This window comes from Salvelinus namaycush, chromosome 16, assembly GCF_016432855.1.
Source record: "Salvelinus namaycush isolate Seneca chromosome 16, SaNama_1.0, whole genome shotgun sequence".
NCBI lineage: Eukaryota > Metazoa > Chordata > Actinopteri > Salmoniformes > Salmonidae > Salvelinus > Salvelinus namaycush.
The window spans coordinates 11,878,858-12,099,443 of NC_052322.1; the positions used below are offsets into that span (position 1 = coordinate 11,878,858).

Here is a 220,586-nt window from a genome sequence, read left to right on the forward strand (position 1 = left end):
CAGTTAGTATTCAGACCCCTTGACTTTTCCCACATTTTGTTACGTTACAGCCTTATTCTAAAATTGATCAAATAATATTTTTTTTCATCAATCTACACACAATACCCCATAATGACAAAGCAAAAACATTTTTTTTGAAAATGTATTACAAATTTAAAAAACGATACCTTTTATTTACATAAGTATTCAGCCCCATTGCTATGAGACTTGAAATGGAGCTCAGGTGCATCCTGTTTCCATTGATCATCCGTGAGATGTTTCTACAACTTGATTAGAGTCCACTTGTGGTAAATTCAATTGATTGGACATGATTTGGAAAGGCACACACCTGTTTATATAAAGTCCCACAGTTGACAGTGCATGTCAGAGCAAAAACCAAATCATGAGGTCGAAGGAATTGTCCGTAGAGCTCTGAGACAGCATTGTGTCGAGGCAGAGTTCTGAGAAAGGGTACTAAAAAAGTTACGCAGCATTGAAGGTCCCCAAGAACACAGCAGCCTCCATCATTCTTAAATGGAAGAAGTTTGGAACCACCAAGATTCTTCCTAGAGCTTTCCTAGAGCTAGAAATTGAGCATTCAGGGAGGTGACCAAGAACCTGGTGGTTACTCTGACAGTTCATCTGTGGAGATGGGAGAACCTTCCAGAAGGACAACCATCTCTGCAGCACTCCACCAGTCAGGCTTTTATGGTACAGTGGCAAGATGGATGCCACTCCTCAGTAAAAGGCTCTGACCATGAGAAACAAAATTCTCTGGTCTGATGAAACCAAGATTGAGCTCTTTGGCCTGAATGCCAAGTGTCACGTCTGGAGGAAACATGGCACCATCCCTACAGTGAAGCATGGTGGTGGCAGCATCATGCTGTGGGGATGTTTTTCAGCGGCAGGACCTGGGAGACTAGTCAGGATCGAGGGAAAGATGAACGGAGCAAAGTAGAGAGAGGTCCTTGATGATAACCTGCTCCACAGTGCTCAGGGCCTCCAAACTGGGGCAGAGGTTCACCTTCCAACAGGAATACGACCCTAAGCACACAGCCCAGACAACACAGGAGTGACTTCGGGCCAAGTCTCTGAATGTCCTTGAATGGCCCAGACAGAGCCCAGACTTGAACTCGATCTAACATTTCTGGAGAGACCTGAAAATAGCTGTGCAGCAATGCTCCCCATCCAGATAAGAATGGTAGAAACTCCCCAAATACAGCTGTGCCAAGCTTGTAGCATTAAACCCAAGAAGACTCAAGGCTGTAATTGCTGCCAAAGTTAAATAAATCATTTTATTTTTGCCAGTATTTACTGTATCCAAGAATGTGACATTAAAAGTGTTTCATTCGAATCAAACAAAGAAAATGAATTGTCAAATCAATGTTGATATTTTCTAGACTACTGATCCCATTTGGACACTGTTGGGAATCTGTGGCTTGATCAATGTTACAAATATTTAAATTAAATGATCTTCCGGAATTGATAAGGGGAATATGTAGATTTTATTCGATTTTTGATTTTGTAATTTTTCATGAAACTGAGTCAATATCGATGTCAGCATTGTTTCACTAAAATGAGGCCAAAATCAGATTGTGTAGATTTCAGGACGTGTAAAACTGTCGTATGATGCATGTTTTGTGAGTTTTATTATGACATGGTCGTGAAGCCCGTTGGAAACTATACTTACTGTAATAGAGCTTTTTAGGTTCTGATGGACAGTGTCAACTACAGCGATCTCGCAGAGCCAGACTGCTTTTTAGGTTCTGATGGACAGTGTCAACTACAGCGATCTCGCAGAGCCAGACTGCTTTTTAGGTTCTGATGCACAGTGTCAACTACAGCGATCTCACAGAGCCAGACTGCTTTTTAGGTTCTGATGCACAGTGTCAACTACAGCAATCTCGCAGAGCCAGACTAGTGTCTCTTCATTTTTATTTAACCAGTCTTATTTACAATGACGACCAAGAAGATCCGCGTTAAAATGTAAAGGTAATTTCAGATTGAGCCGACGCTGCGTTTACCGTGAATGCAGTCCACGAAGGCGAGATCATTGCCTTTACATTTCAGTCGAGCTATAACCTGAATTGAATCCAGCCCTCTGTGTCAACTGACTCTTTCTAGCGCTGTGTATGAAATGCCATCTGGAATCTGTAGCCTTTAGCGGGGGAGTATGTTGTTCCTCAAGACATTCCCTTTAACTGGGCTATACCGCATAACAGATGAATACACTGGCCTGTGCTACCACTTCTGAAGAAGAGCAAGACTGTAGTCGCGTTCCAGACATCACACACCAGACATCTGCAAAGTAGTCACGCTACACACATTTACCAATTATTTAATGGTACGTCATCTACGTTGCAGTCTACATTGCAGTCATGTCATATTGATTCAGTTAGTAACATGTAAAACACAACAAAAGTATTTGGGAGATTTAGTGTGCGACTGCAACGTAGAACGCGACCTGTAGCTCATACCATTGGCTTTGGCTACTGTACCGCTTGGCATGTTAAAAGATTTCGTGTGTCTTAATCTGAATTTTTCTGCCTCATAACAGATTAAAATGTATAATGTGTGTCTACAGGTGATTGACAAATAACTTTAACATTCCCTGAATTTCTACTGGGCCATACTAAAGTTAAAGTATCTGTCTGGTGAAAATCTCACTTAAAAGTGTATATTATGTTAACTCATACTCATAATGTTGTTGACTCGTCCTATACTTGTATTTGTGGCCAAAGCATAAATTGGAGAGAAAAAGGTAAAAACTTTTTTTTTTAAACTTGTATGTCAAACTGGGCCCGGTTTCCCAAAAGCATCTTTAAGGCTACGTTCATTGTTAAAGGTCTACTCACATTAATATTTTTAATGACTGGTATACCGCCCACACATTATGTCGTTGGGGTACGCCCACACCATTCCAGCACATAAAAGCTGCTTTTAAACATACTTAATTAAAACATTTTTGGAAGGAAAACAATTTCATGCATATTGTAATTAATTATAGGTCATATTTAACAGAAATCTGGAAACACTGGGCAGTTACTTTAAAGACAGTGTTTTCAGGAAGCAAGTCATCTCTTCCCACAGCCAATGTATCTCTGACACTGGGGGTGGTGGAGACCAGCAAGACTATAGTATATGTAACACATACTGATGAGGAACACATGATGATAACGTAAGCATTCCTCTGCTGCTGGTTATCTGAAATGTACCCTGTCTGTTGCTGAAACAGCAGGTTAATTAAAGGACACGTAGACAGGGGGTAGAGATGACCCAGCACACTATCTGTGGCCAGTGTCTTTTGATTGCCACATTCATGTAGGTGGGCTTGCCTAGCCTGGTCCCAGATCTGTTTGTGTGTCTTGCCAACTCCTAGGCTATGGCCATTGTTGTCACTTTGGGACCAGGCTTACGCATATCAATGTCAATTCTGACCTAATGGTGACTTACAGTTTCTATGTTATCATGGTTCTCTCATATCATCGGTGCTGGGTGTATCAAACATAAGACATGCAGTCTACTAGCAGTATCCTGATGTGGGTAGAGTCGCATTTGTTATTTCTTTGGGACACAGGGGCCCTTCAAGGTCTCTGGTCTCAGAGATAAATTATATGATTATAATGTATTATAATTTATTAAAGTTTTAAATGTTCATATTTTAATCCCTCAAGCATGTTTTAAATGTATCCTACATTCTATCATATGTTCTGTTACTGTGCCCTCTAGGAGGTGACAGTCACTGTGATGTATATTTAGTTCAGTCATGAGGTGTGTGTGTGTGGATGTGTTTAACTATACTTGTGGGGACCAGAATAGTAAACAAACAAAAATTGACCAATTGGAGACATTTTTAGTCCCCGCAAGGTCAAATGTTATTTCTAGAGGGTTGAAGTTAGAATTAGGGTTAGGAGCTAGAGTTAGGAATAGGTTAGGGGTGAGGGAAAATAGGATTTTGAATGCGACTGAATTGTGGGTCCCCACACGATCAGTAATACAAGACTGTGTGTGTGTGTGTGTGTGTGTGAGAGATTCGGGGGCAGGGCTATAGGGCAGTGTCCTTTATAAAGCCAGTGACCTTACCATTCTCTCTTGAGAAACAGGGTAGCAGCCAATCTATCCCTTTCCTTCCTTAGTGCCACCACCTAGTTGGTGTGGAGCCCTGTGGACACCATGTCACATACAAGCATGGATCCAACCAAGATGGGCATCGGCCGGTCTATAGCCGTGCTGACGTCTGGTGGTGATGCCCAAGGTAAGAAGTGTGTGTGACGTCAGAGAGACAGTGTGTGTGTGTGCCTGTAACTTTGTGTGCCTATAACTGTGTCTAGGTTTTTGTATGTGGTGTGTGTCAGTGTTAGTACTGCAATAGTCTGGGTTTGACTGTGAGGACCTCCAGCTCTGTAGGTGAAATCAAATCATCCCAGTTTATATTAACTCAACACCCCGAGTTGAATTATTGAGTTAGGGCTGGAGTTATCTCTGAAGAACATCCAAAGCAAGCTAAAAGCAGCCAAAGAAGGGTTGGGCGACTGAGCGATCAGTTATGCCAGTTAGATTCTGGAGTTATGTGTCTTCATGGTCACTTAGTCCCAGAGGCCAGGTGTCAGGAGTTGATGAATGTCTTTAGCTTTTAGGTTTGTGGTGCGTGATAGCTTTCCTGTACCCTTAGAGCCACGGGACTTTTTAGGCTGACACCCGATACAGATAACTTAACTACCCAACTTGACCAGGATCTCAAATTGGCAATATCTACACAAACATTGTTGTCCTGCATCTTTCCCTAGCAGGGTATACTTCTTATCTTGAAGTTGCATAACTTATGCTTCAAATTTGTGTACTACTCCATGATTGTTGAGAGACAAAAAAAGTAGAGTAAAATGAGACTGTAGTTTACTGGCAATGTCATATAAGTACATTTCAGTAGTGCTGACTGTGTTTATAGTTTAAATTCACAGAATACCTTAGCTGGCCCACCAGTAAATACCATTACATGATATTTATTTGGACAGATCTCTACTAAGTTGTTGCAAGATACATTGCCAGTGCGGCTAGGTATAGGGTATAGTGGCTATTAAACAATATATATTATGACTGATGTTTGTCTAGCTGTTGTATCATCATTGAAAATAAGAATTTGTTCTTTAACTGACTTGCCTAGTTAAATAAAGGTAAAAAAAAAAAAATACAATTAAAACCATTGCTAGATAGATGATTCCAAATGTGTCCCATAACCTTTTCTCTAAGCCACTGTTATCTCCCGCCTATTCCCCGTCCGTCTCCCCCTCTAATTTGGTGTTAATTTTAGACCCTCTGACCTTTTTTGTGGAACGTCATGGTATGGAGGCTATGGCCACGCTCTTCTCTCAGCTGCTCTACTGTAACAAGAGACGGTCCCGTACCATGCTTGTCTACCAACCAACCAATCACAACACGCACCCACACACCTTGGCCTTTAGTGTTCTGAACATGGAGAGAAGATAGAGTACAGTCTACAGATCTGTTTACAGACATGACACCTCTCTATTCCAATTCTGAAAATAAGTTTATGAGCCATTTTGGATGTGTCAGCCGGACGTTGTAGCCAAAATACTCTGAGCACAAAACACAAATGTCAAGGGACTTGATACCCATATGTCAATGGTTGATACACATAAAATATATGTGTATAAAGCATCGATATATGGGTATCAAGCCACTTAGGGGCTATAAAAGTCATATTAATGTGTTTGATGACAATGCTGAAATCCAAATGTAAACTTGATTTAGTCTTAATGTTAGTATTCGTTAAACGGGTTGTTTTACGCCATAACTACTGTACTGCCACTGTGAGATGTGGCCCTGTGTACGTCACAGTTTGGCTTTGACAAGCTGCTCGTTATTGTGCATTGCACTTTACTGAAAGCCTGCAGGTGTAAGACTTTAGAACTTGTTATAAGCATGTATAAGCCTTCAGTCAATCCTGTTTGTCTGTCTATCTGTGACTATCAGGTATGAACGCGGCCGTGAGGGCCACAGTCAGAGTTGGTATCTACACCGGAGCCAAGGTCTACTTTGTTCATGAGGTAAAGTCATACAGTAGTATCATAGAATCACAGTTCTGTTATCCAAGTTTATTCACTTGCTAATGTGTTGCCTATCATTGCTGATCACCCATAGAGTCCTCTACTATCCATTCTATCCTGATTACCATTGTGATTTATCTGACTGAAGTTTTAAGAAATTCCCCCCAAAATGGATTCTATCAGAACCCACATTGAGAGAGAAGTTGTGTGGCTGCAGTAGCATGGTGTTGTCTCCCATTTCAGAAGATAATGGAGTTTGTATTTGTGTTGATGATGTGTGCAGGGTTACCAGGGTCTGGTGGATGGAGGAGACAACATCAAACTGGCCACCTGGGAGAGTGTGTCCATGATGCTACAACTGGTGAGTCCTGTTATCACACACTCACAAGCACTGATGCCAATACAGTACACAACTGTCATAAGCTGTCATTGTCTAGAGAGGGTATTACAGTAAATTAATGACAAGAAACCAAGAGTACTGGTTTATTTTAATATTAGAGACGGATACAAACACACAACCAAAAGTGTTCATAGATGGATAGATGATGTCTACTGTAACTAAGGGAGAGCAGGGGTCGGCTCCAGTGATACAAGCTGACCTCCACGTACACAGGGTGTTTTAAGTTGAGTTTGGATGTGGCCAGACACCATGGAAAGATCCCAGCAGGGTGTGATTACGGAGCTGCCTCTCTTTAATGATAGCCTGACATATTCTCAGTGCTCAAACCGGCCTAGAGTTGAGCTGCAGACGAGATGCAAGATTCACACGCATCACTAAAGATCACGTTTCACGTTTAGAATAGTTAAAAACACTGTTGTTTCGGCCATCTGGGTCTTCAATGATTTTTAACAGCCTCCACCAAATTGCAGTCCACAACTTTGTCCATTATTTCTTCTAATTCTATGAGTCTCTCTCTACCAGGGTGGCACGGTCATCGGCAGTGCCCGCTGCATGGACTTCAGAGCCAGGGAGGGCCGCATGAAAGCTGCCCTGAACCTGGTCAAGCTGGGCATCACCAACCTGTGTGTGATTGGGGGTGACGGTAGCTTGACCGGAGCTAACCAGTTCAGGAAGGAGTGGGCCACTCTGCTGGTCGACCTGGTCAAAGCCGGTAAGACTGAGCCCCCGAACCCTGGGAACCATAGGAAAGCCCTAAGAACTTTGAGTGTATTGCAGACATGGGTTCAAATAGTATTTGTTTTCTTCCGAAATTCTTTGATCGTTTGATTGAGTCTACCTGGAGTGCCAGATTGGCAAGTTTGCACTTTTTAGGCTATTCCATTGGTTCCATGTTCCCAGGAAAATTCAGTCAAGCACAATAAATGTATTTGAAAGAAAACATACAGTTGAAGTCGGAAGTTTACATACACTTAGGTTGGAGTCATTAAAACTCGTTTTTCAACCACTCCACAAATTTCTTGTTAACAAACTATAGTTTTGGCAAGTCGGTTAGGACATCTACTTTGTGCATGACACAAGTAATTGTTTACAGACAGATTATTTCACTTATAATTCACTGTATCACAATTCTAGTGGGTCAGAAGTTTACATACGCTAAGTTGACTGTGCCTTTAAACAGCTTGGAAAATTCCAGAAAATGACATCATGGCTTTAGAAGCTTCTGATAGGCTAATTGACATAATTTGAGTCAATTGGAGGTGTACCTGTGGATGTATTTCAAGGCCTACCTTCAAACTCAGTGCCTCTTCGCTTGACATCATGGGAAAATCTAAAGAAATCAGCCAATAAATTGTAGACCTCCACAAGTCTGGTTCATCCTTGGGAGCAATTTCCAAACGCCTGAAGGTACCACGTTCATCTGTACAAACAATAGTACGCAAGTATAAACACCATGGGACCACGCAGCCGTCATACCGCTCAGGAAGGAGACGCGTTCTATCTCCTAGAGATGAACGTACTTTGGTGCGAAAAGTGCAAATCAATCCCAGAACATCAGCAAAGGACCTTGTGAAGATGCTGGAGGAAACAGGTACAAAATAATCTATATCCACAGTAAAAGAGTCCTGTATTGACATAACCTGAAAGGCCGCTCAGAAAGGAAGAAGCCACTGCTCTAAAACCGCCATTAAAAATCCAGACTACGGTTTGCAACTGCACATGGGGACAAAGATCGTACTTTTTGGAGAAATGTCCTCTGGTCTGATGAAACAAAAATAGAACCGTTTGGCCATAATGACCATCGTTATATTTGGAGAAAAAAGGGGGAGGCTTGCAAGCCAACGAACACCATCCCAACCATGAAGCACGGGGGTGGCAGCAGCATGTTGTGGGGGTGCTTTGCTGCAGGAGGGACTGGTGCACTTCACAAAATAGATGGCTTAATGAGGTAGGAAAATTATGTGGATATATTGAAGCAACATCTCAAGACATCAGTCAGGAAGTTAAAGCTTGGTCGCAAATGGGTCTTCCAAATGGATAATGACCCCAAGCATACTTCCAAAGTTGTGGCAAAATGGCTTAAGGACAACAAAGTCAAGGTATTGGAGTGGCCATCACAAAGCCCTGACCTCATCCGGTAGAAAATGTGTGGTCAGAACTGAAAAAGTGTGTGCGAGCAAGGAGGCCTGCAATCCTGCCTCAGTTACACCAGCTCTGTCAGGAGGAATGGGCCAAAATTCACCCAACTAATTGTGGGTAGCTTGTGGAAGGCTACCCAAAACGTTTGACCCAAGTTAAACAATTTAAAGGCAATGATACCAAATACTAATTGAGTGTATGTAAACTTCTGACCCACTGGGAATGTGATGAAAGAAATAAAAGCTGAAATAAATAATTATCTCTACTATTATTCTGACATTTTACATTCTTAAAATAAAGTGGTGATCCTAACTGACCTAAGACAGGGAATTTTTACTAGGATTAAATGTCAGGAATTGTGAAAAACTGAGTTTAAATGTATTTGGCTAAGGTGTATGTAAACTTCCGACTTCAACTGTATACTATTTAAGCCCAGGTCTGGTTACATTGGTGGAACGGCTGCTGAATATGACTGACAGTGTATGACTGACTACTTTGTTACCATGGTTGCTCTCCAGGTAAAATTACAGATGACGAGGCCCGGAAATCGTCCCACCTGAACATCGTAGGCATGGTGGGTTCTATCGACAATGACTTCTGTGGAACAGACATGACCATCGGGACTGACTCTGCTCTGCACCGCATCATAGAGGTGGTGGATGCCATCACCACTACCGCACAGAGGTGAGGAGAGGTCATCACTGTCACGAAAATTTGCAACTGTGCGTACACAACACAAGCAGACACACACACAGTTGATGGGCTTAATTACTGTCAGTAACAACTTGGACATAAACGGCAGCCTGACACACACGCATGCACAATCTAGTGCTGAGTGATTAGTGCTTTTTAAAGGTTGGTTCGGTTTCAGTTGGATTATTTAAAAAATAATCATGGTTTTTGATTTCTGTTTCAATCATTTTTCTAAACACTAAATGCATTATGATATAATGACATTAAAATGATTTTAGAGCTTTTTCAATTGCTAAAACATAGAAAATATCCCATTGTCTCTGTTAGGTCCATTGGGTATAAATCAATAGAAAAATAGGAAATTACTATGAAATATTTCAGTTGTGTATATTACTTAGTTTTTATTTGATGACTTAATTTTTTGTATTCCTTATAGTCATCATCTCATCTCTGCTAAGGCAGTAGCAGCCAGCCAGCCAGACATCCATCTAACGTTATCTCTGTACTGTTTTTAGTCATCTTATTTATGCTGCAGAGCTGTCTGACTAAATCATTTGACCTGTTATTCAAAGTAGATAAGCCAAGGCATACTTTCACGAACTGTCTCTATCCCTCTCATTGTTCTGTTGTGTACATTCCTCTCGCATGCGGTCTGTGTGTATCTAACCTAATTTAGCAGGCATATGAGTGTATCCATCTCTGTTCAAGCCGGGAACGGGGGCAATGAATTATGGTCATTGTAGTTAATTACCATGTTTCTGCACTGAACTAGGTTGAATATTTGCTTAATGAAAACTACAACTCCCTTCAGCCCAGCATCTCACATAGTTCTTGACTTGATTTCTTTCGTGAATGATTTGATTTCTCTCTAGATCAAACGACACGGTTGGACTCACAAAAAAAACTCAACTAAATGGAATTCAAGTACTTGAACCAACACTACAGGTCAAAAGTTTTAGAACAACTACTCACTCAAGGATTTTTCTTTATTTTCTAAATTGTAGAATAATAGTGAAGACATCAAAACTATGAAATAACATATGGACATATGGAATCATATAGTAACCAAAAAAGTGTTAAACAAAGCATATTTTATATTTGATGTTCTTCAAATAGCCACCCTTTGCCTTGATGACAGCTTTGCACACTCTTGGCATTCTATCAACCAGCTTCACCTGTCTTGAAGAAGTTCCCACATATGCTGAGCACTTGTTGGCTGCTTTTCCTTCACTCTGCAGTCCGACTCATCCCAAACCATCTCAATTTGGTTGAGGTCCGGTGATTGTAGAGACCAGGTCATCTGATGCAGCGCTCCATCACTCTCCTTCTTGGTAAAATAGCCATTACACAGCCTGTAGGTGTGTGTTGGGTCATTGTTGAAAAACAAATCATAGTCCCACTAAGCGCAAACCAGATGGGATGGCGTATTGCTGCAGAATGCAGTGGTAGCCATGCTGGTTAAGTGTGCCTTGAATTCGAAATACATTACAAATGTCCATTGGTCGTGTTTATTGGCCCAAGCAAGTCTCTTCTTATTATTGGTGTCCTTTAGTAGTGGTTTCTTTGCAGGAATTCGACCATGAAGGCCTGTTTCACACAGTCTCCTGTGAACATTTGATGTGGAGATGTGTCTGTTACTTGAACTCTGAGAAACATTTATTTGGGCTGCAATTTCTGAGGCTGGTAACTCTAATGACCTTTTCCTCTGCAGCAGAGGTAGCTCTGGGTCTTGAAATTCATGTGGCGGTCCTCTTGAGAGACAGTTTCATCATAGCGCTTGATGGTTTATGCGACTGCACTTGAAGAAACTTTCAAAGTTCTTGAAGTTTTCCGTATTGACTGACATTCATGTCTTAAAGTAATGATGGACTGTCGTTTCTCTTTGCTTATTTGAGCTGTTCCTGCCATAATATGGACTTGGTCTTTTACCAAATAGGGCTATCTTCTGTATACCACCCCTACCTTGTCACAACACAACTGATTGGCTCAAACGCTTTAATAAGGAAAGAAATTACACAAATTAACAAGGCACACCTGTTAATTGAAATGCATTCCATGTGACTACCTCATGAAGCTGGTCGAGAGAATGCCAAGAGTGTGCAAAGCTATCATCAAGGAAAAGGGTGGCTATTTGAATAATCTCAAATATAAAATATATTTTGATTTGTTTAACACTTTTTTTGATTACTACATGATTCAATATGTATTATTTCATAGTTTTGATGTCTTCACTATTATTCTCCAATGTAGAAAATAGTAAAAATAAAGAAAAACCTTTTGAATGAGTAGGTGTTCAAAAACTTTTATTTTTATGTCTGTCAGTTGTTTAATAACAAAAAATAAATAAATTTTGGTTAATCACTCAGCACTATGTCGCTCACACACCCTGTTTCAGTTTTTTTGAACCTGGTTTATAACAGTTTCCTCTGAACCTGGTTTATAACAAAGATGGTTATTATTTTGTTCTCCTCAGTCACCAGAGGACCTTCATCCTGGAGGTGATGGGTAGACACTGTGGCTACCTGGCCCTAGTGACTGCTCTAGCCTGCGGTGCTGACTGGGTGTTCATCCCAGAGATGCCCCCAGATGAGGGATGGCAGGGGCATCTGTGCAGAAGACTGGCTGATGTAGGTTTACATGCACAGACAGATTAACTTCTGACCTGAAAGATTCCTTTATCCATTTTGAATTACATTTTAAAAACACCACATTACAACATAATTTCTAATCCCACTCATCGGTTTCCATCGTTGGTACCTAATCATCAGCTGACATCTTGTGTCTTTGGTCTCTGACAGCAAAGAGCCAGAGGATCTCGTCTGAATGTGATTATTGTGGCTGAGGGAGCTATGGACCGAGATGGAAACCCCATTAGCTCTGAAGACATCAAGAAGGCAAGCTCTCCCTCATATTACTGTACCTCGCAGTTGAAATGAGTTTGTTTGCTTGTTATTTTAGGACCTCTTTTAGCGTTGCTTCATCCACCAACCGGCTCACTCTCTGGGGACGAGGTTATTTCAAATCAAAGTTAATCGGTCACGTACACAGATTTTCAGATGTTTTTAACAGCTGCAGCGAAATACGTATGTTACTAGCTCCAACAGTGCAGTAGAATGTCTTGCAAATACAATACAATTCCCACAAAAAAAAAAAAATCTAAACAAGAAATCAAGAAATAACATTCCACGGAGATATATTAGAGTCGGCATGTGTGAGAATCCAGAATATAAATACGTGATGTGTATAGACGGTATAAAATTTGGAAAAGGAAATGGTACGTACAGTAATAGTATTAGGATGAGAACAGTTGCTGCTGCTCCAGTTTCAACTGTTCTGCCTGCGGCTATGGAACCCTGACCTGTTCACCGGATGTGTTACCTGTCCCAGACCTGCTGTTTTCAACTCTCTAGAGACAGCAGGAGCGGTAGAGTTACTCTGAATGATCGGCTATGAAAAGCCAACTGACATTTACTCCTGGGGTGCTGACCTGTTGCACCCTCGACAACACCTGTGATTATTATTATTTGACCCTGCTGGTCATCTATGAACATTTGAACATCTTGGCCATGTTCTGTTATAATCTCCACCCGGCACAGCCAGAAGAGGACTGGCCACCCCTCATAGCTTGGTTCCTCTCTAGGTTTCTTCCTAGGTTCTGGCCTTTCTAGGGAGTTTTTCCTAACCACCGTGCTTCTACACCTGCATTGCTTGCTGTTTGGGGTTTTAGGCTGGGTTTCTGTACAGCACTTTGAGATATCAGTTGATGTAAGAAGGGCTTTATAAATACATTTGATAAATACATTTGATTTGATTTGCCTTCGGAAATTATTCAGACCTTTTCACTTTTCCCACATTTTGTTATGTTACAGCCTTATTCTAAAATTGATTAAATGTTTTTTCCCCCCTCAATCTACAATACCCCATAATGACAAAGCAAAAACTGTTTTTTAGAAATGTTTGCAAATGTATAAAAAAACAAAACAGGAAATATCATATTTACATAAGTATTTACCCTTTACTCAGTACTTTGTTGAAGCACCTTTGGCAGTGATTACAGCCTTGAGTCTTCTTGGGTATGACGCTACAAGCATGGGCACACCTGTATTTGGGGAGTTTCTCCCTTTCTTCTCTGCAGATCCTCTCAAGCTCTGTCAGCTTGGATGGGGAGCGTCGCTGCACAGCTATTTTCAAGTCTCTCCTGTCGTGACCTGACTTTAATTAACGTGATGACTGTTATTTATCGAATCAACTAACTACAATAGTCACCGATTTTAAATTAATCATGTAACAATTAACTCATTAGGAATTGGGGGCACCATGGAAGAAGTTGTTTAACGAGTTACCATCTCCCGAATTAAACTCTGAAGATATATAGATATATCTTACATCAATAACTTAATCATTACCTGATATCAGTCTCATTCTGAACGTCGCAGACCTCTTGAATCCGCAAGAACCCCAGCATTTTCTGATCATTCAATACTACATCAATTGATTTAATTATTTATTTACTAACTAACTAAATAATAACACAGAATACACATATACACTTACATGAGATAAAAGTCCCTAGTGGACTGACATGATATGATGCCTTGTTACACAATGGAAAGGGGGTGGGGAAAGATAGAGGAGGAGACAAAGAGAGACAACACTTACATTTGGAAACTATCTCACAGTAGTTAGAATAATTAGCACCCTAACCACCGCCCATTCGCATAAGAAATGCAATGTACATATTTACGCGTAGAGGTCTTTGTTTGTGCTTTCTCTGTTGAACCAATCAACCCTTCTATGGGGACAGGGTAGTTGTAGTTCACACTTCGGTGTAAGGCTTTGCTTGTCCACCAGAGGTCACAATGTCCTTAGTTGTAGAGCTTCTCTGGTAGTGGAGGGTTCAAATAGAGCAGACTGAGATGGGATTTGTTCCTTCCCACCTTGTGTCTTTAGTTAAAGTTCTAGGACCACTTTTACATGCACAGCTGCAGACTGTGAATGTTTCTGGTCTCGTAGCGGAGGTTATCTTCTCCCCTCGTGTTGGTTTTCAGAGTTTCCAACCATTTCGTAACATTCAGTTTACGCTGTCCGTCTGCTGGTCTGATATGCTAATTCTTAGTGAGTCCTTTTATTTAAGCACTCTGGTTGGAAAGGCGGTTCCATCACACTGATATGCTCTTCTGACCTCATTAGGTGGCTAAGTTAATGTGCAACGGACATGAAAAAACATTCTCATTAGAAAACGAAAGTCACATTCATATCTTAACAACAATAGTTCCATCATTCTTCATATTGTATTAACATCATATTGGATGGAAACTTGAAAGCTAGAATGTGTTTCCTTCCTAAGTTACAGAATTTTTGTTGTATAGTTTGGAAAGCAATATGACAGAATTATTCTTTGGTCCGTAGGGATCTAATCTTAACATTTGTATCTTATAATACAAATTTCACTCTTTGGGTGTTATAGTTTTGGCGGCAAAATCTTCTCTCTAACAAAGTCATTCCAATCTTGCTACTAGAGAGCCAGAAGGAGAGTTCTCTCTCACTTGATTTACGACAGGGTGTGAAAGTGTCATAAAACTGGCCAAGCCCCCCCCCCCCCCACCGGCTATCTGTCGGCCATTTGCCAAGCTGATCTGAGGCCTTGGATCCTCGACCAGGAGAGTCATGACACAACAGAGATGTTCGATCATGTTCAAGTCTGGGCTCTGGCTGGGCCACTCAATAACATTCAGAGACTTGTCCAGAAGCCACTCCTGTGTTGTCTTGACTGTGCTTAAGGTCGTTGTCCTGTTGAAAGATGAACCTTCGCCCCAGTCTGAGGTCCTGAGCACTCTGGAGCAGGTTTTTATCAGGGATCTCTCTGTACTTTTCTCCGTTCATCTTTCCCTCAGTCCTGACTTTCAATGCTGCAGAAATGTTTTGGTACCCTTCCCCAGATCTGTGCCTCGACGCAATCCTGTCTCGGAGCTCTACAGACAATTCCTTTGACCTCCTGGCTTGTTTTTTTTCTCTGACATGCACTGTCAACTGTGGGACCTTTTATAAACAGGTGTGTGCCTTTCCAAATCATGTCCAATCAACTGAATTTACCACACATGGACTCCAATCAAGTAGAAACATCTCACGGATGATCAATGGAAACTGGATGCACCTGAGCTCAATTTTGAGTCTCATAGCAAAGGGTCTGAATACTCATGTAAAAAAGGTATTTCTGTTTTTATTTTTAATAAATGTGCAAAAATGTCAAATCTGTTTTCACTTTATCTTTATGGGGTGTTGTGTGTAGATTGATTAGATTTTTTTTTTATTTCATCCATTTTAGAATAAGGCTGTAACGTAACAAAATGTGGAAAAAGTTAAGGGGTCTGAATACTTTCCGAATGCACTGTACATACACAGTGAGTAAACAACAGTATATAAACAGAATATGAGGTGACGAGCTCTATACATGAGGCATTAGTCTCACGGTGCAGGGCTGAGTGTCTGGCAGGTAGCCAGCTAGTGATGGCTGTACAACAGTCTGATGGCCTGGTATAGAAGCAGTTTCTCGGTCTCTCGTCCCGGCTCTGATGCACCTGGACCGTCTCTGTCTGCTAGGTGGTAGCAGAGTGAACATACCGTGGCTTGAGTGGCTGAGGTCCTTAATGATCTTCTTGGCCAGGCAGCGTGCCCCCGAGGATGTGTTTGGCTGACCGCACCACCCTCTAGAGAGCCATGCGGTTGAAGGTGGTGCAGTTGCCGTACCAGGCGGTGTTGCAGCCCGACAGAATGCTCTCAAAGGTGCATCTGTCAAAGTTTGTGAAGGGCTAGGTGTGTGACTGTTGAAACGTTTGAACGAAATTGGGATCCTTAACGTTAAGAAAAATTCCTAACTGTAAAACAATGTTTTTTATTAAAAATGTTACATAGATGCAGTAAATAAACAGCATATTGGGTCCATTTCTGCAACAACTAAGAATGTTCAGGTCCTCAGTGATGTGCACGCCAAGGAACTTGACGCTTTTGACCCTCTCCACTGCGGGCCCTGACGATGTGGATGGCTTTTCCTGGTACCACTCCGCTAGGGCTCTAACCCCCTCCCCTGTAGGCTGTCTCATTGTTGTTGGTAATCAGGCCTACCACTAATGTCGTCAGCAAATTTGATGATCAATTTGACAACTGGAAGACACACAAGATGCTAACCCACAACAACCCTCCAGATACCAAGGGGGGACAACAGCTACACAATTAACACATTAAATTACTTAAAAGACTATAAAACTGACAGAACAATGTGTCAGCATATCTTTGCCCACAATAGGGCCGATTTCTCAAATAATACCTCAGTGTTGAATACGGTTAAACTGCCGATTGCTAACAGCTCTTGGTGTGTGCTTCTTACATTTGTAGCTGGTGGAGAAGAATTTGGGCTTTGACACCCGCACCACTGTCCTGGGACACGTGCAGAGAGGCGGCACTCCCTCAGCCTTCGACAGAATCCTGGTAGGTCTCTCTGTCTCTGTCACTGTGCGTATGAGCATGTCTAAATGTGTGATGTGTTCTCCCTCCTCCCCATGGCAGCAGGATGGGTGTGGAGGTGGTCATGGCTCTGTTGGTGTGTCTTTGTGTGTATTTAGCTACGGTGTGTCGTGATTGTGTTTGACTGTGATGTGTGTGTCTAACCCTGGTGTGTGTTCTCCCCCAGGGCAGCAGGATGGGTGTGGAGGCTGTGATGGCCCTGTTAGAGGCCACTCCAGAGACCCCGGCCTGTGTGGTCAGTCTGTCCGGTAACCAGGCCGTCAGGCTGCCCCTCATGGAGTGTGTCCAAGTGGTCAGTATCAGTCACTAAGCCACATCAACTGTTGTATGTGTGCCATTCAAACGGGTTCATCATAGATCTGAGCACTTTTGCTGTCATTTCAACAAGAATTTAATTGACTACTAAAGGGTTTTGATTATTATATGGCAGAAAAAAACAATGACATGGAGTGAGATGGCAGATGATTCAACTTCTATGTAAATTTGCATTAATGATCGCTCGCCCCCCCCCCAGACTAAGGATGTGACTACTGCCATGGCTGAGAAGAGATGGGAGGATGCTATCAAGCTCAGAGGAAAGTAAGAACACTACCCTACTTTTACCACTCTTACAATGGCTTCACTATTATTGAAACTAATCAGTCGGATGCCACATATGAACTTTATCACAGTCTACTAACACATCACTGTTTTGTTGGCTGTGTCCAGGAGCTTTGAAAACAACTGGAACACATACAAGATGCTGGCCCACATCAACCCTCCAGATACCAAGGTGGGGAACAACAGCTTCACAATGAACACATGAGTTTTGTTAAATTAAGACTCTAGCACTGACAAAAATGTGTCACCATTTTCTTCGTGTCACCTCTCCTCTCCTCCTCTTCAGAGCAACATTAACGTGGCTATAGTAAACATTGGTGCTCCATGTGCTGGTATGAATGCTGCTGTGCGTTCTGCAGTGAGGATCGGCATCATTCAGGGACACAACATGTTGGCCGTTCATGACGGGTTCGAGGGTCTCGCTCAAGGAAAGGTATATACACCCTACGCACTACACATTGCGTACTAGGCAGAGCCCATTCCTCTCAGCCAAAACTCCTCTTTTTATCAGGGCCCATATTCATAAAGCATCTCAGAGTAGAAGTGCTGATCTAGGATCAGGTCCCTTTTGTCCATGCAACATCTAAAAGGCTCAACTGATCCTAGATCAACACTCTTGGATGCTTTGTGAGTACAGATCCAGGTCATCTCTAATCTAAATATAGAATAAGTGGCCTGGTACCAGAAGAGGCTGGTAGGAGGAGCTATAGGAGGACGGTATCAAACATATCCGTTCCATGTATTCCATTCTAGCCATTACAATGAGCCCGTCCTCCTATATCTCCTCCCAGCAGCCTCCTCTGCCTGGTACAGTAACTCTTGTCCAGTGAATCTGGAAACCTCAATCCCTTGACCCCTTGACTTTGTTGTCTTCCACAGATCGAGCCTATCACCTGGACTGGAGTGTCAGGCTGGACTGGAAAGGGGGGCTCTGAGTTGGGCACCAAGAGGTACTACTCAGAATGATTATTAGGATGCAGGATGAATACAGTGTAATAGATTGTGTTGTCAGCAGGAGTGGAACTGAGGGGCACACATGTAAAATAATTTTTGGGGCAGTGATGCGGTAAATCACTGATATTTCACACAACTAACTAAATCGTCCTTTATTTGAAGAGTCCTTCCTTCTGAGTACATTGAGGAAATCAGCTTGACTATCGCTAAGTTCAATATCCACTCTCTGGTGATTATTGGAGGGTTCGAGGTAAGATTATCTCATCACATGCATGTCTTCTTTAATGTGTGGTTGTCTTACAATCACAAGTAAATGTTCTAAAAGTAGGTAAGTCATCCTGGATAAGAGAATTTGATAAATGATTAAAATGTAAATGTAATGTCTATGTGGAATCTCACATGTAACTACAAAAGACACATAAGCCCGGTACCTCAGTAGTGTAACCCCTGCTGCTCTTCTCCCTCCTCTCGCCTCTCCTTCCCTCCCCTTTTTCCTCTCCTCTCCTCTCTCCTCCTGTCCCCTCTCCCAGGCGTATATGGGTGGTCTGGAGCTGGTGCAGGGCAGAGATAAGTATGAAGAGCTGTGCATTCCCATGGTGGTCATCCCCGCCACTGTCTCCAACAACGTCCCCGGCTCAGACTTCAGTATCGGAGCTGACACAGCCCTCAACACCATCACCTCGGTCAGTACTGTAATACATCAACACCATCACCTCAGTGAGCACCGCAGTGCTAGCTGTGCCACCAGATATTCTGGGTTCGTGCCCAGGCTCTGTCGCAGCCGGCCGCGACCGGGATGCCCATTGGGCGGCGCACAATTGGCCCAGCATCGTTAGGGAGGGTTTGTTCGGCAGGGATATCCTTGTTTCATAGCGCACTAGTGACTCCTGTGGCGGGCCGGGCGCAGTGCACGGTGTTTAGCGACACATTGGTGCGGCTAGGTTGGATGTGCATTGTTCAGTGCGGCTTGGTTGGGTTGTGTTTCGGAGGATGACAATGACACACTTAGTTATCTACCGGCCTCGTTCCTTTCTTTTAGCATGTGCGTGTAGTAAGTACACCATCATGTTTTCAGTATACATGTCTTTTCAGATTCCACAATGATTATTCAGTTGTGGACTCTACATCACCACACTCCCTCTCTTGCTCTTGGTCCTCATCTTTGTAAGTCACTTTGTGTATTTTATCCGTTTCTTTATGAAAATATTTTGCGAACTCCATGACAGTAGATAAAGCAAGAGGCTATAGCAGCACACAAGTAGACTACGAATTAATGCTGGCACGGGCATACCTTGAGCTCGTGAAGTGAGCGCTACTTGGAGTGAAATTGGAGCGGGTGAGAAGGCTCCAGTTACAAATTGGGCAAGCTCCACTCCTCGCTCCGCTCCAGCTCCGCTCAGCTCACATACTCTGATGCTGTAAAACTGTCAGTCTCCCCCTCTTACCCCGTCTCCTCTCCATTCCCTGTCCCCTCAGACCTGTGACAGGATCAAGCAGTCAGCAGCAGGCACCAAGCGTCGTGTGTTCATCGTTGAGACCGCAGGAGGGTACTGTGGTTACCTGGCTACCATGGCAGGTCTGGCTGCTGGGGCTGATGCTGCATACATCTATGAGGACAAATTTGGTATTAGGGACCTGGAGGTGAGCTGAAGCAGGATACACACTTTCTTGCAGCTTCTCTCTCTCTCTCTCTTAGTCATGGACACTATTCCTGGAGAGGCGCTGTCAGTGGAGAATCGTCATTGAACATGCTTTCTAGTCCAGGACTAGGCTTAAGTTTCTCCTTTATATAAAAGTATACATGGTACAAACTGGCCTCTATATAGTTTACATGGTACAAATGGGTGCTGACCGACTGGCTCTGGTTTACAGATGAATGTAGAACATCTCGTGCAGAAGATGAAGACAGACGTGAAGAGAGGTTTGATTCTCAGGTGGGGTTCATTCAAGCATTCATTCATTTCATTATCTACCATGCTTGTACCTTTTCCAAAACCCCAAACTGCCATGCCACTTCAACAGTGTATATACACATTACATTTATGTTTAGATCTCATCTGTACACCTTTTGATTATTCCTCTGTGTGTCAGGAATGAGAACTGCAATGCCAACTACACCACCGACTTTATCTTCGCCCTCTACTCTGAGGAGGGCAAGGGCATCTTTGACTGCCGCAAGAACGTTCTGGGACACATGCAACAGGTCTGTGAACAGTGACAAGGCTGCATCCCCAAATGGTACCCTATTAGAAGTAGTAGAAGAGTGTCCCTAATATTATAGCTTTACCAGAACATACAGCACGTCGACTTCAGATGCAGTAATAGAACCTTCCCTCTCCCCAGGGCGGCACCCCAACACCTTTCGACAGGAACTTTGGCACCAAGATGGGTTCCAAGGCTGTTTTGTGGATAACAGAGAAACTCAAGGAGGTCTATAGACACGGTAAGACAGACAGGCTGTGGGATGTCTCCAAATAGCCCATGTGTCTTAGTGGCAATTGTAATGTACACATACATAGAAGATAGGACGTAAAAAATAAATGTGTCCATTGATGGTACATTTTGTGTCCGTTGTATCCCTTGGTTTAATCTCGGAAACCCAGAACTAAAATCTTGCATAATTGCGTCAGATGCTTGATTAAGTTATGGGGGCAGACGTCTTAGAAAATATACTAGAATGAGGAGCTGAAGCAGGATGGTAGCTCCACCCCCCTCTCGCTGCATATTTCAGGCAAGTCTATGGGCCAAATGTCCCCTCTTCCGAAATTCGAAAGCCTGTGAAATCGTGATTTGTCCAAATGATCAGTGATGTATAAAATCTGCCAGACAGACGCTACGATACCATCCTCTGTTACACGCGTTTGTCCACCTGAGATTACCCCTGCTTTTACCTCACAAATTCATATACTTGGTTTTAAATCTCTGTCTCTGTGACAGTTAATCTTCTTCTTCTGTTCTCCAGGCCGTATCTTCGCTAACACCCCAGACTCTGCCTGTGTGCTGGGCATGAAGAAAAGAGCACTGACCTTCCAGCCTCTTGCTGAGCTGAAGGAACAGACAGACTTTGTGTAAGATCCTTTAAATCATATACATATTTTCAAAAATAAAATCTATGACGCTTAACTTGAAAGTGGCAGTTGCTGATTATTCTATAATAATATAATATTTGCCATTTAGCAGACACTTTTATCCTAAATGACTTAGTCATGTGTGCATCCATTTTACATATGGGTGGTCCTGGGAATTGAACCCATTACTGTGGCATTACAAGCGTCATGCCGTACCAACTGAGCTACAAAGGACCACTTTTTATATTGGCCTTTTCCAGAAATGAACCCTAGCACCTGTTATCACCATATTGCTATCCAATCCTCTCAGATATCCACAAGTGTCTAGGGGTAAGGGCAAGTGGTTGTTCCTGGACAGGGCCAAAATCTCCCATAACATTCCTATTAAGGCTTCTCTACCCCCCTCTGCTGTCCTGTCCAGGCACCGCATCCCCAAAACATCGTGGTGGCTGAAACTGAGGCCAATCATGAAGATCCTTGCTAAATACAACATCAGCCTGGACACATCTGAGCATGCCCACATGGAGCATGTTATCAATAAGAGGGTGTCGATGCACGCGCCACTGATGAAGAAGGCATCTCCTCCCACGAAACACGAGGAGGAAGAGTAATTGTACTAAGTTACATGTATGTCAGTGGAGGGCTGGTGGGAGGAGCTATAGGAGGATGGGCTCATTGTAATGACTGGAATGGAATTAATGGAACAGTATCAAACACAAATATATGGAAACCACATGTTTGACTCCATTCCCTTTTTTCTATTCCAGCCACTACAATGAGCAGTCCTCCTATAGCTCCTCCCACCAGCCGCCTCTGATGTATGTCTATATCAGGGTTCTCCAACAGGTCAATTGGAGCAGCCCACCAAATAGTAATGAAAAATACATGCACTTCCCAAATTGTTTAAAGTCAGTCTTGTGTGTTCATTTCATCACTGTTTTGATTGTGACTGCCCCATTGCGCTCTTTTTGCGAGAAGTGTGGAGGGACTCCTCTTGATGAATCAATGTCAGATGTTTGTTTTCACTGAATCTCAGTTTGGATATTTGGTAACAATTAGACTGGGAAAATGTTAGCTAAATTGAGGTGAGTGCTCGTGATAATCTTTATTCTAGTTTGCTCATATTCGCTGATTAGAACATTTTGCTAGTATGTTATGTAGCCTAACAAGTGTATTTTGCTCTTCACTCGGTAGTAGCCTGTCCTACACCCGACCTAATGCCTGTGATTTGACTGATAAATCAATATGGTTTTGTTTCACTGAATTTCTGTCTGTATATTGCTTAATTGATCTCTGGCTGGGCAAGTGGAGGTGGTGGTTCATTTATTTGTTAGCTCATCCATCACTGATCAGAAACATTTAGCAAGCAACAATATAGCCTAAATAATGTGTATTATTTTTGCTAGACCCACCTCGTAGTAGCCTTGTATAATCAATCCATCAAGCTGTGAGTGCGCGTTGTCTTAACTTAGCCTACTAATATATAATCAATTAATCATTCATGTCATTAGACAGCAAACGAGTCATTAATGCCTTTAAATACAATCAAGCATTTTATTATTATTATGTAGGACTAAAAGACTGGGCCGACCGCGGTTGGATTCGTGCTGAGAATGAGAACTCTGCAGACTGTCAAGTATCACACACCAAGCTCCCGGCTACTATCCAATCAAATCCACATTGACATTACCCCTAGTTAGTCACAACTGGCTTAAAACCCAAACGTAACAATATCTGTCAATACATTTCCAGCAATATTGCTCCTGTATGTCTGTGTGGTGTGCGCGTTTGCCTATCATTCACTTCGTATACCAGTTAGCGGAAATAACAATTGTCTTCTCCGTAGACAGAAAGACTTACCCCCAAACCTTCTCATTTTAATGTCAACTGCAAACCAGGCTTACCTGGCAGAATTATATCATGATTATTTGTCTTAATTGGGTTGGCTTTTGTTATGCAAACAGTTATGAGTTCCCAAACCACAAAAAATAAAACAGAGAAAACAGAACTCGGGAAAATACAAGGAGTGCATATTTCAAAGCTAGGAAAGCAATTATGAGTAGCTCATGTTTCATGATTTAACAGTAGCTCTCATGTTTCATGATTTAACAGTAGCTCTCATGCTAGAAAAGGTTGGAGACCCCTGGTCTATATGGAGGAGGAAGAGGTGCATGAAGGGGAAGAGTCATTTTTTTATGTTACATGTATGTCTGTTTTGCATGTATGTTTCTGGTTTAATGAATCATCTGACTCATAATCTAAACAAGAGCTACATTCTTTCTTACTGTTGTCTTCTTTTTGATTTTCTCAAACATTTTTTCTTGCACTTTTTCATTTCTCAATCAGTGTGTGCTGCCCTGATCTGGGAACCAGTTTTACTGCTTCAAGAATTAAACGCGTTACGATTTTGGCTCTTCTGATTTATTTTTGCATGATTTACAGCTCACTAATTGTTATGTATACAAATAAATGCATTGTCAAGACATAAGAATCATAACCTAATCTTTAAAAAAACTGGTTAAATGCTTAGTGCTTAAGTGAAGAACTGGTTTGCAGTCACCTCGCGAAAGTGATAACTCTTTCGGGCATTCGTAAGCTGAATATTGTGCAAAATGTGATGTCATGCATAGGAAAGACACCCAAAGTTGCTAATGTTCTCACTTCTCGCGCAAACTTGTCAAAGCTTGACCTCCCTCCAATACACAGACAAAACGTATGGACTGTTTCTTCATCACCCCTGACTACTGTCACATTGATATCTTCCATAGGGCCACATTCATAACCATCACCGTTCCTACGATGTTGACTCAATGCTCAAGACTACTAATACTGGGATCCCCAGGAGGAGACAAGGACAAAGAAGGTAATGTGTTTTGGTCACCTTGTACAGTAAATGTCAATAAGCAAACTACCGCCCGATAGCACTCAAATCTGTAGCCATAAAATGCTTTGTAAGGCTGGTCATGGCTCACATCAACACCGTCATCCTAGACACCGTGGACCCACTCCAATTCGCATAATGCCCCAACAGAACCACATATGTCGCAATCTCTATTGCACTCCACACTGCCCTTTCCCACTTGGACAAAAGGAACACATACGTGAGAATGTTCATTGACTTCAGCTCAGAATTCAACACCATAATGCCCTCAAAGCTCATCACGGAGCTAAGGTCCCTGGGACTGAACACCTTCTTCTGCAACTGCATCCTGGACTTCCTGTTGGGCCACCCCCAGGTGGTGAGGTTAGGCAACAACACATCCGCCACACTGACCCACAACACGGGGGCCCATCAGGGGTGCGTACTTAGTCCCCTCCTGTACTCCCTGTTCACCCACGACTGCATGGCCACGCACGACTCCAGCACCATCATTAAGTTTGTAGACGACACGGCGGTGGTGGGTCTGATCAAAGACGACGATCAGACAGCCTATCGGGAGGTCAGAGACCTGGCAGTGTGGTGACAGGACAACAACCTCTCGCTCAACGTCATTAAGACAAAGGAGCTGATTGTGGACTGCCCCCATTCACATTGATGGGGCTGTAGTGGAGCGGGTCGAGAGCTTCAAGTTCCTCAGTGTCCACATCACTAAGGATCTATCATGGTCCAAACACACCAACACAGTTGTGAAGAGGGCACGACAACATCTCTGCCCCCTCAAGAGGCTGAAAAGATTTGGCATGGGCCCTCAGATCCTCAAAAAGTTTGACAGTTGCACCATCAATAGCATCCTGACTGGCTGCATCACCGCTTTGTATCCGTCCGCAAGGCGCTACAGAGGGTAGTGTGTACGGCCCAGCACATCACTGGGGCTGAGCTTCCTGCCATCCAGGACCTCTATACCAGGCGGTGCCAGAGGAAGGCCCAAAAAATTGTTCTAGACTCCAGCCACAGACTGCTCTCTCTGCTATCGTACGGCAAGCGGTACCAATACACCAAGTCTGGAAACAACAGGACCCTGAACATCATCTACCCCCAAGTCATAAGATTTCTAAACAAGACTGCTAAACAGCTAATCAAATGGTTACCAGGACTACCTGCATTAACCATTTTTTATACGAACTCTCTTGCACTGACTCTGTACACACACACACTGGACTATAACCATACACTCATGCATACCTGCACTAACACCCCAGCACACACACACCCACATAACATGCACACACATGCATACTAATGTGACACACCACATACACTGCTATTAGTCGTTTTACCCCTACCTAAACTCAGCAAAAAAAGAAACGTCCTCTCACTGTCAACTACGTTTATTTTCAGAAAACTTAAAATGGCTAAATATTTGTATGAACATAACAAGATTCAACAACTGAGACATAAACTGAACAAGTTCCACAGACATGTGACTAACAGAAATGGAATAATGTGTCCCTGAACAAAGGGGGGGGTCAAAATTAACAGTCAGTATCTGGTGTGGCCACCAGCTGCATTAAGTACTGCAGTGCATCTCCTCCTCATGGACTGCACCAGATTTGCCAGTTCTTGCTGTGAGATGTTACAGTCCTCTTCCACCAAGGCACCTGCAAGTTCCCAGACATTTCTGGGGGGAATGGCCCTAGCCCTCACCCTCTGATCCAACAGGTCCCAGACGTGCTCAATGGGATTGAGATCCGGGCTCTTCGCTGGCCATGGCAGAACACTGACATTCCTGTCTTGCAGGAAATCATGCACAGAACGAGCAGTATGGCTGGTGGCATTGTCATGCTGGAGGGTCATGTCAGGATGAGCCTGCAGGAAGGGTGCCACATGAGGGAGGAGGATGTCTTCCCTGTAAAGCACAGCGTTGAGATTGCCTGCAATGACAACAAGCTCAGTCCAATGATGCTGTGACACACTGCCCCAGACCATGACGGACCTTCCACCTCCAAATCGATTCCGCTCTAGAGTACAGGCCTCGGTGTAAAGCTCATTCCTTCGACGATAAACGTGAATCTGACCATCACCCCTGGTGAGACAAAACCACGACTCATCAGTGAAGAGCACTTTTTGCCTGTACTGTTTGGTCCAGCAACAGTGGGTTTGTGCCAATAGGCGACGTTGTTGCCGGGGATGTCTGTTGAGGACCTGCCTTACAACAGGCCTACAAGCCCTCATTCCAGCCTCTCTCAGCCTATTGCGGACAGTCTGAGCACTGATGGAGGGATTGTGCTTTCCTGGTGTAACTCAGGCAGTTGTTGTTGCCATCCTGTACCTGTCCCGCAGGTGCGATGTTCGGATTTACCGATCCTGTGCAGGTGTTACACGTGGTCTGCCACTGTGAGGACGATCAGCTGTCCGTCCTGTCTCCCTGTAGCGCTGTCTTAGGCGTCTCACAGTACAGACATTACATTTTATTGCCCTGGCCACATCGGCAGTCCTCATGCCTCCTTGCAGCATGCCTAAGGCACGTTCACGCAGATGAGCAGGGACCCTGGGCATCTTTCTTTTAGTGTTTTTCAGAGTCAGTAGAAAGGCCTCTTTAGTGTCCTAAGTTTTCATAACTGTGACCTTAATTGCCTACCTTCTTTAAGCTGTTATTGTCTTAATGATATTTCCACATCGCTGCATGATTTACAATTGCCCCGTTGACGGGACACCTATCCCTAAGAAACAGTGTTTAAACCCTTTACAATGAATATCTGTGGAGTTACTTGGATTTTTACAAATTATCTTTTAGACAGGGTCCTGAAAAAGGGATGTTTCTTTTTTTGCTGAGTTTATATGTACAGCACATAGACTCGGCACCGGTACTACCTGTATATAGCCATGTTGTTTTCTACTCCCTATATATAGCCATAATATTTCTACTTGTTATTTTTATTCGTTATTCGCTGTTTCACTATTTCAATGTTTTATTTTATTTCTTAACTTATCCTTAACTATGCATTGTTGAAAATGGAACTGTAATTAACCATTTCACTGTTAATCTACACCTGTTGTCTACGAAGCATGTGACAAATAATATTTGAAATAGAGTGCCTCATCTGTTTCACCACGCTTGCCACCGGGTCTGCGTCTCACCAAACGGCAGGCGTCACAGACACCAGGAATTTTTCACTGCTCCATCTTCACCTCTACCTCTACCCCAGTAATCACTCCTTTCATTGGTGCCCTATTCTTGGGAGCAAAGCAAGTAACATCTCTTTTCCCCATTTGTGTGGTGCGGAGCGTCCGCCCCCTCGGAGGGGAAAAAACACAATCATCACAAGACCACCTCAGGTTACCTTCACCGATTCAACTGCACCCAACTCCTTTTCCCACCCACCATGAAATCACATATGGGTCTGACAACTTTTCCCAAAAATTTCACTCCCACTGGACCAAATGCATCTTTATCCATTGGAGCGAGGCTTAGGCTCCAATATCTTCACCACACCTGCCACCTCCAGTAATTCTCCCTCATTCTCTTCCATTTCACCTCCAGAACTCGGTCTGGAGTACAGCTCACTCTGTACTTAACACCAATCTTCCTCAACACACCATATCCCTTGTTATTGCTCGCTTCATCGGATTCAAACTCAACATCTGCTTTCTTTAAGCTCTTTATCTTCTTTTTCCACAGTACCTCCAAGTTCCCCGGCGGCACGACCCAGCCATAACCCAATATAAAGTACATTCTTCGGATCAGACTCACTCTCATCCGTCATCTTCGACCACATGCCGCTTGGCTCGACTAAAAGTTCTGTCCACTCGAGTGACTTCCTTTCACTCACACGAGTGAGTGAAGGCGATAATATATAAAGGCGATAATAAAGGCGATAATCATGATTCTAATGTTGATTATGGGTCCTCTCGAGGTCTCTTCATTGCCTTGCCATCCATGTAAACACCTGCTGACTTCTGTTAGTATGCATTGCGTGCATGTACGTCCATCTTGTGCTCGTGCCATTCGGTCATCAGCAAACATGTGTAGGCCAACACAATGCATGCATACTAACTGAAGTCAGAAGGTATTTACATGGTTTTGCACAAGTGCCAGGTGATAGAAATTTCAACTTCAGTACCAGCACCCTAAAAAGACAGGTAAACAATATTTTCCTGTGGATATTTGGTCTCAAATTTCACCCAACTGTAAGACCAACACACCAGACTACCGGGAGAGTAAATTCAAATGTAATTGTATTAAACATTTTGGCTTTAAAGAAAACTTTGACGATTTTGCAGTCATTAATTTCAGGCTGTGTATATAGCCTACCAGAATCAGCCTGTCTGATTCATCAGCCTACCAATAGAGTAAAGTATAAAGGTTGAGAACAGGCCTCTCCAACCATGTTCCTGGAGAGATTACCCTCCTGTAGGTTTTCAATTCAACCCCAGTTGTAACTAACCTGATTCAGCTAATCAACAAGCTAATTATTAGAATCAGATGCGCTAGATTACCGTTGGAGCGAAAACGTACAGGACGGTAAAACGTTAGCTCTCCATGGCCAAGGTTGGAGCCCTGGTTTAGAAACGCTATTATAAGCAAATAATTATCAAAAACTGCACCTCGGTTGCATTGGTAAGTATTGCCCTTCTTGGATCAAACGTACTAAAATATTGTACAATAAAGGGAAAGCTTTTTTTTTTTTTAAGACACCCCTGCCTGACCAAGCTGTTTGTTTTTAAGTTTGTCAACCGGAAACGGAAAGTACCACCAAAGTTCCAAAGGTCATTTCGAACTCGCAATGTGAGTTGGGACAGTGGCGGACTTCACTAATGTCTGCCTCTGCCTGCTCTTAGAAAGGTGCGTGCAGGGTGCGTGTCCCTAGTGTCCGCTTCGGTTTCCCGGGTAAGAATTCGCCTTTGACGCTTGTAAAAATGTGTGGGAAGAAACATTAGTGACAAAGGTGGTATAAGTAGGTTCATGATCTGGCATAGTTTTCGTCTGTAGTATATTGTCGTGCGAGTTTGGTTCTTACACGTTGATTCAACCCGGCTAACTAGCTAAGTAGGATAGCTTACTTGCTAACCCTGTCTAGTTAGTTAGCTTTAGGTGTTGGCTAAACAAGTCTAGCACGAGATAAGCAGACTGATTGTAGACAGTAAAACCAGTATTTTGAGAGACTAGGAGTGGCAAGCAGGCCGGGGGTTGGGAGGAAAACGACGGGGGAGTCGTGAGCCAGGAGCGGCCGATGAGTTCGGACCAGGGTGGAGAGCCGCGGCTGCTGCAGGAGGAGGGTGATCCGGGACCGAAGACCTGTGTGGAGGACGACACACCACTTGGGATCGGGGGAGGGTCAGGCGGCATGGTGAGTTGCGGCCTCTACTCTTACTAACTAGCTAAGCTAACGTCGCCTAGCCTACACACAACACACCATCCCCATCTCGTCCTAAGTCCCATTCCTACCACCATGATTTGTTTCCTGCCACTGCCTTTCCAAATAGGGTCATCATGCCTCAGTCATAGGCTCTTGAGGCCGATAATATTACCTACATTTGCAATAATTTCTGCTAACTACCAATCCGATTCATATCGAGAACTTGGTTGAGGTTATTTATAGTTCACGTTAGCTAGGTATGTTGCCATATGTTTGGCTGACTGATTTATTTGCTGTCGTTCATTACACCAAACAGTTGGTTTGCTAGGGTAAATCAACGTTGCAAACAATATTTTCCATGATCTTATTTTGCAAACAAAGTAATAATGAGTAACTTAGTTAGCCAGCTAACGTTGGCTAGCTAGCCAAACGTTATCTGAAGCTTAGTTCAGCCATCTACTTTGGCAGCCATTTAATTTGCTAACCTAGTTAGCAGTAGCAGCCTAGCTAGCTAATTTGGGAGTTTGCCTAGTAATCATTATGCAGTGACAACTGTAATGCTATTTAGTAGACTATGAATTGGAGACGGCGGGCAGGCGCACTAATGCTGTCAAACTATGCAGCCAAACCAGCAAGCAAATTCGCCGAATCAACGTTACCTAGCTAGCTAACATGCGTTGCAAATACCTGGCCTATGCAGCACAGTCGGTGTCAGATGACTATATAGAAACTGTGGCTACAGTAACGAGATACAACCAGGCAGCAGCAAGCTAGCACTGCAAGTATGTTGCTACAGATTAATTCGAGTTGCTTTGCCAGACAAAGGGACTGTCAGACGTATTGTGCACCGTGTAAGGTGTGCTCCTTAATATGTCAAATTATTTTAAAACCACAATGTATACTGAGATGTGACAGCTGCTCTTGCCAGGAGGAACAGTTAGACTAGTACGAGAAGGGTGGCTCATTTTGTAGCAGGTGGTGACTAGGTACGACCCCCCCAGTGGTAACGTTGTGGCAGATTTTACTATTATCTAAAGCTAGCTCTGTGGACTCAAAGGTGAAACAAGATGACGACCAATATCAAATGCTTCATATGTATGTTACAATGTTTAAGTACGTGGCTAGCATGGCCATTCATTAGCTAAGTATTTACTGATTTATGCTGTAGTTTGTCCAGCTATGGGCCGTAGTATATATCTGTTTTCACAGTATTGTTTTTATTTGTCATTGTTGCTTTAATGACACATGTAGCTGACATACTAATAAGTCTGACATATTTTGTCTGTCATATCCAGTCAACGTAACTGACAGCTCTGGGGCGGCATGTACCCTAGGCATGTACCCTAGCAGTTAAGAGCATTGGGCCAGTAACCGAGCCGATAAGGTGAAAAATAATTCGGTGTTCCTTTGAGCAAGGCACTTAACCATAATTGCTTCTGTTAGTCGCTCTGGATAAGAGCGTCTGCTGAATTACTAAAATGTAGCGCTAGCTACACCTTTTTGGATTAGTGCCACGCCTCAAAAGCCCATGCACACCCGTTTTTAAAATGGTGTCATGTAACTGGGGATTGGGGATCCTCCCTAGACCGGCCAAGATGCTCTTGTGAAGAATACTAATTTCCGAATTCCTGTATTATATTTTAGAACATGGGGGCGGGGGCGAGAGAACGTGGCACGTGCCTCAAGTATCATAAGGAATGGTTAAGGGCTCAGTAGCAGGGGTAGCAGCAGCAACAAAATATCATTATGTGTATCGCTTGTGTTTGAGATTGACAGTGCTGCCTGCCAACAGCGATTCTGGGTTTGGGTTGGCGGTAAAGCATACAGAAGAGAGCGCGAGGTCTGCGGATACATGTCATGTGGGTCCATCTGCTAAGGATGTAGGTGGAGTTCAATGAGAACCGCATGTTGTTTTTTAGAAAACAATCGACTTTACGGGTAGTCTTTTATATATATATATATATATATATATCTACTGTGAAGTATCTCAAGTTCTGCTTCTCACTCTTGTTCGCAATAGAAGATCCTTGGCGTTTTAAACGTTTATCCACAAAGTACAACAAAATTGTTATTCTCGAGGTAAGCAACTTTATTTGATACAATGTAGGCAACACAACACGCTCGCGAGTTGCAAATGACTAAGGTTAATAGTGGATGGGGACAGCGCGCCATGCTTGCTTTGGCATTCTTGATCTGGCATTCTTGATCATAGTAGTTTATCGATCAGTGGTGTACTGAAAATAAAATGTATAAAGCGACCACGAATTCAATTTGGTTCCCAATAGCTTAGTTACCTACTTGCTTATGAATCTTTCTGTTTTCGTTTTTATGTGGATGTTGTGCTCATGGAAACGAATGTAATACATCCTTGAGGCGTTTGATACATTTGTATCAAGATTGATGTTATATATTTTGTCAAATTTTTCTCCTGAATACGATTAACATTTCTATCAGATTTACATTAGGGGGTTATCCAATGTTACTACAGGGTAATTACAATTCATGTTCACATTACATGGTATTTACATGAACAATTAACTTCTGCATTGGACCTTTATCTCTATCAAATCATTTCTGTACCTTACTGTGAATATTTTTAATTAAAATGGTCAAATGGCTTCTTAGCAGAGTCATTTTTCTAGTGGTGGAAAAAGTACCCAATTGTCATACTTGAGTAACAGTAAAGATACCCTAATAGAAAATTACTCAAGTAAAAGTGAGTCACCCAGTAAAACAGTACTTGAGTAAAAGTCCAAATATATTTGTTTTTAAATGTACTTATTTTTCAAAATAAAATACAATTGCTAAAATATACTTAAGCATCAAACGGAAACGTATAAATCATTTCAAATTCCTTATATTAAGCAAACCAGACGGCACCATTTTCATGTTTTTTTATTTATTTACGTAGAACCAGCTCCAACACTCGGACATATTTAGTATTTGTGTTTAGTGAGTCGGCCAGATCAGAGGCAGTAGGGATGACCAGGGATGTCTTCTTGATAAGTGCGTGAATTTGACAATTTTCTTGTCCTGCTAGCTATTCAAAATTTAACGAGTACTTTTGGGTGTCATGGAAAATGTATGGTGTTAAAAGTATATTTTCTTTAGGAATGTATTGAAGTAAAAGTTGTCAATATAAGTAGTGAAGTATAGATATCCCCAAAAACGACTTAAGTACTTTACACCACTGAATTTTTCAAGCAATAATTTAGCTCGGACAGAGTGTGGAGCGGAAACTAAAAACAATATGTTATTGAGAGATGTTTGGGACTCTCTTATTGGTGTATTAACTAATTTACAGCAGGCCAAAATTCCTTCCCACCACAACAGGCTCACATTTCAAGTGGCCTTTTCAGTGTGGAGATAGATATATCCAGCTCTAAATCACAGGAAAAGTAAGTGTTTGACTGCACAGGGCAGTTTTAAAGATTCAAAAATAAACTGGAAGAAAAACGTGGAGCACTGCCCCCGGACTGAGTCTGGGAAACCCTTACCTAAAACAAGTCTACCTAGTGTGAGAAGCGCAGACAAGTATATTTTTTGTCTTTTGTGTGGTTGTGTGCACAATCAAAACGCAAATGTTATGCTGAGTGTAATTCCCTTGTTTTAGGATGGGCAAGAAAATTGCACTGTATTTGACATGGCAAGAAATAAAGACAGAGGTGGCCTGTATGATGGCACCAATTTTAGTGAACTATTTGCAAATAATTTACAGAGCAGATCAGCCTAGAGTGACAATACATCAGGACGCGTTACCACAACACATTTCGACTTGATGAGTGTTCCTCAGGCAGCATGAAAAAGGGAGACAATAGAAGTATGTCAAGATTGGGATTAATTCCATTTTGATTCAGTCTGTTTAGAAAGTAAACTGAAGTTGCATTAAAAAAATCCAAATGTTATTGTTTTTCAACCCTGAAGTGTATGATACTGTACATTTTCAAGTGCATTTCCTCTCCCCCTGTTCCAAGGTCACCTCCAAGGGCGCCGGTCTGAACCCCAATGCCAAGGTGTGGCAGGTGTCTGTGGCCCCCGCTGAGGTCCCTCCTGACGGAGCACAGTGGCCCCCGGCTGACGTCACTGAGGGTGAGAAACGACACTTAACAACATAATTAAGTATGCCGTTTAGCAGAATCTTTTAGCCAATGCACATTTACATTTTTACATTTAAGTCATTTAGCAGACGCTCTTATCCAGAGCGACTTACAAATTGGTGCATTCACCTTATGACATCCAGTGGAACAGCCACTTTACAATAGTGCATCTAAATCTTTTAAGGGGGGGGGTCAGAAGGATTGCTTCACCTTAGAGTGAAGTGAGTGCATACTTTTTTTGATTGCATACACACCTAGCACCATACCCAACACTGTACGGTTTACAACCGGGGGAGGACACAGACTCGGAATAACCTGGATGGGAGAGAGTGTACATCGGGTGTCATTTATAATCATTGATTGGCTATGCATAACACATTTCGGAACACATTTCCAGATGCTCAAAGCGCTTTTACATTCAGGAAAGCTCATCTTATCCACCACATCAATGAAATAACCCTTACTTGTCTCTGATGGGCTATTATGGCTGACAACAGAAGGAACATACCACAACCTATGCTGTACTATACATGACATCAATGCCACATATACTGAAATCTATAGGCCTATTGTTATTGAGAACTCTCTTTATAGAACTGTGGGGCCAAGAGGGTGCAGTGACACAGCAGCAACAGACATGGCCAGTCAAAATATCCACGTTAGCTTACAAAATCTATATGTTACAGTTTATCACAAAGTTATGAGTTTAACAATAAATGACGACCCCTGTTGCACTCTTTCTACCCAAGTGCAGACATTTCGGCAGTGGAATTTCGAATAGGCTACTAATAGGTTCTTACAATTATCACACATCCTATTAACTGAAGAATCTAACAATAAATGACACCCGTGGTGTACCCTCTCTCCCATCCAGGTTATTCCGAGTCTGTGTCCTCCCCCAGTTGTAAACCGTACAGTGTTGGTTTCACTATCCTGGAGGACAGCAGCTCCTCGGCAGCATCCGCAGCTGAGATCACTGTGAACGGCATGGATCCCCCAGACCTGGGCTTCACCCCCACTGAGACCACTACCGGCACATCAGGTATGTAGCACAATTAACTACACTACCCATAATTCACCATATACAATAAAAATGGTTAAGATCAGTCAATCATAGCCACAAGGCTGCATGTTTCTCACTGACAAATTATAACACTTTTACAGATGCATTATTGCGACAGACCTCTTCCGGATGTCTTTTCGGACTTACCTTAGTACATGCTAATGAAACACATGTTGGTTTGCAGGGGAGACCAAGCTGACAGAGGAAAGGCCCCTCTCATCAGAGAACCTGAGAGACTCCCTCAAGAAAGAACTGGAGTTCTGCTTCTCAAGGTGAGTACACATGTTCTAGGTTAAGTCTTCTACCTCTAGGTGAGTGTAATTGTTCCTATGTTTGTAACTGGGAGATAGTACCTGAACTTGTCCAATTAAAAGCACACATTAGTTTTGTAGTTGAAAACATTTTGCTACACTATCTCTTACTGAATGACCATAGTCTGATGGGGCTTTGGCTATGTGATTATATATTAAGTTAATTCCTTAGGATAAATGTGAATGTTTGATCGCCATGTATGTTTTATGATAATAACCTTTGACCCTCATTTCATGTCTAGGGAGAACCTGTCCAAGGACCTGTACCTGATGTCCCAGATGGACAGTGACCAGTTTGTCCCCATATGGACCATAGCCAGCATGGAGAGCATCAAGGCCCTCACTACTGACATGGAGCTCATCCTGGACATACTCCGGTGTAAGGAACTATACCGTTGTTTTATTTGTCATTTTTGCTACTTTTGTGGAACCATGTACCCTGGTCCCAAATCTGTTTGTGTTTTCTTGCCAACTCCTATGGTCAATGTGGGACGGCACAAACAGCTCTGTGACCAGTCTAGGAACAAGTGGACTTGTGATTGAATGGTATTGATACATTTCTTTTTTTGTTTTGTTACGCACCAATGGCAATACTTTTTGGACAATGGAGTGGTATAACCCATACAATTATAGTTACTGTATGTACAGTACCAGAAGTTTGGACACCAACTCATTCCGGGGTTTTTATTTATTTTTACTATTTTCTACATTGTAGAATAATAGTGAAGACATCAACTGTGAATTTGCACATATAGAATCATGTAGTAACCAAAAAAGTGTTAAACAAGTCAAAATATATTTTAGATTCCTCAAAGTAGCCACCCTTTGCCTTGATGACATCTTTGCACACTCTTGGCATTCTCTCAACCAGTTTCATGAGGAATGCTTTTCCAACACTCTTGAAGGAGTTCCCACATATATGCTGAGTACTTGTTCGGCTGGATTTCCGTCACTGCAGTCCAACTCATCCCAAACCATCTCAATTGGGTTGAGGTCGGGTGATTGTGGAGGCCAGGTCATCTGATGCAGCACTGCATCACTCTCCTTCTTGGTCAAATAGCCCTTACACAGCCTGGAGGTGTGTTTTGGGTCATTGTCCTGTTGAAAAACAAATGATAGTCCCACTTAGCGCAAACCAGATGGGATGGAGTATCACTGCAGAATGCTGTTGTAGTCATGCTGGTTAAGTGTGCCTTGAATTCTAAATAAATCACTGACAGTGTCACCAGCAAAGCACTCCCACACATCACACCTCCTCCATGGTTCACGGTGGGAACCACACATGCGGAGATCATCCATTCACCTACTCGGCGTCTCACAAAGACATGGCGGTTGGAACCAGAAATCTCAAATTTGGACTCATCAGACCAAAGGACAGCTTTCCACTGGTCTAATGTCCATTGCTCATGTTTCTTGGCCCAAGCAAGTCTCTTCTTATTGGTGTCCTTTAATAGTGGTTTCTTTGCAGCAATTTGACCATGAAGGCCTGATTCACGCAGTCGTCTCTGAACAGTTGATGTTGAGATGTGTCTGTTACTTGAACTCTGTGAAGCATTTATTTGGGCTGCAATTTTGAGGGTGGTGACTCTAATGAACTTATCCTCTGCAGCAGAGGTAACTCTGGGTCATCCTTTCCTTTGGTGGTCCTCATAAGGGCCAGTTAATTGAATTGAAATGCATTCCAGGTGACTAACTCATGAAGCTGGTTGAGAGAATGCCAAGAGTGTGCAAACTGTCATCAAGGCAAAGGGTGGCTACTTAGAAGAATCTCAAATATAAAATATATTTTAATTTAACACTTGTTTTGGTTACTACATGATTCCATGTGTGTTCATAGTGTTGCTGTCTTCTACAATGTAGAAAACAGTAAAAAAATAAAATAAAGTAAAATCCTGGAATGAGTAGGCGTCCAAACTTTTGACTGGTAATGTAGATGGATAGTGATGTAATTTGTGACCCTGATGTTTGTTCTTGTTCTCAGCCTCTCCAATGGTACAAGTGGATGAGAAAGGAGAGAAAGTGCGTCCTAATCACAAACGCTGCATCATCATCCTGAGGGAGGTTCCTGAGACAACACCCGTAGAGGTCAGACGACTGTTATAACCAATATATTACCATGTTACTGTTACAATAATACCACTGGCTACAAATATTGTTGTAAGTGACAAGGTGAATTGCTAGCAGTACTCCCAAGTAAAAATGCTGGCACATTTGCTATATTTGAGCAACAACTCACATACTCTTATCTTTTTTTTGTTCCCCTCAGGAAGTGGAGTCTCTCTTTAAAAATGACAACTGTCCAAAAGTGATTAGTGTGGAGTTTGCGCACAACAACAACTGGTACATCACATTCCAATCTGACACTGATGCTCAACAGGTAAGCTGGATCTGATTGGTGTATAAAGTAGTATTCAGGCTTCTAATTGGTGTAAGCAGTTATCAATCCCAATTTTGTTGAATACCTATGGAATTTCTGCCTGTCTTTCTCTCTGTTCAGGCACACAGATATCTAAGAGAAGAGGTGAAAACATTTCAGGGGAAACCTATCATGGTGAGTTACATAACACAATCAATCACTTGTAATTTAAGACTGTCACTTCCCTTTATTAATCTCTCTTCCCTTCGCAATCATATTGTGAAGCCAAAGACAAATTTCCACATTTAGTTTCTTTTCACAAGTTTTTTTTATTTTAATAGATTTTTTTTCCTAACTTCCAGGCGAGGATAAAAGCCATCAACACATTCTTTGCTAAGAATGGCTACCGTAGCATGGACAGCAGCATGTACGCTGCCCAGACCCAGTCCCAGTACAACCCTAACCTGTACATGCAGCACGTGTACAGCCCTCAGCAGCAGTACCCTCTCTACGGCATCGTACCACAGACCTGGACACCCTCTCCTACACCCTACTTCGAGACTCCTCTGGTGAACATCAACACTCAATATACTATCTTTATGGTGTTAACTGTGGTATAAATGTATAATATTCAAATTATTTGATAAGTTTCAGCACACTATAAACTTTATCCTAGTAAATTGTGTCAACTGTAATTTAATTCGGTTAGTCTTATTGAGAAAATCCTACAGAAGATATATCTTCCTATTAATGAAATGGAGAATTACAAAATATTATTGATATTTCTTGTTCAACAGTGACCTGTATAAATGTGATTTGTAAGGTGGAAACTTGTGTAATGACTAACTCTCCTGCACTACACTGCGACTGACCATGTGCTTCCAATCCCGCTGTTTCTCGGGTTTGGGCTGATCAGACAAAAAGGAAAAATTCAGTTTAAGAATATTGACAATGAAGTATTCTTCCTCCTTTTCCCACATCTCCAGGCACCATTTCCCAACAGTGGCTTTGTGAATGGATTCAGTTCTACTGGACACTACAAAACTGGCAACAACTCCCTTAATATGACTCGGCCCTATAACAGAAACCGGTACGTTGAAAGTTGATCTTGTATTCTCTCTGAAGTGCCGTGAGTGGTTTCAAGTTGTCTTTCTGTGGGTGAAAATGCTTTGAACCCGTACATGCCAGTTTGTGGATAAACCATAGTAAAATTGGTAAATACTTTGTGCCATTTTTTCCCTTCTTTGTAGAATAAGGCTACAGCCGCACAGAAATTGTGTGGAAATTATGGATTGATCCAGTGGTTTTTCAATTTGAGATTATCCGTTCAAAAACGCACAATAGTTTCTCCTGTTTACTTATGCAGCTTGTCGGGGAAATGGTTTACTTGGATTGAACTTTTGACTGACAAAAACAGGCAATTGATGAATGCAAATACGAAGTATTTCTTGTCCATGCGTCTCTGTGGCCGTAGCCTAATGGTATATATCCTTACATAAAATCACAGATTTTGCATTTCCATATTAATAGTGTATGAGTCTTATTGAATGAACCAGTCCACGGTAAGGTTTTGAATTCACCACCTGTTCTCTTACTGTCTGTCCCCGCAGTGTACCCCTCTATTCAAGAAAGAATGTAATAAATGCCTTCAGGTACAGCCATTATACTGTATATCAGCTTCATTGCTTCCCCATCTCTTGCAATACCACTGACAGCTTTGTCAGTTCGTAGCTGTTTATAACAGTTTAGGTACTACTACACTGTTGGAGCTAGGAACACAAGCATTTCGCTACACCCGCAATAACGTCTGCTAAATATGCTACATCAAATTTGATTTTGATTGAACAGTTGAGCATTATCCCATGTCTTACTATACTAGTCTACAGCCAAATGACTAAATCTATAACTGGTCTTAGCTCTGACAGCCAGCGCATAACAGTTCAGTTAATACTTTTAACATTGACATATAGGATTTGTTAAGTCATTTGACAGCTTCTGTTTGCAAGATGTTTAGAAGAGTTAATAATTGGTGGAGTAAAAGAAAAGCTGGCTTAATAGAAAATGACTCAAGTTAAAGTGAGACCCAGTAAAATAGTACTTGAGTAAAAGTCTAAAAGTATTTGGTTTTAAATATACTTGTGTCAAAAGTAAATGGCATTGCAAAAATGTACTTAAGGTATAAACCATTTCAAATTCCTTATATTAAGCAAACCAGATGGCAAAATGTATTGTTTATTGATGGATAGCCAGGGGCACACTCCAACACTCCAATACGCAGTAATGTCACTGTTGCTTTAAGAATGTATCAGGTACGTGAACGGAGGTGTGAGGATTGGATGAGTGAGTTAACAATTTGATCCGAAGTAAAGAAGTTCCGTTTAATTGCACCGCAAGCCTCTGCATTTGTAACATTTACAAATGAAGCGTTTGTTTAGTGAGTCCTCCAGATCAGAGGCAGCATGGATGTTCTCTTTATAAGTGTGTGAATTGGCCCATTTTTCCTGTCAAAATGTAATGATTACTTTTGGGTGTCAGGGAAAAAGTACATTTTCTTTAGGTATGTAGTGAAGTAGTTGGCAAAAATATAAATTAGTAAAGTACAGATCCCAATAAACTACCTAAGTAGTACTTTTAAATATTTTTACTGAAGTACTTTACACCACTGGTTAATAACAGTTTTATAGGCTATAGCTCAGATAACAGTTCTAACTATGACTTGGCTCCTATCCACAGTGATCTAGCTATCTCTCCATTTTGTCATTTAACCGTTTCTCTCATCCTGACTAACCATCCATTTTATTTCTTTTCATTTATCTCTTAGTTTCATTATAAATGTTTCCGTAGTACAGCTGTACTTTGGTAATGTAGTCATGCTACCAAATAAATGTTCTTTACTAAGAGGTGAGGGAAATTCCTGTGACCAAATCTGTTTCATATGATGACTGTATAAATAAGACGGCTAGCTACTGTAATGTGGAATGGAGATTTGGTCAGCCAAAAATGATTGACTGGTAACTTTTCCTTTGCAATCTGCCATGTCAACCTGAAAACCTTATTTTAGCTGGCAAATTGGTACGGATACCCATGTTAACTTTGCAGGGTGTTTTTTTTAAATTGAGAAATGCGTCCACCACTTAACAAATGCATGTATTTCTAAAGATCAGTAGTTGGCAGACATAATGATTGGCTGCTTCTTTTGTACTCTTGTGTCATGTATAACCCTGACACTGGTTGGACCTGATGACACATTGATGTGCATAGAGGGAATACAGTCTTTGGAGGGAATGGGTCTCTCTGTTTCTCCTCCTGTGCTCACCCCTAACCACTCCTCTCCCTCCAAAACCCTGAATCTCCACACCTGTCCCGACAAGTGCAAAGATTGATATCTGACATGGGCTTGAAAAAACAAATGCATGAATTGAAAGGGGGGTGCGGTGTTTGTAATATTCTTGCAAAGTTAATTTCAGCCGACATTTGTCTTTTAGTTTTCTTCGCACATCCGTTGCATGTTGGCGTATATATCATCAAATGTAGGCCTAGATGCTGCATGCTATTTGTATCCCCACCACGTCCCAGTTGTGCCAAGATTAGCCTCTGTAACCCTGGGTCGTATTTATTAGGGCACACGTGAAGCCCCAGGTGGGGAGACCAGGCGACGTGGCCCCTGTTCCCCTGGAGAGCTTGACTGGCCTGAGGAGTCCCCAGCCCCCCACCACTGGCCCTGGACCTCTGCAGACCCAGACACCTCCAGACCTGACCTCAGCCTTCCCCCACATCTCCACCTCCTCGGACCTCAACGATGACGGAAGCATGGCTGGACGCGGAAGGTGAGCCTGACACTTAAGAACTTTTTTGTTGTTGTATTCATAAAGGTCTCTCGGGGGGCCTCTCGATTGGCGCAGCAGTTTAAGGCACTGCATCGCAACACTTGAGGCATCACTACAGACGCAGGTTCGATCCCAGGCTGTGTCACACCCGGCCGTGACCGGAACACACATTTGGCCCAGCATCGTCTGGGTTAGGGGAGGGTCTGGCCAGCTGGGATTTCCTTGTTCCATCGCGATCTAGCAACTCCTTGTGGTGGGCCAGGCGCTTGCAAGCTGACTTCGGTTGCCAGCTGGACGGTGTTTCCTCTGACACATTGGTGCTTCTGGGTTAAGCAAGCAGTGTGTTCAGAAGCAGTGCGGCTTGGCAGGGTCGTGTTTCGGAGGACGCATGGCTCTCGACCTTCGCCTCTTCTGAGTCCATAGGGGAGCTGCAGCGACGGGACAGGACTGTAACTACCAATTTGGATATCACAAAAGGGGTAAAAGTAAAAAAAATATATATGTATATGTCATAATACCAGATCTATATAATATAGATCTGGTATTATGACAGAACACATTGAGGTCCTCAGGGATGGTATTATCCCCCTAATGGAACAATGATATTCTGTTTTTGAAGTGGTGAATTCTTCCGGGTCATCTCATCAGACCTAGTGATGACAACTTGATGCGCAGGAGGGGAAAGCAGGCTGTGGAGTGTGACTGGCTTTGGGTCTTTCCCCTTCTCTCCTCCTCGTCCTCTACCTACGCTCCCCCTCTCCCCTAAGCTATGATCCTCCACACCTGTCCCGATGAGCGCTAAGATTATGAGATCTGAAGGTCTGATATGGAGAATGTTAAGTCAGTTAACAGAACACTTGTGTACTAGTTTCTGAACCACTTCTAATAACCTCTTCTGTCCTCGATTACAGAAGGACTACATACAGAGGCACAAGGAGGAGGAGAGAGGATGAGCGGATTACGGTACCGTTGCAAGACGAATGATAGTTACTATGTGGACTTATTTTTCTTTTGCATAATAGATTTAATCAGGACCAAACCGGTTATCAACTCAACTGCCTTGTTTTCCTTGTTTGCATGTCTTTTTTGTTTGTTTGTTTTTTAAGCTTATTTTGTTATTATGTACATTTTGAGTTTGTATGGTGCAAAATGTAAATGTTATCTCTTTGTTTTCCCCTCCAGAGGCCCATACCCCTGGCTGAGGTAAAGGTGCCGGTCCCTAAGTTTGACCTGGCCGCTACTAACTTCCCCCCGCTGCCGGGCTGTGTGGCCAGTACACAGGGAGAGCCCCTACTGGAGAATAGGATGTCAGACGTGGTGCGAGGACTGAACAGAGACAAGGTTAAGACGGGAACCCTATGGTTAACGCCTTGCTACCACACTCCTATCACTTCATTTTGGACAGAATCCTAACTTGAGATGCATATGATCAAGTCAGACTTTTGCGTCAATCACAAACTGGAGTTTCACATGCAGATCTCAAGTTAGTTTGGGTGGTGTTTTTTTTGCTCATATGCTTTACTTACTCTCTACAGACGCCGGAACAAGCAAACAAGGAATCGAGCAAGGAAGTGGGTGCCGAACCAGTCCCAGCCCCGACCCCAGCCCCAGGACATGAGGAGGCAGTGTGTGTCTCTAATCTTGCTCAGCTTGCAGCCAAACCTGCTGCACTCCCCCACGGAACCCCCATCCATGCACCTGCCCCCAGGTATGGGAAAATAGGCTGAAGTCTGTACATTCTTTTTCAGAGTGTAATATTGTGTATAGAGACTTAACTTCTAGCGGATCAGTGGGACGCTAGCGCATTTCGACAACTTCCGGTGAAATTGCAGAGCGCCAAATTTAGATTTACTATAAATATTAAACTTTCATGAAATCACAAGTGCAATACATCAAAATAAAGCTTAACTTGTTGTTGATCCAGCTGCCGTGTCAATTTCAAAAAGGCTTTGCGGTGAAAGCAAACAATGCGATTATCTGAGGACAGCGCCCAGCACACACATGCATAACAAATCCTTTTCAACCAGGGAGTTGCGACACAAAAGTCAGAAATAGCGATATAATAAATGCCTTACCTTTGATCTTCTTCTGTTGGCACTCCAAAAGGTCCCAGATGCATCACAAATGGTCTTTTTGTTCGATAATGTCCTTTATATCCATAAACTCAGTTTAGCTGGCGCGCTTCAGTCAATAATCTACCGGGTTCCCTCCTTTAAAATGCATACAAAATGAATCCCAAACGTTACCAAGAAACTTATCCAAACAAGTCAATCAACGTTTATAATCAAACCTTAGGTACCCTAATACGCAAATAAACGATAAAATTTAAGACTGAGAATCGTTGTCTTTACCGGAGAAAAATACCAAAGAACCCGCTCTCATTAACGCGCTTGGAAACACTACAGCCAAAATGGGAGCCACCTAGAAAAACTACAATTTCTGGCGCATTTTTTCAAAAACCAGCATGAAACTCTAAAGACTGACATCTAGTGGAAGCCCTAGGAACTGCAATCGGGCACGATTTCGCCCTATTATAAAAGTGCCAGCCATTAAAATCAGTGGTAGGAAGATTTTTTTATAGATTTTTTTAGATTGTTTGTTCTCTGGTTTTCGCCTGCCATTTTAGTTCTGTTATACTCACAGACATTATTTTAACTGTTTTAGAAACTTTAGTGTTTTCTATCCAAATCTACCAATTATATGCATATCCTAGCTTCTGGGCCTGAGTAGCAGGCAGTTTACTTTGGGCATGCTTTTCATCCGGATGTCAAAATACCGCCCCCTATCCCAAAGAAGTTAAGTCTGTTTACATTTTATTTAGCAGACGCTCTTATCCAAAGCGATTTACACTAGTGAGTGCATACATTTTCGTATGTTAGCTGGTAATTCTTCAATCCTTTAAATGAAATTGCTAGATCACTGGCTAGTGATGGCTAGCTCATTTACAGTCAATGAGCTGTAAAGCTAATGTCACAGGTGAATTTTAGAGACTTGCCTTGTTAATTAGTGATCTGCCAATGAAGTTGTGCTGAATTGACTAGAATCATCAATAAATAGAGCTTAAAGAAGCATGCAAAGGTCTGCTTCATTCATAATGACATTAAAACTAACTTTGGGTCGAATGGGGCTTTCCTTCCTGCTTTTTGTTCTTCTGTAGTGTACCCCATCAGGAGAAGAAGTGGGAGAAGGTGGAGAGGGTAGCAGAGCCCCCAGCCCCCAAAGTGACCCCACCCACACCTGCTCCCTGTGCGGCCAACCCATCCGGACTCCCCTCCACACAGCCAGCTATGCCTGGCCCCAAGCCTCAACCCAGCACAGTGTCCTCCACTCCAGCTACACCCAGCACACCAGCCACCATCGCTACCCCTGCATCAGTGGTGAGGCACCAAAGATAATCCTGTACCTCTAATCTAGCCATTTAGAGATGATTGCTTTGTTTTACATTGGGATTGCTTCTTAATTTTATGAAACGTAATTGGTTTCCATTCTCTACCTGAACTCTTAGATCTACATCTGTTCCTTTGAACTCATTGTTCCTTTTTTATGGCTCTTGTTCAGGAGCCCCGTAAGCTTAGCTATGCCGAGGTGTGCCAGCGAGCCCCCCCTCCGGCCCCCCCAGCCTCAGCCTCCCCTTCCACGCCAGCCCAGCCTCTGCGTGAGCTGCGCGTCAATAAGGTAGAGGAGCCAGGCTCCAGCTCTACCACCAGCTCGGGCGACCGCCCCAGGGGAGACCGGCAGGACAAAGCCCAGGATAGGGACGGTGGCTGGGAGTGCAAGGAGACCCGTCCCCGTGATCGTGACCACCGTGACTCCCGGGATGGAGGCTACTACCGCAGCAACGGGCCCTCCAGACAGGGAGGCTACGGGGGCCTCAAGTTCCGTGAACAGAGACGGGGCCCCCAACCAGCCTGCCGCAGCTCCCCCCAAGGTGGCCCCCGACACACTGGCAAAGAGCAGAACATCCCCCCGGTATCGCCAAAGTAAAACTTCCGATATGAATAACGAAAACAAACAAAAGTATGAAATATATACATGGATATAAATATATAAAAAATGAAATGCATATATCTTGAATGAAAAGCAACAATCTTAACGGTAGCCGCCTCCTCCTGTCTGCCTCCTGGAGCATTGTCCCAAAGAAAGGAAAAAAAGCTTTGTGAAATGACAATGAAATGAAAATGGAAGCCTGGGGACATCCAGGAGAAAGTAGGGCAAAAAAAGAAACTGCTTAAGAAGTGTGAACTTTCACAGTGATTTTTAAAAAGGAAAAAGATCTCAATTAGGCCTCGTAAACAAATGTATTCACGGAATTTAAAATCAATGATTTTAAAATCAATGTGCTCTCTTTGGAGGCTGTTTCATTTTCTTCTCTAACTGAGGGGAGGTGGGACATTTGGGCCCTGTATTAAGGCCCTCTACCATTTTTGATTTTAAAGAATAGATGTTGGTCTGCAAGAAACATATGCACTAAAGAATAGAACATACATGCATACATGTCGTGTACACATACAAAGATATCACTAACAACACAGTGACGACGAGACATATTATTTTTTTCTTGTGAGCGTCGGTTTGGCACGGATAAATGGCTGTAGACAAGCTGGGTTGATTAATTAAGATGTCTGTTAATGCATTGACTGCTGCTAAGCAAACAGATTGGGACAGAGTGCTACAGTTCAGTTTGCTGTTGCACTGAATTTCATGAAACTAACAAGCGGCTCATTGTGATTCTAACATTCTAGAATCAGAATCGATGACCTGAAATTAGGCCGTTAGAGATGATCCTCTGTTTGTTCATTGAAAATAAAAAATATATAATTTGAGGCTTGGTAATTATTGTCTCAACTATGTTATCTGTAAGGTCAACAAAATGATCAGAAACAATCAAGCTACAGTTTTATGTCGGTGGTTTTTGCCCAGAGCTGGAAGGCTCTTGTTTGCAGAAGGAAGGGTGAATTATTATAATATTTTTTTAAAAGTTGAAATCAATTCTGGGTAGGAGCAGCGCAACGCGCGGTCCGACTCGCAGATCGCAGTCTCCTGGTCCAATGCTGTTTATTTGAAGTTGTTTCATCTATTTTTATCTTTATTTCCTGATTTGTCTGGATTTCCCGTCTTCTAACGGATTCAGATCATACATACTGATAATCAGTCAGGCTCTCTGTTTACAACTTACTATTCACAATGGGATTGTAGCTTAGTTAGGCTATTTTTATGGAAACCTAGGGAATAGATATGTTGATGTAGACTGGGTGCCAGTCTGTTTCGTCTCTTGCCCTAACTCCTTATGTAATTGTCATGTTTGGCTTAACAATGACAGCAATGGTGTTGGCAAGGGCACGAACAGATCTGAGACCAGGCTAAGGTCGATGCAGTCAAACCTGACTGTCTGTGCTTAGGTTGATGAGTTGACCGGAATGGTCTTGGCAAGATCTTGTTGGTTTCTCCACATCAATGCAGGATATTCAGGTTTAGCAACACATTCTGTGTATTGTAAATATAAATAAATGATGGTATAGCAATATCATTCAGAAGTAGGCTGAATGCTGTTAGCTGAGAGTGATTTAGCTAGCTTATATAATACATTTGGCAGCGAAGTAAAGGGGTTAAACGATATCAGACCATTTCTATGTGCTATGTGCCAGCTGCCTACGATCCTAGTTGACTTGGTAGGGTAAAAGCTTTGGTTGTGTCCCAAATGGCACCCTATTACCTATAAAGGGCACTACTTTTGACCAGGGCCCTGATCAAATGTAGTGCATTATATAGGGAACAAGGTGCCATTTGCGACGCACAAGAGTTGAATCGTTCGGCAAGGTTTGCTAGGTAATGTAGTCCTTTGGGGAAACTTTGTCCCAGTTAAACTGAACATTAGAACTGTAGAGGTGTAGTTGCCTATGCTATATCATATTATTAACCCTTCACTAGAGGTGTGTGTGGGAGAATGTATTTGTTCTAGTGCTGAACTTCCAGAGAAGGGGAGGCTGGCATTTATCCACCACTGCAGATTTTGTGCTTTTTAGGGTGAGTTTGCTGTTTTCAAATTTGATAAAAACGAAGACCGAAATTTGACTTGGGTATTTGCAGTTTGGACTTACTGGACAACGTTATTTGCTTTTTACATTTTATTTATTTTAATCCTACTGTGCAACGCTTTTCCCAATCTTGGTAGGCTGGTTTCCCCAAAGTTGTGTGTGAAATCGCATTGGCAAAGAATCACGCATTTGACATTGTTTGAGATTTCAACTGAGAGAAATACTTGATGCATTGACTTGGGGTTTAGTAATGTAGTTATAAATGATTTAAACAATCACCGAGGCTTTTTTTTTCTCCATTTCATGAGTTTTGAGCAGCTAGTGATCTAGTGTAATGAAATAAATCCACTTGTTTAAAAAAAAAAAAAAAAAAAGTCTTACTGTTTAAGTAATGTGAAATCATTTTAGAAGCATATGGTAATGACATTGAGGTAGACAGGCTTGTGAAAATCTACAGGAATTGCTTTTTTCTCATGCTTGGCATTTTTTTATTTTTGGTTTGGGGTGGCAACAAGGAAATATGGCAATGGATCAATTAAGTGTTTGAGACACTAAATTCTAAAACTGTATGAAATGTCACAAAAAATAAATTATTTTGATTTGGCTTTTGAGTTCTGACTTTTTTTTGTTTCATCAAAGCACACTGAACAAAAAATAAACGCAGAATGTAAAGTGTTGGTTTCATGAGCTGATAAATCCCAGAAATGTTCTATATGCACAAAAAGCGTGTTTCTCTCAAATTATGTGCACAGACTTATTTACATCCCTATCAGTGAGTTTCTCCTTTGCCAATATAATCCAGCCACCTGAGAGGTGTGGCATATCACAAAGCTGATTAAACAGCATGATCAGTATACAGGTGCACCTAGTGCAGTGGACAATAAGTCCACTTTAAAATGTGCAATTTTGCCACACAAAATGTCTTGTTGTCTCAGGTTTTGAGGGAGCATGCTGACTGCAGGAATGTCCACCAGAGCTGTTGCCAGATAATTTAATGTTTTTTTCTCTACCATTTGCTGCCTCAAATGTCATTTTAGAGAATTTGTCAGGAAGTCCAACCTGGCCTCGCAATTGCAGACCACGCCAGCCCAGGACCTCCACATCCGGCTTCTTCACCTGCGGGATTGTATGAGACCAGCCACCTGGACAGCTGATGAAACCGAGAAGAATTTCTGTCTAATGCCCTTTTGTGGTGAAAAATCAATTATAATTGGCTCCCCAGTGGGTAAGCCTATGCCCTTCCAGGACTACCGATGGCTGCACCCCTGCCCAGTTGTGTGAAATCCTGTAGATTAGGGCCTAATTTATTTCAATTGACTTTTTTGAATTGTAACTCAGTTAAAATTGTTGCATGTTGGGTTTATAGTTTTGTTCAGTAAAAGTTGTACCCCTTGCATTAATACTAAATCTTTGTGATACACTTAGTGACATCAAGATAATTTAGCCTTTTAGCATTGAAGCGAATGGTGGGGCAGGGAATACAACTTGGGTCACTGGCGTGAAAGACAAATACCCTACGCATCGTACCAATAGGGTTAACCCACTTGCTGGTAATTGTAACGGGGCTCATATAGCAAGGTTTGCTACACTGCACCCTCTGTACTTCAAGGCGCATCCCTGTGCTTCGACAACTCAGCCCCCTAGCACGTCCGAGCCGTGCTTTTCGATGGCCGCCATCCCACTTCTGAAACCAATGTAGCAAAAGGCAGGACAAGGAAGTGAAACCGGGTCCCTGGCGTGAAAGGCAAACACCCTATGCATCGTGCCAATAGGGTTAACCCACTTGGTAGGCATAGTATTATTACATTTAAGTATTTCGGCAGACACTCTTATCCAGAGCAATTTATAGCAGCAATCAGGGTTAAATGCCTTGCTCAAGGGAACATAGATTTTTCACATTGTCAGCTAGGAGATTCAAACCAGCAAACTTTTGGTTACTTGCCCAATGCTCTTAACATTAGCTACCTGCCACCCTAATCATGGCTCATATAGCAAGGATTGTGACAGTATAATGATTTTGGAATGACAGTCACAGGGACCAGGGTTTGAGTTCCAGTCAGAGTACCCCCTTAATCCACTATATTATTGTCAGATGTTGGAGAGCACCATTGAAAGCATGTCCCAGCCAAGTTTTAGTCACAGTATTTTTGTGTTAGGCTAGCGGTGTTTCTGTCAGGTTTCTGTACTGCACATGTGACAGCAGAGTATGCAAAACAAATGCAACCGATTGATACAAATCATCAAGATATCATTCTGCCAGGTAGGCCTACTTTCCAGTCAACGTTTAATTTGGTAGTTTTTTGGTGGAGACCGTTGAAAGTGACTTTTTCATCGCAGATTTTATAGAGCCGATAGGCTATACACCGTGTGCAAAGCATTAGGAACACCTGCTCTTTCCATGACATAGACTGACCAGGTGAACACTATGATCCCTTACTCATGTCCCCGGTAAATCCATCTCAGTGTCACGTCCTGACCATAGAGAGCATTTATTTTCTATGGTAGAGTAGGTCAGGGCGTGACTAGGGGTTGTTATAGTTTATATTTTTTATGTGGGGTTCTAGGTTTATTTTTCTATGTTGGTGATTTGTATGATCCCCAATTAGAGGCAGCTGGTTATCGTTGTCTCTAATTGGGGATCATACTTAAGAAGCATTTTTTCCACCTGTGGGTTATGGGATATTGTTTATGTTTAGTTGCCTGTTAGCACTGCATTATCGTCACGTTTCGTTTATTCTTTATTGTTTTGTTTTTTCTAAGTTTCACTTCAATAAATTATGTGGAACTCAACATACTTGATCTGTTTATGCAAACGATTGTGACACTCAGTCAGTGTAGATGAAGGGGAGACAGAACCTCTTAAAGTCTAAGCCAGGGGGGGTACTAAACTAGCATTTGGAATTGTTTTAAGATGGTCATACCATGGATCATTTAGCTATTTTTCGAAACGCTTTAGGCATAATTAAAAACATATATTTGATAAAATATTGAGGTTGGCCTTTACTACTATAGCACATAGAAACATATTGAATAACCCATTCATAAATGGCAAAAAGGACAGTCAAAAATAAATCATAAAAAATACGGTTTTGAAGCGTCTGTCTTAGAAATACTAAGAGATAGCAGACCTCTTTAACCCCTTATTTTTGTTGGCACACAACTTCCTCCATACTTCCGTTCGTTTGTATGGGTTACCTTCAGACGAGTCCCGTGACACTTGTGGGGGTCGTAGAGCAAAACGGAGAACACCATCGTGAGAGTCTCCCCTTTGCATATTAGTTTTGTAGGCCAAATCGTTCGGGCTCTACAGACGATTTCGTGAGAAGACCGATTTTCGAAATGTCTCATGGTCTGATGTAGTTTGGCCACCTTCCACCACAGGCCGATTTTAGCCCTATTTTAGCCCTATTCGGACTAGTATTACCAGAGAACTTTGATTATATAATTACTACCCCAGAATGCCCTTTATTCCAGAGGACGATTCGGACGGGATTAGTTTTTTTTACAAACTGCCCTCTGTAATTATACATTTTTGTTCAATAAATTGACAGTTATGAAGAAAGCCTGGAGTTTTTTTTATAGGCGTGAAAATATTTTAAAACGCATCTCAAGTGCAATGTTCAGCTCACATCTAAAGGCTGGGGGGCTGAAGGCTGATTCGCTAAAATATCCTAATGATTATGATCTCACTTCCTCAATTCAAATGTTATGGGGACATTATACCAAAGACGGTTTGGCAGTGGTGTCAAGTACTTGAGTAAAAATACCTTAAAGTAGTACTTAAGTCGTTATTTGGGGTGTCTGTATTTTACTTCACTATACACTACTGTTCAGAAGTTCGGGGTCACTTAGAAATGTCCTTGTTTTTGAAAGAAAAGCACCATTTTTTGTCCATTAAAATAACATCAAAGTGATTATAAACACAGTGTAGACATTGTTAATGTTGTAAATGACTATTGTAGCTGGAAACGGCAGATGTTTTTATGGAATATCTACATAGGTGTACAGAGGGTCATTATCAGCAACCATCACTCCTGTGCCCCAATGGCACGTTGTGTTAGCTTATCCAAGTTTATCATTTTAAAAGGCTAATTGATCATTAGAACACCATTTTATAATTATGTTAGCACAGCTGAAAACTGTCATACTGATTAAAGAAGCAATAAAACTGGCCTTCTTTAGACTAGTTAAGTATTTGGAGCATCAGCAATTGTTAGTTCGATTATAGGCTTGAAACCAGAAACAAAGAACTTTCTTTTGAAACTTGTCAGTCTATTCTTATTCTGAGAAATGAAGGCTATTCCATGCGAGAAATTGCTAAGAAACTGAAGATCTCGTACAGCGCTATGTACTACTCCCTTCACAGAACAGCGCAAACTGGCTCTAAGCAGAATAGAAAGAGAACTGGGAGGCCCCGGTGCACAACTGAGCAAGTGGACAAGTACATTAGAGTGTCTAGTTTGAGAAACAGATGCCTCACAAGTCCTCAACTGGCAGTTTCATTAAATAGTACCCGCAAAACACCCGTCTCAACGTCAACAGTGAAGAAGCGACTCCAGGATGCTGGCCTTCTGGGCAGAGTTGCAAAGAAAAAGCAATATCTCAGACTGGCCAATAAAAAGAAGAGATTAAGATGTGCAAAAGAACGTAGACACTGGACAGAGGAAGATTGTAAAAAGTGTTATGGACAGACAAATGTAAGTTTGAGGTGTTCGGATCACAAAGAAGAACATTTGTGAGACGCAGAAAAAATGAAAAGATGCTGGAGGAGTGCTTGACGCCATCTGTCAAGCATGGTGGAGGCAATGTGATGGTCTGAAATGCTTTGGTGGTGGTAAAGTGGGATATTTGTACAGGGTAAAATGGAACTTGAAGAAGGAAGGCTATCACTCCATTTTGCAAAGCCATGCCATACCCTGTGGACGGCGCTTAATTGGAGCCAATTTCCTCCTACAACAGGACCATGACCCAAAGCACAGCTCTAAACTATGCAATAACTATTTAGGGAAGAAGCAGTCAGCTGGTGTTCTGTCTATAATGGCGTGGCCAGCACAGTCACCAGATCTCAACCCTATTGAGCTGTTGTGGGAGTAGCTTGACCGTATGGTACGTAAGAAGTGCTCATCAAGCCAATTCAACTTGTGGGAGGTGCTTCAGGAAGCATGGGGAGAAATCTCTTCAGATTACCTCAACAAATTGACAACTATGGCAAAGGTCTGCAAGGCTGTAATTGCTGCAAATGGAGGATTCTTTGACGAATGCAAAGTTTGAAGGACACAATTATTACTTCAATTAAAAATCATTATTTACAACCTTGTCAACGTCTTGACTATATTTCCTATTCATTTTGCAACTCATTTCATGTATGTTTTCATGGAAAACAAGGACATTTCTTAGTGACCCCAGACCAAATTTTACTTTACTACATTTCTAACGATAATACTGTCCTTTTTACTCTATATTCTCCATGACACCCAAAAGTACTTGTTACATTTTGAATGCTTAGCAGGAAAGGGAAATGGTCCAATTCACACATTTGTCAAGAGAACATCCCTGATTATACCTAATGGCTCTGATCTGGCAGACCTTCAAAACACACCTGCTTCGTTCGTAAATTATGTCTGAGTGTTGGGGTGTACCCTTGGCTATCAGTAAATAAATAAAAAACAAGAAAATGGTGCCATCTGGTTTGCTTAATATAATGAATTTCAAATGATTCATACTTTTACTTTTGATACTGATGTATATTTTAGCAATTACATTTACTTTTGATACTTAAGTATATTTAAAAACAATACTTTTAGACTTTCACTTGACTCATTTTCTATTAAGGTATCTTTACTCGTGTATGACAATTGGGTACTTTTTCCACCACTGTGGTTTGGTATGGTTTAGAAACTTGGAAACCAAGCTTGATTTAGCAGTGTTGCCCTGTTATCGCCTGGACTTGTTAAAACCTGTTAAGGATCTGACCCTTCTTTTAAATTTTATTGATCAAGTCAAATGTATTTATAAAGCCCTTCTTACATCAGCTTATATCTCAAAGTGCTATACAGAAACCCAGCCTAAAACCCCAAACAGCAAGCAATGCAGGTGTAGAAGCACGGTGGCTAGGAAAAACTCCCTAGAAAGGCCAGGACCTAGGAAGAAACCTAGGTACTAAAACCTAGGTACTAAAATATAGTACTAAAACACTTGAGTGTCTCCCTTGATCCTAGGTCCTGGCAGAGTTGTGCAGACTCAGGACAACTGAGCTTTGGAGGAATACGCAGATTTAAAGAGGAGTCCGTAATTTGCTTTTTAATGATCATGATCTTTTCCTCAAAGAAGTTCATGAATGTATCACTGTTGAAGTGAAAGCCATCCTCTCTTGGGGAATGCTGCTTTATAGTTAGTTTTGCGACAGTATCAAAAATACATTTTGGATTGCTCTAATTTTCCTCAATTAAGTTGGAAAAATAGGATGATCGAGCAGCAGTGAGGGCTCTTCGATACTGCACGGTACTGTCTTTCCAAGCTAGTCGGCAGACTTCCAGTTTGGTGTGGCGCCATTTCCATTCCAATTTTCTGGAAGCTCGGGTATTTTCTGTATACCAGGGAGCAAATGTTTTTTGTTTTTAGGGGTGCGACTGCATCTAGGGTGTTGCACAAGGTTAAATTGAGTTCCTCAGTTAGGTGGTTAACTGATTTTTGTACTCTGGCGTCCTTGGGTAGTCGGAGGGAGTCTGGAAGGGCATCTAGGAATCTTTTGGTTGCACAACTTTTGATGATCCTTGGTTGGGGTCTGAGCAGATTATTTGTTGCGATTGCAAACAAAATAAAATGGTGGTCCGATAGTCCAGGATTATGAGGGAAAAAAACATTAAGATCCACAACATTTATTCCATGGGACAAAACTAGGTCCAGAGTATGACTGTGGCAGTGAGTAGGTCCGGAGACATGTTGGACAAAACCCACTGAGTCAATGATGGCTGCGAAAGCCTTTTGGAGTGGGTCTGTGGACTTTTCCATGTGAATATTAAAGTCACCAAAAATATGAATATTATCTGCCATGACTACAAGGTCCAATAGGAATTCAGGGAACTCAGTGAGGAACGCTGTATATGGCCCAGGAGGCCTGTAAACAGTAGCTATAAAAAGTGATTGAGTAGGCTGCATAGATTTCATGACTAGAAGCGTTTTTTTTGTTGGTAAATTGAAATTTGCTATCATAAATGTTAGCAACACCTCCGCCTTTGCGGGATGCGCGGGGGATATGGTCACTAGTGTATCCAGGAGGTGAGGCCTCCTTTACACAGTAAATTCATCAGGCTTAAGCCATGTTTCAGTCAGGCCAATCACATCAAGATTATGATCAGTGATTAGTTCATTGACTATAACTGCCTTGGAAGTGAGGGATCTAACATGAAGTAACAATCTCTTTCAATAATGGCAGAAATGGAGGTCTTTATTCCAGTGAGATTGCTAAGGCGAGGTCTCCCAGGTGGCGCAGAGGTCTAAGGCACTGCATCGCAGTGCTAGCTGTGCCACCAGAGATTCTGGGTTTGAGCGCAGGCTCTGTCGTAGCCGGCCGCGTCCGGGAGGTCCATGGGGGGACGCACAATTGGCCCAGCGTCGTCTGGGTTAGGGAGCGTTTGGCCGGCAGGGATATCCTTGTCTCATCGCGCACTAGCGACTCCTGTGGCAGGCCGGGCGCAGTGCATGCTGACCAGGTCGCCAGATGTACGGTGTTTCCTCTGACACATTGGTGCGGCTGGCTTCCAGGTTGGATGTGCGTTGTGTCAAGAAGCAGTGTTGCTAAGTTGGGTTGTGTTTCGGAGGACGCATGGCTCTCGACCTTCGCCTCTCCCGAGTTCGTTCGGGAGTTGCAGCGATGAGACAAGACTGTAACTACTACCAATTGGATACCATGAAATTGGGGAGAGAAAATGGGTAAAAAAAAATGTAAAAGAGATTGGCGAACACCGCCATGTTTAGTTTTGCCCAACCTAGGTCGAGGCACAGACACGGTCTCAATGGGGATAGCTGAGCTGACTACACTGACTGTGCTAGTGGCAGACTCCACTAAGCTGGCAGGCTGGCTAACAACCTGGCCTGCACCCTATTTCATTGTGGAGCTAGGGGAGTTAGAGCCCTGACTATGTTCGTAGATAAGATGAGAGCACCCCTCCAGCTAGGATGGAGTCCGTCAGTCCTCAACAGGCCAGGCTTGGTCCTGTTTGTGGGTGAGTCCCAGAAAGAGGGCCAATTATCTACAAATTCTATCTTTTGGAGGGGCAGAAAACAGTTTTCAACCAGCGATTGAGTTGTGAGACTCTGCTGTAGAGCTCATCACTCCCCCTAACTGGAAGGGGGCCGGAGACAATTACTCAATGCCGACACATCTTTCTAGCTGATTTACACGCTGAAGCTATGTTGCGCTTGGTGACCTCTGACTGTTTCATCCTAACATCATTGGTGCCGACGTGGATAACAATATCCCTATACTCTCTACACTCGCCAGTTTTAGCTTTAGCCAGCACCATCTTTAGATTAGCCTTAACGTCGGTAGCCCTGCCCCCTGGTAAAAAGTGTATGATCGCTGGATGATTCGTTTTAAGTCTAATACTGCGGGGTAATGGAGTCGGCAATGACTAGGGTTTTCAATTTGTTAGAGCTAATGGTGGGAGGCTTCGGCGTCTCAGGCCCCATAACGGGAGGAGTAGAGACCAGAGAAGGCTCGGCTTCTGACTCCGACTCGCTGCTTAATGGGGAGAACCGGTTGAAAGTTTCTGTCGGCTGAATGAGCAACACCGGTTGAGCATTCCTACAGCATTTCCCTCCAGAAGCCATGAGAAAGTTGTCCGGCTGCGGGGACTGTACGAGGGGATTTATACTACTATCTGTACTTACTGGTGGCGCAGACGCTGTTTCATCCTTTCCTACACTGAAATTACCCTTGCCTAACGATTGCGTCTGAAGCTGGGCTTGCAGCACAGCTATCCTCTCCGTAAGGCGATCGTTCTCCTGTATATTATGAGTACAGCGACTGCAATTAGAAGGCATCATGTTAATGTTACTACTTAGCTTCGGCTGGTGGAGGTCCTGACGAAACACGTCCAGATAAAGCGTCCGGAGTGAAAAAGTTGAATGAAAAAAAGTTGAGCGAGGGAAAAATAAAAAATATAAACGGTAATTAAAAAGTAAAAACTGTCAGGTAGCAAAGTAAGGTTAGCAACAAAACGCACAGCAGCACGTAAACACGTCTGCCTGATACCATTTGAAAGGAAACACTTTGAAGTTTAATGTAGGAGAATATAACACATTAGATCTGGTAAAATATAATACAAACCAAAAAACATGTGTTTTCCCCAAAAAATGAGTTTTTTTTCTTCATCATCTTTGAAATGCAAGAGAAAGGCCATAATGTAATATTGCAGTTTAGGCACAATTTAGATTTTGCAGTGTGTGTGCAAAGTTTCAGATTGATCCAGTATCAAGTCTGCCCAAATGTGCCGAATTGGTCAATTGATACATTTTCAAGTACATAACTATAGAAAACATACAAAAATGATATGGTAATACAAAATGTAAGTTTACACACTCCCAGGAATGTCATACATGATGGATCATTAGCTTATACACTAACTTTCACACATCTAGATGGCCGGGTTGCGTGGGTGTGGAGCCAGAGATGGCAGGGGTTCAAACTGTAGAACCCAGTTCCTACATTTGAATCTAAAAATTGATTTTATCAAACAAATCTATGCTACATTTTATCTCTGGGACCCTCAGGATGACAAATCAGAGCAAGATTACTGAATGTAAGTACATTATTTACCTTCAGAGGTGTATGTATCAAACCAGTTGCCGTGACACAATTTTTGTTGTTGCTGTGCACTCTCCTCAAACAATAGTATGGTATTTTTTCACTGTAATAGCTACTGTAAATTTGACCGTTCAGTTAGATTAACAAGAATTGAAGCTTTCTGCCCATATAAGATATGTCTATGCCCTGGGAAATATTCTTGTTACTTACAACGTCATGCTAATCACATTAGCGCATGTTAGCTCAACCATCCCGGTAGAGGGACACCGAACCCGCTATGGATGAGAAAGTGAACTTATAATTTCCAAACATTTAGGTCAGTTGTATGCTGCTTTGCAATCTATTAACAGCAAGGGTTACATTAAATAGGCGCAATATTTTTTACATACATGTTGCCTGGACTAATATGAATATATGAACCTGGTGAAATTCACAGTCTTTTAACAACTGTTACATGTGTACATTTCAATGTGTGATTGTGAGTGTGTTTGTGTATAAGTACACACATAGGTTTGCATGTGTGATTGCAATTGGTGGAGGGTGGTATGTGCATTAAAATGAGTGAAATAATAAACAAAAACATTGATTTTGGTATGTTATTATATGATTAGTTGCAGTAATTAGGTTATTAATAACAAATGTTGTTACTCACCTGATAACATAATAACGTTTTAAATTAAGTGGAAAAAGTTATTACATTATCCATTCAACATGTGTATTACGTTATCCGGCAAGTTATTACATTAACCGGTTTTATTACATAAACATTTTAAAAGTTATCACACTTAGAAAAGCTATTACATTAACCAGTGTTATTACATTGACTGTTGTTACAGGGCATTACAAGTGTTATCAGTTTTGTAGTAAGAGTTTTGAAATTACCACTTACATCTAAAAAAAATTGTCAAAATGTTTTACTAATTTTGTGATAAGCACCATATTAAGCAAGGTTATACAGTGAAGTGCCCCTGAGTTTATAGCTTCAACAGAAATGGAAACGAAAGAATAGAGAAGGTATGTAATGATTCAATCTGTCAGCAAATATTACGTTTGTGTCTAGATAGATAGATGTCATGGCTCACGCAATGTTAACATCTGACACATACACACACACATTGATGGGCATTGCCTGTGCTGCATTTCACTACAAGGTATTTAACATAGCACTGCCAAGCAGTCAACCTTTAAAGTGCTTCCCAGAGAGAGCAATGGAGCCATCTGATGCCCATTCTTGGAGAGGAAGCATAGCTACTATGTGATAAATGCCAGCACTACATGAAGTCTGTTACTATTAAAATAACACATGTAAGATGCTGAATAACATTACAAAAACACAAAATTCTAAGTCAGAGAAGATTCCTGTGTATATTTTGCAGTGGTGCAAAGTACTTCAAGTAAAAATACTTGAAAGAAAAGTACTACTTCAGTCAGCAGCATACCACCCTGCATACCACTGCTGGCTTGCTTCTGAAGCTAAGCAGGGTTGGTCCTGGTCAGTCCCTGGATGGGAGACCAGATGCTGCTGGAAGTGGTGTTGGAGGGCCAGTAGGAGGCACTCTTTCCTCTGGTCTAAACAAAGATCCCAATGCCCCAGGGCAGTGATTGGGGACACTGCTCTGTGTAGGGTGCTGTCTTTCGGATGGGACGTTAAATGGGTGTCCTGACTCTCTGAGGTCATTAAAGATCCCATGGCACTTATTGTAAGAGTAGGGGTGTTAACCCCGGTGTCCTGGCTAAATTCCCAATCTGGCCCTCAACCATCACGGTCACCTAATAATCCCCAGTTTACAATTGGCTCATTCATCCCCCTCCTCTCCCCTGTAACTATTCCCCAGGTTGTTGCTGCAAATGAGAACGTGTTCTCAGTCAACTTACCTGGTAAAATAACAGATAAATAAAATAAAAGTAGTTTTTGGGGGTATCTGTACTTTACTATTTATATTTTTGACAACTTTTACTTTTATTCACTACATTCCGAAATAAAATTATGTACTTTTTACTCCATACATTTTTCCTGAAACCCAAAAGTACTGGTTACATGTTGAATACTTAGCAGGACAGGAAAATGGTCCAATTCACACAGGTATCAAGAGAACATCCCTGTCCATCCCCTGCCTCTGATCTAGCGGACTCACTAAACACACATGCTTCGTTTGAAAATGATGTCTGAGTGTTGGAGTGTGCCCCTGGCTATCCATAAATACATAAAAAAAATATAAAAAAATGGCGCCGTCTGCTTTGCTTAATATAAGGATTTTAAAATGATTTATACTTTTACTTAAGTATATTTTAGCAATTACATTTACTTTCGATACTTAAATATATTTCAAACCAAATACTTTTAGACTTTTACTCAAGTAGTATTTTACTGGGTGACTTTCACTTTTGCTTGAGTTATTTTCTGTTAAACTATCTTTACATTTACTCAAGTATGACAATTGGGTACTTTTTCCACCGCTGATATTTTGTGGGCGTAGCCCAGTCGCATGTTTTCGCAGCAAATTAAATGACGTTGCCGTTTCCATGTTTTTGTCAAGCTTGGACAGCGCATTCCTTGAAACTGTGGACCATAAACGGTATGTAGGGCCCAAAATATCGACATACCAACGATGCAACTTGAATTTTAAATCAAACTATGGAAATATTTGATACATTCTTCACAATCAATAAAATGTATAATACTGGTCATCTTTGCTAGCGTGAACTGTCATTTGGAGTGGAAACAGCGAGCCGATTAGCACGCTAGCTAGCTAACGTTACTGCTGCTGAGGTCGCGACATTTAGTTAAGCTAAATTGTGTTTTGGTTAGCAACTGCAATTATGGTTAAGAATTTTGCTAGATAGCTTAGTTTGATTGTTTATATAATGGTAACTTAGCTAATGCAAGTAAGTTAGCTAACTAGTAGTTGGCCACTAAGTAGCCAGCATTAGCTGCTAGTTGACGTGTTGCAACAGCGGGTTAACAGGCTAGCTAGCTAACGTTACCATTTAACCTAACAAGCTAAATTGCAAAGTTTCTACTTTTTGCCAAATGATGCACAGGTCAAACTAAAAACACTTTTGCTAGGTTGGGAAATGATAGCTGTCGTGTACAGAGTAGTAGCCATTCAGTTTGTGTGGGCGGGTGTCAAAAGAGAGTTGTTATTATTTGATGCACACAATGTCAATGTCAGTCAACGTCACATTTACAAATTCACCAGAGGGGGATTGCCATACCCATGCACGTAATTGATCTCCTAGAATATATTGTAGACCTAGATAAAAACAAGCATGTCTCTCCAAAGTGAACACCTGTAATTCTTTACCATAATAATACCAACATTGTGTTTTCTTTCAGATCTTTAACTCCAACTTGGCCAGCCAGGTGTTGTAGACCGTGTGGTGTGGCGTCAGTGCACCCCAGCCTGGGTGCAATGTTCCTCAGCTCCACATGAGCTCTACTATGTGGTACATCATGCAATCTATTCAAAGTAAATATTCCCTGTCCGAGCGGCTCATCCGCACCATTGCTGCCATTCGCTCTTTCCCACACGACAATGTGGAGGATCTTATTCGAAGGGTAGGTTGGCTGGTTGGCTTATCTTTGAACTGTAGAGATGAAATGTTAACACAAACACCACTGTACTTATCTAATTTGTTGTGTCCCAGAGTTGACTTCTTTGTAGTAAAAGAACTCCCTCAACCTCACATTCTCTCTGCACGTTGTTAATTGTGTCGATGTTTTGTAGTTTCATTGCTATCTTTTAACTATGCCACAAATTTGAGATGTTATTCAGTTGAATATGACTTGTTGTGTATGGTATCGGTATCTATTCATATTTTGCATACTGTTGAAAATGACATAATTGCATGTCTACCTTCAGGGAGCTGACGTGAACCGTATGCACGGCACTCTGAAGCCCTTGCACTGTGCCTGTATGGTGGCGGATGCCGACTGTGTCGAGTTGTTGTTGGAGAAAGGAGCAGAGGTATGTATGGTGGCATGTTTTTAACTCTCACTCATCCAACTTGAACTTTGTTTGAAATGATTTAGCTACTTGCTTACCTAGTGGTGTTATGTTGTAATGTAAAAAAAATAAAATAAATTTAAACATCCTGAGGTAATATTTTTTTCTTCTTTTTATACTGTACATGCTGCAGGCATTGATACATCTAACCTGCTCTTGATTACTCCCACTTGAATCCCCTTCACCTGAATCTCAGAAAATAATAGTGAATCTCTTATCTGTGAACTTAGGTCTATAATAGCTGCTATTGGTTACTATGTAATGCCTCCAATTGTAAAATAAACCATGCTCTCTCTCCCTTTCTCAAATGGACTAACAAAGTTTTATTGTATTCTGTGAATCCCCTACCTGTCTTCTCAGGTGAATGCCCTGGACGGCTACAACCGCACAGCGCTGCACTACGCAGCAGAGAAGGACGAGGGCTGTGTGGAACTCCTCCTAGAGTACGGGGCCCAGCCCAATGCATTGGACGGCAACAAGGACACCCCGCTACACTGGGCGGCCTTCAAAGACAACCCGGAGTGCGTCAGGGCTCTGCTGGAGAGCAGTGCCTGCCCCAACGCACGGGACTACAACAATGACACTCCATTAAGCTGGGCCGCCATGAAAGGCAACCTAGAGAGTGTGAGGGTTCTGTTAGAATATGGAGGCCAGGTCCATGTTACTAACCTAAAAGGCCAGACACCCATCTCTCGCCTGGTGGCCCTACTTGCCAGGGGCCTGGGGGCAGAGCAGGAGGAGGAGTGTCTGGAGCTGCTGTATAAGGCAGCGGGGAGGTTTGAGATCCGCCGGGCAGATGGTACCTTACCCAGGGAGCTCAGTAAGGATCCCCAGCTCCTGGCCAAGCTGACCAGTATGGTGGCTGAAGCACCGACGCTACGCGCGCTGTCACGGTGTGCTGTCAGACAGAGCCTGGGGGTGAGATTCCTCCCCACTGCGGTCAAAGAGCTGCCTTTACCAGAGTCGGTCAAAGAGTACTTACTGCTGAGAGACTGAACTTACAAGGGGTGGGACTAGAGGTGACAGGATGTGTAATCACTATCAATCGTATTCAGACTGGAAATCTGTGCTTAGCTCAAATTAGCTCAGAGTTGCACGTACCTATCTCACCCATTTAATAGTTTATGATGCATATATTCTGACAAAATTTCTCCTTAATGAGGAATGATGTTGATTCTAGATAGTATGAGGTGTTGTAGGCAGTCCAAAAGGTCACACTGAGATGAGGAAGTACTTAGTTCTTATGTGGTTGTTGTGTGTGTAAAATTTGAGTGATTCGCTTTTTCTCAGTGCTTCCCTCTTCGTCAGTGGGTCTGCAGAATCAGCCTTGCAATCCCAAAAAACATAGTGTAAAATATGGAATTGCATTTCATTCAATGTTGCATTTCATGATAACTGAGTATAATCACTCTTCGTGTTACAAAATAATAAACAATTGTAGATGACATATTTAAAATCACTAATATATTATAGAGATCAGTGTGCCAGGTAATGTTGTTACATAATGTTGATTAACAGATATGTGACTGTTAAACAAAATCATCTGTATCATATAGCACTTCCTGGCAGGATTGGGGTCAATTCTGAATTAAGTTGCGAATTGGTGTTTAATTCCATTGTTGAATTTGAATTGGCCACAAAAGTATAATTTAATGAAATTAAATTAATTGAAATTCAAATGGATAATTTATTGCATAAGTCATCATGCACATGTTTATTTTGACATGTATGGTTACCAATACTATATTTAAAACTCATTATCCTTCAACGAGTTTATCATAATTATAGTGGTTTGGAATATTGTAAGATCATTGTGAAGGTTGTCTATAATAATTCAAATTCACTTACATGTTATTAGATAAAATAAACATGTTTTCCAGAATGCATTAGCTCAACCACTCAGAACATCTCATGACAAAAATACAAACATCTGTGAGTTATAATAAAGCAAATATTTGAAATGGTATCTGTGTTCTTCAGTAAGAGGTGGCAGATGCTTCTGGCAAACTATTTGTCAAAGGATTGAGACTTGATGTTTCATATCTAAGTTTGAATTGTTTTTTAATTAAATTCTACTTTAATTCAAATTCATTTCAAATTCTGCTTCCTGTCGAGTGTGGCGAATTCGATTTTCAATTCGTGGGATGAATTGAATTAAATTCAGAAATTCTGAATTGACCCCAACCCTGCTTCCTGGGCTAAATATGTGGAAATGCCAGCCTGTCAAATATATAAGTGTGAAAATGTGATTTGCTATTTGTGTTTTCTATACAAGTTTTTGAATGGAAAAGGTACAGTGTACGTTGGCTTATTTTAGTTGAAGTATGCTGATGTACAGCCAACTATTGAAGAATACATAGATATTTTGTTTTCTATAGAGACTAGGTCAACTTTTATTTTATAATTTTTACATCAGGATTTTCCATGGTGCTTTTTTTGGTCCAAAACTTTGTGCACCACAGATTTAAATGTGACCATAAACAATGTAACCAGCAAACCATATAAAGGTCTTTTTCAAAATTGTTTATTTTAGGCAAAAGCTTTCAGTAATAGTAGAAATTGTCATAGTGGCATGAATTTGGATGTTTTTTTTAATTGTATTTAAAATATATAAACTATAGAAGCTTTGACCAATGTACTTTAGTTTGTAGTGAAACTCAAGTGACACATTTTTGACAGTTGTTTAATGTGCTTGTTTCTGTTTGCTTGTTTGCCAGGTGTGTACATGCATAACATTGATAGTTAATTTGGTTCTCTTAGACACCAATGTAAACCTACAAAGTGCATTTTTCTGTTAAATAATGAAAAAAAAGTAAACGCCTTCCCTTATACTATGTACCGCATTTCTGTTGTTTTTATGTTATTTTAGTTTAGACACCAAAAACTCCAGTAGGGATATTGGCAACAACTTATCATGTACATGTAGTTTCATCACATGCAATATTGAAATTGTCCAGCAGGAGTCTAGTCTGCAACAGTGCCTTCAGAAAGTATTCATACCCTTTGACTTATTCCACATTTTGTTGTGTTATAGCCTGAAATCCAAATTTATTAAACGTTCAAAAAAAAAATATTCTCACCCATCTACACAATAACCCATAATGACAAAGTGAAAACATGTTTTTAGAAATGTTTGCTAATGTATTGATAATAAAAATACATGTCTCATATACATAAGTATTCACACCCCTGAGTCAATACATGTTTGAATCACATTTGGCAGTGAATACAGCTGTGAGTCTTTCTGGGTAATGCTCTAAGAGCTTTGCACACCTGGATTGTACAATATTTGCACATTATTCTTTTAATATATTTTTTTTAGCTAAACAACCATTTTCAAGTCTTCCCATAGATTTTCAAGACAATTTAAGTAAAAATGGTAACTAGGCCACTCAGGAACATTCAATGTCATCAACTCCAGTGTATATTTGGCCTTGTTTTAGGTTATTGTCATGCTGAAAGGTTAATTTGTCTCCCAGTGTCTGTTGGAAAGCAGAATGAACTAGGTTTTCCTCTAGGATTTTGCCTGTGCTTAACTCTATTTCGTTTATTTTTATGATAAAAAAACTTCCTAGTCCTTGCCAATGACAAGCACACACATAACATGATGCAGTCACCACTATGCTTGAGAATATAGAGAGTGGTACTCAGTGATGTGTTGTGTTGGATTTGCCCCAAACATAACGCTTTATATTCAGGACATAAAGTTAATATCTTTGCCAATTTTTTTGCAGTTTTACTTTAGTTCCTTATTGCATACAGGATACATGTGTTGAAGTATTTGGATTCTGTACAAGCTTCCTTTTCTCTCTGTCATTTATGTTAGTATTGTGGAGTAACTACAATGTTGTTGATCCATCCTCAGTTTTCTCTAATCCCGGCCATTAAACTCTGTAACTGTTTTAAAGTCACCATTGGCCACATGGTAAAATCCCTAAGCGGTTTCCTTCCTCTCCGGCAACTGAGTTAAGGACGCCTGTATATTTGTGACTGGGTGTATTGATACACCATCCAAAGTGTAATTAATTACTTCACTGTGCTCAATGTCAGCTTTTTTATTTTTTTTATTTTGTATCTTTCAACAGGTGCCCTTCTTTGCGAGGCATTGGAAAACCTCCCTGGTCTTTGTGATTGAATCTGTGTTTGAAATTCACTGCTCGACTGAGGGACCTTACAGATAATTGTATGTGTGGGGTACAGAGATGAGGTAGTCATTCTAAAATCATGTTGAACACTATTATTGCACACAGAATGAGTCTATGCAATTTTTACTCCTGAATTTATTTAGGCTTGTCATAACAAAGGGGTTGAATACTTATTGACTCAAGACATTTCAGCTTTATATTTTGTATTCATTTGTGAACATGTCTAAAAACAATTCAATTTTGACATTATGGGGTATTGTGTGTAGGCCAGTGACACAACATCTCAATTTAATCTATTTAAAATTCAGGCTGTAACACAACAGAATGTGGAAAATGTTAAGGGGTGTGAATACTTTCTAAAGGCATTGAATAAATCTGTATTTGCTTCAATAGCAGGAGATCTAAGTATAGCATTGAAAAACTTGTTAATAATCTTCAGTAATGTTGTGTTATTGGGAAAATATGACAAGAAAGAAAGATTGGTTTAACAACATCTTGAGAAGTGTATACTCTACTCAAAATGATTGTATACATCTGTCAAAATAACATCCTTTTTACAGGATAATACAGTAAACTCTTGTATGCCATTGTTGGTGTGGCACCACTGAAGACATGACAGTTGAATTGTTGTAAACAACATATATTTCACTGTTTATCTGTATTTACAGTGGCTGCCACTCTAATTTTTAACTTTATCGTCACTGTGTAAAAACACAAAGCTATTGGACACATTTCAAATCCCGCCTTTGTTTTAATTGGCTGCTTCCCCTTTGATGACATTTGAGCAGGTTCAAAAGTACCACTCAATAATAATCCTTTGTTGAGTTACTAAGGTATTGTCTCGAGATATTTCCAATGCTATATTTTGGCCCCATATCCCGACACAGACAGGACGTTCCTTTCCCAGCGAGAGAAAAAAGGTTTGTTCATAAACCCTGCCCATTTCTACAGTTGATCATCTTACGTTATTATTATTACTTTTACCTTAACCACACTGCTAACCTTATGCCTAACCATAAATTAAGACCCAAAAAATCATGTATCTTTCCAATTTTGGCTTTGTGGCTTTGGAATCTGACGTGGTGGCTATAGAAGCTAGTGGAAACCAGAAAAAAAGGGCGAGAATTTCTAGAAGGAAACTAAAGCAACACAGAGAGGAAGAAGGCCCCCTCTCAGCACTCTCTCACACTACCTTCCTTAAAAACTGTACAATACAGTAGTTATCATTCACTCACATCTGTTCAATGTCTGGATTTTCTTCACATTAGTGCTACTGTAAATTTTCAATACTACTGTACATTACTACAGTAACAGTCAAAAGTTTGGACACCTACTCATTTCAGGGTTTTTCTTATTTTTAAAACTATTTTCTACATTGTAGAATAATAGTGAAGACATCAGAACTATGAAATAACACATGGAATCATGTAGTAACTGAAAACGTGTTAAACAAATCAAATTATATGTTGTATTTGAGATTCTTCAAAGTAGCCACCCTTTGCCTTGATGACAACTTTGCACACTCTTGGCATTCTCTCAACCAGCTTCATTAGGTAGTCACCTGGAATGCATTTCAATTAACAGATGTGCCTTGTTAAAAGTTAACTTGTGGAATTTCTTTCCTTCTTAATGCGTTTGAGCCAATCAGTTGTGTTCTGACAAGGTAGGATTGGTATACAGAAAATAGACATTTTCCTTTAAAGTAATGAAGAAGAACAGATCAAACGACAGTCCGTCATTACTTTAAGACATGAAGGTCAGTCAATTTTGAACATTTCTTCAAATGCAGTCACAAAAACCATCAAGCGCTATGATGAAACTGGCTCTCATGAGGACCGCCACAGGAAAGGAAGACCCAGTGTTACCTCTGCTGCAGAGGATAAGTTTATGAGAGTTACCAGCCTCAGAAATTTCAGCCCAAATAAATGCTTCACAGAGTTCAAGTAACAGACACATTTCAACATCAACTGTTCAGAGGAGACTGCGTGAATCAGGCCTTCATGGTCGAATTGCTGTAAAGAAACCACTACTAAAGACACCAATAATAAGAAGAGACTTGCTTGGGCCAAGAAACACGAGCAATGGACATTAGACTGGTGGAAATCTGTCCTTTGGTCTGATGAATCCAAATTACTGATTTTTGGTTCCAAGCGCCATGTCTTTGTGAGACGCAGAGTAGGTGAACGGATGATCTCTGCATGTGTGGTTCCCAAAGTGAAGCATGGAGGAGGAGGTGTGATGGTGTGGGGGTGCTTTGCTGGTGACACTGACAGTGATTTATTTAGAATTCAAGGCACACTTAACCAGCATGGCTACCACAGCATTCTGCAGCGATACACCATCCCATCTGGTTTGTGCTTAGTGGGACAATCATTTGTTTTTCAACAGGACAATGACCCAACACACCTTCAGGCTGTGTAAGGGCTATTTGACCAAGAAGGAGAGTGATGGAGTGCTGCATCAGATGATCTGGCCTCCACAATCACCCGACCTCAACCCAATTGAGATGGTTTGGGATAAGTTTGACCGCAGAGTGAAGGTGAAGCAGCCAACAAGTGCTCAGCATATGTGGGAACTCCTTCAAGACTGTTGTAAAAACATTCCAGGTGAAGTTGGTTGAGAGAATGCCAAGAGTGTGCAAAACTGTCATCAAGGCATAGGATGGCTACTTTGAAGAATAAAAAATAATACATTTACACAAAATATACTTTTTTGGTTACTACATGATTCAATATGTGTTATTTCATAGTTTGATGTCTTCACTATGATTCTACAATGTAGAAAATAGTACAAATAAAGAAAACCCCTTAAATTATGTTTCCAAACTTTTTACTGGTACTGTACTGCACTCTGGTGTACATTTTTCAATCCTTCAAAATATCATGATTTTCACTCATATATCAGGCTTGGAAATGTAAAACAGAAAGAAAAAAATGTTAAGAGAAAATGAAATTAAAAACGTTAGGAGAAAATGTAATATTTTAAATGTGACAGAGCGTTGTTGTAACTGCCCTCATCAGAGATGGTCTATAATGTTGTAACAATCCCTCACAACAGGGCTCCTTCTACACATAGCAATATAATAAACTGGGGTCATTCTAGTTCTAGAATCATTGGCTCCACATGCCCAAGGTTGTAGGCAGGCCAGGCCAGTGGTTGTTATGCAAGCTGTGATCTTAGGGACTGGATACATAATTCATTACATAGTCTGAGTTCGAAAAGGCACCCTTTCCCCCTTTTTTCCCACTTTTGACCAGGGCCAATAGTGCTCTAGTTAAAAGTAGTGCCTTATATAGGAGATAGGGTGCCATTTGGGATGAAGACATAGTTTCCTTGTCCACAGACTCCTGGCTCAGTCAGGATACAGAATATTGGAACAACACAGTTGGCAAACAAAGCAAATGAGCTGAAAATGTGATGTTAGCAATAATTATGATTAACACTCATTGCTGGCTGGTGTACTTGGGGAGAGAGTACAGTGTACTGGTAGTGTACAGTGTACTGTTTAACCAGTTTCTTATGTTGCATCTTGAATTGAATACCTGCTTCATGTCAACGGTTCTAAACTAAGAATTTAGAACCGGCCAGCTTCTAAAGCGACCAGCTTCTATTATATTCCATTCTATTATAGCTTTAACAACTTTAGATTGATTACAAACAAAGCTTTACACTGTGCACTAAGCATTCCCTTTCCCAGAAACAGACAGTATCTATTATTCTATTTAGAAGGAGATAGATAGACAAACCTCATGTATTTCATCGCCACATTCCAGAAACAGGTTATTGAGGTAACCAAAATAGCTGCAAAAACAAAGGTGCCTGTTTGTTTGTTGTAAGTATGAGCAATGTGAGTATGAAATTCAGTGTGTTCACAGTCAGAAATATGGTAGGCTTATGACACCCCATTTCAAACATCTGCTACACAGGGTGAATAGAATAGAATATGTTGCCCCTGGGAAAAATATTATACCTTTTTGTATGCACCCCCCAATACATCTTAAAATAATTAATGTAGGCGTATGTAAAATAAAAAATACATAAAAAGCTTTGAAATAGGCCTAGTCTGTATTTTCTTAAAGTAAATTCCGTACACAGTTTTTTATTATATGAGTAAAATGACTATGAAGACCTCGACGTAGAACCTCGCGATGATTCAAGGAGGAGGGGAGTGTCAAATTCCAAGACTAGAGAAGAGGAGAGAGGGAGAGAGAGAGGGGTGCAACGGTGAGTTTGTAAACAGTATATCATTGTCAAAATCTACAATCCACGCGTAATTCCGATGAAAATGTGACATAGAAGTATTGAAAGTCGTTACAGTTAGTGTGTACGTTTCTATCGTTGTCCTGTCGGCCATGAAATCTGAGTGGGCAATTAACGTTAGTTGACAGAACTGTTGTGGTCTGTCTTCTCGCTCGCACTCCGAGTGCCTATTTTCGCTTTCTAGCTAACAAGTTGGTTAGTATTTAGCTAACTAAAGTGTCAACTTATTATTTATCAGCAAAACTACACGACTATATGACATGCTCATGTTGTCATGCATGAAGTTCGTTGTTGTTGATGAGGTTTTAGTACTGCACATTGCTTTTCCCTGGCTGTGGTAGCGGCCTGTTCGAAGTTAGCACTGGGGAAAGTTATAGCTAGCGAAAACTCCCATCTTTTGAGTGGAATCGTCATGAACCAATCACATTCTTCTGTCAGAATTGATTGACAGCCCAATGAGCGATAAGGGTACGAGATCATGGTGATTGACATGTTGGTAGCCAATCCTTGAAAAGAAAGGGCGGTCTCATGCGGGAAAAGGCAGGTCTTGTGTGTGTTAAGGGTATTCGGGTCTCAGCTAGCATGCTAACTTGACTGAACATCTAATTTAGCCAGACGTCTGATGGTTTCAACTTTTAGCAGAAGTTAAGTCATTACGATTCTGCTTCTTGAGAAGATGATTTCGATTCTGCTTACTGAGAAGAGAGAATTTCATAACTTTAGCTAACAATAAGTTTTCTCCATCATCGTCAGCGATCCACACCATGTGTAGCTGAAAGAATAACCTGCAATAAATTACAGCACAGTTGATTCTTTAAAAACTGGGAGATTAAAATTCCTCAACATATGCAATCCTCCATTCTATTGCCAGTTGTGACTTTAACTTCAGCCATATATTTATAACACTGTTATAATAACTGTACCTCATCCTAGTCTAAGATTATGATAATATTGTTATCTGTATTGATATCTATACTGAACAAAAATAGAAACGCAACATGTTAAGTGTTGGTCCCATGTTTCATCAACTGAAATAAAAATCCCATAAATGTTCCATAAGCACTAAATGCTTATTTATCTCAGATTTTGACCACAAATTTGTTTACACCACTGTTAGTGAGCATTTCTCCTTTGCCGAGATAGACCACACCTGTCAGGTGGATGGATTATCAAGAAGTTGATTAAACAGCATGATCATTACACAGGTGCACTTTGTGCTGGGCACAATAAAAGGCCACTCTAAAATGTGCAGTTTTGTCACAAAACACAATGCCACAGATGTCTCAGGTTTTGAGGGAGCATACAGTTGGCATGCTGACTGCAGGAAAGTCCACCAGAGCTGTTGCCAGAGAATTGAATATTAATTTCTCTACCATAAGCCGCCTCAACGTCGTTTTAGAGAATTTGGCAGTAGGTCCAACCGGCCTCACAACCACGTGTAACCACGCCTGCCCATGACCTCCACATCCGACTTCTTCACTTGTGGGATCGTCTGAGATCAGGCACCCGGACAGCTGATAAAAATGTTCAGAAACAGTCTCAGGAAAGCTCATCTGCATGCTCGTTGTCCTCACCAAGGTCTTGACCTGACTGCAGCTCGGTAGCGTAACCAACTTCAGCGGGCAAATGCTTACCTTTGATGGCCGCTGGCATGCTGGAAAAGTGATGTTCAAGGAAGAATCCCGGGTTTCAGCTGTATCGGGCAGATGGCAGACAGTGTTTATGGCATTGTGGGCAAGTGGGTTGCTGACGTCAATGTTGTGAACAGAGTGCCCCAGGTGGCGGTGGGGTTATGGTATGGCAGGTATACGGTCAACGAACACAATTGCATTTTATCGATGGCAATTTGAATGAGAGATACTGTGACAAGATCCTGAGGACCATTGTCATGCTATTCATCTGCCACCATCACCTCATGTGTCATCATGATAATGCACTGCCCCATGTCACAAGGTTCTGTACACAATTCCTGGAAGCTGAAAATGTCCCAGTTCTTCCATGGCCTGCATACTCAACAGACATGTCACCCATTGAGCATGTTTGGGATGCTCTGGGTCGACGTGTACGACAGTGTGTTCCAGTTCCCACCAATATCCAGCAACTTCGCATAGCCATTCAAGAGGAGTGGGACAACATTTCACAGGCCACAATCAACAGCCTGATCAACTTTATGTGAAGGATATGTGTTGCTCTGTGTGAGGCAAATGGTGGTCACACCAGACACTTACCGGTTTTCTGATCCACACCCTACTTTTTTTTATTATTAAAGTTATCTGTGACCAACAGATGCATGTCTGTAGCCCCAGTCATGTGAAATCCTTAGATCAGGACCTAATGAATTTATTTGAAGAGGCTCCTGAGTGGCTCGGTGGTCTAAGACACTGCATTTCAGTACAAGAGGCATCGCTGCAGTACCTGGTTCGAATCCAGGCTGCATCATATCCGGCCGTGATTGGGAGTCCCATAGGGCGGTGCACAATTCGCCCAGCGTCGTCCGGGTTTGGCCGGGGTAGGCCGTCATTGTGTAAATAAGAATTTGTTCTTCACTGACTTGCCTATTTAAATAAAGGTAGCATAATTTAAAATAATTGACTTATTTCCTTAAATGAACTGTAACAAGGTAAAATCTTTGAAATTGTTGGATGTTGCGTTTATATTTGTGTTCAGGGTATATACATTCCTATTCATATCTACACATACAGTACCAGTCAAAAGTTTGGACACATCTACTCATTCCAGGGTTTTTCTTAATGTTTTACTAATTTCTACATTGTAGAATAATAGTGAAGACATCAAAACTATGAATAACACATGGAATCATGTAATAACCAAAAAATTGTATCTGTGTGCATCTGTGTGCGTGTTTTATGAGTGTCAGTGTAGAGTGCAGTGAGTGTGCATTGGAGCCAGTACAAGAATGCAACAAAAGGGGGTCAATGCAAATAATCCAGGTAGCCATTTAATTAACTGTTCAGCAATCTTATGGCATGGGGGTAGAAGCTGTTCAGGAGCCTTTTGGTCTCAGACTTGCTGTGCAGAACAGCCTATGACTTGCGTGGCTGGAGTCTTTGACCATTTTTGTCTTTCCTCTGGCACCGCTTGGTAGAGAGGACCTGGATGGCACCGAGTTCGGCCCCAGTGATGTACTGGGCCGTACGCACTACCCTTTGTAGCGCCTTGGGGTCGGATGCCAAGCACTTGCCATACCAAGCTGTGATGCAGCCAGTCAGGATGCTCTCAATGGTGCGATGTATAACTTTTTGAGGATCTGAGGGTCCATGTCTGGGACTTTGTCTGGTTCTGTGATGTGTCCATATTCACAAGTATTTGTTTGGTTGTCTGCTAAGTTAATAAAGATATCAAATCGAAGTTTATTGGTGTGGTGTTATATCTGTGGTGCTGTCTAAGGCAATGCATCTTAGTGCTTGAGACGTCACTACAGACACCCTGGTTTGAATCCAGGATGTATCACAACCGGCCGTGATTGGGAGTCCTATAGGACGGCGCACAATTGGCCCGGGTTTGGCCAGTGTAGGCCGCCGTTGTAAATAAGAATTTGTTCTTAACTGACTTGTCTAGTTAAATAAAAAATATGCATCTCCAAGACTAGCTCATCACCAAGATTATGTTCATTGCGAATCATCTGGGAGATGTACGAAGTTAGCACTGGGAGTTTTCACAACTATAACTTTCCCCATCTTTTTGAGTGGAATCGTCATGAACCAATCACATTCTTCTGTTAGAATTAATTGACAGCCCACTGAGCGATAAGGGAACGAGATCATGGTGATTTACATGTCGGTAGCCAATCCTTGAAAAGAAAGGGCGGTCTCATGCGGGTAAAGGCAGGTCTTGTGTGTAAAGGGTATTCGGGTCTCAGCTAGCATGCTGACTTGACTAGTACTGATTTTTGGAACAGTTCTGCCTTTTAGATCACAATCCAATAAGGTTACATCGACGGGGGGGGGGGGGCTGTTTTTCTGGTTTGCAGTTTAATTCTAAAAAGCTATATCAAATGTTATACATTATGTATATTTTTCTGTATTGGATTTATACTTGTGTATTGATCCATGAAAGTGTCAAGAACACATGGCAGGTGATTAGCTCCGGTTCATCATTGTTTCACCACTTGCTTCGTATTAGATCCCAGACTAAGAATTTGTGCGTTCTGTCTGATCTACTCAACAGAAACAAAACTAATGAATGTACATTAAATACAGGGTGTTTAAACCGCCTTAAAGTTCATAGCCCAGATGCAGCCTACCAGTTGTTCATAACACAGAGATCAAATGTCTCAGTTATTGGACAAGTCTGTCTTGTTTAAGCGTTGTAGTTTTGGCATCAAAACAACTTGGGCCATACAACCCATTCCCTTCCGTTCAAAAGCTGATGATCCATCTAATAAATAGACATTCAAGGGTTTCCAATTTCATTGCAGAAAAATGTCACTGGTGGATCGTTTGTCTTGCATTGTCTGTCTGCTCTGCCATGGATTTAGCTTAAAGACCTGGGCAGTTATGCAGACGCGCGAGCATTTAGGGTTTCATGTGTTCCAGGCAGCAGCCTAGATTTCTCTTGTTAGTCAACCCTCACAGGGTTGCAACTGAGGCCGCTAGCACCTTGTCTGTCCTGTCCAATGATTTATATACAGTGCGTCAGAAAATATTCAGACCCCTTGACTTAAAAAAAAAAAAAAAAAAGTAGGTTACAGCCATATTCTAAAATGTATTTAATTGTTTTTTTTCCCCCTCCACACAATACCCCATAATGACAATGCAAAAACAGGTTTTTATACATTTTTGCAAATGTATTAAATAAAAAGAACTGTTATCACATTTACGTAAGTATTCAGATCCTTTACTCAGTACTTTGTTGAAGCACCTTCGGCGGCGATTACAGCCTCGAGTCTTCCTGGGTTTGACGCTACAAGCTTGGCACACCTGTATTTGGGGAGTTTCTCCCATTCTTCTCTTCAGATCCTCTCAAGCTCTGTCAGGTTGGATGGGGAGCGTCGCTGCACAGCCATTTTCAGGTCTCTCCAGGGATGTTAGATCGGGTTCAAGTCTGAGCTCTGGCTGGGCCACTCAACGACATTCAAAGACTTGTCCCGAAGCCAATACAATGCAGGAGTGGCTATGTGCTTAGGGTCGTTGTTCTGTTAGAAGGTGAACCTTTGCCCCAGTCTGAGGTCCTGAGCGCTCTAGGGCAGGTTTTCATCAAGGATCTCTCTGTACTTTGCTCTGTTCATATTTTCCTCAATCCTGACTATTCTCCCAGTCCCTGACGCTGAAAAACATCCTCACAGCATGATGCTGCCACCACCATGCTTCATCGTAGGGATGGTATTGGCCAGGTGATAAGCAGTGCCTGGTTTCCTCCAGATGTGACACTTGGCATTCAGGCCAAAGAGCTACATCTTGGTTTCATCAGACCAGAGAATCTTGTTTCTCATGGTCTTGAGAGTCCTTTAGGTGCCTTTTGGCAAACTCCAAGCGGGCTGTCATGTGGCTTTTACTGGGGAGTGGCTTACGTCTAGCCACTCTACCATAAAGGCCTGATTATTGGAGTGCTGCAGAGATGGTTGTCCTTCTGGAATGTTCTCCCATCTCCACAGAGGAACTCTGGAGCTCTGTCAGAGTAACCATCGGGTTCTTGGTCACCTCCCTGACCAAGGCCCTTCTACCCCGATTGCTCAGTTTGGCCGGGCTCTAGAATGAGTCTTGGTGGTTCCAAACTTCTTCCGTTAAAGAATGATGGAGGCCACAGCCACCATGCCTCCATCTTGGCAGTCCCCCACGATTGTAAAAAATATATATTTTGGAAGCTATAGAAATTAATTTATGATGTATACATTTTTGTTTTTGTCATATTTATTATATTACAGACAACGTAAAGCTGCAATATGCAACTTTTTTAACAACCCCGACCAAATTCACATAGAAATGTCAGTTATGGATCTGTCATTCTTATTGAAAGCAAGTCTATGATGTGTAGATTTTCTATGCTTCCCGTTCTTAAGTTCACTGTTTGCGTCTTCGATTTTGTACAGCAGCTTCTAACAGCTGAAAATACAATAATTTTGGTTATTGAAAATATATTTCACTCCGCTTTAGATGGTACAATGATTCTCTACACCAGTGGTTCCCAAAGTTTTTATAGTCCCGTACCCCTTCAAACATTCAACCTCCAGCTGCGTACCTCCTCTAGCACCAGGGTCAGCGCACTCTCAAATGTTGTTTTTTGCCATCATTGTAAGCCTGCCACACACACTATACTATACATTTATTAAACATAAGAATGAGTGAGTTTTTGTCACAACCCGGCTCATGTGAAGTGACAGAGCGCTTATAGGACCAGGGTACAAATAATAATCTAATAATAGTAATAATAATCAATCATTTTGCTCTTTATTTAGCTATCTTGCATATAAAACTTTATTTGTTCATCGAAAATTGTGAATAACTCACCACAGGTTAATGAGAAGGGTGTGCTTGAAAGGATGCACATAACTCTGCAATGTTGGGTTGTATTGGAGAGCGGCTCAGTCTTAAATAATATTCCACACACAGTCTGTGCCTGTATTTAGATTTAATGCTAGTGAGGGCTGAGAATCCACTCTCACATAGGTACGTGGTTGCAATAGGCATCAGTGTCTTAACAGCCCGATTTGGCAAGGCAAGATGCTCTGAGCGCAGCCCAATCCAGAAATCAGGCAGTGGCTTCTGATTAAATTAAATTTTCACAGAACCGCTTGTTGAAATTTCGATGAGGCTCTCTTGTTCAGATATCGGTAAGTGGACTGGAGGCAGGGCATTAAAGGAATAACGAATCCAGTTGTTTGTGTCATCCGTTTCGGGAAAGTACCTGCGTAATTGCGCACCCAACTCACTCAGGTGCTTCGCTATATCACATTTGACATTGTCCGTAAGCGTGAGTTTATTTGCACACACAAAAATCATACAATGATGGAAAGACCTGTGTGTTGTCCTTGTTAAGGCAGACAGAAAAGAGCTCCAACTTCTTAATCATAGCCTCAATTTTGTCCTGCATATTGAATATAGTTGCGGAGAGTCCCTGTAATCCTAGATTCCGATCATTCAGGCGAGAAACTCGTTATCATGCAAGCGGTCAGACAAGTGAAAATTATGGTCAGTAAAGACAACTTTAAGCCTGTCTCTCGTGTCAATACTTTGCCCCTTAATAACCAGCGCACTTCTGTATGTTGTAAAAGCGTTACGTGTTCACTGCCCATATCATTGCATAGTGCAGAAAATACACAAGAGTTCAGTGGCCTTGATTTAACAAAGTTAACCATTTTCACTGTAGTGTCCAAAACATCTTTCAAGATGTCAGGCATTCCCTTGGCAGCAAGAGCCTCTCGGTGGATGCTGCAGTGTACTCAAGTGGTGTCGGGAGCAACTGTTTGCACGCGCGTTACCACTCCTCTATGTCTCCCTGTCATGGCTTTTGCACCATCAGTACAGATACCAACACATCTAGACCACCAAAGTCCATTTGATGTCAGAAAGCTGCCCAGTACTTTAAAAATATCCTCTCCTGTTGTCCTGGTTTCCAGTAGTTTGCAGAAAAGGTTGTCTTCCTTAATTGACCCCCCCCCCATAAACGCAATGGACATGTGCCAGGCCCGCCACGTCTGTTGACTCATCCAGATGTAACTCATATAATTCACTGGCTTGTATGCGAACCAGTAGTTGTTTCAAAACATCTCCTGCCTTGTCACTGATGCGTTGTGAAACAGTGTTGTTTGATGAAGGCATTGTCTGGATAGTTTTGGCCTTTTCCCCCGGCATTGTCCCAGCCATATCCTCTGCAGCAGGAAGAATTAAGTCCTCCACAATAGTATGGGACTTGCCTGTCCTAGCCACTCGGTAGCTCAACATATAAGACGCTTCTAGCACCTTCTTATTAATGGTATCTGTTGCAGTTTATACATGTCTTACTACTCGAAAGTCGACTTAATTCTCGCTCAAAAACTCCTGTAGCTTTATTTCAAATTTGCATGTTTTGCATCTAAATGTCTGCACAAGAGTGAAGGTTTCATCGAGTTGTGAGATAGCCACAGTGTGTTATATGTGCAAAAGAACTGAGGAAAGGCACCCAATATAAGTGAACCCCAAATCAATGTAGTTCTCATCATATTTGCACCTCTTCGATTGTCCAGCGTCCCTGTCTGTTGTTCGGTGCTTTCCCTGGCTGTAGCTCTTTGGCTGCGTCAGATTCACAACTGTAAGTGTCCATGCTAGCTGGGCTAACAACAACATGTAGAATTACTGATGTTAGCGTTGGATGTGCTTGTGGAAGCTGAACAACTTGTGTTGTCGACAGGTGCAGGTGTAGTATTGCTGGTCGTAGCAGTACTACCAGTAGAGCTGGTATGTATGTCTCCATGGACACGGGCCTAACTTAAAAAAAAAAAAAAAACATTTATCAATTTTTTAGCAAATGGAATGAGCAGCAGCTACGTTTGACTACATACGGACCGTTAGTGGAATTCCCACAAGAGAGTAATGTGATTGGATGTTAATTATTTGACAAGGCTACCTGTATTTGACATTGTGTTATTTCATTGAACACTAGATGGTTTAATTTAATTTTTTGCAGTGAAAGGAGGCTACTCAGGCGAGTCAAAAACCTCACCCAAATGCATAGCCCCGTTGGAAAATATAAATGGACTGTTTGAAAATGTGGGGGGGAAAAAATGTATTTCAAAATTATTTTTAAATGTGAATCACATTTTTATTTGGCTTACCTCCGACTGCATTGCGCGTACCCCTGGGGAATACCTACTCTACACAATTGCTTGTTTTGTCACATAAATTGAAATTAGGCGAACTATTAGTATTTTAGCAGCTAGGCAATATTGCATATTGTACCTTTTTTTAATTAATACTTTTTAAATGATATGCCTATTATGTGAGGTATATATATATACTTTTTTAAATACACAGATGATTTTTTTAAACATACTGAGTTACAGTTCTTATAAGGAAATCAGTCAATTTAAATAAATTCGTTAGGCCCTAATCTCTATGGATTTCACATGACTAGGAATACAGAAATGAATCTGTTGGTCACCGATACTTTTGGTCATGTCGTGTATGTGGACTCCTGCTCATCGAACATTTAATTTCAAAATCATGGGCATTAATATGGAGTTGCTTCCCCCATTGCTGCTATAACAGCCTACAGTCGTGGCCAAAAGTTTTGAGAATGACACAAATATAATTTACACAAAGTTTGCTGCCTCAGTTTGTATGATGGCAATTCGCATATACTCCAGAATGTTATGAAGAGTGATCAGATTAATTGCAATTAATTGCAAAGTCCCTCTTTGCCATGCAAATGAACTGAATCCCCAAAAAACATTTCCACTGCATTTCAGCCCTGCCACAAAAGGACCAGCTGACATCATGTCAGTGATTCTCTCGTTAACACAGGTGTGAGTGTTGACGAGGACAAGGCTGGAGATCACTCTGTCATGCTGATTGAGTTCGAATAACAGACTGGAAGCTTCAAAAGGAGGGTGGTGCTTGGAATCATTGTTCTTCCTCTGACAACCATGGTTACCTGCAAGGAAACACGTGCCGTCATCATTGCTTTGCACAAAAAGGGCTTCACAGACAAGGATATTGCTGCCAGTTAGATTGCACCTAAATCAACAATTTATCGGATCATCAAGAACTTCAAGGAGAGCGTTTCAATTGTTGTGAAGAAGGCTTCAGGGCGCTCAAGAAAGTTCAGCAAGCGCCAGGACCGTCTCCTAAAGTTGATTCAGCTGCGGGATCGAGGCACCACCAGTACAGAGCTTGCTCAGGAATGGCAGCAGGCAGGTGTGAGTGCATCGGCAGGCAAAGACTTTTGGAGGATGGCATGGTGTCAAGAAGGGCAGCAAAGAAGCCACTTCTCTCCAGGAAAAACATCAGGGACAGACTGATATTCTGCAAAAGGTACAGGGATTGGACTGCTGAGGACTGGGGTAAAGTCATTTTCTCTGATGAATCCCCTTTCCGATTGTTTGGGGCATCCGAAAAAAAGCTTGTCCGGAGAAGACAAGGTGAGCTACCATCAGTCCTGTGTCATGCCAACAGTAAAGCATCCTGAGACCATTCATGTGTGGGGTTGCTTCTCAGCCAAGGGAGTGGGCTCACTAACAATTTTGCCTAAGAACACAGCCATGAATAAAGAATGGTACCAACACGTCCTCCCAACCATCCAGGAACAGTTTGGTGACGAACAATGCGTTTCCCAGCATGATGGAGCACCTTGCCATAAGGCAAAAGTGATAACTAAGTGGCTCGGGGAACAAAACATAGATATTTTGGGTCCATGGCCAGGAAACTCCCCAGACCTTAATCCCATTGAGAACTTGTGGTCAATCCTCAAGAGGCGGGTGGACAAACAAAAACCCACAAATTCTGACAAACTCCAAGCATTGATTATGCAAGAATGGGCTGCCATCAGTCAGGATGTGGCCCAGAAGTTAATTGACAGCATGCCAGGGCGGATTGCAGAGGTCTTGAAAAAGAAGAGTCAACACTGCAAATATTGACTCTTTGCATCAACTTCATGTAATTGTCAATAAAAGCCTTTGACACCTATGAAATGCTTGTAATTATACTTCAGTATTCCATAGTAACATCTGACAAAAATATCTAAAGACACTGAGGCAGCAGACTTTGTGAAAATTAATATTTGTGTCATTCTCAAAACTTTTGGCCACGACTGTACACTCTTCTGGGAAGGCTTTCCACTAGATGTTGGAACATTGCTGCGGGGGACTTGCTTCCATTCAGCCACGAGCATTAGTGAGGTCGGGCACTAATGTTTGGCGATTAGGCCTGGCTGGCAGTCTGCGTTCCAATTCATCCCAAAGGTGTTAGATGGGGTTGAGGTCAGGGCTCTGTACAGGCAAGTTCTTCCACACCGATCTCAACAAACAATTTCTGTATGGACCTCGCTTTGTACACAGGGGCATTGTCATGCTGAAACAGGAAGGGGCCTTTCCCAAACTGTTACCACAAAGTTGGAACACCGACTCGTCTAGAATGTCATTGTATGCTGTAGCATTAAGATATCCCATCACTGGAACTAAGGGGGCTAGCCGGAACCATGAAAACAACCCCAGCCCATTATTCCTCCCCCACCAAACTTGACAGTTGGCATTATGCATTCAGGCAGGTAGCGTTCTCCTGGCATCTGCGAAACCCAGATTTGTCCGTCAGACTGCCAGATGGTGAAGCGTGATTCATAACTCCAGAGAATGCGTTTCCACTGCTCCAGAGTCCAATGGCGGCGAGCTTTACACCACTCCAGGCGACACTTGATATTGCGCATGGTGATCTTAGGCTTGTGTGGTTCTGCCCCGCCATGGAAACCCATTTCATCAAGCTCCCGACAAACAGTTCTTGTGCTGATGTTGCTTCCAGAGGCAGTTTGGAATAATGGCACTTAAAGTTGACCAGGGCACCTCTAACAAGGGCAGACATTTTACATACAAACTTGTTGGAAAGGTGGCACCGTCCTAATACCGTGCCACGTTGAAAGTCACTGAGCTTTTCAGTAAGGCCATTCCACTGCCAATGTTTGTCTATGGAGATTGCATGGCTGTGTGCTTGATTTTTATACACCTGTCAGCAATGGGTGTGGCTGAAATGGCAGAATCCACTCATTTGAATCGGTGTCCACACACTATATATAGTGTACTTTAAAAAAAGTTGGGGCGTGGTTTAGAAAAGCAGTTAGTATCTGGTGTGACCACCATTTCCTCATGCAGCGCAACACATTTCCTTTGCATAGAATTCATCAGGCTGTTGATTGTAGTCTGCAATTGTGGTGCCGGTTGGACGTACTGACAAATTCTCTAAAACAACGTTGGTGGCGGCTTATGGTAGAGAAATTAACATTAAATTCTCTGGCAACAGCTCTGGTGGACATTCCTGCAGTCAGCATGCCAATTGCACTCTCCCTCTAAATTTGAGACATTAGTGGCATTGTGCTGTGACAACACGGCACATATTAGAGTGGCCTTTTACTGTCCCCAGCACAAGGACCACCTGTGTTAATGATCATGCTGTTTTAATCAGCTTCTTGATATGCCACACCTGTCAGGTGGATGGATTGTCTTGGCAAAGGAGAAATGCTCACTAGCAGGGATGTAAACAAATTTGTGCACAATTTTTGAGAAATAAGCTTTTTGTGAGGATGGAACATTTCTGGGATCTTTCATTTCAGCTTATAAAACATGGGACACTTTGCATGTTGTTTATTATTTTGTTCAGTATATATTAAAACGTTTCCTTTTAAAGTATACTTTTTTAGATGACTAATGATACTGACACCGCTACAAATACTTTTTGTGCATGAAACATCTCATGTAAATACCGTAAAAATGACATTCATTCCTTTGGAGGACTGCTCCTATGGGGAGTGCCAATATGGCCGACCTGTGGCTTCAAAGCCTCTCAATGGCCAATACAAAGGATCAGCAATCCAGGGTTTATATACATCATTGGTCATGTCCTGTTTGAGCTACCAAATACCCTTTGATCTCACAGTAAAGTCCGTGAGTCAACCAATACATGACCACCACACAGCAAACCACACTTTCTTTCTTTTCTTTCTTTTCTTTCTTTTCTTTCTTTCTTTTCTTTCTTTTCTTTCTTTCTTTCTTTCTTTCTTTCTTTCTTTCTTTCTTTCTTTCTTTCTTTTCTTTTCTTTTCTTTTCTTTCTTCTCTGTCTTACCCTCTCCCTCCCTCTAAGCCTTTTGTGGGGTCTCCCCTACCCTCTAACCCTGGCAACTCTAGCCCTGTAGATTCCTGAGTCCTTTGGCTCCCTGCCTGCAGGCAGAGAGAACTATTAATACAGTTTGTTTAGCTAGTTTCCTAGCAGGCTGCATCAAACACTGCGGGCCTGTAGCTGATTATAGACAGAGACCCGCTCGACCTGCTCGCTCCCCTGGCCATTTGGGAATTGGGACGCAGACCAAGTTAACAGCGACGGGGACATTGCCGGCAGGCTCCGAGAGAGCGATTGGAATAGGGCTCACTGGCTGAGCTGACTTCTTTTGATGTTTCCATGTCACCTTGGATGAATGGAAGCTTAAATAGATGGGTGGACTCACTGAGTCTGACTCATATGTAGGCTATCGCATGTCTGAAATGGATATAATGAAAAGGATTTATGTGGAGGCGTTTTACCTCAGAAAGCACAAGAAGGAAGATTTAGACACCCACATTCTTTGCTTGTTCTGAAATTGTTTCTGTTGTAGAAACACAGATACAATTAGTCTTTGCAACATTTATTTTGTTGAAATATAACTTGATCTCTGAATTTGTTTTCTTATTTATCGCAAACAAATTGGTCATTATAATTCATAGAATTCATTTAATATTCAATAAATATAGTACCTAACATATGATTTGGACCAAACCTTTTTTCTAGCTATGAGTTAGACATGAGGAATCCAAAGAAATAGTGAAAAGCTACCCACGGCGTCCCTGCCACACCCCACTACAATCACATCCTACATCCTGATATTACCAGGTTATGACCACTAGATGGTGCTGTTTCAGGGGATTTTTATAAAAATTTCCACGACAGGGAACGGTTGATTGTCAAGGGCAATGAATTCCATTATCTTGGCATTAATGGATTTCGCCTTTGAGTTATCTCACTGAAATGTTCTTACTCTTTCAAATGACTGCTGGACTTGAACTTGTTTAGTTGTTGGAAGTGTGCGCTTAGTATTTTATCTGCTTTTCTGTGTAGCACCGTATTTTTCGTGGCGTCATTACGTCATCTACCTACGTTATATTGGTATGCACGTCAGCTTTGACATTGGTTTTGCACATCGGCGTTAAACTAGATGTTGGCATTTTTAGCTAATATCGACCAATTCCGATATGCTCACCGATATATCGTGCATCCCTAATTTAAATAGGCCTACATTAATTTTGTTCTCAACAATTTGTATGAATTTTATTTTCATGTATACTGAAAAAATATATAAATGCAACATGCAACTATTCAAAGATTTTACCGAGTTCATATAAGAAAATCAATCATTTGTAAAAAAAATTGTAGGCCCTAGTCTATGGATTTCACATGACTGGGAATGCATCTGTTGGTCACAGATACCTTAAAAAAGGTTGGGCGTGGATCAGAAAACCTGTCAGTATTTGGTGTGATCACCTTTTGCCTCATGCAGCGCGACACATCTCCATCTCCTTCGTGTAGAGTTGATCAGGCTGTTCGTTGTGGAATGTTGTCCCACCCTCCTTCAATGTCTGCAAAGTTGCTGAATATTGGCGGGAACTGGAACACACTGTCGTACACGTTGATCCACAGGATCCCAAACATGCTCAATGTTTGACATGTCTGGTGAGTATGCAGGCCATGGAAGAACTGGGACATTTTCAGCTTCCAGGAATTGTGTACAGATCCTTGCGACATGGAGCCGTGCATTTAAAGGTAAAAACATATATTTTTTTATTTTATTTAACTAGGCATGCTGAAACATGAGGTAATGGCGGCGGATGAATAGCACAACAACGGGCCTCAGGATCTCGTCACGGTATCTATGTGCATTCAAATCGATAAAATGCAATTGTGTTGGTTGTCTCGAGCTTATGCCTGCCCATACCGTAACCCCACCACCACCATGGGGCACTCTGTTCACAAGGTTGACATCAGCAAACCGCTCACCCACACGACGCCATACACGCTGTCTGCTGTTGTGAGGCCGGTTGGACGTACTGCCAAATTCCCTAAAACGACGTTGGAGGCGGCTTATGGTAGATAAATTAAATTCTCTGGGAATTGTTCTGATGGACATTCCTGCAGTCAGCATGCCAATTGCACACTCCCTCAACTTGAGACATCTGTGGCATTGTGTTGTGACAAAATTGCACATTTTTAGTGGCCTTTTATTGCCCCCAGAACAAGGTACATCTGTGTAATGATCATGCTGTTTAATCAGCTTCTTGATATGCCACACCTGTCATGTGGATGGATTATCTTGGCAAACGAGAAATGCTCACTAACAGGGATGTAAACTTGAGAAATAAGCTTTTTGTGTGTGTTGCACATTTCTGGGATCTTTTATTTCAGCTCACGAAACATGGAATCAACACTTTACATGTTGGGTTTATATTTTTGTTCAGTGTAGATAAAGTTGACACAATAGCGGGAGTGTTTACTAATGATTATAAGCAATTGTTTTGCTGACTTAGTCTGTCAAACTTTCTACATCTCCTTCTCTTTCCAACTGTGCTTTGATGCTCGAGCAGCAGCTAAAACGCTAGATACACAGGGGTGTAGAGCGCTATAGAATGTGTGAACTTTCATGCAATGCACATTTTCATTGCTTGCTAGTAAATAAATACATCGGTCTTCCTTGGACATGTCTGACTATTCATGACTCGTTAAACAGCAGTCGACAAGGTTGTTCTGGCTCTGAGGCCTATAATGCGCTAATGTTGTGTCAAATGGACAGTGCGCTAATCCTATCTAACCTGGTATGGTATAGTTTGATACGGAATCTTTTCTTACTTTAAATATATAGACTAATCAACGCTGATCAGGCCCGGTACGATATTCCACCCTAGGCGACCCCCCCCCTCAAAAAAAGAATGCCGGACCCACCAATCCCTGCAAAGTAGAATAGTAGTCTAGGCTAAAAGTGTCGGCTCGCAATGCACTTTAATGAATGCTCATGTGGAAGCCTACCGTTTCTAAAACAGACAATTTACTGTTAATCCCTGTCATTTGGTTATATTAATTTCTGTTAATGCATGTATTAATTACAGTAATTTACTGTTCTCCTTCTCTGAGCGGAAACGTTGTTTGCAGAGTTCACATCCTGCTACACTTGTGAGAAACAAGTTTTGGTTTATTTCATACCATCATTTACGCGCTCCATGTGAGCAATGAGCATGTGACTGGTCTCTCTGTCCTGTTAATGTTGACAGAGCGAGCATAGAAGTACCTGACCTGCTTCTAACAAATGTCAAATGTAGGAAAGAGCCCAGCTGGGCTTCTCAGTAATGTTTTCTTCACCTCACACAGTAAGTCAACAAAGTCCTTTTAAATATACAGTTCCAGTCAAAAGTTTGGACACCTACTCATTCAAGGGTTTTTCTTTATATCTTTATATTGACTATTTTCTACATTGTAGAATAATAGTGAAGACATCAAAACTATGAAATAACACATGGAATCATGTAGTAACCAAAAAAGTGTGTTAAATCAATCAAAATATATTTTATATTTGAGATTCTTCAAAGTAGCCACCTTTTGCCTTGATGACAGCTTTGCACACTCTTGGCATTCTCTCAACAAGCTTCACCTGGAATGCTTTTCCAATAGTCTTGAAGGAGTTTCCACATATGCTGAGCACTTGTTGGCTGCTTTTCCTTCACTCTGCGGTCCAACTCATCCCAAACCATCTCAATTGGGTTGAGGCCAATTAATGAGGTGTTAATTCATAGTTGATGTTTTCACTATTATTCTACAATGTAGAAAAGAGTATCTCTACCGCTCCTGCTGTCTCTAGAGAGTTGAACAGGTAACACATCCGGTGAACAGGTCAGGGTTCCATAGCCGCAGGCAGAACAGTTGAAACTGGAGCAACAGCACGGCCAGGTGGACTGGGGACAGCAAGGAGTCATCAGACCAGGTAGTCCTGAGGCATTGTCTTAGGGCTCAGGTCCTCCGAGAGAAAGAAAGAAATAGAGAATTAGAGAGAGCATACTTAAATTCACACAGGACACCAAATAAGACAGGAGAAATACTCCAGATATAACAGACAGCCCTCCGACACATAAATTACTTCAGCATAAATACTGGAGGCTGAGACAGGAGGGGTCGGGAGACACCGTGGCCCCATCCGACGATACCCCCGGACAGGGAGTAGTACATAGCGTTGTACGAGATCTTCAGTTTCTTAGCAATTTCTCGCATGGAATAGCCTTCATTTCTCAGAATAAGAATAGACTGACAAGTTTCAGAAGAAAGTTCTTTGTTTCTGGCCATTTCGAGCCTGTAATCGAACCCACAAATGCTGATGCTCCAGATACTCAACTAGTCTAAAGAAGGTCAGTTTTATTGCTTCTTTAATCAGGACCACAGTTTTCAGCTGTGCTAACATAATTACAAAAGGGTTTTCTAATGATCAATTAGCCTTTTAATATTATATACTTGGATTAGCTAACACAACGTGCCATTGGAACACAGGAGTGATGTTTGCTGATAGTGGGCCTCTTTACGCCTATGTAGATATTCCATAAAAGATCTGCCGTTTCCAGCTACAATAGTCATTTACATCATTAACGATGTCTACATTGTATTTCTGATCAATTTGATGTTATTTTAATGGACAAAAAATGTGATTTTCTTTCAATAACAAGGACATTTCTAACTGACCCCGAACTTTTGAACGGTAGTGTATATCCTACCAACGGGACATTAATAACTGTAATATATTATGTTTCACCGAGTCGTGGCTGAACAACGACATGATTAACATACATCTGGCGGGTTTTAAGCTTTTTCGGCAGGATTGAACAGCAGTCTCTGGTAAGACAAGGGGAGGCGGCCTATGCATATTTGTAAACAACACCTGGTACACGAAATCTAAAGAAGTCTCAAGGTTTTGCTCGCCTGAGGTAGAGTATCTCATGATAAGCTGTAGACCACACTATTTACCAAGAGAGTTTACATCTGTATTTTTCGTAACTGTCAATATACCACGCAAGACCGATGCTGGCACTAAGACCGCACTCGATGAGCTGTATACAGCCATAAGCAAACAGGAAAACGCTCATCCAGAGGCGGTGCTCATAGTGGCCGGGGACTTTAATGCAAGGAAACTCAAATCAGTTTTACATTTCTATCAGCATGTTAAATGTACAACCAGAGGGGAAAAAAACTCTAGACCACCTTTACTCCACACACAGACACACATACAAGGCTCGCCCTCCATTTGGCAAGTCTGACCATAAAGCAGGAAGCACCAGTGACTCGGACAATAAGAAAGTGGTCAGATGAAGCAGATGCTAAGCTACAGGACTGTTTTGCTAGCACAGACTGGAATATGTTCCAGGATTCTTCTGATGGCATTGAGGAGTACACCACAACCGTCACTAGCTTCATCAATAAGTGCATCAATGATGTCGTCTCCACAGTGACCGTGCATACAAACCAAAAGCCATGGATTACAGGCATCATCCGCAATGAGCTAAAGGGTAGAGCTGCTGCTTTCAAGGAGCGGGACTCTAACCCGGAAGCCTATAAGATATCCCGCTATGCCCACCGACGAACCATCAAACAAGCAAAGTGTCAATACAGGACTAAGATCGAATCGTACTACACCAACTCCGACGTTCGTCGGATGTGGCAGGGCATGCAAACTATTACAGACTACAAAGGGAAGCACAGCCACAAGCTGCCCAGTGACACAAACCTACCAGACGAGCTAAATTACTTATATGCTCGCTTTGAGGCAAGTAACAATGAAACATGCATGACAGCACCAGCCGTTCCGGACGACTGTGTGATCACGCTCCCCGTAGCCGATGTGATTAAGACCATTAAACAGGTCAACATTCACAAGGCCGCAGGGCCAGACGGATTACCAGGACGTGTACTCCGAGCATGGACTGACCAACTGGCAAGTGTCTTCACTGACATTTTCAACCTGTCTCTGACTGAGTGTAATACCAACATGTTTCAAGCAGACCACCATAGTCCCTGTGCCCAAGAACACTAAGGTAACCTGCCTAAATGACTACCGACTCGTAGCACTCACATCTGTAGCCATGAAGTGCTTTGAAAGGCTGGTCATGGCTCACATCAACACCATTATCCCAGAAACTCTAGACCAACTCCAATTTGCATACCGCCCCAACAGATCCACAGATGATGCAATCTCTATTGCACACAACACTGCTCTTTCCCACCTGGACAAAAGGAACACCTATGTGAGAATGCAATTGACTACAGCTCAGTGTTCAACACCATCGTGACCTCAAAGCTCATCACTAAGCTAAGGACCCTGGGACTAAACACTCCCTCTGCAACTGGATCTTGGACTTCCTGATGGGCCACCCCTAGGTGGTAAGGGTAGGTAACAACACATCCGCCACGCTGATCCTCAACACGGGGGCAGTCCCTCCTGTACTCCATGTTCACTCATGACTGCACGGCCAGGCACGACTCCAACACCATCAAGTTTGCCGATGACACGAGTGCTAGGCCTGATCACTGACAATAATGACCCAGCCTATAGGGAGGAGGTCAGAGACCTGGTCGTGTTTGCCAGGACAACAACCTCTCCCTCAATGTGATCAAGACAAAGGAGATGATTGGACTACAGGAAAAGGAGGACCAAGCACGCCCCCATTCTCATTGACAGGACTGTAGTGGAACAGGTTGAGAGCTTCAAGTTCCTTGGTGTGCACATCACCAACAAACTGTCATGGTCCAAACACACTAAGACAGTTGTGTGGAGGGCATTGCAAAGCCTATTCCCCCTCAGGAGACTGAAAATATTTGGCATGGGTCCTCAGATCCTCAAAAGGTTCTACAGCTGCACAATCGAGAGCATCCTGACGGGTTGCATCACAGCCTGGCATGGCAACTGCTCGGCCTCCGACCGTAAGACGCTACAGAGGGTAGTGCGTACGTCCCAGTACATCACTGGGGCCAAACTTCCTGCCATTCAGGACCTCTATACCAGGTGGTGTCAGAGGAAGGCCCTAAAAATTATCAAAAACTCCAGCCACCCTGGTCATAGACTGTTCTCTCTGCTACCACATGGCAAGCGGTACCGGAGCACCAAGTCGAGGTCCAAAAGGCTTCTTAACAGCTTCTATCCCCAAGCCATAAGACTCCTGAACAGCTAATCAAAGGGCTACCAAGACCCCTCTTACGCTGCTGCTATTCTCTGTTTATAATCTATGCAATGTTACTTTAACTCTACCTACTAGTACATATTACCTCAATTACCCCCGCACATTGACTCTGTACCGGTACCCCTTGTATATAGCCTCGCTTGTTATTTCACTGCTGCTGTTTAATTATTTGTACTATTTTCTATTTAACACTTTCTTTTCTTTTTTTTCTTAACTTCTTAAAGCATTGTTGGTTAAGGGCTTGTAAGTAAGCATTTCACTGTAAGATCCTACACCTGTTGTATTCGGCGCATGTGACAAATACAATTTGATTTCATTTGAAGTCTCTGAATGTCCTTGAGTGGCCCAGCCAGAATCCGGACTTGAACTCGATCTAACATATTTCAAGAGACCTGAAAATAGCTGTGCAGTGACGCTCCCCATCCAACCTGAGAGCACTTGAGAGGATCTGCAGAGAAGAATGGGAGAAACTCCCCAAATACAGGTGTGCCAAGCTTGTACTGAGTAAAGGGTCTGAATACTTATGTAAATGTGATATTTCAGTAAAAAAAAATATATACATTTGCAAACATTTGATTAATCTGTTTTTGCTTTGCCATTATGGGGTGTTGTGTAGATTGAGAAGGGGGGGGGAAAGTATTTCATCCATTTTAGAATAAGGCTGTAACGTAACAAAGTGGAAAAAGTCAAGGGGTCTGAACACTTTCCGAATGCACTGGACTTCCATTAAGAGAGTTTCCTAAAATATATATCTCTTTAATAAGACTCAAACGCTCCTTTTCTGATTTAATCTAGTAAAAGGCCTATCTTCAGTAGCTTAAGCTACATGATTTCTCTCGACGGCCTTCTCTCTTTGAAGAACTTCGAATGACCGCAGCAGCAAGGTCTGTGACGTAATGTGAATATTTTGGGAAAAGTGGGAGAGAACCCATTCGACTTTGAATGGTTTTGTGCGTCAAGATTAGAATCTCTATTTAAAAAACTATTTTGTGCAGAAAAGCCAACAGACAAGGACAAGTTAGGCATATATCTTTATTTTGACTCTGTTAATGTTGTCAATACAAAAATGCGACAGATCCTGTCCAACCTGGCATTTCTTAATTTGTTGATTAATATTTAAGTCATTACCTGAATAATAATGAAATGCCATTATAATTACGAAGTGTAATAGCTTGTTTCAAGAAGGATATCCATGTAATCAAGTGTACAAGTAAAAGTCTGTCCCCCACGGCTCCTGCTCCGTCCAGTTTTTGTCCTTGATATGGCACACACAGCCTGTTTGTTCACACGATGAGTATAACGAGTTGCTGGTGTATTGTCGTGTGTAGATGGACTGAACTCACACATCTCTGCCCAAATGGACTCAGAGGAATGTGTTTTAGTGTGGGCAGCGGAAGAGGCCTAACACCAGCCTGCTGTATTGGCTTGCTGCTCTCCGCTCCACACACAAGCCTGCATCCCAAATGTCATCCTATTCCTGATATTGGGGACTACTTTTGACGAGAGCCCAATGGGTCAAAAGAAGTGCACTAAATATGGAATAGGGTGCCATCTGGGACGCTGACACAGCCTGTGAGGTCTGTTCGGAATCAAGCCCTCTGCTCCTCTGCCTTGTATGTGTTCCGCTTCCTCCTTTGATCTCACTGGGGAAGGATAGACCAGCCTGCTTTTTATAGGCAAATAACATGCAGCCTTTGTATTTTTCGAGAGAGTCGAGAGATTGAACAGTGGAAACATGATAAGTGCTACTAAAACCAGTGGTCTATAAAAGGTTGTAAGTCGAGTACTAGGCTATGTAAATGTGCAGTTACACTGCGGTTACACAGTAGGCCTACCTGGCAATGTAATTACTATGTAAAAAGGCCTATAACAGGTTGTTAAGAACATGGGTTCTTACAGATATTTACATGGTTACAGATCTACATGGCATCTTCATTGGATGTTATTGGAGGAGAACGTGATGCTGTTGTATAATCTGTTGTGCATTAGTGTGTGTGTGTTGTGGGACTTGCGTTGTGTAATAGTTGTTGCCAGACGTCATCTAGAGGCTTGTGCTGGGACATTAGGACAGAGTGCTGCTGAAAAATGTATGCCATAACGCACCCCACCCCCAAGTATCATCTCTTCTCATCCTTCCCTCTCCTGTCTCTCCATCCCTGTCTTCTCCCATGCTCCACTTGAAGTCAGGTTGTGAAGTTTAGTAAAGATAACTTGGTCATTCAATGTTAATGACCTATCCCCAACATTACATCACATCCCATGATAAACATTTCATGACCAAGTTATCTTTACTAAACTTCCCAACCTGTCTTCACTGTGGGGGAGAGGGAAGAGATGAAAAGCGAGAGGGATAGAAGAGAGGGGGAGCAGAAGAGGGAGGAAGAGGTGAGGAGGAGAAGAGCGAGCAAGGGAGGGGAGGAGTACTCCACAGAGACAGTTGACAGACAAAGTTGAACCCAGGCCTGTAACTGCCAAACAAGCTTTAGATCATGTCAGTTCGACTGTACTCACACACGGTCGGGGAGGAGAAACTTAACGGTGTTGTATGTGTGTTATGTCACATTTGTTAATAGTAGAGTATAGGCCTATGCTCGGAAATGTGAGTTGAGAGAGGTGGGTGAAATCAACTGAAACTGCAGATTAGATAGAGAGAAGGTGGGTGAAATCAACTGAAACTGCAGATTAGATAGAGAGAAGGTGGGTGAAATCAACTGAAACTGCAGATTAGATAGAGAGAAGGTGGGTGAAATCAACTGAAACTGCAGATTAGATAGAGAGAAGGTGGGTGAAATCAACTGAAACTGCAGATTAGATAGAGAGAAGGTGGGTGAAATCAACTGAAACTGCAGATTAGATAGAGAGAAGGTGGGTGAAATCAACTGAAACTGCAGATTAGATAGAGAGAAGGTGGGTGAAATCAACTGAAACTGCAGATTAGATAGAGAGAAGGTGGGTGAAATCAACTGAAACTGCAGATTAGGTGGGTGGGCCTAAATGGCCTAAGAGGAAATGTCCTGAAACAGGGAGGGAATTTGTCCAATACAATCTGATTTTGTCCAATGCTTGTTTTCTTTGTTCGTTGCATAATGTTTTGCTACGTTGTGCACTAATGAGTATGACCCAGAGCAGCATAGGCCTACATCTAATTTACAGTGTTGTACCTTATTGGCAACAATTTTTGATGAGCGAGTTTCAAACTCTTGACAATTCACACCTTCCAACACCAGCTGAGAGTAGCGTGTCTCCCATTCATCAACTGTAGTGACCTTCCCTTCTTAGCTATGCGCTAGGTCTCTTCTCGTTAGACTAGGAGTTCTTGGTATGGCATTCTGAACGTGCTTGGTTTCTGTTTTGCTTGTGGCAGTAAAGTCACTGAGAAAGTGGGGTGACAGCAGCAGACAAGAACAGGCAAATGAGATCACACGATAAGGGTTATGTCCAAAATGGCACACTCTTCCCTATGTAGTGCACTACTTTTGCCCCGGGCCCATGGGGTTGAGCTCAAAAGTAGTGCACTATGCAGTGAAATAGGGTGCCATTTGGGATGTATTCGAGGTGAGATGAAAGATGGTTGTTGAGGGTCACTAGGGGATGTATGGCGCACAGATATTTGAGCTGTGGAATTAGAGATGACATCCTTCAAAAAGTAGACGGGGGGGGGGCATTGACGTGTAGGCTACTGGACTATAGAGTGGTAGTTGAATCTGAAAGATTGAGGGAGCTGGCAAAAAGAGGGAGAGCGAGAGAGCCTACAGAAAAGAAGAGTGAGAGACGGAGTCAAGAATGGGTGCTTGGGGACTAGTGGTGGGTGTGATGGAGAAGTCTATGTATTAACCAAATGCTAGCTTCCTTCTCTCCTGTAAGCTTCTCCTCATTCATTGGCCAGCTGAAAGCCCCTGTTATGAAGGAAACGCCACCAGGGAGACCTCATCTCGCTGCCTAGCTATGTGTGTGTGTCCGTGTGTGTTTTCCTCCCTGCTTGGGTAGGTTATTTTTAAATCCATTCTGCTTCCTGGCTGCCCTGACTATAGCTAGCCTACCAGCAGGACAGGAGTATTCCTGCTTTGTTGTTTTCTGGAATATTCTACTGGAGGACCAACTGAACCGCTTTGAGGAAACTAAGAAAAGAAACGACAACAATGTTCTCTTCTCCTTTCCCACAGTTACATTGCAAACTCTTTGCAAAGATGGGGGACGACCGACCTTTTGTGTGCAACGCTCCGGGCTGTGGACAGGTAAGCCGTCAACTACCTCTGTCTTGTCTCGGCTTTCAGGTGTGTGTGTGTGTGTGAATGGTTGTACTTGGTATTTGTGAGTGTGTTTGTACAATAGTGTGTGTGTGTGCGCTTGTATGGTTGTACTTGGTATTTGTGTGTTTGTATAATAGTGTGTGCGCTTGTATGGCTGTACTTGGTATTTGTGTGTGTGTGGCTTTGTGTTAGTGTGTGTTGTCTATAGCAGTTGACTCTGGAATAACTCTAAGTGAGCATCCTCCTCAATCAGTTGATTGGGAAGTTGAAACTGACGATATTCATTCATACTCTACATGGTCTAGTTCTGTAGTGAAATGAATGGAATTTCCCACTGCTGTCAGTGGAATAGAACATGGGTAGAGAGTAGACATGTTTTAGTTAGCTGGCTGAGTGACCACATGGACAACACATTCCTATTGCCAGTCTGTTTCTGTTCTCTCGCCAACTCCTTATTGGCTTGACAATGACTAGCTAGGAAGCTAGAATTGCGAAACAATTCTAATGTAGGCTATTTAATGGATTAGCTCTGCTTATTCTGTTTCTCTGGAAGAGCCCTCATGGACGACACACACACACACACACACACACACACACTGATCGCACTGTTAGTGATAGCTAGCTAGTCGAACATGGGTCTCTCGGCTACTTCTGTTTCTCAGTGAGAGCCCACATGGACAGTACACTGATCACTGACAGAGACAGCTAGCCTAGCGGTGTTGCGATACATTGCTAACAAGGATGTGTCTCCTCCACTCAGCCAGCCAGTGAGTCACAGGCAGCAGGCAGTACAGATGAGTAATCTAGGCGCCGTTATTGTTTCAACCTGTCTCTGTCTCACTTCTACTGCCCTGCAGACACAGAGGTTGAAGACCCATATAGTGACTCGGCTGGGCACTAAATGTCTGTGGCTGACGGCATCCCAAATGGCACCCTAGTCCCATAGGGCTGTGATCAAAAGTAGCGCACTATATATGGAATAGGGTGCCATTTGGGACGCAGCTGTACTGGAGGTTAGCGACGCGCAACACTAGTGACTGCTTTGGCAGTTAAGTATGTCTACGACTACATACGCCACAATCATGTCTAATGTAATGTTGGTTTTGGCAGAACATGATGAATAGCAGTCATAACAAGACAGGTGTTGTTGTACTCTGTCCTAAGGTGCTAGATTTCACCTATAGGCTAGTTGTTTTAAAGCCTAGTACAACATTACAATACAATCCCAGTGAAGATGTTAAGAAGACGTCTTTTCAACACCTCGCGCTCTCTGGTTCTCCCCTCTTTGACTATTGATGCCATGACTTAAGACTTATACGCCTTGTTATTAGGAAACATTATAAAGGCTCCCACATGCTTATAAAAGTGTTACCACATATTTTACTGTGGACAGCTTGCAGACAACAGATGACTGTATTGTTAAGAGAGTGGAGATGGAATTATTGATGTTATTACTTTGTCTCTTTTTTATTATAAAAGAAATCATTAGTGTTGTAGTCTGTGTTGTCCTCAGCATTTTAGTGTTTAGACACTGTACCGCACACACACACACACACACAGTAACTTGCATCTGGAATGAATCATTGATTGCTTGTTGGCTCCTTTTCCCTCTCGGAACCTTCAGGACACCAAGGGACTCAATTGAAGTTACCACAACACTGAGTTTAGCTTCCACTTTACTTGCTTCTGTTAGGAAATTCAAGTTACCACAACAAACACTTTAGCTTCCACTTGACTTGCTTCTGTAAGGACAACAATGTTGTAACATATTTAATTTATTGACATGATTCATTTATTAATCAGGTACAAAAAGGCTACAATGGATGCTAAAATAAAAAAGTACAGGATGTCCTTTGAGATTTGGTTGAATCAACATTGATGTCTGTCTGTAGCTGACTTGCTAGTGTGTGTGTGTGTGTGTGTGTGTGTGTTAAGAGTTGGGCGATATGATAGTATCGTCTATCGACGATGATTGACAGCCATCGTCGATGGTGACGACATCGTCGATGGTGACGACATCGTGATGTGACGGACAATGCTTTAGCCTATTTGAACTTGACTGGCACCGCGCAGGAAAGAACGGAGTCTCAAAGTGCACAGCACAGCAGCACAAGTGACATTCTGGGTAATTCCTATTTGCTAAAGCCTATTTCAATAAGTATGTTGCATACAGAACGCAAGCGAGGAATATAGGCCAGACAGAGCCGGTAATTCCACCGACGCGGCGTAAAATGACACTACTTAACTATCTTGTGTCTAGCTGTTTAAAAAAAACTTAGGCTATAGCCTTCTCTCTACATTCGATAGGCTATGAACATGACTTTGGGCTATAGGCTTCTCTCTCCATTCGATAGGCTATGAACATGACTTTGGGCTATAGGCTTCTCTCTCCATTCGATAGGCTATGAACATGACTTTGGGCTATAGGCTTCTCTCTCCATTCGATAGGCTATGAACATGACTTTGGGCTATAGCCTTCTCTCTCCATTCGATAGGCTATGAACATGACTTTGGGCTATAGGCTTCTCTCTCCATTCGATAGGCTATGAACATGACTTTGGGCTATAGGCTTCTCTCTCCATTCGATAGGCTATGAACATGACTTTAGGCTATAGGCTTCTCTCTCCATTCGATAGGCTATGAACATGACTTTGGGCTATAGGCTTCTCTCTCCATTCGATAGGCTATGAACATGACTTTATGCTATAGGCTTCTCTCTCCATTCGATAGGCTATGAACATGACTTTGGGCTATAGGCTTCTCTCTCCATTCGATAGGCTATGAACATGACTTTGGGCTATAGGCTTCTCTCCATTCGATAGGCTATGAACATGACTTTGGGCTATAGGCTTCTCTCTCCATTCGATAGGCTATGAACATGACTTTGGGCTATAGGCTTCTCTCTCCATTCGATAGGCTATGAACATGACTTTATGCTATAGGCTTCTCTCTCCATTCGATAGGCTATGAACATGACTTTGGGCTATAGGCTTCTCTCTCCATTCGATAGGCTATGAACATGACTTTGGGTTATAGGCTTCTCTCTCCATTCGATAGGCTATGAATATGACTTTGGGCTATAGGCTACACTTTGATCGTTTTATGCTTTCTCCCGATCAAACAATAAACGTAAAGGAGTTCCATCTTAACAAGTTGTTTGAATGTTTAAAAACCTAAGGTAGCCAGAGGACTGCACTATTTTTTTTAATGAACATTCATACACCCATACAAGTCGCTCTGGATAAGAGCATCTGCTAAATGACTAAAATGTAAAAATGACTAATAATGAGAGGGAGAGAGAGGGCGAGAACAAACCATATCAATAGAAAAACGTAATGACAAGTTTTAAATCAAGTTTAAGCTTATTGAGAAAGAAATGATCCATGCGGGCCAGAAAAATCCCTTCATGCAACATAAAAAAAAAAAAAAAAAAAAAATGTAAGACAAGTTAGTCACAGTCATCTAGTTGCCAAATATTCTAGCCTGGTGTTGTCCTAAAGTTGCTGCTTTCAAAAATCGCAAGAATGTAAGTCTAATAGCCTAGGCATAGGCTATTCTCAATCAAAGCTTTACGAGAGATAGAAGAAACAATATTATTTATTTATTATTTTATGGGGCTAATTAAGCAATTTATTTTCCAGTTCTGAAGAACCTAGAGTGCTCCCTTACTCACTACGGTAAGACCGTTCCTCATCAGACAGTCACCGTTCCATCATGTGTGCCGCGCCCCACACACACACACACACACACACACACACACACACACACACACACACACACACACACACACACACACACACACACACACACACACACACACACACACACCTGTTCTATGCTGCAGCTCCTCCACCAGAAATAAATATTAGAAAAGATTTGCCTGCACTTAGTCTCTACCCGGGCTTTCAACATTATCTTTCGTCATGATTTGTCCTGTTGAAGCATTCGATTTCACGCTATAGCCCAACTGTAATTTTAGCTGAGTAAAAATAATATGGGGTTGGCCAATAGGGGGCAATACCCTCGTATATCACAATGTGGGGTTTTATGGCTACATAATCACGATAGGATGAAGATTGACATCGACCAACCCTAATGTCTGTCTGTGTCCCTCTCTCTCTCTGTGTGTGTGTGTGTGTGTGTGTGTGTGTCAACATGTTGTGAATCATCATAGCATAGTGTGTTGATGCTCCTTGGGTGTGTTTTGACACCTTCACACTCAAACACTTGGCTGCCCTGTGTCTGTGTGTGTTATTCAGTCCGAACAGAACAGAAGTATCATTTTATTCAGGTCCAGACCTTGTCTTGCTATGGCACATAGCATATTAATACGGGGAAACCTTGTCCTGGTGTTAGTCTGGCCTTTCCAAGAATCCTTCTGTACAATTTGAGTTTACAGCAACAGGGTCTCCATTTTGACCTGTTTGCTATTTATTGTTAGATATGATAATCCTTACTTCCAGTATCTCCTACGTACGTACAAGTCAGAGAGACTAATTTTAGATGGTTTCCCCCAGCCCAACCCAGTTGTCTTGGTCACAGGAAAGATACTGTCAGTCTGTGAGACGTATGAGTGTATTGGTGACGCTGCCGCTAGCTGGTACTGGCTAAAAATATGCTCCTGACACTTGACAGTGTTTCCACTTGGCTCTCTCTTTCTCTGTCTCTCTCTCTCTCTCCCCCCTCTCTCACAACTGAACTTGTTACTGTGACACTCACGCAGACAGAAATAGCCTTCATTTCAGAAGAAGACGGAGGAGAAACTAAAGCCTGCGTCACAAGTAGCACCCTATCCCCTATGTAGTGCACCACTTTCGACCAGAGCCTTTGGGCCGTGGTCAAAGTCGTGCATTAAATAGGAAAAAGGGTAACGTTTGGGCCTCAGCCTAAATGCTAAAGCCATGATGATTAAAATTCCACCTACTGCATCCCCTCCTGATTCACCTCCACGGTCGCATTCATCAGGGTGAAATGTATCAAAAAGTTTTGTAACAGCAAACTAAATTGTTTTTCTTATTGGACATAGTGACACGTAGTCCATCACGGTTTCAGCGTGTTTCCTTCCGTTTGGTGCCTAATGAACACAATCTAATTCTGTAAACTAAAACTAAACCAAAGCAACTCCAAAAGGGAAGAGAACAAATACAGAAAGACTGACCGAGGAAGACTATTGTAGCACCTTGGTGTGCCTGCCTGACTGGCACATGTGTGTCCTGTCTTTTGTAGATGGGCTGGAACTAGAGAAGAACACATACCTTGAATAAACACATACTTGTGCTCTAGGCTACTTGTTTAGTGGACCATAAGTCTTACAAATGCAGTAGTAGAACAAGTGCACAGCAGATGCTAGATCAATTTTTTTAACCTTTTTTATTTTACTAGGCAAGTCAGTTAAGAACAAATGATGTGCAGTAAGCCAACAAGCAGGCCTAGCATTCCACTTCCCTGCTGAGCAAGCTGTTGAGTCAATGTGTTTTCAGTGTCAGCAGCATTTTGTGGCATATAGCGATAGTCAGCCATGGCTTTTCCAAGACATGTTGTCTAGTTTGATATGGCTGCGGTACAAATACCAGAGTGTATTGTACATAGAGGCCGACCGATTAGGATTTTTCAATACCGATACCGATTATTGGAGGACCAAAAAAAGCCGATACCGATGAATCGGTCGATTTCTTTTTATTTGTTTGTAATAATGACAATTACAACAATACTGAATGAACACTTATTTTAACTTAATATAATACATCAATAAAATCTATTTAGCCTCAAATAAATAATGAAACATGTTCAATTTGGTTTAAATAATGCAAAAACAAAGTGTTGGAGAAGAAAGTAAAAGTGCAATATGTGCCATGTAAAATAGCTAACGTTTAAGTTCCTTGCTCAGAACATGAGAACATATGAAAGCTGGTGGTTCCTTTTAACATGAGTCTTCAATATTCCCAGTAAGAAGTTTTAGGTTGTAGATATTATAGGAATTATAGGACTATTTCTCTCTATTATACCATTTGTATTTCATATACCTTTGACTATTGGATGTTCTTATAGGCACTTTAGTATTGCCAGTGTAACAGTATAGCTTCCGTCCCTCTCCTCGCCCCTACCTGGGCTCGAACCAGGAACACATCGACAACAGCCACCCTCGGAAGCAGCGTTACCCATGCAGAGCAAGGGGAACAACTAATCCAAGTCTCAGAGCGAGTGACGTTTGAAACGCTATTAGCGCGCACCCCGCTAACTAGCTAGCCATTTAACATCGGTTACACCAGCCTAATCTCGGGAGTTGATAGGCTTGAAGTCATAAACAGCTCAATGCTTGAAGCACAGCGAAGAGCTGCTGTCAAACGCACGAAAGTGCTGTTTGAATGAATGCTTACGAGCCTGCTGGTGCCTACCATCGCTCAGTCAAACTGCTCTATCAAATATCAAATCATAGACTTAATTATAACATAATAACACACAGAAATACGAGCCTTTGGTCATTAATATGGTCGACTCCGGAAACTATCATTTCGAAAACAAAACGTTTATTCTTTCAGTGAAATACGGAACCGTTCCATATTTTTTCTAACGGGTGGCATCCATAAGTCTAAATATTCCTGTTACATTGCACAACCTACGTAAAATTCTGGCAAATTAGTTCGCAATGAGCCAGGCGGCCCAAACTGTTGCATATACCCTGACTGCGTGCAATTAACGCAAGAAAAGTGACACAATTTCACCTGGTTAATATTGCCTGCTAACCTGGATTTCTTTTAGCTAAATATGCAGGTTTAAAAATATATACTTCTGTGTATTGATTTTAAGAAAGGCATTGATGTTTATGGTTAGGTACAGTCGTGCAACGATTGTGCTTTTTTCGCAAATGCGCTTTTGTTAAATCATCCCCCGTGTGGCGAAGTTGGCTGTCTTTGTTAGGAAGAAATAGTCTTCACACAGTTCGCAACGAGCCAGGCAGCCCGAACTGCCGCATATACCCTGACTCTGTTGCAAGAGAAGTGACACAATTCCCCTAGTTAAAATAAATTCATGTTAGCAGGCAATATTAACTAAATATGCAGGTTTAAAAATATATACTTGTCTATTGATTTTAAGAAAGGCATTAATGTTTATGGTTAGGTACACGTTGGAGCATCGACAGTCCTTTTTTGCGAATTCGCACCGCATCGATTATATGCAACGCAGGACACGCTAGATAAACTAGTAATATCATCAACCATGTGTAGTTAACTAGTGATTATGATTGATTGATTGATTGTTTTTTATAAGATAAGTTTAATGCTAGCTAGCAACTTACCTTGGCTTCTTACTGCATTCGCGTAACAGGCAGGCTGCTCGTGGAGTGCAATGTAAGGCAGGTGGTTAGAGCGTTGGACTAGTTAACCGTAATGTTGCAAGATTGAATCCCCGAGCTGACAAGGTAAAAATCTGTCATTCTGCCCCTGAACAATGCAGTTAATCCACCGTTCCTAGGCCGTCATTGAAAATAAGAATGTGTTCTTAACTGACTTGCCTAGTTAAATAAAGGTGCAAAAAAAATATCTGCCAAATCGGTTTCCAAAAATACCGATTTCCGATTCTTATGAAAACTTGAAATCGGCCCTAATTAATCGGTCGACCTCTAATTGTACATCACAGATATTCTTTGTGGTGATACCGTATGAATGTGTTCCAAAAGATAGCAAGTCAAATGTCAAGTCACAGAATCATATACATCTGATATTGAGGTGCTGTCTGGCACCTAACTGACTGAGCATCAGGCCTAATAGATTATCACCTCTCTCTCTGTCTGTCTCCCTTTGTGTGTGTGTGTGTGTTCACGGATCTACCCCAACCCGATTACCCGGGATCCGACCAGGTCAGATTAAAACATTTTGTAGTTAACCCTCAGATTATGAAAACGAGCCAGTGCGCACTGCACGTGAGACATGGTAAAATAGTTTACTTGTAGGAGAGGAGGACGACGCAGCAGAAATCGGGGATAGCCTATAGGTTATCTGAAGTGAGTTTCTGAGACATGGAGTCGTTCTTTGCTGACATGAAGAAGAAACTGAATGAAAGAGCGTAGCCTATAGGCCAGGGATGAACAACCGACAGCCAAATCGTCTGTATGGGCCTCATTTATGCACATTGTATATAAGGAGGGGAAAAAGGTTGCCCATATTTTAAAGACCTTAGCTTATTGCATTTTAGTTTTATTTAGTCAATTTACTAGTTTATTTAATTTATTTGTTTAGGCTTGGCCTATTTAGTAGGCTATTTTCTATCTTAACTCTACCGCTTCTCTCTCCCGGATCCGGGATCCTCCTCATCAAAAAAGCTGACTAGCATAGCCTAGCCTAACGGGACAGGGATATCATATAATATAATTTCATGAAATCACAAGTCCAATACAGCAAATGAAAGATAAACATCTTGTGAATCCAGCCATCATTTCCGATTTTTAAAATGTTTTACAGCGAAAACACTATGTATTTCTATTAGCTAACCACAATAGCCAAACACATTTCACCATGTTTCCACCGCATAGGTAGCTTTCACAAAACCCACAAATAGAGATAAAATTAATCACTAACCTTGAACAACTTCATCAGATGACAGTCTTATAACATCATGTTACACAATACATTTATGTTTTGTGCGAAAATGTGCATATTTGAGGTATAAATCATAGTTTTACATTGCAGCCACCATCACAAATAGCACCAAAGCAGCCAGAATAATTACAGAGAGCAACGTGAAATACATAAATACTCATCATCAATGTTTTGTTCGAAAATGTGCATATTTAGAGCTGCAAATCGTGGTTATACTTTGTGAATACGTAGCAACAATTCACCAGAATGTCCGGAGATATTTTGGACACTCACCTAATCTAACCAAAGAACTCATCATAAACTTTACATAAAAATACTTGTTGTATGGCAAATGAAAGATACACTGGTTCTTAATGCAACCGCTGTGTTAGATTTTTTAAAATAACTTTACCACAACATACAGCATGCATTATTGTGAGACAGCGCTCACCTATTCTCCGCCGTGTTGGAGTCAACATATTACACAGAAATACGAAATAACATCATAAATGTTGTCTTACTTTTGCTGATCTTCCATCAGAATGTTGTGCAAGGAGTCCTAGGTCCAGAATAAATCGTTGTTTGGTTTTAGAATGTCCATTTCTTCTATCGAATTAGCAACTTTGGCTAGCATTGTGGAGCGCACGTGTCCTTCATCTCTTGGCGCATGGAACGAAAAATTCCAAAATTCCCAATAAACTTCGAATAAACTGGTCAAACTCGGTTGATCCATCTTTATGATGTTATTATCATATGTATCAAATAAAATGAGAGCCGGAGCAATTCGTAGTGTATACCGAACGCTTTTCAGAAGACAATGTGAGGTTCCCCTGCGCGCCGTCGAAAACTGACAAAAGACCGGACCTGCCACTCCAAAAGCTCTTATTCGGCCTCACATCAAGCTAGACACCCCATTCAACCGTCTACTGCCTGTTGACATCTAGTGGAAGGCGTATGAAGTGCATACAGATCGATAAATAAAAGCCAGTTGAAAAGGCAGGCCCTGACACAGAGCCTCGTTTTCAGATTTTTCACTTCCTGTATGGAAGTTTGCTGCCAAATGAGTTCTGTTTTACTCACAGATATAATTCAAACAGTTTTAGAAACTTCAGAGTGTTTTCTATCCAATAGTAATAATACTATGCATATTGTATGATCTAGAACAGAGTACGAGGCCGTTTAATTTGGGCACGATTTTTTCCAAAGTGAAAACAGCGCCCCCCTATTCACAAGAAGTTAAAACAAATACACTGCTCAAAAAAATAAAGGGAACACTTAAACAACACAATGTAACTCCAAGTCAATCACACTTCTGTGAAATCAAACTGTCCACTTAGGAAGCAGCACTGATTGACAACAAATTTCACATGCTGTTGTGCAAATGGAATAGACAAAAGGTGGAAATTATAGGCAATTAGCAAGACACCCCCAATAAAGGAGTGATTCTGCAGGTGGTGACCACAGACCACTTCTCAGTTCCTATGCTTCCTGGCTGATGTTTTGGTCACTTTTGAATGCTGGCGGTGCTCTCACTCGAGTGGTAGCATGAGACGGAGTCTACAACCCACACAAGTGGCTCAGGTAGTGCAGCTCATCCAGGATGGCACATCAATGCGAGCTGTGGCAAGAAGGTTTGCTGTGTCTGTCAGCGTAGTGTCCAGAGCATGGAGGCGCTACCAGGAGACAGGCCAGTACATCAGGAGACGTGGAGGAGGCCGTAGGAGGGCAACAACCCAGCAGCAGGACCGCTACCCCCGCCTTTGTGCAAGGAGGAGCACTGCCAGAGCCCTGCAAAATGACCTCCAGCAGGCCACAAATGTGCATGTGTCAGCATATGGTCTCACAAGGGGTCTGAGGATCTCATCTCGGTACCTAATGGCAGTCAGGCTACCTCTGGTGAGCACATGGAGGGCTGTGCGGCCCCACAAAGAAATGCCACCCCACACCATGACTGACCCACCGCCAAACCGGTCATGCTGGAGGATGTTGCAGGCAGCAGAACGTTCTCCACAGCGTCTCCAGACTCTGTCACGTCTGTCACATGTGCTCAGTGTGAACCTGCTTTCATCTGTGAAGAGCACAGGGCGCCAGTGGCGAATTTGCCAATCTTGGTGTTCTCTGGCAAATGCCAAACGTCCTGCACGGTGTTGGGCTGTAAGCACAACCCCCACCTGTGGACGTCGGGCCCTCATACCACCCTCATGGAGTCTGTTTCTGACTGTTTGAGCAGACACATGCACATTTGAGGCCTGCTGGAGGTCATTTTGCAGGGCTCTGGCAGTGCTCCTCCTTGCACAAAGGCGGAGGTAGCGGTCCTGCTGCTGGGTTGTTGGCCTCCTACGGCCTCCTCCACGTCTCCTGATGTACTGGCCTGTCTCCTGGTAGCGCCTCCATGCTCTGGACACTACGCTGACAGACACAGCAAACCTTCTTGCCACAGCTCGCATTGATGTGCCATCCTGGATGAGCTGCACTACCTGAGCCACTTGTGTGGGTTGTAGACTCCGTCTCATGCTACCACTAGAGTGAGAGCACCGCCAGCATTCAAAAGTGACCAAAACATCAGCCAGGAAGCATAGGAACTGAGAAGTGGTCTGTGGTCACCACCTGCAGAATCACTCCTTTATTGGGGGTGTCTTGCTAATTGCCTATAATTTCCACCTTTTGTCTATTCCATTTGCACAACAGCATGTGAAATTTATTGTCAATCAGTGCTGCCTCCTAAGTATACAGTTTGATTTCACAGAAGTGTGATTGACTTGGAGTTACATTGTGTTGTTTAAGTGTTCCCTTTATTTTTTTGAGCAGTGTATAAGTAAGTAATGTTGAATGACTCGAGTGATAGGCTATTTGTAGGCATAAAGCTGGGACTCACTCGTACGCAAGTTTCGTGGCTTTCGTTCAAAATAAATAAGTTATATATTTTAATGCAGAGTTACCGACACATTCTTTCTGATCGTCTTTAATAAACAACATCGTTGACCAAGTTAATCTGCTCATGTTGTGTTTGTACAGTAAACTGATATTGTACAAAATATTGTTGCATTATGTTGAAAGTCTCCTGATTTTGATTCATTGTGTAAGGCATGGTATAAGAAGTATCAGGACTTCTCTCTTCAATGATTCCATTTCTATTAACTCTCCGGACGGTAGGTCTACATGTTCGCTTTAAATCCCAATTGTTGCAAATGAATGCAGCAGACTCCATCCTTCCGTAGACTATTTAACATTTATTTTTAATTTTAAGCTTGCTGGTCAAACAGGCTATAGCCTACCTTTTAGTCTAAATCAATTATTATCAAAACAGTTAAATAGACTAGATTTTAATGTTGAACAGTATAAGAATACAGAATATTACAGTAGGTTACAGACTAAAGTGAATTATTTGCTGGTCTCCGTATGTAAAAGCTAAATTAAAAAGAAATGTTTTGAAACAATTTGGATTGAATGCAGACCCGATCCAATTTGGATTAGGTTCTCTCTCAACTCTGACATGTTTCGAGTCACACCTGGTCCACCTCGGATCTGAATCGGATCGAATATTGATTTTCAAAGAAAATTACCGGATCCTGTCGGGGTCGGGGGGGAATTTCTTGGATCCGGTTCGGATCTCATTTCGGGATCCGAGGAGACCTCTAGTTGTGTGTGTGTGTGTGTGTGTGTGTGTGTGTGTGTGTGTGTGTGTGTGTGTGTGTGTGTGTGTGTGTGTGTGTGTGTGCGTGTGTGCGTTTAATCAGCTTCATAAACTCTCTCTCCCTCCCTCTCTTCAGAGGTTTACCAACGAGGACCACCTGGCTGTACACAAACACAAACATGAGATGAGTCTGAAGTTTGCCCCTGCCAGGACTGACTCTGTCATTATCCAAGGTACTGGTTCTCCTAGTGAGTCTGGTCTATTCAACTTTATTACTCTACTGTTTGCACTGTCGCCTCTTTACTTTGGTACTCTTGTCAGTTGTTGAGTACCCCAAAATGTCACTTGTTGTGCTCACCAAAACATTTCAGTCAGAAATAGCATCTCTGTCACCACCTGTCTAGTTTTATTTCCCTGAAGACCTTTAGTTGATTATTGGATTATTTTGATTATCTTTAAAGCTACAATCCTTAGTTGAAGAATAACAGTGTCACCCTGCCTTTGTTTTGGGGGGAAAAAGCTGAGGGAAGGGCCTGGAGAAATGTAGCCTTTCTCAAATTCATAGAGCTAGGGATGCAATAAATGACCTTCCATGATATCCAAATGATAGTTTTAACTATTGTTTACAAACATTGGAGTAAAACAAGGAGGGAGTTCTGTTACCCTGAGCCGTGGTGCACCGGTGTATGGTCCGCGATGTGAAAGGTCAAAGGTGGTGAGGGAGGAGCGCCCTTCTCAAATCTGCCCCGCACTGTCAGGCTGTCAACAAGGCAGCGTGGTGCAACGTCCAGAAACATACAACCTAAAAAGATATTGTCTCGAAAACCCAACCCTAGGCAACACTGATGGACTCTATTGGCATAGACAAACTACGTCACTGCCTACGGCGATAAAGGGGAAAAAACACATTCTGGGGACTCTCCCAACGAATCACGAGGCAGACATGCCAGACCTCCGCAATTCAAAACCCAAGTTTGCAGGCATAACCTTTGTAGTGGTCGTTGATGCAAACTAGGTGTCAAGCCTGTGATCTCCATCTTGCTAGCTACAATTTTATTCAAGCGGATATTGTAATCAAGCAGATAAAGTAGTGATGTAGGCAGAGATGTCGTTCTTCTATGCCAAAAGAGTCCATAATTGAAACCAAAACCTAGACACTTGCCTAGGGTCGGGTTTTTGAGACTATAAAATGTATGTTCAAATGTTCAAACTTGTTTTCATTGGGAAGGCAGATAGAGTTAAAAACAAAACAATCACTTTTGCATGTGAAAACACAGAATCCTCATGCCCTGGAGGCAGCCCGGTTCCAAAACGAATGCAGTCACTTTTCACCCAGTGCAAACTCCTTCCACTGGGGTAACCCGGGCCAGATTAATTCGAATGCCCTCAAGTTTATATTTTGGGTTCTGATGGGTTATGGCAGTTGATATAAACTCATGAGCCGTTTCTAAGTTATATTATTCAATAATCAATGGGTGTATATATATAATTAATTTATAGGTCCAAAAATGTATGTAGCAACTAAGGATTCTAGCTTTAAATCTCTTTCAGAATAAAACATCCATTGGCTGTTTTTTTTGCACGGTAAGTATGGGGGAAAAAAGGTGAGAGATTTTCTAAAATAGACGTTTCTCTGTGTTTCTCTTCCTCCTGTTCCAGACCAGACCCCTACTCCCACTCGCTTCCTGAAGAACTGCGAGGAGGTGGGGCTGTTCAACGAGCTGGCTAGCTCCTTCGCTGAGGAGTTCAGGAAGGCCCAGGAGGATGACGACAAGCGGGCCAAGAACCCTGTGAGTAGAACCCACGTTTGCCTAATGAGTTACTCTATCTGAGACCTGAAGACTTGCGTAAGCTCTAGGCTTTAGGTCAGTGGACTAATGGTATTGTTGCGCGCAGAAGACCAGGATCGGAACCCAGTCAGTCACATGAGCAATGGGGTGGAATGGGATTGGAGTCCTGGATCTTCTGAAGGGCTATCTCTCCTGTGCTTTGTAGTGTCTCACAGTCTCCCTCTCCCTCCCTCTCTCCCCCCCTCTCCTCCAGCTCCCTGCCCCGAACAGGGAGGTGGCCCTGGACATGAGCCTGCAGACGCCTTCAGCGGAAGCCGTGAAGGTGAAGGAGGAGACGCCTGTTGAGGTTGACTCCTCCCCACCAGGAAGTCCAGATTCCTTTTCCAGCATGTCAGACAGTAGCAGGGACACCATGGTGAGAAGAGGAAAGGTAGGGGTCAAAACTAAGGGGACATGACTGACCAGCAAACCCATGTTGAATGACCTAATTGGTTAGGATTAGAGTTCTGGGTTGGCATGCCAGTCACGTTCCTTCAGCCACACCCAAAGGTAGGGGACAGGGGAGGGCCAGAGGAACAGGTAGTAAATATGTATGAGAGACCAGGATGGGCACTGTGGTTTGTTAATGGGGATCGAATGGATGACAGGATAGAGGAACAACATGCCTGCTGTACTCCTCCTTTACTATGTCTATGTGCTATCAAGGAACAATCCAGAATGCATTGGAAACGAGTCATTATTGACCTCATGCGGACTTTATACGCATCACCCGGTGTTGAACTCAGCATCTTTCCTGTCTTCTCCTCAGGACACTCCCCTGAGGCCAGCGCTGAGTTCGGCCCCCACCCCCACAATCGTGAGGCCAGGCGCCCTCCCGGTGCGGCCCAGACCAGGCTCTCTGCCTCTCCACCTGGGCTTCGACGCCCTGCAGCCCACCATGCCTTCACCCACCTCTGTCATCACACCCACCCCACCATCCAACCGCACCGTATTGGGGTGAGTGACTGGTCCTCTCGCCACAAACCTGGTTCCAGATCTGAAGATGGCATAAGCAGTTCTGGAACCAAGCTAGTCCTCCGTGGGGCCTGGAGATCCAGTTAAAGATGGCTGTTATATACCGAATCCCACTTCAACCCTTTTTTACAATCCCTACCCCCTAGGCCATTTCTGTAGAACTGAAAGGATTGGATAAGTGTATCCTATATGGTGTAAATTCCACCTAGCCTATCAGAGGGCAAGATGAAGATTTCCAAATTGATTTCCCCCCCACCAGTAACCCTCTACCTCTCTCTTCTAGCTCTCCCACAGGCCACTACCCCATGATGATGCACCTTCCCAACGGGCTCCTCCCTGGACCCATGCAGATACCCTCTGTCATATCTGTAAGTAACCTGCCTTCATCGCTCTGTCCTTCTCTGGCTTGGGACCGGCGGTTGTTGCCAGTTCTGATTCAAGTGGAAGCTGACCATTACCTGGAAGCTGGTCCCCCGTAGCTCAGTTGGTAGAGCATGACGCTTGCAACGCCAGTATAGTGCGTTCGATTCTCGGAATGCCCGTATGTAAAATGTTTGCACAGATGACTGGCATTTATTAGAATTATTATTACATTACTAACAGAGTAATAACATATCAGTCAGGTTTGATCATATAATAATTAAATTGTACGCTTGCACTAGTTGTCTATAATGAGTATTAATTCACATGGAAGAATACATGAGTCACTTTGAAACACTGACAATGAGTAGTGTCTCACTTTGCCAGCATGAGCCCCAACCTTGGTTGTTAAAATGTGTGTGTGTGTGCATCCTGTCTCTAGCTGGCCCGGCCCATGCACATGGTGCCCAACATTCCCGGCATCCCTGGTCCTCCTCTGGGAGGTGGCAGCAGCGGCTCCAACTCCCCCTCGGGGTACACCACACACTCGGAGGCCAAGATGGTTAGGAACAGATGCATCTGTCTCTCTCTGTGTGTGTCTCTGTCTCTCTGTGTCTTTCTATCTTTCTCTATTAGGGATGCACATTCCTGTACATTTTGCTGCCATCTAACTGACCCTCATTAACCGCTTAATTCGCTTATATTTGTTCCAAACAGTAAAAATGATGTGACCAACAGAAAATACTATGCGTTCATACAAACAACAGACATTTTTGAAACTATTGAAACAATAGCAAGCAGGGTTTTCCATTAGCGCCGGCTGCGGCTTCAGACACATTTTCCACTTCAAGAATGAACCATACGCATCTTCTAGTGATCTATTGATAGGATAGGTACCTGTCAGTCACAAAGCGAGCGATGACAGGGAAACGCAGTCTGTCTGTCCCGCCTCACCGGTACAATTTGTGTGCGCAATGGTTGTTTGCAGTCAAATTTCTTTGCACGGAGGAGGGAGAGAGCATGGTGCTCGTGAATTTGCACCTCCCATGTAATGTAAGTGGTAACGATGAGTCAAAATCCTAATTATTGTTTTCTGGTACATTCATATTTCCTAGGCTTCCTTTCCTAGGATTTTGGGGCTTGCCAGACAGTGACGGTAAAGTGAGTGACTCGTCTCGTCAGCCTACCGAATCGCATAGATGAGAGAGCCGTTCATTTGACTCCCTAATTTGCATAGGCTACTTTTTGGCGATTATCTGCAGATAAATTATGAAAAGATTAGATGAAGATGGTGAATCATCACTACAGGACCAACAGGTAGTATAGGTAGCCGCATTCTGGTCCAAATATCATAATTAGGTCCCTCACGTAATCCAGGTATTAAAACGGATTTCAACAATATTCTAAAATGTATTTACCTTTAGTAGGGAATCAACTAAATGTATTGAACAATTATTAATTTGCCCAAGTTTATCATAAGACATGAACAGAATGCATCAGTGATACGTATTTCCTGCAACTTTCTGAAGAGGCAATGGGAATGTCTGTGTGTAGATGGAAATGTTTCTCAAAAGCCGTCTCAATGAAATGCTAACTAAAAATTTGCCTATGCTTACCTGACAGAATCATGTCATGATTATTTTCATCAATCCAGCAGATATTTGTTTTGCAAACCAAAAACACATAAGGGAGTTGCAAAGTGCCCTACAAAACACCGCTAAACAACATCCTCTTGCTAGGTGCACACTTGAATAAAAGGGTAACTACACCCAAAAATATACATTTCTCCTGATGGGGATTAAGCATTGTTGTTTGCCCTTACCTAAGGAAATATTAGTGGGGCTCTATGCCACGCCCTTAAACAATTCCCTTAGGTAAGAGAAAAGTATTCCTTAAGGGAATCACTTAAGATGTTTTATGCAACCGGGCCCTCAATTAGAACATTTTCACTTAATTTAAGGGGGAAATTCGCCTTAAAATGTTTGCGACTGACTTCAAGTTAAGTAAACTGTAATGGAAAAGATGAGTAATATTTATTTAAGATGTTTTATCCAACCGGGCCCTGCAGCTCTCGGTGTCTGACAGGTGATATTCCGCTCAAACTAGGCTTTTTAATGCGCGCGGTGCCCTGCCCGTGTGATAATTAAGATGCATGACAAACTAATGAAAATACACACATGCCAATTTAATTCCACTCAGTTATGCAAATTGACCTATAGACCTGTAGGCTCTCTGTCCTCATTGGTCTCCCCCTTTGGGTGCACCACACACTCGGAAACCAAAATGGTGAGATCTATCTCTATTTCTGGCGCTCTCTTGCTCTTTCTCACTCACCTTCTCGCTCTCTGGTTCTCCCCCCCTTCCCCCTTTTCTCCTTTCTCTATGTATGTACAGTTGAAGTCATAAGTTTACATACACCTTAGCCAAATACATTTAAACTCAGTTTTTCACAATTACCGACATTTAATCCTAGTAAAAATTCACTGTCTTAGGTCAGTTCACCACTTTATTTTAAGAATGTGAAATGCCAGAATAATAGTAGAGAGAATGATTGATTTATTTCAGCTTTTATTTCTTTCATCACATTCCCAGTGGGTCAGAAGTTTACATGCACTCAATTAGTATTTGGTAGCATTGCCTTTAAATTGTTTAACTTGGGTCAATTGTTTTGGGTATCCTTCCACAATAAGTTGGGTGAATTTTGGCCCATTCCTCCTGACAGAGCTGGTGTAACTGAGTCAGGTTTGTATGCCTCCTTGCTCGCACATGCTTTTTCAGTTCTGCCTACAAATGTTATATAGGATTGAGGTCAGGGCTTTGTGATGGCCACTCCAATACCTTGACTTTGTTGTCCTTAAGTCATTTTGCCACAACTTTGGAAGTATGCTTGGGGTCATTGTCCATTTGGAAGACCCATTTGCGACCAAGCTTTTACTTCTTGACTGATGTCTTGAGATGTTGCTTCAATATATCCACATAATTTTCCTACCTCATGATGCCATCTATTTTGTGAAGTGCACCAGTCCCTCCTGCAGCATAGCACCCCCACAACATGATGCTGCCACCCCCGTGCTTCACGGTTGGGATGGTGTTCTTCGGCTTGCAAGCCTCCCCCTTTTTCCTCCAAACATAACGATGGTCATTTTGGCCAAACAGTTCTATTTTTGTTTCATCAGACCAGAGGACATTTCTCCAAAAAGTACGATCTTTGTCCCCATGTGCAGTTGCAAACTGTAGTCTGGCTTTTTTATGGCGGTTTTGGAGCAGTGGCTTCTTCCTTGCTGAGCGGCCTTTCAGGTTATGTCGATATAGGACTCGTTTTACTGTGGATATAGATACTTGGGAATTGCTCCCAAGGATGGACCAGACTTGTGGATGTCTACAATTATTTTTCTGAGGTCTTGGCTGATTTCTTTTGATTTTCCCATGATGTCAAGCAAAGAGGCACTGAGTTTGAAGGTAGGCCTTGAAATACATCCACAGGTACACCTCCAATTGACTCAAATGATGTCAATTAGCCTATCAGAAGCTTCTAAAGCCATAACATCCTTTTCTGGAAATTTCCAAGCTTTTTAAAGGCACAGTCAACTTAGTGTATGTGAACTTCTGACCCACTGGAATTGGGATACAATGAATTATAAGTGAAATAATCTGTCTGTAAACAATTGTTGGATAAATGAGTTGCCGAAGTCAGTTAGTGGTTGAAAACGAGTTTTAATGACAGTTTATGTAACCTAAGTGTATGTAAACTTCCGACTACAACTGTATCTATGTATCTATCTCCCTTCGTTGCCCTTTAGCCTTCCGTCCCTCCTTCTATCTCTGTTTGTTCGTCACGTGACTGAGATGGCATAGTCCAGAAGCAATTGTGATAACATAAAGGAACACGTGTTTGTGTTTTTTGTGTGTGTGTGTGTATGTGTATTTTGTCCATGTGTGTTTTAATGTTAAAATGGTCCTGGTTGTCCTGTCTCCTGTAGAGGCTGAAGGCAGCGCTGGCCCAGCAGAGTTCAGGAGGTCATGGTATGGGAGGTATGGCCGGCAGCCCCATGCACCCCCAGAGGATGGAACAGAGCCAGTTACTGGTGCAGCACCCCGACGCACCCTCCCCAGCACAGCCACAGGTAGGACGACGTGGAGACATGGACACACTCTTACTCCCTCAAGCACTCACGCACGCACATGCATGTTCATTGTAAAGAATACATATGGAGGCTTTACTCTCTGGCAATCAGGGTTGGGGTCAATCCATTCAGAAAGTAAATTGACATTTCAGTGTACTTCCTGAATTGACTGGAATTGAAATGGATTTGACCCCAACCCTGGTGGCAGTAGAATATTATCAAAATCCTCTTGACTTGAATCTTCATGACCTGTCGTTCGTTGACATCAGTAGAAGGGCAGGGGCATTATAATTTAGGCACTGAAAGACAATTTTGTATCAGTCTTGTTTTAGGTGTTGACAATCTGACTCAAACCCTCACTCTCTCCGACCTCACTCTCTCTCCATTTCCACCACGCCCTCTCCCCCTTTCCCTCCAGGTGTCTCCGGCTCAGCCTACTGGTGGTCGGCGGCGGCGTGCGGCGGAGGACGACCCGGACGACCGACGACAGCGTTTCCTAGAGAGGAACCGGGCGGCCGCCTCGCGCTGCCGACAGAAACGAAAAGTCTGGGTCAACTCCCTGGAGAAGAAGGCAGAGGAGCTCGTCTCCATGAACGTCTCGCTGGCGGTGTGTGTGATGGTTTTCAAAGCCGCACTGTACTTCGGTCTCATCTCCTTTTCTCCGAACCACTTACTCATTGAAACATTTCAACCAGTTTGAAAATAGAAGATATTCGGTCCTCTTCTGGCTGTACTGGGTAGAGACAGAGTATTGACTCATTGTGTTATACAACAGCATTGACTCATTGTGTTACTGTGTTTCTTCAGAATGAAGTGTCTCTCCTGAGGAATGAGGTGGCTCATCTCAAACAGCTACTGCTGGCTCACAAGGACTGCCCTGTCACCAATCTACAGAAGAAGATTGCCTACATGGGTGAGCCTGCTAGCTAGCAGCATCTAGAAAACTCATGGAAAACTCTAATATGTACTTTTGTAATATTATCTTATGTTGTTCTTGTCTATAACTATTCTGTTGGATGGGGAGCGTCGTTGCACAGCTATTTTCAGGTCTCTCAAGAGATGTTTGATCCGGTTCAAGCCTGGACTCTGGCTGGGCCACTCAAGGACATTCAGAGACTTGTCCCGAAGACCCTCTTGCGTTGTCTGGGCTGTGTGCTTAGGGTTGTTGTCCTGTTGGAAGGTTAACCTTCTCCCCAGTCTGAGGTCCTGAGTGCTCTGGAGCAGGTTTTCATCAAGGATCTCTCTATACTTTGCTCCGTTCATCTTTCCCTTGATCCTGACTAGTCGCCCAGTCCCTGCCACTGAAAAACATCCCCACAGCATGATGCTGCCACCACCATGCTTCATCGTAGGGATGGTGCCAGATTTCCTCCAGACGTGACGCTTGGTATTCAGGCCAAAGAGTTAAATCTTGGTTTCATCAGACCAGAGAATATTGTTTCTCATGGTCTGAAAGTCCTTTAGGTGCCTTTTGGCAAACTCCAAGCGGGCTGTCATGTGTATTTTACTGAGGAGTGGCTTTCGTCTGGCCACTCTACCATAAAAGTCTGTTTGGTGGAGTGCTGCAGAGATGGTTGTCCTTCTGGAATGTTCTCCCATCTCTGCAGAGGAACTCTGGAGCTCTGTCAGAGTGAATATCGGGTTCTTGGTCACCTCCTTGACCAAGGCCCTTCTTCCCCGATTGCTCAGTTTGGCCGGTGGCCAGCTCTAGGAAGAGTCTTGGTGGTTCCAGACTTCTTCCATTTAAGAATGACGGAGGCCACTGAGTTCTTGGGGACCTTCAATGTTGCAGCAATTTTTTAGTACCCTTCCCCAGATCTGTGCCTCGACACAATCCTGTCTTGGAGCTCTACAGACAATTCAACTGTGGGAATTGTCAACTGTGGGACCTTATATAGACAGGTGTGTGCCTTTCCAAATCATGTCAAATCAATTGAATTTACCACAGGTGGACTCCAATCAAGTTGTAGAAACATCTCAGGGATGATCATTGGAAGCAGGATACACCTGAGCTCAATTTCGAGTCTCATGGCAAAGGGTCGTGAATACTTATGTAAATAAAAAATTATCTAAAAACCTGTTTTTGCTTTGTCATTATGGGGTATTGTGTGTGTAGATTAATGAGGAAACAAATGTATTTGATCCATTTTAGAGGCTGTAACAACAAAATGTGGGAAAACGGAAGGAGTCTGAATGCACTGTATACTAAAGCTCTTAATGTATAGGGGATAGTGGTTGAAATAGCTGTGGTTTCTGGTAGCTCGGTTCCTTCTACCCTGTAGAGCAGGGATGGGCAACTGGTGGCCCGCGGATCAATTCTCTCTTTTTCGGGGGGGAACTCATTTGGGGTCTCAATTTACTCTAGAATAGTAGAATACACAAGGTGGAGTTTCAAAATTTGGTAGTGCATCAGAAGTTTTTCTCTTATTTTGTCAGTCACTCAAGTAGCCCATAAAATGTGTTAGCTGGCCACTAGACTTACCAATCTATCTAAACTTTTAGTAATCATGGTCGAATTACCGACTGTGGGGCCCCCATTGATTTTGTTATTCACTCACTCCGATATCATATTAAAAACAGCAAACATTTCAATCCACCCTGTGTTAAAATCTATAGTATTTCAAGAAATTAGCTCTTAAACTGCACATTTTTCTCTCCGCCCCATTACAATTGCATAAAATGTGTTAGAAAATTGCTAGGTTTCCTCTGCCGAATGGCAAAATGTGTAGAATTGCAGCAAACCCAAAATTATTTCGCTTAGGGCCCCCAAAAGGCTAGGGCCGGCTATGGGTATGGATGTGGGTACGCAAATGTTTTTTTTTTTTTTTTTTTTTGTGGCCTCCACCAAAGTTGCCCATCTCTGAAGAGTCACTCTGGTAAGCCCATCCCTGTAACACGTTGTTCTTGTGTCTTTGTTTTACAGGAGAGGATAGTCCTATGAGAGACATGTCGGAGCCCACCGGCTCCCCAGCCCCTGTCATCCAACACAGCTCCCTGCCCAGCCCCTCTCCTTCCTCGGGCCCCAACGGCATGGGCGCCCGGGCGGCTGCCGAGGCCATGGCCATGTCCGTACTAGCTGGGATGGGTCAACACCAGCAGAGGAGAGGAGAAAGGGATGGAGGGAGAGACGGGAGGGATGGTCCCTCCTCCCACGTCATCATGGCCACACAGTCGCACCACTCTGCCAGATGATGAGCGTATCACACATCACGGCCCGGGACTCTGCGGCACTCACCACCAGACACCACCCCACACGGGCAGGAGGAGAGTGGAGGAGATAGTAAAAATATATATATATAAAAAATTTAAAAAATAACTCCTCTCTTCTCAGGTGACCAGAAGAGTAGGAAGAAAACATTGTCTTACATCAGATGGCGTGACAGTTCCGCCTCCGAGCAATGCGTAGGAGTGACGCGACCTGACGTAAGACAATGGGAGGAGGAGGGACACCCGAAGAAATAATCTCTTCCTACTAAAATGAAACAAACTCCTCCTCCTCTTTCCCCCTGCTGTGGTTGCCATTTTGTGTCAGCCATTTTGTCTCAGGCCTGGAGCCTTGCAGGAGCTCAGCAACAACAGCCTTCTGGGAATGGACTGGGACAATAAGAGAGAAAGAGCTTCCTGTTCTGTTCACTATGCCATAGACAACATACAGGGGCTGGCCTCCACACCCCTCGACCCCCCCCCAAATCACCCTACAACCCTCTCGCCTCGCCCTCAAGCACTTATGAACTTCACTGAACTGTAGGACTGCATAGCATCTTCCTGAGGGTGGTAATGGTCGTGATAAACTCATCACTCAGACTTTAATTAACAAATACAGGTAACACGGTCAAACACACACAATGCACGCGCACATACTAGACATACATATACACTCAACGTAAACATTGCATTGATTCACATTTGTTGTTGATCACGTGAGATACCAAAACACTGAGCACTGCAGGGGTCCATATCATTGTAACAAGGGATTGTGGCCTTGCTCTCCTGCACATGTTGACATGTTTTATTCACACACATGAAGATGATTGACGCTCCGAATCCAAAGATGCATTGTTGTTTTTATACTTTCGTTGTCAAGATGGTCGGATCCAATATTTTACATTTTGTCTGTTTTCCTGAATCCCTAGTAGCTTTGTAAGTGGTTTCATTTTGAGCATCTGTGTCAGTCGTTCACAAAAAGTGGACCTCATTTATAGCCCTTTATGATACGCTTTATAAACCGTGTGTGTTTTTATGTATAGCAGAAAATAGCAATTTGTTGTTTCAGTATCTGATACACTAAGATCCGTTTTGGTAGCATGTGACTTTTTTTATTTTATTAGCATTTTAGTTGTGTTCCTGTGCAGCTTTCTTTACGTTAACGGCACATTATTTGCAGCTTGGGCCATAGCGAACCAAATTGTGTCTTTGGTTGTCACTGAAGCCGTGCGACAGAAACAGAAAGCTAAAAGTCATTTCTAACTGACTTATACACTTATTATACACAGACATTTTTTCCGGACTACTTCCCCTCTCCTCTGTAACCATTTCCTCTTTCCCATGCAATTTTTGTATGTATTAGTTTCTCAACGTATGCCATTACCATCTTTTATGAAATCTTAGCTGGCAGAAAGCTTTTCTTCTAATGGTTGTATGGCTATCTATCTGGCCTTTCTCTTGTCTTTTTTTCTCACTTTCTCTGAGTGGTACTGTAGTAGTTCATCTTTGCTGCTTTCTGGAGTGGAATGTGCTGCGCTTTAGTCTCTCTAGGTCGTGTTCATTAGGCACCAAACGGAACAAAATGGACTGAAACGATGAGGAACTACCTGGACCTGTCCAATAAGAAATGCTTATTTTTGTTTGCCGTTACAAAACGTTCTGGAATGTTTTCTGTTGGGCGCCCTAATGAACAGGACCGTTGCTGCTCTTATGAATGACTATCCAAAACAAAGCTGTGTTCCCCTGTAACGCTTGTGTGTCTACAAACGGCACTGACACGTGAACGAACATGTAACAGAACTGTTATACTATGGATCAGCACTCACTCAGTGACAGCTCCATCTCTGCTCAACACACACACACACACACACACACACACAATGTGTTCGAAAACAATTTTGCCTTAAAGAATCACTTTCGTGCCTCCGAAATCCCCCTCAAAGATTATTGGGTTGCATGATAAAACATATAATGGTTCTGCCTTAGGAAAAAATATAATTGTCTCAGAAGTTGAAAGTCATTCACAAGGAGTAACAATAGATTCATTTATTTTATATGCTGATTGTATAGAAGATGCCTTCAAAAATCAGGAGTAAAATGGCACCACACTTCACCACTGCAGTCACCACACTTCACTGTTGTGTGATACTAATGCTGCCATCTAGTGGAGTATGAGGAACTTCACCTTCTCACAAGGATGGGAATTGGACATGGACCTTGAGGGAAATTCTTTCAGAACTCCTGTGGCAGTCTGGGAACAGTTTCAATTCTTCAGGGATCCCCCTTTTATGAACAAAGTTTTAGACATTTTGTTTTAGAAAAACAACTCCTAAACAAGGGATAATCTTGTTTTGCATTTGTATGTAACTTCCCCCACAATCCATCTGAAAATGTATGTAACAATTTGCAGGTTATATTACCGCAGAAGTAACTAGAGTTTCAGTCAAAAAAACACAAGGACATGTCTAAAGGCACTTAAATATGCAGGTTTATCATTCATGATTTGTGTTTTCTTTTGTTTGTGTTTGTATATACTTTGGTTTAATTTGAATACTTTCAGTGACAAAAGTTGGCTATTTCTTTTGTCTTGATAATGTATATTATACATAATGGGCTTGTTTCTCGGATCCAGATTTAGCCTGGTTCTAAACTTCAAGGCATGTTCAACGGACATTCGCAATTGAAAGTACTTAGTCCAATAAGGATTGCTACTCAGTAACTACTTGACACATCTCACAAATGACTGAACTTCTTTGTTCTACAATAGTAACCAGGGCTCTGGTCAAAAGTAGTGCACTATATAGGGTGTGATTTGGGATGCTACCCAACAATGACAATCCCAATGGTGACCCTGTATGGCATTGTGTAGTACTCTGAGCTGGCGCTATAGTTGGCTAGCTGTCCCTTATTAATAGACGATTGTTGATATGAAATGGTAAAACAAACAAAAAAAACTTTATTTAGCTTTCATGTTAGTTGATATTGTCATTGGCACTTTGTTTCTTCTCATTTTTGTTTTTGATATTTTCTTTATTGCGTGCTATTGTCATCAGGACTATATACAAATACGCTGGCATAATAAACGCTTCTATTATATATTTTTGTGTTGTAATGAGATATAGAAATTAATTTGTTTTAGAACATCGATTTCTTTACCTATCTAAAAGACTTTTAATGTAACCCAACTGTTTGTATCAGCCGGACTGCGCCGGAACCATAGAGTTAAAATCATGATTCTAATTCGATGGCTGGAACTCTGCTCTGTCTGGACTGCCCATAACTCACAAACCAACTAAGTTATTGTTGCATTGGTTTCATGGAAATCAATGTTTTTTTTATTATAAATATTAACCGTTGTTGTGAACAAGTAACATAATTATATAAGAAAAAATAACAATTTTACGTATGGGAAGACATTGTGAAAGTTGCTATTAGTTATTTGAATTGTTAATTCCGACAGAATTGAACTGATAATTTCTGAAATTGTTCTTTATTGTACTGTACATCTGTACTATATGAATATATTTACTTTTCCATGCATGTCCAAGTGGAACTACTATGAACACTTACAGTGCTGCGGATTTAATTAAACAAAAGAACCTAATGGATATCAACTGTTTCTGAATCATTTGATTCAGACAATTTCACACAATAGATCTCATTCTGTCTGTTTTACATGGTCACTTCATAGGTCACTGCAGAATTCAGCAATCAATCTCTGTACTAAAGATCTTTGTCCAACTAATTATGTGCAATCTGTGCTGTATCTTATCTTGTGATCACCATCCATACATACATACATACATACATGCATGCCAGTGTTGCCACATGTAACAGCATCAGATATTTACTGAGGAAAATAATGATAGAGCCAACAGTCAACATCGGGGATAAGTAAAAAATGGGGACACACAGTACCAGTCGAAAGTTTGGACACACTTACTCATTCAAGGGTTTTTCTTTATTTTTACTATTTTCTACATTGTAGAATAATAGTGAAGACATCAACTATGAATGAACACATATGGAATCATGTAGTAACCAAAAAAGTGTTAAACAAATCAAAATATATTTTAGATTCTTCAAAGTAGCCACCCCACGCATTCTCTCAATTAGCTTCATGAGGAATGCTTTTCCAACAGTCTTGAAATAGTTCTTACTTATACTGAGCACTTGTTGGCTGCTTTTCCTTCACTCTGCGGTCCAACTCATCCCAAACCATCTCATTTGGGTTGGGGTCAGGTGATTGTGGAGGCCAGGTCATCTGATACAGCACTCCATCACTCTCTTTATTGGTCAAATAGCCCTTACACAGCCTGGAGGTGTGTTTTGGGTCATTGTCCTGTTGGAAAAACAAATTATAATCCCACTAAGCACAAACCAGATGGGATGGCATATCGCTGCAAAATGGTGTGGTAGCCATGCTGGTTAAGTGTGCCTCAAGGCTAGTGCGGGGAGCAGCAACAGGACGTACAGGACTCTGGAGACGCACAGGAGGCTTGGTGCGTGGTGCCGGAACTGGTGGTACCGGGCTAGAGACACGCACCACAGGGCGAGTGCGTGGAGGAGGAACAGGGCTCTGGAGACGCACTGGAAGCCTGGTGCGTGGTGTTTTGCACTGGTGGTAATGGGCTGGGGCGAGGAGGTGGCACCGGATAGACCGGACCGTGAAGGCGTACTGGAGCTTTTGAGTACCGAGCCTGCCCGAACTTACCTGGTTGAATGCTCCCCATAGCCAGGCCAGTGCGGCGAGGTGGAATAGCCCGCACTGGGCTGTGCTGGCGAACCGGGGACACCATGCGTAAGGCTGGTGCCATGTACGCCGGCCCGAGGAGACGCACTGGAGACCAGATGCGTTGAGCCGGCTTCATGGCACCTGGCTCGATGCCCAGCCGATATGAGGAGCTGGGATGTACCGCACCGGGCTATGTACACGTACAGGAGACACCGTGCGCTCTTCCGCATAACACGGTGTCTGCCCGTACTCTCGCTCTCCACGGTAAGCACGAGGAGTTGGCGCAGGTTTCCTACCTGACTTTGCCACACTCCCCGAGATCCCCCCCCCAAGAAATTTTTGGGACTGCCTCTCTGGCTTCCAGCCGCGCTTCCATGCTGCCTCCTCATACCACCGCCTCTCGGCTTTAGCTGCCTCCAGCTCTTCACGAGGGCGGCGATATTCTCCAGGTTGTGCCCAGGGTCCTCCGCCGTCCAGAATTTCCTCCCAATTCCAATAGTCCTGCGATCGCTGCTGCTGCCTTGTATCACGCTGCTTGGTCCGATCTTGGTGGGTGATTCTGTCACGATCGTCGTATGGTGAAAGAGAGGAGGACCAAGGCGCAGCGTGATATGAACACATATTTAATAAACGAAGACAAAATGAAGAACAGTGACAAACTATACAAAACAACAAACGACCGTGAAGCTATATAAACAATAATAACAATCACCCACGAACTACCTAATGAATATGGCTGCCTAAATATGGTTCCTAATCAGAGACAACGATAGACAGCTGTCTCTAATTGAGAACCAATCTAGGCAACCATAGACATACATACACCTAGACTAGACACTTTAACCAACTAAACCACAGCACCCATAAACATACAAAAAACCCTAGACAATACAAAACACATACATCCCCCATGTCACACCCTGACCTAACTAAAATAATAAAGAAAACAAAGATAACTAAGGCCAGGGCGTGACACAGGCTTAAGCCATGTTTCAGTCAGGCCAATCACATCAAGATTATGATCAGTGATTAGTTACTTGACTATAACTGCCTTGGAAGTGAAGGATCTAACATTAAGTAGCCCTATTTTGAGATGTGAGGTATTACAATCTCTTTCAATAATGGCAGGAATGGAGGTCTTTAGTCCAGTGAGATTGCTAAAGCGAACACCGCCATGTTAAGTTTTGCCCAACCTAGGTCGAGGCACAGACACGGTCTCAATGGGGATAGCTGAGCTGAATACACTGACTGTGCTAGTGGCAGACTCCACTAAGCTGGCAGGCTGGCTAACAGCCTGCTGCCTGGCCTGCACCGTATTTCATTGTGGAGCTAGGGGAGTTAGAGCCCTGTCTATGTTCGTGGATAAGATGAGAGCACCCCTCCAGCTAGGATGGAGTCCTTCAGTCCTCAACAAGCCAGGCTTGGTCCTGTTTGTGGGTGAGTCCCAGAAAGAGGACCAATTATCTACAAATTCTATCTTTTGGGAGGGACAGAAAACAGTTTTCAACCAGCGATTGAGTTGTGAGACTCTGCTGTAGAGCTCATCACTCCCCGTAACTGGGAGGGGCCGGAGACAATTACTCGATGCCGACACATCTTTCTAGCTGATTTACACGCTGAAGCTATGTTGCGCTTGGTGACCTCTGACTGTTTCAACCTAACAATCGTTGGTGCCGACGTGGATAACAATACCCCTATACGCTCTACACTCGCCAGTTTTAGCTTTAGCCAGCACCATCTTCAGATTAGCCTTAACGTCGGTATCCCTGCCCCCTGGTAAACAGTGTATGGTCGCTGGATGATTCTTTTTAAGTCTAATACTGAGGGTAATGTAGTCGCCAATGACTAGGGTTTTCAATTTGTCAGAGCTAATGGTGGGAGGCTCAGACCCCGTAACGGGAGGAGTAGAGACCAGAGAAGGCTCGGCCTCTGACTCCAACTCGCTGCTTAATGGGGAGAACCGGTTGAACGTTTCTATCGGCTGAATGAGCGACATCGGTTGAGCATTCCTACAACATTTCCCTCCAGAAGCCATGAGAAAGTCGTCCGGCTGCGGGGACTGCGAGGGGATTTATACTACTATCTGTACTTACTGGTGGCGCAGGCGCTGTTTCATCCTTTCCTACACTGAAATTACCCTTGCCTAACGATTGCGTCTGAAACTGGGCTTGCAGCACAGCTATCCTCGCCGTAAGGCGATCGTTCTCCTGTATATTATGAGTACAGCGACTGCAATTAGAAGGCATCATGTTAATGTTACTACTTAGAGTGAAACTACTACTTAGAGCGTCCGGAGTGAAAAAGTTGAATGAAAAAAAGTCGAGGGAGGGAAAAACTTATAAAGTTTATGGTTTTTGCTACCGCACAAGTTCTTGAAATGTTCCGGATTGACTGACCTTCATGTCTTAAAGTAATGATGGACTGTCGTTTCGCTTTGCTTATTTCAGCTGTTCTTGCCATATTATGGACTTGGTCTTTTATCAAATAGGGCTATCTTCTGTATACCAACCCTACCTTGTCACAACAACTGATTGGCTCAAACGCATTAAGATGGAAAGAAATTCCACAAATTAACTTAACAAGGCACACCTGTTAATTGAAATGCATTCCAGGTGACTACCTCATGTAGCTGGTTGGTTTTGGTTACTACATGATTCCATATGTGTTATGTCATAGTTTGATGTCTTCACTATTATTCTACAGTGTAGAAAATAGTAAAAATAAAGAAACCCTGGAATGAGTAAGTGTATCCAAACTTTTGAATGGGAGTGTATATCAGGGGTTTTCCTGGCTCAAAAACAGGCTAAGGTGGTAACTTTGCGTGGTCCGTCATTGTGCCATTCAGCCTTCACCGCCACCTGACTCTGGCCCTCCCAAATTAACCTCAATGTAGTACATTTTTGCCGGCTCTGTAAATCAACAACGTGGCCACCTTAAAATGTTCTTTCTATTCTGGTTAGAGCCAGTTTGCGCTGTTCTGTGAAGGGAGTAGTACACAGCGTTGTATGAGATCTTCAGTTTCTTGGCAATTTCTCGCATGGAATACCCTTCATTTCTCAGAACAAGAATATACTGATGAGTTTCAGAAGAAAGCTCTTTGTTTCTGGCCATTTTGAGCCTGTACTCGAACCCACAAATGCTGATGCTCCAGATACTCAACTAGTCTAAAGAAGGACAGTTTTATTGCTTCTTTAATCAGGACCACAGTGTTCAACTGTGCTAACATAATTGTAAAAGGGTGTTCTAATGATCAATTGGCCTTTTAAAATAATAAACTTGGATTAGCTAACACAACGTGCCATTGGAACACAGGAGTGATGGTTGCTGATAATGGGCCTCTGTACGCTTATGTAGATTTTCCATAAAAAATCTGCCGTTTCCAGCTACAAGAGTCATTTACAACATTAACAATGTCTACACTGTATTTCTGATCAATTTGATGTTATTTTAATGGACAAAAAATGTGCTTTTCTTTCAAAAACAAGAACATTTCTAAGTGACCCCGAACTTTTGAATGGTAGTGTATATAATAGGTGGTTTCAGAGGAAAGCCCATAAAATTGTCAGAGACTCCAGTCACCCAAGACATAGACTGTTTTCTTTGCTACCGTATGGCAAGCGGTACCAGAGCGCCAAGTCTAGGACCAAAAGGCTTCTACCAACCAAGCCATAAGACTGCTGAACAACTAATCAAATGGCCACCGGACTATTTACATTGAACCCCCCCGTACTCGCTGTTTATCTATGCATAGTCACTTCACCTATCTACATGTACAAATTACCTCAACTAACCTGTACCCCCGCAGACTGACTCAGTACCGGTACCCCCTGTATATAGCCCCGTTATTGTTATGTTATTGTGTTACTTTTTATTATTTTTTACTTTTAGTTTATTTGGTAAATATTTTCTTAACTCTTCTTGAACTGCACTGTTTGTTAAGGACTTGTAAGTAAGCATTTCACGGTAAGGTCTACACTTGTATTTGGAGCATGTGACAAATATAGTTTGATTTGATTTGTAAATCTTATACAGTCTATGATTCACACAGATAATTATTTGACATGGTATGCCACATGTCAGGTCATCTGGTGTCATACAAATGAAGTTAAATTAAACTGTACATTTACAATTCTACTTTAATGCTAATTTAGGACTCACTATCAAATTAGCATATAGTAATCCATTGTACACAGTTGTACTATCTCTAGAGCACCACAAGAGGGAGCACAAGCTGTATGACTCGATCTATATATCCTGTTTTGGGTGCAGCCTGTCCGCCAGTATGTGAGAGATCACGTGACTGCTCATTGCCATTGGTGAGCTCTCCTCATTATGGCGGAGAATGGATTGTCTCTTCTATTCAAATTCATGTTTTGTGTCTTGATGCTGGTATTTTAACCCAGAATAGATTTCGTTTTACTTAAAGCACACTTCGTTTTACTTAAACCACACTTCGTTTTAAGTCATGGCAGACCGTGGCGTGGATTTCTCTGGTATACCGAAAGAGCTTCGAGACCATTTGGCAGAGTTGGAATTGGAGCTATCGGAAGGTAAGGAGGGTGACGAGGGGATGAGGCTAGCAAGCTAGAGTAGTGAATTCAAATTCACCCCATGTAGTTACGTTAGATAGATAGACACCAGTTGCAGCTATCAAATTAGCGCTATGTATTATGTATCTCTTTGAGTATACAAGGCAAATTGCAACATTTGAGTGTATTATAGCCATACACAATCGTGTTCTGCCAATGTCTGGCCAGCTAGCAACCCTTTTCTGCTAGCATTGCATTGACAGACAGCAGAAAGAGAATGGCTCAACCCCTGTGGTCATGGGCTCTCTAGTCTGTGACTGTCTCGCACTTGTCTAGGTTCAATCTAGGTTCAATCATTTCATAGCTATTTTATATGTAAAGCCATTGATTCATCTGTAAATAACTATGCAGATAAATACTAATACTATTTCGGTTGTGATTTAATGTCAAAGCCAAACTTGTCAGAATCATCTGGCTATGACAGCTTGGTTTTAGCCAAAGCCTTTGTCTTTAGCAATCATGGATCTTCTTGACCATCAGTTCAGGGTTGGCGTCAATAACCAGTAAGTCAGTGGATTTAGTAGTGTAATGTTGGGTTTTCAGTTGGTTAATTCTGCATTGCACAACCTGCGACTCAATGTGTGGGTTTGTGACTGGAAGAATTGAAGATGACTAACTACAACAGCCATTGAAATGAAACATGAGTACTGATACTCATCACATATCATAAATGCACCTGTAGCCAGTCTAGGCTATATTATGTTGGTATGACAACCTCATAGCATATGACAGGATGTGACATCATACGGTCCTCTGCATGGCTTGACCAGATAGGGTAACCTTTGGACACCAATGACATTTAGGCTTCATTGTTTGCTGAGGCACACTCAATATTAACTTGAGCTGTGTGTTTGTCGGGGTGGGGATGTGTGTGTGTGTGTGTGTGCACACATGTGGCACATGCCCATCCCCCTCCCTCCCATCTCAAACAGCTGCAACCCCGGGGTATGACAGAATGGTGTTAAACATTTAATTCAACGGAATCGGTACTGTACTAAACGACCAGTTGATTGAAGAAGGGCCTGATTATGGTGGTGTGCTGCAACTTCTAATGGTCACACCCATATTGATCAGGCCACACCGCACGCACCAAATGGGAGGAAGAATGGCTCGCACCGTTTTAGGGTAATGTGTCATTCAGTACAAACTGCCACGCGACATAGGAAACGTTGAACCGAACTGAACGCAGCCCTGGTCTCCTCCTCCCTGACTCCAGGGAAACGTTCAGAAGTCAGGTGTTGTGGAACGTTACCAATAGAAATGTCATGAATATAGTTGGCATGATACCTTATTCTACACGTCAGAGAAACAAGTTTGTTCTACGTAACATTCTATCTGCACGTTACACAATGTTGTGCCCTGCTCAACGTGCCCCTGGGGTCTGTTCAGGAGGGTGCAACGTTTCAGAATGTTTACATGTAAATATAAGCCATTGAGTAGTACAACAGATATGAATGTCGGTCAGGTAGAGGGTTGGAAGCGTGTCTGCAACGTTCAATCCGACCGTTACGCGTCACTGAAAACATCCCTGGGCTGAATGCATTCAGCTGGAGAAGCTTGCTCGCTCCATCACCTAACCAACTGATTTATGGATTGTGATTGATCATTAGGAAAGATAGCCCTTCAGATCATGTAATAAAGGAGTGATAACATGGTAATAAAGTGGAAAGTAAAGACTAGATGTCATTAGCATGTTTCACATGAATCATTCCATCCAGACTCTTTTTAGATGCAGCCCCTTGAATAACCACCCTAGCCCAGATTCAGTAGGCTAGCCTGTGTGACACACACCACTCCTGTGACAGTAGCTAATCTATGCTGGAGTGTGCTTCAAGGGACAAGCGTCTGAAAAAGAGTGACATACGCAACCATATTTTGTCCCCTGCCTGCCCTGCTCATAACAAACACCACCACAGAATCGAGTCAGAGCGGAAATGCCTGTTGTTGGGTTGCTTAGATGAGAACAGAGGCAAGCCAAGTGGCCTCTTAAATAACAATCCAGTTCTCTCTGTGTGTGTGTGTATGTGTGTGTGTGTGTGTGTGTGTGTGTGTGTGTGTGTGTGTGTGTGTGTGTGTGTGTGTGTGTGTGTGTGTGTGTGTGTGTGTGTGTGTGTGTGTGTGTGTGTGTGTGTGTGTGTGTGTGAGCAAAGCCCCCAGTGACCAGTGAGGACACAATGCGCCTCATTCAGCTGGTCACGGCCATGGTGGCATTTAGTAGGCCATTCAACTAAACTCTATAATCTGTGTCCCAATTGACACCCTATTCCCTTTATAGTGCACTACTTTTGACCTGGGTAGTGCACTGTATAGGGAATAGGGTGCCATTTGGGATGCAATTTTGCGTGCTGCAGTAGAAATGAGCTGCTCTTATACAAAGGGAGGGGAGGGGTCGGACATAGTTCGGAGGATGATGTACTGTAGTGTACTGTGTGTTCAAAGCCCCCCGTGTTGTTTTGTTAGCGTTCAGCCAGGAGTGACTAGACGTGACTCACCTGTCCTCGGTAACTAACTGCTGTTTCTCCTCATTGATAGAGAAATTTCCGTCCTTAAAGTTTACAGAAGCATTTGGCTATTTTCTGCTTTCAGAGGTATTTGCTTTCGTCAGCAAGGGTTCACTGAGTTTACTTATGAATGATAGATTATTCGGGGTGTTTTTGATATTTGAATTTGTTTTTTGCCGGTTGCTGCTTTCATATTGTTCGATAGGAAACCGTTTTAAAAATGTTTTCCTCTCTTGATTGTTTTCTGGAACATAATGTGGCATGAGTGCCTGTGTGTGGGTGTGTGCATCGGCGTGTATACAGTATGATGAGCTCCTGTCCTACGTACTTACTGACTTTGCCTGCTACTGTGGCCAGTGTGTGATTGGGAGTCCAGATTATTGCCAGTTGCTTCCTATCTAGGCCAGCCAGCCATTTGTGCCCTATCTGAGTCATTTATCCAGTGGGTCAGGCAGCACAGCAGAGGAACAGCATCTAAAAAGGCCCAGTCTGAGAAATAAGGGTATCCGCAGCAGCACAGTGCTGTGCTACACTGTTATCCAGCCATTAGTGGCAGCCAGCAGACCTATAGGTTCAAGTAAGTAGGCCTATTTGCTTTTCTTTCAAAAGCTTTGAGCTGTGTTCGATTTGAGCTCGCCCTGGCGCAAGGTAACCAACAGAATAGTCCCAAAAGTGCATACAAACCTTGCCCAAAGCTTAAAGTATTTGAAAGAATTTTAATCCTATTTGAACTCCAGTGATATCTGATGCTATCATCCACCAACTGCACCCATTAGTGACAGCACTGTAGATAGGAGATGATGGAGAACAAGAATAAGGCAGATCCTTCAAGGTCCAATGCAGCCATTTTTATCTCAATGTCAAATAATTTCTGGGTAACAATTGTTTTCAATTAAAGTGGTCAAAAAGAAACAAAAATAGCTTCTTAGCAAAGAGCAATTTCTCAAGCAAGGATTTTGATGGACTCTCTGGGAGTGTTCTGAGTGGGGAGGGAAAAACTGAACTAGCTGTTATTGGCAGAGAGGTTTGGATCTCATTCTTATTGGTCTAAAAAGGGAAATTCCACAGTAACGGAATTGTGCTGAGACTCAGAATGTTCCCTTAAAATGTATGCCAAACAAAAACCATTGATTACAAAGTTTAACACACCAGACAACTCTATGCAGAAGGACAACTTTTAGTAATTTGCTGGTTGTGGGTGTGTCCACTTTTTCCAATAACTCTGTGCTCTGATTTGATATTCAAAGATGTCTGCAGAGACAATGGGGTGTCATCTATGACATGGCACCTTGACCTTGAAAATGTATTTTGGTGATTGAACTACAGTAAGTGAAGTGGATTTACATTGTGGGTCCCTGATCTGTACTACACAGAAATGCATAATTATGGAAATGAATGTCATTCTCTTCATGGTGATGTATCCTAAATAGGTACACAAAATATGCAGCATCCACCTTGCATATTTGGATATGCTTCACACTGGCTATTATTTTAATGACCTCTGCTCCCAAACACGACCAAATTAGGTTTGTCCTGACCGGACTAAATCTGAACCAATCATAGACGTCTATGTTTCACAAGTTTGGACAGCAGAGTAGAGTATAGTGTACTCAACTCTAGTGTGTTCTACTGTGTACTTTTCTGTACTGTACTATACTCTACTGTGCTGTCCAAAATTGTCAACCCAACTGTTGTGTGACTACTATGATTTCCCATTATAGCCAATTGATTTGATAGTGGAATTTCCCGTTTTAATCACTTAATAACTCGTGAATAAAACTTATTTCAGTTATAAAAAAACTTAGACCCGCCTTAGACCGCTGCACCACTTGGGAACCCCACTCGGGAGTGTTTAACATTATTTTTTAATGACTACCTGTCACGTTTAACCTTAGTTCCTTTTTTATGTCTTTATTTTAGTTTGGTCAGGGCGTGAGTTGGGGTGGGCATTCTATGTTGTTTTTCTATGTTTTGTTCTATACGTTATATTTCTATGTGTTTGGCCTAGTATGGTTCTCAATCAGAGGCAGGTGTTGATCGTTGTCTCTGATTGAGAATCATACTTAGGTAGCCTGTTTTCCCACTATGGGTTGTGGGTAGTTGTTTTCCATTTCAGTGTTTGCACCATTCGGGACTGTTTCGTTTTTCATTTTTATTCTCTTGTTCTTTTTGTATTTTGTATTCATTCTCATTAAAATATATTATGGATACGTACCACGCTGCATTTTGGTCCTCTCCTTCCACCAACGAAAGTCGTTACACTACCCTCACTTATACAATTATCTGTAAGGTCCTTCAGTCGAGCAGTGAATTTCAAACACAGATTCGACCACAAAGACCAGGGAGGTTTTCCAATGCCTCGCAAAGAAGGGCACCTATTAGTAGATGGGTATAAATAAAAAAGCAGACATTGAATATACCTTTGAGCATGGTGAAGTTATTCATTACACTTTGGATGGTGTATCAATACTCCCATTCACTACAAAGATACAGGCGTCCTTCCTAACTCAGTTGCCGGAGAGGAAGGAAACAGCTCAGAGATTTCACCATGAGGCCAATGGTGACATTAAAACAATTACAGAGTTGAATGGCTGTGATAGGAGAAAACTGATGGACCAACAACAGAATGAAAAGAAGGAAGCCTGCACAGAATAAAAATATTCAAAAACATGCATCCTGTTTGCGACAAGGTACTAAAGTAATACTGCAAAAATGTGGCAAAGCAATTACCTTTTTGTCCTGAATACAAAGTGTTATGTTTGGGGAAAATGCAACACATTAATGAGTATCACTCTCCATATTGTCAAGCATAGTGGTGGCTGCCTCATGTTATGGGTATGCTTGTAATCATTAAGGACTGGGGAGTGTTTCAGAATTAAAAAAGAAACGGAATGGAGCTAAGCACAGGCAAAATCCTAGAGGAAAACCTGGTTGTCTGCTTTCCACCAGACACTGGGAGTTAAATTCAACTTTCAGGAGGACAATAACCTAAAACACAAGGCCAAATTTACACTGGAGTTGCTTAGTAAGAAGACAGTGAATGTTCCTGATTGGCCGAGTTAGTCGTGACTTAAATTTGCTTGAAAATCTATGAGAAGCCCTGAAAATGGTTGTTTAGCAATGATCAACAACCAATTTGACAGAGCTTGAAGAATTTAAAAAAGAATAATGCGCAAATGTTGCACAATCCAGGTGTGGAAAGCTCTTAGAGACTTGCCGAGAAAGACTAAAGCTTTGGCAGCTTTAATCGCTGCCAAAGGTGATTCTAACATGTATTGACTCAGGGGGTTGAATCCTTATATTATTATTTATTTATTTAACCTTTATTTATCTAGTTTAGTCAGTTAATAACAAGTTCTTATTTAGAATGATGGCCACACCCGGACGATGCTGGGCCAATTGTGCGCCGCCCTATGGGAGTCCCAATCACGGCCGGTTGTGATACAGCCTGGAATCAAACCAGGGTGTCTGTAGTTACGCCTCTAGCACTGATCTAATCAAGATATATATTTATTTTTATTTGTTAAAATTTTTCTTCCACTCTGAGATTACAGAGTATTTTGTGTAGATTAAATCAATTTGAATCCCACTTTGTAACACAACAAAATGTGGAAAAGATGAAGGGGTGTGAATACTTTCTGAAGGCTAATACCCTTTTCTGACCTTTTTCTGGTAGGTGTTTTCTAACACCATCTTTTCCATCTGTTTGACCAGAAATCATTTTCACCACTTCACAGTATTATTCCAACCTCGTAGTGTGGAAATATATATAAAACACAGGAAAATCCCGTTTGACTGCATAGGGCCTTTAACTTCCCCTTCCTACTCGTTGTTGCCGCATTCACACCAGGGGAACATGGTAGGGGTGAAAATGAGGTGCAACTCCATATGATATGTACCTCTGTTCATGCCAGGGGAACTGAGCAGCAGTTAACGACTTCGGTGAACCCGCCCCCGCCTCCCCCTCAATATTATTGCGTTTTTTTGTGTTGCACTTGCATCTGAGCCACATGATATTGAACCAAAGACACAGATGGTTCCTGCCCTTCTGAGATTCTCACTGCTGTTTACAGAACAACCGGTGCTGTTAGATTAAGATATCAGGACCTGCTTAGACAAAGCAATTGTAGCAGTAGAGCAAAGGATCGCAATATATGGGAAAATGAATGACTACAGTGTTGCCGTTATGAGTACACAATGCATGGAATGCCAATGCATAAATGTATGAAAGCGTGCATTTCTCATTTTAAATGTATGTAGTTCGGCCCTTGTGCTGTGCTTACCTATTAATGTCATGTTTTACGTGGACCCCGGGAAGAGTAGCTGCTGTTTTCCTAAGAAATACTAAGTTGTCTGAACTGAACTGTGGACGACGTGGATGGGATTGAGCCTACAGTAAAGCAGCATGCTGTTCCGTGTGCACGCCTGCCAGGGCCTAGAGGGATTCAGTTGAGAGAGATGACAAGCTTGTGACTGACAGACACTTCCTTCCGCTTGTTTTAGAACAGCTGATGAGCCTTTGTGTTGTGTTGCGCGTATGGTGGAGAAGGGAGAGTTTGAGTCTGGCCAGGAGCGGGAACATGGGCTTTAAAGCTGAGCCACGCAAGTACGTCTAGCTTGAGTCTCAGCCAATCATCCCTCTCCTCTCTCTCGGGGCTTTAGACTCCACTGGCCATGATACACTGAGCCTTGACTCTTGTACCAGATGTTTGTTTGGAACAAGCACTTGCTGTCAGTCTACTTTCACAGTCAAGCTTTTTGGACCAAGCACTTGTTGTGAGTACATAGGCAATATAGTAAAGCTTTCTCTTCCAATTCATACCATATTGAAATGGGCTAGCCTATATCAAATTGACAGCCAGTTGTTGTATTCAGGCTGCATCTGTGACTTCTGTTTTGTGCCAAGTCTAATGGAGAATAGAGCGCAGGGCAGCATCTCCTTAACTCATTATTTGTTAGGCTAGGCTATATAACGATTTAGTCCAAACAGCTTGTGGGCTGTGAATAGTTAATGTCTACCATCCCATGGTTCTCCTTTAGGATGGACCAAGGGCTGTGTTCCCTTCACTCCTTCAGGGCTGAATGAATAATTCACATGCTCTCATTAAACACCAGGAGACAAGGCTGTCACCACTCGGCCTCTGTCCCAGGAGGTAGGTGTGTGTGTGTGTGTGTCATCCTACTCCACAGTTAAGAGTTGAGGCGTATGTGGCAACGACCTGTGTCGTGTTCAGTTGGTATGAAAGGACAGAGGGTAGGAGGAGAGAGGGTAGGAAGGTAGAGGGTTGAGTATTACCTGAATGAATCCCATAAGAAATGTTTTTTTACGACCCTGTAGAACAGTGCTCGCATCCTAATATCGTCACTAACTTGTATTATAACGCGCATATGAAGATTAGCTGAATTCAAATATGACGTCGTTGTTTTAGCACCATCCAGTGAGGTTTTTTTAAACGACGCCGCGCAATATGGTTCAGTGTTCCAGCAAATCAGCAAAATCTACCTGGTTCTGTAATTGCCGGCGTCTTCAAGCTAAAATTGGGATTATGTATACTGCGCTAATGACCATACAAACAAAGAATAACGAGAACAATGTACAACACAGGCGAACATAGGAATTTGTGGTAAGTGCATGGGGGCCGTCATCTTTATGCACCGTCGCTATTGTACACTGGCATGTTGTCTTTTGAGTTGAGGGTGAAAATGTACAGAATATTAGGCCTGCTCCAGATGCTGCCTCAGACAGGAGATAGTGGTCAGGGCTCTAAAGTGTGACCAATTTGGTCGCAAATGCAACTAAATAATTTGCTGTGCAACCAGGGGTTTTATTTTGGGAGCACTGCGACTATGAACAAAAATTCTCCCATATAATAATTGTATTCATGATAAGTTTTTTACCGTTGTTTCCGAGTGCCCTAAAGAAAGAAGTGGTTGCACCATTACTTACAGCGAAAACGGCTTGCTTCTAGCCCAACCAAGGCAAAAGTTCTGACCCATATTACCGACACCATAGCAGAAGGCCGGGACCACATTTTACATTCATAAACCATGTTGTGGGCAGTTCTAAAACTACTCGCATCTCAGTCGTTAACCATTTGTTTACACTGTTCAGTTATGTTCCCTCATTGGCTAGCTCGCTAACAACCTGTTAACTTGACCAGTAATATGCAAACATTTGGGGGCACATGAAGAAAGTAAAAGGGAGATAGATCAATGATCATCATAAATCTAATGTTTTTTTTTAAAGAGACGGTGTACAATTTGCAATGTAATGCATCTCAATAGGAATATAGTGCTTTTACACAATGTCCAAACCTGATATTCCACAAATGACGTGTAAATTCAATGACAGGTATTTTGTATCAACATTTTAGCTTTTATAATAAACTCATGTGTTTACAGTGTTACATATTTGTTTATAGGGCACAACATGTGCTTTGAATTCATTCAGGTCCAATATAGGCTGTATCTCAATCAATTTAATAGGTCTTATTTTCTGGTGCTCCTAAATTTCACATGGTGCTCCTAACTTTTGAATGTTAGGAGCACCAGTGCTACCAATGAAAAATGATAATTTAGAGCCCTGGACATGATCTATATATATTCTCACTGTTAAACCATGCATGAAGTTAGCATTAGGGGCATTACTCAATGCAATTAAGATCAGCGTCCTCCCCTTCAGGGCGACGCTGTCAGTCACAGGATAGCAGAGCAAGAGAACCTGTTCAGTGCTCCAGTCACCGTAGGGCTGTTTATGTGTTACTGTGAGTGGGATGCACCTCTTTCACATTAAAGCTATGATTCATAGAGCTATGACGGGTGGTTATAAGGGGCCTTGAGAAGTTGGGTGATTCACTCTCAAGTTCATTTCTCAAGGACAGACACACGTAACATAAATTGGATGTGACGACTAACAAGGACACTTTTTTTTCTTCTCTGGTACCCTTATTTTTCAGCACTGGTCATTTGGACAAATCACGATTTCGCAGGTGATCGCATCTTTCGGAAGGGGAGGCAACATTTGGCCCATCAGAGAGAGCGGGGTGGAGCTACCGTCCTGCATCAGCTCCTCGTTCTAGTATCTTTTCCGACACGTCTGCCCACAGAACTTAATCGAGCATCTGATGCAATTCCGAAAGATTTTAGTTCTGGGTTTCCAAGATGACTCTCAAGTCACAACAACAAGCCAAGGCACTTGTAGTTCATGTCACCAGACAAACCTGAAATCGAGGATACGTGGTGGTGTTGTGCTGCTGAAGGACCTCTGTTGCACAGGATGGGTTGCACAGAGCTGCTTTACTAAACTGCCTGGGAGTCAGACAGCCTTTGTCAGAGGCCCACCGGATTCTCATAGACATGTGCTAACACCTACCACCACATGCCAGTCACTCTCTCACACCCAGTCGTTACAAGTTACAACTCTTATCATCACACTGAAGCAGCAAAGAAGATGGGCGTTGGTACCAAAATACAACTGTCACTTTCTCTGATTTACAGCTCTGAGATAGGAGGATCAGTGTGACAATGTCTCCATAGACTAGAGCAGTATTCCTCACTTTGGTCCTTGAGAGCTACAGGGTGTGCAGGGTTTTATTCCAACCCAGTATTTAGCCTACACAACTAACTTACATTGAACTGATCCAGACTATGATCAGTTGAATCAGGTGTTTTAGTGCTAGGCCAGAATAAAAGCCTGAATAAGGGCCTAGAGACAGGAACACTGCTCTACAGCCTTGGTGTCTTTGCCTGGGTCGTGTTCATTATGACACATTAACGAAACGTGCAACAGACCCTGAAAACCAGTGCTTCTTATTGGACAACTCCAGTTAGTCCCTCCCTGATCCAGTCTGTTTTGTTCCAATTGGTGCCGGATGAACACGATCCTGTTGTCAGAATGTGCTAACCGATAATGTTCTTGTTTTGGAGTCTGGAATCTTCCCCTCCAGCCCCATGTTATCCATGGCAACCATGTGACTGTTGGTGATGTTGGAGAATGCTGTTCTCACTAAATATAGGACCAAATAAACCTGGCGAGACAAATTCACTTTCATGGCTGAGCAGGAGGAAAACAAGCCACTCTTTGACACCACTTCACAAAAGCTATGCTGAAGTAGGGCCCCCTTAGAGGCTCCATGTAGGAGTCAGTAAGGCAGGCATATTTGTGTTTGTCCGTTCTTTCTTTCTTTCTTTCTTTCTTTCTTTCTTTCTTTCTTTCTTTCTTTCTTTCTTTCTTTCTCTCTTTCTCTCTTTCTCTCTTTCTTTCTCTCTTCTTCTCCTGTGCCCTGCTTGCACAGCCAAAGCAGAATGGTTTGTTGACACCCTTTCACACTGTCAGTCTAACTAACCGCTTGGCTTGACTGCCATATGTGAGTCACTGTTACACACACATGGCCTACCGATATTGGCTTACCGACATTGGCCTACTGACATTGGCCTACTGACATTGGCCTACTGACATTGGCCTACTGACTGACTTATTGCTACAGGGACATATTATCCATCTCTCTCTCTCTCTCATCTCTTATCAACTCATTATCTGTGGTATTTGACCTACACTCACGAGATCAAGTTGGAGTGTTATGATAAAAATAAAGAACTTGATTAATGATGTCAATTTGATGAAAAAGACCAGATTCTGTCGGTCTGTCTGTGTATGATTATGAACTGAGAAGCAACTTCAAACAAGTTGTTTGACTTTGGATAAATCTATATTTAGTCTCTCAGTAACATTTTAGCATTCTAATCTTGTCCTCATTCTCCCAGTGTCCTCTCTCTTCAGTCTCTCTTCATCTCTCCCTCCCTCTTTCTTCACCCCCCCCCCTCTCTCGTCCCCCCCTGTCTCTCGGTCTCTCTTTATAACAGTGGGCTAGGCTCTCTGGATGTGGTCGTTAGACTGTGGATTGTTTGGACAGGGTGTGGAGAGCACTGAACATTTTCTAAGCAGTTGGTCACTTTCTAAATATAAAACGAGCTCATGAGTTTAGCCAGAGCCGATTTTTGATAGTGGGCAACATAGTTTGATACGGTACTGGACTGTGTGGTATGTGTAAAGGAATCCCGTGGTGCTTGATATCTTTCTAAATCCCTGTGGACATATGGTCTGTTACTGGGTTTGTTCAATTTCATGGATATGTCATGGGATTTAGGGCTGATTTGATAGGGGGCATAGTTTTGTACAGTATCAGTACTGTCTCTGGTATGTGTAGCCTATGTCCCCGGGGGAAATCTTTGGGAATCTAGTTGTTGGTGGTCATTTCAACAATTGTTTATATCTTTCTAGTTCAGGCTATGTCCCTGCCTTGGGGATACTTTTCAGGAATCCAGTGGTTGATTTCAACAAAGTTGTGTCTGTCTAAATCCCTATAGACTGATTTTCCGTTACTTTGTTTGTGAGAATTCACAGTCCTCAGGAAACCCTCCCACTGATCCTTATAATGTGTGTGTGTGTGTGTGTGTGGACCCCTTAATTCAACTCTCTAGAGAAAAGCCAGAACAAAGGGTATGAAAACACTGAATGGGTGTGGTTTAAAAAGTCAGGAAAAGTTCAGTTGGCTGTAAGGCTCTACATCAAGGTCTGTTAGACATTTATTGGTTTGATGCTATCATTGTATAGGCTTATACCAACTGTAGCCTATAGCAACTGTGTAACAACAACTGAATAACATTGAACTATACCTTAGAGCAGTGGTTCCGGACCCCTTCAAACAGTCAACCTCCAGCTACGTACCCCCTCTAGCACCAGGGACAGCACACTCTCAAATGTTGTTTTTTTGCCATCATTGTAAGCTTGCCACATACACACTATACGATACATTTATTAAACATAAGAATGAGTGAGTTTTTGTTACAACCCGGCTCGTGGGAAGTGACAAAGAGCTCTTATAGGACCAGGGCACAAATAATAATATAATAATAATCAATAATTTTGCTCTTTATTTAGCCATCTTACATATAAAACGTTATTTGTCAATCAAAAATTGTGAATAACTCACCACATGTTAATGAGAAGGGTGTGCTTGAAAGGATGCACATAACTCTGCAATGTTGGGTTGTATTGGAGAGAGGCTCAGTCTTAAATCATTTTCCAAACACAGTCTGTGCCTGTATTTAGTTTTCATGCTAGTGAGGGCCGAGAATCCACTCTCATATAGGTACGTGGTTGCAATTGGCATCAGTGTCTTAATAGCGAGATATGGCAAGGCAAGAAACTCTGAGCGCAGCCCTATCCAGAAATCTGTCAGTGGCTTCTGATTAAATAACATTTTCACAGAACCGCTTGTTGCAATTTCGTTGAGGCTCTCTTGTTCAGATATTGGTAAGTGGACTGGAGGCAGGGCATGAAAGGATAACGAGTCCAGTTGTTTGTGTCGTCCGTTTCGGGAAAGTACCTGCGTAATGGCGCACCCAGCTCATTCATAGCGAAGCACCTATCACATTTGACATTGTCCGCACACTTGAGTTAATTTGCACACAAAAAATCATACAATGATGGAAAGACCTGTGTGTTGTCCTTGTTAATGCAGACAGATAAGAGCTCCAACTTCTTAATCATAGCCTCAATATTGTCCTGCACATTGAATATAGTTGCGGAGAGTCCCTGTAATCCTAGATTCAGATCATTCAGGCGAGGAAAAAACATCACCCAGATAGGCCAGTCGTGTGAGAAACTCGTCGTCATGCAAGCGGTCAGACAAGTGAAAATTATGGCCAGTAAAGACAACTTTAAGCTCGTCTCTCTATTAAAAAAATGTGACCGTACTTTGCTTCTTGATAACCAGTGCACTTCTGTATGTTGTAAAAGTGTTACATGGTCGCTGCCCATATCATTGCATAATGCAGAAAATACACGAGAGTTCAGGGGCCTTGCTTTAACAAAGTTAACCATTTTCACTGTAGTGTCCAAAACATATTTCAAGCTGTCAGGCATTCCCTTGGCAGCAAGAGCCTCTCAGTGGATGCTGCAGTGTACTCAAGTGGTGTCAGGAGCAAATGTTTGCACGCGCGTTACCACTCCACTATGTCTCCCTGTCATGGCTTTTGCGCCATCAGTACAGATACCAACACATCTTGACCACCAAAGTCCATTTGATGTCACAAAGCTGTCCACTACTTTAAAAATATCCTCTCCTCTTGTCCTGGTTTGCAGAAGAGGATGTCTTCCTTAATTGACACCCCCATAAACGTAACGGACATACACCAGGAGCTGTGCCAGGCCCGCCACGTCTGTTGACTCATCCAGCTGTAACTCATATAATTCACTGGCTTGTATGCGAACCAGTAGTTGTTTCAAAACATCTCCTGCCATGTCACTGATGCGTCGTGAAACAGTGTTGTTTCATGAAGGCATTGTCTATATAGTTTGTTTGGCCTTTTCCCCCAGCATTGTCCCAGCCAAATCCTCTGCAGCAGGAAGAATTAAGTCCTCCACAATAGTATGGGACTTGCCTGTCCTAGCCACTCGGTAGCTCAACATATAAGACGCATCTAGCCCCTTCTTATTAATGGTATCTGTTGCTCTTATAAATGTCTTACTACTCGAAAGTCATCTTAATTCTCGCTCCAAAAACTCCTGTGGCTTATTTTTCAAATTGGCATGTTTCGTTTCTAAATGTCTGTGCATGACTGAAGGTTTCCTGTGAGAGAGTAACGGTTAATGTGATCGGATGTTAATTATTTGTCTCGGCTACCTGTATTTGACATTGTGTTGTTATTTCGCTGAACACTAGATGGTTTAATTTTATTTTTGGCAGTGAAACGCGGCTACTCAGGCGAGTAAAAAACCTCACCCAAATGTATAGCCCTGTTGGAAAATATAAATGTACTGTTTGAAAATGTGGGGGGAATAAAATGTAATTCACAATGATTATTTTTACGTGAATCACATTTTTATTTGGCTTATCCCTGACGGCATTGGGCGTACCCCAGTTTGGGAATACCTGCCTTAGAGGAAGTGTGTTATTATAACCATTACAATCCATTACTGAAAATTAGTCCATTCTTAGTCACTTCCTGAATATGAGCTAAAACATGTCATGTTATGGTCAGCTAGTGACGTCCTATTGCTGTAGTAGTGGGTTATGTTATGCAGTAGCCTGTGTCAGTGAATGGTGTCATTGACGACTGAGGGGGTAATGGGTTGGCCTAATGAGGTAATCCGTCTGTCACTGTGATGACTAACGGGAGGTAAGGAAGCAGGACTAGCAGTATCTCTTACACAAACTCATCTCTGTGTGTGTTCATCTGTATCTTCTCCCACACAGACTCCAATGACACACTGATGACTGTGGTGGTCTGGATGGTATCTCTGTTCACCTCTCGCTACTCCTGCCCTGTCCCTCCTCAAAGAGACCTGGCATGCTCCTCCTCTGTCTTGACCCACTGCAACGAGCTCTAAAGAATGCAGATAGTTTAAACCCTGCCTGAATCCAGACCGAATAATCCTTTCTTTAAATCAAGACTTCCTCTACCAGTTCAAAACAATACTACTCTATTGGTGTGGGAACTAGCTAATACGATTACAAGATGTAGCCTACCTAGCCCAATATGTAGCCTGCCTCCCGAGTGGCGCAGAGGTTTAAGGCACTACATCTCAGTGCTAGAGGCGTCACTACAGACCCTGGTTCGATTCCAGGCTGTATCACAACCGGCTGTGATTGGGAGTCCCATAGGGCAGCGCACAATTGGCCCAGCATCGTACGGGTTAGGGTTTGGCCGGGGTATGTCGTAATTGTAAATAAGAATTTGTTCTTAACTGACTTGCCTAGTTAAATAAAAAATTACAATAAAATAAAAAATACAAGCAGTGAACTAAGCTTGGTTTGAGAATGTGATTATCAATAATACATATAGGCCTATATCTATCTTGCACCTCTTCTTGCCTTTTACATTGTTTATATTTTAATATCGGCCAACAACATACTGTAGTGTTTCAGACAGCACTCCTCCTTGGCCAGCTCGACTGTGTGAGTGTGTTGACCTTAGTGAGTCAGTGTGACATAGTAGAGTTCAGTAGGGGAGAGTAGGCTAAAGCTTCAGACATACATTTACCGCTGTGAACTATCATCATACTTCCACGTCTGGATAAGAGCCAATTAAACAAGGCTTGTAAATATGTCATCGTGGCCAGCGGCTCTGAACCAAGATTTCATCTTTACTGAGTCCACTCCAGATTAGGCTGCAGTTTATGAACAGTAGACCCCAAGGGGGAGTTACTACCCCCAGCTATGGTGGGGGCGTGGGAGAGAGGAGACGGCGGCTCTGTTCTGTGCCAGACTCCAGGCTACATTTAGCCAAGCTATAGGCAGGGAGAAATCCCTCCTCTTCTCCAATCTCCACTACCCACTCCATCCTCCACCCCTGCAGTGCAGCACAGCAGCCTCCCAGGCTCCCACTTCAGCAAATTCCACTCATCCTCCAGCTCAAGACCAATCCTCCATTCCCCCCTGCACCTTTCTTCCCAACATCCATAACTCCATTTGAATAGGAGTTTCCCATCTTACTTTACCCTCCCGTCCCACTTTCCCACACTGTCTGATACAGGCCAACACATTTTCTCCACACAAAAACGGTCTATCATCGTTCTCGCTCAGATTCTCACGACTAGCCTATAAGCCTTCTTATGGATAATCCACAGTTTATTGTTACTTCATTCCTCAAAATGAAAGAGTTCAACATTTGTAGCTCTTGTAAATTGCTGAGTCAGTCAGTGAAGGTTTAGAAGGCACCTAAACACACCTACTTTGTTGCTGCTATACAGTTGTCTGACTGTTAGCATACTGGCTAGGTTAATAATGGTGATTACGGTTGGGACCTTAGCCTACATTGATGCTAGCTCTCTAGTCTACAGTATTCTTGCACATCCAGACATTCCACCATATTCCTAGAACGGCTGGAGTCGAGGCTAGCTTCATGGTCATGTGAGATCCCTGTGGTGTAGAGTCCGACCTAGTGTGACTTAGCTAACCTCTCCCTGGTAGGTACTGTCTGCCTCGTTCCCACCCACTCATCAGTAGCCTACATGATGGTTCATGGCCCTGCTGTCTGGACTACTGAACCTGCTTACTAAGGGGATGTTTCATATGATTTCAGTCCGTTTCTGACTGCACCCCTTTTTGATTTGAACAAAACCTTGCCCTTAATGCCAAAACAATCAGGAGATAGAGGTGCATAAATTGACCAATTTTGCATACCCCACCATACCATGAGACATCCATGTTTTAATCACAAAAACAATAGAGGTTTTAGTTGAGCTAATATACAGGGAAGCTAAACTCAAGCTCTAACACCCTCCTCTCTCTCTTTAGAAAGACAAAGGGCCGTTATGTAGGGAGTGCTGCCTGACTGACAAGTGTTTCAACATAGCTCTGTGTGACACCACCAGTGAAAGTGAAGTATCATGTTTCACTGCAGTAATGTTGTGATACAGGCCAGGGCTGAAGGCTACTTAAATTAGAACAACTCATTTCAACACTCCATCCTTTATGTTTAGTTGAGCTCAACCTCAAATAGGAAAAATATTCACTCCACCACAACCATCCAGGGAATGATCCAAATGTTTTCGCGACAGTATAGGCCAAGGCTCCATCTTGATCTATAAGCATATTGAAGCTAATCTATAACAAACCAGTTAAAGGTGAGGTGATACAAGTTAATCTACAGGCACGGACAGACTGGCCAAGGGCGGAGAGACATGATTATGATAAAGTGACAGTAGTCAGCCCTAGTTATCCCCCTTGTCAGATTTTGCATAAAATAATCTGAGATTATAGAGGGAGTTGTGGATTACGGCAGGTATGAGACGGGAGTGTTTTTGGAATGGAGATAATAGATGATAGAGAGGTCTCAGCGGGAATGTCCCACTCCCTCTGACTGTACTCTACGCACCACTCAGCTAATGGAAGAGAGATGGTATTAGTTATAATGATGAACTGAGTCAATGTAGATTTTTATTGCCTTCTGATCTATTACCAGGACCTCAGGTTAAATTCTGAGTTTGTTTTTCAGCCCAACAGCAGCCCCTCCACTTGGTTTGGTGGTAAGAGTGATCTGGCTGGAAGAATGTAACCATTCTCAAATTCATAGACCGCTATTGATGCAAGGACCTTTATGGATGCCGGAGTTGTATTGTCTCTCCTCTCTTACCAGTCTTTCTGGTTAAGACAGTGGGAGTGTCTCATGTTGTAGTGTTCCTAGTTCAGGCCGAGGGGAACTGATAGTGTGCCTGTGGAAAGAGGAAGTGGGGGATAAAGATGTTGCTTCCTCCCTGAGCTGCATGTGACCAGCCACCAGTCCGATCCGTCCATTCAACCGTAATTAGACCTGTCGATCACAGAGGGGTCATTTACAGACATGTTGAGAGACACAGAGGGGTCATTTACAGACATGTTGAGAGACATTTATAGAGAGCAAGAGGTTGTGTGTACGTTATATGAGCATGTGTTTTCGCTGTGTTCTTCACGCTCCGCTGTGGTACACGTGTATGTGGGGTGAGGGGGTTCGACACAGGAAGACACAGATCAGTTTAGAATTGATTGACATCCGTTGCCACTTTCAGCCACAAACTCAAGAAGAACAATGAGAATGAGGCTGAGTTTATCACTTTACATTTTCTGTTTCAAGTGAAATGGATGTCAGTGTGCTGCTAACATTAAAGCTTCCTCCACTGCCCCTGTCATCATACCCGACTCGAACCACTGCTCACAAACACACGTAACCGTGCACACGTAACCGCCCTCCTTGACAACATACCAACCGTTTGAGTCAGAAAATATCTCATTGGATAGCTCCATCGGCGACTTTCCAAGCTGCTGTGGAGTGCGTTCCGGTACGTTCTTAACTCCGTTACACAAGCTCTAAAATGGATAAAGATGCATTGTTACTAAAGATGTTGTTTACTCACACCATTTCACAATGAATTAAACCGTTTCAGTAAGGGCTTAGTGTCCCTGAGCCAGGATTCCCAAAGCCCCCTAGTCTCAAATGCTTAGTTTAGCGTATTTACAGTGACTGTAGTCTAATCTGATGTTGTGTGTGTGTGTTAGTTGGGGGTGTATGGGCGTTAATCAGCGCATTACCACACCAACCCAGTCCTCCTGTCTGCTAGCATCAACCATTAGCTCATCCCAGTCTCATCCAAGTCTCTTAGAATAGAAACTACTACAGTTCTCTCTCTCCTTAGTTATCACTGACCATGACCATATTCCTAATCTACCAATACTGCTGTGGAAGCTATAAATGGTAGCCTATTTTATATTTAGGCCTAAAGTACATATTAAATACCATTTTAGTTACAGCATTTACTCTGGTTGAGTTATACATGAAGAAGTGTCGGCTAGTAGTTGAATGAAATACGGTAGCCAGACTGCTACCCTAGCATGGCAAGAAATCTCTCTGGGGTCAGTCACTAGTCTGTATATTAGAACATACAGCATTTACAGTGCTGACCTCAACCCCACCAAGGTCAAAGTTTAACATGAAGAAACATAATCACCAGTGAACTAAGGGGTTGAGCTGAAAGGATGAGCTGTCCGCGGGTGTTGAGTGGCTGAATGACTATATAATGGAGCATCAGACTAATTCCTTGATAAAATGGCATAATATCCATCCTGACCTCCCTATGGATTAATGTAAAAAGGGGTCAGTAATGACAGAATGGCTTTAACATTAAAGCCAAACAACTAGTTGAGCTAAACTGTGTGTTTTTGTATTTCTATAAACTGGTCTGGGAACAGTGACAAGCGAGGGAGAGGAGGCGGGTCAATGACCTCAAGCTGACCCTTGTGCTTCAGCTGTCTGTCAGAGATCAGACCTTAAGGCGTCAGCATGCTTCAGTTCGGCTGACGCCTAGCCGAACTCAGCTAACCGAACGAGTGTCCTCGCATATTCCCTTAAAAGACCTTCTCTTGAAAAACAAGAACAAACTGCAATAGTACTGTTTGTCCATTTTGAGACACCGTAGCAGGTATACAGTTCCTCAAAATAGTCTGAAGTAATCTAAAGTAATTCAAGAAATGTCAGTTTTACGTTTTTGCCGAAGATGTAAAATTGCACGACTATGATCTCTACGTAATGTTTGCTGCAGGATTTTCAATGAAAAAATGAGCATGAAAACAAATTGTCTCTCGTTGAATGACAACAAAGACTTTATTGAAGAATCCATACGGTTGACCAATCACCAACGAAGGGGTGTAGACTTCGGCTTGCTTCCAGAAAAGACGTTGTGTGCCGGAACAGCCCCCCCAAAAACTCACTGAAGTCCAAAACAAACAAACAACGTCACAAAATGTCGTCATATGCACGAACTCTACTGAACTGTTGGCTGGGAAGCATACGGAGGCCTTAACTCTCTTCCTGAAGGTCAGAGGTCAACAGGATTTGTCACCGTCATCCCTATGAATGTCTGTTTACACTTTCATTGTGATAGACAAGACCGTGCGTAAAGGGAGAAGATGGTAATGTTATGAGGACAGTGTATGATAAGTGTGTAACTTAATCATTTTTAGGGAGTCAGAGATCTCTCAGCTCTGCTGACGGAGCCGTGCGACGTTGCCATGACGTTGACCGCACACACACTTCCTCTCTGTACTCTGGGTCCTTTCCACTCCCCACCAAGAACAGAGAGTCCAGGAAGCTCCCAAAACTTCTCATATCCGACTGATAAACACACACACACTGACTGAGACACACTCACTGAGACAGAAACAGATGTGAAGTGTAAACACATACTGGTGCTGGGTGATATGGGTTTAAAATCATTTAACTTATGGGTGATTCACGATATACTGTTTATCAACAACAACAAAAAATCTCTAAATAAGCATTGTTGTACAATTAAAGGTAAAATACACTGCATTTCAAACAGTCAGCCATAATCTAATGAATTCAGGGCTTGTGAAATGATATCTAGATTAAATATAGGCCTTCCATAACCATAAGACCTAATAATTGAATCCAAATAGTTCAACCTGCTTTTTTGTTGCAATAATCACTGATCTGGCTTTCACGTCTGTATGAAAATGCCCTTTTTTTGTTACAAACTTAACCAGAACCATGCATAATGCACATTCACTAATAATGACTGACTTCTTGTAGCAGGCATTAGACTATAGAACATTAAGAGTTCTCATCAACAATCGCTCAAGCCCACATGCTAGGGATTAGCCAGCTAATCTTTACATTTCAGGTTTACTTGGATCTATTTGCTAGCTAACAAGGTCGAACAGTTGAATTGTTATGAACACACCTTTCTGTCCGTCTCCAACTGTTTGAAAAGCATGTTAGCCTGTCCACTTTGTTCAGATGTTGAAATCAAGTAGCCTACCTTATTTCTCAGTACTCGAGACCAGTCCGGTCTTGAGACCACACTGAGTGTCTCTTCTTGTCTCGGTGGGCATTGTGTATACTCACTTCTTAATCCCTACTGATGCGTAGTGAAGGTATACGACTTATCAATTATGTAGTACAATAGGGAAATCATGGATAAAGTAGCCTACACAATCGCGAAGCACGTGAAATATATTCACATGCACCCCTAGTTTCAGCGGAATATCATCTGCAGGCAGCAAGAGTGCAGCTCTGAACTGGTTTTGGCATGGAGCTGTTTACAGAAGAATGACATCGGTAGCCGGTTGGGTAGGAAAGATGTTTGAACTTATCTACCAGCTAACTAAAGCAACAATGGGTTTGCAAACCAGGTATTCAAAAGGTTTAGTCTGAAGTGTTGGTTAGTAGACTATTTGTGATGCGCAATTGTCATCATGTGTAGTTTGCATCGGGGGCGTAGACATGGATGGGCCTGGGTGGACAGGCCCTGACAGGCCCACCCAATCAGATTGATGTGGTTTAAGCATTGTTGTGGACTTTGACCATCATGTTTGTATTTTTTATATTAAAACAAGTGTGATTTTCAGAGTGAACTTTTTTTTTTAAGGCACACAGGCTGCATTTCCTTCACTGGGCAAAATTAGAGTATAGCAACTTCTCCAGGCACCACTACACCACTGCATAGGGCGATGGAAAGACAGCAGTCACACACAGCATAATACTAAAGGATAAGCAGTCCATAAACTCTGACATAATAAGCCAGTAGTTCCCAATCATAAGAATAAGAATACAAAAACGCAACCATTAAGCATTTCCCAATCGAAATGTAAAACTATTGCTTCCCATTACAAAAAACATTTAACGTTTAGCACACAAAGTTTAGCGCACAAAGTAACGGGTGACCTATAGTTTACAGTGGAACTGACAGCATTTGGCCTACTTTGCAGATATGAAACAAACAATCATAATATCAGTCAAAAGTTTAAAAGAGGTTTTAAAAATAGTCGATGTATAATTCACCAATACGTTTCTTGGTAGTCCTAGAAATATTGCTATCAGGTTGTAAATCACAGCTGGCCTGGTACATTGTTTTCTGCCTCCCATTCGGGATGCACCGTTTCAGTTTAAATGACTCAATATTCTGGACAAAAAGGGACGAATGTAACTAAGGCTGGGAATGTCAATACAATCAAACTAGCAAGGGCAATGATCACAAGTCAGTCGTGACGTGGCTAATAGGCTAGCGTATCTATTTATGTAGCAAGGTAAAAACAAAGCCTAATGTTAGCTAGCTAGCTGCTAGCAGGATGTCATGACATTGGAGGAGTGGGTGAGTCACTGACATTTTCCCCTCTTATTGTTTTTCGGTGGCAATACACAGCTAGAGATGCAGGTGTCATTTGGTAAGCTAGCAAGAACTTGAACGACTGTTATCTAGTTAGCATATCTCTTGTGTTTGCAAATTCACTCTGGCTATCTACTCCGATTTCAGAGTACTCTCGTCAGAGCGCAGAACAACTGGTGAATTTACGAACGCGCAACATCCGCTGAATATGACGAATATGAAAGTTATAGTTAGTCAAGAACGCTCTAGATAACATTCAAACAGCCTAACCAGGTCTGTTAGGGTGAATAAAATGGTCAGAGTGAGGTGTTCTCTCAATTGTGTCTGGAAGTAGCAAGCTAGTCAACTTTAGCCAGTTAAGGGGCCTCCCGGGTGGCGCAGTGGTCTAGAGCACTGCATCGCAGTGCTAGCTGCGCCACCAGAGTCTCTGGGTTCGCGCCCAGGCTCTGTCGCAGCCGGCCGCGACCGGGAGGTCCGTGGGGCGACGCACAATTGGCTTAGCGTCGTCCGGGTTAGGGAGGGTTTGGCCGGTAGGGATATCCTTGTCTCATCGCGCTCCAGCGACTCCTGTGGCGGGCCGGGCGCAGTGCGCGCTAACCGAGGGGGGCGGGTGCACGGTGTTTCCTCCGACACATTGGTGCGGCTGGCTTCCGTGTTGGAGGCGCGCTGTGTTAAGAAGCAGTGCGGCTTGGTTGGGTTGTGCTTCGGAGGACGCATGGCTTTCGACCTTCGTCTCTCCCGAGCCCGTACGGGAGTTGTAGCGATGAGACAAGATAGTAATTACTAGCGATTGGATACCACAAATTTATTTATTTAAATTTATTTAAAAAAAATAACTTTAGCCAGTTAGCATGGGTGCTTGGTTGGGACAAGCATGCATTGGCAGGCAAGCTGCAGGTTGAAGAGGAGGCTACGATTCCCCATTGTTTGTCAGTGCAATTTTGACGGCCAACTAGCTGAAAAAGTTTGAGAGGGTTTATCTAATGTTCCTCCGTTAGATTTTAGCTCTGGCTAGCATTAGTTGTTGATCGTGTTGTTGATGTGTATAATGGAGGGAGAGAGCTTACCGTTTCATGGTTGTTTGATCAATAGGACTGTAAAGTTCCCAAATGTAAGTGGACTCCCGTGGTGTTTACATATTTGCAGAAATCCATTTAGGTGTATTTTGTGGCTTTTTTTTGGCAAATGCATTCTAATGACCTAAAGTCGCACGGTTGCAACTCCCTGCAAACATATAGTCCAGTTCAAAGTGAATGATGGCAGGCCCGTGTGGCAAATGGCTTGTTTGTATAAAGGCCTACTGTGATACTCTGATTGGTTATAGTGCACCGGTCTGTGTAGACTCCGGTGCTGGACAAGACAGATGTTTTTATTCGGTTTTATTTACTGCAGAGTCTATTAATTGTCCAAACGCACCGCCGCTTTCCCACTCTACATTGCTATCGAGTTTTCACAAATGCCTTAGTATATGTAATTCCTAAACATTCTAAGAATTTATGAAATGTCCATATCGAAGTGGTCGCTTTTCAGAAAGTTTTTTTTTAAGTGTCATTCTTCCTGGGGGTGTATTTGAACAGATTTTTATAAGATTTAATTTAGCTAAAATGCTGTTAGTTCCACTTTAAGTGCAATAATGTTTCACACACAGAAGTTATTTTCAAAGAGATGGCTAACAGCAGCAAGCGCGCTGCAATAAACAACACAGCTCCACTCACCAGATGATCATTTGAAACCTAATTTCTTGTTGAAAGTTATTCTTGAAAAGGGAGAAGCTAACAAATTAGCAACAACATCCTCTTTGATAACACCTGCTGCAGCCGCTGCAAACTAGCCGACAACAAAAGCTAGCTAGCTAGACCGTGGGATAACTACTGCTCGCTATTGCACAGTGACCTGTTGTTCTTCAAGAAGGCAGAAGTTTCCATACGTTTTTGTCAAAAATGTCCCACCCATTAACTCGATGTGATTGGTTGATTCCAATGTCACTCACAAATTTTGCCCTAATACAGTTGAAAGGCAGATGCCTTTATCTAGCTTCTCATGGCCTAGCCAATGGCTGACTTGGCTAGCTAGATTTATCTCCCCGGTGTTAACCCTTTCCTTTCTAACCAAAACTGAGGAGATTAAATCAGAACATCCTTGAAAATAATCATTTACAGTGCCTTCGGAAAGTTTTTAGACCCCTTGACTTTTTCCACAATTTGATACTTTGCAGCCTTATTCTAAAATTGATTAAATATAAACATATCCTCAGCCATCTACACACAATACCCCATAATGACGAAGCGAAAACAGGTTTTTAGAATTTTTACAAATGTATTAATAAAAAACAGATACCTTATTTACATAAGTATTCAGAACCTTTGCTATGTAACTAAGTTGCATCCTGTTGAGCTCAGTTGCATCCTGTTTCCATTGATCATCCTTGATGTTTCAACAACTTTTTTGGAGTCCACACACAGGTCCCACAATTGACAGTGCATGCAAGAGCAAAAACAAAGCCATGAGGTCGAAGGAATTGTCCGTAGAGCTCCGACACAGGATTGTGTCGAGGCACAGATCTGGGTAAGGGTACCAAAACATTTCTGCAGCATTGAAGGTACCAAAGAACATAGTGGCCTCCATCATTCTTAAATGGAAGATCTTTGGCACCACCAAGACTCTTCCTAGAGCTGGCCACCTGGCCAAACTGAGCAATTGGTGGAGAAGGGCCTTGGTCAGGGAGGTGACCAAGAACCCAATGGTCACTGACAGAACTCTAGAGTTCCTCTGTGGAGATTGGAGAAACTTGCAGAAGCACAACCATCTCTGCAGCACTACACCAATCAGGCTTTTATGGTAGAGTGGCCAGACAGAAGACACTCCTCAGTAAAAGGCACATGACAGCCCGCTTGGAGTTTGCCAAAAAGGTACCTAAAGACTCTCAGACCATGAGAAACAAGATTCTCTGGTCTGATGAAACCAAGTTTGAACTCTTTGGCCTCAATGCCAAGTGTCACGTCTGGAGGAAACCTGGCACCATCCCTACAGTGAAGCATGGTGGTGGCAGCATCATGCTGTGGGGATGTGTTTCAGCGGCAGGGACTGGGAGACTAGTCAGGATTGAGGCAAAGATGAACGGAGCAAAGTACTGAAAGATCCTTGATGAAAACATGCTCCAGAGCACTCAGGACCTCAGACTGAGGCGACGGGTCACCTTCCAACCGGACAACAACCCTAAGCACACAGCCCAGACAACACAGGAGTGGCTTTGAGACAAGTCTCTGAATGTCCTTGAGTGAACCAGCCAGACCCCGGAATTGAAACCCATCGAACATCTCTGGAGAGACCTGAAAATAGCTGTGCAGCAACGCTCCCCATCCAGCCTGACAGAGCTTGAGAGGATCTGCAGAGAAGAATGGGAGAAACTCCATAAAAATACAGGTGTGCCAAGCTTATAGCATCATACCCAAGAACACTCAAGGCTGTAATCGCTGCCAAAGGTGCTTCAACAAAGTACTGAGTAAAGGGTCTGAATACCTACAGTACTTCTTATTGGTGTCCTTTAGTGATGGAGTGCCATATGATGACCTGGTCTCCACAATCACCCGACCTCAACCCAATTGAGATGGTTTGGGATGAGTTGGACCGCAAAGTGAAGGAAAAGCAGCCAACAATTGCTCAGCATATGTGGGAACTCCTTCAAGACTGTTGGAAAAGCATTCCAGGTGAAGCTAGTTGAGAGAATGCCAAGAGTGTGCAAAACTGTCATCAAGGGAAAGGGTGTGACTGCTTAAAAAAAAATATATATACTTTGTTTTTATTGTAGGAACACAAAGAAAGTACAAATAAAGTGAAATAAAATAACAACAAAAAAGATCTGGCAGTTACAGTGCATGTCATACCTTCATCATATTAGTTACATTGACATCTTTGAATTAAACCTTTTTCAAGTACGAAACCCATTTTTCCCAGTATTCCTGACCTCTCTCCTCTTTGTGTTCTTAAAGCAAAGGTCATAAGCTCCATGTGGTGTATTTCTTTAGCAATGTCTATCCATTGTGTCACTGTGGGAGAGTCTTTTTGTAGCCATTTCCTAGTGACAGCCTTTGTACTGGCTGCCAGTAGGACCTTCAAGAGGTACTTTTCTCTATTGTGTACGTTATCAGGTATTTCACCCAACTACAAAGAAATGAATGTTTGTTCTATGTCAAATCCCATAATTTTTCCAATGTTAGATCTTATTTCTCCCCAGTAAGTTTCAATTGCGGGGCAAGTCCAAAAGATATGAGAGTGATAGGGTGGCTGCTTTGAAGAATCTAAAATATATTTAATTTGTTCAACACTTTTTTTTTGGTTACTACATGATTCCATATGTGTTATTTCATAGTTTTGATGTCTTCACTATTATTCTGCAATGTAGAATATAGTCAAAATAAATAAACCCTGGAATGAATAGGTGTGTCCGAACTTTTGACTGGTACTGTATGTAAATGTAATATTTAATATTTTTTTAATTTTATACATTTGCTAAAATGTCTTATCCTGTTTTTGCTTTGTCATTCAAATCTAATCACATTTTATTTGTCACATGCACCGAATACAACCAGTGTAGAGACCAGGTCATTATATGTTGAAATGCTGACTTACAAGCCCTGTGGGGGTATTGGGTGTAGATTGATGAGAACCCCCCCAATTTAATACATTTTAGAATAATGCTGTAACTTAACAACATTTGGAAAAAGTCAAAGGGTCTGAATACTTTCTGAATGCACTGTAATTAATATTATTATTATAATCCTTATTTTAGAAATCCTTGGCCCTTCTCTGAAGGCTTAGAAGGCCCATTGTTCCCCGCTGTGTTTGGGTTAGTAATAATTTGTAGAGTGGCTCTATTTTCCCCCAGCATGCATTTTGTTCACTATTCTGAATTTCTAAAGATTCCATATGTTGTTCTGAAATATGAGTACAGAAATACTGGACATTTTGAACTCTTATGAGGGTAGTGATTTGATAAAATTATAATCATGGTCTTGAATTGGACATTTTTCTGTGCTCGGACCCCTTGTCCCCCTCCCGGTCTCGGTCATGACTCAGTCTCACCCCCCTCCGGTCTTGGTCTTGACTCAAACTCAATTTGCTCTGGTCTTGGTCTTGAATCGGTCTCGTTTTAGGTGGTCTCGAACACAACACTGCTTATTACACATTTATGAAACACCGACTAGACAGCTAGTATTGTATAAGTCTTTGGCTAAAATGCTGCTAGCGGTACGGTACGTGATACCTCAATGCCACACGGAACAAACTGAGCATACACTTTCCAAAAATACAACATGAAAACAAGCAGACATAAATGCCCATAAAAACGAAAATATAACAAAATCTTGATTCTGCGATACAGGCGTTTGGAATATCACGCAAAAACATACATTCATATGAATTCGATATATTGCCCGGCCCTAACTGGTGCTGCTGTGCTGACACACATAGATCTGGTGGCCCGCCGTGCCACTGCATCGCTAGTTAATTCAGCACTCATTCTTCTAAACACTGTAAAACCCCCCCACCCTGCATTAACCTGCTCCAGCGGTACACACACTCACACACTCCGCAGAATAGCATCAGACACACCACAGAATAGTGTCAAACACTCACACACACACACTCCGCAGAATAGCATCACACACACCACAGAAAAGCCCTGTGCACGCACGCACGCGCACACACACACACTATCAGAATAGCATCTCACAAATGCACAGTTTGTCCAGTGAGCCAGTTGGCCCAGTCAGTTAGGAGACTGTTCTCCCATCAGCACATTCCTTTAGGTGGTGTCCCAAATTGCACCCTATTCCCTATATAGTGCACTACTTTTGACCGGAGCCCTATGTGCCCTAGTCAAAAGTGGTGCACTATTTCAGGAATAGGGTGCCATTTGGTGCACATTCCTGTAGTCTCAATAAACTGCGAACTGCTTTTGGCAGGGGAGACAGGGTGGGGTAACGCTCATATCCTGCCCTTAGACCTCTCACACACGCACGCACGCGCACACACACACACACACACACACACACACACACACACACACAAACATTTCTCAAAACATGCAACAGTTTTCTCAAAAGCATTATTTCTTCCTCTAATACACAAACTGTAGCAAGTGTTGCTCACAAACTGTTGGTGTGTGCAGACTTGACCAGGTCACGGCCCACTCTGTCTGCCCAGCTCCAACTCCAGGTCTGGGTGTCTGCTGTTGTCTATGGTGGTGCTGTGTGGCGGTGCCAGTCTGTGCCTGTTGTTGTGTCCCACCCCATCACCAGTACAGGCACCCCTCTGTCTCTGTGTTAATGACCCAACATCAGTCACAGTTCAGAACTCTCTCTCACACAATGGAGCTCCAGTCCACTACTCCTCACTAACATCAATCTACCACTTACTGTGGCAGAGCGTGGGGCCAACTCCGTCTCTGTGTGTTTCTGTGTGAAAGACGGAAAGAGTGTGTTTGTCTGTAATGTAGGCCTTTGCGTACGTTTGTGTGTGTGTGTCCCTGTTTGTGTGTGTCTTGTAGTTGCTGTTTCCGTGCCAGATTTTCAGGCAGCGGTAACAGTGTGTGTATCCAGGCATGAACACATTGCTGAATACTGGGAGCCCCTACAGCACTCTGACACAGAATGAAAAAGCACTCCGAACTCTCTCTCTCTCTCTTTCGCTCTCTCTCCTCTCACTTTGTTGGTTTCTCTACCTTTTACTCTGTTACTCTCCTTCTCTCTATCACTCTTTCTATTTTTCCCACTAGGTCTCTCTTTTTGTTACTCTTGCTCACTCCTGCAGTCACTCTCACTTTCTCTGTCTCAACACACTGAGTCACTCTGTTGTGTTGAATTGAACTCTTGTGGCCCCTGCCCCTTTTCTCTGATGGACGTTGCAAATAATACTGTCCCCAAAAACCACCCACAACGGTAGTTCTCATGTTCAGCCCTATGTCAACAGTTGTTCACCTCAGTAATATCAAGCGCAGAGAGAGATGCCGGTGCATTCAAGATAAAACACACACCACCCCAGGCCCAGCAGCTTATCAAACGCCTCCATCGGTCTCTCTCTCTCGCTCCCTCGCGTTATTTGTTCCTTCTCACTTCCCCAACCAGTTTCTCTCATTGCACGTTTATCTTCCTCTAGTCTGGGCTGCAGCACACACCACCCCTGTCCCTCCACATGTCAATAAGGCTTTGAGGGGCCACTTGTTCTCACAAGTCAGTGGGAGTTGTAGTAGGAGGTGGTGTAGGGGTATAAAGCCGTCCCAGACAGGTTCGGCTGGCGCCTAGTCGAACTCGGCTAAGCAAACCGAACGAGCGTGCTCGCTCGCATACTCCTTTAAAAAGACGTTCGCTTGAAAAGGGGAAGAGCGGAAATAGTGCTCGTAATACTCAACTACGGCCAAACAAGGAAGTGCCGACGACACCCAAGCAAGGAAGAGGCGCGCTGTAGAAATAATATGGTGTACAGAGAGACACTTGACTGGTGAGAAAATGGAAGTTATGGGAATTGCCCGGGATCTACTAAATTCACTTTACCTAGCAACACATAAAAGGCGAGACAAGGAGAAGATAGTCAGTGCGACCACTCAACAGAGAAGGAACAACTTAGGGGGTGGTATGCCATGCTGGTCCAACAAATGCGCCCAATTGATGAGGAGCAACATTTTTCACTTCCGGATGAATTGGCCTTTACATGCTAGTCTTTATATGATGCAAGGGTTGGAATTGTAGAGGTGCAGGTACTTCTGTACCTCCTCGACTAAGCGAAGCTGCAAGTTGTTGTCGTTCGCCATTTTGAATCCAAACTGAGTTTCGGGCTGAATCGAGAAGAAGAAGAGCCTCGATTTACCCTGACATTTGACGAATCACAAACGAAGGGGCGTAGACTTTGGTTCCCGAAGTTGGACTTTGCTCAAGAAAAAATTACGTGTGCACAAACAGCCCGAAAATACCCTTGCCAAAGACCAAAACCGTGCATAATTCATGCACAAGCTGTGTTCAACTGTTTCGGATGGAAGCATGCGGATGCCTTAAAGGGTAACTCTCAACCCCAATTTCAGCCTTTGCCCGTTATTACGATGGATGTAGCTATGAGTATAAACGTGTAATCCTCATAGCCTATATGTTTTCTTTCTTCGTAAAAGCACGGTAAGCAGAAACCTTGAATTTGGTCATATGCGGAAATGTGCCTTACTGCTTTTAAAAACAAATGTTGTGATACGTCAGTCGTCTAGTCAAGGAAGCGTCATGCAAAATATTTTGGCACACCCCACTTATCAAGACCATTGCCAAATAAGGCACGCCGTCACTTGCTTTTATAGTTAGCTTTGAGGTGATACCACCCAGCACATCTAGAAGGGAGTGTATTTCATGCCGAACCCCTCCCTTGAGATGACTGAGAGGCTCTATATCACCATTTCAATGGTAGAGTTGAACCATTAGGGGCAAAAAGAACTAGATTTTCCTACTAAAATATCAAAATACATCACTTTTGCAACAAACTGTCAAAATGAAGACCAGAATTGACATGTTTCACTATAACTAAGCCTAAAACATCTGAGTTTCTATTAAAAAAAAATGTTTTTTTAAAATCATCACAGTTACTCTTTTAAGGGAGGTTTAGGAGGAATGGGATGCGGAGATACAGACCCCCAGGTCTCCGCTCTACTCCACTTAGACTGACTCTTATCTCTCCCTGTGACGCTATCGCTGGTCACAGATAAGGGGATGTGTGTGTGTGTGTGTGTGTGTGTGTGTGTGTGTGTGTGTGTGTGTGTGTGTGTGTGTGTGTGTGTGTGTGTGTGTGTGTGTGCCTGCCTGCCTGCCTGCCTGCCTGCGTGCGTGCGTGCGTGTGTTTTGGGGGAACCTAGGGAGTGTTTGGACTTTGCTCTTTGCAGTTGTGGGAGGGCTGGGCCAAACGCTCTCCCCCTTCCCCGCTAACCCCACACCCCCCTAGAGAATGAAGAAGAGGGGAAAAGAGGAGAGGGGGGTGTGGGGGGAGTTGGGTTCCATGTGAAACTACCTCCCATTGCTTCCTCTTTGCTTTTTTTGCCATGGCTACAATCCCAAATGGTACCCGAGGGCCCATAAGTAGTGCCCTATATATAGTAGGGAATAGGGTGCTATTTGAGATGCAAGCCATGTCCATGTTTACTATTCTGTGGCTCAATTTGCTTACTTTGGTATTGTTCTCTGGTGGGAGGCTATAACCGTAGCTGTAATCATTTTTGTTCGTTCCTTGGCCTGCCCTGGGGTTTGTGTGCTCTTGACATATTTGTCCACTAAGGAGGGGAAACGATAATCTTACCTGATCCTTTTTACTCAATATTATTATTCATTATTCACTGTGTGTTTATTCCTCGTGTCACTATTTCTATATTTGTTCTTTTTTTTACTGTGCATTGTTGGATAAGGACCCTGAAGTAAGCATTTCACTGTTAGTCTACACCTGTTGTTTTACCACGCATGTGACAAATGAACATTAGTTTCTGTTTGCAGTGAGCCACAGGACATATGAAGCTGTACCCAAAGCTGACAGAATCTCCCCTGGAAGGTTTTTTGAAGTGTGTTAGGATGCCTGAGAGTGGTTGAGCGGTTATGGCTGCTGCCCTCGGCACCAATGCAATCCCCTGGCTGCATGGGATCGAATCCCAGTCCCAACACACTTCTCTGTCCTCTATCGGTCTCCCTCCTTATTTCATGTTTCACCCTGTTAATAAAACTGGAAAGATACAGGGGGTGGGGTGATGACCGGCCTGTGCATGTCTATAATCAGAGACTTTAGAGTTAGTGTTCTCTCAATCTTGATGCCCTATATCTTAATTGATTGTAATAGTGTTTTTATCAATCAATCAAGGCCTAATACTCAAACCCCAGACTGTGTGTGTGTGTGTGTGTGTGTGTGTGTGTGTGTGTGTGTGTGTGTGTGTGTGTGTGTGTGTGTGTGTGTGTGTGTGTGTGTGTGTGTGTGTGTGTGGATTTATTGATTGTTGGTAGTGTGTGGTGACTAACGTGGCTGTGTCCTGTTCTCTTCTCTGCTAGGTGACATCACACAGAAGGGCTATGAGAAGAAACGAGCCAAGCTGCTGGCCCCTTTCCTCCCTCAGATCACCAGTAAGTACTGGCCTTTCTCTTCTCTCCTCTTCTCTTTTCACCTTCCTCAGTAAGACACATCTCCCCCTCTTATCTTTTTCTTTCTGTCCCTTTTGTCGTTGTCCTTTTATATATTCTTCATACTACATCTCCTCTCTCGTCTTTTCAGTCCCTTCTCCTCCTCCTCATCCCGCTCTACTATTGTCTTCCTCCTCATTGCTCTCTTCTTCTCTGACCTCTCTTGATATTTGTCATCCACGCGCAGATGACATAGCAGCAGAGAGAACAAGACATGACTATCTGTTTTCAGCCTAACCCCAGACTCAAACAAATGCCTTTTCAATCCAACTGACAGCAATGACCAAACTCATCAACTGAGTCAGTTTTGTACCAACAAGTCATTTTTATGGGGAAAGAATGCACAGATAAACCAAAACTGTTCCACAAATAGTGGGTTACTGAACTGACTTCCCCATGATTGTTTTTCCACTATATCTGTTTTTGACCTTCCTCTGTCTGTGTGTTCCTATGGCGATGGGAGAGTTTATGGTTCTCTGCTGCACTCTAGTGGTGGATGACGGAACAGCTGCATTGCTGCTCAAACGAAGTACAATGCTTAGTGAGATCCTTCGAACGACCCTACCCTAAACCCTTACTCTAAACATAAGCCGGTACCTAACCTTAACCGTTTTAAATTTCAAACGAGGACATGGTTAATATAAATCTAGCTGTTTTTTCTATACATTGGCAGGACAGAACAGCAGCGTCTCATAAACCCAAGGGCGGGGGGTATGTGTCTCTTTGTTAACAGCTAGTGGGAAATCTCTAATATTAAGTAAGTCTCGAAGTTCTGCTCGCCTGAGTTACAATGCCTCATGATAAACTGTAGACCATACTATTTACAAGAGATCTATATTTTTCATACCTGTCTACTTGCACTAAGACCGCACTCAACGAGCTGTGTAGGGCCATAGGTAAACAAGAAAATGCTCACCCAGAAGCGAAGCTCTTAGTGGCCAGTGATTTAATGCAGGAAAAAATGAAATCCATCTTACCTAATTTCTACCAGCATGTCACCTGTGCAACTACGGAAAAAAACGATATCACCTTTACTGCACACACAGAGATGCATACAAAGCTCTCCCTCGCCCTCCATTTCGCAAATCTGACATTAACTCTATCCTCCTGATTCCTGTTTACAAGCAAAAACTCAAACAGGAAGTACCAGTGACACTCAATTCGGAAGTGGTCCGATGAAGCGGATGCTAAGCTACAGGACTGTTTTGCTAGCACAGACTGGAATATGTTCCGGGATTCATTCGATGGCATTGAGGAGTATACCACCTCAGTCACCGGCTTCATAATTAAGTGCATCGACAACGTCGTCCCCACAGTGAGCATCCGTGCAGTTAGGTTGGAGTCATTAAATCTCGTTTTTCAACCACTCCACAAATTTCTTGTTAACAAACTATAGTTTTTCCAAGTCGGTTAGGACATCTACTTTGTGCATGACACAAGTCATTTTTCCAACAATTGTTTACAGACGGATTATTTCACTTATCACAATTCCTGTGGGTCAGAAGTTTACATACACTAAGTTGACTGTGCCTTTAAACAGCTTGGAAAATTCCAGAAAATTATGTCATGTCTTTAGAAGCTTCTGATAGGCTAATTGACATAATTTGAGTCAATTGGAGGTGTACCTGTGGATGTATTTTAAGGCCTGCCTTCAAACTCAGTGCCTCTTTGCTTAACATCATGGGAAAATCCAAATAAATCAGCCAAAACCTCAGAAAAACAATTGTAGACCTTCACAAGTCTGGTTCATCCTTGGGAGCAATTTACAAACACCTGAAGGTACCATGTTCATCTGTACAAACAATAGTACGCAAGTATAAACACCATGGGACCACGCAGCCGTCATACCGCTCAGGAAGGAGACACGTTCTGTCGACTAGAGATGAACGTACTTTGGTGTGAAAAGTGCAAATCAATCCCAGAACAACAACAAAGGACCTTGTGAAGATGCTGGAGGAAACGGGTACAAAAGTATCTATATCCACAGTAAAACGAGTCCTATATCAACATAACCTGAAAGGCCGCTCAGCAAGGAAGAAGCCACTGCTCCAAAACCGCCATAAAAAAGACAGACTATGGTTTGCAACTGCACATGGGGACAAAGATCATACTTTTTGGAGAAATATCCTCTGGTCTGATGAAACAAAAATAGAACTGTTTGGCCAAAATGACCATCGTTATGTTTGGAGGAAAAAGGGGGAGGCTTGCAAGCTGAAGAACACCATCCCAACCGTGAAGCACGGGGGTGGCAGCATCCTGTTGTGTAGGTGCTTTGCTGCAGGAGGGACTGGTGCACTTCACAAAATAGATAGCATCATGAGACAGGAAAATGATGTGGCTATATTGAAGCAACATCTCAAGACATCAGTCAGAAAGTTAAAGCTTGGTCGCAAATGGGTCTTCCAAATGGACAATGACCCCAAGCATACTTCCAAAGTTGTGGCAAAATGGCTTAAGGACAACAAAGTCGAGGTATGACGGTTTTGGAGCAGTGGCTTCTTCCTTGCTGAGCGGCCTTTCAGGTTATGTCGATATAGTACTCGTTTAACTGTGGATATAGATACTTTTGTACCTGTTTCCTCCAGCATCTTCACAAGGTCCTTTGCTGTTGTTCTGGGATTGATCGCACCAAAGTATGTTCATCTCTAGGAGACAGAACGTGTCTCCTTCCTGAGCGGTAGGACGGCTGCGTGGTCCCATGGTGTTTATACGTGCGTACTATTGTTTGTTTCACCCTTGGTGAACATAACTCAGAGAAAATACATATCACATGTGGCGTTCCACAATGTTCGGTTTTGGGTCCGGTACTGTTCAGTTTATATATGTTACCCCTTGGCAGCGTTATCATAAAACACAGCATTGATTTTCACTGCTACGCAGACGATACACAATATCTGTGTCACCAGAGGATTTTAGCTCCACGGATAAATGATTCAACTGTGTTAGTGATTTAAATACTTGGACGGCTCACAGCTTCCTCCAGCTAAATCAAGACAATGCCGACGTACTTATTGTTGGAGTCAAAGCACAGAGAGAGAATCTAGCCGCACATTTTAATTCACGGGCAATAGAGATAAAACACCAGGTAAAAAAGCTAGGTGTTATTTTAGATTCTGAACTTTGAACTTTGAATCGCACATTAGGAATGTAACCAAAAATGTTTTTTAACACCGAGGAACATTGCCAAGCTGAGGCAGTTTCTCTCTCCGGCTGATACAGATAGACTAATCCATGCTTTTATTACAAGCAGGCTTGAATACTGTAATGCTCTCCTCCTGTCTGTTCTACCCAAGAAAGCCATTGTTCAACTGTAAAGCATACAGAATGCTGCAGCGTGGGTACTGACCAGGACCACACGGAGAGCACACATTACACCGGTTTTAAGGTCTCTGTACTGGCTGCCTGTGAGTTTTTTTTTTTTTGAATTTCATTTTTATATTGTTTTTAAAAAAATCAATCCACGACTGTGCACCTCAATGCATGTCAGACATGCTTTTAAGTTAAGCACCCAGTTGGTCCCTCAGGTCCTCTGGCACTAGCCTTTTAACTATCCCAAAGCCTAGGACCAAGAGGCATGGAGAGGCAGCCTTTAGTTATTATGCCCCCAGCCTCTGGAATAGCCTGCCTGAGGGGGCTGAAACTGGACATTTTTAAAGGGAGATCTTAAAACTTTTTTATTTTCTTTAGGGTGGTTTTTAGTAGTTCAGTTTGTCATTCTTTAGTTTTTAATCTTATGTTTATTGTATAGTAAATGTTTCAGCTTTTATTTGCTTTTTTTTTTTTTTTTAAAGCACATTGAGTTCCATTCCATGTCTGAAATGTGCTGTATAAATAAAGCTTGATTTGATGACCAAAAGTATGTGGACACCTGCTGCTATAACAGCCTCCACTCTTCTGGGAAGGCTTTCCATTAGATGTTGGAACATTACTGTGGGGACTTGCTTCCACAAGAGCATTATTGAGGGTTGGGCACTGATGTTGGGCGATTAGGCCTGGCTCGCAGTCGGCGTTCCAATTAATCCCGAAGGTGTTCGATGGGGTTAAGGTCAGGGCTCTGTGCAAGCCAGTCAAGTTCTTCCACACCGATCTCGACAAACTATTTCTTTATGAACCTCGCTTTGTGCACGGGGCCATTGTCCTGCTGAAACAGGAAGGGGCCTTACCCAAACTGTTGCCACATAGTTGGAAGCACAGAATCGTCTAGAATGTCATTGTATGCTGTCGTGTTAAGATTTCTCTTCACTTGAACTAAGGGGCCTAGCCCAAACCATGAAAAACAGCCCTAGACCATTATTCTTCCACCAAACTTTACAGTTGGCACTATGCATTGGGGCAAATAGCGTTCTCCTGGCATCCGCCAAACCCAGATTAGTCCGTCAGACTGCCAGATGGTGAAGCGTGATTCATCACTTTAGAGAAACTGAGTCCAATGGCGGCGAGCTTTACACCACTCCAGACAACGCTTGATATTGGGCATGGTGATCTTAAGCTTGTGTGCCACTGCTCGGCCATGGAAACCCATTTCATGAAGCTCCCGATGATCAGTTCTTGTGCTGACGTTGCTTCCAGAGGCAGTTTGGAACTCGGCAGTGAGTGCTGCAACCGAGGACAGAGCATTTTTATGCACTACACACTTCAGAACTTGGCGGTCCTGTTCTGTGAACTTGTGTTGCCTACCACTTTGTGGCTGAGCCGTTGTTGCTCTCCACTTCACAATAACAGAACTTACAGTTGACCGGGACAGCTCTAGCAGGACATAAATTTGACGAACTTGACTTGTTGGAAAGTTGGCATCCTATGACGGTGCCACATTGAAAGTCACTGAGCTCTTCCTTCAGTAAGGCCATTCTACTGCCAATGTTTGTCTATGGAGATTGTATGGCTGTGAGCTTGATTTTATACACCTGTCAGCAATGTGTGTGGCTGAAATAGGTGAATCCACTAATTTGAAGGGGTGTCCAGATACCTTTTTGTATATATAGTGCATTTTGTGAATCGCCCGTAAGTAAAAAAAAAAAAAAAAAAAAAGAAGATTTTTGGCCATATCGCCCAGCCCTAGTATGTGTGTGTGTTAGAGCTAGGTGCTGAGTATCTCCTCGTTCCTCTCTGTCCAGGTGTGGATCTGCCTCTCCCAGACGTCCAGCAGCAGTCGTCCTCCGGCCCTACCAGTGGTGAGCCCAGCCCTGCCAGCTCGGACCGTAGCCCTGCCAGTCCTGAGGCCTCTGGCCCCTCTTCTTCCTCCGGGGGCCGCAGAAACCGCAGCGGGGGGGCAAGGGATGACCGCTACAGATCAGGTACAGACACACATTCATACGTCACAGATTCAGATTCCGAAAACGTTAATGTCCTCAATGAGGCCATTCATTTAGCAGCAAACACAGTACATTCAGAGGAAATGACAGATTTAAAAGCAACAACACAGCAAAGGATATTTACATGGGAAGTAGACTAAGTGAAAGTGGGATGTGTGGGAGCTGCTGCCTTGCTTAGGGATAGTGGTTGGTTCTGATTGTGACAGAGGAGTCTAGTGGACCACAGTTGGTGCGGTGACTGACCTACTTTTTCCATTCCTCATCCCTGTTTTGTTTTGTTCTCATTCTTTCCCACCCTCTCTGTCAGACATCCACACGGAGGCGGTACAGGCAGCGTTGGCCAAACACAAGGAGGAGAAAATGGCACTGCCCATGCCCACCAAGCGCCGCTCTGCCTTCGTCCAGTCACCCGTAGACAACTGCACCCCTCCAGGTCACTACCATAGAGATCAAACTATGTTCTATGTTTGAGGGTTGAGGTCAATTCCATTTCAATTCCACACTGAGATTCCAATTCTCTTCAATGCTTTTCAATGAGGAGATTTTAGAATTGGAATTTGGTTTACTTTCTGAATTGAAATGGAATTGACCCCAACCCTGCCATGTTTGAGTAGTACACTGTAGTGGTCAATAACTAACCCTGCCATGTTTGAGTAGTACACTGTAGTGGTCAATAACTAACCCTGCCATGTTTGAGTAGTACACTGTAGTGGTCAATAACTAACCCTGCCATGTTTGAGTAGTACACTGTAGTGGTCAATAACTAACCCTGGTCCCGGAGAGAGAAAATACAGGGTGCGCGCTGTGCAGGCTTTAGTTCCAGCCCAGCACTAACACACCTGATTCAGCATATTCAAAGTCTAGATGTTCAGTAACTAGACAACCTTTGATGAGTTGATTCAGGTGTGGGTTGGGACAAAATCCTGCATACCCTGTAGCTCATCATCAGGACCAGGGATGGTTGGTTAGGTTATCACTGCTTTTGCCCCAATAAGAGCAGGAGTATTGGGTGTCCACAAACACTGTATATAACCCACCTGGGGTGCTGCCAAGGCAGCCATTTTGTGCTACAAAGCTCACCACGCGTCATCTACTAAATACATCTCGTTCTGTCTCCCTGTCAGACACATCGTCAGCGTCTGAGGACGAAGGTTCTCTGCGTCGCCAGGCGACTCTGAGTGCAGCGCTGGTCCAGAGTCTCCAGAGCCCAGACTACTGGATCAACCGCTCAGTGCAGAGCTCCTCCACCTCCTCCTCTGCCTCCTCCACCCTGTCCCACGGGGAAAATAAGACTCAGACGCAACCGCAGCCGCAGCCCACCTCAGCGCTGGCCGACATACTGGCAAGCACACGCATAGGTAACACACACACACACTCTGTAATCACACACACCCCACACATAGGTAAGACAAACACACCCTGCACACACGTAATCCATATTCCTTACACGCACACGCATTGGTAAAACTGACTCGCACACGCACACACATAACAGCCCTTCGTACCCTCAGAGACACTTTCTAAATGAACATGCATTGTCCGTACCTCCACAGCTTTAGGTAAGTTTACTTTAGAGTATTAAACCTCCTTGTCCCTTCTCCTCCAGAGAACAGTGTCCCCCCAGATGTGACGTCCTACACCCCTGAGAGGGGTTCAAGGGTGGACTCCAGGGTGGACCTGCCCCCCAATGCTATGTCCAGGGGGATGCCCCGAGGACAGAGCCGCACCAGCATGCTGGATACCACCGCTGACGGTATGCACACACACACTGTAGAGCAACAACAACACACTGTAGAACACACTGTAGAGCAACAACCACACACTGCAGAACACACTGTAGAACAACAACCACACACTGTAGAACAACAACCACACACTGCAGAACACACTGTAGAACAACAACCACACACTGTAGAGCAACAACCACACACTGTAGAGCAACAACCACACACTGTAGAACACACTGTAGAACAACAACCACACACTGTAGAACACACTGTAGAACAATAGCCACACACTGTAGAACAACAACCACACACTGTAGAACAATAGCCACACACTGTAGAACCCACTGTAGAGCAACAACCACACACTGTAGAACAACAACCACACACTGTAGAACACACTGTAGAACAACAACCACACACTGTAGAACAACAACCACACACTGTAGAACACACTGTAGAACAACAACCACACACTGCAGAACACACTGTAGAACAACAACCACACACTGTAGAACACACTGTAGAGCAACAACCACACACTGTAGAACACACTGTAGAACAACAACCACACACTGTAGAACACACTGTAGAACAACAACCACACACTGTAGAACAACAACCACACACTGTAGAACAACAACCACACACTGTAGAACACACTGTAGAGCAACAACCACACACTGTAGAACAACAACCACACACTGTAGAACAACAACCACACACTGTAGAACAACAACCACACACTATAGAACACACTGTAGAGCAACAACCACACACTGTAGAACAACAACCACACACTGTAGAACACACTGTAGAGCAACAACCACACACTGTAGAACAACAACCACACACTGTAGAACACACTGTAGAGCAACAACCACACACTGTAGAACAACAACCACACACTGTAGAACACACTGTAGAGCAACAACCACACACTGTAGAACAACAACCATACACTGTAGAGCAACAACCACACACTGTAGAGCAACAACCACACACTGTAGAACACACTGTAGAGCAACAACCACACACTGCAGAACACACACTGTAGAGCAACAACCACACACTGTAGAGCACACTGTAGAACAATAACCACACTCTGTAGAGCAACAACCACACACTGTAGAGCAACAACCACACACTGTAGAGCAACAACCACCCACGGTAGAACAACAACCACACACTGCAGAACACACACTGTAGAACAACAACCACCCACTGCAGAACCCACTGTAGAACAACAACCACCCACTGCAGAACCCACTGTAGAACAACAACCACACACTATAGAACACACTGTAGCACAACAACCACCCACTGTAGAGCACACTGTAGAGCAACAACCACACACTGTAGAACAACAACCACACACTGTAGAGCAACAACCACACACTATAGAACACACTGTAGAGCAACAACCACACACTGTAGAGCAACAACCACACACTGTAGAGCAACAACCACACACTATAGAACACACTGTAGAGCAACAACCACACACTGTAGAGCAACAACCACACACTGTAGAGCAACAACCACACACTGTAGAGCAACAACCACACACTGTAGAACAACAACCACACACTGTAGAGCAACAACCACACACTGTAGAGCAACAACCACACACTGTAGAACAACAACCACACACTGTAGAGCAACAACCACACACTGTAGAACACACTGTAGAACACACTGTAGAGCAACAACCACACACTGTAGAACAACAACCACACACTGTAGAGCAACAACCACACACTGTAGAACACACTGTAGAGCAACAACCACACACTGCAGAACACACTGTAGAACAACAACCACACACTGTAGAGCAACAACCACACACTGTAGAGCAACAACCACACACTGTAGAACACACTGTAGAACAACAGCCACACACTGTAGAGCAACAGCCACACACTGTAGAACAACAACCACACACTGTAGAACAACAACCACACACTATAGAACACACTGTAGCACAACAACCACCCACTGTAGAGCACACTGTAGAGCAACAACCACACACTGTAGAGCAACAACCACACACTGTAGAGCAACAACCACACACTGTAGAGCAACAACCACACACTGTAGAGCAACAACCACACACTGTAGAACAACAACCACACACTGTAGAGCAACAACCACACACTGTAGAGCAACAACCACACACTGTAGAACACACTGTAATACAACAGCCACACACTGTGTAACACACTGTAATACAACAGCCACACACTATAGAACACACTGTAGAGCAACAACCACACACTGTAGAACAACAACCACACACTGTAGAGCAACAGCCACACACTGTAGAGCAACAGCCACACACTGTAGAACAACAACCACACACTGTAGAGCAACAACCACACACTGTAGAGCAACAACCACACACTGTAGAGCAACAACCACACACTGTAGAACAACAACCACACACTGCGATCACTCACTGTTTCTTAATCTGGTGATGGTTTGTCTAACTGACCTTTGTCAGTTAGCACTGTTGTACTGCGTTTGCAGTAGTCATGAATGTGGCTGGCAATTCAGTGTGTTTACCCTACCGTGTTTGAAATGGCTATGGCTGCATCCCAAATGATACCATATTTCCTACATAGTGTACTACTTTTAACCAGAGCCTCCTGGTCAAAGTAGTGCACTACATGTATATAGGGAATAGGGTGCCATTTGGGACAGTACCTATGTGAATCCATTCGGATGATTTGGGTGCTCATGCTCATGTCAACCTCCCTCTTTTTTAATAATCTATTTTTATTCAGACATAATGACACACTGACAAGACATAATAACTTTGAATGAATCTCACTCACTCTCATCCCCATTCTAGGCGTTGTGTTGGGAATGCTGCTAACATACTATATTTTGTTCTTTTTTGGGGTGATCCCTTTTTCGGCTGTACGTGTCGTGTCTTTCATTAAAAAAAGGAAAGCGAAAAGGTAATATGAATCAAAATGGGACGGGGCCGGGGAGGGGCGATGGATGGATCAATTCCAATCAGCTTGCTTTTTCACCTCTTCTGTCGTCTGTTTGTCCTCTCTCCATCTACACAGATAGAAATATCCTTCTGTTTTTGACCCAGAATAAAGTTGCATCTACCTGTTGTGTGTGTCCGTTTGTGAGCATTTGTGTCCGTTTGTGCGTGCTTGCCTATTTAATGTCTGAGTTTATGAGTATGTGTGTTGTTGTGCGTGATTGTGACTATTAGAGAGTGTGTGTTTGTGTCTATGGTCGTGTCTGTGATTGTGATTGTCTGCCTCTACCTTTGTGCTCTCCAGGTGTACCAGTGAACAGCCGTGTTTCCACTAAGATCCAGCAGCTGCTGAACACTCTGAAGCGGCCCAAGAGACAAGCGCTCAGTGAGTTCTTCCTGGATGACTCCGAGGAGATCGTAGAGGGTAAGAACCACAGAGGACCTGCTCCAAGACTTAGGTTCCATAAAATACAATACTTCCATTCTGATACTTCCAGCACCTTCAGAAAGTATTCACACCGCTTGACTTTTCCACATTTGAGTTCGAGTTTATTTTATTTTTACAGGGACAGTGCACAGTAATCAACGTTTCAGTAAAAGTGCCGGTTTTAGCCAGCCGGCTAATTTTCAACCGCAGTCCCTGGGCAGGTTATTAAAAACAATTACACTATAGACAATCATTGAGCAGTGAGCACACGCAGAGCAACATAGAACAAGTAAGACATAGCATACAGACAGAGCAACATAGAACAAGCAAGACATAGCATACAGACAGAGCAACATAGAACAAGCAAGACATAGCATACAGACAGAGCAACATAGAACAAGCAAGACATAGCATACAGACAGAGCAACATAGAACAAAAAGCAGCAAGACAATTTTGTTGTGTTACAACCTGAATTTAAAATGGATTAAGAGATGTTGTGTCAATGTCCTACACACAATACCCCATAATGTCAAAGTGGAATTATGTTTTACAAATTAATAAAAAATGAAAAGCTGAAGTGTCTTGAGTCAATAAGTATTCAACGCCTTTGTTATGGCAAGCCTTAGTAAGTTCAGGAGTTCAGTTGCTTAACAAGTCACATACTAAGTTGCATGGACTCACTCTGTGTGCAATAATAGTGTTTAACAAGATCTTTGAATGACTACCTCATCTCTGTATCCCACACATACAATTATCTGTAAGGTCCCTCAGTCCAGCAGTGAATTTCGAACACAGATTCAACCACAAAGACCAGGGAGATTTTCTAATGCTTCGCAAAGAAGGGCACCTATTGGTAATTAAAAAAAGCAGACATTGAATATCCCTTTGAGCAAGGTGGAGTTATTCATTACCCTTTGGAGGGTGTATCAAGACACCCCGTCACTACAAAGATACAGGCGTCCTTCCTAACTCAGTTGCCGGAGAGAAAGGAAACCGCTCAGGGATTTCACCATGAGGCCAATGGTGACTTTAAAACAGTTACAGAGTTTAATGGCTGTGATTGGAGAAAACTGAGGATGGATCAACAAAATTGTAGTAACTCCACAATACTAACTTAATTGACAAGAAGGAACCGTGTACACTAAGGCACTAAAGTAATACTGTAAAAAAATTGTCAAAGCAATTCACTTTTTTTCCTAAATACAAAGTGTTATGTTTGGGGCAAATACTACACATTACTGAGTACCACTCTCTATATTTTCAAGCAAATGGTGGCTGCATCATGTAATGGGTATGCTTGTAATTGTTTAGGACTGGGGAGTTTTTCAAGATACAAATGGAATGGAGCTAAGCATAGGCAAAATCCTGAGCACAGGGAAACCTGGATCCGTCTGCTTTCCACCAGACAGTGGGAGATTAACTCACCTTTCAGCAGGACAATAACCTAAAACACAAGTTCAAATCTACACTGGAGTTGCTTAACAAGAAGACAGTGAATGTTCCTGAGTGGCCTAGTTAGTTTTGACTTAAATTGCTTGAAAATCTATGAGAAGCCCTGAAAATGGTTGTTTAGTAATGATCAACAACCAATTTTACAGAGCTTGAAAAATTTTGAAAAGAATAAGGGGCAAAGGTTGTACAGTCCAGGTGCGGAAAGCTCTTAACAGGTATTGACCCGTGTGTGAATATTTATGTAAATGAGCTGTTTCTGTATTTCATTTTAAATACATTTGTAACAATTTGTAAGAACATGTTTTCACTTTGTCATGTGTTATTGTGTGTAAATGGGTGAGGATTTTTTTTTATGTAATCCATTTTGAATTCAGGCTGTAACACAACAACAACAAAAAGTCAAGGGGTATGAATATTTTCTGAAGGCACTGTACATTCCAATACTTACATCCCATTGAATACAATGCATTCTTCCTTCCTCCCTTCCTTGAAAGAAACATATAGACAGTAGACATTTAACTCACTATACCCCACTTTATTATTCTCTTCACCCTCATCCCTGTCTCCTCCCCTCTCCGTAGTGCCCCAGCCGGACCCCAACACCCCCAGGCCAGAGGGCCGTCAGATCATCCCAGTGAAGGGGGAGCCCCTGGGGGTGGTCAGTAACTGGCCCCCGGCCCTTCAGGCAGCCCTGGCACGCTGGGGAGCCACACAGGCCAAGAGCCCTGCTCTCACCGCCCTGGACGTTACCGGGAAACCCCTCTACACTCTGACATACGGTTGGTCTCACCGTCTTAAATGGCACTCGGCTCCCTATTCCCTGCTATATAGGGAGTAATTTGTGGTGACATCATTTAGGACCTTTAAGGTTGCAGTGGCACATCCATAACCTGAGTGGAAACCAGATTGCATACCTGAGAGAATACTGTAGACCTCAAGAAAGCCAGTCAGTTGATTATTGACAAGTTTTTCCTCCAATACTTTTGATAAACAGGGCAAGATAGAAATTGGCCTATAACAGTTAGGATCAGCTTGATCTGCCTTCCAAGCAATGGGAACCTCCCCAGAGAGGAGAGACAGGTTAAAAAGTTCAGAGATAGGCCACTGTCCCACAGTCGGGTAAATAAGCAAGTTCGTAGTCAACAAAGCACGCAGGAGTCATAGGGCAAGTAGCGTAAAGCACATGAAAATAATAAAAATAACTTGGGGCTAGCCATTGTAAGTTCAAAGAGTCACTCACCCCAACAAATTAACTTGAGAGAGTAGCTCTATGAGCTCTATGAGTCCAGTAGGCTATAAAAGTCTGAGATAAAAATAAATAAATAGTAGGCCTATACTTGTTAATTAAAGCGTTTGAGTAAGTTCATATAATAAGCTTCACAAGTTAATTAGCCTACATAAAATTCAGATCAGTCCAAAGTCTGCGGTATGTGCGTTTGTGCTGGAGGCCAGCGAACGCTCAGGAGAGAGAGAGGGGGGGGGGGGCGGGTTGGGGGGGGGGGGGGTACCTGTACCAGACGGGGAGACAGACCAGGGCAGACGGGGAACAGATCGATGGGTGGGATCCAAACAGCAGTGCAGCAGGCAACGGGAGTAGGTGTCACACCTGCTTGGGAGAAGCTTTTTTCGGGAGGTGGCGTTCAACCTTACCAGACAGGTGTGCATTAGAGCAGATAAAAACATCCAAAGCGAAAAGCTTGGTGAAAAAAAACATGGTCAAGTTGGCTTGAGTTTCGATATTCGCCAGACATTCGGGCCTTCAAACAATCAATAGCTCGCAAACGATTTCCTGAAACGTGGGTGTTCTACACGCAACATGGTAGGGGGCTTCCCAGTCATTATAAGTGCAACATGAAACCCACAGACCTGAAGGACGCTGCTGCCGAGGTGGGAGGAGGATTGCGGGTGTCTCAGATCTGACCTCTTTAGTTTATGACTCGTGCTACCGTAGTTCATCGACACCAAAGATCACACTCCTCTCAGTCAATCTATGGAGAGCTCAAGTCGTTTTAGTCTCCTCTAAGAAATTGCTCTTGTGACCACGGTGTATGTATCTCTCTCTCTCGCTCCCTCAGGTAAACTGTGGAGCCGCAGTCTGAAGCTGGCCTACACTCTGTTGAACAAACTGGGCACCAAGAACGAGCCTGTGCTGAGACCTGGTGATAGGGTACGTGGTCAGAACACACAGCCAATCAGACGGGATATTCCTCTTCTTCCCACTTGACCACTTTGATTGATTGATCTTCATTCAAAAACGTGAAACGTGTCTTCTAGATGCATTGCACATGCACAGACGACACAACGCACAATGTAAGATGTTCCCGTTGTGACGTGCGGTGCTCTTTCTGAAACTGTTCTGCGTGTCTATGTCCCCTAGGTGGCGCTGGTGTATCCCAACAGTGACCCTGCTATGTTCTGGGTGGCCTTCTATGGCTGTCTCCTAGCAGAGGTCATCCCTGTACCCATAGAGGTGCCACTGTCTAGACAGGTAAGGGACAAGGATGTTGAGTGTTTTATAGTAACATCATTAGTTAGCTATGTAGCTCAATCTCATGGAATATTTGGTTCCTGACAAATAACCAAATGAAATCAGAGTAGCATAAATCCAGCTTTCAGTCACTATGCAGTAGACATGGGCCAGTTCTTATCAGCTATAGCAACACAAACAACATAGCTAGATCCAAGTGGTCACCTGACTCATTACAGACCGATAGTGGCAGTATAGATTTTCTGTCAATTTGTAATGGTTATTTTTGTGTTTCACATCCCAGGACGCAGGCAGTCTTCAGATTGGCTTCCTATTGGGCAGCTGTGGGGTGGGCCTGGCCCTGACTAGCGAGATCTGTCTCAAAGGACTGCCCAAGACACCCCAGGGAGAGATCATGCAGTTCAAAGGTCAGCACACACCACAAAATGCTCCACTGCAGTTGTCACCCCACTCACTCTCTCTCTCTCTCTGGGACTCATTAGCTAGGCACATTAGGAGGAGCCCGTTGCTCATTATACTGTTTATCTGTGGGTAGATGTACATCTGTACATCCATTGTACCATATGAACGAAACGAGGCCTACACAAATGGTCCTAATACCACCTTTTTCAAAGCTCCAAGGTTTTGATCCACAGTGGATCTTTGTCCAGTCGTCAAACTGACTTCTAGTATTGTCCTGTGTCCACTGATGAGGATGTTGTTCTGCCTCCCAGGTTGGCCCCGTATGAAGTGGGTTGTGACAGACACCAAGTACCTGACCAAGCCCTCTAAAGACTGGCAGCCCCACATCCCCACCGCCAACACAGACACAGCTTACATCGAGGTGAGACCAGCGTCCTTGTGGGAAGTATACAGACCATTTATGCGTGTATTTGACAGATTTTTTAAAAACAAATACAAAAAATAATAATAATTATGCTCGTTTGTCTTTCTGTTTATGTTGTGCATCGCAGATTTATTTTATGAATTAATTTAACTCTATGACTGATTGTATGTGTGTTCTGCTCTTCCAGTACAAGGCCAGTAAAGAGGGGACAGTGATGGGAGTAGCCGTGTCTAAGATAGCCTTGTTGACACACTGCCAGGCCCTGACACAGGCCTGCAACTACTGTGAAGGTCAGTACATGAAAAACACACACCGACACATATTGTTTTAGTGACAATATATCTACTCAAGCCCTCTTAGTAACCTAGATACACGGAGATGACCCAAAACGAGTTTGTTAATTATGCAAGGAGGAACATGAAGAAGCTAAAGGAACAGGAACGTTTGGAGGAGGTTAGGGTGATGTTGTTAATCTTGTCTTCACCACGAATACTCACGCTCAGGTTAAATAATTGATCAGGCCTGAGGCCTCTTCTCCTGTACTCTCTCTGTCTCTTTCTGTCTGTCTCTCTCTTCTCTACTCACATCATCTGTTAGACAAAGGGAACTTTAGCCTCTGTGTCTCAGAGAACATTAGATCCTGTGAGGGGAATCCACAGAGGCAGGCAGCAAGACTGTTCCTGGAACACGGTGTTTCCCTGTCCATAATTAGTTTACTTTTATTGTAGCCTACAGACTTATCATGTGATATAAAGCTATTATCAAGTGCCCTGTGGCAGCCTAGCTATATGGAGAAGTTGCTTTCGCTATCCTTAAGTGTCCGTGTATCTGTAACTGTTGAAATCCTCCGTGACTGTAATGTGATTTGTGGATTGAAATCAAGTATTTCAATTGAGTGTGTGTGTCCTCTCTCAGGAGAAACGTTGGTCAACGTGCTAGATTGTAAGAAGGACATGGGATTGTGGCACGGGGTGTTAACCAGTGTGATGAACAGGATCCACACCATCACTGTACCCTACGCTGTCATGAAGGCCTGTCCCATGTCCTGGGTGCAGAGGGTCCACATACACAAAGGTAAGGCTACAGTTAGCATTTGTATTGTAAACTGCATAGAGACTAGCATCCTAAACTTCATACTATGGATTAAGGTAATTCGGGTCGGGTTCATTAGGAGACATTGTAGCAAAATGTTTTAAGATGTTGTCTGCTGGGAAATGAATGAATAAGAAAAGAAATTAGCATTTCTTTTCTTATTGAGCAAATTCCGATATTACCTCTCGGTTTCACTCTGTTTTGGAACGTTTCTTCCATTTTGTGCCTTAATGAACACAACCGAAATGTGTGGAGTTGGCATTAGCGCTTGTGTCATTAACTACTATGTGTGAGAGGCTGAGCTGTCCCTACTGTTCCTCCCTCCCTGCAGCACGTGTCGCCTTGGTGAAGTGTCGTGACCTCCACTGGGCTATGATGGCTCACAGGGACCAGAGAGACACCAACCTGTCCTCCATACGCATGCTCATAGTAGCCGATGGAGCCAACCCCTGTGAGTCACACACACGTGCGCGGGCTACAGACACATGGACGCTTTGGACACACATACACACACACACATAGGGACCAGAGAGACACCAACCTCTCCTTAACCTTTCCTGTGAGTCGCATATACATGGCAGCCAATTTATTTATCTATTCCCAAGACTATTATTTGTCCTTACAAAGGTACACTGTGATTTAGTATTTGTAAGCTACAGTGCATCCGCCGGTCAACAATCATACAGTGAGGGCCTCCCGGGTGGCGCAGTGGTCTAGGGCACTGCATCGCAGTGCTAACTGCGCCACCAGAGTCTCTGGGTTCGCGCCCAGGCTCTGTCGCAGCCGGCCGCGACCGGGAGGTCCGTGGGGCGACGCACAATTGGGCTAGCGTCGTCCGGGTTAGGGTGGGTTTGGCCGGTAGGGATATCCTTGTCTCATCGCGCTCCAGCGACTCCTGTGGCGGGCCGGGCGCAGTGCGCGCTAACCAAGGGGGCCAGGTGCACGGTGTTTCCTCCGACACATTGGTGCGGCTGGCTTCCGGGTTGGAGGCGCGCTGTGTTAAAGAAGCAGTGCGGCTAGGTTGGGTTGTGCTTCGGAGGACGCATGGCTTTCGACCTTCGTCTCTCCCGAGCCCGTACGGGAGTTGTAGCGATGAGACAAGATAGTAATTACTAGCGATTGGATACCACGAAAATTGGGGAGAAAAGGGGATAAAATTAAAAAAAAACAAAAAAAAAAAAACAATCATACAGTGGCTTGCGAAAGTATTCACCCCCTTGGCATTTTTTCAATTTTGTTGCCTTACAACCTGGAATTAAAATGGATTTATTGGGGGTTTGTATCATTTTATTTACACAACATGCCTACCACTTTGAAGATGCAAAATATTTTTTTATTGTGAAACAAACAACACAAAAAAAACAGTACTTGCAGCAATTACAGCTGCAAGTCTCTTGGGGTATGTCTCCATAAGCTTGGCACATCTAGCCATGGGGATTTTTGCCCATTCTTCAAGGCAAAACTGCTCCAGCTCCTTCAAGTTGGATGGGTTCCACTGGTGGACAGCAATCTTTAAGTCATACCACAGATTCTCAATTGGATTACAGGTTGTAATGCAAGAAAATAGGAAAAACACCAAGGGGGATGAATACTTTTGCAAGGCACTGTATCTAACCTTATCAAAGTACATTGGAAGTATAGAAACGTTTGCATTGTCTGTGAATATTGACACACACTCACAGTATTTGTGATATCTTTCAGGGTCCGTGTCGTCGTGCGATGCCTTCCTCAACGTGTTCCAGTCTCACGGGTTAAAGCCGGAGGTCATCTGCCCCTGTGCCTCCTCTCCTGAAGCCCTCACTGTGGCTATCCGCAGGTACTACACTGCACCAGTTCACAGCTACTGATGCACCATATATATATATATATATATACAACCTCTAAGGAAACATGCACACAACCCATTTCCAGTGCTCATGTAGTATATGAACAATAAAGTCATCTTCTTCACATCAATTGAGAAAACGTATGTCTCGTGTCTCCATAGCTCTCTCACACTCCCGTATTTTCTTTGCCCTTACTCTCCCTCGCTCTCCATCTCCCCCTCCCTCCCTCCCCTTCCAGGCCTGGTGCCCGTGGTGCAGCCCTCCCAGCCAGAGCCATCCTGTCCATGGGCGGTCTGAGTCACGGGGTCATCAGGGTCAACACAGAGGATAAGAACTCTGCCCTCACTGTACAGGACGTAGGCCATGTCATGCCTGGAGGTTAGCGAACTGACTTCACCGTGCACCACACTACAGTACACGCGTTTATATGCTATTTGTGTACTGTTACGGTTCAATTCCTTTAACAGTTGTTCCTCGCTGACTTACTTTAACAGTGGGGCTTTTACTGTCATGTCAACGTCTCTCCCCTGGTGTTAAGTCTACTTGGCTCAGTGTTCAAGTCATTGCTTCAATAATACATTGATTTTATATTGCGCTTATCTTGGACACAAAGTTGCTTCGGAAGTTAGTTTCTTACGTGTGTGTGCTTTTTGTGTTTTAGCCCTAATGTCATTGTCCTCTTGTGGTTCAGCTCTGATGTGTATCGTGAAGCCAGACGGCCCACCGCAGCTCTGTAAGACAGATGAGATCGGAGAGATAGTGTTGAACTCCAGGGCTGGAGGAACCATGTACTACGGCCTGCCTGGAGTCACCAAGAACACCTTTGAGGTCAGGAGAGGACTGTTTACTGAACTCTCTCATCAAGCCTCTGCGTCTCTGGCCGCAGTGTGGTGTACTGGCACTGTTGTGTAGCCATCAACCTAAAAAACAGACTCCTCTGTCAGAGCGTTACACTTCTAAAAGCTCTAACCCACCTTTATTCTTCACTGGGCATGGTTGCCTATGGTCTCTACTCTTTAAACTGAGTCGAGGAGTTGTGTTGACAGTTAAAAGTGTTGTTAATGTGATGTTTTTGAAACGATGGTCATTATGAAATATATTTAATACAGGCCCCTTCCGTAAACCCCATAACTGAACGTGTGTCCCTCTGTCTTCCGTGCAGGTGATTCCCGTGAACCAGGCTGGAGCTCCGTTGGGAGAGATCCTCTTCACTAGGACTGGCCTGCTGGGCTTCGTAGGGCCGGTAAGACCACGTTGAGTCCCCCTTGGACTTGCCTCCAAGTTGTAGGACTTGCCATACTGAGCTAGCCTGGGTGCCAGTCCTTTCTCTTGCCAACTCCTTATGGAATTGTCCTGCCGTACAGTCTGGCTGAATGATAACAAGTTCACGCTTATAGTTTGCAGTGAGGCCAGACCGTTTGGCTTTGACACCTATGGAGTTGGCAATAGCACAAACAGATCTGGGACCAGGCTCTCTACTGATCTGGTGGAATAGAAAAATACCTATCTAGAATTGGCTTCTTTAGTCTGTTGATGTGCAGTAGGTGAAGATCTTCTCCCTCTCTCCACAGGGCAGTCTGGTCTTTGTAGTGGGAAAGAACGAGGGGCTCCTGACGGTCAGTGGTAGACGACACAATGCTGATGACCTGGTGGCCACCGCCCTGGCCGTGGAGCCTGTTAAAACTGTCTACAGGGGGAGGTGGGTGTCTGGGGGCTCAGGTTTCTCCTGTGAATGTACACATGCTGTGTTCAAGTGTGCCTTTGTAGAAGTGTGGTTTGAGGAGGGAGGTGAGATATACAGAAGCCTCTGGGTCCTGTTTAGTAGGCACGACACTGGAGAAAACGTTTTGGATCCGTTTCAAATGTAGTCTCCGTGTTGTGCCGACCTTAAGTGACGTAAGAGGGCGGCGTGAGTTCGTGGTATGAAAGTGTGTCGTGCTGTGTGGGGTCGCGCTGTCCTTCCTCTCGGCACCGGGGCCAGGATCACTGTGTTCTCTGTGGCGGTGTTCCCTGATGTACTGTGTGTTGTGTTGTCAGAGTACGTTGCTTTTGGTGTGTGTGTGTTATGGTAGTTCACAGGGTTGTGTGTTATTGCCGACTGACCCTCCCTCTCTCTAATCTCTCTCTCCCCTGGTGTAGGATTGCTGTGTTCTCAGTGACCGTGTTCTATGACGAGAGGATAGTGATCGTAGCAGAGCAGAGGCCTGACGCCAGTGAAGAGGACAGCTTCCAGTGGATGAGCAGAGTACTACAGGTACCCTGTCACATCACCTCCATGTCATCTATGCATTCATCTAGAATAGCATCTGTCTTTCAGTTACAGTTAGATGGACTTATAGCTGGGTATACTATCTTCTATCGATATGTACACTGTTAGCTAGTACACCTCGCTAAACATAACCATTATGCTGTGTTTTCCTCGGCAGGCCATAGATAGTATTCATCAGGTGGGTTTGTACTGTCTGGCCCTGGTCCCGGCCAACACGTTACCCAAGACCCCGCTGGGAGGGATCCACATCTCTGAGACCAAACAGAACTTCCTAGAGGGGAATCTGCACCCATGTAACATCCTCCTCTGTCCACACACCTGTGTCACCAACCTGCCCAAACCACGACAGAAACAACCCGGTAAAGACGATGGGCCTGAATGTTGGGGGAAGTTCAGTTCCCTGAACTGGCGCGATTCGGGATTGTATCTCGCATCTTGAACTCTTGTGTGTTTGTATACAGAACAGGGTGATAACTGTTGTCAGGCCTAATGTCTCAGTCTGTGTGTATCTCTGACTCTCCCATCCTCCTATCCTGTATAGTTGGTGTGGGCCCGGCCTCTATCATGGTTGGTAACCTGGTAGCGGGGAAGAGGATGGCCCAGGCTGCAGGCAGAGAGCTGGGCGTGCTGGAGGAAGAGGGCCTGGTCAGGAAGGTAAGACCTTAACGTACCTGGTGAGGCTGGCACCTACTGTCTGTCTTCTCTCCTAAACAGACTGACGCCTGGAAGAAACCACATCACAACTGATTATACCAGCATTGACTAAACCTTATTATTGTACGAAAGAGCTTGGCCACGCAGGATCCTTATATCTGGTATGGAGTCAGGGAGGGGTGACTATTGCTGATTTCCTGTCCTAAGGTTGTGTTGTGTTCTGTCTCTACTGTCGGTGGCGCTGGTAGCTCTGTTCTTGGCCCACCATGATGGTAAGTCTATCGCTAGCTGAGCTGGGTGTCGCTTCTGCTCATGTTGCCTCTGTCAGATGTGCTGCTTTGCAGTGATAGTCATTTGTGTGTACACCCCTGCTGCTGGCTGTGGTTGAGGAGGGAATCAAGCTCAGCATGGTACCGTCCAGGGAGCAACAGAGAACTCACTATATCAGTGTGTGTTTTTACTGTGGCTGCTAGCCTGCTACTGTAACTGCTCTCCCTCCCCAGTTACAGTGACCCTTACCGTCCTGTTCTTGTACCCTGGTCTTTGGTTGTGTGATCGGCCCTGAAAAGTCCTGAACTGAAATCGTAATATCAGTATTGAATGATCCTGACTGCTCTCACAGCTCACCCCCTCTCTCTTCTTTCTCTCTCTTCTTTCTCTCCTCTCCCTCGCTCTCTTTCTCCTCTCTCGTGCTCTCGCTCTCTCTCTCTCTCTCAGCACCAGTTTCTGTCTGAAGCCTTACAGTGGAGAGCCCAGACCGACCCTGACCACGTCCTCTATGTGCTGCTCAACGCTAAGGTACGACACACACATTCATGTTCACATGTTTTCTTTATGAGCTTATAAGCATTAACATGGTCGTGTTAGGGAGGTAGTTTGGAACCATGCTCGCTTGATGAGTAACAGCGTCTGGAAGATTTGCGGTGCCTTCAGCTCAGTGGGCTGATAGTCGGGTACCATGTAGGAGATCAGGGTTCGAACCCCGGTCAGTCACAATTGCTAGACTTTCCTGGGAATTTGAGCTGCAGCTGTTCTGTTGTGTATATGGTATCTGTTTCCCCACCTCCATCCTGCAGGGGGTAGCGGTGTGCACGGCCACGTGTAGTCAGCTGCATAAGAGAGCAGAGAAGATAACCTCAGCCCTGATGGAGAGAGGAGGCCTCAACACTGGAGACAACGTGGTGCTGCTATACCCCCCTGGTGAGGAGCTACACACACTCTCTCACACACACACACACCTGACTGCTGCGACTGGCCTTCCTCACCTCAATTAAAGTTAGTCCTCAGAATAGTCAGTTATATGCTATTGTTAAAAGCCCCCCCATCTCTCTCTCCCTCCCTCCCTCTCCCCAGGCATTGATCTGATAGCTGCCTTCTATGGCTGTCTGTACGCGGGGGTGATCCCTGTAACAGTGCGCCCCCCTCACCCCCAGAACCTGACTGCTACCCTGCCCACCGTCCGCATGATCATCGACGTGAGTCAACTAACAGCTTTATAAAAGATGCTTGGCCTCAATGATCAACATAAAATGTAGACATGCATATAGTTGTACAATGAAAACTTTGGCAAGCGCTGAAATGTTCTTGAAAAATGAGTCCCCATCTACTCTTAACGTCCCTATCTCTGTCTGTGTTAAAGGTGAGTAAAGCAGCCTGTATCCTAACCACCCAGCCCCTTATGAGGATCCTCCGGTCCAGAGAGGCTGCTGCCAGCGTCAACGTCAAGACCTGGCCCACTATCATAGACACAGGTACTGATCTGAAATATTTGGTGGCGACCTATTCAAAGCTCACCGCAAGGAGAGAAGTGAAGTGAAATGAAATTCAACAGCTTTTAATTGTGAGAGTCGTACCTTTTGAGACGGTCATATCTTTTCCTAAGTTCAATCACTCACTCCCTTTCTAGACGACCTCCCCAGGAGGCGGCCCCCCCAGCTTTACAAGCCCCCCACAGCAGAGATGCTGGCCTACCTGGACTTCAGTGTGTCCACCACAGGCATGCTGACCGGGGTCAAGGTAAGGGCTCTGCAGTAACACGAATAGACAAAAAGTATATTTGCTCAATGTCTATGTGCACTTAAATACTGTATCCACTCGGAACAGACCATAGTAACTGTTTTGCACATTATATATTGAAATGCATCTCTCTATTTTCTTTCTCTGTCTCTCGCTCTCCCTTTTTTGTCTCTGTCTGTGGTGTGTATGCGTGTGTCAGATGTCCCACTCGGCGGTCAGTACTCTGTGTCGCTCCATCAAGCTACAGTGTGAGCTCTACTCCTCACGCCAAATAGCCATCTGTCTGGATCCCTACTGCGGCCTGGGCTTTGTACAGTGGTGCCTCTCCAGGTAAGACCTGGCTTCAAATAGTGTGTATGTATATATACAGTTGAAGTCGGAAGTTTACATACACCTTAGCCAAATACATTTAAACTTAGTTTTTCACAATTCCTGACATTTAATCCTAGTAAAAATTCCCTGTCTTAGGTCAGTTAGGATCACCACTTTATTTTAAGAATGTGAAATGTCAGAATAATAGTAGAGAGTGATTTATTTCAGCTTTTATTTCTTTCATCACATTCCCAGTGGGTCAGAAGTTTGCATGCACTCAATTAGTATTTGGTAGAATTGCCTTTAAATTGTTTGTAGGCCTCCTTGCTCGCACACACTTTTTCAGTTCTGCCCACAAACTTTCTATAGGATTGAGGTCCGGGCTATGTGATGGCCACTCCAATACCTTGACTTTGTTGTCCTTAAGCCATTTTGCCACAACTTTGGAAGTATGCTTGGGGTCATTGTCCATTTGGAAGACCCATTTGCGACCAAGCTTTTACTTCTTGACTGATGTCTTGAGATGTTGCTTCAATATATCCACATAATTTTCCTGCCTAATGATGCCATCTATTTCGTGAAGTGCACCAGTCCCTCCTGCAGCAAAGCACCCCCACAACATGAGGCTGCCACCCCCGTGCTTCACGGTTGGGATGGTGTTCTTCGGCTTGCAAGCCTCCCCCTTTTTCCTCCAAACATAACGATGGTCATTATGGCCAAACAGTTCTATTTTTGTTTCATCAGACCAGAGGATATTTCTCCAAAAAGTACGATCTTTGTCCCCATGTGCAGTTGCAAACCGTAGTCTGGCTTTTTTATGGCGGTTTTGGAGCAGTGGCTTCTTCCTTGCTGAGCGGCCTTTCAGGTTATGTCGATATAGGACTCGTTTTACTGTGGATATAGATACTTTTGTACCTGTTTCCTCCAGCATCTTCACAAGGTCCTTTGCTCCTGTTCTGTGATTGATTTGCATTTTTCGCACCAAAGTATGTTCATCTCTAGGAGACAGAACGTGTCTCCTTCCTGAGCGGTATGACGGCTGCGTGGTCCCATGGTGTTTATACTTGCGTACTATTGTTTGTACAGATGAACGTGGTACCTTCAAACGTTTGGAAATTGCTCCCAAGGATGAACCAGACTTGTGGAGGTCTACTATTTTTTTTCTGAGGTCTTGGCTGATATCTTTTCATTTTCCAATGATGTCAAGCAAAGAGGCACTGAGTTTGAAGGTAGGCCTTGAAATACATCCACAGGTACACCTCAAATTGACTCAAATTATGTCAATTAGCCTATCAGAAGCTTCTAAAACCATGACATCATTTTCTGGAATTTTCCAAGCTGTTTAAAGGCACAGTCAACTTAGTGTATGTAAACTTCTGACCCACTGGAATTGTGATACAGTGAATAAAAAGTGAAATAATCTGTCTGTAAACAATTGTTGGAAAAATGACTTGTGTCATGCACAAAGTAGATGTCCTAACCGACTTGGCAAAACTATAGTTTGTTAACAAGAAATTTGTGGAGTGGTTGAAAAACTAGTTTTAATGACTGTGTATGTAAACTTCCGACTTCAACTGTAAATATATATATATATATTGATTGGACAAGATTTGGAAAGGCACACACCTGTCTATATAAGGTCCCACCATGAGAAACAACATTTTCTGGTCTGGTGAAACCAAGATTGAACTCTGGCCTGAACGCCAAGCATCACGTATCGAGGAAACCTGCCACCATCCCTTCAGTGAAGCATGGTGGTGGCAGCATCATGCTGTGGGGATGTTTTTCAGCGGCAGGGACTGGGAGACTACTACGTTCATCTTTCCCTTGATTCTGACTGAAGTACAGAGAGATAATTGATGAAAACCTGCTGGCAAGAACAGCTCAAATAACCAAAGAGAAACGACAGTCCATCAGTACTTTAAGACATCAGTCAATCCGGAAAATGTAAAGAACTTTGAAAGTTACTTAAAGTGCAGTCGCAAAAAACATCAAGCGCTATGATGAAACTGTCTCTCATGAGGATCACCACAGGAAAGGAAGACCCAGAGTTACCTCTGCTGCAGAGGAGAAGTTCATTAGAGTTACCAGCCTCAGAAACTGCAGCCCAAATAAATGCTTCACAGAGTTCAAGTAACAGACACATCTCAACATCAACTGTTCAGAGGAGACGCTGTAAATCAGGCCTTCATGGTCAAATTGCTGCAAAGAAACTACTACTAAAGGACACCAATAAGAAGAATAGTCTTGCTTGGGCCAAGAAACACGAGAAATGGACATTAGACCAGTGGAAAGCTGTCCTTTGGTCTGATGAGTCCAAATTTGAGATTTTTGGTTCCAACCACCGTGTCTTTGTGAAACACAGAGTAGATGAACGGATGATCTCTGCATGTGTGGTTCCCACCGTGAACCATGGAGGAGGTGTGATGGTGTGGGGGTGCTTTATTGGTGACACTGTCAGTGATTTATTTAGAATTCAAGGCACACTTAACCAGCATGGCTACCACAGCATTCTGCAGCGATACACCATCCCATCTGGTTTGGGCTTAGTGGGACTATCATTTGTTTTTCAACACGACAATGACCCAACACACCTCCAGGCTGTGTAAGGGCTATTTTACCAAAAAGCAGAGTGATTGAGTGCTGCATCAGATGACGTGGCCTCCACAATCACCCAACCTCAACCCAATTGAGATGGTTTGGGATGTGTTGGACCGCAGAGTGAAGGAAAAGCAGCCAACATGTGCTCAGCATATCTGGGAACTCTTTCAAGACTATTGGAAAAGCATTCCAGGTGAAGCTTGTTGAGAGAATGCCAAGCGTGTGCAAAGCTGTCATCAAGGCAAAGGGTGGCTAATTTGAAGAATCTCAAATTTATTTTGATTTGTTTAACACTTTTTTTGGTTACTACATGATTCCATATGTGTTATTTAATTGTTTTGATGTCTTCACTATTATTCTACAATGTAGAAAATAGAGAAAATAACGAAACACCCTGGAATGTCCAAACCTTTGTGTGTGTGTGTGTTGTGTTGTGTTTTGTGTGTGTGTGTGTGTGATATATATGTTATATATATATATATATATAAAAACAATGTTTTATTATTATTTAAGGGGTGGATCAGCTTTAATATTGCAGATAGATTGTAGCTTCCATCAATGTAATTGTCTGCATCATTTCTGATCCCCCATATATTTTTGGATAAATATATATTTTTTCCTTATTATTTTCCAGTAACCCCATCCTCCCTCCCCTAATTGGAGTAAACTAACGGACAACAATACTTAGGCTTCTACTTCCGACTTATACATACTATATACATTTTACGGACACAGTATATTTTTCATTAGTTATATTGTTTCTTTGTTTTTAGTCCCATCCTTCAGCTCCACTCAACCCCTCCCATCTATCTCTGAACACCGTCCAGTTTTGATTTCTATTTGCCATATATGTTTCAACTGTGCTGTGATGCTTCACAAAGGTTCTGAACCTTTCTATTCTCATCGTTTCTACAGATTATAAATGAAAGATTAAATGTTTTGCTAAGAGTATTATTATATTATTGATCGATTGACTATGACTTTTCAAATCACCCAGCTGTGCTATTTGCATAGTTAGCTCCAGGTAAATGTTGTAATTCTTCAGCTGTTCCTGAACCTGCGACCAAAAACAAGCTACATATGGACGGTACCAAAACAAGTGATCTAATGATTCTGTCTCTTCGCAGCAAAATCTGCAGAGCTGGGATGGTTGTATCCCCCATATATATATGTATATAACATTCTATCGGTTGCAAGAATTTGGTATGATCATTTAAATAGAAAACTATTTTGTTTGTTTTGAATCTGGCGTCGTTGTGCCATGGAATCGGTACATTGGAAATCTCTTCCCAGCCATTTGCATCCTGTATGGCACAGCTGTCAATTTGTTGGTACTTAAATGAAATATAGTTCAAATAGTATTGGTTTTCTTTAAAATATTTGATCTGTGCTTGATTGAGCTTGTCTGGCTAGCTCAATGTAACCAATGGAATAGTGCAAACGCCGCCCATTCAGCACTTCAGACAAGCTCAATCAAACGATCCAAGTATTTTAAAGACAGGCTGCTTCCATCCCAGTGAGTGTCTGTGTGTATTTAAGGGTGGGCATTGTAATAGCAAGATGATCAATTTCAGTATATATTCTAATTAAATACTCTACCGTTGGTGTGTCTAGTGTCTACTCAGGTCACCAGTCCATCCTGATCCCTCCTATGGAGTTGGAGGTGTCCTTGCCTCTGTGGCTGAGCACCCTGAGCCAGTACAAGATCAGAGACACCTTCTGTTCCTACTCTGTCATGGAGCTCTGCACCAAGGGCCTGGGAACGCAGACTGACGCACTCAAGGTGAGGGACACACACACTTACCCTTTTCCACACTACTGAGCTGAGCCAAGTTGAGCTGTACTGATGAGGCCCTGGTTACAAATCCACCATAGTTGTTGAAACCGTGCTGGAAAGGACAATATGAAAAATAAAATGACCTGAGCCAGAATATTACAGTTTGGGTCATGAAAGGATACTTCTTAACCCCCGCATGCATCAGTGGCTGAATGTGTGTATTTTCGTATTGCAATGTGACCAATACATAACCATGTGTATGTGACAAATAAAATGTGATTTGATTTGATCTGTATGTGTTTATATTTCCAGGCGCGGGGTGTGAACCTGTCGTGTGTGAGGAGCTGTGTGGTGATAGCAGAGGAGCGTCCCCGGCTGGCACTGACCCAGTCCTTCTCCAAGCTGTTTAAAGACCTGGGTCTCTCCCCCCGCGCGGTCAGCACAGCCTTTGGATCCAGGGTGAACCTAGCCATCTGCCTACAGGTGGGCCCCAGCACACACTCTCTCTCTCTCTGGCTCTCCCTAGCTTTTGATGTCTAACCCTCTCTCTCTCTAGTGCTCTCTATCTCCACGTACCTTCTTTCCTTCATTTTCTCTCTTTCTTTCCCTCCCTCTCTCTTTCTTTGAACTTCACCCCTGTCTCACACAACCACTCATTAGACTAAATATATAACCCCACACCTACTAATTTACTGCGTCATTAGGTCTAGTTACAGGGGTTAACCTCAGGTAAACATACAGCTTAAAATCCTCTCTGTTTCTGTGCTAGGGAACTGCTGGACCAGACCCCTCCACCGTCTATGTAGACATGAAGTCCCTCCGCCATGACAGGTAAGACGAGGCATAGCTGACATTTACGAGAGCTCAGATGTTTTAACTGGTCAGGTCACGTTGACAGGAAAAACATGTGGTGTACACTGCAGAGCCAGAGACCATAGTAGAATGCAATTTACTAGTGTTGTATTTCACTTTGTGTCGGAGACATTGTTAGTCTCATTCCCTGTCTGTCTTGTCCGTGTCTCTTCCAGGGTGAGGTTGGTGGAGCGAGGTGCCCCCCAAAGTCTTTCCCTCATGGAGTCAGGCACTGTAAGTATCCCCGGGGTTTCTGACAGTATGTGGCTGTATCACTGTTGATCAGGGTAGCTAAGTGGTCAGGTTACACATGCTGTCCTGTCATCATGTTCAGTCATCGAGCTGCTGTACTGAAGAACGAGTGGACTTGTTCAAAAACATTGTTGAGATTGATGAAACTGTGGGGTTGTCTGTTAACCCTAACCGAAATCTCTTGTCTCCAGATTCTTCCAGGGGTGAGGGTGATCATCGTGAACCCGGAGACCAGGGGACCGCTGGGGGATTCCCATCTTGGAGAGGTGAGTTGGCAGATGGACACTAGAGTTGAAGGCACGGCAGCGTTGAGGAATGGCTGAAAATGGTGTTATCGCACAGAGTTATTGCATTGAGTATTGCACAGAGGATTCCACCCAGTTTCTTGTCCTTTTTTTTAAACGAATCCACTATCTGTTCAAATCCCATCCCCCATTTCCTTGCCTTTCACTTTGCTTTCTTTTTTCTACCTCCTTTGCATATTTCCCTCTCCCTCTCTCTGTTTAGATCTGGGTTCAGAGTCCCCACAGTTCCAGTGGCTACTACACCATCTATGGAGAGGAGAGCTTGCAGGCGGACCACTTCAATACACGGCTGAGCTTCGGGGAGCCCCACACCCTGTGGGCCAGGACGGGATACCTGGGCTTTGTCAAGAGGACCGAGCTACTGGGGTCCACCGGAGGTTAACTACCCTTCTAATGTAACCATCCTAGCATTGAGCATGTTATGGACTCTGCCAAGTCAGATATCTTTCTTGGGATTGTGGCGATTCTCACCCTGGGTGTCGGTTGCTACACTAAACCATTCTGAGAAGTTCCACTTAGTCATGCAAGGCGTGATTAGTCAGTTGATTGATCATTCAGTTATGCAGACGAAAGGATTATAGCGCTTTCCAACCAGAACCATCTTTTTTCCCCCCCTTCTTAGATCGGCATGACGCCCTGTTTGTGGTGGGCCAGTTGGATGAGACGTTGGAGCTCAGGGGGCTTCGCTACCACCCCATCGACATCGAGACCTCTGTGTCCCGGGCACACCGCAGCATCGCTGAGAGGTACGATACACACCGGTCTGTTCTGTTGTCTGCTCAGACACACACAGTAAATGCATGCTGACGGGTGTTGTCACACACAGTGCCTACATGCTTCACTGAGTGTGTATACTGTGTATATTTCACACCGCAGAATCACTGAGAGGTAAGATGGGTGCACACATACATGCATGTGCACAGCGTGCAGCACTATGAATATAGACTCATGTATAGCTGCTGTCTCTGGGTGGCACCAATAGCACACACAGTTACATTTCAATGAATGGGCTGAATGTGATTGTGGTGACTGTTTGTGGCTGTCTCTTGTCTGAGAACGAGTTACAGCGATTGGATTATGCACACAGATGAAAGTTAGGATCCCGAAGCTGTAACTCGCACTGTTTTGAAGCTGAGTGTTGTACCTGATGTGTGACTGTTGTGGTCGCCGTCTCTCTTGTCTCCCAGAGCTGTGTTTGACAGTGACATATATTTTTGCTATAACCCACAATACCATGCTCTAAGCCAGTGGTTCTCAAAGTGGGCGTCGCAACCCCTCTCAAGGAGGTTTTGGGGGGTCGCGAGTGTGAATACATATTTTTCATACACTACCGTTCAGAAGTTTGGGGTCACTTAGAAATGTCCTTGTTTTTGAAAGAAAAGCAAATTTTTGTCGATTTAAAATAACATCAAATTGATCAGAAATACAGTGTAGACATTGTTAATGTTATAAATGACAATTGCAGCTGGAAACGGCAGATTTTTTATGGAATATCTACATAGGCGCACATAGGCCCATTATCAGCAACCATCACTCCTGTGTTCCAATGGCTAATTGATCATTAGAAAACCATTTTTGCAATTGTTAGCATAGCTGAAAACTGTTGTCCTGATTAAAGAAGCAATAAAACTGGCCAGAATAGAAAGAGGAGTGGGAGGCCCCGGGGCACAACTGAGCAAGAGGACAGATACACAACTAGTCTAAAGAAGGCCAGTTTTATTGCTTCTCTAATCAGAACAACAGTTTTCAGCTGTGCTAACATAATTGCAAAAGGGTTTTCTAATGATCAATTAGCCTTTTAAAATGATAAAGTTGGATTAGCTAACACAACGTGCCATTGGAACACAGGAGTGATGGTTGCTGATGATGGGCGTCTGTACGCCTATGTAGATATTCCATAAAAAATCTGCCGTTTCCAGCTACAATAGTCATTTGCAACATTAACAATGTCTACACCGTATTTCTGATCAATTTGATGTTATTTTAATGGACAAAAAATGTGCTTTTCTTTCAAAAACAAGGACATTTCTAAGTGACCCCAAACTTTTGAACGGTAGTGTATGTTAATAGGCTACATATAGCCTGCCATTTATATTTTATCTACCTTTGCATGTATGATCTGGTTTCTAATATAGGCCTATGTTATTGTACTAAATGATTGTCTCAAAAACATCTCATCTGTGCTTCAGAACCAAGAAGTTACGCATCTTGATTGTTGACCAATGACAGACATCATCATTGGCGCGCACATTGGTGTAAAGTACTAAAGTAAAAATACTTGAAAGTGCTACTTAAGTCGTTTTTTGGGGTACCTTTACTATTTATATTTTGGGCAACTTTTACTTTTACTTCACTACATTCCTAAATAAAATAATGTACTTTTTACTCCATACATTTTCCCTGACACCCAAAAGTACTCGTTACATTTTGAATGGCTAGCAGGACAGGAAAATGGCCAAATTCATGCACTTATGAAGAGAACATCCCTGGTTATCCCTACTGCCTCTGATCTGGCGGACTCACTAAACACAAATGCTTTGTTTGTAAGTTCTGTCTGAGTGTTGAAGTGTGCCCCTGGTTATCCGTTAATTTAAAAAAACAAGAAAATGGTGCTGTCTGCTTTGCTTAATATAAGCAATTTGAAATGATTTATTCTTTTACTTTTAATACTTAAGTATATTTCAGCAATTACATTTACTTTTAATACTTAAATATATTTAAAACCAAATACTTTTAGACTTTTTCTCAAGTAGTATTTTACTGGGTGACTTTCACTTTTGCTCGAGTCATTTTATGTTAATTAAGGTATCTTTACTTTTACTCAAGTATGACAATTGGGCGGGTTTATATCCAGATTAGTTTACATAATTTTCATTGCCAGACAAAAACATAGTAGACCTACATTGATATTATCCATATAAAACACTGTTTAGAAATCTACTACGGAGGCACCTTTACCAGAGCAGTAATAGGCTACCTGGCGATTTTCATTGAGACTTTTTATGTTTCAGATAGGCCTAGTTTTGGCTACTGGCTATATGTCTAAAGATAGCTGTGCCATCGCACTGCCTTCAATATTATGGGTTGAAGATGAAACATATTTTGGCGCGTTTTATTACGGTACTGACTATCCTACCGATCCTCGACTTTGGCGATGTCATTTACAAAATAGCCTCCAACACTCTACTCAGCAAACTGGATGCAGTCTATCACAGAGCCATCCGTTTTGTCACCAAAGCCCCACTGCGACATGTATGCTCTCTTCGGATGGCCCTCGCTACATATTCGTCGCCAGACCCACTGGCTCCAGGTCATCTATAAGTCTTTGCTAGGTAAAGCTCCACCTTATCTCAGCTCACTGGTCACTATAACAACACCCACATCAGCTATCTGAGCAGCTAACTGATCTCTGCAGCTGTACACAGCCCATCTGTAAATAGCCCATCCAATCTGCCTACCTTATCCCCATATTGTTTTTATTTGATTTTTTTTCTTCTTTTGCACACCAGTAAGTCTACTTGCACATCATCATCTGCACATATATCACTCCAGTGTTAATTTGCTAAATTGTAATTACTTCGCTACTATGGCCTATTTATTGCCTTACCTTCTCACGCCATTTGCACACACTGTATATAGACCCCCCCCCCCCCCTATTGTGTTATTGACTGTACGTTTGTTTATTCCATGTGTAACTCTGTGTTGTTGTTTGTGTCGCACAGCTTTGCTTTATCTTGGCCAGGTCGCAGTTGTAAATGAGAACTTGTTCTCAACTTTCCTACCTGGTTATATAAAGGTGAAATAAATACAAATAAAATAGAAATTTGTGAGGAATAAAAGTGCTACCCAGTTGTCAACGAGTATCTACGGGCAGGCGGCCCTCCAAAGTGATAGCACACGGTGCAGACGGAACCTGCTTTCCATCTGGTCCTGCAACCTCCGCTATGTACAGACAGCCCGTATAACTCTGGTTCCTCTGGACTCCAGAGAAGGGACATGATATCCCTAGTTGATATTGGCTGCTAACATGAATGACTTTCAGCTAAAAATGTAGGTATAAAACCGGGTTTATTTCTGTATCTTGCGTTTTGAAAATGCATGGCAATTTATGGCTGTAATGACAGGCTACATTTCCACAGCGATTGAGCGTGGGGTGTCGCAAGCTTCGAACTACTGCAGGTCGTGGGTCAAAAGGTTTGAGAACCACTGCTCTAACCCACTGAGCCATTGGAACCACAGTTGAATGTTAAACTTGAATAGTGACTGACTATTTGTGCATGTCTGTCTCTCTGTCTCTCAGTGCTGTGTTCACATGGACCAACCTCCTGGTTGTAGTGGCTGAGCTGGCCGGGTCGGAGCAGGAGGCCCTGGACTTGGTGCCTCTGGTCACCAACGTAGTTCTGGAGGAGCACCACCTGATCGTGGGCGTGGTGGTTGTCGTGGACCCGGGCGTCATCCCCATCAACTCCCGGGGAGAGAAGCAGAGGATGCACCTCCGGGACTCGTTCCTGGCCGACCAGCTGGACCCCATCTACGTGGCCTATAACATGTGAGATGTGAGGAGGAGGGCCAAGCCCCAGACACACTGGGGTGAAGGCTGGCTATGGGGGTCCACTGGAGTGAAGGCTAACTATGGGGGTCCACTGGAGTGAAGGCTGGCTATGGGGGTCCACTGGAGTGAAGGCTGGCTATGGGGTTCCACTGGAGTGAAGGCTGGCTATGGGGGTCCACTGGAGTGAAGGCTGGCTATGGGGGTCTAAGAATGAGTTGATGGACAGAGAGAGAGGCGGGGGTGTGGGATGGACTGCTCCTACTGAGAACGGACCTCTCACATTCACTCATCTGTCAGTGGGACAGCGTGGCAGAACAGGAGTGGCGATGGTGAATGGGCGTGGACTTAGTTTAGCCACCCTGTTACAGTGTCTTCTGCCTAAGTGCGTGCTCTCTCTCTCTCTCTCTCTCTTGGCCAGAGTCTACTCTACTATGTTTATTGAGTTTTTGGGTGGGAGTGAAGCTACAGCATGTCCGTCTGCATGGGTTTGAGCTGCTTCTTACTGGTGCTTATCCAACCACTCCCCGCCTCTCTCTGACAGAGGAGGAATAGGATTGGTAACTTCTCTTTGATTGACATTTAGGTCCAGCTATCAAGGAGACGTTTGCCAATACCCTCATCCACTGTCTCTCCCCTCTTCTCTCCCGACTGCTCCGATCAATGATTTTATCCCCAGAAATAAAGATTTTTGTGCATCTTGTTTTATAGAGGAAGACAAAAACTGTAGAGATTTGTTTATCGTCTCAATCCATTCCATGGTTTGTTTTTAGTTCAGCCTGTACCTTGCGCTCTCCTTTCTCCTGAGGGGTCCACAGTCCGTCATGTTTGTCAGGATGGGACCGTGGAGCCAATGAGACGAGCTGAAAGCTTCCCCCCCATGCACTTTAACCTTTCCTTGTCCTTCCATAATCTGTCCTGTCTCTCCTAGCCTGGTCTCAGATCTGTTTGTGCCGTCTTGCCAACTCCTCATGTGACAATGACCGTAGGAGTTGGAAAGACAGTGCGAACAGTTCTGAGACCAGGCTTTGTGTGTGTCCCAAATGGCACCATATTCCCTATATCGTGCATATATGTCTCCTGGGTAGTCGATGTGAAACTGACTTCCTCTAACCACCATTTTTCATGATAAAATTCAGATCAACAACTATTCAAACAATACAATACCGCCAGCAAGTACAGCTCACTTCAGGCAAACAGATGCCTGCACCTCTATAGCTGCACTTACTTTGCGAGCTGCGATCGATCGGTCATCGTACATTTCTGTCCCACACATCTCTAGGTTTGTTTTAACGGCTCACTGCTATGTTACAAGCTTTCCGACTTGCTGGAAGAAATCACTTTTAAAACCCACTTTGAATTGGTATGGAACGAAAAAGGATGTGCAACAAACCTATCAGCAGCAAACTGAAACAACAAAACGGACAAGCTGTTTATTTCTGGACAATATTCTAAGTCCTTGGATGTATGAGCGGGAATGACAGTGATCTCATCGATCATGTAAAGAAAAGGAACTCCTGTTTAACTGTAACGCTATTCAATGGGCTTACGGTTATATGTCTGTGCAGCCACAAGACAAGGTAAACTGGTGTAGATATTTACCTTTAAACATCTGTATTCACTATAGTGCACCACACAGTAATGAATTGTAAATAATCATTATTTAAATATCAAGCAAACACAATACCAGTAATATGGAACAAATGATTTCTGATAAACTGATTATCTTATTGGCTGATATCACGGAGGCTCCTATACCGAGTCACTATATCTTAGCTTGAATAAGTATCAGTCAGTCAGTCAGTCAGTCGACTGCTAGCCTCTGTCACGGGCTTTCAACAAGCCAAGCCTGGCGTCCAACAAGCCAAGCCTGGCGTCCAACAAGCCAAGCCTGGCGTCCCAACAAGCCAAGCCTGGCGTCCAAGGCTAGTCAATTGCTAAGCTTGTTTCTTCGTTCTGTACTGTCCATTGAGCCACAAAGGGCATCTTCAACTCTGACTAACTTCACGAGGCTACATCGGGGTTATCAGGAGACTGCTGTCCTGTGCCTTTCTATTGTGTTAACATGAAACGTAACATCTTCAGAAATCAACGACTTGGTGTATTACCAAAACAGTTTGCAGTGGGTATAAGATGAGAAGACATTCTTGCCTTATAAAACCTGTGGAACTTTTAACATGTTTGTTTTTACTTGTCAAAGGCTTTCATTTTATTGCTGTGCTTGTGATGAATAGAAAAGGGATTGCGGAGGGTAAAGTTGAGATGTTGACTGTATAGCATAGTGTATATTTTAGAGGTCAAAAACTGTATAACTGGTGTTACTGTGTACATTGACATGATGAACTTATTCTTAATGTTGATAAAACTTGACTGATCTTTCATACTTGACAGCCAATTTCTGCATTACTGACATAAAAATAGGCTAAGTAACAAATTGCAAAATTCAAAAAAGCATCTTATGGTTTGGCAGGTGGTAACAATTTGCACTTTCCCATATCATTACTGTGTTTGTGTGTGTGTGTGTGTGTGTGTGTGTGTGTGTGTGTGTGTGTGTGTGTGTGTATGATCGTATGGTTAAATGGTGACATTGTTTGTCTTTCCTTGTGCAAAAACAGTTTCATTGCCCTTTTTAATTAAATGAACATCAAAATATTGAACAATATTTTAGTTCCAGATTGGGTTTTTTATGTCAAATTCACTGTACTACAATTTTTATCAGTTGATCAACCACATTTTTTTTTATCCAAATGAGACATTATTGATTTAAATGTAATTCTAATGGTTTTTCATGCAAGATTTTATGTTCTCTTTCTCATGAACTCTTCTCTCAACGATCCTACATTAACAGCACAACTCTGTTGCAAAACGAAAGCCTTGTTTGATTTGGAAGTAGTTTAGACTACTTGAATGACAGACAAACATTGTAATTTATAAGTCCATCTCTTGAGTGAAGTTGAAATTGAATGGTTCATAAATAAATGTATTGAACTTGGACTATTCTGTGGTATTTGGATTTTTTGCAAGTTGCTACTGTATAATTACACCTTCGCATGTTTTAAACATCTTATCTTACAGTGGTGTGACCATAGAACTAGAGTGAGTTTACCAGTCAAATTGCCACGATGAGAAGTTCCAAGCCCGTTCTACTCATTTTATTTCTATGGGTGGGACAACATGTTGCCCTGCCATGTATTCAACACACATTGGTGCTATCCAAAACTGGAAACGGTGAATAGTTTAAAAAAAATAATCTGCCCATGGATAAACCATCAGAATTGCAGACATTTCCTATTGATTTTTTTTCCCACTGTACCAATTGTAGTAAAATTTAAAACAATGAAGGATGTTGTAATCTTTTAGAGTCAGTATTGAAAGCCCAAAATGTACTGTACTTTTGTAGTGATAAAAACATTATCTTTCAGATAAATGTTTCTTTGTTAACCTCAAGGCTTGAGGTCTGTTCACTATGCATAAACGCTATGCATCAGTGGTGCAACTCAGAAAAGAGGCATAATTATGGCCTATTTGACCAACGTTTTGTGAAGTTGTTAATGGGGATCATTTGTTTTCTATTTGGTTTAGCAAAATGAAACAATAAAAATAGGCTTTTGTCAGCACTCCTCTGGGCCCTGTTTCCCAAAAGCATCTTGCTATGTTCATCATTAGAACCATAGGATGGAAACAGTAACGATGAACGTAGCCTTAAGATGCCTTTGGGAAACCGGGCCCTGCTCTGTGATCTGTAAAGCCACTAGTCTATTTTCAGTTGCTTGTCTCTGCCCACTTGGTGTCTGATTGGTGTGATGACCTGTCAGTAACTTCATTTTTAACATCAACAGCCCATCCACTTCTGATGTTTTTTTTTGGGGGGGGGGCCTCATTCGCTGAATGCCCAATAGTGTTGAACCGAGATGCTGTGGCGAAGACAAGTGAAAAGACAACTGTAAAAAGAGACTACAAAGCCATAGTGCAGCACCATATTATTACAGAGAAAAGTTATATCTCTCCACCAGGGGTCAGCCAACCCTCTTTCTCAGCTGAATTTTCTAGTCGTTTCTAGATGTCTACAGTGGTTGCCCCATTTCCTGGCTTATCTTCATCTCTTCACAACTTCATACCAAATGTAACTTGTCTGAATATACAGTACCAGTGAAGTTTGGACACACCTACTCATTCAAGGGTTTTTCTTTATTTTTACTATTTCTACATTGTAGAATAATAGTGAAGACATGAAAATTATGAAATAACACATATGGAATCATGTAGTAACCAAAAAAGTGTTAAACAAATCAAAATAAATTTGAGATTCTTCAAATTAGCCACCCTTTTCCTGACAGTTTTGCACACTCTTGGCATTCTCTCAACCAGCTTCACCTGGAATGCTTTTCCAACAGTCTTGAAGGAGTTCACACATATCCTGAGCCCTTGTTGGCTTCTTTTCCTTCACTCTGCGGTCCAACTCATCCCAAACCATTTTCCACTGGTCTAATGTCCATTGTTCATGTTTCCAAGCAAGTTTCCAAGCAAGTCTCTTCTTCCTATTGGTGTCCTTTAGTAGTGGTTTCTTTGCAGTAATTTGACCATGAAGGCCTGATTCATGCAGTCTCCTCTGAACAGTTGATGTTGAGATGTGTCTGTTACTTGAACTCTGTGAAGCATTTATTTGGGCTGCAGTTTCTGAGGCTGGTAACTCTAATGAACTTATCCTCTGCAGCAGAGGTAACTCTGCGTCTTCCTTTCCTGTGGTGATCCTAATGAGAGACAGTTTCATCATAGTGCTTGATGGTTTTTGTGACTGCACTTGAAGAAATGTTAAAAATTCTTGAAATGTTCCTTATTGGCTGAACTTCATGTCTTAAAGTAATGATGGACTGTCGTTTCTCTTTGCTTGTTTCAGCTGTTTTTGCCATAATATGGACTTGGTCTTTTGCCAAATAGGGCTATCTTCTGTATACCACCCCTACCTTGTCACAACACAACTGATTGGCTCAAACGCATTAAGAAGGAAAGAAATTCCACAAGTTAACTTTTAACAAGGCACATCTGTTAATTGAAATGCATTCCAGGTGACTACCTCATGAAGCTGGTTGAGAGAATGCCAAGAGTGTGCAAAGCTGTCATCATGGCAAAGGGTGGCTACTTTGAAGAATCTCAAATATAAAATATATTTTGATTTGCTTAACACTTTTTTTTGGTTACTACATGATTCCATATGTGTTATTTCATAGTTTTGATATCTTTCCTATTTATCTACAATGTAGAAAATAGTAAAAATAAAGAAAAGCCCTTGAATGAGTAGGTGTGTCCCAACTTTTGACTGGTACTGGTATGTCTAACCATTTGAAGCAGTAGGCTATGTGGCGAGCTATACTTTGACGATGCAAAGCAGTGTAGTATTTTTGGATTTACCATTGGGCCCTGTTCCTTAACATTTGGATTAATCTGGGATGCAAATTTGGTCCACAAAGGTGTTGAATACAAGGGGGTTTTCATGTTCATAAGTGCAACGTTGTATCACAGTGTGATGGGATTAAAACTTTTATGACTGACTATTCTCTAAATTTGTAATGCCTGTGTGTTAGCGTCATTGTTGATTGCATCCATGGGCCCAGCTTTGACTATCAGGTAGGTCGAAAGGCTACAACAAAAACCGCAAATGAAAAGTTACATTTTGGAAAGAGTCATAACTAAAGTAGCTAAATAGTAGACATTCAATATATGATGACATGTATATTTACCAATACTGTGGTGTATGAACACATACAGCAACTGTCAGTATTCAGTCCTGACTGATGATGATGGCGCCTCCACAGTGATGCTGGAAAGGATCTGCTGCCGTCAGTCAGTTCATGATAGAGACTTGCCATGGCCAAATAATAGGGTCAACTGTGGTGCTTTCAAGACAACTGGGAACTCTGGGGGGGAAAAAAACTAAGTCAAATCATGATGTCAGTGACCTTCAGGTCAGAACGTCGTAGCTCTAGAAAGATACAAGTGTTTCCGACTTGGAATTCCGAGTTGGGTGGTGGTTCAAAACTATTTTTCCAGAGTTCCCAGTTGTCTTGAACACACTGAAGTCGGAGACTTCCCAGTTTTAAACGATGCATTGGAGTGCCACTAATAAACCGACCACCACCATAATCACCATAGTCAGGTGGCATCATTGTTGATGGTGTCTGGTCTCTTTCCACAATTTACTAAAAAGGAAAACAAGAACCATAATGCTGAGTTTGTGCTTCAGCTTAATGGCAGACAACCTCTCCATTTGATTTGGTAGGACTACAAAAGGGATGGGCAACTTTGATGGGGGTGGGGGCCACAAACAATCAACTCCTCACGAGGGCCCGCAGTTGCTCGCAGGTCTGCATACCCACATCTACAGTTGAAGTCGGAAGTTTACATACACCTTAGCCAAATACATTTAAACTCAGTTTTTCACAATTACTGACATTTAATCCTAGTAACAATTCCCTGTTTTAGGTCAGTTCGGATCACCACTTTATTTTAAGAATGTGAAATGTCAGAATAATAGTAGAGAGAATAATAGTAGATTTATTTCAGCTTTTATTTCTTTCATCACATTCCCAGTGGGTCAAAAGTTACATACACTCAATTAGTATATGGTAGCATTGCCTTTAAATTGTTTAACTTTGGTAAAATGTTTCGGGTAGCCTTCCACAAGCTTCCCACAAAAAGTTGGGTGAATTTTGACCCATTCCTCCTGACAGAGCTGGTGTAACTGAGTCAGGTTTGTAGGCATCCTTGCTCGCACACACTTTTTCAGTTCTGTCCACACATTTTCTACAGGATTGAGGTCAGGGCTTAGTGATGGCCACTCCAATACCTTGACTTTGTAGTCCTTAAGCCATTTTTCCACAACTTTGGAAGTATGCTTGTAGTCATTGTCCATTTGGAAGACTCATTTGCAACCAAGCTTTAACTTCCTGACTGATGTCTTGAGATGTTACTTCCAATATATCCACATAATTTTCCTTCCTCCTGATGCCATCTATTTTGTGAAGTGCACCAGTCCCCCCACAACATGATGCTGCCACCCGTGCTTCACTGTTCGGATGGTGTTCTTCGGCTTGCAAGCATCCCCCTTTTTCTTCGAAACATAACAATGGTCATTATGGCCAAACAGTTCTATTTTTGTTTCATCAGACCAGAGGACATTTCTCCAAAAAGTAAAATTTTTGTCCCCATGTGCAGTTGCAAATCATAGTCTGGCTTTTTTTAATGGAGGTTTTGGAGCAGTGACTTCTTCCTTGCTGAGCGGCCTTTCAGGTTATGTCGATATAGGACTTGTTTTACTATGGATATAGATACTTTTGTACCTGTTTCCTCCAGCATCTTCACAAGGTCCTTTGCTGTTGTTCTGGGATTGACTTGCACTTTTCGCACCAAAGTACGTTCATCTCTAGGAGACAGAACGCGTCTCCTTCCTGAGCGGAATGACGCTGGTGTTTATATGCATACTATTGTGTGTACAGATGAACATGGTACCTTCAGGCGTTTGTAAATTGATCTCATGGATGAACCAGACTTGTGGACGTCTACAATTATTTTTCTGAGTTCTTGGCTGATTTCTTTTGATTTTCCCATGATGTCAAGCAAACAGGCACTGAGTTTGAAGTTAGGCCTTGAAATACATCCACAGGTACACCTCCAATTGACTCAAATGATGTCAATTAGCCTATCAGAAGCTTCTAAATCCATTACATAATTTTCTGGAATTTTCCAAGCTGTTTAAAGGCACAGTCAACTTAGTGTATGTAAACTTCTGACCCACTGGAATTGTGATTAAGTGAAATAATCTGTCTGTAAACAATTGTTGGAAAAATTACGTGTGTCTTGCACAAAGTAGATGTCCTAACCGACCTGACAGAACTATAGTTTGTTAACAAGAAATTTGGGGAGTGATTTGAAAAATAAGTTTTAATGACACCATCCTTACATACGTGTATGTAAACTTCCGACTTCAACTGTATGTTGTAGTGTTAAAGCAAGTCTGTTGCAATTCTACACATTTGCCATGGGGCGGAGAGGAAAATTAGCTGTTTTCATTTCTTTCAATTCTACACATTTTTCCATAGGGTGGAGAGAAATGTTTGCAGTTTTTAATATGATATCTGAGTAAAATCGATCATGATAACAAGTTTAGATAGTTTAGTGGCCAGCTAACTTGGCAATCTAAAAAATGTTAGATAACATGGCTAATTGACTGACTATCAGTGACTGACATAAAAAGAGAAAAACTGCTGATGCACAAGCAAATTTTGTATTCTACTATTATCACTCAAAACAGTAAGTTGAGAGCCTGACTGAGTTCCAAATTTCAGATTTCTGCATAAATTGATAATCAAATTTGATCTGATCTTCATCTAAGTCACAACAATAGACAAACATAGTGTGCTTAAACTAATAACACACAAATTATTGTATTCAATATAGACAAAAAATATATATATTTTAAACATTCACAGTGTAGGTTGGAAAAGGTATGTGAACCCCTAGGCTAATGACTTCTCCAAAAGATAATTGGAGTCAGGTGTCAGCTTACCTGGAGTCCAATCAATGAGACGAGATTGGATATATTGGAGCTGCTTTGCCATATAAAAAACACTAACAAAATTTGAGTTTGCTATTCACAAGAAGCATTGCCTGATGTGAACCATGCCCCGAACAAGAGATCTCAGAAGACCTAAGATTAAGAATAGTTGACTTACATAAAAGCTGGAAAGGATTACAAAAGTATCTATAAAAGCCTTGATGTTCATCAGTCCACGGTAAGACAAATTGTCTATAAATGGAGAAAGTTCAGCACTGTTGCTACTCTCCCTAAGAGTGGCCGTCCTGCAAAGATGACTGCAAGAGCACAGCGCAGAATGCTCAATGAGGTTAAGAAGAATCTTAGAGTGTCAGATAAAGACTTACAGAAATCTCTGGAACAAGCTAACATCTCCGTTGACGAGTCTATGATACGTAAAACACCAAACAAGAATGGTGTTCATGGGAGGACACCACGGAAGAAGCCACTGCTGTCCAAAAAAAACATTGCTGTACGTCTGAAGTTTGCAAAAGTGCACCTGGATGTTCCACAGCAGTACAGGCAAAATATTCTGTGGACAGATCAAACTACAGTTGAGTTGTTAGGAAGGAAGTTTGGAACACTGTGTGGAGAGAAAAAGGCACAGCACACCAACATCAAAACCTCATCCCATCTGTAAAGTATGGTGGAGGGAGCATCATGGTTTGGGGCTGCTTTGCTGCCTCAGGGCCTAGACAGCTTGCTATCATCAATGGAAAAATGAATTCCCAAGTTAATCAAGACATTTTTCAGGAGAATGTCAGGATTTCTGTCCGCCAATTGCAGCTCAACAGAACTTAGATGATGCAACAGGACAACAAGACTTGAAATCAACAACAGAATGGCTTGAACAGAAGAAAATACACATTCTGGAGTGGCCCAGTCAGAGTTCTGACCTCAACCCGATTGAGATGCTGTCGCATGACCTCAAGACAGCAGTTCATGCAAGACATCCCAAGAATAATGCTGAACTGAAACAGTTTTGTAAAGAGGAATGGCCCAAAATTCCTCCTGACCATTGTGCAGGTCTGATCAGCAACTACAGAAAACGTTTGGTTGAGGTTATTGCTGCCAAAAGAGGGTAAACCATTTATTAAATCCAATGGTTCACATACTTTTCCCACCCTGCACTGTGAATGTTTACACGGTGTGTTCAATAAAGACATGAAAACGTATAATTGCTTGTGTGTTATTACTTTAAGCAGACTGTGGTTGTCTATTGTTGTGACCTGGATGAAGATCAGATCAGATTCTTTTGACCAATTTATGCAGAAATCCAGGTATTTCCAAAGGGTTCACATACTTTTTCTTGCCACTGTGTATATAAGGCCTATATTTTTTTTTGGGGGGGGGGGGGTAGAAATTGATCCAAGGGCCTTCTCACGGGCCACCAATCCAAGGGCCTTCTCGCGGGCCACCAGTTGCCCATCCCTGGCCTACATAAAGCTGATTGAGATGGGGCTGCTGGGAAAATGTTACTACACAAATGAATAAATTGAGCTATGGATGAGGCCTAACTTCCACGATCAGTAGCGGTACGTGGGTAAAATCACTGGGGAAGCCAAGCCAGTAAAGCCATATTACAAGGCATGTTGTGATATTTACGTTGTTTGCTCTGTAACCCATTCGTTCATACGCCACCATGATATAGGCCTTCAATAAGGCGCCGACAACAAAAAGACGACAGTCACAGAGTAGTGGAATAAATTCCACTATACGTTTGTTTCATCACAAAGCCGGAGAGCAACATCTGTCCAATGAAGTCCACAAAGCAAATATTGCACGTAACAAGCAGTTATATGACCTGCAGCATAGTGAAGCAAGTTCATGTTTTCGTCATTTTACAAAGAAACGAGCTACTGATTTAGAACCACGTAGTTACGGCAAGTCAGCACAAAGACAACAGGAGCACTGCCTCCGCTATTCCAGGACCATTTGAACTTAAACATGAGAAAATCAACAATGCTATATACTATGCTTAGTTTAATACACTGAAAACAAGCATAAAGATACCCCAAAAAAAGTCATTCAACAATGTAGCTTAATATAATGTGGCTATCCATGGTACTGATTGGTGTGTGTGTGTGCACAAGCAAGCGAGTAAAAAAAACAAAAGTTTAGTTGAACCTAGCTAAAATGCTTGCTAGCCTAACTTCCTCGCATGGGCAAAAATGAACCAGCTAAATTAGCTAGTGACTTGACTTTTTGTCAGGTGTTAGTTGTGCAGAGGTGAGAACGGAGTCAGGCGCAGGACACAGAACTGAGTAAAATAACTAACTTTACTCGAGAAAATAATCCGGAAATAAATCCACGCAGGGATCACAAACCCTAACACAAAAGACGAACACAAACCAGGAACAATCAGGCACAAGACATAATGGGAACCAGAGGCTTAAATAGGGAAATAATAATAACTTAATGGGAACCAGGTGTGTACACTCAAGACATAACAAATGGGAAACAGAAACATGGATCGGTGGCAGCTAGAAAGCCAGGGGGTTGACGAGCGCCGAACGCCACCCGAACAAGGAGAGCCACCAACTTCCGCGGAAGTCGTGACACTTTTAATTTAATCTGAAGACTGTTATTTATCTAATCAACCTAAATATGTTTAATTGATACCCGATTTAAATTAATCATGTCACAATTAACTAATTAGGATCTGGGGCACCACGAGAGAAGTTCTTTAAAGTTACCATCTCCCGAATTAAACTCTAAAGGTCTTTACCTATCACATTTATAAACAGTCAACTTATTACTCATAACCTCGTATCATATCATCATTCTGAACAGTCGTAACCTCTTTGCATCTGCAAAATTCCGAGCCTTATGATTCAGTACTACACAAATTGGTTTAATTATTTATTTACTAGCTAACTAAATGGTAACACTGGATAAACATACACACTTAATACATTAAAAACAGGTTCCTAGCGGACTGACAACAATATGGCTGCTTGTTACAAAAGACATGGAGAGAGAGGGACAGAGACACTTAACGTTGGTACATTTTAGATACTACTCTCACTTATAGCACTCCTATGCTTTACACACCAACCGCCACCCGCTTGGAGTAAGAAATCCTGAATGTATTTACGTGAAAATGCCTTGGTTTGCTGTGTATCTCTCTGAACTGGGCCACCTTGGAAAGGGGTTGGGCCTTTTCGTGGCACGCTTGTAAGGCTCTGATTGTCCAAAAGGGATCCCCACCTGTCTTCTACTGTTGTTCTTCTCTGCAGTCGTCCGGTATCCGGTGACTTGTTGTGTAGTCCTGAACAGAACTACAGAGTTGATTTTCCTTCCATTCGCTCCTGAAGCTTCTTTGAAGATAGGCTAGCCAGCCGTGTAGATGGTTCCCAGTGGAGGAAGAGAATACGATGGTTTGAAAAGAGTAGTAGAATGGTCCCAGCTAATCAGCCGTACCAGTGATTGTCCGGGAGGTGACTTTATCATCTCTACCTCGTGCTGAGATTGAGTTCAAACTACTTTAAAAGTGAGCTGCAGCTCTATGTCTCTCTGGTCTGATAGGTTAATTCTTATCTCATAATTTTATGTAGTTTGTTCAAAAGGGCAGTTCCTTCAGTTCCTTCTGTTCCTTCTGACCTCACTCACAGGCGTGACTTGTCACTGTGCAAAGTTATGTAAAACTATTATCTCTTATGGTTCCAAATTTCATGTCCCTCTCTTAACAAAAATACTCATCATTTTTCATATTTCATGCACAACGCATAGGATGGACACTTCACACATATAGTGGGTATATACTATCCAAGTTACAGTATTTCCTTTATAACATTTTTAATGACATCACAAAATAACCAAAATGACATTAGTGTTCTTTGGATCGCCTCTGACCATTCCCCACATCCTAAGTTAGAAATATTGTTCTAGTATTCGCTTTAGAACGTGTTAGTTACGTGTTAGAGTTTCGGCAGGAGAAGTCTTCTTAAAACAAAGGCACATTCCTCTGGTGAACATTGGAAAGGGAGATGCTGAATGTTCTGTCCTTGATTTACAACAGGGCGTGAGGTGTTAACCCCCACCAGTTCCCTCCTCCCCCCCTCTGCAGGTGAGGGGGGGGTCTGGTTGAAGTTATTTATTGCAAAGCTGATCTGACCTATTTGGATCCTCACAGGACAGTCATGACACTAGTTAACATGAGCCTACTAGCCTACATCTAGGCTAACGTTACATATTTAAGTGATAATGCCCGAGAAGCCGGTGTTTGGAGGATATATTGGCACGGGTGTTGTTAGGGCCAAGACGAGGTCGAGGGCCGGCAAACGATGTCAATATATCCTCCAAACCCTGGCATCGAGGGAATTATCACTTTTATACATCGGGTTACCAACATATTCAAATAATGATTGACATATTTTCATTAAAAACGTTATTTTGATTCATTTACTCGTACTATTTCATCCTACAAGATATAGTCCCAACACAAATCTAGGGTTGCTTCCTAACCCGGCTGGTTGTTCGTTCAATCGGTTCGGTTGCCAGAGACGCGACCCAGTCGTTGTCTTTTTGTTCTGTATCTACGGATGCATCCCAGTCGTTCGTTCTAAATGTTCCATATTGGCTGACAACGTTCTTAACCCTTTCTTGCTAGCTAGCCCAACTACGGCTAACTTAGTCACTTCAAACAGTGCAGCCAGAAGAACAACAATGTAGCTTCATTTGCATTTGTTAAAGCTGTTATCTAGTGACATTTATTTAGATACATCCATAACAATGAGCTAATGATGCAAGATTTCACCTGGCATAGAAATGTACTCTCTCGTCGGGACACTGTTGTTCAAGAGCTAGCCAACAACACAGATACCTGTTTTCTATTGATAGTTATTCGTATACACTACCGGTCAAAAGTTTTAGAACACCTACTCATTCAAGGGTTTTTCTTTATTTTTACTATTTTCCACATTTTAGAATAATAGTGAAGACATAAAAACTATGAAATAACATATATTGAATCATGTAGTTACCAAAAAAGCTTTGCACACTCTTGGCATTCTCTCAACCAGCTTCATAAGGAATGCATTTCAATTAACAGGTGTGCCGCCTTAAAAGTTAATTTGTGGAATTTATTTTCTTAATGCATTTGACCCAATCAGTGTTCTGTGGGGTATACAGGGGGTATACAGAAGATAGCCCTATTTGCTAAAAGACCAAGTCCATATTATGGCAAGAACAGCTCAAATAAGCAAAGAAAAATGACAGTCCATCATTACTTTAAGACATGAAGGTCAGTCAATACGGAACATTTCAAGAACTTTGAACGTTTCTTCAAGTGCAGTCGCAAAAAACCATCAAGCGCTATGATGAAACTGGCTCTCATGAGGATCACCACAGGAAAGGAAGACCCAGAGTTACCTCTGCTGCATAGGAACATTTCATTAGAGTTACCAGCCTCAGAAATTGCAGCCCAAATAAATGCTTCACAGAGTTCAAGTAACAGACACATCTCAACATCAACTGTTCAGAGGAGACTGTGTGAATCAGGCCTTCATGGTCGAATTGCTGCAAAGAAACCACTACTAAAGGACACCAATAATAAGAAGAGACTTGCTTGGGCCAAGAAACATAAGCAATGGACATTAGACCGGTGGAAATCTGTCCTTTGGTCTGGAGTCCAAATTGGAGATTTTTGGTTCCAACCGCCGTGTCTTTGTGATACACGGTGTGGGTGAACGTATGATCTCCGCATGTGTATTTCCCACCACAAAGCATGGAGGAGGAGGTGCTATGGTGTGGGGGTGCTTTGCTGGTGACACTGTCAGTGATTTATTTAGAATTCAAGGCACACTTAACCAGCATGGCTACCACACCATTCTGCAGCGATACGCCACCCCATCTGGTGTGGGCTTAGTGGGACTATCATTTGTTTTTCAACAGGACAATGACCCAACACACCTCCAGGTGGTATAAGGGATATTTTACCAAGAAGGAGAGTGATGGAGTGCTGCATCAGATGACCTGGCCTCCACAGTCCCCCGACCTCAACCAAATTGAGATGGTTTGGGATGAGTTGGACCGCAGAGTGAAGGAGAAGCAGCCAACAAGTGCTCAGCATATGTGGAAACTCCTTCAAGACTGTTGGAAAAGCATTCCAGGTGAAGCTGGTTGAGAGAATGCCAAGAATGTGCAAAGCTGTCAGCAAAAACTTCCGGCGCCGAGAGAGATGGCCGCCTCGCTTCACGTTCCTAGGAAACTATGCAGTATTTCGTTTTTTATATGTTATTTCTTACATTGTTACCCCAGGTAAAATCTTAGGTTTTATTACATACAGAGGAACTATTGGATATAAGAGCAACATCAACTCACCAACATTACGACCAGGAATACGACTTTCCCGAAGCGGATCCTCTGTTTTTGCCAACCACCCAGGACAATGGATCGGATCCCAGCCGGCGACCCAAAACAACGACGCCGTAGAAGGGGCAGACGGAGCGGTCTTCTGGTCAGGCTCTGTAGACGGGCACATCGCGCACCGCTCCCGAGCATACTACTCGCCAATGTCCAGTCTCTTGACAACAAGGTAGATGAAATCCGTGCAAGGGTAGCCTTCCAGAGAGACATCAGAGACTGTAACGTTCTATGTTTCACGGAAACATGGCTCATTCGAGACACGCTATCGGAGTTGGTACAGCCAGCTGGTTTCTTCACGTATCGCGCCGACAGAAACAAGCATCTTTCTGGTAAGAAGAAGGGCGGGGGTGTATGCCTTATGATTAACGAGACGTGGTGTGATCATAACAACATACAGGAACTCAAGTCCTTCTGTTCTCCTGACTTAGAATTCCTCACAATCAAATGCCAACCGCATTATCTACCTAAAGAATTCTCTTAGATTATAATCACAGCCGCATATATCCCCCCCAAGCAGACACATCGATGGCCCTTAACGAACTTCATTTGACTCTATGTAAACTGGAAACCACATATCCTGAGGGTGTATTTATTGTAGCTGGGGATTTTAACAAGGATAATCTGAAAACAAGGCTCCCTAAATTCTATCAGCATATCGATTGCGCTACCAGGGCTGGCAAAACCCTATAGATCATTGTTATGTTATTCTAACTTATTCTAACTTCCGCGACGCATATAAGGCCCTCCCCCGCCCTCCTTTCGGAAAAGCTGACCACGACTCCATTTTGTTGCTTCCAGCCTATAGATATAAACTAAAACAGGAAGCTCCCGCGCTCAGGTCTGTTCAACGCTGGTCCGACCAATCGGATTCCACGCTTCATGATTGCTTCGATCACGTGGACTGGGATATGTTCCGCATTGCGGCGAACAACAACATTGATGAATACGCTGATTCGGTGAGCGGGTTTATTAGCAAGTGCATCGGTGATGTCGTACCCACAGCGTCTATTAAAACATTCCCAAACCAGAAACCGTGGATTGATGGCAGCATTCGCGCAAAACTGAAAGGGCGAACCACTGCTTTTAATCAGGGCAAGGTGACCGGAAACATGACCGAATACAAACAGTGTAGCTATTCCCTCCGCAAGGCAATCAAACAAGCTAAGCGTCAGTATAGAGACAAAGTAGAGTCGCAATTCAACAGCTCAGACACGAGAGGTATGTGGCAGGGTCTACAGTTAATCACGGACTATAAAAGGAAAAACAGCCCGTCGTGGACCAGGATGTCTTGCTCCCAGACAGACTAAACAACTTCTTTGCTCGCTTTGAGGACAATACAGTGCCACTGACACGGCCCGCTACCAAAACCTGCGGGCTCTCCTTCACTGCAGCAGACGTGAGCAAAACATTTAAACGTGTCAACCCCCGCAAGGCTGCAGGCCCAGACGGCATCCCCAGCCGCGTCCTCAGAGCATGCGCAGACCAGCTGGCTGGTGTGTTTACGGACATATTCAATCAATCCTTATCCCAGTCTGCTGTCCCCACATGCTTCAAGAGGGCCACCATTGTTCCTGTTCCCAAGAAAATAAAATGCAAATTAATTACTTAAAAATCATATAATGCGATTTTCTGGATTTTTGTTTTAGATTCCGTCTCTCACAGTTGAAGTGTACCTATGATAACAATTACAGACCTCTACATTCTTTGTAAGTAGGAAAACCTGCAAAATCGACAGTGTATCAAATACTTGTTCTCCCCACTGTACATTACTCTTACAGAATTTCCACTTGGGCAATTTAATCAACCTTTTGGATGATTTTATTTTTTAAACTAAGACAAGAACTTATAGCTGCCTTTTTCCAACAAAACATAGGTACAGCAGATCCATTTATTATATGGGACACTTTTAAATGTGCCTTTAGAGGCCATGAAATTCTATGCTCATATTTAAAACAAAATCAATTTAGGTCAATAGAGTTTATAATAGAGTGACTAACAGTACAGATAGATAGCAATTAAAACGGTACCATAGAGGCACAGAATAAGCAAGAGGAAAAACAAAAAGAACTGGAGGAACTTATTCAAGAAAGATCCAGTGTAATATATTGTAAAAATAAAGCGAACTGGATGGAATATGGGGGATAATGCACCAAATAATTTTTGAATCTTCAACATAGAAATGCTAGTCACCCATCATTCACCAAACTATCTTTTGAAAGAGGAAGCAAAGTACTTTAAGCATATGTTTTTGTTTCAGTCTTCTCCATCACCATTAACCAAAGTTAATTGTACGGACGTTTTTTCTATTAATAATTAACAGCTGTACAGAAAGACTCACGTGAAGGCGAAATTACAGAGGAGAAACTTCTTGATGAAATTAAAGCCTTTTAAATCCGGGGAAACTCCAGGGCTGGATGGCATACCAGTTAAGGTACATCAAACCTTTTTGGATGTACTCATAGGACCGTTATTAGCATGTTTTAACCACACCTAAAAAAATAGTGGAGTATCATACTCAACAAAAAGGTCTGATTTCGCAATTACTGAAACAATATATAGATCCAGTCCATTCAATAAATTGGAGGACCCTTACACTTCGGTGTTGTGATGCAAAAATTCTAACAAAATACCGAGCGCATAAAATTAAAAACGTATTGTCGGATATTATTCAGCCTAGTTTTTTTATATGGACGATACATTGGAAATAATATAAGACAAGTACTGGAAACAGTAGAACACTATGAAAAATCTTGGATACCAGGCCTGGTATTCATAACTGACTGAAAAGGCTGGAGCGAAGGTTCACCTTCCAACAGGACAACGACCCTAAGCACACAGCCAAGACAACGCAGGAGAGGCTTCAGGTCAAATCTCTGAATGTCCTTGAGTGGCCCAGCCAGAGCCCAGACTTTAACCCGATCGAAGATCTCTGGATAGACCTGAAAATGCTGTGCAGCAATGCTCTCCATCCAACCTGACAGAGCTTGAGAAGATCTGCAGGGAAGAATGGGAGAAACTCTCCAAATCCAGATGTGCCACGCTTGTAGCATTATACCCAAGAAGACTCAAGGCTGTAATCGCTGCCAAAGGTGCTTCGACAAAGTACTGAGTAAAGGGTCTGAATACAGAGTCCTGCCTGACTCTGATTTGGATAACGACTCTTTGCCTGCCTTGACTTACCTTTTGCCTGCCCCTTGTACTATAATAAACTCTGAGACTCGTATTATTCGCCTCCTGTGTCTGCATCTGGGTCTTAGCCCGAGCCTTGATAATTATAGCATTTCTCCTTTGCCAAGATAATCCATCCACCTCACAGGTGTGGCATATCAAGAAGCTGATTAAAAATCATGATCATCACACAGGTGCACCTTGTGCTGGGGAAAAGAAAAGGGCACTCTAAAATCTGCAGTTTTGTCACACAACACAATGCAACAGACGTCTCAAGTTTTGAGGGAGCTTGCAATTGGAATGCTGACTGCAGGAATGTCCACCAGAGCTGTTGCCAGAGAATTTAATGTTCATTTCTCTACCATAAGCCGCCTCCATCTTTGTTTTAAAGAATTTGGCAGTACGTCCAACCGGCCTCACAACCGCAGACCACATGTAACCACGCCAGCCCAGGACCTCCACATCTGGCTTCTTCACCTAAGGATCGTCTGAGACCAGCCACCCGGACAGTTGATGAAACTGAGGAGTATTTCAGTTTGTAATAAAGCCCTTTTGTGGGGAAAAACTCATTGGCTGGGCCTGCTTCCCCAGTGAGTGGACCTGGCTCCCAAGTGGGTGGGCCTACGCCCATCCATGGCTGTGCCCCTGCCAAGTCATGTTAAATCCATAGATTATGGCCTAATGAATTCATTTCAAATGACTGATTTCCTTATATGAACTCAACTCAGTAAAATCTTTGTAATTGTTGCATTTATATTTTTATTCAGTATCCTGCAACCAAAAACAAGCTACATATGGACAGTACCAAAACAAATGATCTAACGAGTCTGTCTCTTCGTGAGCAAAATCTGCAGGGGTGGGATGATTGTATCCCCTATACAGTGCATTCGGAAAGTATTCAGACCCCTTGACTTTTTCCACATTTTGTTACGTTACAGCCTTGTTCTAAAATGGATTCAAATGGTTTTTTTTCCCTCATCAATTTACACACAATACCCCATAATGACAAAGCAAATACAGGTTTCTAAAATGTTTTGTTAAATTATATAAAATATATATCACATTTACGTAAGTATTCAGACCCTTTACCCAGTACTTTGTTGAAGCACCTTTGGCAGCGATTACAGCCTCGAGTCTTCTTGGGTATGACGCTGGCACACCTGTATGCCAAGGTGTGCCAAGTCTGAGGTCCTGAGAGCTCTGGAGCAGGTATTCATCAAGGATCTTTCTGTGCTTTGTTCCGTTCATCTTTTCCTCAACCCTGACTAGTCTCCCAGTCCCTGCCTCTGAAAAACATCCCCACAGCATGATGCTGCCACCACCATGCTTCACTGTTGGGATGGTGCCAGGTTTCCTACAGACGTGACGCTTGGCATTCAGGCCAAAGAGTTCAATCTTGGTTTCATCAGACCAGAGAATCTTGTTTCTCATGGTCTGAGAGTCCTGTAGGTGCCTTTTTGCAATCTCCAAGCAGGTTGTCATGTGCCTTTTACTGAGGAGTGGATTCCGCCTGGCCACTCTACCATAAAGGCCTGATTGGTGGAGTGCTGAACTCTGGAGCTCCCTGACCAAGGCCCTTCTCCCCGATTGCTCAGTTTGGCCGGACAGCCAGCTCTAGGAAGAGTCCTGGTGGTTCCAAACTTCTTCCATTTAAGAATAATGGAGGCCACTGTTTTCTTGGGGACCTTCAATGGTGCAGACATGTTTTGGTACCCTTTCCCAGATCTGTGCCTCGAGACAATCCTGTTTCGGAGCTCTACGGACAATTCCTTCGACCTCATGGCTTGGTTTTTGCTCTGACATGCACTGTCAACTGTGGGACCTTATATAGACAGGTGTGTGCCTTTCCAAATCATGTCCAATCAACTGAATTTACCACAGGTGGACTCCAATCAAGTTATAAAAACATCTCAAGGATGATCAATGGAAACAGAATGTTTCGAGTCTCATAGCAAATGGTCTGAATACTTATGTAAATAATATATTTCTGTTTTATAAATTTGCAACAAATTCTATAAACCTGTTTTTGCTTTTCATTATGGGGTATTGTGTACATTTTTTTTATTTAATCAATTTTAGAATAAGGCGGTAACGTAACAAAATGTGGACAAAGTCAAGTGGTCTGACTACTTTCCGAAGGCACTGTAATGGAGAACACAACTTTATTCTCATAATGAATTCATGAAGGGAAAAAAATGAATAAATTAACCCCTTTTTATAATGCATCATATGCAGACATATAACGCCTTAGTTATGAGACAGGCATAATGCATGGGGTAAGCACAGGGAGCGACTATAAAAAAAGTTCAAAATGGTCTACGTCCCAAATCGCACCCTATTTCCCATGAGCTCTGGTCAAAAGGAGTGCACTATAAAGGGAATAAGGTGCCATTTTGGACACACCCACATGATGGCCATCTCACCTGACATGTGTCAACCCCCCCAGTCTCAGAGCCAGCACAGATCATACCATTCTTGATGTAACTGTTGTACCAGTCTATCCGATTACAAGTGTTTCTCTCAATCAGCTTCTCCTCAACTTCCTGCAGTATGCCCATCGGCTTTTCTAAAGAGAGACCAGACACACATGCTGTATTCATCTACTGCTAAATTCAACATTCAGCACTGTTGTGCCCTTGAGCAAGGCTCTTATAGTCTAGTCCCAGATCTGTTTGTGCTATCATGTCAACTCCTTGTCTTAACCCCTAACTGCTCTTCACCCAGGGGCACTGAACTGTGGCTGACCCTGTGGTCCTCTCAAATGGGTGTCTTTGTGTTATACGGGGGGTTGAGCAGTGCAGGAGACCAGCTTCAGATGTAACAGTTTGATTAATAAAGGTAATATTGTAATTTCCTAATAGATCCCACACAAACCTTTGAAACAAGTGCTGCCCCAGTTACTGACAAAACACAGGTTGAGGTTTAAATTGAATTCCTCCATCTCGTCTTCCACTGTACAGACAGGCTGGACAAAGTCAGTGTACTCCAGTGGAGAGCAGAGACGCAGAAGAGGTAGGTCATTGGAGAAGCTGGGGTGGTGAAACTTCTCATGAGTTCTGACCTCTGTAACATAGCGCTGTTAGCACATTGAGTTCTGCCAACACGCGTAGACTGGACATCCTATGGGGTCTAGGTGCAGCAGAAAAGAGAGTTGGGGTGAACAACAAAAATGACTGTATTTAGCAGAAAAGTGATAGCAGCTTTTTTACATTGAGCAATGACTAAGGAAAAATGGCAGCGTGTGTCGGTCACTAATGTCATTTCAAAGTGTTATAGCATTGTCTTATTTGGGCTAAACAATTAACAAAATAGTAATCTGAAAGGTGTAGCCAAGCCTGCATGTATCAGTTCCACTGTTAATTACCTATATCAAGTAAATATACCTTTATGCCTTTTTTGGATTTAGCTGCTTTACAGTAATTCCTCTAGCCTATACCAATATATATGTGTGCTCTTGCCAACTACATTGCTGTCGTTGTCCAGCCAAACACATGGCATGACAATGAGTGACAAGGAGTTGGCATGATAGCCCAATCAGACTGCCACTCAGGCTAGGAGTTCTCTAATAAAAATATCTACTAAATATAGGCTGCCTATTCTTGCAGGCCTGTAAATGACTCACGGAACGACTGTGCAGCAGTGAGCACCCAGAGGTTGTTGAGGATAGTCCCGCCACAGAGGTGCCACGACTTCACTTGCACGCTGGCCTGCCAAGGCCAAGCACCCAATGGTGCATCACGCCCTCCAACAACACGTGACGCTCCTGGAGCGTCTGCCAACGGCCGCTGTCAGCATGCGATCATTAACAACACCGAATATTAAACGTTTAGAATGTACATTTAAGTTTCAGTTTAAGTTTCAGTTAAAGTTTTGATTTACATTAGAAATGGGGAAGATCTCCCATGTGTCAGTTAAATAGGATCAGCGTTCGCGTCATCGCCTCGGAATGTATTGGCAACTTTGAGTAAGCCACATTCAGGCCACGTTCAAGCATCGTTTAGCGCGGGCTCCAAGTGCAAACCCTAGCCTACTCGTTGCGAACAAGTCTACGACTTACTTCCGTGTGCTGAAACTTCAGACAACAATACACTCCCTTACAGGGCACATAGAAAGATTCCAAATGCCCTAAAGTCCATTATTTGAGAGAGGAAATGTAGGCTAGATGGACTAAACTGACAGGTGGATCCAATAGGGGGTTCATTCAGTGATTCCTTCATGTATTATTTCAAAGTGTAGAGGTGTCGGCATTGTGACGTTATACCACGTTTGGTCACTCTTTGATTAGTACTGCAGGCTGTGCGAGAGGTCACTTGAGTCAATAACCTACTAGGTCTGTAAAAAAAAGGGATAATGTTGATACCCTTGAACAATATTATAGGTTTATCCTACCATAGCCTACAATATAATTTCTGATTTTGCATATCCTTATTTGCAACGAATTTTAGGGCCAATTTCAAGTTTCTCATGTAATCATTTTAGTAAAACATTCCTGTAGATCTATGCCAACAACTCATTACTTTGCCCACCATGTACAGTAAGTAGTAAGCCGCGTATCATCCATCAGAAAGAAATCTTACAAGACTGTAAAAAGTGGTCCACACCATGTTCAGCTTATATGGCTTTGCTCATTCAGTTGCTGTGCCTATGCTGAACGTCTTATAGGCTAGTCTTTTTAACGATTTCACATCTCGTGGAGGTATTTGAACAAATGTTAGATAACAATTCACCTGTTTATCATAGGCCTATTTTTAAGCGAAGATGAATGGTGGTGGTGGTCACTGATTTCTTCAGTGAAAGGCACTTGGCGACACTCCCTTACATTTCTGCTGAGAGTCATCAATTATGCAGCCAGGGTAGCTGCAAGTACTGAGAGGGAAGATAGCAGCAACAATATGGCGACAACCGCAGTTTCTCCCGAATCTTTTCGACATCTGCAGTCCAACAACGCCTTTCTGGGTTCCTTGTAACGCTTATAAAGTAGGTGAATTCTTTGCTTTTTCTGAAACGTTTGCATGTTTTGACGAATCGGTTGGTTATAGTCTGTCAATAACCTTATAAAAATGTCGCAGAGCCGCTCTCTGACCAGCATTTTTTTTGTTGCTTGAATAGGCTGCCTGCCAGAGCCTAAACCAGATTCCCGTTATATTTCAGCTTAATCGATATATTGCTAATTTCCTTCACAGAGCTAACCATAATATTGTTCAGACAAGTAGGACAAATGATGAGGTGACGATGTCCCCGATTTTGACTGCTTAAAAAACTAAACGATGAAATTATTTCTAAAAATCTAAATGTATCATTATCAAACGAAAATGAATGATTTCGAGTTTAAATGTGTATTTATTTTCGTGATAGTTATGACACGCAGCAAATATGGGCCAATGTATGGTGATGAGAACAAGTAGCCTAATGTGATAGCCTAATTCACTCCTCCACCATGCATAAAAAAAAAATCATCCATCTATTCTAGCCTATTCTAACATGTAGAGGGGTGTTGGTACCAGAGCCTTTGAAACGGTGCCGCTATCCTTCACACCTCTTTTTCATCCACCTTTCATCTAAAAAAATATAATCAAAGCAAGAATCTTATTACCATTGTAATTTCGTTGCATACACATACCCTGGTATCGATCTGGTGGTCGACATGGCTTTACGGGTGTGGTAGCCTACATACTGTATCTCCTTCCTTCAAGGAGCCTATTTTAGGACTAGGCAGCGTGTTAAACGCTCAGAATATCCTAGAAACACTGAATTATTGGAGAAAATGATGGAGAACAATATTTTTTTCCTGAGTCTATGATGTTGATGGCGACAAGGTAGGACTATGTGTTCGAGATGGGACTTTTTTGCTCCGTGGAAAAACCTGAGCATAACATAGAAACCACCCACTGCAGCATTTCGCAGTGTTTCCTAGGCTCTGATGGGCCGCACTTTTGGGTAGGCTGCTGCTAAACGTGTGCATCGCAATATCTGTGCACGATGCTTATCATGCCTTATTATGTAAAGTCTACAAACCGACTTTTGTAATACGGTTGGCAACGATAGAATGATCGATATTAATGTTTATACATCAGAACAAACACACCATTCAGCAATAGCTCGCCTATTGCGCCTGTGAAAAATGAGATTAGATAACAACGATACAGTGGCCTAGTGTGCATGTCTTTGCCAGGGAGATTGGTGTCATTGAGTTTATAATATAGTAAACAATAGTATAAGCTGAAATTGACAGGGCCATCGACTACCAGGAATATGGCAGGTGGTGCAACAACCCACTGAGACCTGCCTGCTTCTTTACAGAATATAGATTGCCATCATACCATGACGCCGAATGTGTAGCCTAGGGTATGTTTGGAAAATGAAAGGGGTGGTCATTATGTAAGGGCATTTAGGTAGCCTAAGGACATTTGGCCACCGGTTTACCTGTGAGACACGGTCGTTAACGGGAAAAGCTGCATGGTGTTCTGTGTCTGAAATGGTTACATAAAACATGCTGGTGCACCTCTACTGGATGAAACAAAATGACTGAAAAACGGTTAATTTCGTATGTCCCATTGGGTCCAAGTAAGAATAGAATGAGGGATGGTTGCTATCACATTATGCTGATGCATAGCCTTATTTTACACCAGCCAGTGAGTAACATTTACGTCGGTAAGTAAACGCTGTAGCCTAAACAACCATCATGTGCATTTTGATCTTGCTTGATGAGTTAAGTGTTTGTTTTATCAACGTGACATATTTAATTATCGGATTATACCACACCTGCAGCCCATATCCCTGTTAGTAAACCATTACCCTGTAGCCTATGTCTATAGGCTCATGGCCTGCATGCATCCCAAAATCTTGTTGTCTTGTTTGTCCTGTTATCTATATCCTTTTTGAGTGTAAAGCAATAAAATAAAAAGAGTGACGAAGTTGATATCGCATTAAAACGGCTATTTTGTAACCTGATATTTCAGCCGCTTTCCTTGCTGATCTTGTGGTGCTGAAATGGACAGCGCCCGTGAGAAGCGTGAGAGGAGGGATTGGAATGCAGCTTTCCTTCTCTTATCTCCGATTTTAGACTGCAATATGAGATTTTAGCCTTTTCTACGTGTTTCATGAGCTGTAAGGTTAGTTATGTTGTCAGTCCCTGTAGTTAGTTACATTGTGTCAATGCAAACAACACAATTATACAAGCTCTACAGTGGACGAGCATTCAGCATGAGAACAAGCCCTGACATTTTGACGTTTGTTGATTTGAATCTTTCATTTGAAATCGTGAGATTTATTCAACGTTATTCATTGCAATATGTTAGCAGGAAGTTTCGATATTTACAGGTTTATAAATGATTAATGATAGGCCCATTTTGGATGTAGGCCTGGGCCTCATCCTCCTTCGACCTTCTGGGTCTGATGAGAGATCTGATTCAGAGGTTAGATATAAACCTATACAGAACGTGTAGGCTATAGACTGTACAATTTGTAAAATGTGTGATTTGTTCTGATATGTGTTTAACATACTTATAATCTGGACAGCATGATTTTGCTATATGGACAGAAGTACCCTCCTAGAGACGCTTTGAAATGGTCTTTTGACAGATGTGATGCCCCAACATGATTCTGTACTAATGTCATGTACTGTACAGTATCCTATTATGTGAGGTATGATGTGGGAAATAGATCTACCAGCAACTGAATTGGTGCTGTTTTGATACTTTCTTAAGGAAATTCAAAGCAAAGGTATAGTTATACTGTATTGGGAACCCGTACGCAAGCTACTGTAAGACAGTGCCAATGTAAGTGAAAGTTCCGGTATTTTATTAGTGGGATTAAACTGTGTAGTGACAGTGTGTCAGAGTTTTGCTCTTCTGACTGTCTTTCATTGATTAGGCTCTCTCTCTCTCTCTCTCTGTGTGTGTGTGTGTGTGTGTGTGTGTGTGTGTGTGTGTGTGTGTGTCCCTGACCTCTGTCTTAGTATCTTCATCCTTCTCTCTTAAGAGTCACAGGTTGCGTCACAAATTGCACCCTATTTTCTGCACTACTTTTGACCAGATTCCTATAAGTACTGGACTACTTTTGACCAGATTCCTATAACACTGGACTACTTTTGACCAGATTCCTATAACACTGGACTACTTTTGACCAGATTCCTAAAGGCACTGGACTACTTTTGACCAGATTCCTATAAGTGCTGGACTACTTTTGACCAGATTCCTATAACACTGGAGTACTTTTGACCAGATTCCTAAAGGCACTGGACTACTTTTGACCAGATTCCTATAACACTGCACTACTTTTGACCAGATTCCTATAACACTGCACTACTTTTGACCAGATTCCTATAACACTGGACTACTTTTGACCAGATTCCTATAAGCACTGGACTACTTTTGACCAGATTCCTATAACACTGGAGTACTTTTGACCAGATTCCTAAAGGCACTGGACTACTTTTGACCAGATTCTTATAACACTGGAGTACTTTTGACCAGATTCCTATAACACTGGACTACTTTTGACCAGATTCCTATAACACTGGACTACTTTTGACCAGATTCCTAAAGGCACTGGACTACTTTTGACCAGATTCCTATAAGTGCTGGACTACTTTTGACCAGATTCCTAAAGGCACTGGACTACTTTTGACCAGATTCTTATAACACTGGACTACTTTTGACCAGATTCCTAAAGGCACTGGACTACTTTTGACCAGATTCCTATAAGTGCTGGACTACTTTTGACCAGATTCCTATAACACTGGACTACTTTTGACCAGATTCCTTTAACACTGGACTACTTTTGACCAGATTCCTATAACACTGGACTACTTTTGACCAGATTCCTAAAGGCACTGGACTACTTTTGACCAGATTCCTATAACACTGGACTACTTTGGGCACTAGTCAAAAGTAGGGCACTATGTAAAGGGAATAGGGTGAAATTTTGGCTGCAGGCAAAGCTACAAATACAATATAGCCCTAAAAGCATGATGTCATCCCATGATCATGTAGCATCTCATGTAGCCATCTCATGTTGCATCTCATGTAGCATCTCATGTAGCCATCTCATGTAGCCATCTCATGTAGCATCTCATGTAGCATCTCATGTAGCATCTCATGTAGCATCTCATGTAGCCATCTCATGTAGCATCTTTAGCTCTGTCAAGTAAGTGTCTATATTGTCAAACTAGGAAACATGACCCTATGAATGCACTTATGAGGCATTTTTGTAAAACATTTTTTACCTTTAATCAAACCGGGAAAGACCCAAAAGGTAAGAAACCTCTTTTACGAGGGGGAGCCTATGAATGATAGGCTATGCATTGTGCTGCTGTTGTAAAACAGATTCTGTTGTACTATAGTGTGTCTGTGTATTCTCTGAATCAGCAGGAAATACAGGTCAGTGGAAGGTGTTTCCTTACAGTTACACATCCCATTAGTCTGTTGTGGTCTGCTGGGTCTGTTGCCAGATGGGTCTCTTATTTCCTGTATTGGCACAGAGATTCATGACGTGACACATTTCTATACTACTACTATACTACTATACTATTGCCATAATAGTATTGCGTTTCCTACATTGTGCCAAGCATCGTCAGCATGGGTTGTGACAGTGAGAAACTTGCCATCATACAATGAAATGGCAAGCATTCTAATTCTATGCTTGCCATATGTAGACAATATTAGTGTTTTAAACTGGGTTAGTAGTCAGGATGAAGCTCCTCCTCCAAGATGCTACCCACCAAATCCTTTCATCATCATCATAATATCCTTTGAATATTCATAATTCTTTCAGTAAGTTGACACATCTCTGATTTCAACACGCCTGAATCAACCACACCTTTTAAAATGATGCAATCAGTATCTTCAATTGATAATGAGCACAAATAATATATCAATCTGAGTAAAACGCTATTGAGTAGTTTCTCCCCCCAAAATACTTATCTTTTAATAAATATATATTTTAATAAAACACAGGGTGTCACCTACAGCACTTAACGGCTTCCTCACAAATGGCACCCTGCTTCCTGTATAGTGGACAACTTTTGACCAGGGTCCATAGGGCTATGTAAACTATATAGTGACTAGGGTGCCATTTGAGATGCAACCAATGATCAAACCTACTTGTCATATCTATCATAGATGAAAGCCATTGACTCATATTTGTTCCGTCTTTCTACATCTGTAGTGTGTTTCGAAAATAGCAGCATCATTATTTGATGTTTTCGTTGGTATTTTTAGTTTGATGATCTCACATTAAAACCCTTATCTCTCATTCAGTGTTAGTGTCTGGGGGCCCGTACCAAATGGTACCCTATTCCCTACATAGTGCAATACTTTGGACTAGGGCCCATAGAACTCTGGTCAAACGTAGTGCACTATATAGGTAATAGGGACACACACTCTGTTTTCTTCTTCTGTCAAGACTAGACTGTACTGGTCCATTTCTGTGACGGCTCTGCTGTGACAGAACTAGAAAGACCTTCTCTTGCTCTGAGGCTCTGCCTTACTGTAGACAAACAGAGAGAGAGTATCTGCATCCCAAATGGCACTCTATCCCCTACATAGTGCACTACTTTTGACCAGGGCCCATAGTGCATGCACAAAAAGAGTTACACTGAGT

At 42.7% G+C, this 220,586-nt stretch overlaps 5 protein-coding genes across 8 annotated transcripts; all 5 read left to right on the plus strand.

Annotated features, from left to right (window-relative positions):
- The first annotated feature begins 5,970 nt into the window (after positions 1-5,970).
- Positions 5,971-22,067, plus strand: pfkma (phosphofructokinase, muscle a). Of its 2 annotated transcripts, XM_039009999.1 has the most exons (20): positions 5,971-6,044; positions 6,328-6,405; positions 6,967-7,156; positions 9,102-9,267; positions 11,750-11,903; positions 12,075-12,170; positions 16,669-16,761; positions 16,964-17,089; positions 17,312-17,376; positions 17,506-17,569; positions 17,684-17,830; positions 18,277-18,347; positions 18,514-18,601; positions 18,882-19,034; positions 19,828-19,992; positions 20,224-20,285; positions 20,443-20,554; positions 20,695-20,794; positions 21,314-21,419; positions 21,841-22,067. In XM_039009999.1, exons 1-20 carry the CDS (start codon positions 5,973-5,975, stop codon positions 22,028-22,030), a joined length of 2,298 nt encoding a protein of 765 aa, XP_038865927.1. In that variant the 5' UTR covers positions 5,971-5,972; the 3' UTR covers positions 22,031-22,067. The 2 variants fall into 2 exon arrangements, with proteins under 2 accessions (XP_038865927.1, XP_038865928.1); XM_039010000.1 differs by lacking the exon at positions 16,669-16,761.
- A 7,032-nt stretch (positions 22,068-29,099) lies between these two features.
- LOC120060988 (la-related protein 4) lies at positions 29,100-47,950 on the plus strand. 2 transcript variants are annotated; one of them, XM_039010450.1, is made up of 17 exons: positions 29,135-29,188; positions 29,468-29,648; positions 33,632-33,746; positions 34,629-34,796; positions 35,002-35,089; positions 35,371-35,507; positions 37,110-37,213; positions 37,395-37,505; positions 37,626-37,679; positions 37,847-38,053; positions 38,471-38,574; positions 41,105-41,311; positions 42,223-42,274; positions 42,494-42,652; positions 42,847-43,019; positions 44,469-44,688; positions 44,870-47,950. In XM_039010450.1, exons 2-17 carry the CDS (start codon positions 29,532-29,534, stop codon positions 45,293-45,295), a joined length of 2,442 nt encoding a protein of 813 aa, XP_038866378.1. In that variant the 5' UTR covers positions 29,135-29,188; positions 29,468-29,531; the 3' UTR covers positions 45,296-47,950. The 2 variants fall into 2 exon arrangements, with proteins under 2 accessions (XP_038866377.1, XP_038866378.1); XM_039010449.1 differs by having other exon boundaries at positions 29,100-29,648.
- An 11,704-nt stretch (positions 47,951-59,654) lies between these two features.
- asb8 (ankyrin repeat and SOCS box containing 8) lies at positions 59,655-63,997 on the plus strand. Its single transcript, XM_039010451.1, has 4 exons — positions 59,655-59,730; positions 60,492-60,713; positions 61,018-61,122; positions 61,522-63,997. Exons 2-4 carry the CDS (start codon positions 60,585-60,587, stop codon positions 62,155-62,157), a joined length of 870 nt encoding a protein of 289 aa, XP_038866379.1. The 5' UTR covers positions 59,655-59,730; positions 60,492-60,584; the 3' UTR covers positions 62,158-63,997.
- Positions 63,998-69,495: 5,498 nt separating this feature from the next.
- LOC120060991 (cyclic AMP-dependent transcription factor ATF-7-like) lies at positions 69,496-120,057 on the plus strand. Of its 2 annotated transcripts, none has more exons than XM_039010452.1 (12): positions 69,496-69,530; positions 93,661-93,732; positions 106,094-106,190; positions 107,617-107,747; positions 108,001-108,177; positions 108,556-108,743; positions 109,045-109,129; positions 109,564-109,683; positions 113,102-113,245; positions 113,664-113,852; positions 114,053-114,158; positions 116,169-120,057. In XM_039010452.1, the coding sequence occupies exons 2-12, from the start codon at positions 93,685-93,687 to the stop codon at positions 116,435-116,437; spliced, it is 1,554 nt and encodes a 517-aa protein (XP_038866380.1). In that variant the 5' UTR covers positions 69,496-69,530; positions 93,661-93,684; the 3' UTR covers positions 116,438-120,057. The 2 variants fall into 2 exon arrangements, with proteins under 2 accessions (XP_038866380.1, XP_038866381.1); XM_039010453.1 differs by having other exon boundaries at positions 108,001-108,162.
- A 5,449-nt stretch (positions 120,058-125,506) lies between these two features.
- LOC120060992 (disco-interacting protein 2 homolog B-A) lies at positions 125,507-191,861 on the plus strand. The gene is made up of 38 exons (XM_039010454.1): positions 125,507-125,734; positions 157,996-158,067; positions 163,239-163,418; positions 163,744-163,869; positions 164,561-164,794; positions 165,043-165,189; positions 168,112-168,123; positions 168,463-168,582; positions 170,620-170,817; positions 172,114-172,205; positions 172,416-172,526; positions 172,810-172,933; positions 173,240-173,349; positions 173,540-173,642; positions 174,268-174,426; positions 174,776-174,895; positions 176,146-176,260; positions 176,509-176,648; positions 176,962-177,098; positions 177,433-177,513; positions 177,842-177,969; positions 178,410-178,524; positions 178,697-178,898; positions 179,081-179,193; positions 179,911-179,991; positions 180,270-180,393; positions 180,547-180,668; positions 180,833-180,944; positions 181,100-181,209; positions 181,409-181,539; positions 185,737-185,905; positions 186,212-186,382; positions 186,669-186,730; positions 186,928-186,985; positions 187,195-187,269; positions 187,511-187,685; positions 187,931-188,054; positions 191,609-191,861. Exons 1-38 carry the CDS (start codon positions 125,650-125,652, stop codon positions 191,859-191,861), a joined length of 4,791 nt encoding a protein of 1,596 aa, XP_038866382.1. The 5' UTR covers positions 125,507-125,649.
- Positions 191,862-220,586: the final 28,725 nt, after the last annotated feature.

What these genes read in the sequence shown, in the direction of transcription:
- pfkma (XM_039009999.1), top strand. Translation starts at nt 5,973, where the DNA reads ATGAACGCGGCCGTGAGGGCCACAGTCAGAGTTGGTATCTACACCGGA. An exon ending in TCATGGAGTGTGTCCAAGTG is followed by an intron (nt 17,090 to 17,311) that starts GTCAGTATCAGT and finishes CCCCCCCCCCAG; the next exon opens with ACTAAGGATGTGACTACTGC. An exon ending in AGGGTCTCGCTCAAGGAAAG is followed by an intron (nt 17,831 to 18,276) that starts GTATATACACCC and finishes TGTCTTCCACAG; the next exon opens with ATCGAGCCTATCACCTGGAC.
- LOC120060991 (XM_039010452.1), top strand. Translation starts at nt 93,685, where the DNA reads ATGGGGGACGACCGACCTTTTGTGTGCAACGCTCCGGGCTGTGGACAG. An exon ending in CACACTCGGAGGCCAAGATG is followed by an intron (nt 109,684 to 113,101) that starts GTTAGGAACAGA and finishes TGTCTCCTGTAG; the next exon opens with AGGCTGAAGGCAGCGCTGGC. An exon ending in CCATGAACGTCTCGCTGGCG is followed by an intron (nt 113,853 to 114,052) that starts GTGTGTGTGATG and finishes GTGTTTCTTCAG; the next exon opens with AATGAAGTGTCTCTCCTGAG.
- LOC120060992 (XM_039010454.1), top strand. Translation starts at nt 125,650, where the DNA reads ATGGCAGACCGTGGCGTGGATTTCTCTGGTATACCGAAAGAGCTTCGA. An exon ending in AGCCGATGGAGCCAACCCCT is followed by an intron (nt 174,896 to 176,145) that starts GTGAGTCACACA and finishes GATATCTTTCAG; the next exon opens with GGTCCGTGTCGTCGTGCGAT. An exon ending in ACCACGACAGAAACAACCCG is followed by an intron (nt 178,899 to 179,080) that starts GTAAAGACGATG and finishes TATCCTGTATAG; the next exon opens with TTGGTGTGGGCCCGGCCTCT.
- LOC120060988 (XM_039010449.1), top strand. Translation starts at nt 29,532, where the DNA reads ATGAGTTCGGACCAGGGTGGAGAGCCGCGGCTGCTGCAGGAGGAGGGT. An exon ending in CATCCTGGACATACTCCGGT is followed by an intron (nt 35,508 to 37,109) that starts GTAAGGAACTAT and finishes TCTTGTTCTCAG; the next exon opens with CCTCTCCAATGGTACAAGTG. An exon ending in ATCCATGCACCTGCCCCCAG is followed by an intron (nt 43,020 to 44,468) that starts GTATGGGAAAAT and finishes GTTCTTCTGTAG; the next exon opens with TGTACCCCATCAGGAGAAGA.
- asb8 (XM_039010451.1), top strand. Translation starts at nt 60,585, where the DNA reads ATGAGCTCTACTATGTGGTACATCATGCAATCTATTCAAAGTAAATAT. An exon ending in TGGAGGATCTTATTCGAAGG is followed by an intron (nt 60,714 to 61,017) that starts GTAGGTTGGCTG and finishes GTCTACCTTCAG; the next exon opens with GGAGCTGACGTGAACCGTAT. An exon ending in TGTTGGAGAAAGGAGCAGAG is followed by an intron (nt 61,123 to 61,521) that starts GTATGTATGGTG and finishes CTGTCTTCTCAG; the next exon opens with GTGAATGCCCTGGACGGCTA.